General features: G+C 35.6%; 1 protein-coding gene and 1 pseudogene across 3 annotated transcripts; one reads left to right on the top strand and one right to left on the bottom strand.

The window, feature by feature from the left end:
* Nucleotides 1–80,317: 80,317 nt before the first annotated feature.
* Nucleotides 80,318–257,677, bottom strand: LOC149529634 (protein TRANSPARENT TESTA 9-like). Of its 3 annotated transcripts, none has more exons than XM_089811748.1 (19): nt 257,305–257,677; nt 240,869–240,920; nt 240,692–240,765; nt 240,459–240,592; nt 240,208–240,304; nt 239,924–239,981; nt 224,265–224,373; nt 223,975–224,098; nt 223,666–223,855; nt 223,084–223,442; nt 222,697–222,785; nt 222,503–222,573; nt 172,783–172,911; nt 139,494–139,599; nt 139,325–139,399; nt 139,112–139,161; nt 138,689–138,842; nt 138,396–138,562; nt 80,318–81,317 (listed from the first exon to the last, which is right to left on the bottom strand). In XM_089811748.1, exons 1-19 carry the CDS (start codon nt 257,373–257,375, stop codon nt 81,024–81,026), a joined length of 2,403 nt encoding a protein of 800 aa, XP_089667874.1. In that variant the 5' UTR covers nt 257,376–257,677; the 3' UTR covers nt 80,318–81,023. The 3 variants fall into 3 exon arrangements, with proteins under 3 accessions (XP_089667874.1, XP_089667876.1, XP_089667875.1); XM_089811750.1 differs by having other exon boundaries at nt 138,396–138,543; nt 257,305–257,556; XM_089811749.1 differs by having other exon boundaries at nt 224,268–224,373; nt 257,305–257,513.
* On the top strand, nt 210,340–210,467 carry LOC149529635 (U6atac minor spliceosomal RNA; annotated as a pseudogene).
* Nucleotides 257,678–288,358: the final 30,681 nt, after the last annotated feature.

Genomic DNA, 288,358 nt, shown 5'->3' with positions numbered 1-288,358 from the left:
GGAGTACACTAAGGAATACTATAGGTTTGACATCGGATCTAGGAATGTGGATGATGAGGTAGAGAATTTTGCAAGTTACTTGAATGGTTTGACATGGGAGTTCAAGATGAGATAATTTTTGTAAAAAAAGGACAGTGAGGAAGAAGCATAGCAATATGCCTTGAAGGTTGACGATATATCTATAAAGAAGCATGAAGAAAGATATAAAGGTAGAGGTGGTAGATTTTATAGAGTAAAATGTAGATCTTATGGAAAAAGTGTTAGATCTGACAATGTCATACCAAATAAAGACAAATTAGAATGGAAAAGTGATGAGAAAAGAAAGAATGAATAGAAAGGTGGTAGTTCCTACTGAGGAAGAGGTAATTCTTACCATGGTGGTTATGCAAGAGGAGTATTTAGTGGTAATTTCTTTAAATTTGGTGGAGGACATCAACCTTTTGAATGTAAACATTTTGGAAGGAGTCAAGGTAATAATGACTAAAATGTTGTGATTCAAGGGGATCACTAGGGTTCAACAAGTTGACTTGAGGCTAGAGAAAACATGATTGTAAGGAGAATTATATGTGTAGTGCCTCTCCCATTTGACTTTTTTAAGTCATCTGATGGATGCAACTTTTCTTATCTCTCATTAAGAAGGAATCATGATGTTGACCATGAGTGGTCTACATCATTGAGGTGATTAGTTTTTTTATTGTATCAGTTGCTTTGATTATGCTTATGGTTGATTTATGAGATTATGATGTCTTAGATGGTTCACTAAGGTTTGTGTCAGTGGTTACTAGGATCGATGTGGTATCATGAGATTTTTTTGTGATTACCCTGAGATGTGTGCAAAGATTGCATTGTGTACTATTACTTGCTATACTGGGCTAGGTTTGTGTAGTAGTGGCTAGTCATGTTTATGACTCATGTGTTCACTTATGTTTTTTAAGTGCTTTTTTATGTTGTTTAAACAACCATTATTAAATGCTTAAATAATTAGAGATGGATTGTCCATTTTGGATTCATTGGTTATGTGCTACTGATATTTACCTTGTTATATTTTGATCTGAGAGATATTTGTTTTGATTAAGTAAAAATAGGTTTTAAAGGACCTGAAATCTTTAACAAAGTATCAAGAAGAAATAATAGTATAACACGAGGAGTCTAAGATGAAACATAGAAATTTGATCCAAGAGATATTTGTTACTCAAGTTATGTTTTACATTTGAGATGACCTAATGGTCAGATGTTATACTTTGATTTTAGTATCATCGATGTTAGACTACTATTTTGTTTAGTTGATCATATTGCAAGATGATTCCATTTTGAGATGATAGTGTGTTTTATGATGATATCTAATTATCTGGTATTTGGACATATCTCTGATTATGTTATGTGATGGATTTAATGCTAGTGTTGTTTGCTTCATTGCTACAGTGTTGTGCTTATGTGAACGTAAGTGATGTAAATAGATTATTTCAGTATAATTGAATAAATGGTTAAATTAGGTGATTTAATGCATTTATTTCTTTGTCTATGTTATTATATGCAATTGCATTTGATTGTGTTCTTTAGTGTGCAGGATTTACATCCCTAGCAATGGCACATAGAGTTAGCGATTCAACCATTCATATTTTACCAATGTCATCCCTGTATGGTTGACGTATCATTATTTTTATTGTTTAATTAAAAGTTTTGTTGATTATTAAGGGAAAACTCATTTGCATTATGTGATTAGACCAGTAAGCATGTATGTTCATTTAGAGGTCATGAAAGTTGTTACGAAAATTTTTGTGTTTTTATGTTTTTGGACTTTTATTTTTATTGAACTTAATTTCTGGCAATTTTTCCATAGATGAATTCCTATTTCTAGGAATAGCCTATTTTTGTTTGGGTTGATTCGGAGTTTAACTAGGTTGGTTGGTTAATTGTCCTAATCAATTATTCACTCAAAAAGTGAATAAGTATCTAAAAAAGAAATTAATTCCTCACTTCTCAATTTTGAATTAGAAAGTTTGAGAGTAATTCTCAAAATCCTCTTCATGAGGATTTATTGTTTTGTTCGTTGTGGGAGCTATAGGTGTGAGATCGTCATGAGGTTGGTCTCATTGGATCTAACTTGGGGAGACCTTGGATTGCCATGATTTTTGGCTACTTCTATGAGATTTTTATTTTATGGTTCAGATTCCCATGTTGCCATGTTGGCTATGAGGTAGGGCTCTCTTGTTTTATTGTTTCTACTCTATTTCTACTTCTATTTTTGGTAGCCATTGTTAGGAGGTTGAGAGCTAGTGTTCCCCTCCAATTTTGTATGCTAGCTCTACCCAGTTGGGTGGGTATGAGCATTTCCCTATTTTAAGGGATGACGGTTTGGGGTTTTTCACTGTTATGTTGGTCATTTTTGCATACAGACTCCAAACCCATATTTTATTAGATTTTTGAGGTTTTTGTGCCCAAAGACCAAATGGGTTCTAATTTTCAAATTTTTTGAGTTTTGAGGTTTTTGCTTCAGTTTGTATGTTGCCTAGTTTTCTTAGGTTTTCTTAGCATGATGTTGGTTGTGGACTTGGATTATCCATAGGATGTTAGTTAGACCATTGTTGCTCTTTTATGTTACTTTGGGATGCATGTCATATCTGTACTCCTAACTTTGTGTACGATTGAGTGAATTTATACCTAGTGTTATTATTTCTTTTGGACCCTTGTTATGGTTTCATGGACACTAGGATTCGTGTAGAATCCATACTCCTAGATTGAGGTCAGTTGAATGAGTTCATGATGTTTGGTCTTGTTGCATCATTGGGATTTTTGTAGAATCCATACTCCTAGATTAAGGCCAGTTGAGTGATTTCATGATGTATGGTTTTATTGTTCTTTAGCATTCATGTTGAATCTATCCTCCTGAGTTGTTTTCGGTTGAGTGATATTTTTCTTTTGTTCTGATCCAGACCTTTTGTTATGATCTTCATGATGGTGGTGTGCCACACCCGTGCAAGGACCAATCTTTCATGGACTTGCTAGAAGTTATGATCATTGGGGTTGGGTTGGGAATATGCATGCCTGCGAGCACTCATTGTTGGATAAACATGGGTAGGGTAAGGTAGCATATGGAGGGGGCTTCTATCTTGTAGCCTAGTGATCATGGCACCATAAGTTGGCAAAGGGAGCTTTAAGTAAGTGATAACTAAATAAAATGTGTGAGTGGTAATAAAACTTAAGATAATGGAAAAGTTTCATGTGATGGTTCCAAGGGAGTACCTTGAGAGTGTTTCCACACATTATCTAAGCTTGGTCTTGTCAATGCAAAGAAACTCTCCATGATGTCAGCCCCTACTTAGTAGCCCATTAATTATCTAAATAGGACCTATAGTTTATGCATTATCTATGTTCTTGGTTTCAGTCATCAGACTATCTGGCATGAGTGTTAGCCATAGACATTGTGCTTTATGTGTTTTTATGGTTGGATCATTATCTCCATCAGCATAGTGAGTGTGGAGGTGTAGCTACCTATACCATTGCTAGGGACTGGTGTACAGAGATGGTCTATTATCCTAGGACAATCATTGCTTGATGTCTTCACTTGGTACTTTGGGTTCCAAAATATGCTTTCATGTGATTTATATTTTCATTGGAATGCTTGGATATCATCTTTAGATGATGTTATTTATTTGGAACATTCTTTTATTATGATGTTTAGCATAAGATTAGATGATGTGTATTGCTTTGTTAGAGCATCTATTGCTTTGGATGTTTAGCATATGATAGATGATGTGGTTGATTTATTGGATTATCTGATGCTTTACTTCTACCATGTTAGATTTCTTATTTTTATGTTGTAGCACATTTTAGTAGTGGCATCCTCATAAGATATCTCCAACAATCTAGTTGGTAGCTTCAGATGTTATGTGCAAGGGATGGCTATGACCCATGATGGTCTTATGATGCTATTAATAGTTGGGAGGAATCACGTACTTAGTTTGGTTGTTTAGTTATTGTGATGTTATTTCTATACATTGTGATGTTTCTTTTGTATATTGTGATGTTTCTTTTAGTACATCCTCTTTACTATTATGGTTTAGATGGATAGATGTTCCTCTATCTTATTCATGGTATCTTGATGTTTATGCACTTGAGTGTTCGTTCCTCGATCTATGCGGATTTAGTACTTCCTGATGTGGAGATTTGTTTTTAATTTTTGTTTTTTGTTTTGGTCCTTAGAGTAATTTCTTATTTCTTTGTGTGACCATGCATCAACATTGGGAGATACATTAAAGTATTGCACATCCAAAGGAGAATATTTGTGCAATACTAAAAAGTATCACATGCCCTTGTAAACTCTATTGTGCAACACTCTGTTGTATCACATGCCTCTTGGAGAAAGGTTGTACAGTACTAGTAAAGTATCATACCCCTTCTGGAGAAGTATCACCCAAACTTTGATTGTATTGCACACCTTCATTGGAAAGGTCATAGGATACTAGAAAGTATTGTACTATGCTGATTTAAATTATCACCTAAGTTTTGGAAAAAACCCTGTAGGGGCGGAGAACAGGAAATTTTTGGTTTGTCCAGAAGTTTTTTTGAGGTGTTTGGATACCATTTATGACATTCTCAAATACCTTGGGATTGTATTTCAAATTTGATATGTTATCAAGTTTGTATTTGTGTGCATCATTCTGTGGTTTGTCATTAATGTTGGGTAGTGGTGTTTGGAGATTTGTTGTTTGCTCAGATTATTGGTGAAGTCTTCCATTGTGATCTTTGTGATCCTTATATGATGTTGTCATGTGCATTCATACTTGTAAAAAAAAATATCTTGGCTTGAATTGAATCTTTGTTTCAAGGATCTCCAAATGAGGCATTACAATATGTAGTGAAAGAGTTGATGAAGAACCTATCCTAAGGATAAATATTTTCAAAACTAGATGTAAGATGTTAGTAAAATGTTGCAAAGGGATCGTTGATAGTGGAAGTTCAATGAATTTGGCATCAAAGGAGTTGGTTACAAAGTTGCAGTTACAGAGGTTGAAACACCCTAAACCATATCATGTTTCATGGATCAAGGATGAGCATAAATTTTTGGTAGTGAGAAATGCATTGTGAAATTCAAGAGTGGAAACTACTTTGATGAATTTCTTTGTGATTTATTCCTATGGATTATTGTCATATTCTATTGGGTAGACCTTAGAAGTATTATAGACATGATTAGGAATACATTCTAGAAAGTGCTAGTTGGCATCCACCGACCAAATAGAAGGCTCCAGAAGCTATATTAGAAGTTGACGCAAAACTAGAAGAATCTAGAAATGGTAACCAAACTTTCGGGAGGCATAACTTTTAAACAGTAGCTCCGATTGACAAACCATTTACATTTTTGAAAAGCTCTTGAAGTACTTTATAGCCCTATGGAAAGCTTCCTTGTCCTCCATTTTTCAGCCCTATTCGAGGTCATTTAATACCCCTAACCTAACTTTGAAGCATTCTTAAGAGGTCTCCAAAAATTAAAAAATTGTGATAACTTTCAAACCATGGGGCCTTTTGACCCAATTCTTTTTCTAGAATGCTCTAAATTACAATGACAATCTTTTGACCAATTTACACCTTCTAGTTCAAAAAAATGATGGCTCAATTACATAATCCTATTTTTTTGGCATTTACAGGTATCCCAAGGTGTTCAAATACTCTATCCTAGAACACTGATAGTGGAACTAAGAGAGTTGGAACCTTTATTTGACCCAAATGGGTATCCAAAAATAAAAACACATGAAATAGAAACTAAGTCTAAGTACATTTTTTTGGGTGACACAGGATTGCCCTTATAGCTCTGGATGCTCCTGCATCAGACACCCAGGGTAGATTGAAAAGTGACCCTGTCACTTTATGATGGTACAGGAAATCCCAAATGGGAAACATCAACTGTTGATATCCAAGTTGAGTCCTCGATCGGCCGTCCTTTCCACTTGACCAAATACTCTTCATACTGCCTATTTCTGGACTCCTACCCACACGATGATCTAGAATGTCTTCTATCTCCTCCTTCTTAGAAGCAGGAATTGGACATGGCTCTAACATCAACTCCTCTTCTGCACCATCATCATGATACTCTGTCAAGTCTACAATGTTGAAAATAGGAGAAATGTGAGTTCCATTTGGTAACTCCACCTCATATGCATTTCTTGAGTCATGTTATTTCAGAATTTTGCAGGGGCCAAATTTCTTCATCTTCAACTTGTTGTAAGTATCAGCTGGAAATATTTCTTTTCGTAAGTGTACCATGACTAGATCCCCTACTTGGAATTCCTTATGTCTTCTCCTTTGATCAGTCCTAGCTTTATACTCTTGATTCATCTTGGTAATGTGTGCTTGAACCTCCTCATGTAGATGCTTGATATGTTTCGCAAATTCTTTAGCTTCAGCACTTATCCTCTCCCCTTGCTCTATCTTCCTTAATTCTGGTGCAGTCCTTGGGCTACTTCCATATATAATTTGGAATGGTGATCTACCAGTACTCTTGTTTATAGAGTTATTGTAAGCAAACTCTGCCTTTGGTAGAATCAAATCCCACCCTTTGGGCTTATCCCCAACTAAACATCTCAGAAAATTGCCCAGACTTCTGTTTACCACTTCTGTTTGGCCGTCATTCTACGGGTGATGTGTGGAACTGAATTTCAAGTCTATTCTCAACTTCTTCCACAATGTCCTCCAGAAATACCCCACAAATTTAGTATCTCTATCAGAAACTATACTCTTTGGGAGACCATGTAGTCTTACCACCTCTCTGAAAAACAAGTCTGCAATATGGACATCATCATGAGTTTTGTGGCATGGAATGAAATGTGCCATTTTGGAGAGCCTATCAACCACCACAAATATTGAGTCATTACCCCTTTGTTTCCTTGGCAATCCAAGAACAAAATCCATACTTATGTCCTCCCATGGCTTTGATGGAATAGGCAATGGCTGATATAGTCCAGTATTGTAACTAAATCCCTTGGCAACTTGACAAATCTGAAAAGTTTGTACAAACTTCTTCACATCTTGTGAAATTTGAGGCCAAAAATAATGTTCTCTAAGAATGGAAATTGTCTTATCTCAACCAAAATGTCCTGCCATCCCTCCACTGTGTTTCTCCTTAATCATATTTTCCCTCATGGAACTCCTTGGAATGCACAATTGACTATCCTTGAACAACATACCATCCTGAATCAGATAGTCTAACCACTTAGTTCTGTCTACAGCAATAGGCTCTTTACAAGCTTTCCATGCTTCAACAAAATCAGGATCCTTAGGGTACAGATTCTTGAGCTCATCAAACCCAACTACTTCAACCTGCATTATTATAAGCAACAACTGTCTCCTACTTAGTGCATCTACAACCCTATTAGATTTTCCACTTCTATGCTTCAACACAAATGTATAGCTCTACAAGAACTCTACCCACTTCATATGCCTTTGATTCAATTTACCTTAGCTATTTAGGCACTATAATTCCTGATGATCAGTATACAAAACAAATTCCTTTGGCAACAAATAATGCCTCCATTTTTTTAAGGCCTGAACTATTGCATAGAACTCTTTATCATAAACAGAATACTTCCTTTTTGCATCATTCAATTTTTCACTAAAATATGCAATAGGCTTACCTTCTTGGATTAATACAGCCCTAATAGTGCTGCCACTAGCATCACAATCCACCTAGAACACCTTTTTAAAATCTAGAAGTGCTAACACAGGTTGTTCTATCACCTTCTTCTTCAGCAATTTAGAACTTCTCGCAGTTTTCGTAGTCCATTTGAACTCTTTTCTATTCCCACTTATTGTGTTAGTTAGGGGTGCACATATGCCACTGAAATTCTTAATGAACTTTCTATAAAAACTAACCAAACCATGAAGTGATCTTACCTCAATAGTAGACCTTGGAGTAGGCCATTCCAAGATGGCTTTTACCTTCTCTAGATCCATTCTAAGACCTTCAGGTGATATAACAAACCCCAAGTAGACCTATTCCTTCTTAGCAAAGGTACACTTCTTTAGATTAATTAATAGTTTCTCTTCCATTACCCTCTCAAGAACACTATGAATATGCAATAAATGTTCTTCCAAAGTCTTGCTGAAAATTAAAATATCACCCAAATAAACAATAACAAATTTTCCCAAGAACTTCTTAAGTACCTCATTCATGAGCCGCATGAAGGTGCTTGGGGCGTTCTTCAATCCAAAGGGCATGAATAACCACTCATAAAGACCCTCCTTGGTCTTGAAGGCTATTTTTCACTCATCTCCTTCTTGTATCCATATCTGATGATAGCCACCCTTGAGATCTATCTTTGTGAAGTACTGAGCTCCACTCAAGCAATCCATAAGATCATCCATTCTTGGCAAAGGAAATTGATACTTGATGGTTATCCTATTGATAGCTTGAGAGTTTTTACACATTCTTCACTCTCCATCCTTCTTTGGTGCCAGTACTACAGGTACTGCACATGGACTCAGGCTCTCCCGAATCAAGCCCTTCCTCAATAACTCCTAAACTTATCTGTTTAGCTCCTCAGTTTCAGTAGGAGTCATCCTATGAGCAGCCTTGTTAGGAAAACTAGCTCCTAGGATTAAATCAATCTGATGACTGATTTTCCTTACCAGTGGCAATCCTTCTAGAACATTATCAAAGATTATATCTCCAAACTCACCTAGTAAATCTGAAACTTCAAGTGGTATTTCACTACTACCTTCTTTATCTTTCCTAGGAATCAAAGCATAGCACATACGCTGATGTTTCATGCCATCTAAAAACTTCCTTCCATCAACAAGACAAATCCTAGCATTGCTACATACCTTTTCACCTTCTTTTTTCATAGGCTTCAGTTTGTGGTGAACTCCATCCTTTGTTAGAGAGTATGTATTTGCATGACCATCATGTACTGCATGCCTATCAAACTACCACAGTCTACCCAATAATAGATGGAAAACATCCATTGGAATAACATCACAGAGAACTTCATCATGGTAACTCCCGATTTTGAATTTCATAAAACATTGTTCACTTACCAAGACCTTATGATCATCCTTCACCCAAGCAATCTGATAGGGTTGGGGGTGTTTCTCCCTCTTGAGCTTTAGCTTAGAGACCATCTCCTTTGATACCAAGTTATCAGTGCTACCACCATCAATTATCACATCACAACATTTATCCTCACACTTGCACCTGGTATAGAATAAACTCCTCCTTTGTCCTGGTTCAATCTCACCACTTAGTAGGACCCTTTCATTTACTAAAGTCTCTCCTCTTTTTGCATCCTCTGAATGTGATGATTGTGCATCCTCATCCACATGAGCAACCCTAGCTTGACCCTCAGCTCTCCTATCTGTCCTTCCCTATCGTTGAGGGCATTCAAAGGTACAATGACCTTCTTCATTGCAATGGAAATAGGTACCACAGAAGCCTCCTCTTCCTTGTCCACATCCTCTACCTCTTCCTCTCTGATTTCCAAATTCTTGATCACGGGAGCAGTTAAAACCCTCGTTCCTCTGGTTCCTGCTAGTACCCACATCTTCATTTTTCTTTTGGGTTTCATTTCAGCCTCCAAATGACCTACCACTACCCCTTCCTCCTTGACCGCGCCCGCTTTGTCTCCCTTCAAACCTCTTATTTAGCTTCTCTTCAACTCATAGGGCAAACTGGTATGCCTCTTCAACACTGGTCATTCTTACCAAACTTAATTTCTCCTGGATGCTAGGTTGCAACCCACTAATATAACGAGCAACCTTCTCCTTATTTACTTCTGCATACCTTGCTCTAGTCAAGAGTTGGTAAAACTCCTCTGTATATTCCTAGACTGATTTTCCTACTTGCTTTAACCTATACATCTTCTTGAACAAATCAAGCTTATAATCAATAGGAATGAACTGCTTCTTCAATTTGTCCACCATACGATCCCACCTTGTGATCTTATCCTTTCCTCTTCTATTTCTTTCCAATTGAACCTGTTGCCACCAAATTTTGGCATGGCCTTTCAGTTTTTCCTTTGCAAACTTAATCCTATCTGGATCCCTCATATCCTCATACTCAAAGTACTCTTCCAATTCATTGATCCAATCGATCAACTCATCTGGTTTCAAATTTCCTAAAAATACACCCACATCAATTGTAGGTCTTTTCCTAAACTTAGTAATGGCCCTAAAAAGCCTTTCCTCTGCCTAATTCAAAACTTCCCTATCAAATTCCCCTTCTGGTCCAATTTTTTCTTCTTCAGTGTCATCCTCACTTTCGTCACCTGCAGTAACATTTGTTCCTCTATGGAGCTCCTCCTGCAATGCTTGTACCTACCTTTGGAGGGCTCTAACCTCCTCAGGATTAATAGCTCTGACCCTTCTACCATGCTCTCTTTATGGATTCATCTTCTTAACTCAAACTCACAACCACATAGTCCTGGTGCAAACTACCTCACAGTCGGCGCTCTATCTACACACTCAGGAAAATCAGCTCCAATACCACTTGATGGGGACACAACCCAAGCTTAGAATAGACATAATAGGAAAGGGAAATTTTATTAACTTTGTAAATAAGCTAATACATTTAGTACAGATAAAATATACTTCAAAACATGCCCTATGGGCTTACAATAGCATAAATCTGGAGATAATTTCTCCTTTCAGTACCTCCTCTCAAACTCCACTCCGAACTACTTTTTACAATGCTAGAAATGTTCTTAAATAGACCTCGAAGGGTTAAGGATTAGGAATAAATTCTAGAAAGTGCTAGTTGGCATCCACTAATCAAATAGAAGGCTCCAAAAGCCACGTTAGAAGTCAGCGCAAAACTAGAAGAATCTAGAAACGGTAACCGAACTTCCAAGAGGCATAACTTTTGAACTATAGCTCCAATTGACAAACTGTTTACATTTCCAAAAAGCTCTCAAAGCACTCTATAGCCCTATGGATAGATTTTCTCATCCCCCATTTTTCAGCCCTATTTGAGGTCATTTAATGCCCCTAACCTGACTTTGAAGCATTCTTAAGAGGTCTCCAAAAATTGAAAAACTGCAATAACTTTCAAACCGTGGGGCCTTTTGACCCGATTCTTTTTCTGGAATGCTCTAAATTAAAATGACAATCTTTCAACCAATTTACACCTTCTAGTTCACCAAAATGATGGCTCAATTACATACTCCTATTTTTTTGGCATTTACATGTATCCCAAGGTGTTCAAATACTCTATCCTAGAACACTGATAGTGGAACGGTGAGAGTTGGAACCTTTATTTGACCCAAATGGGTATCCAAAAATGAAAAAACATGAAATAGAAACTAAATCTAAGTACATTTTTTTGGGTGACACAGGATTTCCCTTATACCTCTGGATGCTCCTACATCAATGATGTGCATGATGGTAGATTGAACCAATAAAATCTTTGGGTGCATGGAGTGAAGAAAATATTGTTTCCTTTGATTGAAGTTCCAGATGAGGTATCGTGTACCACTATTAGAGTTTTTATGGCTAATGGGAAACAATTTGAGAAAGAGAAATAAGAAATAAGATTTTTTTATTGTGATCCCTAGAGGGAAAAGTTATAATAGTAATTTACAAGTGACAAAAAATAGTAGTAGTTGAGAAACATAAGACAATAGATGTTGAGTAATAGAATATGTTGATAGTGTTGGTTGAGCACCAACAAAAAATGAAAATTTTCTAAATGATTACAAGGAGATCATGACAAAGGATATTCCTTAAGGTTAACTACCAATAAGGAGTATAAGTCATTGTATGGATCTAATTCTTGGAGCTACTTTTCTAAATAAAGCACCATATGGATTGACACCTAATGAGAATGAAGAACTTAACATACAAGTGCAGGAGTTGTTACAAAAAAGTTTGATCAAATAAATCTTGAGTCCAAGTTTTGTACCTATTATATTGGCACCTAAGAAGAATGAAGAATGTGTATTGATTCTAGAGTTATTAACAAGATAATAGTAAAGTATAGGTTTCCTATACCAAGGATGGATGACATTGTGGACTATTTGAGCGGAGAAAAATAATCTACCAAGATTGATTTGAAGAGTGGATATCATCTTATCACAATTAAAGAAGGTGATGAGTGGAAGACTACTTTCAAGGTAGAAGATAGTTTATATGAATAGTTGGTAATGACTTTTGGTTTGACTAATGCACCAAGTACTTTTATGAGATTGATGAATGAGGTCCTAAAACATTTTTAGGTAATTTTTTTATTGTTTATTTGGATGATATTCTAATATTTAGTAAGACTAGTAAGACTAAGGAAGATAATCTTGAGCATATTAGGAAAGTGTTACACAAGCTAAAAGAGGAGAAGTTGTTGATTAATTTGAAGAAGTGTTCATTTATGCAAGAGGAGATTCTATATTTATGATTTATAATTTCATGTGATGGTTTGAGAATGGATCTTGAAAAGGTTAAATAAATTATGGACTGGCCTACACTTGAGAATGTGGATGAGGTAAGATCAATTCATGGTTTGGCTAGTCTCTACAAAAATTTTATAAGGAATTTCAATTTTGTTTGTAATGTTATGACTAAGACTATGAGAGGAGATAAAAAGGGCTTCAAATGGACACATAGAGATGATAAAATTTTCAAGATTTTGAAACAAAAGGTTGATTAGTTACCTGTATTGACTTTACATAATTTCAATAAGGTATTTCAAGTTGAGTGTGATGCAAGTGGTAATGCAATAGGGACTATATTGATTTAAGATGGTAAACATGTTTATTTCTTTAGTGAGAAGTTGAATGATGCTAAAAAGGTTAATTAGTTACCTAAGAAGAATGGAGAAGGTTTATTAGTTACCTAAGACATCAAATGTAGTACATGTTGATTTTTTCTTCAATGAGATTTTTAGATTGCATAGATCACCAAGAAGCACTATCTCTGATAGAGACAACAAGTTTTTTGGCTATTTTTGGAGGATTTTGTGGAAGAAGATGGATACTAAGTTGAAGTTTATTTCTACATTCCATCCATAGATAGATGGGTAGACAGAGGTTATGTATAGAAGCTTGGGTAAAATTTTGAGATGTCTAGTTTGAGCTAAGTCGATTAATTGAGATATGGTATTGGCACAAACTAAGTTTGCATATTATTATTCTATGAATAGGAGTACTAGGAAAAAACCTTATCAGATTGTTAATAGAATGAAGCCTAGAGGTATATCATATTTGAGGGATGTTTCTAGTGAAGAGAAGACAAGTGTTGAAGGAAAAGTGTTTGTTGATTTTATGATATCATTGCATCAAGAAGTAAAGCTAGAGTTGGAACAAAGTAATCAAAAGTATAAGGAGAATGCAAATTAGTCTAGAAGACATCATGTTTTTAACATTGGTGATGATGTGATGTTCCATTTGAAAAGAGGTAGATTTCCTATTAGAACATACACTAAGCTAAAAATGAAGAAGTTTGATCCTTGAGGAAGTTTGATAGTGCTAATTCATATAAAGTTGAATAATTTGATGACATGGATATATCTCATATATTCAATGTTTCTCATTTGTACGAGTATCATGAGTTAGATAATGAATTTTTTGTACCAAGTGATTATCATAAGAACAGATAGAAGAGGTTGAACAGGTATTACATTAGAGAGTTCATAAAAGAACAAGAGGAAAATATTACTATGAATATTTGGTGAACTAAAATAACAAGCCAGTGGAAGATGCTACATGGATTTCTCAATCTGGGTTGGATTCAACTTGATTTATGACATCTTAATGATTTAGGAGAACTATTTCTTTAAACCTCAGTTGTCTGATGCAAAAGCATCCTAGGTTGCCTTGATTTCCTAATCATCTTTCTACATTTGTTAGTTATCATTGAGTTGAAGTTATTTTTGAGTTTTGGTATTGGTCAGGCATGGTGATTTATGAGTGCAATAATGGCCAAGTTCTCTATGATGAATGAGTTCTACTTTGGCCACATTCATGTGGTTGCTAAGCTCTTCCATGTGTTAAGTGAGCTGGCTAGTTTTTTGATGCTCAGTTCCTTCTTTGACTGAGTTTATTAGTGATTGGTTCTTAGTGAGAGCCAACTAGATTATTTAATTTGAGTCATGAATTTAATCTAAGGTTCATGCATTAGGATGCATGCAAACCATTGTAAGGTCACCCTTCTCTTATGTACAAATCTAGAATCTTATGTAAGTCATTATGGAAAGTATAAGTAGAGGTGTCTAGGCAAATGAGGCTTAGAGAATTAGGAATGAAATGTGAATGATCATAGACAAGAAAGTTTAAAATCATAGTTTGCATAGATTATGGATCTTGAACTTACAATTTGTAATCATTTTGTATTGATCATAATCTGGAAGGCCTCATAGCCAGGCATGTTTGTTGATATTTGATCAATCAATAAAGATATTTTTGTTTCTTCTCTCCTTGGTGTTTTTCTCTGATATTTTCTTCTATTGTGTTTACTCAGCAAGGTGTTTGGACTATTAGGTGTGTCTTTGGTCCTAATTTTTCGTCCATCCCTGTGTCAGATAGCTCTTAAAGATCAGGAAAAATTGCCTTCCCTTGTGCATGAAGAACCTTCTATTGGAATGTCATGTCATTTGGATTACATAATGATGGAGAAACTTACCAAAGAGATATGAATACCATATTTCATGATATGAATCATAATAACATAGAAGATTATGTTGATGATACCTTAGAAGAATATAAGAAGTGGAATACAAGTCTAGGAGACTTGGCTATAATCTTAGATTGCATGGAATAATTTTGGCTTAGAATTAACTCTAAGAAATGTGTCTTTCACATTACTTCTAGAAAATTGAATGGGCATATTATTTTGTCTTAAAGGAATTAAGGTTGGCCCTAAAAAATTTCAAGCCATAATGGATATGTCACCTTCCAAAAACGTAAGTTAAATGAGAAGCCTCTAAGGGTTTCTTCAATCTATTCAGAGGTTTATATCTCAGCTTGCTAATAGGGAACAACCTTTTAATAAGAATCTACACAAAGGAGCCACTTGTGTTTGGAATGAGGAATGTGAAAAGAGTCTCAATGAAATAAAATCATACTTGGCTAAACCTCAAATTCAATGCCTCCTATGCTTCGGAAAGCTCTCATTGTGTACATATCAACTACGATTACATATCTAAGGGAATTATTAGCATAGAAAGAGGAGATGGAAAATGAATAATCAATATACTATATCAACCAAATATTAGTAGCCCATAAGGTTAATGTTATCCCCAACTTATAATGTTGATTAATGTATGTGCAAGATTCATATCAATTTTTATATACTAATTGATGTCAAGTGTTAGTTGTTTGGACATTATGCTAATTCATTAGAGTGCTGCATCATTTGATTCACAAAGAGGATTTTGTTGATGAAGAGTATTTGAAGAAAGTATGATGATGTAAGGGTTCATAAATGTGTGGTATTCAATGGGAACTTGAATGAGTTAGAACCTACTAGTATAATGTTGGTTTGAACTCTTTACATGATCTTAAGAAATATGTGTATGCAAGAGAATTTGATTAGTTAATGAAGGAATACAATATTTGTAGAAGTTGTGAAAACCGACTTCATAGATCACCAAGAAGACCTGCATGCAAATAACCTGTGCTAAAGAGAAACCAAAGAAGGAAAAAAAAGTAGCTTGGAAATCTCAATGAAGTGAGAGAAAATATGTATCCCAAGATAATTGATGTAGTTGATGTACAAGTACACTAGGAGTGCCTGAATATAAAGGCCTCTAGAATGCTTCTAGAATGTCTAGGAGTGAGCAAAGAGATAATCTCAACAACTAAGCACAGGTCCACCAGAAGTGGATTGTCCTCTATTAAGCATAGGAATTAGTGCAATGATGAGAGGATAAGCCTACAAAGGTGTCTCACGTAAAATTATGTTGTAGACACCATGTGCTAAAATAGAGTTTCTTACTCATGTGTTGTCAACATGACAACTCATATGAGTATGCAAAATCCTAGGTGTCTAACCTAGTAAATAATAAAATAATGCATTTATCCTAAGTAAACTTAAGTAAAGCGTAAATAATTATTATTTACACTAACAATATTAACTCAGCTACTATAGATGTCATTGAGCACCTAACAAAGGAGTATTGAATTTTAGTCCTAACAAGATAATTTTGGTGTTAACCAATTCAAGTATTGACCAAGAAAGTTGTAATGTTCACCGAGCATGAACACGAAGAACAAGTTTGTAAAAGATTAATATGAGGCTGAAATTTGGTAAAAATTAAGAATTTTTGAGAAGTCTAAAAGATAAGGATGAAGTTAATTATGAGATCAATATCTAGAGTAATTCAAAGAAGATATAATGGAGAAGATTTAACAAATTGAAATGGAGAAAAAGTTCAAGAAGAAAGTCTATTTTCCAAGTGTCTAGATTCATTGAATTCAAATCTATTGGAGATCTACAATTGTAATTACGAGGCAAAATTTAGAAGACTCTGGAACTAAAAAATTTATCTAGTTAAATGGATGAACATGCTACTTTTAGTTGTTGATCACTGTTGATTATTACTTATGTGAATTAAAGTGGAAGAAAAAAGAAGATGAACTGAGAAGAACAATAGTGTGAAGATCATGAAGAGGGAGTGCTAAGTGGAAGTATGAGTGTGTGAATCAGCCAAAAAGAGATCAAAAAGAAGAGATAGAGAAAAGAAGAGATATGAATAGGAAAGGTAGTGTTAAAACCTAAAAGATCATATCATTGTTACTTTCTTACCATTGTAGCATAAAAATATCTTAATTGAGTCGGCCAAACAAATCTTTGAAATCCTATATAGTAACATCCAATAGTAATGTTTGTAAATCCTTTAGAGAAGGCCACTCTTTAGAAATTTCAAGGAGTGATAAGGTCTAGATGATCATTGGTGAATACCCTATAACAAGGTCACACTGAAAATGTGCATACACCCATTAACAAGGTTGGCTACTAACATAGCTCACTTTAAAAGAGTGATAATATTTGGGTTGCTAGTTCCCAAGTGGTTTTTCCTTTTTCAGAGTTTCTACATTAAATACTTGTGTGAAATGTGTGATTGTTTATTATGTTGCAAATTTTAGCTCATGTTAACTATTTATTGTTGCAACTCAAGGTATAAGCTAGATAATTACTCTAATACTCAGTTTATTAAGAAATAGTAAGATAATAGTTTTATGTAAAGTTGTTATAAGTTTGAGTTATGATTTTTGATGTGGTTACCAAGTTATTGATCTAAAAGTTTATAAAGTTGAAGTTGTTACAAAATTGTTTTTAAAGCCTGTAGGATAACTAGTTATCAATGATTCACCCATCTCCCAGTTATCTAACAATTAGTATCAGATATGTGTGTTTGAAGGAAGAAGCATGAACGAACTTAAGCTAAAGATCCAAAGATAAATAAGAGAGAGGTACCAAAGTTGAACAAGGAGAACCTCTCCTCATGGAAAATCAAAATGAAGATTTATCACTGGGATTGGAGAAAATCCACTATTCTATCTAGACAACCAGTACACCCCTCCCATTCAACATGTGATAGTTGATGGGATGAACCAAAAGAAGGAACACAATAATCTCACGATTGAGATTTCTCGAGCATTAAATGATTTTGAGTTTGACGATGCCAAAAATTGTGCTACTACTAAAGAAATGTGAGACAAGCTAGCACTTGTGCATGGAAACGACAAGAATGTCTTGAGAGACAAATAAGAAAGATTAAGACGAAAATATGATGAGATGAATTTCACTAAGTTTTCCAAACAATTTTTTTTTAATCATGAAAGTAAACCATTCATAACATTTGTGTAAGCAATAGCAACAATTCAAATGAAAGTAAACATAACATACATAATAGGTTACATTCTTTAAGGATCCCTTAACATTGAATCACATCTAAATTAACTATTCATCTAACATCACATCCTTAGCAATGTTACATCCAATGTTCTTAAACAATATTACAAGTGTCCTTTTTTGTAATTACATTTTAGATTGCTCAATCATCCACTGTACATGTCACAAGGTATGAAAAGATTAAAAGAATAAACATCCATGTAAATAAACTACATCATTACACTAACTCTGATCCATGATGAAATAATGTAATGAAACCACATGTCATACATGATACATCATCATCATAAATATATAAACATACATCATAAAAGATAGCCATGATCATAAAACACACCTAATCTAAGTGCACGGTTCCTCCCAACCATAAATAGCATCATTAGACCATCATGGATCCTAGCCATCCCTCTGTGCGTAACATTCCAAAGCATCGAAGAGATCATCAGTATTATCATAGTAGGAATGTCACTCCTAAAACATCCTACTAACATACAAAGTAAAGCATAAGATAACATCATTTAACATATGCAAATCATCAATATAAGAAACATACCAGTAAATACATCCATCATAGGGTATCTCATCTAGCATAATGATCTAAGAACATAATGAAGATAAATACCAACCAAGAATGCATCAGCCACGATGGCTTAGACAGATCTCAAATGATAAGAGTGGAAAAAGACTACCACCCAACCGCATGCTACCCAAGTGGTCCACTCCCACCGTGTTGAGGAGATAATCTCAAGTCCCATACACGCTATCCAAAAACACATAGCATAAATCTCTTAAAGTCCAGGAATCCTAAAAGTATACTAACTCAAAGGTTCCATCATAAAAAATTGACATCTAATTCCCAAAGGCACACAATGACATGTAGGAAACCTACTATGCAAGCAAGAAAGTTTCATCGCATTTATCACGTACAAGTTACCCTAGCAGTTAGCTAAACTCCACGGGTCCATACTGATCTCATGCAGCCACTAGTATCCTCTCATACTGATGAGGCATACTACAAAATGCAAGGTCACAACCATGCGTTCTCTCTACTCCCATCCTAGTCTGTACAAGCACTCGAGGCATGGGTGAGATCCAAAACAATTATCTTTTTAGGTTTATTTAATCCCCATTTAGTGTGTAAATGTTATCACTTATTAACCAAACTTACAATGAGTTTCCCTGACAGCCACTTAGGGCCTCGGCTCCCATTGCAAGCCACTTCTCGACACTACAAGTAGATTACCTACCCTAAGCTCATGAAATCATAAAATCACTCCAGTCCTATACAAGCAACTGGAAAGAAATACGAAAAGATAATCCATAAAAAGAATCATCAAATAACCATGATAAAAGCATCAAATTTCCACAATAAGAATTATCAAATCTCCATGATAAGAATCATAAAATCTCCATGAGCATCTAAAAAGAATCCATAGAAAATCATGACCACAACAGTTCTCTATTGGCAACTGAAGGCATCACTGATAATCATAAGTATCCATTGGTTCTCAATAACCAAAATATATATCAAAATAAATCACAATATCCATTGGTTCTCAACAAGCAACCAAGAATATCTCAAAATCATACTGATCGAAGACTCCAAAATGGTTGAGTCAAAACATGTCACAACATGACATCATCAAGAAATAAATCAACATTTCAATCCCATCATAGCGACTAGAAAATAATCCAAGGATAACTGATCGATGACTCAAAAATGGTTAAGTCAAGTGTCTCAGATACATAAAAATCTCAACTATAACAATCAGTAATTACACACATTTCATAGAGCATACAATCACATTACCATGGTTGGGTTTAGAAAGATCGAGACAAAATAAGATCAACATGCCATCACATCTCATAACCCCAGAGCCTCTGGTAACAACCTAAGACTGGTCAACACTAGTCAACCCAAAAAAACCCAAAACAAGAAGCATAGAGAATACACAATGCAGACACATGTTTTAGTTTACTAAAATCACATAGTTGAATTAAGTGTAGAGCTTCAATTTTCGTTTCAAGTATACTTCAAGTGTCTAAGTTTAATCATTTGACCTACAAGTCAACCCATTTGTTCCCCGATAGCATTATTCTTTCATTAATTAAAATAATATTCTAAAAATAACTTAAGGGTAAATACTTTATTCATTAATCTGATCATCATTGACCCTTAATTAACTTGTTCTCTTTATTTAACTATGATCCATATTCTAATTGATTAACTCTTCTTTAATGTTACATCAACTTTTCAACATAATCAGAGGATCATTATTCGTTATAATACAAGAAAGCCAATTATCAATCTTTGAATAAGAAGATTATAACTTATTAAAATGATCAATTAAATCAATCAATTAACATAGGTACACCATCCATGACCTATTAACATTCTAATAGTTCTCAATTTAAAACTTAATTAAGTATTATTAAAATTTGAGCCTTTTAATTTAATCGTTATCATCGTTGACAACCATATAATATCTAAAGTTATTATTCAAGTCATAAGACTTATCAACTTTGATATAGATAATTTACAACTTAACTAAAGGAATCGATATTAGCATATCAATTAAAACTTTATTACATAACTTAATTATTAATTGAATCTAATTAACTCTAATTAATTTAATTAATAATTACATATCCATAGCAACGTTCCAATTATTATCAGTTGACTAATAACTAACTATAATTTTGTAAGTTAAAAGTCAACTATAATCTAGTACACAAATATTCATATTCATAATTCAATAATAATAACTTGTTAATATTTAATAACAAGCTATATTGAGAATCTTATTAATAAATCCACATTTGTCATTCTTTAAAGGATACTAATATTTCCTTAACAAATTCGTATTATCGATATTTATTTTTAAATAAGACTTTATCGCACAACTTAATCATCAATATCCTAGTTATAGTGTCAACTCAATGAAAATCAATTATACTCCAAATCCAAAAATTAAAACTTTAATCATAAAATAATCTCCACTAGATTAACTCTAATCGGATTAATTGATATCTCTTAAACTATTCATTATTTATTAATATTTTGTTAGACCCAACAACATTAATAAATAAACTCATCATAATTATAAATGATCGCTCTAGAGAACCTTACTAAACTTCGTTGGTTAATATTTGACTAACTCTTAGTACAATTAAGGTATATCAAATATCTCTCCTTTTAATACCAATTGACAAATTATAATCATGTCAATTTCAATAAATCGATTTACAATCTTGAGAACCCCAAAATAATTGATAACTTTAAATATTAAAGTTCATTCTAACTATATCACTAATACTCATACTGATAGTCCAATGACAATTTACATTAATTTTCTTATTAAAAATTCTATTATACTAGATTCATCACTATGGATACTAATGTATCATTCCAATTTAATAATAATTAACGAATTTCAATTAATAATCCATATTTAACATTATTTTGATTATAATATTAACCAATGTAACATATTGACCATAACAGTTAATATTTATAATATTAATGTTAAGTCAAGACTCCTTATACATAATAACATATATTAACATTGATAGCTATAAATTTTATTTAAATATTCTAAAATAACAATATAGAATTTTACCATCAAACATTATTAATAAAATGACAATTAAAAGCTATGTTTATTTAAAATCTTGAATATTAAAAGTTTCATTATATATATATATATATATATATATATATATATATATATATACATATATATATATATATATACATATATATATATATATATATATGCATATGCATATGTATATGCATATGCATATACATATATACATATATATATATATATATGTATGTATATATATATATATATATATATATATATGCATATACATATATATATGTATGCATATACATATATATATGTATGCATATACATATATATATGTATATGCACATATATATATATATATATATATGTATATGCACATACATATATATATATATATATATATATATATGTATATATATAATATGTATATATATGCATATACATATATACATATATATACATATGCATATACATATATACATATATATGCATATATATACATATATATGTATATGCATATGTATGTATATGCATATATATATATATATATATATACATATATATATGTATGTATATATATATGTATATATATTTATAACATTAATAATATATATATATACACATATATATAATAACATATAACCATCACTCATATTTTAAATGAATCGCAATCCGCATTATAACTTTTACCAACATTATGCATGTATTATATATAGTAGCTAATAATGATGACGTCGTTGTCTTGCGACCAAGCAGTGTAGTCCGGCCTCCATCGTAGGGCCTGCGACCGCAAGCTCGGTTGGCGACGTTTTAATAAGGGAATCAAGTGGGATAACCCCCCCTCCCAACGTTATTAAATATATATATTTTTTAAATGTTTTCTTTTCGAATTTCACCTGTGCAAATTCGGATATAATTCTTCACTATGTTTTTTTAATATTCGACTTCCATTAAATATATATGTATATATCTGTGTGTGTGTGTGTGTGTGTGTATACGCAGAGTTTGCACTACAGTATGTGTGTGTGTGTGTGTGTGTGTGTGTGTGTGTGTGTGTGTGTGGAGATTTCGAAAATATATAAACATGTATGTTAACACAAAAAGGCTTCCAAACTTTAATAATTTCGTATAAAACATTTGATCTCTAAATTTATTCAATAATTTCTCTAATAGGTTTGACTATAGTTTTAGTAACCATTTTCAAATCTATTTCAATTTGATTCTAATTCGAACCCAAACCTGAATTAAATCTAATTTCTTCCTTAATTGTATCTAGGGTTTTTCTATTATTTTCTTCTCAACCAAACAAAATATCTAGATTCCAATTTCAAATTATAGATTAAATCATAGAGAAGATTCAGACACATATAATAGACACAATGAAGACGGGAAGAGAAAGAGTGCAAAGGGAATATGTGAATATCACAAGTGCACCTGGACACTGATGCTAATTTTTTATGCCTCAAAAGTCCATAGAAAATCTCTTCTTTCTCCATCATTCGTAATTCCTACAAGGTCCAAGCCAACCAAAACTTCCACATTACTAGAAGTGCTAGAAGAAGCATAGGAGCATGTAGGAACGTATGAGCATGTAGGAACGTATGAGCTTCTCAAATGCATGTAAGCTTGAAGCTTCCATTTAAGCTTGTCCAAACACACTAGGAGAGCCTCTATTTAAAGGCCTCTAAGATGCATCTAGAATGTGTCTAGAAATAACTAGAAGATAAGCATGACAACCAAGCATGAGTCTTCTCCAACCTTCTAGATGATTCATAAGGTTGTAGACACCATGTGCTCAAATAAAATGTTAACTCCTAAGTGTAGACAACTAGTGCATACTTAGAGTGCAAACTCCTATGTTGTCTATATGACAACTCTCGAGAATCTGCAAACTCCTATGTGAGCAAACATTAAAATAATGCACAATCATTAATATTTACTTTACTCTTTTCAATTTAATTTATTAATTTATTAAATTTTATGCAATAACTTTAATAATTCCACTTATTCTTATCTTAATATATTTATATTTTAATCACATGAAATTTAGAATCTTTTAATAATTTAATATATTTTCCACTTTTAAATTTTATTTTCAAAACTTAATTGCTAAAACATTTATTAGCTTTAATAATAATATTATTTAGTCATTTATTTAAAAATGAACTCCAAATATATTATTATTAAAATAAATATTGTCACATTCCAAATTTAAACTTATAACTTTTATCTTCAAATTTAATTATTTTATTTAATTAATTAAATAAAATAAATATTAAAATATCATATTAATATTCCATTAAATTAAACCATATATTAATATTCCATTAAATTAAACCATTAATTAAATCTTTTAATTAGGCTTAATTAATAGAAAATACTTCAAAGACTCACAAGGGTAAAATATGAAAATTCATCATAACCAAAATACATACAAAATCAAACCAAGGGTTTATATCACGAATTACGTTATCCAACATATTCGAAGGGTACTCAACTCAGATACTTGTTCTAATTTTCAATTAGGACAAATGGCTTAAAGGGTTGGAATTTGGACTTGAGAATTTATCTCCCCTCTCTTATCATTGAGATAATGTGATAGGGTACGCTTATCCTGGCAATTCAAGAAAGTCGATACCTGGTACCTACAACCTACATAAAAATTATGCATGTACAAGCACAATATATATACTAAGCTAAACAGGCAATAGCAGGAAGTGGTGCATCGTGTAGATCCTGACTAAGAGGTGACTATGACTCCCTTCCTTAACCACATCAAAAATGCCATACAAAAGAACAAACACGCACACCATACACATGCAAGTATGGGGTAAGTATCCATAAGAAAATACATATGATAATAAATCATCTAACTAATCATCATCAATAATTGAAATCACTTGAATAATCATCATGCATACATGAACTATAAAGTACCAAGTAATCTCATCATATAATAAACTGAATCCATAGCACAATATTTGATAGTCTCAAAATAATGCTACTAACCATCAACATGAGACTAGCTCCAAAAGAGCTCGACAATGACAACAAAATGCGGCCTAGGGGCAGGCACTACATCCACCCCCCCTAGAATTAGGCTTACTCCTGGAAGCCTGCAAGAATGGAAAACTAAGATACTCACTATGCGGGTCCATTGAATAATTTCCCCTATAAGGAAATATGATTCCACTGGTGACACTACAACACACTTAGAGCATCTACAACACACTTAGAGCAATATGATTCTAGTTTAATGATAAATCGAAAACCATATCGATCCAACATTCATTCTTTTAACAACTACTAAAATAGATCCCCTAATATATTCTAAACAAGAGCAACTTAATGCTTGCAAAGATAAACAAAAGCATATTGCCTTAAAACATAGATAAAAGATACATGTTTTGCAACTAGAATGAGTTTTAATTTTTTATTTTTCCCTCCTTTAAGTTTAAGTAGAATTTTCAGTTTGAAAGAGATACATATAATAGTTCAAAGTTTTCATTTTGTTCAACTAGTTAACAACTAGTGGCATTCAAATATACCTAGAGCTCCCAATGTTGAAACTCGAGCTCTGATACCAAATGTAATGCCCCGCCAAGGGATCCAAAGAATTTCACTAAGTTTGCCAAACAATTTTTTTTTATCATGAAAGTAAACCATTCATAACATTTGCAGAAGCAATAGCAACAATTCAAATGAAAGTAAACATAACATACATAATAGGTTACATTCTTTAAGGATCCCTTAACATTGAATCACATCTAAATTAACTATTAATCTAACATCACATCCTTAACAATGTTTTTGATAAGGTAAACAGGTTTTAAGGGGTCCTGAAACCCATAAGTTTAACAACAAGAAAGGCTGAAAATAAGCGAAAAAATGCCCAGCCAAAACATAAGCCTTACGGCTGAAAATAAGCCCAAAGGCCCAGCCCGAAACAACTGCCCACTAAAAAGGCCAGAGAACCAACCAGAAAAATAGAGACCAGACAAAAAGCCAAAGCCAGGAGAAACAATATTACATCCAATGTTCTTAAACAATATTACAAGTGTCCTTTTTTGTAATTACATTTTAGATTGCTCAATCATCCACTGTACATGTCACAAGGTATGAAAAGCTTAAAAGAATAAACATCCATGTAAATAAACTACATCATTACACTAACTCTTATCCATGATGAAATAATGTAATAAAACCACATGTCATACATGATACATCGTCATCATAAATATATAAACATCCATCATAAAAGATAGCCATGATCATAAAACACATCTAATCTAAGTGCACGGTTCCTCTCAACCATAAATAGCATCATTAGACCATCATGGATCCTAGCCATCCCTCCGTGCGTAACATTCCAAAGCACCGAAGAGATCATCGGTATTATCATAGTAAAAATGTCACTCCTAAAACATCCTACTAACATACAAAGTAAAGCATAAGATAACATCATTTAACATATGCAAATCATCAATATAAGAAACATACCAGTAAATACATCCATCATAGCGTATCACATCTATCATAATGATCTAAGAACATAATGAAGATAAATACCAACCAAGAATGCATTAGCCACGGTGTCTGAGACGGATCTCAAATGATAAGAGTGAAAAAAGACTACCACCCAACCACGTGGTACCGAAGTGGTCCACTCCCACCGTGCTTAGGAGATAATCTCAAGTCTCATACAGGCTATCCAAAAACACATAGCATAAATCTCTAAAAGTCTAGGAATCCTAAAAGTATACTAACTCAAAGGTTCCATCACAAAAAATTGACATCTAATTCCTAGAGGCACACAATGACATGTAGGAAATCTACTATGCAAGCGAGAAAGTGTCATCTCATTTATCACGTACAAGTTACCCTAGCAGTTAGCTAAACTCCACAAGTCCATACTAATCTCATGCGGCCACTAGTATCCTCTCATACTGACGAGGCATACTACGGAATGCAAGGTTGCAACCATGCGTTCTCTCTACTCTCAAACTAGTCTATACAACCACTCGAGGCATGGTCGAGATCTAAAACAATTACCTTTTTAGGTTCATTTAATCCCCATTTAGTGTGTAAATGTTATCACTTGTTAACCAAACTTCCAATGAGTTACCCTGGCAGCCACTTAGGGCCCTGGCCCCCATTGCAAGCCACTTTTCGACCCTACAAGTAGATTACCTACCCTAAGCTCATGAAATCATAAAATCACCCCAATCCTATACAAGTGACTTGAAAGAAATACCAAAAGATAATCCATAAAAAGAATCATCAAATAACCATGATAAAAGCATCAAATTTTCACAATAAGAATCATCAAATCTCCATGATAAGGATCATCAAATCTTCATGAGCATCTGAAAAGCATCCATAGAAAATCATGACCACAACAGTTCTCTATTGGCAACTGAAGGCGTCATTGATAATCATAAGTATCCATTGGTTCTCAATAACCAAAATATATATCAAAATAAATCACAATATCCATTGGTTCTCAACAAGCAACCAAGAATATCTCAAAATCATATTGATTGAAGACTCCAAAATGGTTGAGTCAAAATATGTCACAACATGACATCATCAAGAAATAAATCAACATTTCAGTCCCATCATGGTGACTAGAAAATAATCCAAAGATAACTGATCGATGACTCAAAAATGGTTAAGTCAAGTGTCTTAGATACATAAGAATCTCAACTATAACAATCAGTAATTACAAACATTTCATAGAGCATACAATTACATTACTATGGTTGGGTTTAGAAAGATCGAGACAAAATAAGATCATAATGCCATCACATCTCATAACCCCCGAGCCTCTGGTAACAACCTAAGACTGGTCAACACTAGTCAACTCAAAAAAACTCAAAACAAGAAGCATAGAGAATACACAATGCAGACACATGTTTTATTTTACTAAAATCACATAGTTGAATTAAGTGTAGAGCTTCAGTTTTCGTTTCAAGTATACTTCAAGTGTCTAAGTTTAATCATTTGACCTACAAGTCAACCCATTTGTTCCCCGATAGCATTATTCTTCCATTAATTAAAATAATATTCTAAGAATAACTTAAGGGTAAATACTTTATTCATTAATCTGATCATCATTGACCCTTAATTAACTTGTTCTCTTTATTTAACTATGATCCATATTCTAATTGATTAACTCTTCTTTAATGTCACATCAACTTTTCAACATAATCAGAGGATCATTATTCATTATAATACAAGAAAGCTAATTATCAATCTTTGAATAAGAAGATTATAACTTATTAAAATGATCAATTAAATCAATCAATTAACATAGGTACACCATCCATAACCTATTAACATTCTAATAGTTCTCAATTTAAAACTTAATTAAGTATTATTAAAATTTGAGCCTTTTAATTTAATCGTTATCATCGTTGACAACCATATAATATCTAAAGTCATTATTCAACTCATAAGACTTATCAACTTCGATATAGATAATTTACAACTTAACTAAAGGAATCGATATTAGCATATCAATTAAAACTTTATTACATAACTTAATTATTAATTAAATCTAATTAACTCTAATTAATGTAATTATTAATTACATATCCATGACAACATTCCAATTATTATCAGTTGACTAATAACTAACTATAATTTTGTAAGTTAAAAGTCAACTATAATCTAGTACACAAATATTTATATTCATAATTCAATAATAATAACTTGTTAATATTTAATAACAAGCTATATTGGGAATCTTATTAATAAATTCACATTCGTCATTCTTTAATGGATACTAATATTCCCTTGAAGAATTCGTATTATCGATATTTTTATAAAAATAAGACTATCGCACAACTTAATCATCAATATCATAGTTATAGTATCAACTCAATGAAAATCAATTATACTCCAAATCCAAAAATTAAAACTTTAATCATAAAATAATCTCGACTAGATTAACTCTAATCGGATTAATTGATATCTTTTAAACTATTTATTATTTATTAATAGTTTGTTAGACTCAACAACATTAATAAATAAACTCATCGTAATTATAAATGATCGCTCTAGAGAACCTTACAAAACTTCATTGGTTAATATTTGACTAACTCTTAGTACAATTAAGGTATATCAAATATCTCTCCTTTTAATACCAATTGAAAAATTATAATCATGTCAATTTCAATGAATCAATTTACAATCCTGACAACCCCAAAATAATTGATAACTTTAAATATTAAAGTTCATTCTAACTATATCACTAATACTCATACTATAGTCCAATGACAATATACATTAATTTTCTTATTGAAAATTCTATTATACTAGATTCATCACTATATTATACTAATGTCTCATTCCAATTTAATAATAATTAATGAATTTCAATTAATAATCCATATTTAACATTATTGTGATTATAATATTAACCAATGTAACATATTGACCATAACAGTTAATATTTACAATATTAATGTTAAGTCAAGACTCCTTATACATAATAACATATATTAACATTGATAGCTATATATTTTATTAAAATATTCTAAAATAACAATATAGAATTTTACCATCAAGCATTATTAATAAAATGACAATTAAAAACTATGTTTATTTAAAATCTTGAATATTAAAAATTTCGTTATTATTATTATTATTATTATTATATATATATATATATAGACACACACACACACACACTCACACACACACACACACACACACACACACACACACACACACACACATAATAACATATAACCATCACTCATATTTTAAATGAATCGCAATCTGCATTATAACTTTTACCAACGTTATGCATGTATTACATACTGTAGCTAATAATGACGATGTCACTGTCTAGCGACTGAGGAAAGCCTGCGACAGTAGTCGCAGTACCTGCAACCGCAGGCTCGGATGTCGGTGTTTTAATAACGGAATCGGGTGGGATAATCCCCCCCTCCCAATGTTATTAAATATATATATTTTTTAAATGTTTTCTTTTCGAATTTCACCTGCGCGAATTCAAATATAATTCTTCACTGCATTTTTTTAATATTCGACTTCCATTAAGTATATATGTGTATATATATATACACATATTGATGGGGGCACAAGCCAAGAACAGAATGGACACAATAGAAAAGGGAAATTATATTAACTAAGAAAATAAGCTAGTACAAATAGTATAGAGAAAATAAACTTCAGAACATGCCCTAAGGGCGTACAATAGCATAAATCTAGAGAATATTTCTCCTTTTAGCACCTCCTCTCAAACTCCACTCCGAACTGCCTTTTACAATGCCATAAATCTCCTTAAATAGACCTCGGAGGGTTAAGGACTAGGAGTACATTCTAGAAAGTGCTAGTAGGCATCCACCGAAAAAATAGAAGGTTCCAAAAGCTACGTTAGAAGTCGGTGCAAATCTAGAAGAATCCAGAAACGGTAGCCGAACTTCCGGGAGGCATAACTTTTGAACCGTAGCTCCGATTGACGAACCGTTTACATTTTCAGAAAGGTCTTGAAGCGCTCTACAGCCCTATGGACCAGCTTTGCTCATCCCTCATTTTTTGACCCTTTTTGAAGTCATTTAATGCCCCAAAACTAACTTTGAAGCATTCTTAGGAGGTCTCCAAAACTCGAAAAACTGCAATAACTTTCAAACCATGGGGTCTTTTGACCTGATTCTTTTTTTGGAATGCTCTAAATCATAATTACATTCATCTGGTCAATTCACACCTTCTAGGTCACCAAAATGATGGCCAAATTGCATGCTCCAATTTTTTCAGGATTTTCAAACACACTGATAGTGGAACTGTGAGAGTTGGAACCTTTATTTGACCCAAATGGGTATCCAAAAATGTAAAGACATGAAACAGAAACTAAGTCTAAGTACATTTTTTTTTTTTGGTGACATAGGATTGCCCTTATACCTCTGGATGCTCCTGCATCAGACACCCAAGGTAGATCAAAAAGTGACCCTGTCACTTTATGGATGGTAGAGGAAATCCCAAATGAGAAACCTCAGCTGCTGAAATCCAAGTTGAGTCCTTGATTGGTCGTCCTTTCCATTTGACCAAATACTCTTCATACTACCTGTTTCTGGTACTCCTACCCACACGATGATCTAGAATGTCTTCTAACTCCTCCTTCTTAGAAGTAGGAATTGGACATGGCTCTAACACTAGCTCCTCATCTGCACCATCATCATGATACTCTGTTAAATCTGCAATGTTGAAAATGGGAGAAATCTGAATACCATCTAGTAGCTCCACTTCATATGCATTTCCTGAGTCATGTTTCTTCAAAATTTTGCAGGGGCCAAATTTCTTCATTTCTAGCTTGTTGTAAGTACCGGCTGGAAATCTTTCTTTTCGTATGTGTACCATGACTAAATCTCCTACTTGGAATTCCTTATGTCTTCTCCTTTGATCAACCCTAGCTTTATACTCTTGATTCATCTTGGTTATGTGTGCCTGAACCTCCTCATGTAGACGCTTGATATGTTCAGCAAAATTCTCAGCTTCAGCACTTGTCCTCTCCCCTTGTTCTATCTTCCTCAGCTCTGGTGCAGTCCTTGGGCTATTCCCATATACAATTTGGAATGGTGATTTTCCAGTACTCCTATTTACAGAGTTATTATAAGAAAACTCTGCCTGTGGTAGAATCAAATCCCATCCCTTGGGCTTATCCCCAACTAAACATCTCAGCAAATTGCCCAAACTTCTATTTACCACTTCTGTTTGACCATCAGTCTGTGGGTGATGCGTGGAACTGAATTTTAGGTCTGTTCTCAACTTCTTCCACAATGTCCTCCAGAAATACCCCACAAATTTAGTATCTCTGTCAGAAACTATACTCCTTGGAAGACCATGTAGTCTTACCACCTCTTTGAAAAACAAGTCTGCAATATGGACAGCATCATGAGTTTTGTGGCATGGAATAAAATGTGCCATTTTGGAGAACCTATCAACCACCACGAATACTGAGTCATTACCCCTTTGTGTCCTTGGCAATCCAAGAACAAAATCCATACTTATGTCCTCCCATGGCCTTGATGGAATAGGCAACGGCTGATAAAGACCCGTATTGTGACTAAACCCCTTGGCAACTTGACAAACCTGGCAACTTTGTACAAACTTCTTCACATCCTTTGAAATTTGAGGCCAAAAATAATGTTCTCTAAGAATGGAAATGGTCTTATCTCGACCAAAATGTCCTGCCATCCCTCCACTATGTTTTTCCTTAATTAGATTTTCCCTCATGGAACTCCTTGGAATGCACAATTGACTACTTTTGAACGACATGCCATCCTGAATCAAATAATCTAACCACTTTATTCTCTCTACAGCAACAGGCTCTTTAAAAGCTTTCCATGCTTCAACAAAATCAGGATCCTCGGGGTACAAATTCTTGAGTTCATCAAACCCAACTACTTCAACCTGCATTGTTGTAAGCAACAACTGTCTCCTACTTAATGCATCTGCAACCCTATTAGATTTTCCACTTCTATGCTTCAACACAAATGTATAACTCTGCAAGAATTCTACTCACTTCATATGCCTCTGATTCAATTTACCTTGGCTATATAGGTACTGTAATGCCTGATGATCAATATACAAAATAAATTCCTTTGGCAATAAATAATGCCTCCATTTCTTTAAGGCCTGAACTATTGCATAGAACTCTTGATCATAAACAGAATACTTCTTCTTTGCATCATTCATTTTTTCACTAAAATATGCAATAGGCTTACCTTCTTGGCTTAATACAGCCCCAATAGCGCTACCACTAGCATCACAATCCACTTGGAATACTTTTCTAAAATCTGGAAGTGCCAACACAGGCTGTTCAGTCATCTTCTTCTTCAGCAATTCAAAACTTCTCGTAGCTGCTGCAGTCCATTTGAACTCTTTTCTATCCCCTCTTATTGTATCAGTTAGAGGTGCACATATGCCACTGAAATTCTTAATAAACTTCTTGTAAAAACTAACCAGACCATGAAATGATCTTACCTCAGTAGCAAACCTTGGAGTAAGCCATTCCAAGATGGCTTTTACCTTCTCTAGATCCATTTTGAGACCTTCAGGTGATATAACAAATCCCAAATAGACTAACTCCCTTTTTGCAAAGACACACTTCTTTAGATTAATTAACAGTTTCTCTTCCCTTAGCCTTTCAAGGAAACTACGAATATGCAGTAAATGTTCTTCCAAAGTCTTGCTGAAAATTAAAATATCATCCAAATAGACAATAACAAATTTTCCCAAGAACTTCTTAAGTACCTCATTCATGAGCCGCATGAAGGTGCTTGGGGCATTCGTCAATCCAAAGGGCATGACTAACCACTCATAAAGACCCTCCTTGGTCTTGAAGGCTGTTTTCCACTCATCTCCTTCTCGAATCCATATCTGATGATAGCCACTCTTCAGATCTATCTTTGTGAAGTACTGAGCTCCACTCAAGCAATCCATAAGATCATCCATCCTTGGTAAAGGAAACCGGTACTTGATGGTTATCCTATTTATAGCTCGAGAATCTGTACACATCCTCCACTCTCCATCCTTCTTTGGTGCAAGTACTACAGGTACTGCACATGGACTCAGGCTCTCTCGAATCAAGCCCTTCCTCAACAGCTCTTGAACCTGTCTATTTAGCTCCTCTGTTTCAGTAGGAGTCATCCTATGAGCAGCCTTGTTAGGAAAACTAGCTCCTGGAATCAAATCTATCTGATAACTGATTTGCCTTACTGGTGGCAATCCATCTGGAACATTATCAGAGATAATATCTCCAAATTCCCCTAGTAAATCTGAAACTTCAAATGGTATTTCACTACTACCTTCTTTATCTTTCCTAGGAATCAAAGCATAGCACATATGTTGATGTTTCATGCCATCTAAAAACTTCCTTCCATCAACAAGACAAATCCTAGCACTGCTACATACCTTTTCACCTTCCTTTTTCATGGGCTTCAATTTGTGGCGAACTCCATCCTTTGTCAGAGAGTATGTGTTTGCATGTCCATCATGTATTGCATGTCTATCAAACTGCCATGGTCTACCCAACAATAGATGCCAAACATGCATCGAAATAACATCACAGAGAACTTCATCATGGTAACTCCCAATTTTGAATTTTACTAAACATTGTTCACTTACCAAGACCTTATGATCATCTTTTACCCAAGAAATTTGATAGGGCTGGGGATGTTTCTCCCTCTTGAGCTTCAATTTAGAGACCATCTCTTCTGATACCAAGTTATCAGTGCTACCACCATCAATGATCACATCACAACATTTATCCTCACACTTGCATCTGGTACGAAACAAACTCCTTCGTTGTCCTGGTTCATTCTCACCACTTAGTAGGACTCTTTCATTTACCAAGGTCTCTCCTCTTTCTGCATCCTCTGAATGTGATGATTGTGCATCCTCATCCACATGAGCAACCCTAGCTTGGCCCTCAGCTCTCCTATCTGTCCTTCCTTGTCGTTGAGGGCATTCAAAGGCACGATGACCTTCTTCATTGCAATGGAAATAGGTACCACGAAAGCCTCCTCTTCCTTGTCCACGTCCTCTACCTCTTCCTCTTTGATTTCGAAAGTCTTGATCATGGGAGCGGTTGAAACCCTCATTCCTCTGGTTTCTGCTAGTACCCTCATCTTCATTTTTCTTTTGAGTTTCATTGCAGCCTCCAGATGATCTACCGCTTCCCCTTCCTCCTTGACCGTGCCCTCTTTGTCTTCCTTCAAACCTTTTACTCAGCTTCTCTTCAACTCGTAGGGCAAACTGGTATGCTTCTTCAATGCTGGTCATTCTTACCAGACTTAATTCCTCCTGGATGCTAGGTCGCAACCCACTGATATAACGAGCAACCTTCTCCTTATTTGCTTCTGCATGCCCCGCTCTAATCAAGAGTCGGTAAAACTCCTCTGTATATTCTTGGACTGATCTTCCTGCTTGCTTTAACCCATGCATCTTCTTAAACAGATCAAGCTCGTAGTCCACAGGAATGAACTGCTTCTTCAATTTGTCCACCATGCGATCCTGTCTTGTGATCTTCTCCTTTACTCTTCTAAGTCTTTCCAGTTGAACCTCTTGCCACCAGATTTTGGCATGGCCTTTTAGTTTGGCCTTTGTAAACTTAACCCTATCTGGGTCCCTTATATCCTCATACTCAAAGTATTCTTCTAGCTCATTGATCCAATCGATCAACTCATCTGGTTTCAGATTTCCTAAAAATATACCCACTTCAATTGTAGGTCTTTTCCCAAACTTACTAATGGCCCTAGAAAGCCTTTCCTCTACAGGATTCAGAACTTCCCCATCAACTTCCATTACTTCCTCTTCATTGTCATCCTCACTATTGTCATCTGCGGCAACATTTGCTCCTCTACGAATCTCCTTTTGAAATGCTTGTACCTGTCTCTGGAGGGCTCTAACCTCCTCAGGATCAATAGCTCTGGCCCTTCCGCCACGCTCTCTTCGTCGAGGCATCTTCTAAGTCGAACCCACAACCACACAGTCCTGGTGCAAACTACCTCACAGTCGGTGCTCTGTCTACACACTCAGGAAAACCCGCTCTGATACCACTTGATGGGGACACAACCCAAGAACAGAATGGAACCAACAGAAAGGGAAAATTATATTAACTGAGAAATAAGCTAATACAAATAGTACAGAGAAAATAAGCTTTAGAACATGCCCTAAGGGCTTACAATAGCATAAATTTGGAGAATATTTCTCCTTTTAGCACCTCCTCTCAAACTCCACTTCGAACTGCCTTTTACAATGCCCGAAATCTCCTTAAATAGACCCCGGAGGGTTAAGGACTAGGAGTACATTCTAGAAAGTGCTAGTAGGCATCCACCGACAAAATAGAAGGTTCCAGAGGCTGTGTTAGAAGTCGGTGCAAATCTAGAAGAATCCAGAAACGGTAGCCGAACTTCCGGGAGGCATAACTTTTGAACCGTAGCTCCGATTGACGAACCATTTACATTTTTGGAAAGCTCTCAAAGCGCTCTATATCTCTATGGACAAGCTTTGCTCATCCCCCATTTTTTGACCCTTTTCGAGGTCATTTAATGCCCCAAACCTGACTTTGAAGCATTCTTAGGAGGTCTCCAAAACTCGAAAAACTGTAATAACTTTCAAACCGTGGGGCCTATTGACCTGATTCTTTTTTTAGAATGCTCTAAATCATGATTACATTCATCTGGCCAATTCAAACTTTCTAGTTTACCGAAATGATTACTATAAGCAGTGACTGTCTCCTACTTAGTGCAGCTACAACCCTGTTAGATTTTCCACTTCTATGCTTCAACACAAATGTATAACTCTGCAAGAATTCTACCCACTTCATATGCCTCTGATTCAATTTACCTTGGCTATATAGGTACTGTCATGCCTGATGATCAGTATACAAAAAAAATTCCTTTGGCGATAAATAATGCCTCCATTTCTTTAAGGCCTGAACTATTGCATAGAATTCTTGATCATAAACAGAATACTTCTTCTTTGCATCATTCAATTTTTTACTATAATATGCAATAGGCTTACCTTCTTGGCTTAATACAGCCCCAATAGCACTGCCACTAGCATCACAATCCACCTGGAACACTTTTCTAATATCTGGAAGTGCCAACACAGGCTGTTCTGTCACCTTCTTCTTCAACAATTCAAAACTTCTCGTAGCTGATGCAGTCCATTTGAACTCTTTTCTATCCCCTCTTATTATATCAGTTAGGGGTGCACATATGCCACTGAAATTCTTAATAAACTTCCGGTAAAAACTAACCAGACCATGAAATGATCTTACCTCAGTAGCAGACCTTGGAGTAGGCCATTCCAAGATGGCTTTTACCTTCTTTGGATCCATTTTGAGACCTTCAGGTGATATAACAAATCCCAAATAGACTAACTCCCTTTTTGCAAAGACACACTTCTTTAGATTAATTAACAGTTTCTCTTGCCTTAGCCTTTCAAGGACACTACGAATATGCAGTAAATGTTCTTCCAAAGTCTTGCTGAAAATTAAAATATCATCCAAATAGACAATAACAAATTTTCCCAAGAACTTCTTAAGTACCTCATTCATGAGCCGCATGAAGGTGCTTGGGGCTTTCGTCAATCCAAAGGGCATGACTAACCACTCATAAAGACTCTCCTTGGTCTTGAAGGCTATTTTCCACTCATCTCCTTCTCAAATTCATATCTAATGATAGCCACTCTTCAGATCTATCTCTGTGAAGTACTGAGCTCCACTCAAGCAGTCCATAAGATCATCCATCCTTGGTAAAGAAAATCGGTACTTGATGGTTATCCTATTTATAGCTCGAGAATCTGTACACATCCTCCACTCTCCATCCTTCTTTGGTGCAAGTACTACAGGTACTACACATGGACTCAGGCTCTCTCGAATCAAGCCCTTCCTCAACAGCTCCTGAACCTGTCTATTTAGGTCCTCTGTTTCAGTAGGAGTCATCCTGTGAGCAGCCTTGTTAGGCAAACTAGCTCCTGGAATCAGATCTATCTGATGACTGATTTTCCTTACTGGTGGAAATCCATCTGGAACATTATCAAAGATAATATCCCCAAATTCCCCTAGTAAATCTGAAACTTCAAATGGTATTTCACTACTACCTACTTTTATCTTTCCTAAGAATCAAAGCATAGCATATATGCTGATGTTTCATGCCATCTAAAAAATTCCTTCCATCAACAAGAGAAATCCTAGCACTGCTACATACCTTTTCACCTTCCTTTTTCATGGGCTTCAATTTGTGGTGAACTCCATCCTTTGTCAGAAAGTATGTGTTTGCATGTCCATCATGTATTGCATGTCTATCAAACTGCCATGGTCTACCCAACAATAGATGGCAAACATCCATCGAAATAACATCACAGAGAACTTCATCATGGTAACTCCCAATTTTGAATTTTACCAAACATTGTTCACTTACCAGGACCTTATGATCATCTTTTACACAAGAAATCCAATAGGGCTGGGGATGTTTCTCCCTCTTGAGCTTCAGCTTAGAGACCATCTCTTCTGATACCAAGTTATCAGTGCTACCACCATCAATGATCACATCACAACATTTATCCTCACACTTGTATCTGGTACGGAACAAACTCCTCCATTGTCTTGGTTCATTCTCACCACTTAGTAGGACTCTTTCATTTACCAAGGTCTCTCCTCTTTCTGCATCCTCTGAATGTGATGATTGTGCATCCTCATCCACATGAGCAACCCTAGCTTGGCCCTCAGCTCTCCTATCTGTTCTTCCTTGTTGATGAGGGCATTCAAAGGCACGATAACCTTCTTCATTGCAATGGAAACAGTTACCACGGAAGCCTCCTCTTCCTTTTCCACGTCCTCTACCTCTTCCTCTTTGATTTCCAAAGTCTTGATCATGGGAGCGGTTGAAACCCTCATTCCTCTGGTTTCTGCTAGTACCCACATCTTCATTTTTTCTTTGGGTTTCATTGTGGCCTCCAGATGATCTACCGCTTCCTAACCCAATGATATAACGAGCAACCTTCTCCTTATTTGCTTTTGCATGCCCCGCTCTAATCAAGAGTCGGTAAAACTCCTCTGTATATTCTTGGACTGATCTTCCTGCTTGCTTTAAGCCATGCATCTTCTTAAACAGATCAAGCTCATAGTCCACAGGAATGAACTGCTTCTTCAATTTGTCCACCATGTGATCCCACCTTGTGATCTTCTCCTTTCCTCTTCTAAGTCTTTCCAGTTGAATCTCTTGCCACCAAATTTTGGCATGGCCTTTCAGTTTGGCCTTTACAAACTTAACCCTATCTAGGTCCCTTATATCCTCATACTCAAAGTATTCTTCCAGTTCATTGATCCAATCGATCAACTCATTTAGTTTCAGATTTCTTGAAAATATACCCACTTCAATTGTAGGTCTTTTCCCAAACTTAGTAATGGCCCTAAAAAGCCTTTCCTCTATGGGATTCAGAACTTCCCTGTCAACTTCCTCTTCTGGTCCCATTACTTCCTCTTCATTGTCATCCTCACTATTGTCACCTGCGGCAACATTTGCTCCTCTACAAAGCTCCTCTTACAATGCTTGTACCTGCCTCTGGAGGGCTCTAACCTCCTTAGGATCAATAGCTCTGGCCCTTCCGCCACACTCTCTTCATGGAGACATCTTCTAACTCGAACCCACAACCACATAGTCCTGGTGCAAACTGCCTCACAGTCGGCGCTCTGTCTACACACTCAAGAAAACCCGCTCTGATACCACTTGATGGGGGCACAAACCAAGAACAGAATGGACACAACAGAAAAGGAAAATTATATTAACTAAGAAAATAAGCTAGTACAAATAGTACAGAGAAAATAAACATGAGAACATGCCCTAAGGGCTTACAATAGCATAAATTTGGAGAATATTTCTCCTTTTAGCACCTCCTCTCAAACTCCACTCCGAACTGCCTTTTACAATGCCAAAAATCTCCTTAAATAGACCTCGGAGGGTTAAGGACTAGGAGTAAATTCTAGAAAGTGCTAGTAGGCATCCACCGACAAAATAGAAGGTTCCAGAAGTTGCATTAGAAGTCGGTGCAAATCTAGAAGAATCCAGAAACGGTAGCCGAACTTCCGGGAGGCATAACTTTTGAACCGTAGCTCCGATTGACGAATCGTTTACATTTTTGAAAAGCTCTCGAAGCGCTCTATAGCCCTATGGACAAGCTTCGATCATCCCCCATTTTTTGACCCTTTTCGAGGTTATTTAATGCCCCAAACCTGAGTTTGAAGCATTCTTAGGAGGTCTCCAAAACTCAAAAAATTGCAATAACTTTCAAACCGTGGGGCCTTTTGACCTGATTCTTTTTTTGAAATGCTCTAAATCACAATTACATTCATCTGAGCAATTCACACCTCCTAGGTCACCAAAATGATGGCCAAATTGCATGCTCCTATTTTTTCAAAATTTTCAAACACACTGATAGTGGAACTGTGAGAGTTGGAACCTTTATTTGACCCAAATTGATATTCAAAAATGTAAAGACATGAAACAGAAACTAAGTCTAAGTACATTTTTTTTGGGTGACACAGGATTGCCCTTATACCTCTGGATGCTCCTGCATCACATATGTATGTAAATATATATATATATATATACATACATATGTATATATATATGTATGTATGTATATATATACATACATATGTATGTATATGTATATATATACATACATATGTATGTATATATATATATATACATATGTATGTATGTATATATATGTATACGTATGTATATATATATATATATATACATATGTATGTATACATATATATACATACATATGTATGTATATATATATATATACATATGTATGTATGTATATATATGTATATATATATACATATGTATGTATATATATGTATGTATACATACATATGTATATATATATACATACATATGTATAAATATATACATACATATGTATAAATATATACATATGTATGTATATATATATATATATATATATATATATATATATATATATATAAGTATATATGTATGTGTGTGTGTGTGTGTGTGTGTGTGGAGATTTTGAAAATATATAAACATGTATGTTAACACAAAAAGGCTTCCAAACTTTAATAATTTCTTATAAAACATTTGATCTCTAAATTTATCCAATAATTTTTCTAATAGGTTTGACTATAGTTTTAGTAACCATTTTCAAATCTATTTCAATTTGATTCTAATTCGAACCCAAACTTGAATTAAATCTAATTTCTTCCTTAATTGGATCTAGGGTTTTTCTATTGTTTTCTTCTCAACCAAACAAAATATCTAGATTCCAATTTCAAATTATAGATTCAATCATAGAGAAGATTCATACACATATAACAGACACGATGAAGACAGGAAGAGAAAGAGTGCAAAGGGAATACGTGAATATCACGAGTGCACCTTGACATTGATGCTAATTTGCCATGCCTCAGAAATCCATAGAAAATCCCTTCTTTCTCCATCATTCACAATTCTTCCAAGGTCCAAGCCAACCAAAACCTCCACGTGACTAGAAGTGCTAGAAGAAGCATAGGAGCATGTAGGAACATATGAGCACGTAGAAGCATATGAGCTTCTCGAATGCATGTAAGCTTGAAGCTTCCATTTAAGCTTGTCCAAACACACTAGGAGAGCCTCTATTTAAAGGCCTCTAAGATGCATCTAGAATGTGTCTAGAAACAACTAGAAGATAAGCATGAAAACCAAGCATGAGTCTTCTCCAACCTTCTAGATGAGTCATAAGGTTGTAGACACCATGTGCTCAAATAAAATGCTAACTCGTAAGTGTAGACAACTAGTGCATACTTAGAGTGCAAACTCCTATGTTGTTTACATGACAACTCTTGAGAATTTGCAAACTCCTATGTGAGAAAACATTAAAATAATGCACAATCATTAATATTTACTTTACTCTTTTCAATTTAATTTATTAATTTATTAAATCTTATGCACTAACTTTAATAATTCCACTTATTCTTATCTTAATATATTTATATTTTAATCACATGAAATCTAGAATCTTTTAATAATTTAATATATTTTCTTCTTTTAAATTTCATTTTCAGAACTTAATTGCTAAAATATTTATTAGCTTTAATAATATTATTATTTAGTCATTTATTTAAAAATGAACTCCAAATATATTATTATTAAAATAAATATTGTCACATTCCAAATTTAAACTTATAACTTTTATTTTCAAATTTAATTATTGTATTTAATTAATTTCCCAATTAATTAAATAAAATAAATATTAAAATATCATATTAATCTTCCATTAAATTAAACCATTAATTAAATCTTTTAATTAGGCTTAATTAATAAAAAATACTCCAAAGACTCACAAGGGTAAAATATGAAAATCCATCATAGCCAAAATACATACAAAATCAAACCAAGGGTTTATATCACGAATTACGTTATCCAACGTATTCGGAGGGTACTCAACTCAGATACTTGTCCTAATTTCCAATTAAGACAAATGGCTTAAAGGGTTGGGATTTGGACTTGAGAATTTATCTCCCCTCTCTTATCATTGAGATAATGTTATAGGGTATGCTCATCCTGGCAATTCAAGGAAGTCGATACCCGGTACCTGCAACCTACATAAAAACCATGCATGTACAAGCACAATATATATACTAAGCTAAACAGGCAATGGCAAGAAGTGGTGCATCGTGTAGATCCCGACTAGCAGGTGACTACGACTCCCTTGCTTAACCACATTAGAAACACCATACAAAAGAACAAACATGCACACCATACACTTGCAAGTATGGGGTAAGTATCCATAAGAAAACACATATGATAATAAATCATCTAACTAATTATCATCAATAACTAAAATCAATTGAATAATCATCATGCATACATGAACTATAAAGTACTTAGTAATCTCATCATATAATAAACTGTATCCATAGCACAATATTTGATAGTCTCAAAACAATGCTGCTAACCATCAACATGAGACTAGCTCCAAAAGAGCTCGACAATGACAGCAAAATGCGGCCTAGGGGCAGGCACTACAAAATCAAGGAAGTTTTTAGTTTTCTCAAAGTTGTTGAAGGTACCATCAGTAATGAAAAATTGTAAGTAAAATTCTCATAAAACTAATTCATATTTATGTTATAAGAGTGTCTATAATTTAGGAATTCAAAGCTATATATGGTAATAATCTCACTCTCGATGGTTTGGTTGGTTGTTTGACTGCATTTGAATTAAGTAATTATGATAATAGTGTGTCTAAATTGAGAATTCTTTCAAGTTATCACTAACCATTAGAAGTTCAAAGAAAGAGAAGAAGAGTAAGGACAAATGTGATTCAGAATTGGAGGAATAATTGGATTGGATTGAAGCACTTCTTGCAAGGAGGCTTGCAATGAAGTTGTTCATTTTTTTGCTAGATGTCCTAATGAGAATAGGAGTGACAAAATTGATAAGAAGGAGAAACAATATACAAAGAAAAAGGACTACAAGGATGAAAGGAAGAAATCATTCTACAAAGAGCACATCGAGTCGGACATAAAAGATGAAAACGAAGGACAAGAAGTTGTGTATGTTGTTGTTAAGGAAGATCCTAGTGAAGAAAGGTATGAGGAAGAAAAATTCCTTATTTCTCACATTAGTAAGAGTGATACATGGATTATGTAAGGTCCCATCCAAGTAAGGACTAGTATGATTGTTACTTTGTCTACAATATAATTTGATTAGTAGTAAATATTAATTTTGTAATTAGAAGAACATTATATGACTTATGCAACAACATGATTAGGGAGAATCCTTATGTGACTTGCTATGATTAGTAATGTTTAAATAAGATTGACTTATCATTTGTAACCATCTGAATATTAGGTGCAAATGTGTATGTGATACTTTGTATAGTAGAATTCTACTTATTTAATTAATGTGCAAAGTTAGGCTCAACTTATGATCAACTATGGATTTTGTTCATACAATTGACAACAATTATAAAAAGAAATGGTCAGACTTCTTTACATATGATACGATAGTTTAGATAGTTTATGAGACTAGTAGCATTAGAACTAATTCACATTATGATGGATTGTCTAATTTATGTTAACATCTTGATTAGCTAATGCGAGTTACCTTATGGATAAATACCTTATATTATTCATCTTATCTCATCATGATAATTAGATAGTTTTAGTAATTGAAATTATGACCAATTGAATTGAATAGATATTGTGTTGTGGTAAATACATTCTACATAAGGTGACTGTGAAAATTGAAATCAAGTTTGGGTTATGTGATTATTGTTTTGAAGTAAATTATGTATCATTTAATTCAAAATAAAGAAGTATAGAAATGAATAGAATATAGATAACACAATGAATGCTAGTGATACTCGTTATGTTATTCTAAGAGATGTTATGATTTGAATCCTATAATTAGTGAGAGTAAGTACTTATGCTTGATGAATTTGATTAATGTATGTGTAAGATGTAAGGTGTTTTGGTACATATGCTATGAATTATTAATGTGGTTATTATTCTTGAAAAAATTGTAATTAGAGAAATTAAAGTAAAAAGAATGATACTTATTTGTAAATGAATTTCATATGCAAATGATTCTGAAGAAATGATGCTGGAATATGATATTGATCTAATGGGTTAATCTATGGTTAATTCAGGGATATGTATTAATGTTTATAGTCTTATATTTATATGTTTGAGTTACTAATGTTAGACTTGAATTTGTGCAGCGGATGATTATGAAGGCCTAATCAGATGATTATGAAGACCTTCGAGAAAACTATTCCAACTCTTGTACAACAGTCAAAGTCGACCTCAATGCAAACTTTTTGTAAAATCGGATATGAACTAAAGTTGGACTGTAGAGGGGTTTAAATGGATCCTAGAGTGCATTCTGGATTAAAATAACCTAACCCACTTATACTACCTAAGGTTGGGGGTTAGTTGAGGGTCAAATCATGGTTAAAAGTTACATTATGACACCTCAAAAGGGCACCATTTCAAATGTGACGAAAATGAATAGTGGGAAACAATGGGTTATGACACATTGATAAGAGAGCCATGTGCCTTCATTAAAGAGGGAGGAAGACTTTCGAGGGGGGACTTTTCACCATTTTTGGAGATGAAAAGGGGAAGATATATGCAGAAGAGGAGGGGAGAATGACAGAAATATGGAGAGGAAGAAGAAGATGGAGGAAGAGGAGGAATGATTCTTGGTTGAATATGGAGATCCATCTAAAGCGAGAGCTCTTGAAAAGATAAGTAACTTATATACATTTAGAGTAGTTCTTACTTATTGAGATGAAATATTGTTAGAAAATTTATTACATAGTGTTTAGAGAGAACTCTTAGGATTGCATCCATGATCTCTTGGTTGAAATGAGTTCTCTTGCCCGGGGGTATGGCTAGGGCACAAGCAGCCTCATGATGCCATTATGGTAGGGTGGAAAAGGGCACTTGTGTGAATGGTTTTGATAATTATTGTTGTAATCTTGCAAATGAATATGAATGAAAATTTAGATCTTAAGTTTTTGATAATATATTTAAACTTGTGTATGAGAGAAGAAGTTGTGATGAAGATTATAGAAATGATGCTATTGTTATTTGAGATATTGTAGATCTGTTCTAAAAGCTATTGTTATTTATGGTATTGTTAGTTAAGAGAAATTATTTTGGATGTCAAATTTGTGAGTTATTTCATTAGAAACAAGTGGCTAATGCTCAAGATCATGTTAGCGAAATGCCTATTGTGGATCTAAATACTGAATCTAAATCTTGATAGTTATTTGATAAATTTAAATGAGTTTTTGGTAGAAAAAAATGGGCATGACATTTTGGTATCAGAGCGATGGTTGCAACATTGGGACATTGTTTGGGACCATTATAGACATAGGAAAATATAAGAAAATTTCTTGATGACTTAGTACCATAAGAAAAAAGTCTATTAAAATACCATTATGATAAAAAAAGCCAGTTTATTAGGTTCATGTTTAATCATGTTTTAATTGCATTTTATAGTTTAAGAGATTTCTAATGGATTCATTGATTTAGATATTGTTTTCAAATATTAAAATATACTCCTATTAATATCATTCACAACATCATAATTGACGGAGAAAATAAATCAAACAAATACTATAGACAAAAATAATCTAAAAAGAAACACAAGGGCAAGATGAAAACTAAAGGCTGGAAGAGAGTATTAACTCTTTGGAAATTGTATGGGAAGTGAAAAATATCCCACTCCCAATTACAGAGTAATAAAATAATAAAAAGCATATTCCAAGAATCTTGACCCATAAAGTCCATAAATATAAAATATATTATTGTGTGATTCAAAAAAAATAGTAAAATAAATAATAGGCTAGACACATAATAAATGGTATGTCACCATCAATTTTTGAAGGCTCTTTATGCTCCACCAAACAAGAAAATCACACTTTACTATAAGTCAAAGAAAGAACGAATACATTTGCAAGACAAATGCATAAGGACAGGGAAGTGGTCCCCACCTCCATAATGAGTCTTAATCCTTCACATGCACTACCAACTCTCTTTATTCATGTCAGAGGCAAGTCATTGTTCTTTGTCCCATATGAAGTCTATTCTTGGGGTCGGATTTAGCAGAGGAGGTTGGGTTGGTTGCGATGAGGGCCTTAATATATAAGCCTTCACATAGCCACTTGGGGACTGCCACGTGGATTTAGATGAGAGAAAGTAGGTAAAAGAGGGAGGGGTGAATACAAATTTGTTTGAAATAATCCCACCTACGAATTTTGATGAAATAATAATTATGTAGTAGGTCCATTGCTTGGCATGCATGATGATGCATATGTCAATAGATATACGAGAGCAAGTGTTGAGCAAGTGTTGCAAGGTGTAAAGACTATTTTTTTGAGATTCCTGTGGTTGCAAAATAATACCCAAATCAAGTGCACCTTGAACGCTTGATCATCATTCTGGGATATTTGATTGAATATTGCTTATGTGATGGTGATAGTAGTGGGCACGTTTTGTAATAATATCAATAAAAAAATTATGTTGTATTCTTAGTGATTTTTTTTTTGGTGTGTATTCTTCAGAGGTGTCGGTTCATTTTTAGGTATCCGTAAGATACAAAAGGCAATCTGTGTTTTGTAGATGCTTAGTAGGGTACTTGCATGTATTGTGATTGGTACATTAGAAATAGTTTGAAGTGTATTGCTCTGCGATATAACACTCTGTGTGTTATTCCTGTGTCAAGCGAGTGATCTTCTTCAGACATTCTGAGTGAAGATTGTATGGTCAGTGTGCATAGTCAATAAATAATTTTATATATATATATATATATATATATATATATATATATATATATATATATATATATATTGGAAGCGTGTTTGAATACTAAATGATTTACAATAATGATATAACAATTAATCTTAACCTCTGTTGGATTGTCGCCTCCTTCCAAAGAGAAAGAAATTTAAATTGCTTTTTACAACTCACAAGGTAGTACCATTTCTAAATGGAAAATACCAGGGAAGTCCCCATATATACCTTAAAGGGACATTTAAGGCATTCATTACGCCTCAACGAATAAGTCATTTGTTTGCTTTTAAGAATGTGGTGGCTAGATTTTCATGAATGAAGTTAGTGGGAGGATATAGGATTTCAAAAAAAATTGACATTTCAAGCTAGATTTGGCTACTGAAAACTAAACCGATTCAATTAGGATATGTTTTGTAGAGCTTGTGGTGAACAACTGGAGCCAATTTCTTGTACATTGTTGTAACGTCACAATTGTATTAAAAATGAAGTGATGGCACCATTGCAGTTAATCAAAAGTATGTAAGTAAATGATATGAAAAAATAAATAAAATAAACCATTTATATTTTACAATTTTGGCGTGTGGTCTTTGAATGACTCCATTTATTTTCATTGTATTTTCTTTAAAAAATGACAAAAAGACATAAAATAAATAGATTAAAATGAAAAGATTATAGACAAAAGATCCATATATCAGCACTATTTATGGAGTAAATCTTTATTCATAACCCTATACACAAGAAAGATGAATGGGGAATGAAGAGGAGGGAAATAGATGACAAACAAAAAAAAACCCTTCTCCATTATCTTTCAATCTTCTCCATTCTTTCTCATTCTCTATCAATCTATGAAAATAAAGCAAAAGTAATGAAAACCAGGTGAGAGAGGAAAATGGTAAGAAGGAAATTAGATAAAATGGGGTTAACTTCTCTTTAACATTTTAGAAAATCTTAATTAGGGTTGTTATAATAAAAGATTTTATTTTATTGATTTATTATTATTGTTTCTAAAAGTGATTTGTAGTTTCTAAAAGTAAATTTAAATTATAATTTTAGTTTCAAAAGAGAATGTTTCTTTTCTTTTTTTTCTCTAAAGTTTCTAATTTTTGTTTTAATAGAATTAAAAGAAATAGAAAAAAATGATGTATAAGAAGAAAGTTTCTATAAATCTAAATATTTAATAAGTCACAATTTTAGCAACATTTGAAATGAGGATTTTGTGTATAAAATAATCTTTATTTCATAGTTAAAAAGTAGAAATTTCTATGATAGAATGTGATTTTTTTTTTTGTTTTATAAGGAAGGAAAGTTTATTTTAATTTATTCACAAAATTGAGGAGTGATTTTTTAATTTTTTTTAATATTATGATATTGTGTTTAAATAATAGAAAATAAAAGTTTCTATTCTCATAGTCTATATATATATATATATATATATATATATATATATATATATATATATATATATATATATATATATATATATATATATATATATATATCATTAAATCATTTTCATATAGAATATTAAAAAAAAACCAAGGTAATTGAAAAGTGAAACGCAACTATAATATTTATATATTGCAAAAGATAAGGTAATGGAATCTATTTAGATATTAAGTTATTAAAATGAAAAGATAGTTTATTAAATGTGTTATTAGGTGTAGACCATAAGAGAGTCAATGATCTTGTGTTAAAATTTGATCAAGAGGGTTTTTGAATTTAAATATGAGACTTTGGGCATTTTATCTATTATTATGTTTTGTTAAATATTTTTAAGTCACTCTTTAAAATATATCTTTGGATTGAACCCTTTTAAATTCAATGTCATTTAATGTTTTAAGAAAGTTTATTAATTGACGATCGCTATAGCTAATTTTATCTTAAGCGGTTTTGAGATCATATCTTAGATTATCCAAACCAATTGGTGTTATAAACTTAATGCATATGCATAACATCTATATTTTAGCTTGACAGTGATAGCATTATAGTAGTGATTTAATTTGACATAATTTTATATAAATAAATCTTTAAAAAAATGAACATCACGAAGAGTTCCTTAGTAAGAAGTAACTATTGCAAGTGACTAGTTAAAGATTATTTATTAAAGTAATTTTTCTTTTTCTTTTTTTTTAATATCCTAGTAAGTTGTAATGTTATAATTGGATGATTAAGATTCAAGATACTTACTATATGAAAATATAAAGGATTATTATCTTAAACTAATAGCTAGTAATGGGAAGGTTAACCTACATCAAAAAGATTAGAGACCTCTAAATATTTTAAGGAGTAATGTAATTCATGTATGAATTTGAAATAATCCACATTTTCTTATGGTTAAACATATTAAGGGAAGATGATTTAATTAGATGCTTTTGAAAAAGGCAAACGAACTTGATATGATTGAACAAAGAGTGTTGACTAAGAATTAGACCAAACTATAGAGACTATAGTAAATCATCACCATAGGATACATAATTAGAATTTTGATGGATATTGTTTAAAATTGCTAAGTACTATTGATGTTCTTTTCTATGTATGAGATTAAAAGGACAAGTAGAGGAATAAAACATAACACAATATTTTAAGGGATATGAACATTTTCAAAATTTGTTTGTGACAAACATTATTAGGACTCCTGAAAACTCTACATATTGTGTACTTAATAAGTAAATTCTCTATGGCTAGCATTTTTTTAAATTTTTTTTTTTTTGTTAAGTGAAAATGTTTATAATACACTTTAGAAATAGTTCAAAACATAAATTGTGAGTTGCAAGTACCTAATGGGTGTTCCTTATTATGTATGTTTTAGGAAAATCACACTTCTATGCTCTTGGTTATAAAACTATATTATTAGTGAGAAGTGCTTGTGGGGTTGTTTAAGGTAAAACTAGACATTGTGAGATTATTGTGGGTTAAAGAGTAAACTCACTACTTGGATAATGAAAAGGGTAAAAGATCATTTAAGAAGTAAAAATGTAAGCATGTAGTAATGATCATGATCTAACATGTTCTTGTATTAACAAAATTTTAATGTTGTGGAAATATCTTACATGGCTATAGATAGTGTCTGATATCCTCATCTAGGGAGGATTAGATGAGCTAATGCTAATATTATATGTGGTTATGTAGATGCAAGCTTAAGGGTTCATGAAGCAATAAAAGATGTAATACTTTTCTTTAATAGGTGTTAGTAATCCATGTGAAGCTATGAATCATGTCATCTTGTATTTCCTCATCCATGTGATTACACCAGTACTGCCATTTGTGTTAAGTGTTTTGTAAAACCAGTAATTGTCATGTGTGCCCATGTGAATTAAAATCAAATGTTCTTGGAAATTATGTTTGTACATAAGTATGTGGAAGTCATACCTCGTATGTGTTTCTTGCTTGTATGTAACCCTACTAGTACCACCTAGAAGGACAATATTGTTACCAATTCCCACAATTTTAAATAAAATACTAGTGCTTAGAATGAAATTTTTCAAACAGATTTGTGTACATTCCCCTATGAGATCCAACATGTGGAAGGAGGATTTCCCATGTTGTGATAGATACCCTTCCTACGTGCATGTTCCAACATGATGCAATGGGTAATGATGTCGTGTTGCTGATGGTAGCGAGCCAAGCTCGAGAACACAATGCCATGTATATAGTTACGTGAAGGCGCTATTATTTTTGTATGTTTCAGTTCCCACTTGATGCAGAGCATATAGGAGATGCTTGCATTCTTGTGGAGGGGTACCCATGGATGCTCGGTCATGTGTACGTGGAAGTGCATATGGGTGGACCCTAGCCATGTATACCTCTGGCTACGGCGATGTTTACATGAGATCGCTATGCGGAGTGTGTCTTACACGTGCCTTCTCCATGAGGAACATTTCCATGTGGCATACGACCAGAGTAGGTGTTCTCCACTTGGAGTATGGTCATGTCGGGTGAGTCGACATGCTTAGTCTGTACCACTCGATGCGAGGTGTTGCCGAGGTGAACACCCCATGCCATGTGGTTAGTGCACCTAGAGTGCCTACATGAAGGGCTACTGTGCTAGCCAGACATTGTTTCCTCCTTCCTCATGAGGTGGCTAGATATAGTCACATTGTGATGTAATGTGCACTTTATGATTTATTTTATTGTGTAGACGAACAAGTTTATTTACTTTGTCTTTGATAGTCTAGCCACCACCTTCATCTTCAATTTTTTTTACTTAGCTTATTGTTGCAATACATTGAAATTTTCTTGATTTATTGTTGTTGAAATATATGATTTAACTTCTTTTATTGAAAAATAAAAATAAAAATTTGTGGCAAGACTAGTTTCCTTGGTGTTTGTGGATGTTGGTCTTGTGTTGTAATGTGATTCCTCATCAAGGACGATGGAGATGAACTTGATGAGTGTATATGAGGAAGCAGACGCAGGGAACCCTTGAGGATGGGGGTATGTGAGGTTGTTATGCAGCTATTATCCACTACCTTCCTATGTGTGTGGTGTGTATTCCTTGGAGGCTAACCACCTTACATAAACAAGGGATATGACACGTGGTTTCATATGGATGACCTCTTATGTGATGGGTCTATTTACCATCGATCCACCAAGTGAGGGTTGGATCACAAATTATTGATTTTGGACTATGGATATGTATGTGGGTTCAGACAGTTATATGGTACAGTGCACTTCAGACCCAGATGAGATTAACATTTTACCTCTTGACCATTCATGAACCTTGTGATGTGTTTATCCTAGTGATGTGGCTTGTGTATGAGTGTATAGGATGTCAATGGGTGTGAAGGCTTCGCTCACCCTTGGGAGGGAAGAGATGCCTTGGGTGAAGGGCTTAGTTGGGCTCAACATTGAAGTTGAGAGATTCTCCTCCTTGGAGAGCCCACCTTCACCCATTGTTTCATGATTCCAATGGTGAATCGTTGTGTTAAGCCTTGGAAGGGAGTTTATGTGTTGTTATGATATGTTGTATGCCTTTTTGGTGCTTAAGTGTAACTCATTTGAGCCTTGTTTCCATAGTTGAGTGTTTCAATTTTGTTTAATATATCATGTTTTATGTATGCTCATACAATTATAAATTGCTAAATATTGCAAAGATCACTTACATGAGTAGGAATTGATAGATTATTAAAAAAAACAAAAAACAAAAACAAAAAACAAAAAAAACAAACAAACAAGCACTGGTGACTTCCAGGAGGAAGTCAAAGACTAGTGGAGGGGAATGTAAGGTCCCATCCAAGTAAGGACTAGTATGATTGTTAATTTGTCTACAATATAATTTGATTAGTAGTAAATATTAATTTTGTAATTAGAAGAACATTATATGACTTATGCAACAACATGATTAGGGAGAATCCTTATGTGACTTGCTATGATTAGTAATGTTTAAATAAGATTGACTTATCATTTGTAACCATCTGAATATTAGGTGCAAATGTGTATGTGATACTTTGTATAGTAAAATTCTACTTATTTAATTAATGTGCAAAGTTAGGCTCAACTTATGATCAACTACGGATTTTGTTCATACAATTGACAACAATTATAAATAGAAATGGTCGGACCTCTTTACATATGATACGATAGTTTAGATAGTTTATGAGACTAGTAGCATTAGAACTAATTCACACTATGTTGGATTGTCTAATTTATGTTAACATCTTGATTAGCTAATGTGAGTTACCTTATGGATAAATACCTTATATTATTCATCTTATCTCATCATGATAATTAGATAGTTTTAGTAATTGAAATTATGACCAATTGAATTGAATAGATATTGTGTTGTGGTAAATACATTCTACATAAGGTGACTGTGAAAATCGAAATCAAATTTGGGTTATGTGATTATTGTTTTGAAGTAAATTATGTATCATTTAATTCAAAATAAAGAAGTACGGAAATGAATAGAATATAGATAACAAAATGAATGCTAGTGATACTCGTTATGTTATTCTAAGAGATGTTATGATTTGAATCCTATAATTAGTGAGAGTAAGTACTTATGCTTGATGAATTTGATTAATGTATGTGTAAGGTGTAAGGTGTTTTGATACATATGCTATGAATTATTAATGTGGTTATTATTCTTGAAAAATTTGTAATTAGAGAAATTAAAGTAAAAAGAATGATACTTATTTGTAAATGAATTTCATATGCAAATGATTCTGAAGAAATGATGCTGGAATATGATATTGATCTAATGGGTTAATCTATGGTTAATTCAGGGATATGTATTAATGTTTATAGTCTTATATTTATATGTTTGAGTTACTGATGTTAGATTTGAATTTGTGCAGCGGATGATTATGAAGGCCTTATCAGATGATTATGAAGACCTTCGAGAAAACTATTCCAACTCTTGTACAACAGTCAAAGTCGACCTCAATGCAAACTTTTTGTAAAATCGGATATGAACTAAAGTTGGACTTTAGAGGGGTTAAAATGGATCCTAGAGTGCATTTTGGGTTAAAATAACCTAACCCACTTATACTACCTAAGGTTGGGGGTTAGTTGAGGGTCAAATCATGGTTAAAAGTTACATCATGACACCTTAAAAGGGCACCACTTCAAATGTGACGAAAATGAATAGTGGGAAACAATGGGTTATGACACATTGATAAGAGAGCCATGTGCCTTCATTAAAGAGGGAGGAAGACTTTCGAGGGGGGACTTTTCACCATTGTTGGAGATGGAAAGGGGAAGATATATGCAGAAGAGGAGGGGAGAATGATAGAAATATGGAGAGGAAGAAGAAGATGGAGGAAGAGAAGGAATGATTCTTGGTTGAAGATGAAGATCCATCTAAAGGGAGAGCTCTTGAAAAGATAAGTAACTTATATACATTTAGAGTAGTTATTACTTATTGAGATGAAATATTGTTAGAAAATTTATTACATAGTGTTTAGAGAGAACTCTTAGGATTGCATCCATGATCTCTTGGTTGAAATGAGTTCTCTTTCTCGGGGGCATGGCTAGGGCACAAGCAGCCTCATGATGCCATTATGGTAGGGTGGAAAAGGGCACTTGTGTGAATGGTTTTGATAATTATTGTTGTAATCTTGCAAATGAATATGAATGAAAATTTATATCTTAAGTTTTTGATAATATATTTAAACTTGTGTATGAGAGAAGAAGTTGTGATGAAGATTATAGAAATGATGCTATTGTTATTTGAGATATTGTAGATCTGTTCTAAAAGCTATTATTATGTATGGTATCTTTAGTTAAGAGAAATTATTGTGGATGTTAAATTTGTGAGTTATTTCATTAGAAACAAGTGGCTAATGCTCAAGATCATGTTAGCAAAATGCCTATTGTGGATCTAAATACTGAATCTAAATCTTGATAGTTATTTGATAAATTTAAATGAGTTTTTGGTAGAAAAAAATGGGCATGACAGATTATTGATAGTGGATACTCTCATCACATCGCTAGAGATATAAATAAGTTTGATAAAATTGAGGAATATGATGGTGGAATTGTTAAACTTGGGAATAAATTATATGTCCTATGAAAGGTACAAGTACATTGATGTTAAATGATAAAATCAAATGTGATGATACATATTGGGTTTAATGACTAAATAAATCTATTGAGTGTTTCTTAGTTGAATAATACATATCACAAGCTATAATTTTAGAGCATAAAAGTAAATATGTATAATGACAATGGAAATCTAACTAGGGCTAGAGAAAAAACAAGAGGCAATCTATTTTACCTTGATCCTACTATTAGTACATGTATATTTGCAAAAGTTGAAGATGTGTGATTGTTGAAGAAGTGACTATGTCATGTCAACTTTGAGAATATGGTCAAAGAATGTAGAAAGAAGAAAGTGAGAGGCTTACCAATCTACATAAACCTAAGAATTTTATGTCCAATCAATGTCAACTTGATAAGGTGACTAAATTTAGTTTTTCAAACAAGGAACATTCAACTAGTGGTATTCTAGAGCTATTTCAAACTAATTTATTGGGACCAATGAGAGTTGAGAGCTATTATGGAGATAGATATTTCATATTGTTTGTTGATGATTATTCTAGAATGATGGTAATAATGTTTTTGCAGTTCAAATCTGATGATTTTCAAAGGTTCAAGTGGTCAAGTGAGAGTTGAAAAAGAAACTAGTAAAAAATTGAAATTCCTAAGATCTAATAGAGGTGGTGATTTATTTCTAATCAATTCACCAACTTTTGTATTTAAAATGGAACTAAGAGACAACTATCTACACCGAGGACACCACAATAGAATGAGATTGCTAAAAGAAGAAACACATCAATTATTGATTGTGTTAGAACATTCATGATTCAAAAGGTGTTACACAAATGTTCTAGAGAGAAACCATAAGAATTGTGATACATACTCTCAACCGAGCTTAGTTGAAGAAAGGAATAATCAAGACACACATGAACTCTAGTATGGTCATACACCAAATGTAAGTTATTTCAAAATATTTGGAAGTAGGATTTTTATCCATAAAGATGAAAACAACAAAAATTTTGATTCTAAAGGTGATGAAGGCATATTCCTAGGTTAGTATACTAGAAGCAAGGTTTACAAGTGTTTGAATAATGCTACTAACACTATGAGAGTGAAAATGTGAGAATTGATGAGTTTGTAGATAATAATGATGAAGACAGAAAAAAGAAACCTAGGGATTATAACAATTTTGTTTATGTACACAAGGATGCACCTGATACTACACCCAAGAAATAAAAGCAAGCTACCAAGTATCAACCTGCATTACCCAAGTCACAAAAAATAACCAGAGCAAAATGTTGAACCCCAACCGAACAATGATAATGCTGAGATCCAAGAGTTGAACCTATACTAGAAAAGTATATATGAAAGAACCATTCACCTAAAAAAATCATTGGAGATAAGAGTGTTGTAAATATGACTAGATGTAATGTAAAGGATAATGCATGTTTGATTTCTGAGTTTGAGCCAAGAACTGTGAAAATTGCACTTGATGACAAAGATTGGATCAAATCTATGAGGGAAGAGATATATCAAATTGAGAAGAAAACTACATGGACACTACAACCAAGACCTACAAACAAGAATGTAATTGGAACAAAGTGGATTTTGAGAAAAAAAACTGAATGAGCGTGGAGAAATTGGAAGGAACAAGGATCGATTAGTTTGTAAAGGCTATGCCCAAGAAGAAGGTATTGATTATGGTGAGACCTTTGCACCTGTAGCAAGATTGCAAGGGGTCAAAACTCTATTGGCATATGAAACTTACAAGAAATTTAAGGTATATCAAATGGATGTTCAGTCTTTATTCTTGAATGGAATACTAGAAGAAGAGGTATACATTGAACAACTAGAAGGGTTTGTAGAGCCAAATTAGAAGCATTTGTTATGCAACTTGAATAAAGCATTTTATAGACTAAATCAAGCACTGATAGAAAGGTATGAAATGATGCATTCAAATTTGATTTAGATTGGATTTGTAAGAACAAGTGAGAATAGTAACCTATACTTGACGAATTAAGCTGAAAACAATGTACTCATTTACTCAAATGTCCACGGATGATCTCATATTTGGTGGGAATGATTTTTTGTGAAAATCATTTGTTGATTAGATGAGTAAGGAGTTTGAGATTTTTATGTTTACTGAGATCAAGTTTTCATTAGTTTGCAAGTTCATCCAATAGAAGAGGTATATATGTGACTCAGTCTAAGTACATTAAGGAGATCTTGAAGACATTTGGTAAGGATGAGTCAAGGTCAGTCGGTATACCTATGGTCACTAGATGCAAATTATCCAAGGAGGATAATACTGCTAAAATGAATGAGACACAATACAAATCAATGATTGGGAAGTTACTATATGTTGTGCATAGTAGACCTTATATTGCACATGTAGTTTGTATAGTTGCAAGGTTTTCCTTTAATCCTAAGGAAACACACAAGATTTTTATCAAAAGGTTATTTGGATACCAGAAATGAATGGAAGAATATGGAGTGTGGTACAAATAGGGAGGTAATTTTGAACTTAGAGTTTACACTGACTTTAATTGGGTTGGAAACGTTGATTAAAAAAAGTACAAGTGGTGGAGCTTTCTTTTTAGGAGAAAGACTTATTACATGGTTAAGCAAGAAACAAAACTGTGAATCACAATCTACAACTGATGCTAAGTATGTTGCTACTACAATTATTTGATCAAAAGTTGTTTGGATCAAGCAATTGTTGGAAGGAATGCAAGAGAAAGTTACTAAGCCTAGCACTATATATTGTGATAACACAAGTGCAATAAACATATCCAAGAATCATGTGGTGCATGCAAAAACCAAGCACGCACGCGTGCGTGCACACACACACACACACACATATCAAGTATCATTATTTGAAGGACCAAGTACAAGAGAAGTAAGTATGCTAGAGTATGTGAAGTCCAAGAAGAAAATCATAGACATATTCACAAAGTTGTTGCATAAGGATACTTTTGAGTATCTAATGGATAAGTTAAGGGTCCTTCCCCTATCCAAGATTCACTAAGAAAGGATGCATGTTTCACCAATTCATGGATGAACGGATATATCTTTCTAGAGTTGATGCAAGAGTTCACTCTTTAGGGAATGTTTCCTGAATTTGTGAAAAAGATTGATGCAAGAGCATCCCAAGGAAATCAAAAATCCTATATGCAAGGGCTTTGATCTTTGATTTGTGAAGTTATGGTTTGACAATTGGGGGTGTGTTCGAGACATATAGGGAAACCTTGTCCTAAGTGCGCATAAAGATTGGAGTTATCATTTTGAAGTTAGAGCCATTTTGGTGGCTATTGGTTGTGTGTTCCCAATCTACTAGAAAACTCTGAAGATTGTTTCCGTAAGCTTTGATTTGAGGGATTCGGCATGTGCACTCTTAGATTTGGATGGTTGCATGGCATATGGACCTATGCTTAAGGGTACATATTTTTTTGTGGTATTTTGAGTTAGTTATGCATTGTAAACTCAGGGCCTATCCTAAGTATTTAATTATTTCCTATTTTTAATGTTTATAGCCAAGTCGGCTTCAAGGTATATTTAATGTGAGTGTCTAATTAATATGTATTATGCTACGCCAACTTGCAGATTGGTTTAGTATAAGTAGAGGGTCTTTTGGAGTCTAGAGTCATTATGATTCAACATGGAGTAGCTGAGAGGAGTGGAGTTTAGCAAAGCTAGTACCTAAGTGTGGGCTTGGAAAACAAGAATGTCGCTTGGAGGCTTAAGAGAACAAGTTTAGATTATTCTTGAAATTTTCTACCAAATTGTGGATCTAGGCTAGCTAGTGGTCGGATCTTGCAAGGTCTTGCAAAACTATTATTGTAATTTCTGGTGTAATTGGCTATAAGCAAGAAGGCCTTATTGTCGGGCATGTTGGATGTAAATCTTATTATTCTATTATGAGAATTGGCATTATTTTGGATTTGAAATTCTATGTTATTGTTCATATTTTGTTGTGCAGTTATTTGTTGGGGGCTAAGAAATCTCCTTTGGGAATTCTTTTGCCTTGCATTGCATCAAGTGTTATTAGAGTGAAGGCTTGATCGGGTTGGTTGATCTTGTTAGAGGAAGTTGATCTTGTGGATTTGTTGCTTTGGATTTATGAAGATCTTGGAAGATGCCACCGAGAAGATTAGAACCTAGGGAGATTGATGTTCTTTATGATGTTGTGGAGACTAGGATTTTTGAGAAGGTTAAAGTAGATTTTAGAACTAAGATGGAGTTGACGAAGAATGAAATCATGAGAGCTATTGTCAGTGTATCAAGGAATGTGGGTACTAATGATGGATATGAGGAAGTTGCTAAAGACTTTGAGATTGTTGGATCTAGTGTTGAAGATAGAGACGATTGCACGGAGAGACCTATAGAAGATAGGGATAGACATTTAGGTAAATCAGGATCTCATTTGAAGCTAAAGCACAAGATGGATGTTTATAATTTCTCAAGTACATAGAATCTTGAAAATTAGATTGATTGGATTCATCAAATTGGAAGACTACTTTGAGTTAGAGGATATTGGAGATCCACTTAGAGTGAGGTTGACACAAACTAAGTTGAAAGGACATACTACTTTATGGTGGAAGGAATTACAAAGAGATAGAAAAGGAGAAGGTGAAATGAAGATCACTAGATGGAGGTTGATGGTTACAAAATTCAAGGCTAAGTTCATTCCTACTGATTATGAACTTCAGTTGTTTAAGAGGTTGCAAAATTTGAAGCAGAAGGATTTTTCTATGAAATATTATACTGACAAGTTTTACAAGATGACTATTCAATCTGAACATATAGATATATTAATGGTTTGAGATTCAGTATTCAAGATGCGATTGGTATGTTAATGCTTATCAGTATGCTCTGAGGTTAGAAGATAAGTTGAAGAGAGAACATCGAGGTAGTTCTCATGGGAAGGAAAAGAAGGAACACTTGGTGAAGGGTAATTTTTTTTTCTGAAGATGAAGCAAAAGTCATTGAATAGAAGAAAAGAATAGATAGAGGTTCCTTTAGGGGTACTTTCTACAGATGTGGTAAAGAAGGCAACAGATCTTTTGAATGTTCACAGAAGGATAATAACAAAAGAAGTATTGTGGTAAATGAAGTTGACCATTCAGTGAATGAACCTGAGAAGGATGGGGAGAACTTGTTAATTTAGAGAGTGTTATTTGGAAAGAAGGTGTTGGAACCTTGTCAAAAAAAGAATTTATTCAAGACTCATTGTAAGTATGGAGGCAAATGTTGTAATTTAATTGTGTATGGTGGTAGTATTGATAACCTAGTTGTTGAGGAGATGGTTCATAAACTTGGTTTGAAGAGAGTGAGGCATTCTTGTCATTATAGGATCAGTTGGTTACAAGATGGACATGCTTTGGAAGTAAGAGAGAAATGTCTTGTTAATTTTTAGATTGGACAATATGTTGATCAGGTGTTATGCAATATTGTGGGCATGAGTAGTTTTCACATATTACTTGGTAGACCTTGGTAGAATGATTGCAAGGTTGTCTATGATCATTTCAAGAATGTCTTTATTGGTGAGAAGGGTGGTAGGAAGAATTCCCTGATTCTTTTGTAGAATGCAGGACTTGGTAGGAGGAACTTGAGTTTCGGTCATTGAATCGAGTTGAAGGATTCTAAAAGGGTTAGAGATCGGTGTGGAAAGAACACTTGTTGCACTGTGAATATAAATATTGTAAAAAAAATGGAAAATTGGAACAAAGAAAAGAGTGTACAAGTTGATGTGGTGGAGGACATGTATGTGAAGAACTAGTTTGGGGCTTATGTGTTGAACTCTAAATGATGTTCTTTAAATTGTTAAGAACATCTTTCTTTACACTTGGGTTGTTTGATGTATGAACATGCTAGGGCAGTCAACAATCCTATATGCAAGGGCTTTGAGCTAGGGTGTATGATATAAACTTGGGGCATGTCTTAAGTATGTAATTATTTTCTATATTTGATGTTTGTAGTCGAGTCTACTTGTGGCTTGAGGGTTTATTTAATGTGAGTGTTTATTAAATGCCTATTATGCTATGTCATCTTGTGACTTGGTATAGTATAAGTAGAGGGTCTTGTGGAGTCTAGAGTCATTATGATTCAACATGGAGTAGCTTAGAAGAGCGAAGTTTACCAGAGCTAGTAGCTAAGTGTGGGTTTGGGAAACAAGAAGGTTGCTTGGAGGCTTGCGAGCACAAGTTTAGATTTTTCTCAAGGATTTCTACCAGATGGTGGATTTGGGCTAACTAGTGGTTGGATCTTGTGAGGTCTTGCAAAATTGTTATTGCAATTTCTAATGTAAATGGTCGTAACCCAGAAGACCTTATAGTCAGGCATGTTGGATGTAAATCTTATGATTCTATTATGAGAATTGACATTATTTTGGATCTAAATTTGTGTTATTGTTCATATACTATTGTGTAGTTATTTGTTCGGGGTTAGGACGTCTCCTTTGGGGATTCTCTTGCCTTGCACTGCATTAAAGAATATAATGAAACTGATGTAATAAGGACATGCAAGGTACAAGGTATAACTACAAGGTTTTATAAGTTTCACATTCGAACTTATAGTTACCTTTGGCATTGATATCTAAGGGGGAGATGAACTAATTATGAGGAGAGAATTTGTAAGAGGGAGAGAGAGAGAGAGAGAGAGAGAGAGAGAGAGAGAGAGAGAGAGAGAGAGAGAGAGAGAGAGAGAGAGAGATCCTAAGGGGGAGAAGCTAATATGAAGAGGTGTTGATATGAATAGAAAGGAAAGTGCATCCGAATGGGGAGAATTTGTCAAAGTGGACACCAAGCTAGAAGTGTTGAACCTATTACAAATAACCTGAATAAAGTCATAGAGCTAAAGAGTTGTGTTTCTATTAATGCATAGATTTGATTATATTATGATTTAATGTTTAGTAATGTAAAATTTTATGTTTATGTGTTTCCATCAATGCCAAAGGGGGATATTGTTAGCCCCAATTGATAATGTTGATTAATCTATGTGTAAGAGTTATATCAGAATTTTATGTTGTCAATGATGTCAATCCTTGTTTGGTTGGACTTATGCTTATTCACTAGAGTGCCATATCATTTGATTGATGAAGAGGATTTGAAGAAAGTAAGATGATGTAATTATTGATAAGTGTCTCTTGTATTCAATGGGCACTTGAATGAGTTAGACACTGACAGTATAATTTCGGTTTGATTTCTTTATATGATCTTAAGAAAGATGTATATGTAAGACAATTTGATTGGTGAATAAAGAAATATAGTATTAATCGAGCTACTACAGTTATCATTGAGCACCTACCAAAGAAGTGTTGAAGTTTAGTGTTAACCGAGTAATTTTAGTATTAACTGAATCAAGTATTGACCAAGTATGTTGTAATGTTCACTGAGCATGAACGTGGAGAACAAGTCTTTAAAAGATTAATCCAAGGATGAAATTTGGTAAAATTTAAGAATGTTTGAGAAGTCTAAAATATAAGGAAGAAGTTGGTTATGAAATCAATGGAAGGAGTAATTGAGAGAAGATGTAATGAACAAGATTTAACAATTTGAAATAGAGCACAAAGTTCAAGAAGGAAGTATATTTTTTGAGTGTTCAAATTCATTAAATTCAAATCTGATGGAGATCTACAATTGTAGTTAAGAGGCAAAATTTAGAAGTTTTTGGAATGGAAAAAGTTATATATTTAAAGGGATGAACAAGATGCTTTTAGTTGCTGATCACTACTAATTGTTACTGATGTGAATTGGAGTGGAAGAAGAAAGAAGAAGGTGAACCAAGAATAACAATAGTGTGAAGATCAAGAAGAGGAAGTGCTAAGTGAAAGTGTGAGTGTGTGAATCAACCAAAAAGATATCAGAAAGAAGAGATAGAGTGAAGCAAAGATATGAACAAGCAAAGGTAGTGCTAAAACCTAACAAATCATTTCACTATTATTTTCTTACCATTGTAGCATAACAATCTCTTAACTAAGTGATCCTAACAAATCTTTGAAATCCAATATGTTAACATTCAATAGTAATGTTTGTAAGTCCTTTAAAGTAGGCGACTCTTTAAAAAATGTCAAGGAGTGATAAGGTCTAGATGATCTTTAGTGCTAACCCTCTAATAAGGTCACACTAAAAATGTGCATGTAACCTTTAACAAGGTTGGCTCCTAACATAGCTCATTTAAGAAGAGTGAAAATATATGGGTTGTCGGTTCTGAGGTGTTTTTTCCCTTTACAAAGTTTCCACGTTAAATACTTGCATCAAGTTAATGTGTGATTTCTTATTGTGTTGCAAAGTTTATTTCATGTTAACTAATTAATATTGCAACTTGCTATAAGTTGTAGGATTTCTTTGATACTCGGTATATTAAGAAACACTGAGGTAACGTTTTTATACGAAGTTGTTGTAAATTTGAGTTCTGATGTTTGATGTTATTACTAAGTTATTGATCTGAAACTTTATGAAGTTGAAGTTGGTACAAATTTATTTTTAAGGCCTATAGAATAACTGGTTATAACTAATTCACACCCCCCCCCCTTCGCCCACTCTCAGTTATATAACCATCAATTATAATAATGTTGAAAAGGCTTTCCTATGTGTAGTCTTTGCATCTCAAAAATCATGACACTACATGCTTGCACACACCCATACATCTTGTAGCAAAGATTGACCTATTAAAATATTTGTTGAGTAAGTCTACCCTTACCAGTTGACTTGTGAAATGGATCATGATTCTTTCATATTTTTTCATTGAGTGTGTCGAACATTAGGTCATTAAAGGACAAGCTATTGAAAATCACTTTGTTGATTTCCCTCTTCAAGACAATGCTCCATTGCAAATGGACTTTCCTAACTCTTCTATCATGTACATAACTCTGTGCACCTACAAAAATGTTCTCTGATGGTTCCCATACATAGAATGGCATTGGCCCTAGAATTCTCTTTGTCATTCCCTATGGCTAAACTATACCTATGTCCTACAAATTATTATTTACATGTACCAATAATATAGTTGAGAATAGGGCTCTTACTAATTGAATTAAACTAGCAATTGACTGAAGGATAACTAAGGTGCATACCTTTGGGATTCTTAGTTGATTATCAATCTATCAAATAATGACTATTAAAAAAATGACAAGTTGGTACCTTACAAGAAGATGATTGACGATTTTAAGAATCATTTTTCCTTTTCCACATTCCAACATATTCCTAGCGATAAGAATAAAGTGGTTGATGCTATAGCTACCTTAACTTCCATCTTTCATCAAGAAGAACATGAGTCTAGATATGAATTCTTGGTGGAAGAACTACATTACCTTGCCTATAGCTCGACTTATAATCATGTCATATACACAATCATTGGCCATAAATCCTCTCACTACGCTAACATTTATTCTTACCTCTATGACCAAATTATCTTTGGTGACCTAACTCGTAATAAGAAAAAGACAACTTATCCACAATGCTTTTTGATATACCCTCATCTTTGGTAACTAGTATAGGAGGGGTCCAAATGGAATACTTCTTAAGTTCTTGGAAAGAGAGGAATTTGAATGTACATTGGTCGAACTCTGTGAGGGCATGTGTGAGTCTCACTAAAATAGTCTTGCATTAGCTCAAAAACTCCTTAGGGCTAGTTACTACGAGCCTATCATACAAACATATGCTACTCGCCATGTTAGATCTTGTAATAAGTATCAAACACATGAGAATTTGATTCATGCTCTTGGTAGAGATCTTATACCTTCTTCTTTACACTAGCCCTTTTAGTAGTGGGTTTTTGACTTGGTAAGTCATATGCATCCTAATTCATCCAGAGGTCATAAGTTCATTATCACTACCACATACTATTTCACTAATTGGGTTGAGGTTGTACCTCTTTCAGTTGCTATAGGGAAACAAGTGTCATTACTTAACCTCAGCTACATCATCTATAGGTATGGTGTGCCTTTGTCCATAATTAATGATAACAAAGGACAATTCAATAAGAAGGATCTTAAACAACTATGCGATAAGTTTGAGATTAAACAACATTGGACCTCTATATATTATCCTAAAGGGAATGGTCAAGAAGAAGCTTCTAACAAAACTATCCTCAAGATATTGTATATGATTGTTAGTAAATAAGGAGGAGATTGACACTTACAAATCAATCCAACTTTGTGGGATTATAGAATTACCACATGCACACCTACAAGAACTACTCATTTTTCCCTTGTCTATGGAGCTAACATTGTGTTGCCTATTGAAGTAGAGATTCGATCAATCTATGTCAATCTTAGAGGACTTATCACATATGAATACTATAGAATCTCTTGTATGCAAGAATTGGAACTATTGGATGAATGTAGAAAAATACCTTTTGATCACATGAGGGTTTATCAAAAAAGGATGTATAAGAGATATAACAAGAATGTCCATAATAGATCATTTGAATTTGGTGACTCTGGCTTAAGGGAGAATCCCAAAAATCAATGTAATAGAACTCAAAGGGAAAATTTGAACTGATGGTTGGGTCCTTATATTGTCATTGTTTCTTTTGGATCAAGTGCATATCAACTTTATAAACCAGAGGGAGATACACTCCTTGGTCCTATCAATATACTCCATCTGAAAAAATTTATGCTCGATACTCTTGACATGTAGTCTCTTATACATATCTTAATGTACTAAAAAAATCTAGAAAAATTGATATATGATCCTAAAAATGTCATCTTAGTAAAAACCTAGCAATAGGCACTTTGATGTATCACAAAAAATATATCAGAAAATACAAAACAAATCATAAAAGTCCTTAAAAAATCTTTATTTCTTTCAACCTTTGATTCTTTGTCACAATCTATCATTTTTCCATAATCTTTGTGTGAAGGTGTGCATGCATGATAGCATTCTCTTGGGATATACAAAAAATTTGTTCATCCTTTTCCTTCAATACATTCTGAACAACTCTTCTTGCATCTTCAAAAAATTTCCTAGTTTCCTTGTTTGCTCTTTTTCCTTCAAGGTTTTCACACATTCTACTGATTGGCTTTCAAGTTCTCTCTTCAAGTTTGTCACCTTATCTTTGAGCTTCTATTTTTTTTCCATCAATATCGCAATTGCTTCTTAAAATTCATAGAACATAGCTCCTTCACACAATTGATCAATGTAGTCCTAGCTTTCCTTAGCTTGTCAGTGAATTCTATTCTCACAACTAGGGGTTTTCTCAACTTTTTCTACAACTCTTGAATAATCTAGCTAGCACTTTCAAGTTGCTTCTCACGCCTGCAATTTTCCATTATTGTGAATATTTCCCTCAAGTTGTTAGGCATATTTACCAAGAAGACTAGTGCTCTGATACTAATTGTTAAGGTTCTTGAGTACTAAGAGTAGGGGGTGAATTGGTATTGATAGGTTACTAAAAACTTCAATAACGGATCTGCTTACTTGAAATATTAACTTCCAAATAGTAAGGCATATAACTTATGGTAATAGATAAAAGATAAAAATAGAAAATCACCACGTCATAATCATGCATAACATAATTATTTTGGTATCGTGGAAAACCTTGTTAGAGGGTGAAAACAATGGTGGAAATGATATCCACAAGCTCACTATTATAGTAAATGAGTAACCCTTTTAGGATCATACAATTACCCTTTCTAAGCGCTCACCTTGCTAGGAGTGATTTGTACCTTGTTAGAAGTACAAATAGATCTATTAGGATCTACTTTCTTAAAGGATTTATACTATACTTGTAAGAGCTTGTCTTGTTAAGGGATTCACAATTAGAACATATTAGGGTTCACCTGATTCAAAGATTTAACTATTGTAAGTCTTAGAGAACAACTAAATCACTGATTTGGATATGATTCTCATTTCCCATTAGATCCAATTAGCTCTCTGCTCTTATGTAACTCTTCTCTACTATGTATCTTGATCATTATATTCGTACTCTACACTATCTTCTTTCAATTATTTAATACTCTTTTTTCGAAGCCTTCCTTAAGAACTATTATGTTAGGCATAACTTCTCTTAATCTTGGTGGTTATTTCAAGTCTTAAGTTTCTCACTCAATCTCCCTAAAAATTTAACATATCTCGATGTCTCAATGTGATTTATTTTGACTGCATCAACCTTCAACAAGATTTCCCTATCAATTACTCAAAATAGTCAAAACATATTACCTTTCTCATGCATTGCTTTAGTGTTACCTTATACCGATCCAACGAACCAGTTGATGTCAATACATCATCTCATAACATTTAATCTCGATTACTACATTATCCAATAAGATTGTGCATTCTATACCTTTTAGTGATCTCAAATCTTCTAAATTTCCTTGAGTGTTCTTCATTTGTTTGACATCTAGAATAATTCAAATCATTTACACCAGTCAACCAATTAGGTTGTCATCATAAATATGCAATGTGATGATCCTTTAGAGTCTATGCCCATAATCATATCTCTTGATTTTTCTTTTGCCTAGACCATTGTGAAGGTGCACTATAAATTGTCATTTTCTATGTTGTAGTCAATGATCATAGACTTACTCATAAATTGTCATTTTCTATGTTGTACTCGTTGATCATGTTCCTGTTCTAACTTTTATCCCTTCACATATCATAGTAGTTTCTATTAATGACAACCATATTTCATTATTATCTTTTGCCAAACTTCCATCATAATGCCAACAAACCGTCATAGGATCAATTCAAATTCGAATATATATTCAACACAATCCTTACAATCATCACTACGGACCAATGAATTCACATTTTGGGTCCTCTCTAAATTTGGCTACTTCCATCACCTCATTGGTTGTTAATAACAATTTGATCCAACGTCTCTCACACTTTCACAAGTTGTCTCACAACAATTTTATGAGATGCAAACTAAGTATAAACAATCTAAGATCATGTCAATAGTATTTTTTTTTAAAGAAAAAGTGGACATGCCACTATATATATTATCATATAATAAAGTGGTTCAAAAACTCAATCAGGAAAGAACCAGAAAGAAAACTCAATATCATTATTTTGTAGAAAATGATATATGCGAAAAATTGAAGTAATATGTTACTTTCGAGTATACCTAAACAACAATTAAAACATGTATAATGTGTAATGTAAAAAAATTTCTACAATAAAAGAGCTCTTACTCCTCCATTGCATGAAAACCACGCACTTCAAAATCTGGCTAAGAATGAGAGGACCAAGAAGATGTCTCTACCACCCAACTATGTACACGATCACCCAAGGAAGCAATCACAACCCATCCATGTGTATCTAACTCACCCCCTACAACCATGTTAACTTGTAGTATAGGAGATTTAGGCAAGCCACCAACATCAGACGAAACATATTTCAAATCAGGGACCTCCACCATGTATGGTACTAACTAATTATTAATCGAGGGAGATGTCTCCTTCCTTGTTTGCACATATGGAAGTTCAAGCAAATCTTCGAGCATCACAAACAACAAATGAGAAAGATTTCCACCAGCAATAAACATGATTACTAATAGAAGTTAGTATAGATGCCATCTTAAGTCACCCTCGAAAATCCCAAAGACAACCCAAACTACACTAATCATTACATATGCTAATAGAAAACTCTTTACTTATGTTGTATATATTGTTTGTCAATTGCGATTAATTTTTGCAGATCATTGTCATGCTAAAAAACACCTATTGGATTATCTATTTCAATGTCCAAACCATCAGACCCCCCGTTAGCCATGTAATCTGCCACCATGTTCCCTTCGCGAAGAGTATGTGATATGCATATTTCTTGGAAGGTATCTAATAATAGCCAATTTTGTTGTAGTATACATGCTATCTCCAATTATGTGATTCCCACTTAATACATGCTTTGATAATAACCATTGAGTCACCTTCCACTTGTATGTAATGAAATCCGCCTTTTCTAGCAAGAACTAATCTTGCAAATAACGCTTGTGCTTCAGCCATATTATTAGTGCCCTATTGCAATGGAGAAGACTTAACTGGTAATACATCACCCTAATTGTCTCTAATGCATACCCCAATTCAAGATACTGATGCAGGAGCATCCAGAGGTATAAGGGCAATCTTGTGTCACCCAAAAAAAAGTACTTAGACTTAGTTTCTGTTTCATGTCTTTACATTTTTGGGTACCCATTTGGCTCAAATAAAGGTTCCAACTCTCATAGTTTAACTATTAGTGCGTTTGAAAATCCCGAAAAAATAGGAGCATGTATTTGGGCCATCATTTCGGTAAACTAGAAAGTGTGAATTGGCCAGATGAATGTAATCATGATTTAGAGCATTCCAAAAAAAGAATCAGGTCAATAGGCCCCACGGTTTGAAAGTTATTGCAGTTTTTCGAGTTTTGGAGACCTCCTAAGAATGCTTCAAAGTCAGGTTTGGGGCATTAAATGACCTCGAAAAGGGTCAAAAAATGGGGGATGAGAAAAGCTTGTCCATAGGGCTATAGAGCGCTTCGAGAGCTTTCCAAAAATGTAAATGGTTCGTCAATCGGAGCTACGGTTCAAAAGTTATGCCTCCCGGAAGTTCGGCTACCGTTTCTGGATTCTTCTAGATTTGCACCGACTTCTAACACAGCCTCTGGAACCTTCTATTTTGTCAGTGGATGCCTACTAGCACTTTCTAGAATGTACTCCTAGTCCTTAACCCTCCGGGGTCTATTTAAGGAGATTTCGGGCATTGTAAAAGGCAGTTCGAAGTGGAGTTTGAGAGGAGGTGCTAAAAGGAGAAATATTCTCCAAATTTATGCTATTGTAAGCCCTTAGGGCATGTTCTGAAGCTTATTTTCTCTGTACTATTTGTATTAGCTTATTTCTCAGTTAATATAATTTTTCCTTTCTGTTGCTTCCATTCTGTTCTTGGGTTGTGTCCCCATCAAGTGGTATCAGAGCGGGTTTTCCTGAGTGTGTAGACAGAGCGCCGACTGTGAGGCAGTTTGCACCAGGACTGTGTGGTTGTGGGTTCGACTTAGAAGATGCCTCCACGAAGAGAGCGTGGCGGAAGGGCCAGAGCTATTGATCCTGAGGAGGTTAGAGCCCTCCAGAGACAGGTACAAGCATTTCAAGAGGAGCTTCGTAGAGGAGCAAATGTTGCCGCAGATGACAATAGTGAGGATGACAATGAAGAGGAAGTAATGGAAGTTGACGGGGAAGTTCTGAATCCTGTAGAGGAAAGGCTTTTTAGGGCCATTACTAAGTTTGGGAAAAGACCTACAATTGAAGTGGGTATATTTTCAGGAAATCTGAAACCAGATGAGTTGATCGATTGGATCAATGAGCTAGAAGAATACTTTGAGTATGAGGATATAAGGGACCCAGATAGGGTTAAGTTTACAAAGGCCAAACTGAAAGGCCATGCCAAAATCTAGTGGCAAGAGGTTCAACTGGAAAGACTTAGAAGAGTAAAGGAGAAGATCACAAGACAGGATCGCATGGTGGACAAATTGAAGAAGCAGTTCATTCCTGTGGACTACGAGCTTGATCTGTTTAAGAAGATGCATGGGTTAAAGCAAGCAGGAAGATCAGTCCAAGAATATACAGAGGAGTTTTACTGACTCTTGATTAGAGCGGGGCATGCAGAAGCAAATAAGGAGAAGGTTGCTCGTTATATCAGTGGGTTGCGACCTAGCATCCAGGAGGAATTAAGTCTGGTAAGAATGACCAGCATTGAAGAAGCATACCAGTTTGCCCTACGAGTTGAAGAGAAGCTGAGTAAAAGGTTTGAAGGAAGACAAAGAGGGCACGGTCAAGGAGGAAGGGGAAGCGGTAGATCATCTGGAGGCTGCAATGAAACTCAAAAGAAAAATGAAGATGAGGGTACTAGCAGAAACCAGAGGAATGAGGGTTTCAACCGCTCCCATGATCAAGACTTTCGAAATCAAAGAGGAAGAGGTAGAGGACGTGGACAAGGAAGAGGAGGCTTCCGTGGTACCTATTTCCATTGCAATGAAGAAGGTCATCGTGCCTTTGAATGCCCTCAACGACAAGGAAGGACAAATAGGAGAGCTGAGGGCCAAGCTAGGGTTTCTCATGTGGATGAGGATGCACAATCATCACATTCAGAGGATGCAGAAAGAGGAGAGACCTTGGTAAATGAAAGAGTCCTACTAAGTGGTGAGAATGAACCAGGACAACGAAGGAGTTTGTTTCGTACCAGATGCAAGTGTGAGGATAAATGTTGTGATGTGATCATTGATGGTGGTAGCACTGATAACTTGGTATCAGAAGAGATGGTCTCTAAATTGAAGCTCAAGAGGGAGAAACATCCCCAGCCCTATCGAATTTCTTGGGTAAAAGATGATCATAAGGTCTTGGTAAGTGAACAATGTTTAGTAAAATTCAAAATTGGGAGTTACCATGATGAAGTTCTCTGTGATGTTATTTCGATGCATGTTTGGCATCTATTGTTGGGTAGACCATGGCAGTTTGATAGACATGCAATACATGATGGACATGCAAACACATACTCTCTGACAAAGGATGGAGTTCGCCACAAATTGAAGCCCATGAAAAAGGAAGGTGAAAAGGTATGTAGCAGTGCTAGGATTTGTCTTGTTGATGGAAGGAAGTTTTTAGATGGCATGAAACATCAGCATATGTGCTATGCTTTGATTCCTAGGAAAGATAAAGAAGGTAGTAGTGAAATACCATTTGAAGTTTCAGATTTACTAGGGGAATTTGGAGATATTATCTCTGATAATGTTCCAGATGGATTGCCACCAGTAAGGCAAATCAGTTATCAGATAGATCTGATTCCAGGAGCTAGTTTTCCTAACAAGGCTGCTCATAGGATGACTCCTACTGAAACAGAGGAGCTAAATAGACAGGTTCAAGAGCTGTTGAGGAAGGGCTTGATTCGAGAGAGCCTGAGTCCATGTGCAGTACCTGTAGTACTTGCACCAAAGAAGGATGGAGAGTGGAGGATGTGTACAGATTCTCGAGCTATAAATAGGATAACCATCAAGTACCGGTTTCCTTTACCAAGGATGGATGATCTTATGGATTGCTTGAGTGGAGCTCAGTACTTCACAAAGATAGATCTGAAGAGTGGCTATCATCAGATACGGATTCGAGAAGGAGATGAGTGGAAAACAGCCTTCAAGACCAAGGAGGGTCTTTCTGAGTGGTTAGTCATGCCCTTTGGATTGACGAACGCCCCAAGCACCTTCATGCGGCTCATGAATGAGGTACTTAAGAAGTTCTTGGGAAAATTTGTTATTGTCTATTTGGATGATATTTTAATTTTCAGCAAGACTTTGGAAGAACATTTACTGCATATTCGTAGTGTCCTTGAAAGGCTAAGGGAAGAGAAACTGTTAATTAATCTAAAGAAGTGTGTCTTTGCAAAAAGGGAGTTAGTCTATTTGGGATTTGTTATATCACCTGAAGGTCTCAAAATGGATCTAGAGAAGGTAAAAGCCATCTTGGAATGGCTTACTCCAAGGTTTGCTACTGAGGTAAGATCATTTCATGGTCTGGTTAGTTTTTACAAGAAGTTTATTAAGAATTTTAGTGGCATATGTGCACCTCTAACTGATACAATAAGAGGGGATAGAAAAGAGTTCAAATGGACTGCAGCAGCTACGAGAAGTTTTGAATTGCTGAAGAAGAAGATGACTGAACAGCCTGTGTTGGCACTTCCAGATTTTAGAAAAGTATTCCAAGTGGATTGTGATGCTAGTGGTAGCGCTATTGGGGCTGTATTAAGCCAAGAAGGTAAGCCTATTGCATATTTTAGTGAAAAAATGAATGATGCAAAGAAGAAGTATTCTGTTTATGATCAAGAGTTCTATGCAATAGTTCAGGCCTTAAAGAAATGGAGGCATTATTTATTGCCAAAGGAATTTATTTTGTATATTGATCATCAGGCATTACAGTACCTATATAGCCAAGGTAAATTGAATCAGAGGCATATGAAGTGAGTAGAATTCTTGCAGAGTTATACATTTGTGTTGAAGCATAGAAGTGGAAAATCTAACAGGGTTGCAGATGCATTAAGTAGGAGACAGTTGTTGCTTACAACAATGCAGGTTGAAGTAGTTGGGTTTGATGAACTCAAGAATTTGTACCCCAAGGATCCTGATTTTGCTGAAGCATGGAAAGCTTGTAAAGAACCTGTTGCTGTAGATAGAACCAAGTGGTTAGACTATTTGATTCAGGATGGCATGTTGTTCAAAGGTAGTCAATTGTGCATTCCAAGGAGTTCCATGAGGGAAAATCTGATTAAGGAGAAACACAGTGGAGGGATGGCAGGACATTTTGGTCAGGATAAGACCATTGCCATTCTTAGAGAACATTATTTTTGGCCTCAAATTACACAGGATGTGAAGAAGTTTGTACAGAGTTGCCAGGTTTGTCAAGTTTCCAAGGGGTTTAGTCAAAATACTGGCCTATATCAGCCATTGCCTATTCCATCAAGGCCATGGGAGGACATAAGTATGGATTTTGTTCTTGGATTGCCAAGGACACAAAGGGGTAATGACTCAGTATTCGTGGTGGTTGATAGGTTCTCCAAAATGGCACATTTCATTCCATGCCACAAAACTCATGATGCTGTCCATATTGCAAACTTGTTTTTCAAAGAGGTGGTAAGACTACGTGGTCTTCCAAGGAGTATAGTTTCTGACTGAGATACTAAATTTGTGGGGTATTTCTGGAGGACATTGTGGAAGAAGTTGAGAACAGACTTGAAATTCAGTTCCACGCATCACCCACAGACTGATGGCCAAACAGAAGTGGTAAATAGAAGTCTGGGCAATTTGCTGAGATGTTTAGTTGGAGATAAGCCCAAGGGATGGGATTTGATTCTACCACAGGCAGAGTTTGCTTATAATAACTTTGTAAATAGGAGTACTGGAAAATCACCATTTCAAATTGTATATGGGAATAGCCCAAGGACTGCACCAGAGCTAAGGAAGATAGAACAAGGGGAGAGGACAAGTGCTGAAGCTAAGGAATTTTGCTGAACATATCAAGCGTCTACATGAGGAGGTTCAGGCACACATAACCAAGATGAATCAAGAGTATAAAGCTAGGGCTGATCAAAGGAGAAGACATAAGGAATTCCAAGTAGGAGATTTAGTCATGGTACACTTACAAAAAGAAAGATTTCCAGCCGGTACTTACAACAAGCTGAAAATGAAGAAATTTGGCCCCTGCAAAGTTTTGAAGAAACATAACTCAGGAAATGCATATGAGGTGGAGCTGCCAGATGGTATTCACATTTCTCCCATTTTCAACATTGCAGATTTAGCGGAGTATCATGATGATGGTACAGATGAGGAGCTAGTTTTGGAGCCATGTCCAATTCCTGCTTCTAAGAAGGAGGAGATAGAAGACATTCTAGATCATCGTGTGGGTAGGAGTACCAGAAACAGGCAATATGAAGAGTATTTGGTCAAATGGAAAGGACGGCCGATCGAGGACTCAACTTGGATTTCAGCAGCTGAGGTTTCCCATTTGGGATTTCCTCTACCATCCATAAAGTGACAGGGTCACTTTTCAATCTACCCTAGGTGTCTGATGCAGGAGCATCCAGAGGTATAAGGGCAATCCTGTGTCTCCCAAAAAAATGTACTTAGACTTAGTTTCTGTTTCATGTCTTTACATTTTTGGATACCCATTTGGCTCAAATAAAGGTTCCAACTCTCATAGTTCAACTATCAGTGCGTTCGAAAATCCCGAAAAAATAGGAGCATGTATTTGGGCCATCATTTTGGTAAACTAGAAAGTGTGAATTGGCCAGATGAATGTAATCATGATTTAGAGCATTCTAGAAAAAGAATCAGGTCAATAGGCCCCACGGTTTGAAAGTTATTGCAGTTTTTCGGGTTTTGGAGACCTCCTAAGAATGCTTCAAAGTCAGGTTCGGGGCATTACATGACCTCGAAAAGGCTCGAAAAATGGGGGACGAGCGAAGCTGGTTCAAAGGGCTATAGAGCGCTTCGAGAGCTTTTCGAAAATGTAAACGGTTCGTCAATCGGAGCTACGGTTCAAAAGTTATGCCTCTCGAAAGTTCGGCTACCGTTTCTGGATTCTTCTAGATTTGCACCGACTTCTAACGCAGCTTCTAGAACCTTCTATTTTGTCGGTGGATGCCTACTAGCACTTTCTAGAATGTACTCCTAGTCCTTAACCCTCCGGGGTCTATTTAAGGAGATTTCTGGCATTGTAAAAGCCAGTTCGGAGTGGAGTTTGAGAGGAGGTGCTAAAAGGAGAAATATTCTCCAGATTTATGCTATTGTAAGCCCTTAGGGCATGTTCTGAAGCTTATTTTCTCTGTACTATTTGTATTAGCTTATTTCTCAGTTAATATAATTTTCCCTTTCTGTTGGTTCCATTCTATTCTTGGGTTGTGTCCCCATCAGATATAGAGGGATTACCACGCGAGCATCCATCAAAATTTAATTTTACAAAACCTTGGCTAGGTGGATGCCAATGAACTGTTGCTCTGTCTTGGACAGCTTAATTTAAAGAGCTATGAGACCAACGGATAGGTATATATATGCCTTTCCATTCACGAATGACTATATTGTCCCAATTAGATAGTATTGGATTACATTGGACCTTCAAATGACTAGCATTAACTACTTCAGAAATAGATCTTTCTAGTTTTTTAAGAACAATGTCAATTTCTGAAGGTTGTGTTGGAATATTCTCTTATTACATTCCCACCAAATTTCCCATACCACAAGTGTTGGAATAGATTTCCATAAGCTAGAGAAGAGGGAAGAGGAATATAGCTCTGGCCATGACTGAAAAAGATCCCATAATTTGTTGGGCAGCGGGTTGGAATACTGCAGTTTTCTAAGGACAAAAAGCCAACATTTTTGTGCAAATGAACAATTCAAAAATAAGAGATCCACGTGTTGAAAGATATGAAGCTTGTTTAACCTGTCACTTGTTAATGCCCTTTTCTTTAAAGTTATCCAAGCAAAGCATCCCGCCTTAGGGAGAGTGACCTGATTCCAACAAAAAGAATATGCTTGGCTAGGAACATTTGAGACCTCCTGTTGTTGTAAAAGTCTATAGGCCTCCTTAGTTGAATACTTAATATTTTTACCCAAGACCCAAAGTAACCTGTCTTCATTATCCGACAAGTATATTGTTTTCCTTGAAAGTTTTTCTAAAAATCTTTATTTATCTTGATCTGTTAAAGGTAGTTCATCTGGATCTTTCCATATCACTTTCCTAGAAAATAAACATACCGCTGAGACAAAATCCACAAGATGACAACCCCACAGTCTTTCTAATTGTGTTACCAAATCCTGTCTTAAATCAGACTTAATGAGCAGAGGGGCTCCATTCCACGAGTCTCTCCAGAACTTAGCCTTCACACCATTGTTCACTTCCCATGAAACATATTTGACCACAACATCTCTTGAAGACATCAAAAAATCCCAAATGGTTCAACCTTTGACTGGATCCAAAATAGATAGCACTCTTGATGGGCAATTGTTGTCAAGATATTTTTGTTGCATAATATGCAACCATTTAGTATGTGTCTTAGATTATATGTGCCACACTAGCTTCCCCCCAAAAGGTTTGTTACGATTTACCAAGTCATGAACCCGTGCACCACCCAATGACTTTACTTGTGCCACTTCTTTCAAAGAAACAAGTGGGAAAGTCATTCATATTCCCCGTCCATAAGAAATCCCTAAGCAACTTATAAATTGTTTGAATCATTGTTCCAGGTGCTTTGACTACCGCTAAATAATAATTTGGAATAGCTAACAATATTGATTTTATAAGAAGAATTATGCCTGTAATAGAAAGCCATCGAGCCTTCCAGGCCACAACTCTAGATTTAATTATTTCAATAATGGGTTGCCAATAACTAATTTTACTAGCCCCTATGAGAAGAGGTATACCAAGATATAATAATGGCAGGGTATCTATTGAAAAGCCCAAAATATTGATAATTCTATTTGAAATGGATTGATTGGTATTGAACAAATAAATTTTTGATTTGCATATATTAACCTTTTGTCCCGAAGCTGAAGTATAGAGATCCAAGGTCTACTTAATCTGCATGGCTTCATTAACATTAGACTCCCCATAAAGTAAAGTGTCATCCACAAAAAAAGAGCATGTTACCGAATTTTCGTACCCCCAATTTTAGCACCTTTCCAAGTGCCAAGTGTATGTTGTTTGTGAATAGCTCTACTAAAGGCTTCTGCCATGAGAATGAAAAGAACTGGAGACAAAGGATCCCCTTGTCGGACCCCTTGTGTGGATGAAAAGAAACCCACTAGGACTCCATTTATTAAAACTGAAAACCAAGCACCCATTATGCAGGCTTTAATCCATTTACACCAACCCTTAGCAAATCCAAATTTCTACAACACTTCAAAGAGAAAATCCCATCTGTCATGTCGTATGCTTTCATCATGTCAAGCTTGACCATGAAGATTGATAATTTATTGTTGTTAATCGAATGGATAATGATCAGCATATAATTATGGTTGGTGATTTCAATGCCATACTCAAGATGACAGAAAAGAATGGAGGTATTTGTCCACCATTAAAAATTATTCAAGATTTTTTGGGATTTGTAGATGACAATAACTTGTTGGATGTTGAGCATAACAATGGTACCTACACATGGACTAATAAAAGAGCAAATTTTGCCCAAATTGCAGTCAGATTGGATAGGTTTCTCATTTTACAGGAATGGAAGTTAACTAACATCACCTTCCAATCAGATATTCTGTCATTACCAAGTTCAGACCACTTCCCTATATAATTACTCATAGGACCCTCTTTGGCAGAGTAAGGTTTCAAGCATCAACTGTCTTTCAAATTTGAACGGATGTGGCTTCGTCATCCACATTTCCCTCACCTTATTAAGTAATGGTGGATAAGTATCCCATGGGGTGAAGGATAAAAAATGCACCGATTTGTTGTTAAATTAAAGTATACCAAGAAAGTGATTAAAAAAATGCAATGAAGTGGTTTTTAAAAACATTTTCAAAGAGAAAGGGAAAGTCAAATAGCAGTTGGCAAAAGTTTTTGACATAATTCTTCCCATTCTATTTGTAAAGCTTGTTGCTTATGTTAAGAGTCATCATTCATAACTTGTTTAATGATTATGTTGAAGCTTCTGCCAACTGTTGTTTGTCTTTCCCTTTCTCTTTGAAAATGTTTTTAAAAACCACTTCATTCCATTTTTAAATCTTTTTCTTCGTATACTTTAATTTAACAACAAACCGGTGCATTTTTTATCCTTTACCCTATGGGGCACTTATCCACCATTGCTTAATAAGGTGAAGGAAATGTGGATGACACAGCCACATCCGTACATAATTCTTCCCATTCTATTTGTAAAGCTTTCTACTTATGATAAGAGTCATCATCCATACCTTGTTTAATGATTATGTCAAAAGCTTCTGCCAACTGCTATTTGACTTTCCCTTTCTCTTTGAAAATGTTTTTAAAGACCACTTCATTCCAGTTTTTAATCTTTTTCTTGGTATACTTTAATTTAACAACAAGCCAGTGCATTTTTTATCCTTCACCCTATGGGGCACTTATCCACCATTGCTTAATAAGGTGAAGGAAATGTGAATGACGAAGCCACATCCGTTCAAATTTGAAAGATGGTTGATGCTTAATAACACATTAAAAAAATATATATTCATTTTTAAAAAACATGAAAAATTAAAACAAATAAATACAATTTACCTTAACAACAATCCAAATCTTGAGAAAGTTCCAAAAGTTGCTTGTAACACATGGATATTTGTATTAAACATCTAGATTTGGTCACCCTCTTCGCATATATTTTTCACCTACTCTATATGGCTTCCAATTGCTTACATTGCCAAGTTGAGACTGTGCATGGTGTACAACTTCAAAAAAATGTGGCTATATCTTGCCTCAACCAAAACACATGCAAACTGACACTTTTTTGCATTGTTTGTGTATGATTACTTGGACCACATTCTCATGACCCACCATCCCTATGGACTCGATGAGGATTTTGGAAATGAAATCTCAAAATTTTAGTTCCGCTCACAATTAATCAAATTAAAAAAACATTGCCCCTTTAGGAGACATCGTAACAACAAAAATCAATTGACGATTTTTGTAATCTTTCTATCCATTGGAAACAATAGGAATACTTGATTCAACCCAAGAATCTAATTGGTTTGAATGAGGCCTCTACAAAATTCTTCTCTTTTCTATAAGGTAGTATGCGCTTTTCATAGCAAGAACTTGTGAAACCAAGACGTACACTATTGACTGTTGACACCATGTCCCATCAATATGGTGATCTCACCAAATTGAAAAGAAGACTATTGTCATAGATGGAATGCATAATTTGTTCTTTAACAATATCTCTTACGTCTATTTTAAATACCTATTCTAATGGACCTCTCTTATGGGTACTTCATCTTCCATTTCCATAGAGGATACAAGCAAGAAGGGATGTCTAAAGGCTACTTCTGTACTAATATATAAGTTCATTGCTTTTACTTTTCAAAAGTAAAGGCACTTTGTTTTCCTTTTGCAATTGATTTGTTAGCATCTTTTTTATTTAATGAATCTTACTATTTTGTATAGGAGAAAACCCTTTCCTATTTAGGATCTCACATTTTCCAATCTCTTTACAATACGCCTCATAAGGTGAAGTTTCACTTGAGAATACGAGTTATTATACTTGTGTATTACAAGAATTACACCTCCAAACATATTTCTAGCCTCTTAGAATTTATGAAATCCTTGTGGTATGTCTTAATATAGGAGATCATTTATTAGTTTTGAATTCTTGGTTTCCTTCCACACTCACTGAACTTTTGACTGCTGAAACTTTTGCAATCTAGAAGGAAAAAAAACTTGAAAAAATCATCAAAAGACCAAAGAATAGGGTTTAAATGCTTATCATATACGCTTAACTCTCCTTTGTGAAGCTATTTGGGACTCCATGAAATATTTCCCTAGAAAAAACCACAAGCCTTTTGAAATGCCAAAATAGAGGCAAAATGGGTTAAGAGCAAAAGAATATACAAAAATATATGTTTTGAGGTTGAATGGCCTTATAATTGGAGGGTGTGTGTGGGGGGTGGGGTGGGGGGCGGGGGGAATAATAAAATTAAAAACACATTTATGCATGTTTTTTTGGTCACTTTAAGTGGCTTACCCACAAATGCACTCAAATGTGCTCTAAATGCACATAAGATGTGCACCATAGGCTATGGACGCACAAGTTGGGCATCAACAAACTATGGTGCACACGCTATGTCAATACACATTCTACAACTAAGAGAATTTGGTGCTACATTTGGACGTAACAAGATTTCATCCACAAGGTATCAGAATTCAATCATTTAAAAACAAAAGAATCTTCGTAACTCCCTACCTCTTAGGTCTAAACCAATACAAACACACCTAACTATGCTTGTGCCATGTATTGATCACTCGCATCTTAAGTTTGAACCAATCTAAACACACCTAATTGTACTTGTATCATGTACCATCTAACAATTATCAATATTGGATATTAGTTTCCTACTATACAAGGCAACAACTTGCAATAGGACATATATGGAACATTGTGTTAATATATGAACGAAAATTTGACTATATGAAGCATAGAAGGTTGATCACTACTAAATGGTCATGAGCTCTTCCCTTTTTCAAAATAAAAACCCAAGTAGGATAGACACTTTGTCCTTAAAGCCATCAACATCCCCCTTCTTGGAATACCCAATTTTTAGGAAGTGGATTAAAAAAAAGTGGTGGCATCCTTTCAGAACACTGGTAAGTACACTCAAAATAAAAATGAGTTAAATATAATGGTTGCAAATAAATAAGCCTGAAAACCATCTACAAAAAATGTTGGATTATTGAGATGACAGTACATTTAACTACTAAGTAAATGAGTTAGTAGTTAAATGAGTAGGCCTCCTTCAATCATAAAACAACTGCATACGAAAATACTGATTATAGAACATTTTGCACGACATAAGAATGTGCGAAGCACATTCAAATTATGCCACGTCTAATTATGATTTCCACTGTTTGATGATATGCAATCTTTGAGATTTCCAACCACCAAATAGCCCGAGCATGTAAATACGGGCTCATGCACTTTCTACCATAATTTTTATGCCCCCAAAAAAATACAAAAGTGATGCTGGAGGTAAAATTTGGTGCTGCATTTGGACTAAGCAAAATTTAATCTACAAAGTGTTAATATTCAAACATTTAAAAACAAAAGAACCAGCATACTCTCTGTCTCTTACGTCTAATAAACCAAAACAAACACTCCTAAGTATGTTTGTGTCATGTACCAGTCACCTGCCTCTAAAGTCTGAACCAGTATAAACACACCTCACCGTGCTTGCATCATCTACCGGTTACAGTTATCAATATTGGATATTAGTTTCCTACTATAAAAGGCAACTACTTGCAATAGAAAACATCTATGGAACGTGTAGTTAAAATATGAATTAAAATTTGACTATATGAAGCATAGAAGGTTATACTACAACATGGTGACGACCAAAGTCAATATTGTTAATGATATTTTATTGTTTCACCAAACACAGGGTAATGAAACCGAATTTGCTCTGTTGTACCATTATTATCTAAGTCGATACATATAATGATGTTTCTTTAGATAAGAATACATATCTGTATGGCACCCACAAGTTCCAATATACTAAGGAAAGATGATTGAAACAGCTAATGCAATTTCGTTGCCTTCTAGTACAAGTGTCATAAGAAGATTTGAACTTCTTAGTAAAAACATGAAAAGAATTTGTGTGGCGAAGGGTAAAACAAAATGCTAAGAATTAGCATACGCCTTCATTATACAGTTGCTATACTTGTCATAATTTACAGCACAATTCAACACAGATTTTCTTAACAAAACTCCTCTCTAGATAATTAGCAGCTAAATAGAACTAAATTCCTTGAGCTGAGATCAATTTGACGTTTTTAGTTTCTTTGTTCAAAGGGGTTATTCATCCTCCAATACCACACCTGTATGATGGCCTACAAAAATGTTTCTCCTTCTATCAGGGAGACGCAAGGGAAGAGGACATGTTGGAGTCATTTAATTTCCAAAGAATACAAATACAGAAACTAGTGTGGGAAAAGTTCCGAAGCAGCAGATCAAGTTCCCACGTGTAGGAGTGTACATGTAGCAGGCAATAGTTTGTGCATTTGATAAATTGACAGAACCAGTCCAGTGTAATTTTCTTGTGTTTTCCCATACAATGTTAAAGAATTGTACTGATATTCTGAAGGTTTTTCTGTCATGTACTGCTAAAATCTTTAAGAGATTCTTTTTCATCCTTCATGATTGCATCAACATGCAGCAATGACTCAAGTGCATACTTGACAAAGGACTTTTGTATTTCCATCTCATCAAGTATCATAAGATTTGCATCTTTACATGCTTGCTCGTCTGAAAAAGCAAGAGTCCACCTCCCATCAGACATCTGATTGGTTTTGTATCTTCCACTTGCTGCTATTTTGGAGCCAAAGGAGGGTAAGTCTGCACGAATCCGCAGATGTAACCACCTTGGATGGATTTCATCTACTTTTGGCTGTAAACAAAAGCAAAATAATATACTCTGAGAGCTAATTTATGGAGTAATGAAATCAACAGCCTGCTGCCAAATGATCTTTCCATTATAACTCTTGACCATGGTCATGCTATATTATAACATGAAAAATCTACTGTAGTCTTGCAAGAGTGTTATCCTTTCACCAACATTTCAGACTTTGGAATTGATAATTCTAAGTTCATATTAAGGAAATGTTTAGATAAAACAGAAATAAAACAAGGTTCTTCTTTAAGTACACAATAAAACACTATTCAACATCAAGCGTATGAAGAGAAATAATTTGAACATTTAGAACCAAGGAACTAATTTTCAATATATCATTATCATCTCCTAAATATAGCCCCGAAGAAGGTCTAGTTCGTTGCAAATGTAATATATTTTTTAAATGAAGAAACCGTGAAAATATCCAAAGGTTGATCAAATTATAAGATTATAAATTAATTACCAAAGCAAAAAGTGAAATGTGTTTTTCCAAACAAATAATATAACGCATTAATTCCATAGTTATTCCATCTATAGTTGGAATGACAGATTTATTTCTGAAGACGTATTGTCCACAAATGCTATGCTTGCTTAAATTTTAGGGATGTAAGTACAACAATTATGACTGATTTTTAACACCTTCAAATCTTGTCACGAGTTTTCATAAGACCGCATCCATTCCTCACCTCCTAAGTTGATTGTAACTTGATCCCTTGATACAAAAACCTTTACTTAGTCGTCAAACTAAATTGAACCGTTATCTTTATCTTGTTTGAGACTCTAATCTTATTAATTTAGATTGCTCCTATAATACCCCTCATAGTTTACTTTTCAGTATTGATGTTAGAATCTTTTGAACCACTTTTCATGTGTTAGTTATTTTCATGAGGATTATATACAACTTCTAATGTTATTTATATTCATAGTTTTACTTACCCCATACTTGCATGTGTATGATGTTCATATTCATTTAACATTTCTGTTCAACATGCCTGATGTGGTTGAGGTAGGGAGTCGTCGTCCCCTACGTGTCAGGATCTACACAATGTACCTCTTCCTATCATTGTTTGTTATATAGATATATATTTGTACATGCTTGTCTTTTATGTAGGTTTGTAGGTATCGGGCACTGACTTCCCCAAATTATTTGGATGAGTGTCCCCTATCACAATATCTCAGAGGTAAGAGGAGAAAAAATATATAGACTCAATCCTATCCTAAGTCATCACTGTCCTGAAATATGGACAGGTATTTGACTTACTAACAAACTATCTAAATTCGTCAAGGAGATGTGACTCCATGAACCTAACCTTGAGCATGATAGTCTTTTGAGTTGTTTCATGTGGTTCAATCGTATATTTAATTCATGAAATAAATTTAATAAAATTAGTTATGACTTGGGAATAATTAAATCTTGTGATTATTGGAATATTAAATGTTAGAACATTTAAGTGCGATGAATTGATTAAAAGTCTAACTGAGGAATTACAAGATTTAATTTATTATTAAATCAAAATACAAATTAAGTTGCATAAATAATATGAAATGATATTTTAAATCAATTGCATATTATATTTGGCTAAAATTATTCATTATAGTTTAATTATAATTCTTCCCTAATATTGTACTAGAAATATTAATCCTAAATTAAGTTATAATTATAATTTTTAAGTGCACAACAATTAAATAAGAATTAATAATTAATTCCAATTTTAAAAGTTAAGTGGTTATTAGTTGAGTTGCATATTATAAACTAATTAAAATTAAATAGTACAACTTAAAAAACACTTTATTGTAAAATTTGAACTTAATCTTTTAAAATAAAGTTGAGTTTTTATTTTAGAAAACCTAGTTTGTCTATATGAGGGGTTTTGGGTTATTATTTTCATTACATCTACAAGGTTGAAGAGTTGTTTTGTTTGCCAAAGTTAAGATTTGTTATAAGCTAGGATTTGGAAGTTTGCGTTTTGACCTTGTGTGTTCTTTCAGTTCATTTGTGATTACACACAGGGTTTGAAAATCTATGTTGATATTTCATTCAAAAAGATTGTCTGCCTTGTGTCTCAATTGGTTGATTTCCACTAGATCATATTATTGGTTGATTCGGCTTTCCATATTTACATGAAAACATTAGAAACCAAAATCTTACCAGAAATGGAATATAGGTGGAGTTATAAACAAAACAAAAGAAATTTAAAATGTAAATGAATTATTAATCAAAGAATTAATACTTTTTAGTAATGAACTTTATTATACAAGGTGAATTTAGCGGGACTTCACATTAGTAAATAGTTGAATGGTTATGAAACATTGAATGATATATTTTATTGCCAAACTAAACCCTTAGAAAACAAGTGGACTTTTATTCAGTAAGAACTTTTTATGTGAAATGTATGTGTGTTCATTTTCCTTGTGGTTGTTGAGTATTCTGGGATTTATGTTGGTAATAAGGGTTGTACATAGAAACTTTGGGAGTGTCTAACTTATGTGATGGTGGTTATGTTAGGTACTTTTTGTTGATGTTTTGATTAAGATTTTTCTTTCCCAACCAATGTTCTAAGCTCATGTATTTTGCATTATTTGAGAGTGCGTTATGTGATAGGTTTGAGGACCAAATTTGGATTGGAGTTTGAGGACCCATATATGTACTTGTGAGAATTATGGTTTGAAGACCTATATGTGAACTTATGAGAACTATGAACTGAGGACCAACGATGTGTTCTGATTACCTTCGTATGAAATCATATTTGATTATGACTTGATTGATTTATGAGATTTGTTATGACTGTGAGCTTAGGATAAGTTATCTAGTTCTCTAGATAAGTGTGACTTGTAATAAGTGTCAAGGCCCACAAGTGATTGTTAGGATCACTTATTGTAAGTAACTTAATAAAATGGTAATGTGATACATTAAATGAAGAGTTTTAAAATAATTTCATAAGATATGTTCTGATAGAGCCCTAAATTTCAAAATTTTAGGAATCCATTTGAGCATATTTTATATAATCTCTATCCCATTCCTCTCATTAATGCATACTCATTAAGACTGAATTAAATGCTTTTTATTTGTCCCTAAATCACATTTTCATAAGATCCTCATACAAGTCATTATTCTTTGGGACATTTAGGAGTATCAAACTCTGTGATTAAAAGTGTGAAGAAGATTCTATGTCTATTGCAAGCAAAGTAATGTGACTCGGACCCAGCTCGAACTCAGCAAGGTTAACTTTTGTGACCCGGCTCGAACTGGGCAGTGACTCGGCAAAGTGAAAAAAATTTCAAAATTTTGAGATTTTTTAAGATTTAAAAAACATTCCATGCACCCATTATTAAATAAAGCTTAAAGACGCAATAACATCATTAAATACAAGGTAATTTGATCATAATGCATATACTTAAACATACATCGATTACATAACCACAATACTACAAAGGTAAATTGCTAAATACTAACTCTAAGTAACTAAACTGTAGCTGAAGGAAATATTATTAAAGTAAAACATAGATATATAAAATGACAAATCCATGAAACCCATCAAAATGTATATGAAATCCAACAGATCAATAGTCATCATCAAATGTTCCAAATTTCGATCATATGTTAAGTTAAACAAAAGTTAAAACAAGAGTATAGCTATGGCTCCAATGTCACAAATGCAAGTTTTTCTCCTCTTCCTTTCAGCTGGTTGCAAAACAACGACACTCTATTTCTCTTCTTCCTCTCTCTCTTTCTTCTTCTCACGATAAGAGTGTTATGAAAGCCCTTTTAGGGTTATAAGAATAACAAAGAACAAAAACAATATTTAAAAAACATTGTTTTTGTGTTATTTTAACTTAACTGGAAACTTGCTGCCACGTTTGGGTCAAGTGGGTCGTGACCCACGAGTCAAGGGAGTCACATCACCTAACCCGCCGAGCCCGAGTCACGAGTAGTTTTGACCCGGCAGGCCATTAGTGACTCGCCAACTTGGGAGACTCGCCCATCTAGCGGCGAGTCACGTTACACTAAATTGCAAGTATTAAAAGACCATTTAGGCAATGATATGCTATTCCACTTCACATAATATGGAGGACAAAAATTACATCAAGCAGCAGCATAGGTTCTGTTGCCTTTGTTAAATGTTTTCCTTGTGTATCAAATGAAAAATGAATTCCAAATACAAAATCCTTATAAAGTCACATGCCACAATTTATCTCTATAACATATGAAGTCCACCTTCCAAGTTTCAGTGTGCTAACTCGTACAAGAATCTACCATGGTCCATTTCTAATTCAGTGTCATCGAGAATTCTTGTGTGCTGATTTTAGCAGAGTTCTACTTGTATATGAAAAGAATTGATGACTATCAAGAATGACTCCAAAATCATGCCCTTTGGAAGCATAGATGATCCACTGCTAGAACACTATGCTCTCCCTGACAAAAGTTCTCTACCAGGTCTCCAGGTATGTCACATCAAAGTGGCACCCCCAGCAACTAAAGAGTATGAATTGACAATATTGAACAAAGATATAGAAACCCGATGCATGTATCCAATAAACCATAAGACACAACAAACATAGAACAAAGTTTGCATATGTTCAAGAAGCGATGCATGTGCTTTGTTGTGTTCATGAATTTTGTCTCCTGGTCTCACGCATTGAAGAAATGAATAGACTAAAACAACTTGTCGCTAGTGACTATCGCCGATTTGTATCCTACGTCAATGTGAATAGGTATTAGGATGAAGTTTCCGCAATATAATTTGTGATACATTTCTTTATTTTCATTGGTACATGATGGTCGTGATTGTCCGGTCACATACAATCTAGAGCCCCAAATTGAAGACATGGGCAACAGCCCTAAAGGAGTCAATTTTACTTGAAAACTCCAACAGTTGGAGCATATGCAACAGTAGCATCACTCACATTCAACACAAAATTTCATTATCGTCAAAAAGCCTTCAAACCAAAGACGCACAAATGGATGTCAAATAGCATCCAACGAATATGGCAAGAAAATGAGATGTTTGCGAGATGTTCAGGAGTGAAGAATGATGAGCAATTAATCTCAATGATTAATTGATATGCCAAACAAACTAGCCAATATTTTGATGTGAAGCTGAATCATGTATGCAACGATTAATAAAATAAATAAGGAAAGTAAGCGGCCTATGAAAATGAATCTATTAAATTGAATATCAATGAAGGTAGTCTTTAAAAGACTAGTTATTAACCATATTAGAAAAGGAGGCTCGCGAAAAACAAAGTTATTTAATTTATTGCTTAACGATGGAATAGTTATCAATAAAGGTTGATTAACTAGCTATAATGATTACAAACAATAACTAAATGGCTGTGATTAAAGATATTGAAGGATGTGACATATAAATGAGAAGGTGCATCTATTTAGAAGGTATAAATAAGTCCAAGAAGTAGGAGAGATATTCGAAAAAAGAAAAAAACATATAATGATTACAAACAATTAACTAAATGGCTGTGATTAAAGATATTGAACGATGTGACATATAAATGAGAAGGTGCATCTATTTAGAAGGTATAAATAAGTCCAAGAAGTAGGAGAGATATTCGAAAAAAGAAAAAGACATATAATGATTACAAACAATTAACTAAATGGCTGTGATTAAAGATATTGAAGGATGTGACATATAAATGAGAAGGTGCATCTATTTAGAAGGTATAAATAAGTCCAAGAAGTAGGAGAGATATTCGAAAAAAGAAAAAGACATATTCAGAGAAGTATTTATAAGAAGAAGAATTTCAAGGAGGAATAAGGAGTTCTAAATATGACAATGTAATATGAATTTAGATATTTATTTTAATGATAAAATAAAAGGCCCTTTATTTATTTGTATTAAAGGGATGGAGATTTAAATTGCAGCTGATTCGTCCTTTATAATCATTTTTTAATTCTGTAAACAATTTTGCTCAGATAAGTAGACAAGATCATTTTTTCAATTGTTTTTGAATCTGTGTCCAGTCTGTCTCCCCGACCTCAGGAGTTAAAGCGCAATCTCGACTAGTTTAGAATTGCGTATATATATTTGATCCATCATATCTTGATTATTAATTATTTATAATTTATGTCCGTAGAACATTATAAAGTTGTACATCATAATCTTCATTGTAGTTGACTCTATTGCCCAAATAAACTAAAGCATTGGTCTTTTTATCATTGAAGTATTGGATTTACATTTAAAGTCAAAAAATCTATAACTTCCTTCTTACAAACCTCAAATCCATTGTTAAAACCTTATACAATTCACTCAGTTCAAACACTCAGTATTTCGTTTCATTTTAATTGAGTTCAAGGACTTTGCCAATCGAAGAACACTCCAAAGCTTAAATTCACTTTAGAAAAGCTCTGAACCAAGTGATCAGGTTCGAGGAAGAAGGTCTGCCCGCCTAGGTGTAGCAGAGCCTGAAGTGCAAAGGAAATTAAGGCGATTCTCGTTTCAGATGATAACTCTCATGAAGCCATGCCTGAATATTCTATGTTCCTAAACCCATTGTTTGATGAAGTGGATGAAGATATATCTAAGTATTACATGTTCTTGAATCCAATATTTGAAGATGATATTCCGTACAATCAAGTCCATCAGCATCATCATGATGATAGCAGTCCTAATTTTGGAGTTGATGAAATGCATGATATGCATCCAAAAGGTGAGACATTTTTCAGTTTATCTTATGAATTGAAAGTACATCAAATGTGTGAGAATGAGATCAAATCAAATATGCATGGCTCTGAAAATTTCCAGAGTATCCCAGCTGATCAGATTCTTGGTGAAAGAGAAGTAATGCTTCTTGAATATAAGCCTTTCTCAAAGTCTTTTTGTGAGGAGAAACAATATCCGGAGTATGGAAATGTAGCAGATTGTGTGCAAGGAGATATTCAAAACCTTGATATAGATGTTGGTAAAACTAATCAAATACATAAAGATATTCTATTCAGCAAGGACCACGGTGATGCAGAGTGCCCACACAAAAAGCTTGGTAGAACCCCAACTATAGCACTTAAGGTAACTTTACCTTTGTCAACCTTCTAGAGTCCTTAAAGACTCCTCCTAACAGGTTTCAGCACAATGCCAACCTTTTACACAACTCTCCAAGTTTTCAAGACTTCTTTCCCTATTAGCAACTCTAGGGATCAGCAATGGCAAAATGGCTAAAACTAATAAATGGACTCCCAACTATTCCTTGCATCAAACTCACACCCAGGACCTTTCAAGGAATATTCAAGGATGAGACTTCAGCAACTGTTTGACTTCCACAACTCCTACTTTGCAAATTTGCTCTCAATAAGCCTAATTCTCCTTGTAGCCCTTTTAGAGGTTTTAGGACAGTAACTTGATTTTTCTTCACTAGACTTGGCAAACAAAATAGGGTTTTGGATACCCTCTTGGAAGTTATGCAAATCCCCAAAGCATCAACTCTCCAACCTATTCCAACACCCTTGAACCTATGCAAGCCTAACAAGCCTAATTGGCCAAATCAAGCCTGGATTGCTTGAAAATGAGCAAGGATGGGTACCTAGGACTGGTTTGTTGTTGCAGGAGGTTTCACCTAACCTTTTCCACCAAGAAATGACAAATTGCCAAGTTTCATAGCTTCACTCCAAGCCCTGCCCACAAAATCAGCATTTTTGTGACTAAAAACATAGTAATATCAATCTAGGGCACGTTCATTTACCCCTTGGATCACCTGAGAAAAATCTATAACTTAGAAGTATTAAATTACATGCCCTAACCTTGCAAATCCCAGAAGGCCATTGAAAACTAACCGTAGAAATGCAAGTTAGGGCCACATCTTGCTTGAATCCCTCAATTTAAGGGTTTGTAAACCTACTTGCAAAGAAAAAGGTCTAACTTGCTTCAAACTGAACCAATCACAATGAAACCAAAAGCAATGTAAACTAGACTCAAAACACTTTCAAACCATGCATTTGGATTTGGTCTCCCAATCCATACAAGTCCATACAACAATAAATTGCTTAGAAAAACCATGTATTAGTTATGAAAAACTTAATGAACATACACCTCCTTACACCTCTGACTTCATAGAGGGTATTACCATCCAAATATATCATTCCCAACCGATAACCAGTTGGTTAGAGTAGTTACATGACCAAATGTAATGTTTTGCAAAAATATTGTCAATATTGACAAAAGTTGTCAGCAACTTTTCTTGAAATGCAATCTTTCCACTATGGCTTCCTAGAACTTAACCACTTGGTCATTTGCAACACTTAGGACCTAAATAAAGTGTAATGACTCACAAAACACTTCTAGAGTCAATTTATTAACCAAAAACATCGAAAACCAAAATCCTTAGGACTAAGGCAACTTAGGCTTATATGGCACCTCAAGTTCCTTGACCTTACAAATAAGGATCAATTTTTTACAATAAGCAAAATTAACATAATTGAATGAGGTGGATCATCACCCCTTGTCTTCCATCATGAATCTCCTTCCATTTGTTGAGATCATCTATGATGTCACCTAGGTGCCCTACACCACATGGTGCACCTAATGACTTCTTGAAGGCTGAACAAAGTCAGACCATGTTAATAAACCAATAAATGTTGTTCATGAGAATGATCTATCTAATTCAACAAGGTTCAAAGTGTTGCATGATCAGAATCGGGTGTTCAATAGAGGAAAGAAGCAATGTTCATTTTTGGGGGGCCTAGGGCCACCCAATTTCACCTTGCATCATGTGAAGCATGGATGCTTGGTCTACTTCTCCAGAGATAGCTCGAATCTCATCATGCCCACAAAGGGCATATGTCCCCAACAAGAGACACTGATGGAGCCCTAAATTTCAAAATTTTAGGCATCCATTTTAGCATATTATTTATAATCTCTGCCCCATTTCCTATCATTTATACATACTCATTAAGATTAAATTTAATGCTTTTCCTTTGTCCTCAAATCACATTTTCATCAAGATCCTCATACAAGTCATTATTCTTTGGGTGATTCAAGAGTATCCAACTCCATGATTAAAAGTGTGGAAGAAGATTATGTGTCTATTGCAGGTATTAAAAGATCAGTCAGCCAATGATATGCTATTCCACTTCACATAATACGGAGGGCAAAAATTATACCAACAAGAAGCATAGGCTCTGCTGCCTTTTTTAAAAGTTTTCCTTGTGTATCAAATTAAAAATGAATTCCAAATACAAAACCTCTATAAGGTCACATGCTACAATTTATCTATGCAATATATGACGTCCACCTTCCAAGTTTCAGTGTGCTAACTCGTACAAGAATCTACCATTGTCCATTTCTCATTCAGTGTAATCAAGAACTCCTGTGTGCTGATTTTAGAAGAGTTCTACTTGTATCTAGAAAGAATTGATGACTGTCAAGAATAACTCCAAAATTGTGCCCTTTGGAAGCATGGATGATCCACTGCTACAACACTATGATCTCCCTGACAAAACTTCTCCACCAAGTTTCTAGGTCTTTCACCTCAAAGCAGCACACCCAGCAATGAAAGATTATGAATTGACAATAATGAACAAAGATATAGAAACATGATGCATGTATCCAATAAACCATAAGACGCAACAAACATAGAAGGGAGTTTGCATTTGTTCAAGAAACGATGCCTGTGCTTTGTCGTGTTCATGAATTCCGTCTCCTGGTCCCATGCATTGAAGACATGAATAGACTGAAACAACTTGCCGCTAGTGACTGTCATCAATTTGTATCCAACGTCAATGTGAACAGGGATCAGGATGAAGTTTCCGCAATAGAAATTTGTGATATGGTTCTTTATTTCCATTGGTACATGATGCTCGTGGTTGTCGTGTCGCATACAATACAGAGCCCCAAATTGACGACACAAGCAACGGCCCTAAAGGAGTCAATTTTACCTCAAAGATCCAACAGTTTGAGCATATGCAACAGGAGCATCACTCACATTGAACAAAAAATTTCATTACCGTCAAAAAGCCTTCAAACCAAAGACACACAAACGGAGGTCAAATAACATCCAACGAATATGGCAAGAAAATGAGATATTGTTGTTTGCGAGATGTTCAGGAGTGAAGAATGATGAGCAATTAATCTCAATGATTAATCGATATGCCAAACAAACTAGCCAATATTTTGATGTGAAGCTGAATCATGTATGCAACGATTAATAAAATAAATAAGGAAACTAAGCGGCCTATGACAATGAATCTATTAAATTGAATACCAATGAAGGTAGTCTTTAAAAGACTAGTTATTAACCATATTAGAAAAGGAGGCTCGCGAAAAACAAAGCTATTTAATTTATTGTTTAACGAGTTATCAATAAAGGTTGATTAACTAGCTAGAATGATTACAAACAATCAACTAAATGGCTGCGATTAAAGATAACGAAGGATGTGACTTATACATGAGAAGGTGCATCTAATTAGAAGGTATAAATAAGTCCACCAAGTAGGAGAGATATTCGAAAAAAGAAAAAGACATATTCGGAGAAGTATTTATAAGAAGAATAATTTCAAGGAGGAATAAGGAGTTTTAAATATGACTTTGTAATATGAATTCAGATAGTTTATTTTAATAATAAAATTAAAGGCCCTTTGTTTATTTTTATTGAAGGCATGGAGATTTAAACTACATTTGATTCATCCTCTATAATCATTTTTTAATTTTGTAAACAATTTTGGTCAAATAACTGGACAAGGTCATCTATGGCATTTTAAACTCGAGCATCGTAGATATTGTGAAATATTTAATTGTTTCCGAATCTGTGTCCAGTCTATCTCCCCGACCTAAGGAGTTAAAACACATTTTGGACTAGTTTAGAATTTCATATATATATATTTGATCCATCACGTCTCGATTATTGATTATTTATAGTTTGTGCATAGAACATTATAAAGTTGTACGTCATAATCTTCATTGTGGTTGACTCTATTGCCCAAATAAGCTAAAGCATTGGTCTTTTTATCATTGAAGTATTGGATTTATATTTAAAGTCAAAAAATCTAGAACTTCCTTCTTACAAACCTCAATCCATTGTTAAAACCTTATACAATTCATTAAAATTCAAACACTCAGCATTCAATTTCATTTTAATTTGCTTTAGAAAAGCTTTAAACTAGGTGATCAGGTTCCAGGAAAAGGTCTACCCGCCTAGGTGTAGCGGAGCCTAAAGTGGAAGGGAATCAAGGCAATTCTTGTTCGTTGGCAAGAGCTGCTTGCGGAATCCTATCAAAGGAGTGGCAGGCTCTTGGATTTCCAATCTGTGGTTTTGGGTAGCCAACATGTTTCTTGCCCATGCCTGGGTAATTGATTGAGATTTTGACTAGGATGGGAGTGGGAGAAGATGCTTGATTGGGGTCTTGCATGATTAGTAGCCTTGTCCATATGAGAGGTTTACTGAACCTTTGTAATGACTAAGGCAGCCATTAAGATTTGCCAACAACATGAACCCCATACTAGGTGTCTATTTTTCAAGGCATGATCACATACAATTTTGCACCTCTTTGTCATTCAATATTGGATGCCCAGCTATAGGAGATCATTGCAGCCACTCTAGAGGGGATTCTAGACAACGACCAAGTGTTGCTATTAGCTACCAAGTTTTCTTAGCTGCATTTTAGTTTTCATAATTTAATAAAATCATTTTCCTCTTGCTTTGTATGTGTATCAATCAATAACAAATCATCTCAGTCTAATGCATTGGAAATAATTTTCTAAACTACTTTTATCCAAGCATTGTTCACTTTGTTCATTATATTCAAAAACTCATAAAAAACATATATTCTCTAAAAAACAAAAAACAATTTGAAAACTTTGCAAAAACAAAACAAAAACACAAACAAACACAGTTGGATAGAGATTGAACCAGCAGGACTCATCACTGTACAATTCATCTAGACAACAAATGATAGTGTTAAGGATTGTAAAATCCCTCAATGGTCTAAAGAAAGTTCCTCAATCTTTGTATACCGAGATCAATGAGCATCCCATCCAACATTGGTTCACCAAGAATCCATATGATCCCAACTAGTGTTATGGGATTCAGACTCGCCTATGACTCGAAAAGTCAAAATTGGGCTCAGGCTTGGGCTCGGACTCAGCCAGGACTCGGAAAATCGAAAAACCCATGAAATTCATAGATTTTTAAGGATTTAATTTATTTTTTCATGCATCATTTAGTCAATCAGCATCAGATACACAATAATTGAGATAAATAGAAGCTACTTAACACACATACACAATTTTGCATAGATCACATAAGTATAAAAGCAAATTTCTAAAAGAAAAAACTAAATAACATAATATAAAGTTACACATAGTATCATTGTCAAATGTCTACAATATATGAAATCCATGGAATCAAAAGTTCAAAACATATATCAAAATATCAGCTAGAGTGTAAAAGACTAAGGCTCATAGTAGCCTATTCCCTCCTATGAATATGCCTAAGATAAGTGATGGAAGACTCTAGAGCCATCCTCTCTCCCTATGTTCAAGGCTAAACCTCATGGTCATCCTCATCCTCATCCACACCCACATAATCTTCATCATCAAACTCGGATCGATCATTCCTAGCCTCAGGGTCCTACACTCGGTCTCCTTGCATTGTAGCCTCCTCGACTGCCATCGCTACTGCCTCTACCTCCCAATCCACCTAATCAACCCACTCCACGTCTTCATCACCGAAGGCAGGATCAACAATCTTTGTGTTCCACTCTACACATGGATCAACAATCTCTCATACAATCAATGACATATCGATGCCCTAGATCTATCTATGAAGAAGGCGAAGGTTGTAGTGAACAAACTATAAAGACAAGATCATTCAATTTTTGCACAAACAATAGAATGCAAGTAAGCTTGTAGAAGCCTCCTCCAATGCTTCCTTTAGCTCCTCTAAATACTTAAGTGCAAGCTACAAAATTGCACAAACAATCAACAATCAAAATGCGAGAGCCAACCGGTTTGCTAATTTCTCTCACAAAACCCCAATACTCTTCTCTAACTCTTTTCTCTCTATCACAAGCATTAACAAAGGATGGAATGACCTTTCTAGGTAAAATAGATGTTATACAAAGCACAAACAAATCACTTAACCCTTTCTTTTATTATTTTTTGCACTTTATGAGTCATACTACCAGAGAGAGTCCAGAGCTTGGGACTCTGTGAGTTAGGAGAGTCCTTGGACTCGGCGAGTCCATGCTGACTTTGTCGAGTCTGAGTCCAGAGGCCAATAGCTTTGAAAATGTGGACTTCGGCTCGGACTCACAGAATCGCGAACTATGATCCCAACATCTACCTCAAAGAGAAAGGGAGATGTATTGTGATTTTAATTTTATATGTTGACAATCTAGTCATCAGCAAGAATTATTTCGAGATGATTGCAGCAACAAGGATTGATCCAAAATATCCAACCCTATTTCATTCATACTATATGCAAACTGCTATGCTGGTGTACAATCTATCTAATGAATTAATGTGCTTCAAGAATCAAAAAATACAAGTTATAGCATTTATGCTCAAAAACTATAAAAAAATATCTCATCTAAACTTCAATGTCTATTTTAAACAATGTTATTCATTAATGATAACAGATTTACAGCTGGATGTATAATGAAATTAAAAAGCTTCACTTATTTGTTTCTTCCTTGCAGGAGAAGTCCCTATTACAGGTAAAGCTGGATGAGGAAAGTAAGATGCAGAGGGAGTTGGAATCTATGGTTGGGAACATCCCAACTAAACTTCAGGATTATGAAGCTTCCCTTAAAAAAATTAATAGGGACAATGAGATGGGTATGCAGGGTGTTACCTTGTCCATCCTGGCTGTTGCAACTTCTATTGGAAATTTTTCTCCGGATGAAGCTAACTCCACTGGTCATGCACCGATGTTGGTTGGTGGTCCGAGTAGAAGAACCGGACAAAGCACTAAGAAAACAGACCTCCAACTTCCTGCGAAGAATATTCAAGACTCTCAAAGAGGTTGTTGTCTTAGGCACTTCTATTACTGGTGCTATTAAAGATCTGGTCTAAGGCTTTAACTAGGTTTTTTTTGGACTTTTGGTCCATGTTGTTTTGTTGATTTATGTTGGTTGTTGGTCCCTATAAAACCAGCTCTTGACTTTGGTCCTTTTTTGTTTGGGGTTTCGGCTCCCCTTTGAACCTACTTTTACCTAATCAAAATGATAGCAGATTTCCAATCAATCCATGATCTTATATGTTGTGCTTCTGGATAAGATTGTGTGAGTTTTTTTATCATCAATCTCATCCAGAAGCATAACATATAATGTTATTCATTGTCGCCTAATTCAAGAGGAGGAAATGATGTTGTGACCCCAAAATAGTGGAAGGTGTTTTCTTTTGTATTTATTTTCTCCATATGAATTCTCTTCTCGGTATTTATCAAAATATTATTTTTTCACGTGTTTATAGAATAATTCATGTTTGTTTCACAAGTTCAAAGTATGGCATATTAACTACCTTGACAAGGGTGAGTGGGGTGTTGGTATTGCAACATGGATGTCTTAATTGTTGTAAGCAACTTTTATTACAATAATATATGGTTCTCATTTTGGTCTATGTACATTAAATATCATATTTCCCCTCTTGTATGTTTTTCTAACACCTATTGATCCATCATGCAGTTGTCTTGTAGCTTGTAAGTAGCAAAAGCAGCTCAAATAACACAAATTTCCATCCAATGGAGGAAATAATTTTGTTCACTCGAGCATATAACCTAGTCCTTAACTAGGTGTTAGTGTAAGAAAGGTGTTTTACTTAGGTAGTTCATCACCTAGGTCCTAATTGCACATGTTAAGTTTATTAAGGCTACCCATAGGATAAATATCACTTTATATCACAAGTCATAAGACTAAGACACATGTCACAACCTAATGCAATCCTATGTTCATCTTGACCTATATCACCAAGTGGTCTCCTTTGTAATCTCAATTCATTCAATCAATCTATCCTTTGCATCCCTTGATGGAATGATTACTTTGTTGTCCTCAATTTTATATTCACAAAATTAGGGCAACCCTAATGAAAATTTCAGAGTTTGAAGTTTGAAAGGCATTCTCTTAATTGTTTTGTTTGTTTTTGGTTTGCTTTCACCTTAGGATTATGGCATTTTTACCCACAATTGGAGTTGTCTATTAAAAGATATTAAAGAATCAAGCGATCAGTAGGCGTGCTTTCTAGGCCTAACTGCATATCTGTAATGTCTAATTAAAGTCTTGCCTAAGTGGATTTTTCATCGACCATTGCATAGCACTATGGGTTTCTTTACATGTAAAATGGAAATAAAAATCCATTTTTTTATATTTGCATAAGGATAGATGAAGTTTTATTGAGTTTATAATGTAACAGTAGGTATTTAAACTCTAATTGCATATTTTCTCTTTAAAAAATTTACTTGTAATTATACACGAGGAGCCCATATATATTCAACTATGAACCATGTGCAATCGACTGGCAAATTTGAAGTTATTTGTATGTCTGAAATCAAGCTTGGATATGTATTTCATCTCCTAAACTTCATGGTGTCATTTTTTTTATAGACATTGCATGTTTTTAAATTAAAGCTTAAATATGCAATAAGCCCAAAGCAATCCATTAGTCATAAAAGCAGTGATTTCATACCCTGTTACATTTTTTAAAATGTATGTTTTTGTGTGCAAATGAATATCCAAAACTCATTACGACATTGAAAGCATGTATTTAAGGTTCCAAAACCCTACTTAAAGCATTTTTACCTAAGGTTTGTTTACCGTACAAGATAAACGGTTTATTAATGCATTCAGCTAATAGACAAGAACATGTAACACAAAAGTATTCCTTTTATTATTCGCATGTATGCAAAAGACACTATAATATTCGATAAGATTGATTTGATGATTCTGAAATCCCTTCTGGATGGTGTACATATACTTTCCGGAAGGGGTGACTCAATTGTCATGCACCCGTTCGGATACTATTCTACCCGTCGGCTACAATATAGATTTTACCAACAACATCATCTCCCCCAAAACAAAATTCGTGTCCGGACAACAATTACAAAATATCCGAGACAGATTAACAAAACCGAATATATTAACTGACTAACTATAACAAGATAGATCATTTTTCTTCACACCACTTTCACATTCGTCTTGTGCCTGCACCCAACTGGTCTCCAAAAACACGTTGCATCTGTAGCCTCTGCTAACACAATATTGTCACCTTAGGCAATCTGACCTTAATAGCCACCTGTGCTGCCTTCTTTGCTTCCACTCCTGGGTACGCTAAGCCAAGTGTCGCTCTACTACCTTCAACTAGATGATCAGCTCCTCCGAGCTCTCTATGCATCCACCAAGACAGCCTCACGTCCAACACCTACTCCGAGTGCCTCAAATAGTACCCTTCTCCAAAGGCTTGCTCTAGTGCTCTCTCCACCTCTAGCACATTGACATTCTATGCCTATAGTAGCTCCAAGTCTTATCAACTGGTCACGCTTCCCACAACAAATAATTGCACTGACTAGGGCTCTAGACCAAATTAGCACTCTCAAACCCACACAAAAGTTCATGGAACACACCATTTTTGTGATTTTCTTCCAATCCCACACTCTTTCTACTAACCGCTTATGTTTTACTACCTGTTTATGTCTTTCCCTTCCCTTCGGTATCATATGTTATCCATTGTGAACATTTTTTATTTGTCGTCTTTTTTTTATATTTATTTAATTTTTTTTGTTTTTTTTAGAACCTATCACCCTTTTTTTGTATCGTACGGTGGTCGTGTTTCAAGTGTAGTGTGAGTCATACAGCCATACGGTGGTCCTTCTTTACTTGCTATTGGATGCTCTTAACTCCAAGCCATAAAGTATAGTGCTTCATCTTCTCTTGCTACCCCTATCTAAGACCGTACAGTGTCCTTTCTATCTATCTTTCCTGCTTGCCTTTCTTACCATACGATGTACCCATGTACCGACCATACAGTGTCCACCTCCAAGGCTGTATAGTATCCACTTCCAAGGTCATGCAGTGCCCACTTCCAAGGTCGTATGGTGATCGTACTCCATATCTGTATGGTTCCCTCCTTGTCCGTACGAGATTCACTCCTCTCCTAATAGTCGTACGGTGTACGATATCCTTCCAGACTGTACAATACTATAACCTCTCCTTCAAACTGACCTTTTCTTCTTCTTGCTCATTCGTACGGGCCGTACGCTATGCTCACGCTTGGTTTATGCTCACTGTACCAAGCCGTACGGCAATGTATCTCTTTTATAGTTGGTTGTACTGTGCTCTTCCCAAGCCGTACAGACTTCCGTATGGCAATTGTGTTACTCTCTTCAGCCGTATGATGCACCTCCAGGTCTCTTCCTGCAAATTTCCAGCTATACGGTGTATTCTTCTCTTCTCCGCGTGGGCCAAAGATCTCTCTGGATTTTGGTACAATCTTTCCTGAACATGCAAATTGTCATACGGTCTTTGTGATTTCCTTAAGGCCGTGCGGTGCATTAACTTGTGTTCTCCTTGAGTTCGTACGGTCCAATTTACTAGCTAGTTATTACCCGTATGGTGATACGTATTCCCCTCTTGAGCCGTACGACGTGTCATGTACAATATCTTCTCCTAACTAGCCGTACGATGGATCACTTGTGATTTCCTGCCGTCTTTTGCCTAGTCGTACAGCGTCCTTCCTAGGTCGTACAACGTTTTTTTTTTTTTTACTGCCTTCCTTTCTTGCTTACTCTCCTAATAGGCTGTACAACCCTATTTTATGGTGAATGTACTCCCTTCTACTCTCCTCCACGCATGCTCATACAGCCAAACTTCCTTTTGACACTTGTCCGTACGGTGTACTTGCTTTGCTCTCCTAAAAGGCTGTACTATTTTAAATGTGAATGTTATAAATACTAGATTCCAGTTATCTCCTACCAGTATGTTCTTTGGTTCGGTATCATCTCCCAAATTCATGGTTTGTACTATGGCTTCTTCATATTTTATTGACTTTTTCTTATTGAATACATGTGCAGGTGTTTCATCCAACTGTGTGTTCCCTTCTTTTATTTTCCTAAATTCTTTTGGAAATCCATCCCCATTGCGTTCTTCCTCTATCGTTAGTATGTTGCAACTTTAGAAGAGTTCATAATCCTCTATCTACCAGTGAAATAGACCATTTACCGAATTCAGATCGTCGTCCTTCAATCCACCTTCTAACCATAGGACTCCTTCATCCGGTTACATTTGCTTCTTACCTTTGTCCTCTCCTCCTGAATCGGACGATCCGGCTTCTTCTCCAACCATTTGTGTGTGTAAATCAATAATAAATCTCCATCCTCTACTCTCCATTGATAGTGTATTCTTCTTCTAGTCATGTTTAACCTTTGCTTGTACAAGCCATCCTCGTCCAAGAATGGTGTCATATCCCCTTTTTTTAGCGGGATGACTACAAAGTCAAGCAGGGACAACTGTGTTCCAATCGTTACTGGTTGTACCATCAGGATCCCTAGGGGCTTAATGCCATGTTGGTCTACAGTTAGCAATTGGAACATAGGTGGCCGCAACGTCAATTGTCCCAACTTCCAGGTATCTTCTAGTAGGACATTTACCCCTGAACCTTCGTCCACAATTGTGTCTGAGAGGATCGTTCCCAATATACCCATTTCTACGACTGTTGGATGCCTTCTTGATGTGAGGGCTAGCAGCATTGGATCTGTTGCTCTTGTTTCACTTTCCTTCTCCTTCCTAGGTTCTTCTAGTAGTTTAGCAGTGAAAGCCATGTTTATGAGTGTCGTTCGTAGTTGGGGCATTGTGAGGATCAGATCAGTTAATTTTATTGGCATTTCAAATTGTAGTATCCGCCTTATGATGTTTTGTTCTGCATAGTTCCTCATTGAGGTACCCACAATGTCCCCCTTCTCTATTTGTGATTTCTCTGTCTGCATTGGATCTATTGCTCTTGTTTCACTTTCCTTCTCCTTCCTAGGTTCTTCTAGTAGTTTAGCAGTGAAAGCCATGTTTATGAGTGTCGTTCGTAGTTGGGGCATTGTCACGATCAGATCAGTTAATTTTATTGGCATTTCAAATTGTAATATCCGCCTTATGATGTTTTGTTCTGCATAGTTCCTCATTGAGGTACCCGCAATGTCCCCCTTCTCTATTTGTGATTTCTCTGTCTGCATCCCCTTCTCAATTCCTGCCCGTGCTTCTTCCAATCTCTTCTTTTCTTTCGTTGGGTCTAGGTACAACTTTGTCCGTTTACGTGTAATTGCCAAGACTTCCTCTTTGTTCGTTCCTGATTCGATGCTGATCAAATTCACTCCTGATTTCAATTTCAGGCACTTGGCATCTTCATGGTCTCTAGGACTACACCATCTGCATAATAGTTGTGGTGTGTTCGTTGTTGTACAGTTTCATGCAAAGTGGCCCCACAAGTTGCATGCCTGACATTGAACTATCAGTCGGTCGTTCGCATCATACTGAATCTAACTGCAGCCCCTATTGGTGTTGTTGTTTTGTCCCCTTTTGTTGTTTCTGTACCCACCCGAGGTGGCACCGTCATTGGTTGTGTTTCTGTTCCCTCCTAATGTGGATGCTTCCTATGTCAGGAGCACTTGTTGATGCCCTCTTGTTTTCATATTGAATGGGCATTCCTTTGTGGAATGTCCCACAATTTGGCAGATATCACAGAATTGATTCTTCGGACAGGATCCCTTAGTGTGACCTTCTGTCTTGCATTCTGTGCACCATAGCTCGTTTTCTTTAGTCTGGCTATTCCCTTTTTGCATATTCTTAAACTCTTTCATCATCCTAATCATATCCTTCTGGAGGGCTCGGACCTTCTTACTGCTCTTTTCATCACTACTGCTATCCTCAGAAGAGGATTCATCCGAGTCGAATGATCTGTTTTTCTTCTTCTTCTTTGTTTTCTGTTCACTTTCTAAGTCCATCGCTCAATTTTATGCTTTAATATACAATGATGGCGATACAATCTTCATTTTCCTTTTTAACTCCGGGTGTAATCCTTCTATGAACCATCTCTTTTTCAGCCCGTCTGCTGGCTTACTTTCCATTTTATTTACTAATTCTTTTAGTTTTCTAGCATATACACGGATTGTTTTATTTTTTCCTTGTTTTGTGGTGTAGATTTCTGCTACTATCTCATTGTCGTCTCATAGCAGTTGAAACTCTATAATAAATTCCTTCTTTATGTTTTCCCATGTGGTTAGCTTTGTCGGATCGGTGTCCGAAAACCAATCAATTGCTACACCTTGCAAGGTGGCTGGAAATAGCCTTGCCAATTCGTCCTAGTTGTTTCCTCCATTTGCTATCCAAATTGTCTCGCAAGATTTGCAATGTCTGATTGGGTCAGCTATGCCATCCCTGTCGAACTTTGGTAATTTTTCCTTTGGACCGGCCATCAGTACCCTTTCTTTCTTTTGTTTGTGTGCTGCTATCGGTATCCGCATTGTTCTGTACTCCCATACCACTCTGAACACCCGCATTACGAACACCTACAATCTCGAGTGGCGTGAAGGCTTCCTCAAGGACTTGGTTGTTTCGACCAAACTGTATCTGCTCGTCAGGTGTATCAAGGACGAAGAGTTCACCCCACGCTCATGTTTCTTCGACACTCTGAGCCGCGCTAGTCTTTTCCATTCCGTCCGGATTCCCCCTCGGCATACACCAGTTTGCCAATTCTTCCTTTGTTTCTTCGATCACCCTTCACCTTTCTTGGGCTTCTTCTATCAACCTTTCCCTTGATCAACTTGGTGACCACTCCATTCGTCAGTGCTCCTGTGGTACCGCAGTCACCTCCTGTGACACCACTGCCATACCCTTCGACGAGTTGTTGGAGTTTGTGCCTCCAACCACTTTGCTATGTGCAGTTTTATATTTCCCGTGCCACACATATGCTATCATCTTCTGGATTCTTATTTATATCTTTATTCAGTGTGTTCGGCATTCATAGCACCCGATCCTTATAGGCAACAGCGCCAAATGTTTACCGTACAGGGTAAACGGTGTATTAGTGCATTCAGACAATAAACAAGAACATGTAACACAGAAGTATTCCTCTTATTATTCGCATGTATGCAGAAGACACTACAATATTTGATATGATTGATTTGATGATTTCGAAGTCCCTTCCGGATGGTGTACATATACTTTCCCGAAGAGGTGACTCAACCGTCACACGCCCGTTCAGATACTATTCTACCCATCGGCTACAATATAGATTTTACTAACAACAAGGTTTTACATTGCATACCCATAGGTGGCAATTTTAAGTGCTACTGCATATTTTAAACATGTGTTTTGAGCCCCAAACAGCCCATCTAAGGCATCATTTGATAAAAAAAACAGCACTTGAAGGAGTAAACGCAAGCATTCAAACTTGCAACTTTGAGCTAGAAGCCCGTTGCTAGGGGAAAAACGGGGATTTAAAGAAGCAAAAAAAAGTTTTAAAACTTACAACTCCATTAAAGAAGCCTGTCCAAGGAGAATATCCAGTTTGCAGCTTGCTCATCATCACCAAAATCAGGTTTCTCATGCTAGGGCACCAGTTTTCTTTCCTATTGCAAATCAACTTGTAATGGCACAAAAAATCAGCATATTGGAAGTTAGAATGAGTCTTATGGTTGCTACATTTGTCATTCATGGTCATTTGTCAGGGATTTGAAGAGGACAGAATTTTCCCTTCATTATGGGGAGGATATGGTCAACATTTATTTCATATATAGCTGCAAATTGTAGGTCTCACTTGGATCGGAAGTCACCAAAATTTGAGAGATTTATTTGTCAGAGGTTAATAATCTTTGAATAAGATTGGTTTTCAAAACAATGCATGAGCTCCCCCTCATGTTGCAAGCTTGTGTTGCAACTAATGTTGCAAGCCTGTGTTGCAACTAATGATCTTCTCCGAACCTCAATAAGAGTTCTTCTCAAGGTTGCAATGCAAGTAATTCTCTTCATGATAAAGCTCTTAACACTCATATGCAATCAAGTGTAATATCCCTCTGAATATTGTTCCCCAGTTTTCTCACCAACAGATATCTTGATGTAAATAAAACCAGCAAATGTTCATAAAGAAAACCAAGAGTTGTTATTGCATTATAATAATCAGCAATACAATTACTCAACACCAACATCCAATCTTAAATACAGTAACACAGTCAGATTGAAAAACATTAAGAAAAATCCTGTATGTGCAGTGTGATGTCCATCATTATCATTATCATTTAGCATGAACCTTTATGATTATCATTTAGCGGTGCCTCTTTGGGTATGATTTGTTATCTTCATAACCATTTTTTATCTCTTAACATATTCTTTTGGAACTGGTAATCAACTTGGTTTAGCCGATTAATTAATACATCAACGCCATCAACATCTTCTATGTGGGATACCAAACTATGAAATGGTCGTCTAATGAGATATGGCTGTAAGTTGCTGATATGAAATATGAGCTATGCATATGTGTGGCATATTGTAGTCGGAATAAAGTAACTATTGTGTTTAGCACTTGTTAAGCTAGTCGGGCTGGGTAGTTGGGAGGTGAGGGAATGCGTCGGTTGGTTTCCAACCAACGGACCCTTCTATAAGTACTTGGATGATTGTCAATGTACGATGTGGGTTTTCTGGTATTAATAGAGAAATCATTTCCTTGCCTATTGGATTGTGGTATTACTGGTGCATTCTATGTTTTATGCATGTGTATATCAATTGTGTTATTTTATATCTGTGAATCTGAGTGATATTACCACTCTACATTTTTTGCGTCGTTGCCTAAGTTCGGATTTGGAGGTATTGTGCTAACAGGATGGACTAATGGGAAGACCATTTATACCTTGCATCCAAATTATTATAGCGACAGAGAAGAGGAAGAAATAACTAGGGAGGATCAGTTGACACGTGACCTGGTGACAGGGTGGGAAGTTGCATTCGAGCAATACGTGCAAAAGGAAGCCCATAAGAGGACGATTCCTAAGAGCACATTATGCGACGTACTCTCTGTGCCACCGGCGGTGCATGATCTTCTAGGACAGATCCCTCAGCTTTTGGCAAGGAACCTCGTACATATTGAAGATGAAAGAGCACAAATTGAGGGAAAGAAGAAGGCAACAAGTTCTTCAACAGAGAGGGCGTGGAATCACAAAGTAGAGGAACTCAATAAGCCAAGATAGGAGATAGGCTTTGAATTATTTCATGCCCTTCATTCCAAATTAATACCAAAGGACAGCACTAGAGGACGAAACTAAGGAGGAAGTTCCCCTAAGAACCTTACGTCTCCAACAACAAGAAGAGAGACACCGGAACTAGAGAACACAAGGGGATTCCCATCAAAGTCAATAAGGGTGGATTGAACATACTATTGAGGAACTAGCCAATTTGGTTATTTCAGACACATCGGAAAGGCAGTCCAGGTACTGGAAATCGGAAACCCCTGAACGGCAAGAAGTCACTCAAGCGGAGATAAGGGGTCAGGAGTCTAGTCCATCGGGAAGTAGTGTTCCATCTGGAGGTAAACCTCCATCAGGAAGTGGAGTTCCATCGGGAGGGGGTGTTCCATCTGGCGGGGGTGTTCCATCTAGCAGAGGTGTTCCGTCTGGAGGGGGAGTTCCATTGGGAAGTGGTGTCTCATCTGGAAGTAGGGGTCCACCGGGTGGTGGTGTTCCCTTGGGAGGAGGGGTTCCGTTGGGAAGGGGACAACAAGCAAAGAAAATAGCAGTTGATAAACAAAAATTGCCCAAATTTATAGGGGACGGATCAGAGGATCCCGCTCGCCATTGCAAAACCTGTATAACTATATGGCAAGTGAACGGAGAGAATAACAGTGATGAATGGTTAAAGGCATTTCCTGCCACATTAAGAGGGATCGCCATAGATTGGTATGCAAACTTGGAGGCTGGTAATAAGAACATTGGAATAACCTGCGTAGAGCATTTGAGGAGGAATTCAAATTTTTAAGAAATGACGATGAAATTGTCATAGAAATCTATAACACCAGACAAGATAAGAAGGAATCTGTGAAGGCTTATACCAAGCGACTGAAGGAGCTCATCAGCAAATTGGACAATAAGCCTACGGATGGGTTAAAGAAAAGATGGTTCATTGAAGGCCTCAACACGTCCTTAAGAAAAAAAATGAAGATAGTTCCACCATCCACTTTTGAAGATGCTTGTACGCGTGCAATGGACATTGAAAGTGAAAATAAAACCTCCAAGAGGAGACGACATGGAAGCTCTAGTGAGAGTTCAGAGGACAGTGAGGAAGAGTCCAAAATGATCCAAGCTTTGAGAAAGGACCTCAAACGGCTAATGAAGGAAGTAGCCGGAACTAAGGATGAGAAGAAGGAAGGTAAAGACCTATGGTGCACAGACTGCGAAAAAGGTCATACCAAAGGAGCATGCCCGACAAAGATGTTTTGTGAGATTTGCCAAATAAGGGATCATGCAATCAAAGACTGCCCTTATAACCTGAAAACTAGGAACGCTTAGATACTGTTTACTAGAGAACAGTCTACACCACCAGCAACTCCCCCAAAGAACAATAATTCAGAAGCTTCACCAGAGGGGTACAGGAATAACCAAAGAGGCAGTGACAATAATAGTAATAACAATAGAAACACAAGCACACCCTAATGGGCAATCCCATATGATTCTTGGGGACGGCCCATGATCCAATGTAGAAGATGCAAGGAATGGGGCCATTTTGCTCGAGAATGTCAGAACGGAGGGGGACAGAATGGAGGAATGCTCTGCAAATGGTGCGGGCCGCGCAACCATGAGGATGCCAATTGCCCAAAGCAAAAAGGTGTGAACATGCTGAATATTGAAGAATCAGAAAGGGAGGTACTTGCAATAACAAGGATGCAAGCCAAGAAAGCTATGTACCCGGAGGTGACAGTGGAAAAAACAAGATTTGAGGAGGCAAAGCAGAACATCCAGAATGAGTTGAGAGGAGAAACAACAGCTAAGCCAGCCAAGACCCCTGGGGGCAAGAGGGTACCTAACATCATAAGGAAAGTATTAGAAACTACCATTCCTGTCTCCATTGGGGAATTACGAGATACTCTACCACAGTTACAAGTCGCATTGACACAAGGAACGTGGCCAATGGAGCAGGATCCCCAAGGGGAACTAGAAACAATAGAACAAGTGGAACCAGAAGTAGTAGAGCGTGTAAAAAAAGAACCTTGAACGGAAAAGAAAGAAAGCACATTATTTACAACAGGGTTAGGGAGAGCGCCAGCAGTGGTAGAAATGGAGATCATGGGGTACAAACTCTCAAACACAATAATTGATGGAGGTTCCGAGGTGAATGTCCTATCGGAAGATACTTGGAAGGCGATTGGGAAACCTACCTTGTGGCCGCCCACATTCCAACTCGTAGGAGTAGATCAACATGGCATCAAACCGATTGGCACCTTGATAGGGAAAAAGGTAATAATAGGAACCCAACAATTTGTTTTAGACTTTGTGGTTATTACCTTAGAGAGGAAAGGATATGATACTTTATCAGGGAGAGAATGGCTAGTAGTAGCAAAGGTCAATCATAATTGGAAACGAAACACCCTCTCTATTGAATTGGAAGGAAGGAAGTACACTATAGATCTCAAAAACCAGTCAATAAGCCAGGAATTGGCATCAAATTCTGAAGGAGAAAACTATGAAGGGATGGAACTAGATGAGGAAGGGGTGCTCAGACTAGGGGAATGCTCAGACGACGACACAAATTCCCTTAATGGATTATTCCACTAGCAAATAGGAGACTACGAAGTTTTCCACGCAGAATGTAATATGTTACAAGTACAAGACTCTCAATCAGAAGGAGGGTACTTGAAGGAGTACACGAAGCATAAAGAGAATGGGGCAGTAAAGTTATCTACTTGGGATAACAAACATATTCGTGACCTAGTGAACGGGTCTAAGTTAAAGACATATGAAAGATGGAATAAAGTGGCGAGTAGATATTTTATAACTGCAGAAGAGGAAAAAGTATGAAAAGCAAAAAGTGGAAGTGACCAACCGAGTCCTTATAAAGAGTCACAAAACATCACCATAATTGACAGAGAAGGAGGACAGGAAGGAGCAGCCCACCTATCCATACGACCTGAAGGAAGGGTGGAAGGAGTGATTAAAGAGATATCTGTATGGCCCTCCGTACGAGGGAGAAAAGTGGTCGTACTAGGGCAAACCACAAAGAACGACGTATGGAACAGTGTGCAAAAGAACAAGGTACGGGAGGAGATATTTTCATCCGACAACTTTTCTTGGCTGCATCCGTACGGCAACCATCCAGTCAGTTGCATCCGTATGGGAACAAAGTTCCTCTCGAAGAGCATCTGTACATGCATCTGTACTACAGGGAGGCCTGGGAAGTAACCCCATATGACAAACATATGCATCCGTACAGCAACATGGGTACATAGGAAGTGATCTCGTACGGCAGCAGGGGTACATAAGAAGTGATCCCGTATGGCAGCCACCCGTACGGCAGTCACCCATATGGAAGTCATTCATACGACAGGTATTCGTATGGCAGGCAACAATAACAGTAGTATGTCAAGTAGCAGTACGAAAGGTAGCAGTACAACATGCAACAATACATGAAGCATCGGTAAGGGTGGCAGGAAAGGCCAATACAAGAAGGCAAAGCATCCGTACGCATACTAAACAGCAACCATTCGTACAGGAGGCATGCAAAGGAAGAACACCCGTACTTATCAATTCCAAGATAAGAGGAAGCTCAGGGTCATACAGTGGCTTTCTAGATACATGCCTGATCCGTACCACATTGTCATACATGGAAGAAGTCTGTTACAAGCAGTCACGTCACAGGGAAGGTTGGTACAGGTGGCACATACAAGTAGTTAAAGAAGAAGAGATAAGTGAGATGGCAAAGGGCAGCAAAAGCATTAGCAAGTTATGGCTGCCAACTCTCATCAATGGGAAGCAGAAAAAGTGGCCATGGAGGAAGCCAACAAGATAGAGGAAGCTGATCCAACACCAGGGATGTCCTCCCATCCCTCTTCTTGCAGTCAATGTTCTTTTTTGTTGCTTTTATGTTCAGCAATCGTCTGAAAGACGACTTCCTTTTTTTTTTGGGGGGGGGGGGATAGATGTAGTCGAAATTAAGTAACTATTGTGTTTAGCACTTGTTAAGCTAGTCGGGCTCAGTAGTTGGGAGGTGAGGGAATGCATCGGTTAGTTTCCAACCAACGGACCTTTCTATAAGTACTTGGATGATGTCAATGTACGGTGTGGGTTTTCTAGTATTAATAAAGAAATTATTTCCTTGCCTATTGGATTGTGGTATTACTAGTATATTCTATGTTTTATGCATGTGTATATCAATTGTGTTATTTTCTATCTGTGAATTTGAGTAATATTACCACTCTACACATATGAATGCATTCATGACTTATTGCTTCTGGATATTACAAGAAAGGCGGTTACATGATGATGCATGGAATCAACTGACCATCATGACACTGGTCCTCCATGAAGTCACTATGGCATGGTGCCATTTAAGAGTGATTGTAATATAGCTCACTATTAAATTTCATCATGACAGTGCTAGCTGCATGGAGCATCGATGCCATGGTGATTGTCTAAGTGCATCAATCACCAAATAATCGGGAACCATGGTAAGGTTTTTGTTGTTTTTAATATATTACAAATTTTGTTGACATAAGACAAGATTTGACACCCCGTGTCTAACCACATATACCTAGTTATGTAGAATGTAGATGATTTGAAATAAGGTATACGATATAATCACATTTGTAGCATAATTCATATATATCAGAAAATGCTACTGAATTTATATCATCTTGTATATATTTATAACTTAATATTAGCAATAGTAGTTGATAAATCATATACCTTCCATTACTTGGTTTAAGAGCAAGCATTTGATAAAGTAAGGAGAACAAGGTGATTGCCCCAACTTTCCAAGTTAGCCAAAAAGAAGACAATACATACACGCACATCCATAAAGTCAAACTTTACAAAAAAACATATGAATCTACATGAAGCCATTTCTAAACCAAGCCTAAGAAGGATCTATACCACAACCCCCTTGCTTGGAAACTTGTATCTGCTTTCTCCAATCCCATCCCCTCTCTCTACAAACATGCCAGCTTGTGAAATTAGGCAGAGGTTGTAAAGGGTGGCTTGATTGACTAAGTGCCTACTTTTCCTAGGCCACAACAGTAATATGAGTGCTAATGATACTAATACGACAAACCCTGATGCTCGCGAACATGGGGACATTACACACAGCGTGAATATTTTATAGTTACCTTTGTTGAAATACAAGTGATCTTGTTACAATATGATTTCTTGTTTATACATTTATGTAATTGTAAATAATGAATTTACTTTAGCATACATCTCCTCAATGATTAGTCTAGAAAGTACTTTCTACATCTCTACTTCCAACGGCCTCCTCACTAGACCCCTGTGACCATGGACTTACACCGCAAGCCATTTCCCCCTCAAGGTGGGTTTCAAACAGTTACAAGAATTCACATTATTGTCATCAAGGCCATAAAATTATCAGCAATAACATTTGACAATCAAGATTAGCTTTATCATTATTCCTTTCATATATATACATAAACAAAATATGCTTAGTTTTAGATTACAGTAAAAACAAGACGTTATGCATTGCTGCTCAAGATGTTTAACTTTCTAACTACAAAGCTTTTCAATGCTAAAAATTGAGCACCCATAACTAAATTAGTTTGTGTGCTTCGAAACTAAGCATACAAACCCGAATTAGTTATTAGCGCTAAAAAACCTGGCACACATAGCTTGCCAATTCTTAATGCTCAAAAACTGAGCATTCTGTTGATTTCTAGGATCACTGCAAATGTACTAACAATTGCCATTGTATTGATTGTGTTCCAAATGCAAATGAAGGCTTATAAATAAGGGAGGAGACATGTCTATGGTTAATCATCACTAGTTAACATATTAATATATTAGTAATATATAAATAACCATATATATAATATTGTTACATCCCAATTTTTGACCCAATTTAAAATGTTCATATAGCCATTGAGGTTCACATGAAGTCAGTTGACAGTTAAAATTTGTTATAATCCTACGAAATAGTAAGATGGTTAGTCGTTATAATTTCATATGAAGATAACATGCTAGTTAACCGTTGTAATGATATTTTAAAGCTATTTCAGATAGTTGACTATTTATCATGAATTTATGGAATTGTAAAGGCGATTAGCCATTATGATCATTTATGATTAATAACTTGTTATGTTAATATGACTTAATTGTGGATAATTTTCTTGTAGGGAGCACGTCAAAGGGGTGGAAGCATTATCAGAAAAGAATTGGGCACAGGGGCATCACCATCACTGGGCAAATGGGTATGAATCTTGAATCACCATGGTTGAGGACCTAGCAACTGCATAACAAGATACACACATTGGACACACAAGAGCTATTGGATAATCTTTAAAACATTTTAACATTTTAACTTAATCAAAGTACATACCAATAATGGTTTATGATTGACATTCTCATCACTTCAATATAATACATAAATATGTATCTACACATAGATATAAAAATAAGGTGACACCATAGTATTGATTTATAGAAGCTTATATGTATTAAAATATGTCTATCAAAATATGTGTACACCTGGAGAAGATATGGAGATAAATAATCTTCTAGGTGATACACGTATCTGGATATGCATACCTTAGTGGGTACAACCTTAAATAAATATTAAATAAGATGCCATCATAATATATATATGTGCAAATATATATATAAATATTTATATAACTTTATAAATTATCCTTTTGAATAAGTAACCTTCGAGTTCTCCATATTTCTTTATTTCCTTATAAGAGGCAAAAATGTACACTTGGCATCTTTTATTGGTGATTCAAGAAGTTGATTCTTCTTCCTTTTTATAACTGCTCAAAGAGTCACGGCTTCTTGGAAGCCTTTATATTTTTTCGAATGCCTTATTTATTTAAAAAAGTGGGGGGAGAACCAAAAAACAGATATTCGTTGCACGTTATACCTCTACTCTCCTACGTTTTTCCTATTTTTGTTCTGTTGCAAACAATTAAGCACAAGTCGTATTCATTGTACCCTGAGCTCTGCGTTCTAGATTGCTCACGTCAAGATGAGTTGGCTGCATAGAGTCTAGCCAAGCTCATGTTTTTCAGACCAGGTTATGTGGTCAGCCTTTCCAATCATAAATTGTTATATGTAATTGCATTTGAATTTACAGCAATAAGAAAGGTGTCCATGAATTTCACACATTAATATAGCATTGCAATATTAATTAGATATTCAATGAATCCATTCTTCCCATATTGAGACAAGATCAAATGTACATGATATGTTTAGACGTCTCTGTCTACTGATGTATTTCAGAATCAAACTATATTTCTTGCGAGTCCATTAAGATTAGTTCTTGGATCATAAAGATTGTGTTATGACATACTCAAATTATATAATATTCTTTACACCAGCTGAGGTACAGCAAAAGAGTTGGATTACTCTAGGATTTGAACACCTAGGACTCACCTAGTTGTATAGCCAAGGAAGAGGGTGAAGAGGTGAGAGAAAGTCCTGCAAGAACAAGTAAAACAGAACCAGAATTGATTCAGCAAATTTATTACTTTAAAAAAATCATTTAATAGCTCATGATGTCCAATTCATTCTCTGTTGTCAAGTTGAGTGGTGTGATTAAATACCAGGATACTCACTGGCTGACAAGGTGTTCCATGTCGATTCCAGGTAGGGAGGGTCTTTCTAGTTAGAGAAAGTGTGGGGATAAGTTTAAAGTCCATGGTTGGGTGGTTAAACCCCTGACAATGTTTCTCATCTCCACAAGATGTCGAGACGTGCATCAGACAATGATAAATTAAGCATTAAAACATTTATCAGTAATAGGTATTTTACTTTTATGATGTTTTCGATTGAGTTATATCATCATTTTCAGTTATTCCTTTAAATGAAAGAAACTCTTATCGTCAATGTAAATGGTAACTAGTTAGATCGATTGATCTTCCAACTAGACATGGAAAATCATTTAATAGCTCATGCATGTCCAATTCATTCTTTGTTGTCAAGTTGAGTGGTGTGATTAAGTATCAGGATACTCAGTGGTTGACAAGGTGTTCCATGTCTATTTTGGGTAGGGAGGGTCTTTCTAGTTAGAGAAAGTGTGGGGATAAGTTTAAGGTCCGCGGTTGGGTGGTTAAGCCCCTGACAATGTTTCTCATCTCCACAAGATGTTGGGACGTGCATCAAACAAAGATAAATTAAGCATTAAAACATTTATCAGTAACAAGTATTTTACTTTTATGATGTTTTGGATTGAGTTATATCATCGTTTTCAGTTATTCCTTTAAATGAAAAACTTTTATCGTCAATGTAAATGGCAACCAGTTAGATCGATTGATCTTCCAACTGGACATGGAATATATCTATATGCAGGAGATAGGTTTATCTGATGGACTGATATTTCAATTTTCTATTTATTTGACTAATAAATATGAATGTATTTTCCTAACCGAATATTATTGCCCTAATTGATATAGTGGTATATGATGTCCTAAACGATCCAATGATAATTGATGCAATGGTATATGATGCCCTAAATGATCCAATGGTAACTGATACAGTGGTAAGTGATTCCTAAATGATCCAATGGTAATTGATGCCCTAATTGATACAGTGGTATGTGATGTCCTAAATTATCCAATTGTAATTGATGCCCTAATTGATACAGTGGTATTTGATGCCCTAGATGATATATTGGTATTTGTCATTACGATAAAAGAGTATTGCTATTTGTTCCTTAAGAGGTATTTTATGGACTAACCTAGGATTTGCAGAAGCATCCCTAAACGGTTTTTCGGTTTTGAATTCTACGGTGTGTAGATTTTAAATTCTTTGTTAAATTCATTGATGGTATCTTCAATTGTTAGTTATGAGATTTCCTTTTAAGTGATTGTAACTATTAATCTCATTTACATGAACATAACTGATATAACTGTCTTCCTATAACACTCACTCTTAGCTAGGGAGAATTTGTAGAACACATTATGCTCTCAAGTATATGAAGAGATGTCATCTCAGTGTGATATTCAATTCACTATGAGGCTAAACTTCTCACCTTTCATAACACACAATCAAAACAATTTCCATAACTTTAATATAAGCCTAAACATCACCTTAAGTGTGGTCTATAATAGTAACTATGTCATGGTGTCTAGCAAGATCTGACCCAAAGAACCATAACGAGTTGGTTATCATGGTGTCTGGGAAAATCCGGCCCAAAGAACCATGATAACACTTGCTCCTAGACATCCAGCACATTTAGGTGCTACAAGTTAATATAGTGTATCTAAGACCTAGGTCAAACTATTGATAAGGTCGTCACCTTACAATAGTGACCTTACACACATGAAAAATCGTCACCTTCCATTACATATCATATGTGAAATGGTAACCACCATAAACCAAGTCAGAGGGTGGTGCAAAGGCTTTCACCCCAATTCTCTCTCACAGAGAAGAATGCATTACAAGGAATTTCACTTAGAACTTCTCCTCATAGAGAAGATATCATTTACAAAGGATTGCACCTCAAAATTCTCCCTCTGAACAATGATCTTGGCAAGTCAATTGCTTTAGTTACTCCCTTAGAGCTCTCCTCGCCTAAGGATGTCTATCGAACTCCCTCTGAATTTGATATCAATCTTTCAATTTTCTGGTGGCAAGTTGTTACTTCGTCATAATGTATACATGGGTAGGGCCATTTTAAATCACACGGTCACACCATGTATTTTAATACTCCCTCTGAACTCTTAAACTGCCTTTGAAGAAGTGTCAGAGTCCCTCTTAATCATCATAAGAATATTTTCTTTAAGATGACTAATGAATTTTAGATCACAGCTGCTTTTGAGCTACTATCATAAGATTGAGTCTACACAATATTTTGGTAGCATGTGTAAAGTACCAGCCTTCTTTTCCTACCAGAACATCCTCAGAAGAAAAAGAAAAGATTAAGGCAAATAACTCTTTTAGTATGTATAGAATTACAAATAAGAGAAAGACTACTTATCTACACATCCTTAATACAAGCTACTTTAATGAAAACCCATATGCATCAAATCAAATGATGATTCAGATTTGAAACTCTGATGATGCCCCTTCCCTCACATCTCCCCCTTAAAGATGATTTAAGTAGGAATGAAACATTGATTATTATTATTCCCCCTCAATGTATAATTTCCACTCATTTCATTTTATGGAGTCGGAAAATTTCTACTAATTTTTTTAATGAGTAAGCTAGTAATTTATTTGTGATCTCAATGCATATGCACCCTATTGACAAAATGTTATTCAACTGAATCGCATATTTCCTATCTCAGCTAACATTGTGATGACCCCTCTCCTTACTAAGTTTTCTCTCAAAAAGTGGGTCCAAGGTGCCTAGCACCTTTTGCATTTAATTTAAATAAAGTTTCCACTCTGTCAAAGGTGGTAGTTAATATGAATATCTTATTTTGGCAGTAAATGTACATTCTTATTGAATCGACATTTCCATTTCATACTTCCTTCCTTATCCTTAAAATTATGCTATCAGTCACTCCCTCTCAATCAATAACACTGAGATCATTGAAGGTTAACTAAATAACATCCTCAGTCTTCTCCCTCTCTTTCAAGGTTGCCTCTAATAACATGTTAGTCTCCCTCTCAATCTCCCTCCTGCAGTAACATTCTCAAATGAAAAGATCAAGGAAAATAGCTCTTGTTGATCTATATTTAACACCTTATTATACTAACCTACATGCTATTCAATTTATAACTGACTTAATTTGTATGGGATATCGTACCCAATCTCTAATTGTTTACTATTGATAATTTGTCCTCATTGTTGAGTTGAATTCCTCTCCCTTTCCATTGTTTAATGGATCAAATATAATGTCCATTGGCATTCAAATGGAAAGTTTAAATGCAAATAACAATGGGCCTTCTAATCTTTTTCTATTATCCTCTATTTTAATTCACCTCCGCCCTTTTGACTTGGTTATATGGAATATCGAATGCCACATGTAACTTCTATTTTATCCTTTTATTGTATAATCTTCACGTGGTTCTTTGCCTAGTTCACCAACGATGGAGTCCAACCACCTTCTTTTTCATTCCTTTCATAATAATACTGCACACTGGCATTGGGGACTATTAGTATTGCTTGGGCTGTCATAGGTTCGATATGCATCATGTGGTTTATAAGGATCTCATGGCAGAGTCATGTAAGTGCCTCAGAGAACTCAGATATGATACATCGTATAGAAACTCGTATTAAAAAAAGGGCGACTAGTTAATTATGTGACATAATATGTATAAAATGGAGCCGTCAAAATTAATATAAGTTTGGCCTCCGAAATGGAATCACAAAGAGCTAGCAAAGCCAAAGGAGGTCCCTTACACAAACTTGCCACAGGAGCATTGAATGCCCATAAGGAAACAAAGGGGTCAATCTGACGTGGAGAGAAATGTAGCAAGGTAGCTGTTATAACTACCGATAAACAAATTGCACATAAGCACTCCAAGCTTTTTTGCTGCATGCTAGTGTTTGAGTTAATATATTAACTACGAATTCATTTTTGCTGATATATTAATTTTGAATACTTCTGCAAATGCACGAGGTTTTTGTCTCCATGTCGTTGATGTTTCCTCTTTGGCAGAGTGATGAGATTCATGTAAGAGAGCATCTCTTCCATTCTTTTTTTCCGGACGCACCTCTTCATTCATTCATTGCACTTAATCTGTTTGTAAAGAACTATCGAAATTTACTGTTGATGACCAATTTTCGTTGTTCCCCCCATTTAATGTATGATGTGAATTTCTTGCAAATATAAGAACTCTCGATGCCAACTTCCAACAATAACCATCATTGGTGTAATGACATTGAACCACAGGTTGAAACCAATAACCTCCAACTCACTTATTCTTGTTGTCAACTTATAAGACAAATCTTTGTGGATCCTTCCTATTGACGATAAATGTCACTGTTGTGATATAGTCTTTTCGTATCGCATATGCGCACCAATATATAAATCAAAACCTGTTTCCTTAAACGATAGATGAATCAATATGTTATATATGCTTTTGTCCTCCATGTATGGTTTTCACAATGATAAATATTCTCATTTTGTCTGAACCAAGAATCTTAAGTTGCAGGCCCAATTGGTTGATGCGGTAATGTTTAGACACCGCAAGGAAGTGACAGAGTTAATGCTTATATATATATGTCGATTTGCAATCTCCACACTTTATGAGATGCCGCACAAAATTTCAGTCAATTCCCAAAATCCATATTAATCATAACTAGACAAAACATAGACTTCATGGATACCAATATTTTCAAATCGAAGCTAAATTGACCAAATTAATATTTGCTCCAGAAATTAATATTCCACACAATGTAAGATACTGGCATCTACTAAAAATATTTCCACCCCCATTTTCCACTACGGAATTTCTTATGCCAAAGAGCCACCAAAAAACAATGGAGAGGGGGTAAATAGAAGCTATCATATTTCATGCAGAAATCTGCCGACACTGACTTTGAAGAACTTCATGCATGTCCTACAATCTTCATTCCACCACCAATTTATTTTTCTCTCAACTTGTAGTGGATTTTTATTTTTGAATGTAATTTTTTAAAGATTCGGTATTCAAAGATTATCGTAGTTCATATGGGTTGATTCCATCGTAGGTATCTCATATCTGCTTATTTGAATATTGATGTCTCTAACTTAGTTTAACATGGGCATGAAGTCGTTTTTTCATTTTCTAGCCAGTTTGTCCATTCAGAGTTGTCGTATTGACCATAGCCTTCAAATATATGTTTGCATGTAACATTTATCCCACCTGGAGTAGAAGCTTTTGTCCATGTCACTATTGCGAAATTTTGAAAAATCTACTACCAATGTTCTTGAATGCATGTTGTCTTTATTCAACTATTCTCTCTGCTACAAACTCATCAATGTCCATCAAGTAGTAGGTAAGGTATTTTCCCTAAAAGGCCTTGTCAATTCGAATGTGAATTTACATCGAGACGGGTGCCTGTAAATTTGGCATGACCTATAGATATCATCATCCTATGGATATAAGTCTTCCTTCACTACACCGCATTCTAAATCCTATATGCTTTAACCATTCATATCGTTTCTGGTGCTCTTTATCACATGTATTTGAACAATTTAATACATTTGAAGTTGGCTCTGATACCATGTTGATTTCTAGGATCGCTGCAAATTTACTAACAATTCTCATTGTATTGATTGTGTTCCAAATGCAAATGAAGGCTTATGAATAAGGGAGGAGACATGTCTATGGTTAATCATCACTAGTTAACATATTAAAATATTAGTTATATATAAATAACCATATATATAATATATTATTATATATGTATAACAATATATAAAATATATATTATTTAACATGGATAAGTATATGTAGGAAATGATGAGTTACCAATAACAATAATGTATATCAGATCAAATCAATCTGACCGAAGCTACAGCTTTAACACCTTCCTAAAATTCTTTTATATGGTGCTCGAAAAACTCAAACTCAAAACCTCTATGCTCAAAAAGGTCAAATACATAACCAATTTTAAGCTTTCAATGCTCAGAAATGAAATAACCAAATGGAATTTTGAATGCTGCAAATTTGAGAATTTCTAACTTAATAACCAATTTCAAGAAATTGTTATAGCAAGGCTTCTGTTGTCCTACATTTGAAGGTGTATAAATTATTCTTGCCTTGATGAACTGCATCCTTGTCATATTGCCATGGTCTACCCAACAACAAATGCCAAGCATCCATAGGCACTACATCACAAAGTATCTTATCTTGACACACACCTATAGAAAATTCAATCCATACCTGTTCATTCACAAGCACGTTCTGACCTTTGTTCAACCAAGTAACTCTATATGGATGATTATGAGGTATCTTGACAAGTTTTAAGTATTGTACTACTTCCTCTGAGATGATGTTATCAATGGATCCTGAATCTATGATCACCCTACACACTTTTCCAAGTATTTTACATTTGATTCTAAACAATGCTCCTCTGCTTGGGTTCCTCCTTGCTTGGTTCTCTAATCAACACCCTCCTAAACATGAGGTTCTCTCCACTCTCTGAATCAAGATTCACCTTAGGAGCCTTTTTACTGCTCACTTCTTTTTGCACATAACCAATCTTTTTATCCCCTTCAAAAGACAAAGCTTTGTCAAGGCATCTATAAGTAGGATGACCTAAATGACCACAGTTGTAACATTTCATGTTGGCAAAATGTGAGCTTCTTCCCAAATCTACCTCTTCCACCACTATTGAAACCTCTTCCATTTGCATCACTACTCTATTTAGTGAATTTGGAATCTCCTTAAATATTTGTTTCATTACTACTACCACCATATCCACCCCTATGAGTGCCTCTTGAATCTCTCCCTCTACCTCTGCCTCTTGAGTTTAGAGGTCCATAAATTGATCTCCTCTTGGATGCTCCATCTTAGTCCTCCCAAGTATCTTGCTACCTTAATACTCTCCTCTTCTTGAAGCTTGGATCTCAAGCATAGTTTTTGGAATTCTTCAGTGTAGGAAGCAACATCCATGTCTTTTTGTTTCAAGCTTTGTCTTTTCTTATGCAATTGAATCTCATAATCTTCAGATAGATAATTCTCTTTGACTTTAGCCACCATAGCTTTCCAATTAGCTATAGGCTTCTTTGCTTCTCTTTCCCTCTCTTCCTTGAGGAATTTCCACCAAGTTAGGGCTGGTTCCCTGAATCTTGATTTAGGAACTTTCATTTTTATAACCTCTTTTATTCCCTCACACTCAAAATAGTTTTCCATTCCCTCTATCCACTACATTACGAACTTTGTATCCATCTTGGTAGTAAACATGGGTATTCCATCAAAGGCTTTGCCACCCAAGGCTTTGATGGCCTTAAGGAAGGGTTCTTCCAATGGAGGATCAAGTTCAAGAATTATATCCTCTTCATCTACTTCCTTGCCCTTGTCTTCACCATCTTCCAATTTCTCTTTCACCTTGTCAGTTGCCTTTGCAACTTCATCAAGTTTAGTCTTTATAGCCTCTAGGGCTTCCACTAGGAGTCTATTCTTCTCCCTATACTTTGTCACTTCTCTAGCTAGCTCTGCATTTGTCACCATGGTGGTTTCTCCCACTGTCTCACTATCAAAGTCTGATATATACAATGTCCTATCCCAAAACTTTCACTTGCTCTGATACCAATTTGATGGGGAAAAATCCTTCACATACTAGTCCCTCTCTCTCTTCTAGGACTTCACAAGGCTCTATTTAACCCTTCTTAGGGTTCACTCTAAGACCCTCTACCAGGAGAATGCCTATCTCAATTCCCCTTCCTTTCTAAGGATTTCCCTACCATCTTACTCCTTGGGAACTAACTCCACAACTTGAGGTTCTAACCCTCATTCCACTCACCAAAGACTTTCTTGCGGCCATGACAAGGTGTAAGGCTTCTTCCTTGGTCAATTTGATCAAGTTAGGTGTGTTCTTGATTAAGGTTTTCATTGTTCTTCAACCAATCTCATCAAACCCTCTCTATGGGGCTCATAGCTTTTGTGCCCAATTAGGTCTCCTAATTGGCTTTTTTCTTCAATACATTCCAAAACTCTTTAGTGAGGCCCCAAACAAACTAGGGTCCCAAATACCCTTTTGGGAGAGCCTTGAGATTTTCTAGGTCTCAAGTCTTCAATTCATCTATACACCTGATTTCCCAAAATACCCTTATTTTCAAGGGTTTGTGGACAATTTGCCTTTGCAAGTGATCAAATGGCATTCAAATGGTCTCAACTTCCGATCAAACCCTGAATTGAGGACCTTCACTCAATGCTCTACACACTCCCACTCTAGATTGGCACAAACAAATCCATTCATACATTCATTTAACCTCTGCAATTTCTTCAAGCACCTAGCTAGGTACAACAAACTCGCCTAGGGCTTTATCTTAAAAATAGCAAACCAACTCAAATTGAACCCAAAAGACATATTTACAATGTATGTAGAGTGCTCTACTTGATTCCAAGTGGCCATGGTGATTCAACCGTTGCAATTCGAGTTAGAGATATTTCTAATCAAACTACCCTATACAGGAAAGTGAACAGGGCACTATGAAGAAATTTAACAAACACCTAACGAAGTTGAACTATTTGAAAATCCAATGGTACTCCAAGAAACTAGAAAGAAAATGCTCTCTAACCATGCAACTAAGATTTCCAACTCAATCCATTTACATGTGGATGATTGGCTTGCAAACGGACTGAGAGCAAAATCACTGTTATATTTGTTTGCTTCAGACAGCATGACTGTGCAAAATGACCTCCAACCCTTCACACAGGTCTGGCATGAGCTTATATAGCCCTGCTGCCCGCAGCAACCATTGGTACGACCCTCCAACTGATTTTAGGTAAGTTGCTCCAATGGTGTCAATGTTGCCATGACAACTTTGCAAAGTTGCAAAGTTGTCATGAACAACTTTTACATATTTTGCATTTCAATGCAATCTAGACTCAAATTCACTTCCAATGAGCCAAATTTGGTTCAAATCAACCACTAAACACATTTTAACATCTTTTCACTCATTTTGGAATCAAAGTAAACGTTTGACCACCTTTGACCCATCTAGACAACTTGTGCAATTACAAACTTGCATTGACAACTCATTGAGAAACCCTATGCCAATGACCTATTGAACTTCTAAACAACCCAAACACCCTTAGGACTATGAACTATCCCTTATTCACTTGTGGTCTGGCTAGGACCACTACAAGCCGAAATTTCACTAGAGTTTGACCAAGCCTCTAGGTGCTCTTGCACCATCTAGCTTGCATTCAAGTCTTTTAAATCACTTGATATGCTTTGGACGCCACTTTCCAATTGCTTGGTCAAAACGGTTTCTAAAATAATGCAATTTTTGGATCTAACTTCCTACACTTGGCAAGCTATGAATTTTGACTCATCTCTTCCAAAGATCGAGTCAAGATTCAAAGTCTATTTAACACTTCATCTTGTAATCTTTTTAAATCCAAGAAATCTCTTTGATTGCATCTTTAGATTTTTCATTAGTGTTTAAAATGACTTCTTCTCTTGCCTCTTGATAAAACGGTATGATTCCTTGTAATTTTCATTAGGATTTTGTTGTATATATTTGTTATGTTGTGATTGCAAGTCTTTCAATTTCCATTTTAAGATTTGCAACATTTTGTATATATGTTGTCTCTTTTTCTTATTCTGTCTTCTTCAAGTTGCATATGAAAGGTCCCATTTACTTGCATATGCAATCGGGGATAAAATCGCGTTCTAGTATGGAAGCAAGTCCCTCTTTTCCCCTCATGAGAATCCAAGTGCAAGTCCCACCAATATGCTTCCCATGAACCTCCATATGGCTGTCCTATGGTTGAAAAAGAATTTCCCACATGCTTGTCGGGTACATAGCATGACTTATGCCTACTAAAGCATGCTATGTTTTCATTCCACTACGTTTTACTTCTCATTTACACAATTTAAAGATTGTTGTTCGCATGTGTAATGCACCCAAAAAAAACCCGTTTTTGGTTTGCCAACTTATTTTTTTGCTATCCCGAGCTTAACCCGTATGCTCATTCACTATTCGCAATAATCTCATACACTTTCCCTATTTATACTTTGCCCAAGTCCATGTTTCTACACATCAAAAGAGAGAAATGGACCCATCTATTCTTGAAAGAATGTATGATGGCTTTTTCTGGAAACTTAATAATGGCAACATGCATAACCCGAAACATGCAAAGCAAGAGTGCTCACATAATGGAACTTAAAATGAGATGAGAGAATGATTGAATGTATAAAATATTTTCAAAACGTAGATGAAAAGAAACAAATGTGTTTTTCAAGAGACAATCACCATTACACTACAGAGCAAGCAAGGATACAAGTTCATGTTCTAGTTCAAGAGCTTCCACCAAACCCGAGTACGTCGACTATTGGGTATCCTATAGCAACATGAAGACAAAAAAAGGACGATGTAATAAAAGTTGTCTTGTTAGGCACTTGGATTATTTTCATCATGTATCATGTATTTGTAATTGATATATTGCATGTAATATAAAAACCAAGAAGTAATTGTATGTGATAGTATCACATGCAAAGTTGTAACATGTAATCAAGTTGCAATCGCATTTGGCATGCAACTTTGAATAAATCAAATTAGTTAGAAGTTTGTTAGCGAATAAGTCAAGGTGGTTGAAGATTTCCTCATTTTCCTCCACCTTTCTCCCTCCTATTTTCCTATATAAAAGAGGGAGCTTATAGTAAATAATCATCTTTTGGCAAGGAAAAAAATTCTGCCAATTTGTATTGTGCACAAGACTCTGTGCTTGGATGTAAATCTAAAATGCTATCAATAAAAGAAGCAACCTGTTTTCAAACTTCAAGTTGATTTGTGTTATATGATAACATTTTCTAGATATTGATTGTGAGTTTTGGAGCTTTGATCAAGAGGGATTTGAATTTAATCGTACAGATTTTGAGCAACCTATTACATTCAAAGCCAAGTTGAACTTTTGAAGACTTTGTGTTCTAGGAGGACAAACTGTCATAGATAATAGTGGCTGTAATCACTTAGAGCTGAAGACTTTGAGCTTCAATTGTAAGTGTTGTTATTGAATTTGAGGGTATCCAGTAAGAGACTTTGTGCCTTACTAGTTATTCTACTTAAATCTTCATTTGAGACAAGTGCAAGAGACTTTGGGTTAGCATTATTGTTTCACTATTAACTTCCAAAATTTACACCCTAAAACTAAGCACCTAAATACTTAGAAATTCTGGAGAACATGGGAACAATCACAAATTTGTGGGTAAACTATGTAAGTGACTGAACCTCTGGATTCTAGATTGGTTCCTATCAGATGTTTCACTTAAAGCTTGAAAATTTAGGAGATAATGGGATAGAAAGATACGAAAAAGAAAAATTAAACCTATGGTGATGCACCTAGAATCTGTTGTATTCAAAGAACATTTACACTTGAAAACAATGAAATAATCTTCAGACTCACACAACTTGCGTAACAAAGGAAAAAAAACTTTCACAATGACAAACACATTACATTTAATGACACAATCTGCAACCTATACTATACATTTTACCACAAAAAAAGTATAAAAATGAGACAAAACTGGAAGGAAAATGAGACTTTCACAAACAATTTTATCAAATCACATGAACACAATTTTGCAAATGACAAGAAGATGATAAGAATTATGCCGAAACAGTCTCCAAGGTAGCTTCTAAATATCATAAACTGAATTACAGAATCATGCAAAAAATGCCCAAATGATAGAAAAAATCACTAAGAGCCCAAATTGCATAAGAGAGAACTCCCAATAATGAGTTCCAAAACTCACTAAGTAGACTTCTCAACCACTTGGGTCAGATGCTAGAAAAAAGCCACAAAAAGAGGGCTTTAGAAACTTCCAAAAATGAAGTCTCATCACTCATTAGACTTCACTAACTCATAACTGCCCCCATGATTCATCATAAACCACCCCAAAACGCTCCAACTAGTCATAAAGATTTTTCAACTGACAAAACAAAGTCAAAAATGACCTGCAAACCCCTATATTCCCTCCATTGTTTAGGTACATGTTGCTTCACAATTAATGGCTATAGCATATGCAAAAGTCTATCCACCTTTATTTTTGCATGAAGAATAGAAAATATTAAATGATTTATAACAGTATCATTAATATTTTCTTTTTACACTAAAAACTTATGCAAAAAATAAAAGGAAAGTTTATCAAAACAATTAACAAACTTACATATGTTATAAGTTTATAACACCTAAGCCCATAAAATAATGAAACTATTGGCTTGCAAAAAAGAAGTTAAAAGAAGCAAATGCCAAAAACTATAAAAAAAAGAAAAGGGCATAATATCTGCTTTCATAACCCTAAACTCTTCATTTGTAAATGCATTTGCTTAGAGAGTAAGGAAGAAATTTGGCTAGGGTTTAAAGGCCGCCATTACTCTTTTTGGAGCTGCTCCATTTGCACTCATTCTTTGACTAGATTAAGCACATTTCATTGCTTTCTTCACAGCTACGACTGGTATCAAGTATCAGCAGCCATTTTAGAAAGGTATGCTGTTATACTTTTGTTTGCAAGAAACGTGATTCGCTTCGAATATGCTCAGGTTTTGGGGTTTTTTTTTTATGTTCTTCATTTACTATTGCATTATCAACCTTGTAACTGCTGTTGTTCTCTTGGAAGCTTTAATTTCGCTGTTAGATCTGGAGCTTTCTTTTAAAACCCGGTGTGACTGGGTTTTGCTAAGATTTTTCTTGTATTATGTGAGCTGCTTTTTCAAAAAAAAAAAAAAAAAAAACTTCACTTGACCTGATTCGGTAAAGGAGCTGAAGCAGGAGGTCCGCTTAGAATAATATTATCCATTGGGAATGCAAGTGGAGTTTCATTATTCAGCTTCCTAATTTTGAACCAAGAAAACATGCCACGTTTTCTGTTCTTTTCTTTCATTCCTTAGAATTTCATCTACACCTTTCCTTGCACTTGGCTTTTGCTGTTGAAGCCGCCATAAAAGAGGTTTCTATTGCTTGTTTACAACTTGCTGTAGACATCTGGATATTTCCCATGAGTCTTCTATAAAATATAGAACATTTTTACTTGCTGTAAACATATTTTCTCATTGGAATCTGTCATGGGCATTTTCTATGATTCTGTTAAAATTTGCAGCCGAAGTCGTCCAGCTTATAGCAGTTATTTGGTTTAATTTTCTAAAGAGAGTTTCTTCTTTTCTCTATCATATCGATCTGCTGTTGCTTTAGTCATCATTCCTGCTCTCTTTGAGACTGTTTGAGACCCCACAGTAGTCTTATAGGTATAAAGGTGCAGTAATAGAGTTATCTTTTGGTTCTTTTCTATCTGTTGTAAACACTTTCTGAACGTGTTCCTACTCTTACTGTATTTTCCATTGAGATGGAGCTGAAACATTCTTTGAAACAACTTCAAAACCTCTGTTTTAATGCTCTTTGCAAATTTGTTATTGCAACTCTACAAAAATCATGAGGAAAAATAACTCTATTGCCAAGAGCATATACTGCTGTACCTTAACTTTATTAAATTCTCTGCTTATGTAGTTACCTGCTCTGCTTGATTACTTAATGTTATTATCATACTGAATCCTCTTGCTTGTATTTAAACATATTCTTCCTTCCTGTTGTTTCTCTGCAACTGCTGGTAACCATTGTGCTGGGTTTTCTGGAAGATGTCATCATTTGCAATATATTTTCCTGTATCTGTTACATAGGCAAGTCAGGAGTTTCTTTGCTACTGTAGCTCTCTGCATTTTCTTGCATTATATTGCTTGGAGAGCTATTTCTTATTCACTTATTCAGCATATGCACAAGCTTTACTTTGATGGAATAAATGCAATCACAACAAATAAAGAGTATTTTATGATGTTCGAGCATGGGCTTGTGACACTCATAAGCCACTTCCTATGATTTGCAGCTATTTCTTGTGAACCAAAAATGCTTGTACTTGATTATAATGAAAGATTTCATATCAAAATAATACATCCCTTTGACATTATATTTTTCTGATTTTTTTTTACCTCACTTGAGCATTGAGAATATACTTTACTGTCTCAAATATATATTCAAAATAGGAATAGACAGTATATGTGTGGGATAACTAGTTACAGGTATTCGGTCATTGCTTAGATCTTTCAAGATCTAACCCCAACTCTTTCTTCATGCAGGGAGATGAAGACCGGAACTCGGCAGATCAGGAGCTGGATCAGGAACAACGTTATGGACCACTTAACCAATCAAAAGCTGAAAAGGCTGGTTACCTCTAACCCTACCTTCATATGTATTGTTTTTTCATATTCTGAATATGTATGAAAAGTAGTAGTTAAACTCACAGCTTGTGTGAGATGTTTACTTTCAGCATTTTTCAATTCATTCCATATTTGTAAATATCAATTGTATATTCAAAAAATGAATAATACAAGGACATTTATATTTTTTGAAAATATCAAGTGAAAAGTGTTTTCCAGCAACTTCAAGTATGAATTTGACTTTCAAAATTAAATTTTAACATGAGTTAAAATTAAATAACATTCACAAAATATAAAAAGTAAACTGCTGCCTTTGGTGTTCTTCTTACGTCAATTCCAAGCTCACTGGTATTATCATAGCAATAAGGTACTTTTTGTTAAGTTGGAAAGTTAAGAGTTGTAGGCAAATTTTTCCTAAAAAAAGAGGAATTGATCAAGAGACCATCATTTTTGTACTTTTAGTTAAGTTCCTGTTGAAGCCACCTACAGTAAGAAGGAAGCCTCCCTTATGGCTGAGAGAGAGAGAAATCTCATGAAATGTTGCCTAAAGTCACAATTTTGTAAGTCATAGTTAGTGACGTACAAAATGTTTAGCCAACTAGCAAGATGGATGTATCATCAAGAAATTGGATTTTTAATACTTCATCATTGTTCAGAAGAGTGATGCCCTTAACTCTAGGAGAAATGGTATTATCTCTAAGGAGGTAGTGGTTAGCATTAGCTGCAATGAAAAACAGAGAGGGGGCTAGGGGACACCCTTGTCTAATGGACCTAGTCAATTCAAAATACACAGATCTAACCCCATTAATCTCCACTGTAGCCATGGCCCCATGAAGCAACACTGAAACCATTTTATAGAAGTCTGATGGAGATCCCAAAGCTTCCAACATCATTAGGATATACCTCCGTCATAAGCCTTCTCATAGTCAATAAGCAAGATACCCCCTTTCTGTCCCAAGTTTTTAGACCACTCCATAGTTTCCCAGTAGGTGATAAGATTCTCCAGGATGTATCTCCCCTTGACAAATCCTATTTGGGTAAGATAGACAATCTTTGATAGCACAAATTCAGTTCTCAACGCTAGAGCCTTTGCAAAAAAATCATGCACCATGCTCAATAGGCTAATGGACCTCCAATTTCTTTGAGAAGCTTGTCCCCCTCTTTGAGAATCAATTTGATAAGTATTGAATTGATCTTTGGGCCCAAAAAACCCTTCACCATCGCATCTGAATATAAAGAAAGCAGGTCACCACTAGTCTAATCAAGGTTTGATTTATAGAATTCAACCAAGTCCATCTGGCCAAGGGGCCTTCCCATTGGCTAATATTTGGATAGCAATTTTAATCTCTTCTTCTGATAGTTCCTTGTTAATAGATACAAATTCTTCCTTTGGTACCTTCTTGGTAATGATAGCCATGATTTTACCCCTCGCTTGTTCCATGCGACTTCCCACATCTTCAAAAGAGTACAACTACTTGTCGAAAGAATAAAAAGAATTCAAGATATCCTCCTGAAAGGTGAGGGTGGAGCCTTGATCACATATACAAGAGATCTTAGCTCTAGCCTCTTTTGCATTCAAAATATGAAACAAATACTTAGATCCCTTATCTCCCAGGTTTAACCAGTTAGCCATGGCTATGACCTTAGCTCCTCTAACTTTCTTATTTTGCAGCTTTCTAAGGAAGTCTTGTAGAACATAACTTTTCCAACCAAATCAAGGTATGTGGGATTTGTCTTGGATCTCCTTCTCAACTCTTTGCAAAGATTCAATCCACTTCCCTTGAGCACTCCTTGCATCCTTGGCTCTTTTACTTCCAACTACTTTGAACATGTTCTGCCAAGATTGGGAAGTTTGGACCCATATGTCAATTCCATTATTGTGTGGCACTATGTGTTTGTTCTACCAATTGAAAATCACATGTTTTGGAAATTAAAAAGCCCATCATATGCAAAATCACATTTAAGAACCCCTCACAAAGAAGTAATGACGTGGTTTTGAGGAAGGAAACACATGTTTGACAGTTGTATGTGTTTTTGGGTTGAAATACTGCACCTATATGCTTTTTATTGCTAACTCAAGTTATTAAACACATTAATAAACTTTAAAAATACAACACATGTTTTTCAGTTCAAATTCGCCACCTTAAGTGATTTAAATGATTAAATAACATATTTTTTGTGTTTAAAAAGCCCATTAATATGCATTAAGAACTTAAATTTATTGGCAATGGTGTTTTAATAAGTGATTAGCATGTTGATATATGCTTTGAGTTAAAAACCCCACATTTATGGATTTTTAATGTCTCGTGTAATTGAACTTAATAAAATGACTATAGTTTTGAATAAAGTAACATGAAAATAGACTCCAAAAGGCTAATTTTTATAAATCATTAAAAACTATGGTCAAATCTAGTAAAAATGAGTTAAAATTTAAAAATAGATGCCAAAATTCACTTTAACTAATAGATATAATTTTATAATCTGATTTTATCAATAAAAAACCCACTTTTGAAAGTTTTTTAATCACTACGTGTTTTCCTCTTGAGAAAGCCCACCTTTTTTTATAACTTGAGCTAGACAACTTTGTTTGAAGCCTAAGTTAGCTTGAAACGAGAAGATTTCTAAAGCCTATTAACATAAGGCAAACAGGACTCAAAACTATTTACAACAAGAAGAAAAACAAGAAAAGGACGCGAAAGTACACCAAAAGTCAAGCGCCTACAATCAGAGAAGAAAAACTCTTTATTGCAAGCATTGGGATTCGGGAATCAAACTTGACAGTTACTTCCAAACAAAAATGCATTAAAAAAGCTAGATAGAGTCCAATTCGAGGATAATGAATTTCTTTAATGACACCTTAAAAATACATTAAAACGAAGACTCTAAACCTACGAATTCATGAGAAAATTGTGTAGGGTTGCCTTATCTTTGTGATCTATCAAAATTGAGGACAACAAACTTCCAATAGAATTCGTAGTACAAATATAAAAAAACCAAGTTGCACATCAAAAAATATCCTACCTGTAGGTCATAAATACCTAATCAGAGGAAAACTCCTGTGGTGCACAATCAGTGTCGACGTGACAAAAAAACCTATGACCAAAATAAAAGATGGTCCCCAGATATACATAACTCAATCAAAACCCGAGATACAAATATTTTTACTAATTTGAACCCTCATATTTTATTAATTAGAGTAATTAATTAAAGGTCCTTTTATTATATAATTTAAATTTTGGGACTAATTAATTAATTAATTTAATTTAATTATTACATTAATTACCAGGCATAGCAAACTTGGTTCTTAGAAAACAACAAAATCGTACTAAGGTGATAGATCTTAGGTGTCAGAAAAAGTGTGGACACAAAGTAAGACTGCAAACACCACAGTATAGAAGTAGCCCATCCTGTTGCCTTGGCAGTACAGCTTGCAGGGAAAATGGATTGCATAGAATGAAAAGAACAAGAAAGAAACCAGAATTGAAGATGAAGACACACTAGTTGAGGATGCACCTATTGAGGACGCAGTACTAGAGAGAGGTAGATAGACTGCTTGAAGAAGTTGGGATGGTACTTCCACCTTCGCTGTCCTGCTTGGAAGTAGAAGGGGAAAACATAACTAAAATATAAAATGAGACAGTGAGACCTTTCGAGACAATCTCATTGGAGGACAAAACAAAAAGATTTCTAAAAGAGCTCCAAGTTATGGAACACACTATCAACGACATTATAAAGCAAGCTAACAGTCGGAACCTTGAGGCCATAGTCAAAGCAGCAGAAACCTTGGCAACATTCATGAAGGGAAAATGCCATACAGATTAGAATCTATTTCAGTAGAGTGGGTGAAACTAGGAGGACATAGTTGAGTGTTGGACAACCCAGTTCACCATATCTCTAGCAAAGGAGTAGTCACCTCTTTTACACACACTTGCAGAAATGGAGGTAGCATTTAGAAGAACTTACTTAGAACTTTGGCAGGGAAAGGAATTGACAAGCCGAATGGAAAGGGAATGGAAAGAGGAAAAAGCTATTTTAGAAGAAAAATGGAAGGTCAAAAAAGACGACCTAGAAGGGAAATTAGCAACAGCCGAAGAGAAGATGGATGCATTGCATGTACTCCAAGGAGTTTGTTTTCACAATCTACTCCTTGAAGTCTAATTTTCTTTTTGTTTTGTTGAGTACTCGTCTGGAATACGACTTCTTTTCTGAGGGGGATAAATGTAGTACATTTTCTTTTTGTTTTGTTGAGTACTCGTCTGGAATACGACTTCTTTTCTAAGGGGGATAAATGTAGTAAATAATAAATTAATGTTGTAATTAGATCTGCTTAAGCTTTGCTTGGTTAGGGTAGTAAGGAAGCGAGGGGATGCATCTATTGGTTTTCCCAACCAACCGACCATTATATAAGATCTTTGGAATATGGATGATGTACTCATGTTTTTGGTAATCAATGAAGTGATAATATTCTCTTGTCATTTTGGTATTCTGGTGTTAGTAATGAATGTCATATTGGTAAAATTGAATCCATGTCATATTGTTCTATGTACTATGCATTGATAACCATTCTACACATAAAATGCGCAAATCGAGGTTTGAATGAGCAAACACATGTTTCAAATATGCAATGGCAAGTGTATAGACTCAATGTCCAAGCTAGAAACTCAATGTCCAAGCTAGAATCGAGGTTTGAATGGCCCATTATATATTTAAAATATGATCTATTTGGAAAGAACATGCACTAATAAACCTAGACGCCCAAACAGAGAGGAAAGTTTATGCTTAAATGTAAACTTGTGGTGAAAATCGGTGTTTACAAACTCATTTACATATTTATATAACCTTTCCAATAAAAATAATGGTTCAAAATGCATGTTACATGTTGCATGTTTGCCTTCCTATGCAAATCATGGTTTAGATGGTGCTTTACATGTTGCATGTTTTCCTTTCCATGCAAATCGTGGTTCCCCAAGACATTTGCATATTTCATTTCGCATGTAAGAGGGAAATTAATGGTTTGCAAAGCAAAATGCATGTTTAAAAATGTAGCATGTTTAAAAATGTAGGTAAAACCACCTAAACAACTTGTTTTGATAAGAAACAAGTAGTTTTACAAGCCAGAAAGTGGTTTAAGAAACCATTTACACATTGCATTTTAAAGAGCATGTAACATGCAACATGTAATTGACAGTCTAAACCATGATTTGCTTCTTTTTGCGAGAAAATACAAACAAAAAGGGGGGTTTGTGGGTGCAAATACATGTAAATGAGACTTGTATAACTTAAAGTTCTAATTTAGCACATGTTCAATTGATTCGCTTAAGTGAATCTCACTTTATAGGGTTCATACATATTTACACTAACATTTTTACATGTTATGAGTAAATATGTTCAAAAAGTAAATTTTTCAGTTAAGTAATTTAAATTAAAACATTAAAGTGCAACTCAACATTAAGTTAGATAAAAAAGTGAGCCATATAACTTAAATCACTTAAGTTATGAACAAAAGGATCAAATTTTGCAACTACATAAATTAACAATATAACATAAAGTGATTTTAAGTCATATATTTCAAAAACTACAACATAACATGAAATTATAAGGTCCCATAGTTAAATTATGTAGTGGAGATTCTAATCCCCCTCACATATGCACTTAAACCTTAATAACTTTTGACTGAAAAATCCAATTAAGTCCCAAGTTAGCTCAAAACGAGGGCGTGACCAAAAGCAAGAGTTTGAAGGAAACAAAAAGATAAAAGCAATCCAAACAAACACTCAAAAATGCAAAAAGGACTTCAAAGGCCTCAAAAACCAAGTATGATCTAACAAACTGAAAAAACAAAAAAGACTTGTCGAGATCCTTTAGTAAAATGACTCATTATATGGATTGGGAGTGATTGATTGATCAATCCTCGCCAATTGAATAGAGAATTACCTTTGAGAAATATGAAACTTAAATTAGAAAAGTTTTGTAGTGTTTCCTCCTTTTTGTGATAACAAAATGAAGGACAACAATGAGCATGAAATGTGTTTAATGAAATTCTTACATGATAGAAGATAGAAAAAAATTGTGGGAGCTGGAAATATTTTAAAATTTGATGTGGACATTAAGCACTATGAACTTCATGATATTCATAGGTTGGCATGAGTGTGGATACTTCTGAGTAACATTGGCAGTCTGTTTATCTTTGGATTATGCTTTGCATATGTCTCGAGGAGTTAACATGTTTGTCAGTGTGGCCTAGAACATTTGATCAGACGAGACAGCTCAAAGCATCAACATAGAAACACTTGAGAAAGATTCAAAGCCATTACATTTCATCTACCTTCCCTTATCTTCCTTTCAGAAATGAGAAGAAATCCTACATACCATATCGGTTTTGTTTCTTCCTAAGGTGAGAAATATTGTTTCATCGGATTGGACCATCTTCAACATTCAACAACAAGCATCTCCAATCATTACAAGAGCCTCTACATTAAGGAGGGGTTGCACGTACTCTCTTCTCTCTTATGGTGGGTACATTTTCCTTGCATGGGATTTCATTTGTACCTTTTATTGAGGGAATTTTGTTTTCATCTTTTCTAGGGAAAAGCTATGTCCCATTGGGTCTTCTCATTTTCCCAAATTGTGAGAGATTTCATTTCATTGCATCTGTACATGGGTACCTAACATGGCCTGTAATGCCTACCCCTAGTTTAGTTTCATCTTTCTTGTAGGCTTCTAGGAGTAAGCCTAAGTCTAGGGGGAGTGGATGTAATGCCTACCCCTAGTTGACTTTTCTGATTGTATTGTTGGATTCTTTTAGGCCTATTTTATGTTTATGATTATCAGTACTTGGTTACTAGATTAGATTAAATGTCTTTCATATTCAGTTGATATACATGTTGATTTACTCAGTTATTTCCTGTGTTTATGATTATTTCAATGATAATACATGTATGTTCATTTAGTAATTTTCAGCTATCTCATGATGATAGTAGATGGATTATTTATATGCAATTCTATGGTTACCCCATACTTGCATGTGTATGGTGTACTTGTCTGTTTTACTTTATGATTGACGTTCCTGATGTGGTTGAGGGAGGGAGTCGTAGTCACCTACTAGTCGGGATCTACACAATGCATCACTCCCCACCATTGCAAGTATAGTTTAGAATATATGAATATGCACATGCGTGGATTTTATGCAGTTTGCAGGTATGGGGTATCGACTTCCCTGAATTGCCACGATGAGTGTACCCTATCGCAGTATCTCAATGGTATAAGTGGGGAGATTATTCTCGAGTCCAAATCCTAACCTAGGCCAATTGTCCTAAAATGTAGGACAAGAATCTGAATTGTTTACCCATACAAATTTGTCAAGTGATATGAATTCATGATTTTGACCCTGCGGTTTGATTATGTTCTTTATCTTTAGTCGAGTTGTCATATTTAGTCTTGTGGGTCTATGATAATTTTCAGTTATAATTAAATCAAATTAAAAGAGTTTTTAACGATTTAATTTAATGAAAATTTTATAAAGAAAATTCAATATTTAATTATATTTAATTAATTGAAAAATTAATTAAATAAAAGAATTAAATTTTAAGATATAGATAAAGTTATAATTTTGGCGTATTTATATTTCTTTAATTTAATAATAATTTATTTAGGAGTTTCATTGAAATAATAAACTCTAAATAATATTATTAACTAAATTAATAAATATATTACTAAAAGAGTCTCGTGATTTAATTAAAGAGAGAAAGGAGTTGATTCAATAAAATTATTTTATTTTAAATGCAAAAAGCTTACACACGAAATTAACATATAATAGAATAATAAAGGAAAAAGGGTTTTTGTGTGATTGCACAATGAAGCCCTAGTTTAGGGAAAAACTCTTTATTAGAGAATTAGAGTTCATTTCTCGATCAAGCAATTTCTGAGAAGGGTTTCAGAAGAAGGGAATAATTGCATGCTCTGCGTGTTTGTCGTATTAGCATCAGATTCAGGTAGAATCTTATCGGTTATTTGCACAGTAGTATTTCGTTTTTCGAATTCCTGTCTTCTTCATGTTTGGATAAATCTGTTTTCGGAATTTTAAATTTGGTTCAAACCCTTGTGTTGAAATTTATTGTTCTTTATTCTTGAATACATCTGTGAACGAATTATTTAAATTGAAACCCTTGTTTGTATCATTATTGGTCTCTATTTTCAAAAACATCTGTAAATGAATCAAAAACTTTGAAACCCGTGTCTTGAAAATTATAAAGATCCGTGTTCTTGGCTGATTACAATTGGGTGGGTTTTGGAAAAGAAATGAAGATTTGAGTTGTAAAAATTGATTTTTTATTTGTAATTGTTCTATCAAATCTTTCACATGAATTTATTAAAAAAAAATATGTTAATAAAAATTACTATAGTAAATAAATTTACTTTGATAATTCTTATCACATTTCATAACAAAAATGGTGAAACTGCATATCATTGGGGTGGCATGGTGTTTTATGTTTTTGTTTATGAAACATAAATAAACTAATAAAAGATATATTAAATTGGGAGATTGGGGGCCATGACTTCCCCTGTCCCCCCTTCCCTCCAAAGTTTAGTCGCTAGCTACAAAGGCAGCCAGGACCGCCGGAAGCAGTCTTAACACTGTGGCAAACAAGGCTGCCTAAGCAGTAGTGCTGCTGCGAATAGTAAGGCCAGCAGGCCTAAAACACTATCTTATTGTTTTGATTTTTTTTAAATTATGTTATTAAATTTTAATTTAATTATATTTTTTGATATAGTTTTTTTTCAATTTAAATTAATTAAATTTTAAGTATTTTAATAGATGTTTTTAAATAGGGTTTTTTGCTAATTAATTTAATTAATATAATTTGTTAATTATATTATTATTATTGTTCAAAATTATTTTATCAATAGATTAGTAATTATTTTATTAATAATTTAAAATAAGTTTTTTTTTTATCGGTAAACAGTCGAAGCCTAGATTAATTATTATTATTTGTTGGAATTAATTATTATTATATGTTAAGCGAAGGTAGATTCGAACCCAAGACCTCCCACATGAGAGGCTTGCAAGTTACCGTTGCATTGTAGCTTTTGCCTAAATAAATTATTTTATTAATAGATAATTTTAATCATTAATAATTTAATGATTTTTTATTGAGTTTCAGTAATATTTAATTGAAGTCTTTAATTAATTTATTATTAAAATATATTTGTACAATACATTGTGAATTGTGATTTGAGAAAAATTGGTAAACTCAGGTGTTGGTTGATAGTTCAATGTCATATTTAATTGACTTTTAATAAGATTTATGAATCTATTACTCTTGTGAACTCGAAAACATTAGCAAATTAACACTAGGGAAATTTTATGATTTGAAAACTTTAGTAATTATCATACTTTAAAAAGACAAAAACCGTAATATGTATGTTTATTGAATCTTGTGTTTTGATAACGAATTGAACTATAAAACAATGTTTAAAAAACTTTTTATGACTTGTTGAGTGTTAAGATTCGTGTAGACCTGAGAACATTAGCGAATCTGTAATACTTGAAGAAAAAAAATGAGAACTTGAAACCATAGTGAAAATTGAACTTTTGTGTTTTCAAAACCTAATGAGTTATGAAAGTTACTTGTGTATGTACTTTATGTGACGTGTGGTTTACTAATGTGGGTTTCGAGTTTGACTTAGAGCTTTGACCAATCAGCACGTTTACCAGAGGCTTGGGGAGTTTGTTCTATGATAATGTTATGTATCCGATCTTTTATACCTAACCATTGTGATGTAGTCACATGTTTTCTTTGATGAGTTTGATCTGTTGGTTGTTATTGCTTTCCAGTTTCTCTTGTGTAGAACTGAAGTGAATGGTGTGACTTTTCTGGTGTAACCTTTGAGTCTTTGATCAGTTGTCTTTGGAGTGCTTCCCAGTTGCTTGTATAGGACTGAGGTGATTATGTGATTTGTTCTTGGTGATGTCATGTTATGTCATGGTTTGGTATATGTGTACTTGATTTTGGATTAGTCTTCTTAGGATGATTGTATTGGTGAAATCTGTGATTTTGATCAGTGATATTGCAATACTTCCAGTTGCTTGTTTAAGAATTGATGTGTGGTTTATGGTCGTATGAGACCTTATGCTTTTGCTGAGCCTAGGGTAGGTTATTTGTATGTCATGTTGGGAAGTGGTTTGCAAATGGAGGTCGGAGCCCTAAAGAGGTTGCTTGGGTAACCCATTATAGGTTGTTTTAATAAGTGATAACATTTCATTAAATAAGTTTTAAATGAATTAATAAAATATCGGTGCCACATAAAGTCACTAGGGGGCTGGAGTCCTGAGAGACTGTCAGGGTAACCTTAGAGTTGACTCGTTAGTATGCCTTGTCTATACGAAAGGATACTGATGCTGCATAGAGACACTAGGGTGTCAGAGTCCAGAGAGGCTGCCAAGGTAACCTTAGAGTTGGCTCATGCAATACACTTGCCCACTTACATAGTAGATTTCCTACGTGTCTTGTTACCTCTAGGATTAGATGATACTTGTCTCTTGGTACCTTTTAAGATAGTTTTTTTTCACGTTTTCCTTGACCTAGATGTTGGTTATGACTTGTGGTTTGATATCCATATGGGACTTGAGTTTATCTCCTCAATGCGGTGGGAGTGAGTCATGTAGGTTCCACGATGTCGGGTGGTAGTGCATTTTCTTATACCATTGAGATCCAACCGTTGGATGCCATTGCTAGATGTGCCTGTGCAAATGTTCCTTTCTATCCGATCTTATATTTCTATTGGATGGTTTTATTATGTTGTACTATATTTGTTTATTAGAGATCTTATCAAATGATGTATTATATTCATGATGTATATTCTTTGAGCTTTTCACACCCTATGACTTTTACAGTGGATGATTACACATTCTAATTATTGCCAAGTGGCATCCTGTAATTGTATATTATTTAAATGGATTTGTACTGGCAGTTATTCTTTGATGTGGATTTGTTAGATATTGTATTTAGTATTAATTAAACTTAAATGTGATTCAACATCATGAGACCCTTAAGAGATGTAATTTGTTTTATGATGGTTGTTATGTATGTGAGTCAATGCTTCCGCTATTTTATCTGTTGTTGTTATTGCTTCCGTTGTATTATCTATTGTTGTTTATTATCTTTCAATAAAAAATGTTTGGCAAACTTAGTAAAACTTTAAGTTAATTTCTTTTGGGTTCCCTGGCGGGGCGTTGCATGGCCTAGTAGCTAGGACTCATCTTGAATTGTTTGTATTTGTCTACATTCTCCTTAAGTCACACTTAAGAGACGTAATAGTATGAAAGAGGCATTTAGCTAGTTCATCACCTATGTCCTAATCAAACATGTCAAGTTTAACTAAGGTACACACCAAGTAGTTATCAATTTATGTTACAAGTCATAAGATTAAGGCACATATCATAGTCTTATACAATCCTTCGTTCACCTTGGTCTATATCACCAAAGGGTCTCCTTTGTAATCTTGACTCAATTAATCAATCTATCATTTGCATCCTTTTATAGAATAAAAAAAAATTTCCATAGCTAATCTCTTGCACTTTCATGAAGTCTCAAAATCTTGGGTGGCTAAAATCTTCAGCAAAATCTTACACGGTATAGAAGATTCTATACCAACTCTTACACTAGGAAAGTAAGGTCCAAAGATTTTGAAAAATTTCCTATCATATTGGTGTTATTATTAGACATGTAGAGTTATAAATTGAACTGTTCAAATGTGGTGGATTTTTATGAGCAAACTTATCTAGTATAAGAATTCTTCTTGCTTAGGAGGTTTGTTAATGACTAAATGTCTTTCCTAGTGATTGTTAAAAATCTTTTGCACTTCAGTACAAATGAATCTATACTCTAATTGAAATGTTTAACAGGTCATATGTATATAATTCTCAAGAAAGTTTGATCTCTAAAAGGTTGTTAAGTTGCCAATTTTTATAACCCTATTCTTTTCATTGAATACTACACTATGACATGCATGCAATCAAACAAATCACAAAAAAGTTAACAAGAATAGAAATAACTTCAAGCACGTGCTTATGTTAATAAGGCCTCAACACAAACAAAATAATGAATGAAATGGAAAATGTATATGCAAGGACTGAACTTACTTTTAGGCCTGCTAATGGAGCATGAGCAATGACAACTCCAGAGCGTGGTTTGGAACGAACTTCTTCTGCAAGAAGCAGCCACCCATGAGAACCCTTAACCACTGCCAACATGTAAACATGCATGTCCTTCCCCTCTTCAAATGCAATTCTGCAAGGAATTGCATCACCTGGATTAACAACACAGAATTGTAATTTTCAAGGGATCCACATTTCATATATTTTCTAAGTATCACTGATATAGAATTTTATAAATCAATGTAAAAGGACAAGGTATTTCTTTGTTAAAAACTAACCTAAATTCACTTCAACACCAACTTTTACAGAATCAAGGCCGGCACATTTGGCTCTACAACTGGCAGGAAATTCTTTTATAAGATCCAATGGAGGAATTTCAGGAAATGTGCCTCTCAGCATTAAATTCACAAGTTGATGAAAAAGTACAAACACCTGAAAATCAAATTTAAGACATCAGTGGAATTTTCACTGAGATGCAAACTATATGGATGCAATATTTAGGTATTATTCTCAAAGAAAATTTAAAAATGGAAGAATATCAAGAAATGGTAATCAAGAAGTATAATCATGTTGTTTAATGCATCTGAGGATTCGAAGAGATAAATGCACTTGCACTAACTGTTTTTTTCTATATTTTCTTGAGACCAATTACAATTTTAAACCAATTACATTTGACTAAATATATTGCGACTAATTACAACCTGCACAGCACCCAACATCCTTTCTCTAACAATAAATGAAGAGCAGCTGCCTGCAAGTATAATTCAGCACAATTATAAGATTTACAACACATCATTAAAATATTCCTCAAAATGATAATAAATTATAGGGTATTTTTATGACAAGGACAACTCAAATCTTGTTAATAAATGAGATTAGCATCAGTAAATTTGTTCTTTATAGTACCAACTTACCATTAGAAAGAACCGCCTGAGAATCAGGTAGAAGAAGGAATCTGATGTTCTTATGAAGTGCTGATATTTCTAGAGCTGTTAAGTAATTTAGATGGAAGACCTTGTTAATTCTTAAGAGAAACAATATCAACAGCTATGAATTTTAATGGGATAACAGAAGCCTTAATACCTCTCTTGCAGTCTTTCCATTCAGCCAATAAAGCTTTCAGAATCAGATCGCAACATGAATCATTGATTTCATTCAAAATGATAACAGATGCATTCTCATAAGCAGCCTGTAAAATAGGAAAAGGTAAAAAATATTAACAAATAGCAAGCTAAGGACAGCTTCCACATTAGGAAAAAAGAAAAACCCAATACTGGTTAAATTGATATCTGCATGGTCTATATTTTAAATAGACCACAGATGAAGCATTTATGATGAGATGATGTTATTGGCCTAGAAATTCCCATTCCTTATAACACAATACCATTCCTGATTTATATTACATAAAGTTGGTATATATGATGGAATAAATCAATAAATTATCATAAGAAAACAAAGTGGATTTGAGATCACTTTCTAGGAATGTGATGTCCATCCAACACTGCCAATAAAAAACCAATACATCTAAGGTTCAATTGAAAAATAACTAAAACAAGAGCTATGTTGCACCTGCAGTCCCTGCCAATGGCTGCAAGGCAAGAGTAAAATGTACTAAGACAGAGAACCATTAAATGGAAACAGACAGTTGTGAGATGCTCCCATCCTCATATCCTAATTGATCCCTACTCAAGCTTGTGCCCCTCCTTTACAAAGTTGGGTAAGCACAATGCTTGTTTTGCCACAACTTATTCAACTTGCTGCCTGTTCAAAGGGCAATTCAAATCTGCAGAAGAATAATTTAGGTTTAATAGGAAATCGAATAGCTAGGGCAAATATAATCTAAGACCGCCTATTTAATGGGTTATTCAAATGTGCAGAAGCATAGCTTAGGTTTAAGAGTAGATCCAATAGCTAGCCTAAATAAAGTCTAAGATCAACAGAAAAGAAATGCCTATTTCAAACACATATCGTCAACTGACCTTACGGTCTAACTTAACCATAACACACAGTCTCAATTTGATTGCACAGCCTAGAAGTTTAGCCATTGGATGTTTTTGTGTGTTAGCAGTTAGTATACAACAGTAAATAATTGCGGAGTGTAGTGCTCAAACCAAAACTATGACTTCAAATGTTGGCAGCAAAGTCTTTTTGGTTCACTAATGGTTAATGAAAAGCTTACCCTAACCAAAATGCACAATGTTTAAACTTCATATATGATTTCAAATTTTGGCCATTCATTTGACATATAGATAATTTATTTAGATCAATATATTTTGAAATCCCAAAAAACATTTCAGACGTCTCATAAATATGTGCCATTAGCTCATACAGGCAGTCCTCTTTAAATTTTGAAAACAATTGTCTGGAAGAGTAGAATACCCATCCCTTTGAATGTGGCATTTGACATGTTGGACAACATTCATATTTATTGAATAACAGATGCAGATTACATAACATGTATGAAGTGCAATGAAAAACATGGATGTGCATGTGCACCTAGGCAAAGACCCTCAAGTACTGCGCATAGACATTGTCGGGATGGGTATGGCACGTACCCAAGCACCCCCACCACAGCCAAAACGCAACCGCAACCATGCTGCACCCATCCCCATACTGCCCAAGTGCTCCAAAATATGGGTTTTGGGAGAAGACACGTGGGGACTTCCCAAGCATCCCTCACCTGGGATGTGACGAGGTGTGACTGGCTGGCATGTTAGAAAAGGTTAAAAAAATTAAGTTATTTTTTAATTTTTGTTTTTTATTGGTTACTAGGGAATCCTAAAAGGAAGTGGGTCACATATAGGGCCCTCTAAGCCTTCATAAGGCCCATATACTTCATTTGGCATTCAGTTTTTTTTCAACAAATGAGATCAAGGTGAGAAGAAGAGTTTGAAAGAACTTGGAAAGAGATGTTGCAAGTGATTGCCAGATCAAGAGGAGCACAAGGAGAAAGAAGATTCTATTTTGTAAGTGATTCTATTACAAGCTAGGGTTGTTGCTACACCAAAAGATTGACCTATCAATTCCCGATACAACCACTAGACTTACAGAGCACAGGAGGCAGTTAAGCCATGTCACGAATCCCCAAAGGGAACCTTGGCGGTTAATCCAACAATCCCCCCCTCAGCGTTACCCGAGGAGATTCGAATCTATGACATATCTTTGCTACCACTTGTTACAAGCTATGGTTGTCGTTACACCAAAAGATCAACCTACCAATGTTCGATACAACCACTAGGCTTATAGAACACAGGAGGTAGTTAGGTTATGTTACAAATCCTGAAGGGGAATGTTCGCGGTTAGTCCAAAAGATTAATCAAAAACAAGGTAGGACTTTTACTAATTTCTTTGTTTTATTTTCAGATTTTTGCTTTTGTAATAATGTAAAAATATTAATGCATTGTTTTAGCTTAAGATTCTTGTTGATAGTTTTTATAAATTTTGTTTTTAAAATTTTGAATACATTAGGCTAACTTTTTTGTTATTAAGTTAAGCTGAAACTTATTTGAATTTCTAAACTAGACTGAAACTAGTTATAATCTATCTTTATATTTTTTATACTACTATTTAGGTTGAAATCCAGCATTTTGTGAAATGTAGTGTTTAAATGGCCTCTAGTCAAAGTGGATATGAAACCGCATAAGGGAAGTCAATGCAAGTTTATCTAAGTATGAGCTTGAGCATGAGGGTCAAGGAAGTGAGCATGGAGCTGATTGAGAAGCCCAATTTGAACCATTTTATGTTGCACCAAAAGCACCTTCTATCCATTGCCCCTTTGAGACCTCGACACAGTTTTCTAAGGGTCCTTATGATCCAAAGTCCGCTCTAAAACAATTTACAATCAAAGTTTAACACAGCTACAAGTGGAACACAGAAATGAAAATGTAATTGTTGTGGCATAGAATGGTATGGCAACTAGAGTTAATTCACAACTTCTCTTTTGTACTGGATATGGCGTGAGTTCATGCAAATTCCTTGCAAATGTTGAATATGTGAAGTATAGAATTGAAAAGAAAACTATGGGGCATTCCTGATGATAGTGTAATTCCAAAGCCTAACTCTTTGGCTGGTAGGCAATAGATTCAAGTTCCAGTTCCAAACCAATCTAAGTTGATTCGGCAAGGTTTCCAAATGCTTACTATTTATAGTATGTCAGTGAGGTTCAATCTTTTGGCCACTTCATTATCAGACATGGAACGTATCGCTAAGAGCTTTCTAGCTAGCTATAACACATGGTTTCCCAAATTCGATTGATTATTTATTTTAATGTCAAAAGATTTAATAGTCTACTATTATGCCACTTTATTATAAAATGGATATAATAATTTGAACTAGATTGGTAAAAGGCAGAAGAAATATGAAGAGACAAGCAAGGGAAATTGAAGAGTCACAAGGATGTGTTACAAAAGGACTTTCAAAAGCTCATTCTCATCATAATTGTATGCATTTTTTATTATTTCATATTGTTGTACCACATTTTGTCACCACAAAATGTAGGTAAGAATACGAAACTTTTTCAACTTCATTCATTTTTCTCTGAGTTAGTTCATTATTTAATTGGATAACGTTGACCGATCAATTATTTAATTGGATAGCATTGATCAATCAATCGGCTACAATTGCTATAATGAATACTTTTACTAAAGGCTTTCGTCAAGTCTTTTTAGTTTTTCTATTTGTTGAGCCTATGCTTGATTTTTGAAGCCTTCAACGTACTTTTTTCTCGTTTTTGAGTGTGTGTTTTTTAGCTTTTGGTCTTTTGGTTCCAAATCATTGCTTTCGGTTCTACCTTCGATTTGGTCTATCATAGGGCTTAATTAGAGTGAGCAATCAAAAGATATGATCATTTTAGTGCTCCAGGTGAAATTGCATGATTTAAAAAATATGTTATATTTTAATGTTGACATTCACTTTTTGAAAAGTATAACATAAATTCACTTTATGTTATGTTTTTAAGTTACTCTATCCTTTAAATTTATCCATTAAAGTAACTATAGAGCACTTAATGTTATATTTTTAAGTTGAGTTGCTTTTTAATTTTTCACTTAGGTGATTATATTAACTATATAGTTTGATTTATTTTTGAGTAACTTTATGTTTTATTTAAAACATACAAGTTAAATATTACTTTTTGAAATGATGTTTGCTCATAGAATGTTAATTTTATTATGCAAATGTTATTTTTGGCCTAATTAAGTGATATTTGCTCAAAAATCAATAAGATGTGCTTATTTGATCATTTAAGGTGTGTCTTTCAACCCATTTCCATATAAATATGCAAATGCCTCTAGAGACCATTATTTTGCACTAAAAAGGCATTTTAAAGACACTTATACATGTAAATGCATGTAACTTAAAACATGCAACGGACATTCTATAGTGAGACTTGCATATTTGAGTCTTTTTAAAATATGCAATGACCTCCAGGGAGTGATTTTGCACTAAATGCTTAAATTGAAAAGTTTTTAAAATATGCAATGATCTCCCAAGAGTGTGATTTGCACTTAGAAAACCAAATCCATGTAGTTTAAAATATGCAAATGCACTCCAAGAGTGTGATTTGCATAAAGAGTCCAATCTATCACATTTGAAACATGCACTGCCCTCCCGAGGTGTGTTTTGCATTTCTTTTCATGCATTGGCAAAGATAGAGCCTGAGTTTGAAGATTCAAGGGCAAAAAACTTCATGTTTTCCCTCTCCAAGAACACGTTTTTCACCAAAAATGCCTAGATCAGCCCATGTAATGGCTTGAAATCTCAGAGATCATCGTAGTTTTTGCATATTTTTGCATTCCCATGCCCTAAGCGTTGGTTTTCATGCAAAAACGTTGTGTTTTGTGATGTCTTGGAGCCATGTTTTAGCAAAAAAGCCCAGATTTTGAGTTTTTGGATCACGTTTTTGACCAAGGATGAATCATTTTGGGGTTTCAATCTATATCATTGCCATTGATGACCACGTTTTTGTATTCCAAGAGAAAAAAACTCCTCATTCCATAACAGCAAAAGATCATGTTCTTTGTCAAAAAAATGTCCAAACATTTGTTTTTTTGCAAAAACGTCTCATGTATTGAGGGAAAGAAAGCACGATTTTGGCATTCTCGTGCCTAAACCAACTATTAAATGTTGATTTAGCACCCATTACTTGCGAGTGTGGAGGAAGTCAAATAGTTGTTTGTGAATCCGGATTTAAAAGAGAATTAATCTTCAAGTCTTTGAATCTTGCTATTTCGGCTCTTTGATCACCGAGTATGTGAACATTTTCAATCTTGCTCACTAATTCATGCTTATCTTGCTATTTTGTTGCATATTTTAGCTTGATGTTGTACATTTGTTCAAAGATATGCCATATAAAGTGCATTTTGCCTTTAAATATGATGAGAACTTTCATTTTCACATATTTGGATACTCCCCAAACTCCAAATTTGAATTTGCATTAGAAAGCAACTTACTTGTTGACATGTTTGAATCTAAGACCAAAGGTAAGTGTTTGTTTTGTGCTTGTTTTCGTTGGTTGTTTGCTTGCTTTCTTGTTTTTCTTCTTGTTGAAGAAGTCGCAAGTTCTTTCCCAAGAACCTAAGTGTATTTCACTTATTCCATTTTTTCACCTTTCCATGCAAGTGCATCATTTCAATCCACATCCATCATTACATGCCAAGGCATATTGCATTCATTCCTTTCATATGCAATTACAATCCAAGATAGATTACATGTAATTCCATCCTCCATTCACATTTGCAAGTAATCTCACTCTCCATCTACATTTACATATAAACTTATTTCCCAAACCCGCTTACTTGTAATCTCATTACTCGAACCTAATTACATGATTACATATAAATCACTTAATATATAGAGCACCCGATTTTGGTAGAAGGTCACACTTTAAACACCAAAGTCAACATTTGCACACATCCATATGCATCCAAACTTGCATTCTTGGCCATACCCACAAAAGCCCATCTTTGCCCACATGCAATCCACCCTTGAGAGTCAGATTTTGGCCCTTTTTGCCCAAACACATATGCTTTCCGATTCATTTCCAGCCACCATATGTGTTCCACAAGTATCTAATCCATACTTCAAACACTCATCCCTTATGGATTCATAATTGTAACTCAAATTCCAAAGTTTTCATAGATCCGATCTCAGTGGACGATGCTTTCATCTTCATGTTGTGACGCACTCGTCAAGATATGTCAGAACTTCTTCAAAGACCAAAGACAGCCCATCGAGAAGATATCTTTTGATTCAAAGGAAGCAATAATTTGATTGGTCTCCACTTTTCCAGTGGCTGTCCGAGAACTTGAGTTCAAGTAGGAATGCGCCAAGCACTTTGCTTGGAAAAAAAAAGTTTCAGATGCTAGAGAGAAAGTTGTTCCAGGTTTATATTCGGACACCATCAAGAAGATTCTCAAAGTGTCCGAGATTTCAAAATGTGTCAATCTACAAAGGAGAATTCAAGACAACTCGAACATGAAAAAGCTTGATCACATCAAGATTTCAAATGAAAACCAGAAAATCATCAAAGAGGATGCAGTGGTGCAAAATACAGGAATCCCCTATCCTGCAAGCATCGCCAAGTACAAGGCCCTTCAAAATAATTTCTAAGATTGTTTCAACTCTCTCTTTCGTCTTCTTTCTTCTTTAGCTTTCGTGTTTGTAAATTAGAGAGGATGTATTGCATGAAATTATGTAATTACATGCAATACGATTTGCATGTCCTTATGAAATGTAATCAAATAATTTCTTTCGTTTAGTTAGAAAAGTCAAACTTGGTTAAGTTGCTCCCACTTTTTCCTCATTTTTCTCAACTTCTTTGCCTATATAAAGGAGTGCCCCCTCATTGTAAAAATCATCTTTTGTTGTATGCAAGAAAGCTCTGCCAAACTTGTGCAAGCATAACTTTGATTGTGTAGTACCAATTTGCAACAAAAGTCAATGAAAATAAGTAATTGGATTCGAAGCTTTGAAGCTTTGACTGGAAGCACTTGTGATACAGAAAATTGGAAGCTTGAACTATAGTTTGTACCTATTGTTTTTCATTCATGTTATTATTTTGTGTTCAATAATAAAGCATAGTGAGTTAAGAAGCAATCGGAGTTGAAGCTTTGACTGGGAGCAGTTGTGGTAATACATAGACTAGAAACTTTGACTGTAGCTTTTGTTACCATCTCAAATTCACGAAAAATAGTTAGAATTTCCCTAATTCTGGAAGTGTTTGGTGCCCCAATTGTAGAGGTTTTTCTTATAAAATGGATTAAAACCAAAAATAAGTTAGAGAATAGAGATCATCTACTTCTAAAAGTCTGCGTCCCAATGGTAGTGATTTTTCTTATAAATTAGACAAACAGGACTCAGAACCAAACCATTACACTTTCAATCAGCCTTTGAGTTGGTGTTGGTTTATTGGTATCATCGTTTCCTGCTACTAGATAGAAGTGTAGTTAAAGATTTCATCTTGGCCATTACTAGCTCTACGGAAAAGTGGATTCTTTCCTAAAAGTTAAGAGGAAAGAATATTGGTAACACCCATTACGAATCTCTCAACTTCTTGCTTACCTTGGGTTGATCCAAGGAACAATGAGAAGGGGGGCCTTACCTTTAAGGTAGGAGAGACTTTGTCTCATATGTTGTGGCTGGTCATCCTATTTTGCGACTGGATTTTCAAAAAAACTGTCGGTTGCAAAATATCCACCCAACACATATTTCTCTTGGCAAAATTGGGGAAGCTTTGAGATTTCTTTGTGAAACTTGAGGACGGAAAACTTTAGACTATCTTGGTGGATTGGATGCAAACCCGGTTTATCATTTGTGGTGAGTTCACGATGGAGTTAACATATGGAGTTATAGGTTTTTCCTAGTTCCTTTTTCCAATCTGGTTGTTACTACTGTATTTAACACTGGATTGTGTGATTGTTATTGTATTGATGAATATTATGAGGCAATAACATCTACGAGGTTGTTTATTTTAGTATTTGCTGGTCTCATTGTTGGATAATTGTAAAACAGTTGCATGCACTTGATTCAAAATTTTGTGATATATTTAAAGAATTTTCAAACAATATCTGGGTGGGATAGTATAGTGGTATAAGAGCTGGTTTCCTACAGACCTATGAAATTTTATCAAAGATACATTTATAGTCCCATCAAATTGTGACAGAAAGGGCAGTATTGAAAAATACGTGAAGACAACTTAATAGTTCATATGAATATATTTAATTATTCAAAGATTATTTAATATTAAAGTTCTAAATAACAAAAGGATGACACTTAAGTCATTCTTGTCGCAGCAGAGAAGTTCTTGTTGGGGTTATTATTTTAAAGATTAAAGGATGAAAATGTTTTGGGTTAATAGTTATTAAAATCCTTGCTGGAATAGTTTAAATTTTTACTGAGACATTAGAGCTACTTTTTGCCATTCGAAAAAAAAATTAGTTGCCACTTTAACATTTGATATGTAATAGTTGTGTATTATCAAGAAAAGCTATTGAATTTGATATTCCTTTGGAAACATAAAGGTTCCAAGTTAAATATTTTTGAGGCGTCAATTCATACATTTCGCAAGTTTGTTGTCCCCAATTTTGAAATCCCAAAATTGTGGCAACCCTACGCAATTTTCTCATAGATTCACAAGTGTATCATTTAGGATCCAACGCATTGATAAGGTGTTGTTAACACCTGAAATTGCACCCTTACCAAATTATGGAAAACTTGATATTTCAAGGAAACATGGAAACACTCCTAGGATGTGAGTAACTTAAAAAATGGAGTGAATTGTTGGGCAATATCAACTCTTGGTTACCACTTTAAAACTACTGATTTCACAAGGGAAAGGCCGAAAGAGTACCCAAATGAAACAACTTAAGTAAAATTGAAACCTTACTAAAACTTTGAAATTAAACAAAGATTCGCCAACCTAAACGACAAAGACCGAATATCTAAGACTGATGATACTTGGCTCAACATGAAGAAATTTTAATACACAACTTGTCAAGATAACCTATGTATAAATACTTCACTAAAAGTTTAGATACTATAATCATCAAAAAGGAAAGCAAAAGTTCACAAATTGGTGGCTACAAGTCAAGATGACACAATTAGTAACCTGCATAAAGCTACCATTTGTAGAAAGGCACTAGATTTGTGAGACAATAATTATAAGGAAAGATTTTATTTCCACAAATAACATTATCAATCACTAAGCATAATAGAACCTACAATAAGAAGGCATGAACGAACTCTAGAATAAAACCAAGATCTGTATTGTACTCAGCTCCATAACTGAGTTGCAAAATATGGTCAAAATAAAGACACAGGATTTTCTCAAAATCACTAAGTGTCAAAATCACACATCACAACTCTTTGCAAAAGTTAATGCCAAACTTGCTAAGTACAATTCCACAACCAACTAGGGTCGTATACAAAAAAATAGCCTAAAAATTGTAATGTTCTGAAGTTTGATCCACCTTCAGGGATTGAGTTGCCTGTGTGTGAATCTAGTGAATGCTAAAAACCAACATAAAATAATGCGTATACTGTTTCCTAGTAGCCGTACGGGATGGCTAGGATAGGCCATACGGTAGGTACAGGAGAGGTACGGACTAGCTGAGGGGTGGAGGGTTGACCGTACAATGGTTGGAGAATGGTTGTGCGGTGCTTGCAGGGAGGTCGCATGGTAATTTAGGGAGGTCATATGATAGGGCCTTTGGAGGCTGTACGGTTAGTGCACAAGGTCGTATGGTGGCTAAGGAGAGGATGAATAGTAATGGATCTGAAGCTAGAAATAGACAAATGCGCTCTTGCCCAAACACAATCAATGTTAGATGTTAAAGTAGCCCGAACACAATATATTCCAGAAATTATATAAATTGTAAACAGTAATGATGCTCAGATTTGTCAGATCCTAACCAAGTAATATAGTGACGGAATAGGGTGAGGGTTGAATCCCATGGAAACCGGAAAGCCAAGCAAGGAAGATCTTTCACTTCCGAAATGGCGAACAATCTAGAACTCCAACAGGAATTCACAGTACAAAAAAAAAATCCAAATCGCATATCAACTACTACCTGTATGTCGTGATTAAATATCCGTCAGATAAACTTTCGAGAGTTTACAAAGATAGCTGACAGCCACACCTACCTACGGAAATAATAAAATAAAAATGGGTCCAAGATATACTAAATCAATCGGCCCATTAACAAGGTTTGATTAATTATTTACTTTATGACGAGAACATTACAATCCTCCCATCCCAAACTTTGCTTGTCCTCAAGAAAATGCAGTGCTAGATGTTGCAAGATGTGTTCACCTTCCCAAGTCATGTCGTCCAACGACAAGTATTTCCAACATACCAAGTATTCCTTTAAAGTACGGTTCCGCAGGGTCTTCTCACGTACATCAATGATCTCGGTCGGTTCTAATATGAGCTTCCCTTCTTCCCACTTCGGAACTTCTTTTGATTCGATGTATGTCTGCATATATCTTTTGTTGATTCTGCACCTTTTGTAGGTTCTCTTTCAAGCATCTCAAGATGTCTTGCCCAACCTAAAGCTAGTCCCTCGCCCTTCATGCACAATTATCACCCAGCACCATGTCGATAAATGAAAGGGATTCATACCTGTATAGTGCTTTGAAGGCTGTCATCCCGATGGACATGTGGTAAGTGGAATTGTAACAATATTCCCCCAAATGTATCCATTTGACCCATGCCTATTGTTGTGCCGAAACGTAATTCCGGAGATAACCTTCTAGCCAATTGTTCACAATCTCCATCTATCTATCTGTTTGACGATAGTAGCTCGTACTTGGCGACAATTTTGTTCCTGTCAACGAAAACAATTATGTCCAGAATATATTGATAAACCACCTATCTCTGTCACTCACAATTTTTCGGGTTAATCCGTGTAGACGAAAAACTTCTCTGAAAAATAAGTCTGTTACCTGTGCGGCCTGAAAGTTTGAGGGGATGGCAAAAAAGTGAGCATACTTCGTCAACCTATCCACCACCACAAAGATACAATCCTTCACATTTACTTCAGGAAATCTCGTAATGAAGTCCATAAAGATGCTTTCCCACTTCCGTTCTAGTATAGGTAAGGACTGCAGTAACGTGGCAGGTGAAGTGTGTTCGTATTTGTTTTGTTGGCAGATAGCATATTCCCATACATATTGCAATACATCTCCTTTAAGTCCCTTACATGAAAACCTATCCCTAAGTTGCCTATAGGTTTTGAGAAATCCTGGATGCCCGGCCAAAGAGTGAGTCATGTATTTCCTTTTGGATTTTCTGTTTCAGTTTGGATTCAGGTACTAAGTATATTCGATCCTTAGAGTAAATGATGTCATCCACCACCTTGTATCGGTCATCCTAAGTGTCACCGTCCATTAGCTTACATGCTGATGTGTTTTTGGAATATTCCACCAATAAGTGTGCTTTCCAGTCAGCTAAGATCTAAGATAGTAAACAAATGGCAGGTTTTCTTGATAGGGCATCTACAACTACATTGTTCTTCCCCTTCACATATTCAATGTCGAAATCAAAAGCCTAAATCTTACTTACCCATTTTTATTGTCTTTAGTTTAGATCTCGTTGCTCCAAAAAATATCTCAAACTATTATGATTAGTACGAACAACATATTTGGCACCTACCAGATACTGCCGAAATTTGGTTAGTGCATGCATGGTGGCCAACATCTCTTTGTCATAAATGGAATATAGATGCTCCACTTTTGTAAGCTTTCGACTCTCATAGGATATAGGATGTTTATTTTGCATTAATACCACGTCAATTCCCTCTCCAGATGCATCACACTCTAGAATGAATGGTTGTGTGAAATCGAGTAAGGTGAGAACCAGACAAGTGCTCATTGCTTCTTTTAGCTTATCGAAGGTGCATTGCACTCTTTCATTCCAATCGAAGGAGCCTTTCTTAGTTAGATCAGTTAACGGTGTGCTGAGCTAAGAGAAACCGCTTATAAACCTCTGGTAGTAACTGCACAAACCTAAGAACCCTCGCAACTCAGAGAACGATTTTGATAGGTGGCAATCTAGGATAGCTTGAATCTTCTCTTGGTGGACTTGCACTCCATATTTACTGACAACGTGCCCTAAGTATAATATTTTTGTCATTCTAAATTCACACTTGGATTGCCTGGCAAACAAGGACTGAGCCTTCATGATCCCTAGGACTTCATTCAAGTGTTTCAGGTGTTCTTCCCAAGTTTTGTTGTAAATAAGGATATCATCAAAGAATAGCAACAAGTACTTATGCATTTGTTTGTTGAAGATGCAATTCATGCAAGACTGAAAAGTAGCTGGTGTGTTTGTTAATCCAAACAGCATGACTAGGAACTCATAATGCCCATTGTGACAATGGAAAACCATCTTCTCCACATCTTCTTCCCGCATGCTGATTTGATGGTACCTGGAACGAAGATCTATTTTAGAAAAATAAATTGCCCTATGCAACTCATCCAATGATTCATCAATCCTAGGAATAGGGTATCTATTTTTTATTGTCTTCTTATTCAACTCACGTTAGTCTTCACACATGCGCATCATCCCATCCTTCGTTTTTACCAAAACCACTAATGATGCAAAAAGACTAGAGTTGGGACGGATACACCCTTTCTCAAGCAGTTCCCGAATCGTTTTCTCAATCTCATCTTTGAATTTCTTGGGTTAATGGTAAGGCGTGGTGATAACTAGTTTGGCATCGACTTCCAACTCGATGGTGTGTTCAAACTTCAAACCATAGTAATGAGAATCGCCTAAAAATCGCGTGAATCGGCGATTCACCGATCAAATTCACCCTAGGCGATTTTTTTTGAATCGGAAATTGCCATAGCCGATTTTTCATGGGTGAATCGCATAAATCGGCTCAATAAATCACCAGGAAATCGGCCGCGGCATGTAAAGTATGAAGTTGGAAATTTTACTTTCTTTTCGACCTATTCTCTTTGTTATAACCCTAAAGGGCCTTCTATTTGTTAAGCATGAGTAGAAGAAAAGAAAAGTGAGATAGAAGAAGAGAAAAGAAAAGCCATAGGTTTCTAACCGGCAAGAAGGAAGAGCACCAAAGAGATCAACAGGCCATTTGGGGAACCCATCAATTGCATTGGGAGCATTAAGGAGCCAATATCAATACTCCTCAACTCATTTGCAAGAGGTAAGTGCTCATTTTTTTTTTGCATGTTAGTGTATTATGCATTTTTTGATAAATTTTTAGTGTATTATGCATTTTTTGTTGAATTTCTATAGTTTTCAAGATTTTTAGTGTAAATCTTGAATGTTCTTTATTTTTACTAAGTTGCAAAGTAGGGTTTGTTGTTTTGTAGTTTTTATTAGCTTCAAACTTTGATATTTAACATAAAAAAAAATTATTGCAGCAGCCTTTGCTCTCATTTTTCGCAAATTCGCAATGGGTAAAAAGATGAATGTTGTAAATATAACGAAGAGTTTCCTGGAAGAAACAAATATCAAACAAAATGTATGTTTTGTAAAAAAAAAACAACTTTCGGGGGTATTTATAGATTGAAATTCCACATTGCTGACATACTTGGACACGATGTTACAGTTTGCACTTACCAAACTCTTGAGGCAAAACGCACTTGCTTAATGGCATTAGAAAAAATTGAAAAAGACAAAGCAAATAGGAAAAAGCAAGTCGAAGGGTTAAGGGGTATTGGCTCCCGTGCTCCAGCATCCGCAGCCGCATCCACATCTGCATCTGCATCCGTAGATTGTGTTGGAGAGGGTTCTTCTAGGCCTCCTTTTTATCCTAGTTCTTCTGCTCATGCTAGTGCTAGTGCTAGTCGGTCACATACTGAGACAGAGTCCCACACCAACCTATTGCAGCCTAGAGTGCGGAAAAACAAAATGGATAGTTACTTTGTGCCCCGCACTACTCCTGGTTCCCAACCCACACTTGAGGGCATGGGTTTGAACAAGGAAATTCATGATGCTGCCAAAAGGAGATGCAAATTTGGTACTTTTGCAACATTCCATTTATTGCAGCTAGGTAATTGATTCTTTTTTCTTTGTTTTCTTTAAAGTTAAAATTAAAAGTAAAAATAAAACTTTAATTATATCTACTTGTTTTATAATTTGAGTCTTTGACATCTAAATTTTTATTTGTGACAGGGCTCCTTATTGGCAGAATATGATAGATGCAGTTGCTATTTGTGGTCCGGGGTTTAAAGCCCCAACTAAGGCTGAGTTAAGCGGATACCTCTTGGATGAAATGGTAGAGGACATGAGGGTTGACCTCGAGGAGAACCGAAAGGAGTGGATTGCAAAGGGTTGCACCATCATGACTGATGGTTGGACAGATAGGAGGAATAGAACACTCCTCAATTTTCTTGTATCTTGTGGAGGTGATTGATCATTCTACTTTCCTACATACATAATAGTAAATTTTGATTTGTTAAATGTTAATTTGTTGATGATCCATTTAATATTATAATTCGTTGTTTTGTTACTTGTAGGATATACCATGTTCATCAAATCCATCGATGCTTCCGCACATGTAAAAAATGCTACATACTTATGTGAGGCTATTGAGGAAGTCATAGCAGAGGTGGGGGAACAAAATGTGATCCAAGTGGTGACAGATAATGCAGCAAGTTATGTTGTTGCAGGTAAACTTTTAACTTTTCAAGTTTTGAAAATAAATTTATTTAAATTTTGAAATTTAAATTTTTAATTGACTTAAAATTGTTGTAGGTAAATTTTTGATGGAGAGGCACCCCACCATATTTTGGTCCCCTTGTGCGGCACACTGCATTGACCTCATGTTGGAGGAAATTGGCAAACTTGAGTTTGTCAAATCATGTGTGAAAAGGGCAAAAAACATATGCAAGTTCATTTATAATCATTCATTTGTCCTTAGCACAATGAGGAAGTACACAAAAGGCAAGGAGTTAGCTCGCCCAGGTATCACGAGGCTTGCCTCGAATTTCATCACCTTGCAGTCCTTGTTGACATCAAGGGATGGATTGAGGAGCATGTTTGTTGGGCAGGAGTGGATTTGCTCTTCTTATGCTACAACCACTGTAGGGTTAGATGTGGCGGATTGCATATTTGATGAGGATGGTTTTTGGAAACCTGCTAGAGAAATCCTTAAAGTAAATTTATTGCAATTTAACATTTAGTATTTTACTTTTACTTTAAGTTATATTATTTTATATTTAGGTTTTGACTCAAATTTTTCGTTTTACTTTATATATAGGTCATTGAGCCCCTTGTAGCTTTGCTACGAACTGCTGATGGGGAGAAGCCCTCTATGGGCTACATTTATGAGGGCATGGATAGGGCCAAGGAGGCCATCAGAGCCCAATATGCAAGAGTACAGGAGAGGTATGGCCCTATTTGGGACATCATCGATAGGAGATGGCAGACTCAACTCCATCGACCTATCCATGCAGCAGCTTACTATCTGAATCCGGCATTTCGTTTCCGTCCTGAGTTCAAGGCGGATGCGGAGGTTTTCACTGGCTTATACACAGTGATTCAGAGGTTGAGTAGCGATGAAAATAGCGTTGTTGCGATTGTTGAGCTAGACCAGTTCAACAATAAAGAGGGGCCACTTTTCTCTGGCAGGATGGCCATAAATGCTCAGACAACACTACAGCCAGGTTAAAATTAAATAATATATTCAATGTTCATGAATCTAGATTCTAAACTTAAAGTTGATTATATAATGCATTAATTTTAGAGTTGTAATTTGTAAATGAGACTAATTGTTTTTGTGTTTCCTTATTTTAGATAGATGGTGGCAAATGTTTGGGGCCACAACCCCAAACCTTCAAAACATTGCCATCCGTATTCCTAGTCAACCGAGCAGCGCTTCTGGATGTGAGTGCAATTGGTCCATGTTCGAGCACATCCACTCGAAGAGGAGAAACAGGTTGACAGTGCAGAGGTTGAATGATCTTGTCTTCGTTCATTACAACCTTCGTCTTAGGATCAGACAAATTTTGGGCGTTGACTCCTCTCTAATCATTCTAGAGGAGATTGATCCAAAATCAGAGTGGATCACAGAGACCGTGGAACCAATCTTCACTAAGGAAGACCGCGCGTGGGTTGACCAGGTGGATGTAGAGGCTGAGGCTGTGGCCATGGCAGAGGAGGCAGCTAGAGCACGTTCAGGCATTGGTAGACGCACATGCGCATGCACAGACGCAGGCCCTAGCAACGTTGTTCGTGAGCCCATTGCCCATGCAAGGGACATGGCTCAGCAGTCCTCTAGGACCTACCTTAGACGCCTTTCTCATAGGCACACTGGATACTCAAAGGCTGAGGTTGAGGCTGCAGCAGAGCTAGAGGATGATGATGAGGATGATAAGGCTTGAGCTGGAGCCTTGTTTTTATATTTTGTTTACACTGTATACATATTGATAGTGATACTGAATCACTCATAAACATACGTTTCAAACTTTCATGGATCTTCATCTTAGATTTATACATACATTTATGATTTGATGTCTTATAGATCTTCATGATTTCATCTTACATACCTGAGTTGGCCTAGTGGTGGAGAACTTGTACTCTTGAAAGAGAGGTCACAAGTTCAAATCCCACTGGGGGGTAGGGTATGTACGCCTCGTTTGTAGCGCCAAGCGCCTCTCGGAAAAGAGTACGAGGTAGTCCCATATCACTGTCACCATATGTAAACCCAAAAACTATGGCATAGTGTCGTGGACTATAAAACCCACTTACTTACTTTTACTTACTATACATTCTATGATTTGAATCATTATGATCATTTGATTTTTATTTACTTCAGCTAGCCTACAATTTACATTTTAGTACATAATGATAACATAGTTACATATGTGATGGATTTTATGTTTCATGTTTATGTATGTTAAGTTTTAACTTCTCTTTGATGATGTTATAGTGAGTTTAAGTTATATTCAATAAAGGGTGCATGAAATAAGTCTTAAATTGTTAAAATCTCTACATTTAAAGGGTTTTTTTTCAAATTTGCCGATTCATCGCCGATTCACCCCAATTCATGATTCAATTTGGCCGTGCCGATTCCGATACGATTCTTATTCTCGTTACTATGGTTTAAACCCACAATGGGGGGGTATGCCAGGAGAAATGTCTATAAAAACTTTATTATGGGTCCTCAAAATATTTAGAAGGTCAACGTCCCAATGAGGGATCTATTGTCCTTTTATAGGTTCTACCGATACAACACAATGTGCAACCCATGCAATGTCATCATGCCGGAAAATTGCCTCCATCCGTTGTGCTGAAACTTCCTTCAGGGCTTTATTGCCCATTCTACGAAGAACAACCTTCTTACCATCAACAACAAAAGTGAAGTCCATCCATTTAAAGCTTTGGGTATATTCGCTAAGTATCTCCATCCACTGTATGCCCAGAATAGCCTCCATATCATCCAAGTCTACTATAAAGACATCTTTTGTCACAGTGTGGTTAGCCATGGTGACATTCAGTTGGGGAACAAGGTGCGTGCAAGGAAAAAGTGTCCCCCCGGCAACCTTGACCTAGAATCCTACGTCCGTCTCAGTAGGTAGACTTCTTCATTTCACCAAAGATGAGGTTATGAAGTTTAGAGTGGCTCCACTATCGAGCATCACCATGACCCTTTGTCCTTGAAGAGTTCCCCATACATGAAATACCATACACCTCGGGCTCTCGGCTAAGGCGATGGTTCCTCCACACTGAACTAATGTTGCAATTCTCTCCATGCGGTTCAGATTAACCATTTTGATGGAATGGTCATCTTCTGTAGGTAGATCCTCCTAGTCATCCTCATCATCAGATACGACTTCAATGTAGTTTATTTTTCCTTTACAGAGGCATCTGTGCACAGGCTCCTATGGTTCCTTACAATTGAATCATAATTTCTTCCTTCGTAGCTCCTATCTGGTAGCTTCGTCCAATGAAGGTTTCTTCGACAGAGGTTTGCTATCTTTGTCCTTTAGAAATACTGGCAGTTTGGAGTGCAAGTTACCTCGAGAGGATGATGTCGATGATGATGCCATGCTCCGTGCCATTTTTATGGCTTCCGAAAGGGTGGTGGGATTGAAACTTTTTACTCAACCCCTCAGTGGTTCCGTCAGTCCATCCATGAAGAGAACTATCTGTCTCCTTCCAGAAATGTTTGTAACCAAAACAAGAGTTTTTGAAATTCTGTGACGTACTGGTCGAGCGGTCCAATTTGCCTCAGTTGTGCTAATTCCTTGAAATTAAGTTCTAGATCTCTACTATCAAATCGATCTATCAATATTTCAAAGAATTCCACATAAGTATTTATTTAGTCATGCCCTAATTTGATGGTGCCATGATGTCACCATTCATGCCCCACTCCCTCCAAGTGTAGTGCTGCAAATTTGATTGTTTCCTCTTCTAGCATTGGATTAAGTTGGAAGTGTCGACCTACGAGATAGAGCCGCATGCACAAAGAAGTCTCTTAGCACTTTGTTCCCAAGCATATGCAACTTGTACAGTAACATTAACTTCGATTACCAATTTTTCATTTGGCAATTGCAACCTTGATGCTTCAATTGCAAATTCTTCTAGAATCCTCAATGGTAATCGTTTGTCCAGTGCCTTGGAAAAAATTTAGAATCCTTGAAGATGTGTGACTACCGTAGTAATCTTCCGTCAAAACTACAACCTAGTCAATAATTTTAGCACAGATCTTTCTTATCCGACAAAAGATTGCAGTTCAATGTTCTTGACTTACTCTATCTTCCCAACCTTGATTCACATAGAGAAGAACGATGTATTCAATGATTATCTCACCCACAATTTAATGGTATCCATTTTTTTTTTAAACAAATAATTGCTAAATAGACCATGCTTCTAACTCCTTACCAATCTCGGGTGCCACTCAGTAAAAGTAGAGTCACTTACCAAAATCTATCTTCAACACGGATTCCCTATTCTCATTTACTTTGATTCAACCGTATACTGAAAGCCATATAGGCGTACAAAAATTAGAAAGAATACCTTATCACTGTTGTGGATAGGATTTATATTTCAGGAAAGCTCAATGTCACTCAATTTGATTCAAAACTATCTGTTCTATATCCACCCTGACAAGAAAAGTTCACCAAGTATCAAAAAGGTATGGTCCTTCACCTCGTTACTCACCAAATCCCCGCACAATAGTCTCAAAACAACATACGAAGTCCACGTCACATGTTTTCTTAACACGCTCAAACTTTGAACTTTTTCTGATGACAATTGAAATGTCTTATTATCGGGTTCAAAACATGGATCCCACTAAGAATGCTAAGTAACCGTCGTGACTCACAGTACTTTACAACTAACACCTGTGCGTAATGATGTCGCACCACACTAAAAGTGGCAGGTTCCAGAATTAATTATAATTCGCTCCAATTCTAAGTTGTCGAGCACCTACCATTAGTATTATTCTTTCTCTATTACATGTCTTTCTGTCTTCGATATGTAGCTTCCTAGCAGTGGACGGAAGCTATGTCTCCACTCAATGACTCTCAGCTGCAACTCCTACATCATGACAAGGTCCTTCTTATATTCTTAGCAGAGAATGCAATCACAGAACCTAACTCCTATTTGATATTACCAATCTCCAGAAAGGATATCAATCGGCCTCAAGAATGTATAAGCGACTACAACAAACTTACGTAAATGCCTTCCTCGTCTGGTGGTTATAGCATGATATTCAGTGTCTATCCAAATATACTTGGAAATCACGTTTTAAGCAAGAAGCTCTTCAAAATGCTATTACAACTGTCATGAAGATGCTAGTGATGCACGCTAAAAGTTAACTTCTAGTAGGTAATACCCGTAATAAATGTAAGACCCGTTGGAGGGTCCCTGTAGGTATCAAGAGTCGATACCAATTCTACCTTCTTGGTATTTTTCTAGCCGCCCGCTACTACTAGACTATTGTCGTTCTTACCATAGCCTGCTCATATCATTCACCTTCACCCTTAGCTTAGTCACCCAATCCTCATCAATTGAAATTCCATCAATGCATGGTTATTTGATTCCTCTTCCCACGATGATGAGTCTACTACTACTTCCACAAATAATATTATGCTCGACTTACTGAATTCTGTGTATTCTTGCGGCTCTATGGTTTCTGCAATCACTTGCTATAAACGAATTCTAACAATGTTCCCGTGAAGGCCTACATTTCCACAATCCGACTAGCTGGCATGAGGTGGCTTTGTTATCCACTGAAGAAGAGTAGTTGTCGATGTCCTTTTAGCAAATAATTGCAACCCAAGCGTGTTGCTTCCTTCTGTAACCCGAGATTGCTAATTGCTACACACAGGTCATTTTCCCTGCACACCTCTTCCTGTCTCACCGAGACACTTCTGTACTGACGGGTGCCAAGGAAGGTGCGAACATTCAGCTACCACTGAGAACGTGGATTAATTTCCCCGCCTGCTAGACGCCACCTTACTTTGCGATGGTAATATGATGTCATGGAAAAGAGATGTCCCTTACTCTCCCATGTAACTTCCCTTAACTGCTACTCACGTTTAGGTTGGAAATGGTTATTGTGGAGACCACCTGTTAATGAAACTTCACTAGGACGTTACTTTCCCCTGTGTGACTGCTGGGAACACAAACAGCTATTGTCTTCCTACGTGACTTCCTCCCTGCCAATATTCACACCCAAAGTTGAAATAACATAACTCATGAAAACACAATGCCTGTAACTTACTTCCAATACTTCCTTGATGAAAACAATGGAATTTCCTTTACTCACAACCAAAACCAAAGAGTATTTTGAATTCATTAAATCTTTGTGTTGCGTGAATCCACAGGATGGTAGGATTCTTGGCTTTGATACCACTGTAATGACCCATACCAGCACTGCAATAAACCCAACCAGCACTGTACTGTCCTAAATTGGATCTTTTCTGTTTTCCCTTTAATGTAAATCTCAGAGTACAAACCCACTTAACAAATAGCCAGCAATATAAATAACAAATGATAACCCAGATAGATATTTGCTCAAACTCATTCTCAAATAATATATCCAAAAATACATCCACATGCAGATGAAAATATGAACAGCAAATAAAACTCGAACTCTCTCCAATTAATTTGCCTTTTTCAAAATAATATTAAAGACTCAAGCATATGAAAACACAATACAAATCGGAAGCACTAAACTAGCAACTTTTCAAGAATCCGGAAGCACATTATTGCATTATACAACAGCAATATAATAACCAAATAACTTCTAAGACGTTATTGTATTTACAACAGCAATACAATAACCAACTAACCACAATTCAATCTTATACACAGATTTTACAGTCAGATTGGAAAACAAGAGAAGAACCTGTAAGCACAAACAAGACGCCTGAAATAATATCTCCACGGACAATGGGTTTGCGTCCACTACCTGCCTGCACAAGGGGCTACGTCCTCACATTGGCTGAAAGCTGAAGCTTTCTAAAATACTCTCACAAGAGAGAACTAAAAATCAGAAATATGAATCAAGCATACCAAAAGGAAGGGATCTCTTCTCCTTTTATTCTCGCAACGGTGACCCTTCGACTTCTTTTCTGAATTTTTTCGTCTTATCTCTCCTCGTCCTCTTGTGATCACTTGGAATATTAATTTGACCTTTAGTAATAAATTTCTAGCTCACATAGTCAAACTTAATATTGTAAATATGTCTCATCTTAATATTTCTAATGTCCCCATAAAAAGGGACATTACAGATAACTCTACCATCATGGAAGTTGAGCATGATGATGACACTTGGTTAGAGCCTATTCAATATGGGATTGTTGAGCTTGGTATGCTGATTGTGCTTAATGGTGTGAATATTTCACAAAGGATGTGCATTGTATGACTCCTGGTATAGAGAGACAATTATGGAATCCTAGCGCTCATCCAGGATTCCTAGAGGAGTCGGTTAGTCATCACATTATGGCCACATTGTATGGGATGCATTTTGTTTTCCATTCAGCCAACCTACAGAAGACTTGCTATTCCAATTATTGCATAGGTGTGGTATGGGTGAATAGTTTCTTACGCTTCCCTTCATGGAGGGAGCCATTGTTAAGTTTATGTCATTGATGGAATTATTTGATCGCTTGTGTCTGCCCTGTTATTATTCGACTTCAAGTGTTGGTTAGTGGAACTTTATGATTTACATTTGTCGTGTGTGTATGAACATTTTGGTGCAAATTAGTTCAGATATATATCAAACATGGCCAAGTGGCTAAGTTATCAAACCATTTACGGTGCAGACTGGAGTTGCCTTTCTGTAATGCTCAGCTGCAACTGCTAGCACATGCGACAGGCAAATTGGATTGGAGTTGGTTTTTTTCTGTCATGCTGTGACAAGTTCTGGAATAGGCCTGTGCCCCATAATTATCCTTTCTTGACTGATGATCTAAGGATATGTTTTCATTCTAACCTGATATAATGGAGTATACCTTTGACAGTTCGTTCTTGAATATGCAGTAAGGTGGTGCATTAAAGATATCATTCCTGTAGAATGTTACCTGACTCTAACATTTGTGGTATGGGAATCACTGTATGGGCAAAGAGAATATGTTTGCAACATTACTAACCTCGTGATGCAAAATAACAGCACTAGCAGTGCTAATTTCAGGATTTTTTTCCCTTTTCAGGAGGGTGTGTATTTTGTGAGAAAGTCTACCAAAATGGATGTAGAGACAGACACATGGACATGATTCCATGTACGTCCTCGAGTATGTGTTTATTCTGCAGGAGACACACATATCATTTTTGCTGCGTGAGCATGGCAAAAAGATAGAGGGGCACAATGATCATGCCTGAAGTAGGAATGATAGTGAATAGACAGTTTTCTTTCTATGCCTGTGGGTGTATAAAATATGTGAACTGTCATTTTTGTTTTAAGGAAATGATGATATCAGATATATTGTGAAGCACAAGTGTTTGTCATTTTATAGACTGTGAAATTGGTTGTATGAGCATCACAACCGAGGGCCTTGTATGCAGATGACATTGGATATTCTGAGGCTCTAATGTTCAGATGTATGTCAGTTTTGAATACCTGAATGTGAGTTTGCAAAAAGTGCACACAAACTTCATGAAATGGGTGCACTGGATTATAGTGTGAGGTAAGTGACTATATTTTGAAAAACTGATAAAGGAATGCGGCCTGGTCGTCAATTTTGGGAAGTCTGTTGCAGTGTGGGAGAGTATCCACTTTATGCTACAGTGATTGGACAATCCTTTTAGAATCACAAGCACCATTACATAGACGTTCTGTATGAGAAACAACATCTGAAAAAATATAAACATTCTACTCCAGAATTGGCACACATGGCAAGAATCAACTGAATCGAAATATCAATTGAAAGGTCTGCATTTTCAGTTACAGAAATAGCAGACTTGCATGATGGGGAAAAACTATAAGATTGAGGATGTATGAGAAGGTTTAAAATGGTGGGTGAACAGTATTGATCAAGTGCTATGAATACAAATTTGTTTTAAGCAGAGTCGGAGTCTTTGAAGCAAGTTTTTGGTGGTCTGTGCAATAATGACAGCAGTATGAAAGATGCCCATAGCTCACATCTGAGCAACTGGATTGAAGTCATGTTTCTATCAAACTATGAAGACATTCATGAGGTAGAAACTTTGTTAATCGAAAAGAGAATCAGAAATATTGCAGTTGTATTATGTGTGTTTTGCCAATCCTTGGTTAAACTAGAGCTTGATATGTTTGTGATTTGCCATCCTTGTACCTGAATGTGTTGGGTAGGAGCCCTCTGGAGGGTGCAGCCTTGGCTTGTTTGGGTTGAAGCCTTAACTGTATTTGGATGACCCAAAGAGTTGCATCTCTGCTTGTACTGGGTTGTTGCCCATTTTGATAGTGATCAATATAAGCATGGTTTTTACCCAAAAGGGTTTCCACGAGATAATATTTTGTGTCCCTGTCGTTCTTGTTCTCTTTCAGCTATGCTTACTGTATTAAATAGTTTAAAATATTGATTCATCCCCTCTCCCTCTCAGTATTTTTGTGTTTTCCAATGGTATTAGAGCAAGGTTTCTCTTTCCAAGGCTTAAAAGCTTGAGAGTAGGTTTGTCTTGTTTCATCATGAGTGCTTTAGAAGGTCTTGAAGCAAAACATGCACCCCTATTTGATGGAACAAACTATGCCTTTTGGGTTGTGCACATGAAGACATACATTATGTCATTAGGATGTGATGTTTATCTTAGTATGGTCAATGGCTACACCGTTCTAGCTCAACCACCCACTGGTCCTGATGATAAAAAGGATTTTGAGAACAATGCTAAGGCTATGAATACCTTATTATGTAGGCTGACTCAATATGAATTTGTCAAAGTTATGCACTGTACCTCAGCCAAAGAAGCATGGGACAAGTTGTTTAATGTTTATCATGGGACATCAAAGTCAGAAACACCAAGGTTCAAACACATAGAGTTGTCTTTGAGAGTCTTCAAATGAAAGAAGATTAAAACATTGCAGCCTATTTTCTTCGGGTTGATGAGGTTGCCAATGTATTGAAAGGCTTGGGAGAAATCACTGAGAAAACTGTGGTGCAAAAGATTACTCGCCCTCTTACCATGAAATTTAATGCTAAGGTATCTGTTGTTGAAGAAATGTTTGATTTGGATACTCTTACTATTTATAAATTGCATGGCATTCTAACTGCCTATGAGATGAGAACTAATGTTGAAGGGACTTCCAAAACTGAGATGCTTCTAACACTAGTAATGACAAGGAGAAAAAACAAAGTGAAAGTTTGGATGAAGGTTCAAATGACGAAATTGCAAACCTAGTGAGGAAGCTGAAAAATGGTCTTACCAAGAACAAAGGGAAGATCTCTTTGAAGTGTTTCAATTGTGGGATACAAAACCACTTCGCATCTAAATGTCCCTTTGAGAGAGACGACAACAACCAAGATGAAAAGAACACAAAGGCTAGGAGAACAAAAAGATTTTCCAAACATCATTAGAAAGCTAATAAATCAAAAAGAGTATCATACTCTAAAGATGACAGCGATAATACATCCAGCAGTGAGGATGATCCTCAAAATGATGAGATTTTGTTCATCGTTGTTGATGACTTGAATCTGGAACAGCATAAATTGTGGGATTCCCAAGTTTGATGCCTCGAATTTCACCATTTGGAGCTTTAGAATGATGACCTACATCAAGGCTCTTGGTCTTGAGGTTTGGGAATATGTTCCACCCTTTAAACTTCAAAATTATAGAAAAAAGTGACAGCACATGCAAAGGCAATGAATGCTATAATAAGTTGTCTTATAGATTCTCTACGTGACAAATTTATCCACCTCAATACAGCTAACAAGATTTGAGAGCAATTACGTACTACATATGGCAAAGATCTTCAAGAGGATATGACACATGTAGCCATGAAGGACGCTCAGCTTGAAGACCAAAACTTTTTTAAAGATGTAGTTATGGATGACAATGAAGTTGACTTAGAGTTTGAACTAGTTGCAGCCTTGGCTGAAATTAAAATGCTCAAAAAGAAAAATTAGAATCTTGTTGATCTGCCGCAAGTGGAGAGTGAGGAAAAGATGAAGATTGCAATGGTTCTTGGTGAAGCTGAAAAAAATGGAATGATTTCAAAGTCCTAAATGAGGAGGCCAAGATAATTCATGAGAATCTTGAGAATCGGAGTCAACTGAAGGAAGACAAAATAATCAAGTTAGAAGTTGAAGTCGTTTGATTTAGAAACATTGGTAAATCTACTATCTTATCTAGCTTGGAGTTTTCAAATAACAGCAACAACTTATCTTTGGATGACATCCTTTCTTCTCAAAGACCTGCTCTTAATAAGAAAAGAATTGGCTGGGAATAAGGTGAAAGTTCTTTGTCAAAAGGAAAGGAACCGCTGGGTTCCAATGATGAACAGCTTATTATCTCTCAACAAAATCAAGCTAACAAGGTGAACAAACCTTTCTTCTATGGTTATTGTTTTTCATGCAATTATTTTGGACATAAGGCTATGGATTGCAAGGCTTGTTCTAGAAAAAAGTTTGGTTCTTTTAGTAGATTCAATCTAATATGCTACTGTTGTAACAAGTTTGGTCACACCTCAAGGTTTTGTAAGAGTTATGGTGCAGGATCACTCACTAAGGCTGATATTAAAAGCATGCAAAGATTGTTAAGGTATGGAAGAAGAACCAAGAGGCTTCCCTCAAGGCTCTAGTTGTTTTAATTGCCCTTGTAGCCAAGAATGAAAAATATATATGGTACATTGATAGTGGCTACTCTAGACACATGACAGGTGATTTAAGTAAAATTAATTCCATAAAACAAATGAAGAGAGGAAAGTAAGTTTTATTGATAGTTGTCCTGCTAGAGTTGCTAGCATAGGTAAACTTTTATTAAATAATGGTCAAACTATTGTTGAAAATGTACTCTATCCAATGAGTGCTAAGTGTTCCATTTATTCTCATGATAGATGGATTCATGTTGAATCACTACTCATGAAACATGGGTCAATGAGTTTGACTCAAAATCACACAGTTAAATCCTGATAGCGATATCACAAATGTACTCTATGTTAAGGGGCTGAACCATAATGTGTTGAGCGTGAGTTAGTTATGTGATCAAGGGTATGATCTTGGTTTTAATTCAAACTCTCGCATTATAAAGAAAGGGAAAGATATCATAACAAATGCAACAAGGGAAGCTAACAATCTTTACATTCTTGAGGACTCTACTGCTGAAACTTGTTGTTTAAGAAGTATGGATGATGCTTGGCTTTGGCACAAGTGTGCGTCTTGGGCACATTAATTTTGATAATTTGATCAAGATCTGCAAGAAGAAAGCGGTTAGAGACATGCCAAAGATAGAGAAACCAGCTGACATTGTTTGCAAGAATTGTCAAGAAGGAAAGCAAGCAAGAGCTTCCTTCAAACCAAAAGAATTTACCAGCAGCAAACCACTTGAACTAGTCCACCCAGATTTTTGTGGACCAACAAGGACAACAAGTCTTCAAGGCGAGAAATATTTTATCTTGCTGATTGATGATTATACTCGCATGACATGGCTTGCCTTTTTAAAAGAAAAATCAAAAGCCGTAGATAAGTTCAAAGTGTTTAAAGTTCTAGTTGAGAATGAAATAGATTTGAAGATCAAATGCTTGCATTCTGATAATGGTGGAGAGTTCACTTCTAATAAGTTTATGAGCTTTTGTGAACTTCATGGTATTAGAAGACGGTTTTCAGCCCCAAGAACACCACAACAAAATGGTGTTGTGCAAAGAAAAAACAGAAGAGTCCAAGAGCTGGCACATTGCTTGATGAATGAAAGGAAGGTGAGTAATACATTTTTAAGAGAACTATCCATACAACTATCTTTATTCAAAATAGGGCGTTGTTGCTATCTAAGTTCAACAAGACTTCATACGAACTTTGGAAAGGCGACCCAGCCATAATCAAGTATTTTAAAAAAATTGGCAGCTCATGTTATATTAGAAGAGATGAAGATAACTTGGGTAAATTTGAATCTAGAGTTAATGAAGGGATCTTTCTTGGCTACTCCTCAAAGAGCAAGGCAATTAAATGTTACAACAAAACATTACATAAAATTGTTGAAAGTGTTAATGTTATAATTCATAATGTTGCTAGCATTTCTGGTGAGACTGTGGACAACACAAGTGAAGAACAAGTTTAGACCAACACTATTGTACCTACATCATCCCCACCCACACAAGCTGGAACAACCAGCAAAGGAGTTGACAATGCCAAGGATAAGACTCAATCACATAGTGGGAGTGAAATTATTCAATTGATGAAGCTGAAACCTCACACGGGCATTCCAAACATGATACTCAAGGTGAAATTGGTGATTCCTCCTCCTTTAAAACTCCTAAGTTTGTTCAAAAGAATCATCTCTTAGATCAAGTTATAGCTGAAAGGAGACAAGGACTAATAGAAAGGATGTTAATTATTTTGAAAGTGATAATTGTTCACTAATGTCTTTGTATGAGCCAAATGTTATGAAGAGGCAGCCAAAGTTGAAAACTGGATTGCAACCATGAAGGAAGAGTTGGAGCAAATTCACAAAAGCAACATTTGGGAGCTTGTGCCTAGACCCAGGAACAAGAATGTAATTGGGACCAAGTGGATTTTAAGTAATAAGGTAAATGAAGAAGGTAAAGTCATTAGGAATAAGGCTCGGTTGTTTTGCTAAGGGTACTCACAAGTTGAAGGTATGGATTTTGATGAGAATTTTGCTCCCGTTCTAGATTAGAGGCAATTAGAATGTTTCTTGCATTCTCTTGCTTCAAAGGTTTTAAGGTATTTCAAATGGATGTCAAATCTGCATTCTTAAACGGTGACTTGAATGAAGAAGTTTATGTTGAACAGCAGGATGGTTTTTTGTTGATTAATAATTTGGACTATGTATGCAAGCTGAAAATGGCACTTTATGGATTAAAACAAGCTCCTAGAGCTTAGTGTGACAGGTTGGCCAGCTACTTACAAAAGTAAGGATTCAAGAAAGGGCGTGTGGACAGCAACTTGTATGTCAAGAAGGAAGGTAACAGCATTCTCATAGTCATTGTTTATGTTGATGATCTAATTTTTGGTAGTGACTGCTCCAAAATGAACAAGGAATTTTCTGATTGCAAGAAAAGTGAATTCAAAATTTCTCTGAGGGGTGAATTGTCTTACTTCCTTGGGCTGCAAATTAGTCAGTCAGTGGAAGGTAGTTTCATTTCACAAGCTAAGTATGTTAGCGGGTTGATTAAGAGGTTTAAGATGAAAAATTGCAATCTGGTCAGCACTCCTATTTTAACCAGATGCAAGCTTAGTAAGGATGATGTATCTTCCTTTGTTGATCAAACTTTTTACAGCTCAATGGTAGGAAGCCTGTTATATGTAACAGCTACTAGACCAGTTATTATGCAAGTTTTTGGTTGTGTTGCGCATTTTCAACCATCCCCCAAGCAAACACATGTTTCAGCTGTTAATAAGGATTTTTAAATACCTTAAAGGCACTATTGAATCTGGTCTTTGGTTTCCTAAAAGTTCCAATTTCTCTAACAGCCTATACAGATGTAGATTGGGGTGGCTCGGTGGATGACAAGAAGAGTACAAGTGGTTGTGCTTTCTTCTTAGGTGGTTGTTTGGTTTCTTGGCTCAACAAGAAACAATCTTGCACATCTTTATCTACAGCTCAAGCTGAATACATTGTTATCGTTGCGTGTTACACTCAAAAAATATGGATGAAGAATGCCTTGATTTATTAGAAGCTTGAATTTGTTGATCCTATTGGCATCTATTGTGATAATACAAGTGCAATTGACATCTCCAAGAATCTAGTCATGCACTCTCACACCAAGCACATTCCTATTAAATATCACTATTTGAAAGAGCAAGTTGCCAACAATATTGTCAAGTCGGAATACGTTTGTTCAAAGGAACAGGTGGCTGACATTTTTACAAAAGCTTTACCACGGGATCACTTTGACTATCTTCGAAGCAGCTCAGTGTTCTACTACCTCACTAGCCTGCACAAATTCAGGGGAAGAGCTTCATCGTTATATCTTTTTCAAAATGTGTTTTTCATTTCAGAATGTATGGTCATTGATGTCAAAGGGTGAATAGACTCTCAGGGGAAGTTGGTTCAGTTTTGACATTGTTTCAGCTATTTGTTTGTCGTTGGTTTTACATGGATTTCCATCAATGACAAAAAGGGGAAGACTATTAAGTTTATGGCATTCATCGAATCATCTGATTGCTTTTGTCTGCCTGTTATTGTTTGACTTCAAGTGTTGGTTAGTGGAGCTTTATGGTTTACATATGTCATGTGTCTGTGCGGATGAGCACGTTGCCGTAAATTAGTTCAGATGTATATCAAACATGGCCAAGCAGCTAAGCTATCAAACCAATTATGGTGCAGACTGGAGTTGTCTTTCTATAATGTTCAACTGCAACTGCTAGCACATGTGACAGGCGAATTGGATTGGAGTTGAATTTTCCTATCAAGCTGTGACAAGTTCTGCAATATGCCTGTGCCCCATAATCATCCTTTCTTAACTGATGATCTAAGGATATGTTTTCATTCTAACCCGATATAATGGAGCATGCCTTTGACAGTTTGTTCTTGAATATGCAGTAAGGTTGTGCGTTAAAGATATCATTCTTGTAGAATGTTACCCGACTCCTGCATCTGTGGTATGGGAATCACTGTATGGGCAAAGAGGATATGTTTGCAACGTTACTAACCTCATGATGCAAAATAACAGCACTAGCACTGCTAACTTCGGGATTTTTCTTTTTCCTTTTCATAAGGATGCATGTTTTGTGAGAAAGTCTACCAAAATAGACATAGCGACAAACACATGGACATGATTCCATCTGCGTCCTGGAGTATGTATTTTTTTCTGCAGGAGACATACATATTACTTTTGTGGGTAAGAGTGGCAAAAAAACAGAGGGGCATGATAATCATGCCTGTAGCATGAATGATAGTGAACAGAAAATTTGTTTTCTATGCATGCAAGTGTATAAAATATGTAAAGTGTCATTTTTGTTTTAAGGAAATGATGATGTCGGATATATTTTGAAGCTCATATGTATGTCATTTTATATACTGTGAAAATGGTTGTATGAACATCACAACCAGGGGCCTTGTATGCACATGACATTGGATATTCTGAGGCTCTAATGTTCAGATGTATGTTGGTTTTGAATACCTGTACATGAGTTTGCAAAAAGTGCATGCAGACTACATGAAATGGGTGTGCTGGATATAGTGAGTGTGGTGTAGTGACTATATTTTGAAAAATTGATAAAGGAACGCAGACTGGTCTAAAAATTTTGGGAAATCCGGTGTAGTGTGGGGGAGTACCCACTTTATGCTACAGTGGTTGGACAATCTTTTTGGAATCACAAGCACCATTACAGAGACATTATGTATGAGAAACATTTGAAAAATAAAAATGTTCAACTCCAAAATCAGCACACATGACAAGAATCAATTGAATCGAAATATCAATTGAAAGGTCTGCATTTTCAGTTACAAAAACTGCAGACTTGCATGATGGCTGGGGAAGAACCATAAGATTGAGGATGTGTGAAGAGGTTTAAAAAGGTGAGTGAACAGTATTGATCAAGTGCTATGAATACAGTTCTTTTTCAAAGAGATCCGAAGTCTTTGAAGCAAGTTTTTGGTGGTCTGTGCAATAATGATAGCACTGTGAAAGATGCCTGTAGCTCACATCTAAGCCACTGGATTGAAGTCATCTTTCTATCAGCCTATGACAACATTCACGAGGTAGAAACTGTGTTTATCCAAAAAAGAACCATTAATATTGCAGTTGTATTATTTGTGTTTATCCAATCCTTGGTGAAACCAGAGCTTGATATGTTTGTGATTTGCCATCCTTATATCCGAATGTGTTGGGTAGGAGCCCTCTGGAGGTTGCAGCCTTCACTTGTTTGGGTTGAATTCTTAACTGTATTTGGGTGAGCCAAAGAGTCGCAGCTCTGCTTGTACTGGGTTGTCGCCCATTTTGATAGTGATGAGTATTACTATGGTTTTTACCCAAAAGGGTTTCCACGAGATAATATTCTCTGCCCCTGTCATTCTTGTTCTCTTTTAGCTTTGTTTAGTGTATTAAATAGTTTGCCCCCTCCTCCTCTCAGTTATTTTGTGTTTTTGTCACCAATGTTGCTCGCTTGCTTCTTCAGTACAATCACTGATTTGGGATACATGTTAGAGGGCCAGTGTTGTGACATTTTGACATCTTGGACATTGCACCTATTATAGCTATAGAGCGACAAGATATTATACACGTCTGGGAAGGTGGATGGCCTATTTGCTTGTAGGACCTAGGAGGAACATTATTGTGGTTAGGAATGTTTCAGGCAACTGGTTGGTATAATGTTGAGCCCCCTCCTTCATTTGCCCCTACTAATGCTTGTGATTACAGCTTGAGTGAGGCTCTCAATTGGATTGAGGATCTTCTTGTATATGATAGAAGCACATGGTGGGTTGATTTGACTAAACCTGTATATGGGTTGGATCCTGGTAGTGCTATGGTGACACATTGTTGTTGTGGGGTATTGATGAGCGGTTTCACAATTCTAGACACATGATTTGTATCAAAGTAGCACAACAGCTTGGTGGAGCAGCTTCCTTGAGGTTCATATGAGATCTAAACATCTTGGTCATAGCATGCAGACATAGATTGCTTGAGCGCAAGCAATCTTTGGGAAGGGGGGGGCAGTAATGTCCACTTTTTCAAGCTATTTTTTCCTGATGCGTTGTTGGTCCTTTTTGCCATGGTTACGCACACTAACCAGGACCTTACAACGCTCACTGTGAGTTTTGACTTAGGCACTCCCAATTCCAAGGCCAATTTGAGCTGATTCAACAGGGTTTCTAGATACTTGCTATTTATAGTAAGTTAGCGCATTCAGCCTTTTAGCCATTTCGATATTGAACTGGAAGCATATCACCAAGAGCTTTCTAACAAGCTATCACACATGGTTTTTTCAGTTCGATTAATTATTTATTTTGATGCCAGAAGATTTAATAGTCTATTATAATGCCACTTTATTATTAAATGGATATATTAATTTCAAGTGGATTGATAAAAGACGGAGAAAGAAATATGTAGAGACAGTAAAGGGAAATTGAAGAGTCACGGGAATGTATTACAAAAGGACTTTCAGAGACTCGTTTTCTTCATGCTTGGATTCAGTTTTGATTTCAGATTTCTCTTGGAGAAATTGAGGAAGCTTCGAGCATTCTTACTAAAACTTGAGGATGGAAACCTTTAGGTTATCCTGGTGGATTGGACACAAATCTGGTTCATCATTTGTGGTCAATTCACGACGAAGTTTGCATATGATGTAGTCGGCAGATTTTGTATTCTGTAGCCGACTGGGTTATGCCGTCAGAGATTTTCTATTTGGTAGTCGACGAGTAGATTAGTTTTGTAGCCGACAGACACTTCTGGAAAGTTCAGCGGAAAGTATTTATACACCCTCTTGGGTCATTGTAAAGCATCTTATCACCAGTTATGTAATCTGTTGGCATATGTGAATAAAGGAGTACTGCTGTTCGTGTTCATTATCTGTGTGCATTACTTAATAAATCTATGCGATAAACATATGCAATTACAGGTCCTATCATAGTTTTTTTCCAATCTGGTTGTTACTAATATATTTAAGATTGGATTTTGTGATTGTTATTGTATTATTGAATATTATAGACCAATAACATTTTTTAGGCTGTTCATTTGAGTATTTTCTAATTTTATTGTTGGATGATTGTAAAACAGTTGCATGCAATTGTTGCTTAAAATTTTTGTGATACATTTGAGGAATTCTGGAGCAATATTCGGTTGGGATAGTACATACATACCTTCAAGTGATGATCAAAACGTTTTCTTTCAAGGTATGGAAGTATACTTTTGAACAGCCAGCTTACATGCCACATTGCCTCTCCATGTGGTGGTCTTGAGGAAAGAAGCCCTATCAATGAATCAAAAACCTGCCAAGATTTGCAAATATAATATCAAATGCAAAAGTTGTAAACCTCATGAGTTTTTGGATTTGAGAAATTATTCATATGTTAAATCTAAATTATGGAAACACCATAAACAGTCATAACTCAATAAATAACAAGTTAAAGCATTGATACCTAGCACATTCACGTGCTAATGGTTACTAGCAACGTAGTTTATATTTATAGTTTCAGTCACATATTAGCAATTTTCTAAATGTATTTCATTGAATTGGAAACTACAGAAAAAGTACTTCAATAAAAAAGTCCATTTGTACCATGCAATAGGTTTTTCTAATGTGTCTCTTTTAGTAACCCAAAAAAATAAAATATATTGATCCAAAAAAGGTACATAAGCGCCCCCTATAGAAACCACAGCTACTATATTTAAAGAGTCTACCTAATACAAAATCCCTGTTAAGTAGAAATGTCAACATTTTTAACATAATGAGGTCAAAAAAGTGCTAGCAAAAGAAAACTAATTGAAACTGAAAACTGTGGTACCCTTCCATAGTTACATATCACATTTCAAAGAAAGAAATGGATAAAAAGAGAAGAAAAAACAGAAAACAAGCATTCAATTGAATATCTATACAACCTATACTCTATCCTTATCAAGAAGGATATTCATTACACAAAAAAATTATTTGTGGTGGGGGCTGCTCATTTGGGGCCAGGCAGTTATATACCACATTGCAAAGAAAGAACTGGATAATGACAGCAGAGAAAATAGCAGATGACAAGCAGTCGATTGAAAAATTATAGAACCTAAAATCCATCCTTATTGAGAAGGGTATTCATTGCACACAAATATTAGTTGTGGTGGGGACTGCTCGTTCGGGGCCAAGCTCAAGACTTTTCTAAGAGCATTTTTTAACAAAGATCACATTATTTAGAGTCTAGACAACCTAGCACATCTGAACTATTCCTAGAAATAAGGTTTCCTTTTAAAGGAATGCAGAATATTCGTGTTAGAACATACAGGCACCTAATCAAATGAGAATTGCATAAAGCTGACAATAAAAAATGTGTGAATTGTACCAACAAAGTAGAATTTGTGACGAACCAAGGGTCATCCAAGTTGGCATTTTGCTATTTTAATTTTTTGTTCCAAGGTGTAACTAGGTATATGCAACCTTCTAACACTATTGTTGACCTACACACTGTTGTCCTGCATTTTGTCACCACAAAATGTTGGTAATAGCACGAAACTTTTTCTAGCTAGTTTCGCATTTCTCTAAGCTTGAAATTTGATATTCAATTGCTTAATGTTGATCGATCAATCTATTTCAATTCAAATATCGAATTGTTTTACTGAAAGCCTTCATCAAGTCTTTTTTATTTTGCTTTATGTTGAGCCTTTGCCTGATTTTTGAAGCTTTCACAGTCCGTTCTTTGTTTTTGAGGCTGTGTTTGCTTGTTTTTAGTCTTTTGGTTTTGCTCATGTCATGCTTTTCAATTTCCCCTTCGATTCGGTCTAACCTAGAGGTCAATCGGAGTTGTCAATCAAGAGTTATGCCCACTTTAGTGCATCAAAAGTGGACATTTTAAGTGCAACAGCACGAATTAAAAATATGATGTTATATTTTCAATTTGACATTCACTTTTTGAAAAATATAACATTTTACTCACTTTTTGTTATGTTTTTAAGTTACTTTTACTTTAAATTTATAACTTAAAGTGACTATAGTGCACTTTATGTTATAATTTTAAGTTGAGTTGCCTTTTAATTTTTAACTTAAAGTAACTACATAACTATATAGTTACATTTAAAAAAATTTGATTTAAATATCAAATACTTATCTAAATGTCACTTTAAAATGATGTTTATGTATTATATTGAATAATATGATAAATAAATATTATTTTTTTCCCATTTGGTGACATTTTTTAATTTTAAGTGAAATACAAGACTAAACGGCTTCAAAAGTGGACTTTTTATGTGCAATTGCATATAAAAATTATGAAAAGTGGAGACTTTTCATGCAAATGCATATAAAATTCACTTTGGAGGACACTTTTCATGCCATTACAACAAAAGTTCATGAAAGTGGACCTTTTTGATGCTGTGACATGAAAAGTAGAGTTTTTGTGCTTAAGCATCTTAAAAGTGAGACTTTAAAAAATGCATATGACTTCAAAAGGTCCGATTTCACTTGAAGGCATATTTTAAAACATGTTATGTACTCTAAAAAGTGTGATTTCAATTGAAGACATTTTTTAAAACATGCATATGACTCCAAAAAGTCCGATTTTGGAAGAGAAAATATTTTAAAATGTGTAATGTCCATTGAAAAGTCCAATTTTGAGAAGAAAATGTGCACTTGCTCCTCAAGAATCTGATTTTGGCCATAACTCAAGATTTTCTTCATGGATTTGCACGAAATCTTTTGCATTCAAGGCATTTTGGCTTGGCGATGAGTTTGCTTGCATCAAAGATGAGTTTAATGTGCCAAAAATCGTTTTTGAAAGCCCAAATCTAGGGCACGTTTTTGTAAAAAACTCCGAAAATCTCCCTTTTTTATCAACATTTTTGCATGGAGATGAATCGATTTGCTCTTTTTGAGTGATTACATTACATATTGATTCACTTTTTGGTGTTTAAACACCAAAACATTTTACTTGGGATTCTTGGTAAAACACGTTTTTTTTCAAAAACATGTTGCAAGCTTTCATCTTTAAAAACGTTGGAATTTGGAGAAGTTTTAGGGCACATTTTGGTATCTTGCAACATTTTCTCTTTGTTTGCTGCCCCCTCATTTGAATTTTTAAGATTGGAAAAAGTCTCACCATTTTTTAAGAATTTTTCAAACATTGGAGCATATTTTTCCTTCATATTTGGCATGTAAGTGGACTTCTTCCTTCTTGTAATTTAATTCATGCTTATCTTTCCTAATTTTATGCATGAAATCATTAGATGGTTGCCATTTGTGCAGATCTTTGCCATAGAAAGTGCATTTTTCCTTTAAATATGAAGTTTTCATTCATTTTCATGTTTTTGGTTCTTCACCAAGTCTAAATTTTGAATTTGAGCTTTGAAGTGCATTCCATCTTGGCATGTTTTGAGTTATTTTCAAAGGTACATTGTTTCTTTTGTTTTTGGTGTTTTGTGTTTGTTTGCCGGTTTTTCTCCACTTGGAGAAATTACAAGTTTTTTTCCCAGAAACTTGTTTTTGCTTCATTTCATGCGAAAGCATCGTCATCTTTCATATTTCATTTCCATGTCACGACACTTCATCTTTCACTCAACAAAATGCAATTACATGTTTTCCATCTCATTCGCCTTCTGCACATGCGTGTAATCCCATTTTCTGCTTCCATTTTCACCCATCTCACTTTTCGCTTCCATTCGCACGACACAATTACACGAAATGTCTTACATGTAATTGCATCCAAAAGTTCCGGTTTTGATCAAAAGTCACATTTTGGAAAGTCAAAAAAGATGTCATTTTCACTTCCCATGTACTTTGACTTCTCCTTTCCCCAAAAAGTGACTATAAAACTCATTTTCTCACCTCCATTTTTCATTCCATCTCTTCATCTGCATTTGCGCTTACATGAATAAATACATATTTCCGCTTCATTTCATGCTTTACATCTTGACCTTCATTCGCATATACACGTAAAGTGTATCCTTTACTCGCACTTGCATCTCATTTCACCCTCCACCTCCCGTTACATGTTGCATTGACATGTATTCGTTTTTCATACAATAAAGCCTTGAAAACGCTAAGTCTCTTTTGAAATCAGCAACTTTCACTTTGCACGCATTCCCATGCATTTCACCTTCACACATTTCCATTCCATTTCATTCCATTTTCCATTTTCATTTCATTCCACATTCCATTCAATTCATTTCACTTTCCGTTCCATTGCATATGCATATGCCTTCTCTTTGAAAGACACTCTTTTTTTGAATCTTCACTGCTGATCCGGAATTCACTTGCGTGGAGATTCCTTCTGATGATGTATTTATGTTTTGGGATTTTTGTGTTAGAGCACAAGCACAACATATGTCCTCGTCATTCAAATCCAAAGGCAAAATGAAATATCAATATGATAAAGAATTAGCTCATGCATCTCCTTCTTTAGTCACATATGTTTTGGATAACGTGTTAGACACCAAGATTGGTCATGTAGACGTGGCTAATTTTCTACAGAGTTGAAGCCCCGGCTGCTCATGAAATGAAATCCATTAGGAGAAGCAATATTCATTTGGTATCTACGTTTCCTATGGCGGCTATAGAACCCGACTTTGTTTATGGATGTGCACGGCAGTTTACTCCTAAGACGAGGACTATCAAAGATACTGACAACAAGGTTATCATTAGCCTTGATCCTGAATTTATTGAGCAAATCTTCAAAGTTCTGCATAAATAAGAATGTGTTGATTTGACTAAAGAATCATCTTTGGCTTGTTGGAATGAACAAAAGAGTAATTATCAGAAGTATGTCAACCTTTACTGGTTAGACAATAAAAGAAGCAATTTTTCCAGATGGCAAAAGACTCTTCATCGGTCAAATTTCAAACAAGAGTACAAGGATCTCATCATCCTTCTCAATAGGATTTGTGGTCTTAAAGATTCTTCTGATTTTGAGTCGTGGATGTATAAGTTTATGTTTCAAATTATGCAAAATAAAGAACACATCTTTTGGAGAGAACTTATCAGTATTGCGCTTTGCCAGCAGATATGCAATGTGGGAACATCAGTGTCTTTCTATATGAATTCTTATTTAGTTTACATTGCTGCTGCCATGGGGACTTTTTTTGGTCTTTCTAACAAAGGAGATTGTCTTCAAGTTCTTATTTGGGATTACTATGACAAAATCACTTTGGCAAATAGTAAATTTCACTACAGAAGAGTCCAAGATGCCTTCTTCTTACATTACAGGTGTTTGTTCGACAAGTAGTTGTCTATCAAAAGAGTATTTAATGCAGCATGGGAGAAGGTGAACCAGTACAGCTGTATTTTTCTTCAGTTTCCCACTTTCACATACTTGAGAGTTGGATATTTCAAGGGAGAGTCGTATACCTTACCTAGGTATGCTACCTAGGTATGCTACAGATCAAATCATTATGATGGAATTAGCAAGACAACTCATGGATGTGCAGAGTGATCAACATGCTTCACATAGGCCCAGATTTGGCATTACCTCAACTAAGCCTTTGACTATAGACAATTATTCAGTTGTTTCTATGCTTAAAGCAAAGAATATGGAAGCAGAATTGCAATTGATTATATTGAAAAAGTTGAAGGCTAAGTTTGATTTTGATTATCGAGAAATGGATTCTCAGATAAAAAGAGCCTATACTCATGTTCATCGCATTGAGGACATTTGGATTAATATGAGAAGAAAACTTGACGTCATGAAGATGGATTACTGCAAGTTAACCTTGCGGCAAATAATCAATCTTAACATGTTGAAAATCACTCTGGATTTTCAAGTTGAAGATGATGGCGACATCCTTGATCCGGAATTTCATCAAGCCAGTTTTGATAAGATGTGTCATTTTCCTATTCAATGGAAACAAAAGGAAGGTACATCTATCATAGACAGGTTTCAATCCATCCTAATAAACACTAACAAATGGTTGAAAAGTAAAGGCCTTAAAAGAGTAAATCCTAAAATGGGCTTGGATTATGGAAGTTTTGGTCCTCCTGGCAGGAAATCACAACTGAAGATTATAGGGAAAGATGGTGCCTCGTCTTCAAATGCCAAGAGTGCCCTCAAATTCAAATTGAAGGGCAGAAAAGGAACTAAATCATCTCAAGTTCCTGAGCCAATTCAAGAATCAATGGCAAAATCAGAAGAAGAATTGGAAACAAAATCTGATAAAGGAGATTCAGATGAAGGGGAAATCGTGATCATGTCTCCTCCAAACCCTGCACAAGCTTGCACGTCTTCTCTACATGAAGAAACCTTTTTGCATGAGGTTATGATGTAGATTCATTTTCTACTATTTTCACTCATTCCATTCCAATCTCGGAGGTTAACACTATGGCTCTTCCTATTTCATCTATTGCTTGTCGTGTCCCTGCACATGAACAATATGAACACTTAGCAAATGTGTTTGAAGATTTTCCGACTCTTACCAGTGGTCAAGTTTCCCAACTTGATACATCTTTGACAGGATTTGAACTTTTCATGACGGAGTCTTCTCAACATATTCCTATGCCTTCAACAGTACAAACTGAATCATGCTCAGTCACTACAGATATACAATCAGGATCAATGCCAGTGGTCTCCATTGTGCCTGCTTCTGCAGATGAAAGTTTCAACTTGCCTGCATGGTTGAGTAGAATAACAACAAAAACAAAAAAAGTGGTTGTTCCTCCTGACAATCTCCCTGTGAAGAAGACTAAATCCAAATCTTTGAAAGATAAGATTGTTTCCAGAATTTTGGTTGATTCTGATAAAACCAAATATGTTGAGGTTGTTCAACCCTTGGTAGATAAACCTGTTGAGGAACTTACTCGTTCTAACTACAAGTTTACTAAGATTGAAGTTGCAAAGCAATCTCGTTTGGGTTATTTGCAAGATGCTCAAGATGCATTGACAAATGTATCAAAAAGCAGTCATAAGCTTTGGAAAAAGAAGAATCAATTCAAACAGGAGATCTCTCATTTGAATGAGGTTATCCAAAAACAATCTTCTCAAAATGTTATTGTTACATCACAAACGTCTAAAGAGAGAAGGTTGATTGAAGTTGCTAAGTCTTGGATATAGGAAATCATTTCTGAAGGAGTTTGAGCTATCACAGAGACACTTGCAGTTCTTAGGCGTGTCAAAGAGATGAACGAAATGGAACAAAACTTAATTTCTTCTTTAACTCAAGAAGCAGATAACCTGAAAGAAATCCTTGATGATTGTGATGAAATGATAAAATTTGATTTGGATGCTATGGTCTCATGTGACATTCTTCCGTCATGTGAAATGTTCTTCAGATTTCAAGGACTCATTGGTTACAAGGAGGAGACATTAAGAAAGCTGATCAGAAAACTGCAAGTGGCCCTTGAAGATTGTCAAGCAGTTAAAACAAGTCTTACTTGTGATTTGGAACAAATGGGATGCCATGTTACTAATGATTTTGGTAATCTTTTGGCAGCAAAGAGACTGAATTCAGAATATACAATCAGGATCAATGCTGATGTAGATTCTGAAAATTTTTGTTCACACACAATGAACAAGTTCGTTTTGTATAAATCTTTGACAAAACACTTGTTAGATACTACAATAGCAAATTCCAAAGTTGTGCAATCAGCGTATGAGAATGTAGTGAGAATTGAATCCATATCAAAGACTATGGAGATTGTTGATCTTCCCACAGTGCGTAACATCATTGTCAGATTCAAGGCACTAAGAAACAATCTCTAAGATTGTTGTTTAGTTTTTATCTCATGTTAATAGTGGTTTATAATGCATTACATGTAATATGTGTTACATGTATGTAAAAGGATGTAATGTGAGTTGCATGTGCAGTTGCATGTAACCAACCCTTTATTTTCTATAGTCAGACTAGGTCAAAGTTGGTTGAGTTGCTCCCACTTTTTCCTCCACCTTTTTCTCAACTTCTTTGCCTATATAAGGGAGTGACCCCTCATTGTAAAATCATCATTATCTTTATGCAAGAGAGCTCTGGAGAAATTGTGCCAGCAGAACTTTGTTTGTGTGAGCACTATTTTGAGAGAGAGTGAATACAAAGGAGCATTTGATACTTAACTTTGATTAAGTGAGATTGTTATTTGTGTGGATTGTAAGCTTAGTCTATAATTCATCTAAGCTGTCTTTCATTCATAGTATCTTGTGTTATTGGTAATTGTATCTTGTGAATTGAATAGAAAAGAGTTAAGAAGCAATTGAAGCTAGAGATTTGACTAGGAGCAATTGTGAAAGTATATAGCTAGAAGCTTTCTTTGTAGCTTATATTTTTGTCTTAATTTGCAAAATAGTTAAGTATTCTTACTTTTAGGAGTCTTTGTGCCTTAATTGTAAAGTTTTTTCCATATTGAGGTACGATCGGACTTAGAGCCAAACCGGTATATTTTCTGCTAGCCTTTGAGTTAGTGAAGATTTATCGGTATCATTGTTTCCAGCTCTTGATAGAAGTGTAGTTAGAGATTCACCCTGCCCATTACTTGCTCCACGAGTAAGTGGATTCTTTCTTGAAAGTTAAGAAGAAAGAATATTGGTAAGACCCTTTTTACAAAATCTCTCGACTTCTTGCTTATCTTGAGTTGATCCAAGGAACGGTGAGAAGGGGGAGCCTTCCCTTTAAGGTAGGAGAGACTGTCTCACACGCTGTGGCTGATCATCCTATTTTGCGAATGGATTTTTATCCAAAACTGTCAGTTGCAAAATATCCATCCAACACACACCTAAGAGATAACCAAGAACTAGAAAAACACTAAAAAGATTCCTACGATCATAAGAACATCATTATAGCCAAATTGAATTTTCTTGTTGTGTCAAATTTCAAGCTAAAACTTTGTTGTAATCCATGTCTCAGACCTTGTCTACTTTGTCTTGTGAACAGTTCTCACATTCACTGCCTCTTCTAAATATTCACAAGATCATGGAATGAAGCTCTTCAAACCATTTATCACAAGCGAGCACAAAAGTTTCAAGTGTCAAGGTGACTATTACTCACGTAAGCATACCCTTGTACAAGGAGGAAATTTAAATCTTCAAAAATATACTACAGTATGAAGAGGTGCATGCATCCAAAAGAATTAAGCTGTCAGGAGGATAGGCAAATGCTTAAGAAGTTCAAAGGCAATATTTTGGAATCTAGATTTCTTTATTGGATGTCCTCTAGATAGAGGAATCTTTCAATTTAAAGAACATATTTTCTTTAAGTGGTTGAAACAAATTTTGAAATTGGTCCTTGTGTAATCATGCACATGCCTACAAAAGATTTTGTTTCAACAATTTTCAGTACTAAGTAGGAAGTATACATGCATTTGAGAAACAAAATTCCTAAATTAATGGTCGTGCATACTCTATGACTCTATGTAATGACACTATAGTTTTCTCAATTTATTATTTTTTGTGATTTTTTGCAAATCGGAATAACAACTAAATTCTAATAGCAGCATACGATACTAATAACACAAAGTTTAAGCTAAACCAGAACATGGCCATAACTCATAAATTTTCCCAATCGCAGTCGATAACCCTACTCAAAAGTGAATGAATGGCCAATACAGTGGGAAGAATGTCCACAATGATGATGACGCAAGGCTCATAAATGAATTTTGATGCTAGCAAAAGCCTTAAACAACTGATATAGTGTCAGCCTTGATACGTATACAACAGCAACTACTATGACTATCATATACCCTTTCAGATATGGCACAACAATATCAAGGCTGGGAACCCTTGAAATCAATTTTATTTTGATGATGTAAGTAGTTTGTTTGCATTTATGAGACACAACAATGAGCACAATCACCATACTTGAGTAGAATTCCCTTGAACACATGAGGGCTTTTGTCTCCAAATGCACAATTAAATTCAAGAGGGTTTTTATCCTCCAAAATTTGTACACCAAAGGTTTTCATCCTGCTATGTTTCAAATTCAAAATTTGCATTCACATAATGACAAAAAGTGGATATCTTACTTTGCTTGCATCTTCTTTATAGGCAGCACTTTTGGGCCTTTCTTATGTTCACGCTTCCAAGTGATGTAAAAAGTGCAGTTAAAAAAAGGTAATACATAGGCTTTATAATGCCTAATTTAGAAAATCGCCAATTATGATATGAAAATTGTGCATTTCAAAGGATGATTGGGCCCAAATTAAAATTCTACTACGATATTATTTGGCCGGGCCTTTCGGTCCGTTGAATCTAGCTCTACGCTACATGCTCTTCCTGCTGGTTCACAAAAGAATTTTTCAAAGGTCTTTGGTGATCAACAACAACATTCTGACGAACACATTGTTGCATTTTACATTGGATGCACTGTTCATGGTGTTGAACATGAGGAAGTATCAATGAGGTTGTCAAAACTCTCCAAGGCATGGCTTCTGACTAGTTTGATCATCTTGCACTCACAAACTAAATTACTCTCATAGCCAAATTTGAAGAAAGGTTCAAGCCTCTTGAAGATGCTCATGTTTTCTTGGCTCAAATCACCCAATTGAAGAAGGAATCTCATGTACCTATGCGCAAATTTGTTGCTCATGTCAACAAGTTGACACAAAAGAGTTCCATTTGCTGCTCAGCTTACAACTGCAAATTTGAAGTGTTTCTCGAAGTCAGTTTTCTGTTAAGAAAGAAGTTCAGGCTACTCTTGCAAGTGCACAGACTTTGGCAAAGGATGACCTCACTCTTGCTGGGCAGATAAGAATAGAAGAAAGTGGGTTTGTAAAAAAAATTATGTCTTTGGATTTGTCATCCATCACAAGGGCAAATCTTGTGGTGCACAGGTTGGCAAATGAGTTGCTTGATCTTTGCTCCTACCAAGGATATTAAAAGGTGGCCTCTCCCAAATGTTGCCCGTAATGTTTCTGATAGGTATCAATAAAAGTTAGTTTCATCACAAAAGAAGATTGTTATTGAGGCACAATCACTGAAGGAAGAAGTGAAGCACCCTATGTCTGAATCTAGTGATCCTACAATTCTCTTTCAAGAAAAGGAAGCAAACTTAGCTGGCGACTCTCATTTCTGGTTTTTGCATTCTCAAAAAGTCGCTGATGAAAATCATTCATATGTTATACAAGTGAATGAAGATGATCATGTCATGAGACAAGAAAAGATGGACACACATGAAGAGCCCATTCAAGCTAAAAATAATGAATCTTCATTTCAAGGTCATATACTTGAGCATGTCATGCATGAAAGAGTTACCCCAATACTTAATAAAGACCTTATCATGAACATCATAAACGAATTTGTTCAAATATTGAAGATGATTCTCCTCTGTTTGAAATTTGTAACTAGCATGATGTAGAAGCAAGCAATGAGGTAACCCATTTGATCAATAGGATGTCATGGTACAAATTCCATTTGGCAAGAAGAGTTCTCTATTTTTCATGTCAAGAGGATGTCTAATACGACATCTTTCTTAGTTGAAGGCCACTGGGAAGGCAGATATTTCACTTGTACCAGTATATGTAGATACTTTTGAAGAAGAGACCAAAGAAGCATGTTTAGTTCAACATGAACAAGTTGGATCCATGGATTTGTCTTTGAGCAGCAAAACATTTTCTTCATCTGAAGAGGAAGATGAATTTGTTCATCCTTTTCAAGCAGTGATGCATCAAAACTCAGTACCTTTACTCATGGTTCATCAATATAATGTTGTAATATCCTTGTTTTAGAAAGTTCCCGTAGCCAAGATTGGTCAGTTCATCATTGAGACCCACATGAGCTGAAAGTGAGTTTTGAGGGTATCTGAGGCAAGCTTGTTATTTATAGAAGTCTATTTTGGGATGATTGCTATATTTGGCAGTACAATGGAGGCACAATTGGTTGGTCGTTATTTACATTACATCCAGCATATTTAAGGAGTCCATATTTATTAAATTATGAGGTCTCTGATAGGTTCATTATCCAGAGTAGATAACTTTATTGCTCCATTCTCCTTTATTTCTGATATTTTAGACTATCCTAGCCATCGGACTTTAAATTTTCCTGGCTTTATTTCATTTTCAAAAATGCACACAGGTGTCTATTGAGAGTTGCCATCCCTTCCTTATACCCTGTGTACCCTTCCAAATATTGTTCTCCCGACTCAGGTTCCTGTACTTCCAGCATATTACATTCCGCATGAAAAACATCATAGTCTCCCATCTGCCAGTGAAATAATCCATTAAGGGAACTTGTGTCGTCTTCTGAGCATTCCCCTAATCTAAGTACTCCTTCCTCATCTGGTTCCATCCCTCCATAATCCTCTCCTTCGGAGTTTGATGCCAGGTCTTGACTTAGTGACTAGTTCTTGAGGTCTATGATATACTTTCTTCCTTCTGACTCAACAGATTGAGTGTTTCACTTCCAGTTATGGGTAGCTTTTGCCGCAACCAACCATCCCCTTCCTAATAGAGAATCCTATCCTTTCTTTTCTAGGGTGATAACCACAAAATCAATAAAAAATTGTTGCGTTCCAACTATGACTTTTTGTCCCATGAGCGTTTCTAAACTCTTGATTCCATGTTGATCCGTTCCCACTAGTTGAAATGTCGGGGGCCATAGTGTAGGTTTCCCTATTTCCTTCCAAATTTCTTCTAATAAGACATTCACATTGGAACCTCCATCCACAATAGTATTCGAGAGTTTGCAACCTAGTATCTTCATTTCTACTAATTCTGGTGTTCTCCACATCCCTATGGTGAACAGGGTATTGTCTTATGTCGCTATTTCTCCCTCCCTCTCTTTCTATGACATTATCCCTTTCGAGTTAGCCCCTTGTGTTAGTGCTACCTGCAGTTGGAGTAATGTTTCTAATAGATCACCTATTTTCACTGGGATAGTAGTTTCCAGTACTTGCTACACAATATTTGTTATACCCCTATTTGAAGTGGGCTTTTCTGGCTTTGTCTTTCCTTCCTCTCTCATGCTATCCTGAATGTGTTTCTTTGTTTCCTGGAATCTTTCTGTCTCCATAGTAACATCTGGATATGTTAATTTTTTGGCTTGCATCCTGGTGACTGCAAGGATCTCGCCTTTCGGATCTTCAATGTCTAGCATATTTACCCCCTTCTATCTTGGGCAATTTGCATCCTCATGATTGCCTGGCCCACACCATTTACAGAGCATTTCTCCATTTTGTTTGTCATCACTTTGACAGTCTCGTGCAAAATGTCCCCATTCATTGCATCTCCTACATTGGATCACTGGCCTCCCCTTGGAATCATACTGGAGTGGACGTCGTGGTGTGTTATTATTGCTATCATTGTTGCTATTATTGTTACTTCTTCTCCTGTTATTTTTGTATCCTCCTGGTAAGGCTTCTATATTTGTGTTCTTCAGCAGAGTGGAGTGAGGTGTGGATTGCCCCCCTTGGGTCAAGAATACTTGGGCACTCCTTGTTTTCAAATTAGAGGGGTAATCTTTAATTTCGTGCCCTAGTACCTGACAAATCTCACAAAATGCTTTCTTCGGGCATGCTCCTTTAGTATGGCCTTCTTTTTCACACTCAGTACACCAGAGTTCTCTCCCTTCTTTCTTTTCTTCTTTACTCCTTGCTACTTCCTTCATCAAACGCCTCAAGTCTTTTCTCAAGGCTTGAATAGTTTTGGATTCTTCTTCTCTCTCCTTTGAGCTTTCACTTGAGCTTCCATGCCTCGTTGCCTTGGAAGTTTTACTCTCGCTTTCTATGTCCATAGAACGAGTACAAGCATCTCCAAAGGTCGATGGTGGGACTATCTTCATTTTTTCTAAGAGACGGTGTTAATCCTTCGGTGAACCATCGTTTCTTTAGCCCATCTACCAGCTTGTTATCTAGTTTCCCTATCAGCTCTTTCATTCTTCTGTTGTAGGCTTTGACAGATTCACTCTTCCCTTGTCTTGTGTTATAAATCTCTGTTACTATTTCATCGTCATCTCTCAAGAGTCTGAATTCTTCCTCGAAGGCTATGTGGATGTTATTCCATGTGTTTTTCTTTGTTGCCTCCAAATCCGTATACCAATGAATGGCAATACCCCTTAATGTTAATCCATTCGCTTGCCATATTGTTATACATGTTTTGCAATGGCAAGCGGGGTCCTCTGAGTTGTTCCCTGTGAACTTTGGTAATTTTTGTTCGTCTATTGCCATTATGTGAACACCTCCCGATGGAACACCTCCGGAGAGAACACTTCCCAATGGGATACCTTCTGATGGAACACTCCCTCCCGACTGGAAGTTTGTTCTCAAGGAGGAAGTACTAAAAGTATCCCCTTCTTGACTTTGTTCCTGTTGGAAATCTCTCCTTGCAGGTGTCTCTAGATTTTTGTATCCCAATTTCCTTGTTGGTGTTCCTGAGATGATCAAATTTTCTATACCTTCAATTGTATGCTCGATCAAACCTTCTTGGATTCTCGTGGATACCCCTTTACCTCCCCTCAAGTTACGACATCTCTCCTCCTGTTGCTAGAGACATAGTGTCCTCAAGGCGACTTCTTCCTCAGTTTCTTCACCTTGTACCCGCCTGGGATATATGTTTGGGATCAAGGGCATGAATCAATTTTATTGTCTCTCTTTTACTCGTGTCAAATTGCTTGCTAACAAGGGAGGAAACTCTCCCAGGAGGTCGTACACTCATACACTGCTGGCGGCACTGGAAGTTAGTTGCATACCATACCTTGAGGGACCGTTCTCTCACGGGCTTCCCTTCGTACATACTGATCGACTGCAACTTCCCATGCCGTCACCCAATCACATGTCAAATGATCCTCCCTGATTATTTCCTCCTCTTCCTATCACTATTGTTACTTGATGATTGGTACAAAGGCCCTTCCCATTACTCCACCTGTCAACCTCTTAGGTTAGGACTTAGGCAATGGCGCCAAAAATGTAGATTGGAATATCACACAATTTCACAAATTCACATAATAGTCCAATTGATACATATAAAGTAAAACCTAGAACATACCGTTTATACCACAATACCAGTAGGCAAGGAAATGATTTCTTTATTAATACCAAACACCAACATGAGTACAATACCAATGTTCCAAATATTTCTAGACAGGTCGGTTCGTTGGAAACCAACCGACTCATTTCCTCACCACCTAACTACCCAGCCCGACTAGCTTTAACAAGTACTAAACATAATAGTTACTTTATTGCGACTACAATTATTAATGAGGCTTAAAATATTAGAGGTACTTTATCTTATTTCATGTTATAAAATGGAATTGTGAATGAGAAGCCTCCTAAGTGAGAAGTGTGATGAAGAAGCTGATTTGGACAATTAAGTTATCAATATGACTCCATTGTGGAGAATTATTCATATCATTCTCTATTGCTTTTTGATAATTTTCTTGTGAGGGTTTGGAAGTGAGTTTGTGAATTCAATTCATTGCTGAGGTATAATGAATTTGAACTGAGGAATCGCAATCAGAATTTGGCATCCTCTTATACTATGATCATTTTTCTGAGAAGGTGAATTTGTGTTGAAGGAATTGGTAATCAATATTCTTGTCATTGCTGCAATTTAGATCAGTATATCCAAGCGTTGTGCTTCTACTTCTTGACACCTAGGTTTCCTATTGATTGGCATGATTCTTGCTGCGATATTTGGCGCTTTAATTCTTTGAATTTTAAATGCCATTATTCTCTGTTTGAGGCATGCATTAACTGGGGTTTTCTAGAAGGTGAATGAAGAGATTAAAGGCCCCATTGGACTGCTTGATTGTCACCTACACTAAGCGATTTTTCCGTTGCATATAGACGCCATTACTAGCTTGCATTCCTATCGGTTGATAGCAAGTTGGGCATCTGAATTAAATGCCACTGATTGGGCGTTGAATGTACTGCTGTAACAGTGCCAATATTGACGATTGTGTGGAAGGCTGAGATTGGAAGAAATTAAGAACTGAGACAGAGCATTGTCAGCTTGTTGTGATTTTGGAATTGCTCAATCAAAATCAGGTTCCATTAATAATTAGTTGTAATTTTCCTGCTGTTGCAGCATTAGTTTTGATAATTTATAAACTGCAACTAATCCTAAAAGTGGGTTTTTTGGTGTGGATTATCTACTGCATATTTCAGAATTTCAATTCATATCAGTACTTCTTTAATACATTATATTTTTAAAATTACAAAAAAACAAAAAAGAACAAAACTCCAAAAAACAATATCATTTCTCAGCATAAGACTGTTGGAGCCAGCAGAGCTCATTACAATGGTATTAGAATGGTTTCCTGCCAGCCTGCAGGAAATTGGGTTCATTGTATTATGACTCAGAGACTTTTTCTGGGTAGACATTGTACCCGTAGAGGTCGCATTTCTCCACTTGGTGATGGAAAACCAAAGATACACTTTGGTGGTATGGGCGACAAGAGTGCTGATGGGTCAGGAGATACAGTTCATAGAGATGTCAGCACAGGTTCTGAGATTGACAGAGAGGCCAGAGAGAATTTCAGAGATTTGGCAGCTAGACAGTGCCATGTTGCATTTGCTTTCTACACTCTGCAGCGTATTTCACTCCCGAGAGGACCAAGTAGGGAGGTAGGGGTACTCAAGACGATTATGTTAGTTCACACAGGTCTGGAGTAGATGACAAATCTAGAGCTGGCAGAAGGATTAGAGCAAAGGACCAGATCTGAATTTAGGACAGGATCAACAAGACTGGTTACACTAGTGCGTATGATAGGCCACAGAGGCCTATGTTTCTAAAACCTGAGGCAAATGCGATCAGTACTGAGATTGAGGTCGCACCTTTTGTGGATGATGTGATTGCACAATTTGTTGTGTAGGATGCTCTTCCACGAGCCATCAAGCAAAACCTTAACTTTGACAGATTTTTGGCATAGAAGCGGGAGCATACTAGAGGTCGGCCTACACCTGAGAGATAGAGGCTTAGGCAGTCAGGTCTGCAAGAGATAGCCAGTAAGATGACTTTAGCACACTTTGATGGTAGTGATAGAGTGACAACTTGATCTTCGGTCTACATGCTCAATACTTAGCTGGTTTTATGTCCTATGTTCGAGCAGGATGCTATTATATTTATTGTGCTTCATCTTGATGAAGTTACTCATAATTGGTTTCTTTACATCTTGATCAGATTACTTCCTATCAAGAGTTTGTGGATAGATTGTTAGAGCATTTCGTTAGGAAGGATCCTGAGGTATATTTTCGAGAGTTATCTCAATTGAGGCGGACAAGTGGCTTGGAAGCCTTCATCAGTAATTCCAAAGACTTTCAATTATGGTATATGATATCTCAGGAGGAGAGTTATGCTCTTTATTGAGGGACTGGTTGGGCCACTCAGAGGATGGGTTAAGTCCTTGGACCCACATCTTCAATAGGCCATAAAGAAGGCTATAGAAGGCTATAAATCTAAAGTCATCCACACCTCAAGGAAAGTTTGTTTTCAAGCCTTCTAGTTCATCTTATAACGGGGCATCCCCTAAGAGGGAAGAAAAACAGATTCTAAGATTACTATGGCAAAAACCTTAGATCAGGAAACTATGAATGATTTAAGGAAGAAGAAGTTGTATTTTTATTGCAATTGACCCTATGATATTACTCATGATTGCCCTATGAAGCCTAAGGGCGAGAATAAAATGGAGTGGTTCTATGATGATGAGGATAATTCTGAATTTACAGGACAGCCAGCTGATTATGATCATGATGCACATAGAGCTATAGGAGATAATGATGATGATGAGGTAGATGATTTTTACCTCAAGGTTGCCTACCTTTCTAGCATGAGAAAGGAAGGAGCTTTCAGGATGCATGGGCTCTTGGTAGGGAAGCAGGTGATTGCTCTCTTTGATACAGTTGCCATGCATAATTTCATTGATTCCCATTTGGTTGCCAAGAGGGGGATTCAAACTGAGGATTTTGAGGGATTACAAGTTCAAGTGAGAGATTGTTACACCCTTAGGCAGAACAAGATGAATTATAAACTTCCAGTGAAGCTAAACACTTATGCATTTAAGGCAGATTTCTCTGCGGTGGATATGAGCATAATAGATATAGTTATCGGCATGGCATGGTTGCATACACTTAAGGACATTTACATTTGTACAAAGAGGATGGAGATGAGATTCATTAAGGGTGGCAAAGCACAGGTCCTTAAGGCTATCAAGAATGATGATCTTAAGTAGATTTCTTTTAGAAGTATGCAGTACTTAGTTCGTCATGAGGATGTGATAAATTGGGCAGCAGAGTGCAAGTTGTTGCCTACCTGGGATAGTACAGATAAGCCTGCCTACCACCCTGATATTCAGTCGTTGAGGACTAAACACTCCAAAGTGTTTAGTGACCTACCACCTGGTAGACCACTTGACAAAGGGATTGAGCACATCATAGAGTTGAAGGAGGGCACTAAGCCCGTTATGGTTACCCCTTAACGGCAACCAAAGCGGCTTAAGGATGAGATTGAGAGGACTTACAAGAGATGCTTTCTATGGGACACATCAAGCCGAGTGAGTCTCTCTTCACTTCATCAGTAGTCTTGGTGAAGAAGGATGGCACACTTAGGAAAGTGTATTGATTACCAGATGCTTAATAAGAGGACTATTAAGAACCAGTATCATATCCCTCAAATCGATGAGCTTATTGATGAGTTGCATGGCACACAATAATTCTCCAAGATTGGCTTGAGATCAATCCACCATCAGATCTGAGTCAAAGACCAAGATGTGGAGAAGACAAAGTTCAAAAGTCATTATGGCCATTTTGAGTTTCTAGTCATTCCTTTTGGCTTGACGAATGCCCCCACCATTTTTTAGTCTACCATGAATAGGGTGTTTCACAATCGGCTACAGAGGCTTGTATTGATATTCTTTGATGACATCCTTGTTTATAGTAAGACTTGGGATGATCATGTAGTACATTTGGATGCAGTGTTGGATCTTTTTAACAGAGCTTCCTTGTATGCCAAGGAGTCCAAGTACACGCTTGGTATGATAAAGCTACTAATTGGGTCATATAATAGTGTAGAGGGTGTTCGCTTGGACCATGATAAGGTTCATGCTATTTTAGAGTGGCCTACAATGGAGAACCTAACACAGTTGAGAGGGTTCAATGGACTTTGTGCATTCTACCGTAGGTTTGTGGCAAGATTCTCTAGAAATGCAGCTCCCCTTATAAACCTGACATGTAAGGGTGCTTTTGAGTGGACTCCTCATTCACAAGAATGCTTTGAGAAGTTCAAGGCGATTATGACATCACGCTCAGTTTTAGCTTTGCCAGATTTTATGAGGCCATTTGAGTTGCACTACAATGCCTCAGTTGAGGGCATTGGGGCAGTTTCATCCCAAGATCGTCATCCCATAGCATTTGAGAGCAAGAAGCTATGAGAACCTGAGAGGTCGGTGTCTATGACAAGGAGATGTTGGCCATCATGCATTCTTTTGCCAAGTTCGGCCAGTATTTGGTTGACAACAAACTTTGTGTCAAGACATATCATAACATACTCAAACATTTCCTAGGTCAGCGACACTTGAATGAGAGACAACAGAAGTGAGTTAGTAAATTGTAATCCTATAATTTTCACATCTCCAGGTCTCCTACATAAAAGGGTACACAAAATGTTGTAGCTAACGTCGTTTCTCGGAGACCGCACTTATGCTTGATTACTGAGATTGCTAAGGACTAGAGACACTTGATCACCGCAGTGTACGTCAAAGATCAGTGGGCAGCTAGCATTGCGGACAGCAATTATACCCTTTCAAATGAGTTGATCATTTACAAGGGGAAGATCTCTCTTGCCCCAGGATCAAGTGTCTGGAAGATTATTCTTCGAGACTTTCATGATTCACCATGGCTGGTCATTCTGGGTTTTTCAAACCCTACAAACAGATTTGGCAGAGGTTCACATGGAAGGGTTATGTTAGAGAGTGTCTTGTTTGTCAAAAGAATAAACAGGAGCATATCTATCCCGCAAGGTTTCTGCAACCACTTCACATTCCTGAGTAGAAGTGGAAGAGTTTATCTATGAACTTCATTGTGGGCTTGTCGAAAGCACAAGGTCGTGACTGTATTTATGTGGTGGTGAATCATCTCACCAATATACTCACACTTTCCCTATCACCACTACATACTCAACAAGTCAGCTAGCAGAATTGTTCTTTCGGGAGGTGTTCAGGTTGCATGGTTTACCACGAACTATAGAGAGTGACCACGATAGTCGATTCATGAGTCACTTTCGGTAGGAGGTATTCAGACTACGTGGGACAAAATTGACTCCGAGCACCAGTTACTACCCTTAGGCCAACAACAAGACTGGGATTGTGAATAAGTGGGTTGAGGCCTATTTGCGGAACTTTGTTTCTTCATAGAAAACGGCTTTGGTGAAGCGGATTCATCTATGTGAGTATTGTTATAACTCCATTCACCATATGATTATACAGATATCACCATTTAGAGCTTTGTACCATACTAACGAGAATCACAACGATTCACGTGATTCAGTGATCCGATTCAAGCCAAACGATTTTTTGTGATTCGGTGAATCGAATCAATGATAAAGGGTTTATGAAATAAGTTACTAAATTTCAAGGGTTTTTTTTAATTTGTCGATTCGATTCCGGTTCATGGTTGATTCGCGATTCGATTCAGCCATGCCGATTCTGATCCGATTCCAATTATCGTTACTTTGCTCTCTACAAATACAGTCCTAATTTTATGGATTTTTGTTGCAACGACAGTAGAGTGCCCAGTGCAGGTGATTTCTTGCAAGATAGTCAGGACACTATGAGGACTTTGAGAGATAATATACAAAGGGAACAGAATCAGCAGAAGCAGTATGTTGATCAAAGGAGGATGCTCGCTCCTTTCAGCTGTGTGATGTCCCTCATTTAAGAATAGTATGATAATATATAATACAAATATTATTTAGTATATATAAATGATATAAAATAATATAATTATTAGTACAATAATATATAAACTTCTATTATTAGTTAATGGTTATCTCTTTGTAATCTATTGTAAATATTAGAATGTTTCTACTATTTAGTTAGTTGTAGTTATCTGTTAGCTTTCTTTTAGCTAGAATAGAATATTTCTATTCTTTACGATCATTTTCTAAGGAAATATCGCTTTATACTTTTGTATATATAGACCTCTCGGTCTCTGTTAATAACAGGCAAGTATTTTACCAATTACTTCGTAGTATGGTATCAGAGCCAGGTTCCTTAAAAAAAAATCGAAAATCATAATTTCTTTTCTGAAATTATCTTACCCTATTTTCGACTTTGAACCAGGGTTTGTCTAAGAATATTGACAATCAATATTCACGAATTTTTTTCTGGCTATTTTTTGGGGATTTTTGTCCATTTGTTTCTGCACATCTAGGGTTGGGAGCAATGCCGAGGGTTTCTTAAACCCCTCAATAATAGATTTGCGCCCAGAAACTAACAATCAGGTTCACAGCCCAAAGTGAACACTACAGAGCACACTGAGTAGACGGAGTCTTCCTTTTATGCCTTCATGGCTAAAAGACATGTAGATCGTGTGAAGCCGTCTGCCTGGTATATTGATTCAAGTGCCTTTCATCATTTCACCCACCACAGAGACTAGTTCACTAACTACCAGCCTTACTCAGACTCTATTATTTTTGGTGGCGAAGAAGAGTAAACATTCAAATTCAGTTTGCTGGGAGGAATCTCATTTTCCTCGATGTGTACTATGTTCTAGGGATGGAACTAAATCTACTCTCAACAGCCAGTTATTGCGACATTCTCCACAGTTGGATGTCACCTTTAGTTCACATCAATGTACCATCACTAATAGGGTGACTCAGTCTATTGTTGCAGTGGGTCTTGAGGATCATGGTCTTTTCCTACTTACTGATTCTAGTGATTCTAGGGACTTAGCTATGGCTGCTCACTGGTCATTTGTTAGCACACTTTGGCATCAATGGTATGGGCACTTAAAAGTGTATTATCTCTCTCATCTTGCTCGAGAATAGCTTGTCCTCGGTTTGCCAGAGATTCAAACTCAGCAGCTTGGAGTTTGAGATGCATACGAGGTTGGGAAGCAACAGTGCACACCTTTCACCAGTGGCAATTCATGGCAATCTTCTCAAGTACTTCAGCTTGTTCATGCCGATATCTACGGCCCTATAGGCACTCCTTTTGTTCTTCGGTCCTAGTATTTTTTGTTGTTTGTTAATGATTTCAATAGAAAAATGTGGGTGTATTTTCTTAAAAAGAAATCACATCCATTTCCTGTATTTCAAAAGTTTAAACCTTTAGTTGGAAAGAGTCTGGGAAATCTATTATTACTCTTAGATCAGACAATGGGGGGGAATTTTGTTCTAATGAATTCTCTAGCTTCATGGATACTCATGGCATCAAATGCCAATTAACCACACCCCACACATCAAAATAGTACAGTGTAGTTGAACGTCAGAACAGAAAAATCACCAAGATGGCTCGATCCATGCTCGAACACAGACATGTTTCGAACAAGTTCTAGGCAGAAGCAGTTAACACTGCAGTTTATCTTCTGAACCAATTACCCACAGTGGCAGTCAAATGTGAGAGTACGGAAGAGGCATGGTCAAGTCGCTAGCCCAAAATCGGTCACTTGAAGGTTTTTGGCTCCCTTTCTTTTGTTTGGATTCCAAATGTGTCACGCACCAAGTTGGATGCCAAGAGTCAGAAACTCGTGCTTGCTGGATACAGTAGTCTTCACAAAGCCTATTGCTTGATCGACACTAAGACATCTCGTCTCCTGTACAATCATGATGTAGTCTTTGATGAGCAATGAGACTCATTCATGCTTGTTTCTCTTGTTCCTCATCCAGCAGACCAATCTATGAAGGCTCATGATTTGGGAGTTAGGATTCCATTAGGTCCACCTGATAGGAGGGCTCTAGTAGCTCCTATAACTCCAATTATACAAGTCATCCCTATAAAGACACCTTCGGCTTCTCCTCTAGGATCACCTCGATGTGTAGATGCTTCACCTAAGTTAAATCCAAATTCTTCTAGTGAGGAACCTGATCACCGAGCATCTCCTGATACTAATTTTGGTCATTCTCCTCTTTAGCCTAAGTGGTCAGCTAAGACACTTTCTGATCTTCGTGATGATGAGCTCATTGATGAAAGAACTACTCGGAAAAAGAGCAAACCTACAAAGTCTATTAACTTTGCTCTCATGGCCAACATTCACAATGTGTTTGAACCTCAAACATATTCAAAGGCTAAAGGAATTCCAAAGTGGGAACGGGCCATGACATCTGAACACCAAAGCCTGCTGAAGAATAACACTTGGGTCCTTTTTGATTTTCCACCAAGGAGGAAACCCAATGGCTGCAAATGGGTTTAAAAAATCAAATACAAATCTAAAGGTACTTTGGATAAGTACAAAGCTTATTTAATTGTGAAGGGCTTTTCTCAGGGTCAGGGCATTGATTATGAGGAGACCTTTGCTCCTACTACAAAGATGAGCACCATCAAATTAGTCCTAGCCTAAGTCATAGGATATGCCAAATTTCATCCATGAAGTTCGAATTTTAATGAATTTTTACCCTTTCCAAACTTCATCCAAATTTTATGATATTTAATATAATATTATTATTTAAAATAATATTATTTTGTTTTAAAATAATATTGAGTCTAGTTTAATTATTTAGCTATGTCAAACTTTTTGACAATTTTGTGGATATATTACTTATATTAAAAATAAATTAATTTATATATGTTAAATGTAATGTCAAATTTTTTCCAATTTTTTACCCTTGCCAAATTTTATCCAAATTTTATGATCGATGCACTCGAATTCGAAGTCAAACCTTGTGGCTTAGGTCCTAGCCATAGCAACACAGTTTTGCTAGCAGGTCCACTAGATGGACGTCAAGAGTGCTTTCCTAAATGGTGATCTCCACGAAGAGGTTTACATGACAAAACCTCTGGTTTTCAAAGTTGTCGGTAAAGAACATTAGGTTGTCAGATTAGTGAAACCTCTCTATGGCTTGAAGTAAGCCCCTGGGGCATAGTACATGAAAATTGATAAGCACCTCAGTGATCAAGGCTTCCAAAGGAATTCTTTAAACTCAAATCTGTACATCAAGACTACTAATAGTGACAGCATCCTTCTGGTTTTTTATGGGGATGATTTGATCATCACTAGCAGTTCAGCATCTTTGATTCAAGGAATCAAACAGAATTTATGCCAATCTTTTGATATGACTGACCTTGGGCTCATGCATTATTGCCTAGGTATTGTGGTTTGGCAATAGTCTTCTAGTATATTCATCTCTCAGTTCAAATATGTCAGGGCTCTGTTAGATAAATTTTGTATGCAAGATTGCAAGCCTACATCTACACCCATGGAGAAAGGTCTCAAGTTATCAGCCAAGCCTGATTCTCCTCCCATTGATGATACTACATATAGGCAACTAGTACGCAGCCTCATCTATCTCTCTACTACTAGGCCTGATATCAACTTTGCAGGCAACTACATCTCACGCTTTATGATAGCTCCCAAGGCTGATCATTGGATGGCAACAAAGCGCGTGTTTCGTTATGTGAAGGGCACTTCAGATTATGGACTTCTTTACTCTCAAAGTTCTAATCCTAGACTCAGTGGGTTCACGAATTCATATTGGGTAGGCTCTGTTGACAACAAAAAGTCAACTTCTGGATATGTGTTCAATTTGAGATTAGGTGTCATCAAATGGACCAATAAGGAGCAGGCAGTTTCTCTCTCCTCTACAGACGCTGAATATAGAGGGACAGTCAAGGCAGGTTGTGAAGTTGTTTGGTTTCATCAGACGCTAGGGGATATGCAGATGTCACTAGCAGGACCGACCAATTTGTTTTTTGATAAGGAAGGCGTTATCAAATTAGTATGAAAACCTGTCTTCCGTGAATGAACCAAGCATGAGGATGTTCACTGTCACCACATATGACATCTGGTTGAAGACAAGACAATAGACCTGCAGTATGTTCCTATCACAGATCAGACTACAGACATTCTCACCAAGCCTCATGGTCTTGATAAGTTTGTCAAATTCAGAGGACAACTTGGTGTTGTGGATAGATTAGCCATTAAGGGAGAGTATTATGATAATAGATAAGCTTCTATTATTAATTAATGGTTATTTGTTTGTAATCTATTGTAAATATTAGAATGTTTCTAATATTTAGTTAGTTGTAGTTATTTGTTAGCTTTCTTTAACTTTCTTTAGCTTTCTTTTAGCTAGAATAGAATATTTCTATTCTTTACGATTGTTTCCTAAGGAAACATCGCTTTATTCTTTTGTATATATAGACCTCTTGGTCTTTGTTAATAACGAGCAAGTATTTTACAAATTACTTAGTAATAATTATTACAATAATATATTATTATAATGATATTATAATAAAAATAATTAAGAACAATACGTCAAAGTACAATATAATCTATATAATGATAGATTCGCAACAATTTATAAAGATATATATTTAACATAATTAAATATTATATAGTTGATCTTATAATATAAAAATATTATAGTATATTTAAATTTTATAAATATAATTGTATTATCTTAATAATATAATAATATATAGTATTTAGATTAATAATATAATAAATTAAAGAAATGGAATGGCATGCCCCTCCACATGGAAGAATATAAATAGAGAGATCGTATCATTAAAAAAACGCATTAAGAAATATCATTATTTAAGAAATTCAAATATATTTTTAATTCTTCTACAAAATGTCAAAGATTTGATTTGGAATCATCACAAATGGTATCAGAGCATGATTCTGCCATCGTTTGAATGATAATGTAAACCAACCAAAGATAAATCATAAATAATCATATTAATATATAACTCGCATAACTGAAAATATATTAAAAAGAAAAGAAACTATGATCATGGAAACAAATAAATGAATCGTCTCAACATTTATTAAATACTTGACTTGGCAATATCATATATTCTGCTGCAAGAGGAAGATAATAGCTATTCTATTATTTCTATAAATCTGGTTTGTTGGGCATCGTTTAGGCCCCATTTGGTTGTAGGAATTTGGGTGGAATAAAAAATCGGCAATTCATGCATTCACCAATATCATGTTTGTTTGCAATCCACCAAATTGGAATTAGAATTGGACTCTCCTCATTTGGCCTCAAATTGGGCAGAGCGGAATTCTTAGAAAAACATGGAATAAGAATAGGCTATGCTTATTCCATGTTTTAATTAACTCGATTCAATTTCTTGTCGGGTTCGTGATTTTTCTTCTTTTCCACTCAAAGCACATTTTCCGCAAAGCAAATTGGGGTTTAGGGCATTTCATCGCATTTTCCCATGTTAGCGAGCAGAAATGTCTTGCCAAGCAGAGTCGTAGGAGGTGGAGGTATTTGTGTCTTGCAAGCATAGAGCTCTACAACTACCGCTCCCTACTCTCCAGGTACAATGTTATCCTATGCTTCTAAATAAGCTAGGGTTTGTTTTGAACTTTTTTGGGACCCAATTTTTAACTTCTGTTTGCTGTCAAGTTTTGTTTTGTGTCGATTTAGCTCCAGATTTTTAAATGGGTACACAAAGGTTTATAAAATTTGTTTTGGTGTTGTTAATTTGCTTCCTTTTGCTACGCCATTTCTATTCCCCTAAGAATTTTGTGAAAATGTCCCTTGTCAATCAAAGAAATGGTAGCAGGGGACAGGGAAATAGGTTCTCAAAATGAATATTTTCCCTTGAGCAGGGGGATGGCAGGGACGACCAATTATGTGTATATTCATATGTCTGTGTGCATGCATGTGGCCACACTATATCAAGTAGCATTTATATATATATGTGATGCAGTTTTTTAAGAAACATTTGAGTTTCAGCACTGCCTCAATAAGTTGTGAAAGGTGAGGTTTTGTGGGTATTATATGTATTAGTATGGAATCAAGCTCTTTTACCCAGCTGACATATAGGGAAAACAGAGAAATAGATTAGTCTTTGTTATTTTTTGGAATCAGAAGCAAGGTTTTAGTTTTAGTACGGTTCTTTTTTACCCTTGGTTGTGGTTTGGTTGGAGCAACTTCTTTGTTAGGCACTGACACCATGTTTGTAGTTGAGAGTTCCAAGTTTCCAATGTTCTCAGAAGCCAGTAGATCACTTTTGAAAATTGTGGATAGGAAATTGTGAAGTTGATTAATAATATATATGGATCTAAATTTTCTAGAGTCAAGACAGTAAGTCTCTCAGGTGAAATTCTATTGGTGGGCTCCAATATAGCTGTTACGATTCTATCCTGAAAGTCTATTGTTGCAACTCAATACTTACAATCTTACAAATGAAGTATTAAATCAAACTTATAAAATGTGAATTCAAACTTATAAAATGTGAATTGAAAATAGGAATATTCTGACATGTTAGTTTATTTTATCTATGGACTAAGTTTTGATTTATTTTTATGTAATCCATCTTTCCGTGAGATAGTAGGGGTCAGCAGGCAATAGGGAACGACCTTGTTTATGACATATGTATAGGATACAGTGTAGATGTTTTCAATGTCCATATCCCTTAAATTTTAAAAAATCCCTTCAAAAACTAATTGGAATATTTGAGTCTTCCTGAAAGTTTACATTTCATTTCATGTGGTACACTTTTAAGCCAAAAATGCGAAAAAATTGTCCATAGAAGCAAGTTAGTGGCCTTTTGTGGTAGTGTTTGCTATGTTATGCATCTTTTAGAAAGAAACGTATTGAGCATTGCCTCGACCATTTCCTAATATTGTGTTCTTAATTAGATCTAACTCCATGAAAAGCTTCACAAGTACACATCTTCTTTTTTAGTACAATCTCCACAACTATTATTCCCAAATTCATCTGAGATACTTGATAATGCCTGAATAACAAGGGTATTCCCCAACATTTGAAACAAGTAAATGTTAAAAAGTGATATGATACCAATTTGGGACAGCATTCTTGTACGACAGTACTTCTAAACCAAAAGAAAATTCAGGAATTTGAGCCCCAATTGCTAAATCAGAGGAAATTTCTGATCCAAGTCCAAGGAAGTGATTTCCAATATTGCATGAATTCCATCTTCAAAGTCAAAACAATTTTAGGTGAATAGATCTCTTATGAAGTATTTTAGGTATTCTGAGCTCTCCAACTTTTTATATGAATATTTAATTATAAGAACGTAATGGTTGTACAACACTCATTATACATTATATTCATACGTTCATATGATGCTGTACAATATTATGGGGTTCAAAAAAATCACCTTATATGCGATATAGTCTTCTATCAAATTTAACCCCACGTGCATGTAATACTATAATAGGTATGTGTATCTCTGCACATGATACCATCTGCATGCAGTTGTATGTTCACACGCCTGGTCAATCGTTTTACTTTGGTTTGTCTTGTACAGCCATTTTTGTTGAATTCCATAAAATGGAGTAATTGTCTAGGTCTTGCAAGAAGACATGTGACAAAATAATCTATTATAATGACCCCATTTGTGAACCATTCCCAATAAAGCAGTAAAATACTTCAGTAGTTAAGGGAGTGGCAGGCCTTGAGCACCTATGGCTGGTTAGAAGATAATTAGGAATAAATGTACATAGCTAGTTGATAGTTAGTACAATAAAGTATCTATGAAATTGTGAAGTCTTATGAATGAAGAAGATTTTCCATAAATAATATTATAAGTTCAAATTTAAGAGGAATGATTTCTAGATCGTCAAATAAATGACCAGCTTTTCAAAGAGAGATAGTAAGCAACATTTTTGTCACACCAAGTAAAGTGAACAATGGATTAAGATCATTAGACTTACATGAGATGAATAACATACAAGCATCTAAATCAAATATTATCCTACTAGCGAAATTCAACCATCACTTTGGAGCATCAATATAGGACTCATAAGGTCATCAAGTCTATGGAAGCTCTAGAGTTATACCATAGCAAAACGTATTGCTGATACATCCAAGGATCAGCCAAGACCAGAGAGAAATAATAATTTGACATTAATCAATGATGTAAACATAAAACTATGAAAGTGTAACGAGGTTGCAAGAATTATGATGGATTGACTAAGGCTAGTATAGGGGGAGAGAGTAACATCAAGGTAAGAAATGCTAACAATGTTAAACATTGACAAGAGGAGTTAACTAATTGAATGACTATTCATAACAACATTATTCATAATGGATTATGCATCTTGGCAAAGCATTGATTTGCATATTGACTTAACAAGTGGATAATTAATGATTAATGATAGTTACCGAAGGAAGGAACAAGGGTGTTGTACAATGTGTGTTATAGCGTCTATAAAGCACATTGTAATGTCTAGGTAGTTTCAGACAATATAAATCCATATATATCCTTGATAGATCTAACAGATTGATATGATGCCTGGTCACTTCCAAGTTTCATATTATGCTCAGAATATATATTCCAAGTTGTGATCTACCATGATTATATGAACCAGAGCTATCCAAATCAGCGAGTAATATTGAGAAGACATGCACTGCCCTGATCTACTTATCTTGTATTTTCAAAGTCCAAAGTCCAAATTCCAAGCTTATTTCTCTTCCACTCTCAATTCTTGTTCTGCTGTTGTGAATTCAAATGGAAATGGAGTTACTTCTATCTATCAAAGACAAATCCTCCTTTTTATCTAAAACCTCCCCAGACCAGCAATTGGGTATTAGATGGCCTTGCTCACGGAAAACTTCCAGCAGAGCTCTTTCAATGCAACATTCATTATCCAAAAGACTATTCAGGACATATTCAGTAAATCCCAAACAATCTATATAGAGCTCAACCAAGCTGGCTTATCTTAGCATTCCAGATGAAATGGCATGAAAATGGCAGGATAAACAAGTTGATGGGAATGAAAAATCTGCAGATTCAGCTAAGCTAAAACAGGAAGCTTGATTGGCATGTATTGATGCTCATTACTATCTATTTTGCTGAGAGTCTGTAGTGTTCAATGGATCTATTTCTCCAGAATGTCTATGATGTTTAGCTGTGTATTGAGAGAATTATTTAACAATTTGTAGTCGGCAATTAGTTTGTAGTCGGCACTTGGTAATTTAAGTATTTTGTACTTGTGTTAGTGGGTAGTTAGGAAGCAGGGAGTGTGTCGGCTGGTTTCTAACCAACCGACCCCTTTATAAGCAGATTGATACTAGGACTTTGTACATTCATATTTTGGTAATATTAATAAAATAAGACTGTTCCTCGCCTCCATTAGGATAGCGTTGTGGTATGGTATAATAGTTGTATGAAATTCTGTAACTTCTGGTAGTAATTGCTCTCTACACAATTCAATGAATTAATGCAATTGATTTTTCTTGAGGGATGTTTAACTTTCCAGCTAAAGTGAGGATGTAGTTAATATGATACTGAATAATTAATTATTTTTCCATGTGAAGAATTTGAGCCAAGAACATGTTTCATTTATTATCATTAGAAATGTTCATCACTCTCCAACAAGAGTTCAACTTCTGCTATGCTCAATTCGTTTCATGTTAGCAAACTGATTTTTGTTTCAGATTTCACTCTCCTCATCTTTGTTAATGGTTTGTATCTATGTCATTGATGGATATTGCTAACGATCCAAAGATTCATGATCTCATTGCTAGGAGGACTAGAATCATGCTTGCTCTTGTAGCTGCTCTTGTCGACCTTGCAATATCCATTGCAGTATCTGCACAAGAAGCTAGAAGAGAGAGGCGTAAGCGCAGAAGAGATGAAATCTCATTTTATAAGAGTATTATTCATTCAAATGAGACTGATTTCCATGACCAGCTTCATATGACTAGAACAACCTTCTTTCGTCTATCCACTATTCTTAGGCAGAAAGGAATCATTGGAGATTCTTGCAACATCACTTTAGAAGAACAACTAATAATGTTCCTCCACACACTTGGGCACAATTTGAGGAATCGTAAGATTGCTCATAATTTTGGTCACTCGGGAGAGACAATTAGTAGATACTTCCACAAGGTCTTGAGGGCTATCTTAGAGCTCCATGCTGACTATATGTTGCCCGCTGAGTCAAACACTCCTCAAATTCTTGAGAAGGATCGCTTTAATCCCTACTTCAAGGTACATCTCCTATTGCCATAAATTTGTTATGTTGATTATTATTCATAATAATATGTTTTTTAATGCAAATTCACGATTTGTAGGATTGTATTGGAGCAATAGATTGGACCATATACCGATTACTATTGATGTTGACAACCAAGCTAAATATCGTGATAGAAAAGGCAACCTATCACAAATGTTATGTGTGTGTGTTCCTTTGATTATAAGTTTCAATACATTCTTGCTGGTTCGGAAGGGTCTACAGCAAATAGTCATGTTCTTGCTTCTGTTTTGTCCAAATCAGATCCACTAGTAGTTTCCCCCGGTATGTGCAATCAACTTGTTAATGTTTAGTTCCTTTGATTTTATGAGAGATGTGTCAAGGTTATATAAATATGCTTTTTGTACATTTGTGTAGGTAAATTTTATTTGGTTGATGCAGGATATCCAAATGTGCCTGGATTTCTCGCCCCTTATCAGTGTACACGCTACCATCTAAAGGAGTTTTGCAGAGCAAATCCAATTAACTCTTCATGAGAGCTATTTAATCACTGACACTCCTCACTTCGGAATACAATAGAGCATACATTTGGCATTTTGAAGCAACGTTTTCCTATCTTGAGGCATGCAACATTGTATCAAATAATGACACAGACTAAGATTGTCTTAGCATGTTGCATCTTGCACAACTTCATTACAATAGAGGAGGCATTCCTTGTGAAGTTGAAAGTGAAGAGGATGAGCACAATGGGATAAATGTACCCATACTTGAGACATATGGGATGACTTAGCAAGATAGAGATGATTGGGGAAACTGTCGAGATGAAATAGCTCGGAGGATGTGGAAAGACTATAGAGCGCGGGCTTAGTTGTAGCTGGAACATTACATTTTGTTGTAGAATATATATTGGCAGATATTTTTGATATATGTATTGACACGTGTGGTATTCCAACTAAATGAATTATATGTGACATTTTCATCATCATTATAATGTGGCTGTAAGTATATTGACTAGTGTGAGTTTGTATGACATTTGTTTCTTTGATTTGTAATTCAATGCTTATGCTGTTGTCTTGTGACTGGTGTCTTCAATGATATTAAGTTTTCATATTTGATGCAATCTATGTTGAATTTTTGGATACAAAATGTGGCTGTATATATATTGATTGGTGTGAGTTTGTATGATATTTATTTATTTGGCCATCTTCAATGCATACTATAGTCTCAAAGCATTTTATGTAGTATTTTAAATCTGATTTCTGATTATACTTTTAGTGCTCTGACTCATTAGTCAGTGCTGCAATCTGCAACGCTAGCAGCTTTTATTCTCTTTTTCCTCATTTTCTTAATTCAGTCTGCATTTAAGAAGTTAATTGTTTATCATTACTATCGTCTCCAGCTGCTGCCAACTTGGTAAACACATTCATACAATGTTCCAGATTAGTGGAGATTGTTGAGCTGAGGTACATCATTTCTGTTCAAAATCCACCTAACTGCACTTCTCCTATGTTTTGGGAACAGCCTGGTGTACTTGTGTGTTGCGATCATTTGAGTCTGATTGAATTTTGACCCTGATTTAGAGATAAGAGAGCAGAAATTAGATTATCCATGACCCAACTTCCCATTCTCCAATACCCAAATGTTATTTTTTTATTGAAATGGGGAAACCCACTAGGCTATTGCCCCCATTACTTTAAGCAGACTTAGCTTAAGCAGGGCAAAATATAGGTATCCTTACTTTGCACATTTTGTCCTTTAAATGCATGGTCCTTTCTTGTGTTATACAATGTTTTTTTAAGCATACCATGTTTTGGTACTCTGTGAAAGGAGGAGATTACCGTGTTGGAAAGCATGCTGAAAGCACATAATTCCTTGCCAATCATTATGTAAATGGGTGCAGAGCATGGGGTAGTTGTGTGAAGAGAAGAGTACTGTGTATAGTTGATTGCCTGTTCCACCCACGTCTAGTAATCCTCAGTGTCCTTGTGAGAAGCTATCCTTCTTTCATATACTAGTGTGTTTTTTGGCAATGTTGCCTATCGCCTCAAAGAAATGGCCTGCAGAGTTATAGGTTTATGATTAGGTTAGTGTTCAAGCTGCCAAGGGACCTGATTAATTGCATGCCTTCTTAGGGCTACAAATGAAGTACACCCTAGTCTATCCACAATCTAGGGCTAATGAGGTGACAGTATTGTGTTAGCAGAGGCTACAGATGCAATGTGTTTTTGGAGACCAATTTGGTGCAGGCACAGGAGGAATGTGAATGTGATGTGATGGAAACATATCTATCTTGTTATAGTTAGTCAGTTAATGTATTCCGTTTTGTTAATCTATCTCGATAATTTTGTAATTGTCATTCGGAGACGACTTTTCTTTTTGGGGGGGATGATGTTGTCAATAAATTCTATATTGTATCCAACAGGTAGAATAGTATCTGAAAGGGTGCGTAACGGTTGAGTCACCCCTTCGGGAAAGTATATGTACACTATTTGGAAGGGACTTTGAATCATCATTGTAATGGGCATAATCATATTGTAAGCATTGAAATGCATATTGTGTATATGAATAAAGTATTTATTCTGTGTTATATCTTATTGTACTACATGCGATAAGTATCCTTTTACCCTGTATGGTAAACACTTTTGATATCATAACTTTGTAGATTTGTAGTTGGGTGCATAGAAATCTTGATGTCTATATTTAGATAGTTCTTCAGGTAAGTTATCATGTGTGTAAGATTCTTCTATACCCTTGTGCAATAGAGTTCTGTTGCCATTTAGGAGTCGCACGCATTAATGAACTAGGACATGGAGTCTTATTCTTGGGATTTGGAGGATCCGATGCTATAGAGAGAACACAAGACACAATCTCTGAATCATTTCGTGTTAAAAGATCCTTACATAATCCACCTGCAAAATCATTTCCTCTTCTTACTTCTCAAATAGAATTACCAGGCAAGCGTACTTACATACCCATGAATAAAAATCCCAATGTTTCAGTTATATTTCAATATTGATTGAAAATCAAACCCCACAGGCACCGTGTTTGGATTTGCAATTTTAACTTCATGCTCCACTTTGAGCTTTATTAGTTTCATTTAGCACACATTATTTTCATATTTGATGTACTCTATTTAATTTTTGGATACATAATGTGGCTGTAAGTAATTGACTAGTGTGAGTTTGTATGCTATTTGTTTATTTGATTTGTATTTGAATGCATATGATGTTGTCTTGTGACTGGTGTCTTCAATGATATTTAGTTTTCATATTTAATGCAATCTATGTTGAATTTTTTGGATACATAATGTGGCTGTATGTATATTGATTGGGGCGGGTTTGTATTATGTTTATTTATTTGACCATCTTCAATGCATACTGTGGTCTCAAAACTCCTTACTAGGTCTTTTAAATCAGATGCATATATCTAATCTCTGATTATACTTTCACAGGTCTGATTATAGTTACTTATACTTTCATTTTTCCATACACATTATTAAGGTCTAATATTATATGGTCGAGTATTTTTTACCCTTTTTTGTTATGTTCCTTAGCATGGCTCAAGAAACACAAGTCAGCAATTCACCTTCTACGAATAGGGTGCTATGGACTAGGGATATGGAGCACAAATTCCTTCAGTTGCTTCAAGAGCAAGTACAGCTTGGTCGAAAAGGTGAAGGTGGTTTCAAAAAGGAAGCTTGGACTACCATTGAAAGGTGGTTCAATGATGAGCTGAAGCAAAATCTAACCAAGGATAATTTGAAGAATAAATTGAAAACATGGAAAGCGGTATTTAGAGTAATGAAAGATTTAAGAAATATAAGTGGCTTTGCTTGGAATAAAGGTACACAGTGCGTGGATGCTGAAAACAGTGTTTGGAATGAGTTGCTGAAGGTAAAATGGTATTTAATATTCATTTTGCTTAAGTATAACTTTATATTTGTAAATTTAGTATTGAAAAACAACTAACCATTTCAATTGTTTCCCAATTTGTAGAGGAAAGAATTAAAAAATGCAAAAGTGTATAAAAGGCAGCCATTACAATACTATAATGAGTTAGCCTTCATTGTGGGAAATGACATGGCAGAAGGTACTACAGCTGCCATGGCTCAGGAGACAGAGGAAGGGAACATTATGGATGAGACCATCGATCTTGATGATGTTGGGGATTTCAGTATACCAATTGATGTTGATAGTCATTTGGATGAAGAATTTGCTCAATCCAACCAATCAAGTGCAAGTGGTAGTCAAAGAATATCACCATCTTCATCAAGGAAGGGAAAGAGAAAGAAGGCGAGCATGGCTGGTTCAATGGATACCACTTTGTGAAGCCATGAATAGGATCCACGAGGGCATGTTAAGCCTATTGTTGTCAAAGTGGATGAAGAGGATTCTGAATCTGTTGGAGAGAAAATATATGATGCCCTCAAAGGCATTCCTGAGATTGGTGAAGATTCAATGATAAAGGCCTGTGATGATTTTTTTGGTTGAAACCAAAAGAGCGAAAGGCTTCTTGAGAATGACTGAGGGGGAGAGAGTCAAATACATACAGCTTAAGTATGGAGGACTCTAGAGTCTTTGTTAAAACTATTTCGAATTATAGTGACCTTCATATTTGACTGCTTCATAGCATGCCTTATGCATGCCTTATGATTTTTATCAGCTGCAAACATATTTTCATTTTTTGACCTTTATATTTGACTGCTCATAGCATGCCTTATGATTTTAATCAGCTGCAAACATATTTTCATTTCTTAGTGTGATTTCATACTTTTATCCTTGACTCAATTTCTAGTTGATATTGAAGATGTTTATATGAATGATAATGTTTATGCACATGCTTGTTTCTGCGATCAGCCTGAGTTAGACCACATGTAATTGTCTTCTGCGGTTTGTGTATGATTACAAACAGCCATTCCTTTTCTTTTGTCGTATAAAGCTTTTAAGCAACATCACTATATTGTAACGTGTTTTACTCAAACATGTGAGTTGTCTATAATCAAAAGATTATGTGATGTTATTCTTATATGGCGTGACCTGTAATTGTCATTTGTTTGGATATGATTTTGACCCATGCATCTTGTTGCTCCATGGTAGATTAGAGCAGGTTCTTGTCATCCCTCAACTTCTATAATATTTTGTTTAAGCTCTAGTTTCTGTCTATGAGACTAGTTCCCACCTTCATGTGGCACATTTTACACTGTATGTTTCTCATCTAAATAATATGCTCTGCCTGAGCATTCATCATTTAGTTCCTAAAATGACATGACATCTAACTGTTCTATCAAAATGAGATGCCATCTAATTTCTCCAAAATGAATTAGTGGTCATCTCGCAGTTACTTCTTGTGTCTAAAATAGTTTTTAGATTGAATTTTTAACATTTTATTCAGTATTTATTACAGCAGTAATATCTGCATCAACATTACTAATGTCTGCATCAATATTTCACTTTAACTCTTGTGCTGTTTGGCTCCTATGGATAATGTCTTAATTTGGACAATGTCATTTTTTTTTGGGTGTGCACAATGTTTTTATCTTCTTTCTAGTCATGTTCAAGTAAAAATGATATCTTTTTCTTATATTGGAAATATCTGATGCAGACATTTAGTTAGAGGTTATTTTCCACTCCGTTGTAGTCAATTCTAAACTTCAGCATAGATGTCATGACAACAGATGGCTTGATTTCTTTCCATTCGGCTATTATTGATGTCTAAACTCAGATAGCTTTTATTGCTTTTTAAAAGTGCAAGAGTTTAGATTTGCTATTCAAAACATGAAAACATTGTTCTAACTTCTATGAAAGAAAGAAAATCTAAATATGAGCCTCTTGTGCTCTAAAGAATCTTATCTTTCATTATATAAACCTCATTTCTAGCTGGGTTGTCAGTTGGTAAAACAGATGATCATTTTCAAAAACCTATTGTTTGATTCTTCACTCCCATAAATAATGCAGCAGTAGAAGATGCTAAACTTACAATTTTAAGGATTTCACATCGCTCGATATAACGATCCAATCGAATTTCAATTTTGCACCACTGAAATAGATGCAGTGATTGATTTTGTTGTGAACGACTCCTTGGCTAGATAAATCAATATTTAAATAGGCTTTTCATAATGATTATAAAGATTCCGTATAGTGATTTAAAAGGCTTTTATTATAGTATGTGTATTTTCATATAACTAATGTATTTTTTATGTTGCAGGGTTGATAGCTTTAATCAATGTGCCAACATGTCGATGTGGTGCTGGCCCTTGTTTGTTAGAAATCTCCAACACACCAAAAAATCCTGGGCGTAAATTTTGGTGTTGCCGAATTAAAACAAGGCTGTTATTAATTTTGTTAGAAATTAGCCTAATGAATAATTAATTATTACACTAGGAACTAATGAAGATTTGCTATTGTAGGGACACGATGGATGTGGATTTTTTGATTGGGCTAGTGATGCACAAACAACAAGTACAGTGCTTGATGATGGAGTAGAGTGCAAGTGTTACAAAAGTCGGAAGGCTGAAATTTACTTTTTACGATGTCTTGTTTGCCTTTTAATTGCATTTATTTGTTGGGAACATATGCAACAAAATGCATAGCTATAATTTGCATAAGGATTTTTTTATCAATGACAAAATGACTAATATCAGACTTGATATCTACTATAAACTTTTGTTAAAATTATCTTTACAAATAAATCTTATCTTTAGCCTTCTAAATAAGACTATATTCAAATATAGTATATTTTAATTTTTTTTTATATTTAAAACTAAAATGTTTGTGTTTGTCGAAAAGGAGAGACGGTTGGCATCTCCTTTGATAAGGACGGGAATAGTCTTCAGACTTTCCTTCACACACAGTTAAGGCTATCAATCATTGACAGATCTTACCAAAAATAAAATGATTTTAGTTTTGATATTTTATTCAAATTTATAGTTATATTTAACATAATTTTTTTATATTCTTTATGCATACAATAGTATTTTTAATCAAATTCTTCAAATGTAATTAAAAAAATTTTAAATGTTGTCAAATATTTATAATTAAAAATTTTAACTTTTGACTTCTTTAACAATAAACGTATATATTTAAAAATCACACTTATAATGGAAACAATTTTAGGCAATATTGAATACAATTTTAAAATAACTAGATTTAAAGCCAATGAATTTAAGATCCAAAAACGTGGGTATGACAAAGCAAATTCATTAAACTTGGGTTGCTTTCATTGGGAAAATAATGTGTGGGTTAAGCAAGCAAATACATTTGTGGATAAGTGAGGTCCACACTAAATATTAAAACTTTGAAACACGTTTAACTTGGTATTAAGTGAAATATATTTAAAAGATGTGATATACCTTTCTTACTGATAAAGTCAATTTATAATGAAGAGGGTAGTAAATTAATTTGACTTTTAAAAATTAACAAAAATATATATATATATATATATATAAATTCATATTAAAAAAAAAAAATTTAAAAACTTATTCTGATTCCTACTTTTATTGATGCAACCAAACATAGAATAGTCATCTACCGATTCCTCTTCCAGGGCAACCAAACAACTCCAAATGATATTCCAGAATTTATTTTCAGAATGCGCGAATTACAGAAGAGAGCTTATTCCAGCATAGTTGAATTCTGCATTGAGCAATTCTTGCAACCAAACCAGACCTCAGGAAATTCATGAAGTTTGGCTTCGAAGGAATTTACAGAGCACATATTTCAAATTGGGCTCAACAACAATAAAACTACATCAGAAAGTTTAAGGTGGTGATAAAAGAATTTAGAAGTACAAACTGTTGCATGAGGAGCAGTACACAGAAGTCAGACCAAATTTATTACTGGGAAGTCCATTAATATCATACAAAAAGATGAAGACAGTAGCTATTCCTCAGGCTAAAAATCTGATTCTCTACTCAAAAGGCATCATCGGGGTCGTAGAGCAAAAACTATTGAAAGAAGTTTGTCTGATTATATGTAAAATCCAATAGTATTGAGGACAGGAAATCATGTGTTACTCCCATTGATAATCAAATTTATACTGCGAGTAATGTTAAAAAATATATAGAGAGATTCCAACATTTGGCATCACTCCTTATTACGGAGACTTGCATGTACTGCCATCACATACTCTGCATCATACATTGACTCAGGGAGAGGATTACACAGTTATTCCAGTATATAAGGAGATGACGTCGTTAAGAACAGAGAAAATAACACAACCACTGAAGGAATGTTTACAAAAATATCCCAAGAAGATTAATGAACAATAAAAGAGGTCATTTTAAGAGTTAATCGTGTATTCATAATTACTGTCACTATCGTCAGTATAGAAACTTGAATAGTGTTGCAAACCTTGAACAATATTTAAGATAATAGTGGTATAGAAGTGATGAATCAATCATTCTGACTGGCTTGGAATCTACATACTTCAGTGTTAAGTTCACCTTGAGATGAAAATTTCCCAAAGAAACCTAATCTATATGATCCTACACAAAGCCAATATCTAGAGGCCTTCCTAATACCATAGGCCTTCAATAGATGTACTTTAGACAATGACTGGACTGATCACTGCGGATAAGTTGGGGATTGTAAGGCTAGAGGTCAGCATGAGTGACGAGAGAAACTTTTGTTTTGAACTTCTGGGCATTTTTTCTTCCATTTTAGCCCCATCTCTGCAAATACTTCATTACACTATTCCGCTGCAGAATCTTCTTCAATGTCTCTCACTGCATCCTTCGTTATGATTACCAAGCACTAAGGAATTTGTGATGTGGCTATGAATGAGGGAATTATCAACGTCTTGATTAGCAACAAGTTCAAATAACCTTAAAAAGTCATCATCATTTTATATTTTCCTTAAACTTACGAACGATATTTGATAATAATATACCATCAACATTTAAGAAGATACGACTTTGAATTGAGGTAATGCTTCTACGATAATTATTTAATCAACTCATTTTATAAGGCACCATAGTAAGACAAGGGTCTCTACAAAACATGAAGTATAAGACTCTAACCCTGTAAAATCATTCGTAGATAGAACTTAATGATAACATCTCTATATAAGAGATACTAGCTCAAATTACAAAAGACAATGATCTCACGAGGATTTCTCATAGCAACTTCCTTAATAATAAGAGGATATAAAACATAGAAACATGGGGACGCGTCCCCTACCTTTTTACCCCATGCACTAGGGACTTGGGGACTCCATTCCCCCGTCCCCAATAGTGCCACCAGATTCCACCACCTCCATCAAGGGTGGGGGCATCCCAATGTTAACTATTTGCTGATTTGACTATTCATGTTCAATGTTTGATGTTCCAATTCAATGCAATGTTGAAGTATTTACTCTTTTACATCATTATATCTTATATTGCGATACATCTTTTCGTAACTAGCATTTAAGTACCATATGTCTAGTACATACAAACCCACCCCCCAGTCCCCCATCGCCATCCCCATGCCATCCCCAAATTAAAGCCCCGTTTTCCCCCCATCTAGATAGCAATATCACAATTTGACTTGTTGTGGAAATTATCTCCTACTTATCAATTGATGAGCTTAAGGGGCTTTCTAATGAATGGTACATAAGGCACAACACTTGGTGAAGGTTTTGCAAATGGGGTTGCAAGCTTTGGGTTTAACCATAGAAGAAACTTCGTAGTTAAGCGCGCTCAGGATGGAGTAGTACTGGGATGGGTGACCTCCCGGGAAGTCCCAGTGCTTCACCCCTGGGAGCATCACCTAGATCCAATGAGTGTTAAGTATTTAGTTTATTCTCATGAGAGATGATCCATGTTGAATCACTGCACATGAAATATGGGTCAATGAATTTGACTCAAAATCACACAGTTAAATCCCGATAGCAATATCACAATTTGACTTGTTGTGGACATTATCTCCTACTTATCAATTGATGAGCTTTAGGGGCTTTCTAATGAATGGTTCATAAGGCACAACACATGGTGAAGATTTTGCAAATGGGGTTGCAAGTTTTGGGTTTAACCATGGAGGAAACTCCGTAGTTAAGCGCGCTCAAGCTGGAGTAGTACTGGGATGGGTGACCTACCGGAAAGTCTCGGTGCTTCACCCCTATGAGCATCACATAGATCCAATGAGTGCTAAGTGTTCTATTTATTCTCATGAGAGATGGATTCATGTTGAATCACTACTCATGAAATATGGATCAATGAGTTTGACTCAAAATCACACAATTAAATCCTGATAGCAATATCACAATTTGACTTGCTGTGGAAATTATCTCTTACTTATCAATTGATGAGCTTAAGGGGCTTTCTAATGAGTGGTGCATAAGGCACAACACTTGGTGAAGGTTTCGCAAAAGGGGTTGCAAGCGTTGGGTTTAACCATGGAGGAAACTCCGTAGTTAAGCGTGCTCAGGCAGGAGTAGTACTGGGATGGGTGACCTCTCGGGAAGTCTTAGTGCTTCACCGCTACGAGCATCACCTAGATCCAATGAGTGTTAAGTGTTTCGTTTATTCTCATGAGAGATGGATTCATGTTGAATCACTACTCATGAAATATGGGTCAATGAGTTTGACTCAAAATCACATAGTTAAATCCTGATAGCAATATCACAATTTGACTTGCTGTGGAAATTCTCTCCTACTTATCAATTGATGAGCTTAACAGGCTTTCTAATGAATGGTTCATAAGGAACAACAATTGGTGAAGGTTTTGCAAATGGGGTTGCAAGCTTTGGGTTTAACCATGGGGGAAACTCAGTAGTTAAGCGCGCTCAGGCTATAGTAGTACTAGGATGCATGACCTCCCGGGAAGTCCTGGTGCTTCACCCCTATGAGCATCACCTAGATCCAATGAGTGCTAAGTGTTCCGTTTATTCTCATGAGAGATGGATTCATGTTGAATCACTAATCATGAAATGTGGGTCAATGAATTTGACTTAAAATCACACAGTTAAATCCTGATAGCAATATCACAATTTGACTTGCTGTGGAAATTATCTCCTACTTATCAATTGATGAGCTTAAGGGGCTTTCTAATGAATGGTTCATAAGGCACAACACTTGGTGAAGGTTTTGCAAATGGGGTTGCAAGCTTTGGGTTTAACCATGGCGGAAACTCTGTAGTTAAGCGCACTCAGGCTGGAGTAGTACTAGGATGGGTGACCTCCCCGGAAGTCCGGGTGCTACACCCCTATGAGCATCACCTATATCCAATGAGTGCTAAGTGTTTCATTTATTCTCATGAGAGATGGATTCATGTTGAATCACTACTCATGAAATATGGGTCAATGAGTTTGAATCAAAATCACACAATTAAATCATGATAGCAATATCACAATTTAAATTGCTGTAGAAATTATCCCCTACTTATCAATTGATGAGCTTAAGGGGCTTTCTAATGAATGGTTCATAAGGGACAACACTTGGTGAAGGTTTTGCAAATGGGGTTGCAAGCTTTGGGTTTAACCATGGAGGAAACTCTGTAGTTAAGCGCACTCAGGCTGGAGTAGTACTGGGATGGGTGACCTCCCGAGAAGTCCTGGTGCTTCACCCCTATGAGCATCACCTAGATCCAGTGAGTGCTAAGTGTTCTATTTATTCTCATAAGAGATGGATTCATGTTGAATCATTACTCATGAAATATGGGTCAATGAGATTGACTCAAAATCACACAGTTAAATTTTGATAGCAATATCAAAATTTGACTTGCTGTGGAAATTATCTCCTACTTATCAATTGATGAGCTTAAGGGGCTTTCTAATGAATGGTTCATAAGGCACAGCACTTGGTGAAGGTTTTGCAAATGGGGTTGCAAGCTTTGGGTTTAACCATGGAGAAAACTCCCTAGTTAAGCACGCTCAAGCTAGAGTAGTACTGGGATGGGTGACCTCCAGGGAAGTCCCGGTGCTTCACCCTTGTGAGCATCACCTAGATCCAATAAGTGTTTAAGTGTTTCATTTATTCTCATGAGAGATGGATTCATGTTGAATCACTACTCATGAAATATGGGTCAATGAGTTTGACTCAAAATCACACAGTTAAATCCTGATAGCAATATCACAATTTGACTTGCTGTGGAAATTATCTCCTACTTATCAATTGATAAACTTAATGGGCTTTTTAATGAATGGTTCACAAGGCACAACACTTGGTGAAGGTTTCGCAAATGGGGTCACAAGCTTTGGGTTTAACCATGGAGGAAACTCTATAGTTAAGCGAGCTCAGGCTGGAGTATAACTGGGATGGGTGACCCCCCGGGAAGTCCCGATGCTTCACCCTTGTGAGCATCACCTAGATCCAATGTGTGCTAAGTGTTTCATTTATTCTGATGACAGATGGATTCATATCGAATCACTACTCATTAAATATGGGTCGATGAGTTTGACTCAAAATCACATAGTTAAATATTGATAGCAATATCACAATTTAACTTGTTGTGGAAATTATCTCCTACTTATCAATTGATGCGCTTAAGGGGCTTTCTAATGAATGGTTCATAAGGCACAACACTTGGTAAAGGTTTTGGAAATGGGGTTGTAAGCTTTGGGTTTAACCATAGAGGAAACTCTGTAGCTAAGAACGCTCAGGCTAGAGTAGTACTGGGATGGGTAACCTCCCAGGAAGTCTCGAAGTTTCACCCCTGTGAGCATCACCTAGATCCAATGAGTGCTAAGTGTTTCATTTATTCTCATGAGAGATGGATTCATGTTGAATCACTACTCATGAAATATGGGTCAATGAGTTTGACTCAAAATCACACAGTTAAATCTTGATAGCAATATCACAATTTGACTTGCTGTGGAAATTATCTCCTACTTATCAATTGATGAGCTTAAGGGGCTTTCTAATGAACGGTTCATAAGGCACAACACTTGGTGAAGGTTTTGCAAATGGGGTTACAAGCTTTGGGTTTAACCATGGAGGAAACTCCGTAGTAAAGCACGCTCAGGCTGGAGTAGTACTGGGATGGGTGACCTCCCGGGAAGTCTCGGTGCTTCACCCATGTGGCATCATCTAGATCCAATGAGTGCCAAGTGTTCCGTTTATTCTCATGAGAGATGGATTCATGTTGAATCACTAGTCATGAAATATGGGTCAATGAGTTTGACTCAAAATCACACAATTAAATCCTGATAGCAATATCACAATGTGACTTGCTATGGAAATTATCTCCTACTTATCTATTATATAGTTGATCTTAAACTATAAAAATATTATAGTATATATAAATTTTATAAATATAATAGTATTATATTAATAATATAATAATATAAACATATAGTATTTAGATTAATAATATAATTAAATTAAGGAAATGGAATGACACACCCTTCCACATGGAAGAATATAAATAGAGATATCATATCATTAAAAAAAGGCATTCAAAAATATCATTATATCATAAATTCAAAATTATTTTTAATTCTTCTGTAAAATGTCAAAGATCTAATTTGGGACTATCATAAGGTGAGCAATATAGTTTATTTGATGTTGCAATCATATAGAGCATCTTCCATCAGCCACAGTGGAGATGAGAAGCTCAAGCCCTGGTATTATGGGCCCTTATACATAGTGAGGCATGTTGGGGATGTGGCATATGAGTTGGATCTGCCAGAGGACAACATGGTGCATAATGTGTTCCACATTTCGTACCTCAAGAAGGTGTTGGGAAGACATGTTCCATTTCCTATCTTACCCCCATTGGATGATGAGGGGAGGCTTGAGTTGATCCCTAAGGCAATTCTTGATACCAAGGAGAGACACTTGCAAAGGACTATAAAGGAATTTTGGGTTTAAGTGGCAAGGAACTCTAGATGAGGATGTCACTTGAGAGCCTGCGGATACTTCAACACCCCAGACTACGATTGCTTGGAGACAAGCAATCTTGGGAAGGGAGGATTATAATATCCTCATTTTAGCAGGTTCCCATAGCTAGAATTGGTTAGTTCATCATTGTGAGCATCGTGAGCTACCTATGAGTTTTACGGATCTCTAATGCAGGCCTGCTATTTATAGTAAGTCTATTTTGGGATGATTGCTATATTTGGCAACACATTGGAGGTACAGTTGGTTGGTCATCATCTACATTAGATTGAGCATATTTATGGAGTTCATATTTATTAAGTTGTTAATGAGGCTTAAAATATTAAAGATACTTCATCTTATTTCATGTTATAAAATGGAATTGTGAAACAGAAGCCTCTTAAGTGATAAGTGTGATGAAGAAGCTGACTTGCTCAATTAAGTTATAATTATATCTCCATTGTGGAGAATTATTCATCTCATTATCTATTGTTTTTTGATAATTTTCTTGCGAGGATTTAGAACTGAGTTTTTGAATTCAGTCCATTCTTGAGGTATAATGGATTTGAACCAAGGAATTGCAATCAGAATTTGGCGACTTCTTATACCATGATCACTGTCGCTAAGAAGGCGAATTTGTGCTGAAGGAATTGGTGATCAATATTCTTGTCATTGGTACAATTTATATCTGCATATTTAGGCGTTGTGCTTTTGCTTCTTGTTGCCTAGGTTTCCTGCTGATTGATGTGGTTCTTGCTTCAATATTTGGCACCTGTCTCTGCATTTTAAACGTCATTATTCTCTGTTTGAGGCATGCATTAATGGAATTTTCATGAAGGTGGTTTGAACAGATTAAAGGCCCTATCAGGAAGCCTGATTATCACCTAGACTAGGCAATCTTTCCTTTGCGAATCCAAATACCATTGGTGAATTGAATTCCTAGCTGTTGCGGAGACTTGATAGCAGATCAGGCGTCTGAATCAAACGCCACTGATCAGGTGTTGAATGTACTGCTGTAACAGTGTCAATATTGGCAAATGTGTGGAAGGCTGCAATTGGAAGAAATTAAGAATGAGACAGGGCATTGTCAACTTGCTGCGATTTTGGAACTGTTGTAATAACCCTGTCTGGTTATAGCTTAATCAAACAATAATTCCTTTCACAATTCAATGGTTTGACATTTTGTCAAACACATGGCAACCAACTTAAAGCATTGACATGAATGACAAACCCCGCTTGTAGTTTGGATTTATGAATTTTAGAATATTGAATTCATAATGGGTGCAATAACTTTGTAAGCAATAAATTCAGTGAGTACCAATATTGAGACTAGCTGTTTTTAACAAACTCAGTTGCACCAATTCCTTAAACTAATATCAGCCTTATTTCAATAGAAATCTGATTACAGTCATGGCAAAGACAATTGGAAATTACAAATACTAAAATCTGATGGAGTGAAGAACCTGATATTAAAATTGCTAGCAGCAAGGCCGAATTCCACTTTGAGAAATATAATGTGCAAGCACCAAGTGGTAGGGCTGTAGCTGTTCGAATGCCATACAAATGCAGCTCCAATATCATAGCAATGTCATCCAAACTGGAGTCGCAGTCAAGTTGAAATTGACCCAGACTTGCAGGTCGAATGCAATATGAGTGTCTGCCCAAAGCCTGATTTTTGAAATCTGCAACTCAAAATCAATACAGGCTGTACTGACATCCCCGAATTCTGAAAGGAAAGTCGCCCAAGATACAGGAACTTGGCAGTGCCAATGAGCTAAGTTTTTGGTGCATCTAATTCTGGAAAGTTACGTTTCCAATAACCAAGAAATCCCACACTAAACAGAAATATTAGACGCCAAAAGCAAGGGCATCACTCCACCCAAATATAGATTAAACAGGAGCTTAGCTTGTGGACTTAAATTCAGAAATACTGAATTCTCAATTTGCAACAACTCACAATCTGTATTTCCAGCATAAGCAAATGTCTTCCTAGACATAGTTGACACAGAAATGGAAGACAGTATTAAATCACAGGAATCTAATTCACAATACCTCAGCTGTGAATTACTGCACACTTCTCAGAATCAGAAACCCTTGTACTTCAGCAAGGGCACAATAATCTAACTCAAGAACTCTTCGCAGGCAACAGAAGAAAATAATCAATAGGATGCTTTCCTCATCAAATGGCCTCATATTTATAATCTCCAAATGGCACAAGTTTCCCAAATGAACTTCACTTAAGAAACTTCCTCAACACAACATTAAAATATAATAAAGTACCATATAATAAAATTATTAATTACTCTTGGCTCCCAAAAATGACCTTTTCCACCATAACATAATATTCTGACACACAAGCCCATTGTTTCTTGTGCCCACAATTTAGAACTTTTCATCTCGGTTCCAACGAGCTATGATACTGAGGTGATCAACATACAACAACAACAAAATTAACAACCTTAACATATTTAGATGAATAATAATAATTCACCTGTCTTGCAAAAACAACAGAAGAAGCATCAGAATTGAAATCTGACAACACCTAAGTGATCCTGATGAAGAAAAATGATGAATGAACCTGATGGGGTTACTTACTATAAATAGATGGTCCTTCCAAGATTCTTGTAGCCCAAACTAGAAGCCTAAAATAAAAACTAAGAGCATCACTCAACTCATCTAACTCAACTAAGCTCATCAGAACCAACAAATTGACTTACTAAATAGTAAGTCCCTCAAACAAAGCCAAAGCACAACCCCACAACTAAGACCCTCAAATCCCATTGTCAACTCACGATAGTCGCGACGGTGAAATGACCAAGCCAACTGCAAGAACCTGCTAAGAATGGGGCATTACAATACTCCCTCCCCAAGATTGTCTATCCCCAAGAAATCTCGTAAATGAACATCACAGTCCACCTAGATCCCAAGGGTAGAACTATGTACTATCCTTGCTATGTACAAGCAACTCCTATAGCACCAACACCTAAATAACTGATATCTATGACATAATCCTCTGGAAATTGATTGTAGGCATTGATGACAGTAACAACTCATCGGAACTCAATCCAACTGAAATACCAACTCTGTCAACATCTGAGTCCCTATCAAACTGACACACACCCAACTGCAGTGCAGAGATGATAAACCATAAGTGCCTAGATCATTATCACCAACTCCAACCTTTGATAAATTGTCCTGGGTGTGTAGATACTACGAGTGGTCTAACTTGCAGCTGTCGATTCCATTTACAAAAGATGGTGCTAACTCATCCCATAATGGATGGTATGAAATTGGAGCAAAACCACACTGACATGAAACCAAATCCTGTACCTATGGGTCAAAAGAGAAGTGATGAGCACTTCTTATAGTGTAATGCCAATAAAAACTCCCAATCTCTGTCAAGGACTCATTAATATCACAAACTGGGAATTAGGAGATTGCTTCAATCTCTGACTCCAAACTACTGGCTAGGCAGGATCCTGGCCAACCCTCTCAGCAAACCCAACCACAAAATCCTTATTGGGAAGCATTGTAGCCAAGGTCTCTACAATCTTTCCCACCAATCACTGTATAGCATGAGATTCCCGAATTTGAGTACCCTTAGATACTCTTTATGAATACTCCCGCAAATCTGATCTCCCAAGAAAATACTCCATGAATAACTCAGTCCAATAGAAATTATATGTGCTCGCATCAACTTGCTCCCCCGCAATCTTGCTCCCCCGCAATCCACATCTGATCCCTTTGAAAACGTGGCACAACAAGAATCACACTGCAGTCCTCAACTAATGCTCTCACCGCTTCCGTACCTACTACACCCATGTCTTGGGCGGATGTGACTACCACATCATCACACCCCTCATCCCCAACCGTGGAAGCAAACTCACCACCAACCATAATATGCAACCAAACAGGGTCTTGGGCTGGTGTCGATTGCACCCACTCAAACTCTACGATAACCTCATCCAATTGTGATTGTGATTCCTGAAAAGCTAACTGAGTATTCTGAAGAGAGTCATCATTGTAAAAAAAATAGGATTCAAAATAATTGTCCAAGATTCCTAAGCCATCTTTGGAAGGGACATTACACTCTTACAACAAACATGACCAATTTTGGTTATTTCTCTATAGCAGGATAGTTTGATTGGAAGGTGTATCAAATGGATGGGAGGTTTGATACATCTTACATCCACATACCCAAATCTTCGTTTTATTGTTAGTTATCCCTTTCAGCCTTTGGCACAGATGGTTGTTGATTGGTAGGCAGCAAAAAATGTGTAAGGATATGTTAGTGGAGCTCTTCACTTTGGCATTCTCTATCAAAGGACAGTAACTTTTAGATTGATATGTTTCATAAACTGTGTTTGGTTCAGATCCATTGATAGTAGATCAAGATCAATCACTGGGTATATTTTCTCCTTGGTTCAAGCATCAAATCCTAATAGGATATGCTTCAACAAACTATGGTCCTATTGAGTTATATGTGATATCTGACTTCTTCACATTCCACCAACTCCACTTTTCAATGATAACTAGACTATCTTGAAGTTGGCGAAGAATCTAGTTTATCATTTTCACACCAAACATATTGAGGTTCATCATCCCTACATTCAACATGTAGCAATATTGGCAACATTTCTCTCTCCAACTTCACATCTCAGGGCCAGGCAGGTAAAATGACTTAACCTCTTGGGTCTACTTCCTTTGTCACATTTTGGGACAAATATAGGGTTGGGAGAAAGAAGGGAGGGAGATATTGGATTTAAAAACATGCTTTAAATACTTACAATAACTTTATTTCTAATTAACTTACACTGTATAACAACCATTAGAACTTCCTTGAACAATAACAAATAAGTGTGCAAGTAATCTTATGTGTTTCTAATGGATGATCTTCTCATTATTTGAATCATCATTCTTCTAACAAAAGGGGCATACCAACACCTGTTAAGTTTGAACATATAATTACAATTGAAATTATTACATTTGCTACTATATATATATATATAGATGATAAAAGATACTTGTTTGCTAGAGAGATCTTTGAGTCCACCTAAAATGTATGTAGACAAATAAGATATTCAAAAGAACACCAACTAAAACATAAAGAGAAAAACATGACACTTCCAAAGAACACTTACCTCTGATAATTTCTGACATTGCATCTTGGGAGGAAGAATTCCTAATGCCTCGAGTAGTGATTTTTTCATCTCTGGGTAAAAAGAATGCAACGATAAAATTTGCAACAAGGATTAATATTTCATTTAAAACATTCAAATCTGTCATCATTTTGACAAAAACGTCTTTGCTATAATTGGCAAAATATAAATAATACCTTTATTTTCCAATAGAAGAACTAGCAAGCTCAAAGAAGCCAGCACCAGTTTATAGTTCTCATAAGAAACAAATGATGGTAGTATTGAACTGCTTGTCAAATGACACCAAATATTAGAAGAACATGCTCAAGGGTAAGGAAAATGAAGTGCAACTAATCAAATTGATAATCAAACTATGTATAAACAAATTACTCTAAATTTGATCCATACAGACTTTATAAATATAAGGTATGAATATATACACAGCATTTAGAAACACGTGTAAGTCACAATCATTACAAATCAACACAACTACCTACAATATTTTCTTCCACTTGCTTTCAAAAATATGCACAAATTTGTCATTTAACATCTTAGAAAAGCTGCAAGGAACATGATAAGCTTACCCTACATTTGATTTTGTATCCTTTTCACTTTTCTCAAAAAGCTCAACATTTAGAGATGGACCTTCAGAAGGCTTAACAACAATATGCTGTTTTTTATGCTCCACTGTGTGGGTATCAGTGTTAATCATAGAAATCCCAGATGCCTGCTCCTTTGTTTGGTTATTGGCGTTACTGTTAACCATTGAAATTCCAGAAGACTGCTGCTTTGTTTGGTCACACCCACAGTTGAAGCTTGTAGTAGCCACCATTGGTGGACAGAGAAAAGAAGCACCAATAGTATTTGCTACTTCTTTGCTACTGACTACTTGGAGGAGACGGGAGAGAATGTATAAAGATGTGAGAGCTCTTATCTGTGTGCTCTGAATAAACAACAAATAACCTATGTAAAGAACAAGAAATTTTGAAATCAGGAAAATTGAAACTACAAGACAAATTTTGGATTAAAAAATGGTAGAATTTGAGAACCCGGCTACCCAATTGTTATAATGGTCGGATGATCCCAAATTAAAATTTTGAATGCAGTGGCCAAGAAGCCCATAAATTCAATCACTCTAAGAAAGCGTAGTTCATTATAGAACTTACATTGGAGTGAGATAAATGAAGAGATGGTAGTAACATTGGAAAAACCCATGCATGCAACAAGGTTTGTGTTACCAGTTCGCTTAAATCAGAAACACTGGCACTAAGTATGTCACTTAAATAATAAAGGTCATCATCAATTTCTTCAATTGTTGAAACCAGCATTTTTTTAATATCAGAAGCATCATCAACCCTGCATTAGCAAGTTAACCAGTTGTAAATTAAAGAAGACTTAAAAAGTACACAAGATTATTTTCTTTTCTCCATTTGACTAAACAGACCATACTGGAAGAAAATGGTTCAGATGCTCACTGTGCCGCTCTAACAACAAGAGCATCTAATTTGAATGTATTTTGCTTTAGGTGCTTCACCAAATCTAAGAAATATTCTGACATTGGAGTCGATGTGATAAATTTATTGACACTGCCATCATTCACTGCAATCATAGAAACAGAATCAGAAAACCCCATCAACCTATTCTTTGAAAATGTTCATGTATCTTGGAGGCACGGACAAATGAACAAATAAAGAATGAAAGCAATAAGAGAACTTACAAACAAACAAAAAATACAATTCACATAAAAAATTGAAAACTTCATTACCACGATATATACTAAGTGTCAAAGCACGTACAGCTATGCAGATCATGCTATCTTGGTGATTGAAAAATTTAATAGCCTCACTGTACAATGGAAAGGAGATTATAGCATCCTGTTAAACAACAAACAAAAATGCCATGACTCAGAAGACGATATATATTACTCCTACTCTACAAGGTTATACTATACAAAAAGTGTGAATTGCAAAATACTCATTATGGAAATTAAGCAGATGATAAGAGAAATTGAAGCTTATATTTTTTGAATAAATGATGGGGAGGCCTCCAGCTAATCTAGATATTGTCTTACTATGTAAATATAAAAATTTCTGACTTATGCTTAGATGATGTAACAATCTCAAATCATAATAAAGTAGCCAAAGGGGTACCGGTAGGATCCCGGCTTGGTTGAAGAGCCACTAATTGGTCCTAACCTACACCATATAGCTTATTCCATGGACAAAAAAATGTCCACTTCAGAGTCTCGACAAAGTAGGGATCTCTAGTAAAAAAAAACAATTGTTGGGTCACAATTTGCAATAAGTCAAAGTTAGGGAGATGGCTTAAAAAAATTATTTTTTCATTTCATTCCTGATTATAACCCTGAAACCACGTAGGGAACACAATTGCCTATTTATATCTATACAAGCTAATAATATCAGTTAGCTTGATATATATGAACTTAATTGCAATCTCTTTATGCTATTGAACAAATCTTAAACATAGGAATTGAGACATGATAGGTTTGGCCAAGCCAACCCTATACTAAGCCCAAGAGTGGAGCTTTGGCGCCCCTGGCCTCAGTGGCAGGACTTTGACATCCATACGAGGTGGCCTATCTAATGGGATGCTTGCATTCCTTCGCACCTATACTCTAACCCTTATAGTTGATTAGCTTAGCATAGTAGGTATGGTAGGGAGATCATAGTGGATTTCTTGACTTACCCATTCTATGCCCAAGAGCAGGATCTGACACTCTTGGCCTTGTGGCAGGACTTTGATATCCACCCACCAAGGTGGTCTGCTCCAATGGAAGCCTTATACCCTCTTACCCACGTCTCATATAATTAATTAGCACATCATGATAGATAGATCATAGTGGGGTCCTCAACTCATCCAATCTAAGCCCTAGAGTAGGACTTTGACTCTGTTGACCTTGGTGGTAGGACTTTGACATCCACCAAGGAGGTCTACTCAGATGGCAGTCTTATACCCTTTTACCCACACCTCCTCCTTCCCCCTATGATGAGATTCATCACTGGCTTACACCTAAAATATAATAAAGATATTTACACTTATTAATAAAGCTACGTTGAGTCTTCTTCTTAGTTCATTCTTATAATTCAGATCTACAAGATTATTCAGATATATTATAGATTAATCAGATACATATACAGATTAAATCATCATATATGTATAGATAAATATTGCTGTTTTCATTCTTATTAGTATATATATAATATAGGCAAAGTATAACATAGTATAAATTTGATTTCCTTGTATGTATATGTATATGTATATGTATATGTTTTCAAAAGGGTTGGCTTTCGTTGAGAAGAAAGGAACCAGTGTTTGTAACGAAAGGTTGTTTACCTGGAAAGAAGGATGTGTAGGTTGATACAAAATATAGAGGTTGATGTGTCAAATAGTTTTGTTATTTGTAAGTTTATGTATTGGACTGAATAAAAATCTGATTCCTAAGAGAGAATCGAAACATCGTGCACTACTGATTAATGTATCTTCGAGGATTCAGCTATCAATAAAAATTTATTAAATTTCTGATCTGTCATATTCTTGTCTTTTCTATTCTTTTCTTTGCTATGCCTATTTTGTCACTCTATTGTCAGGAGGGTTGCCTCATATTGGTATTGAGTAACATCATATTGATAGAAAAGAATTGAATTCATGTTCATTCTGTTGATTCACTGTAATACTTGTTGCATACATTTAATTATATTTTAAATATATGAAAACTGTCATTTCTGAATTGTTTCCTGACATTGTTTTGATAGCCAACCTGAAGAAATATGTTGATGTTTGAAGTCATAATATGCGTGGTTGTGAGTTTGAACCATCGAATTGATATCAGAGAATCGTTGTGGGATTACTACCATCAAGTGGTATCAGAGCCCAAAAGATCTAGGTGGGGAAATTGGGTATGATTATTGATCTAACAGATGTGTGAGAATTACAATCTGATGTTAATTCTTGGTAAGATTTGTGTGCTGGGTACCAGAGGGTTGTAAGTGTACCAAAGGATTGGGCAAGCAAAGAAAAAGGACGCTCTAGTTGAGGCACCACAAAAACAAAAGAGAAGATAGAAGAATGCAACAACAAAATGCAAAAGAAAGCCTTGGGAAGAAGGACAAGAGGGAAGCCTTTAAGGCAAGATAAGACACAGAGTTTGAAAGAGAATTATAGAGTTGAGAAAATATTTTTATAAGTGTAAGATTATGGTGATGAAGTGAGGAAAGAAACCAAGAATATGTATGTTGTTGACCAATAAGAAAGAAGGTGAAATGGCCTACAGAATTGCTTGTGAAGAAAACAAGAATGCAAAGGATGGCTGCCTTAAGAGTATAAGAGTATGAGGGAAATGCTGAGGGGTTTGAACCATAGATGGAAAACTCAGACTCGGCAAAAACTCGCCAAGCCCAAAAAAATAAAATTGGGAAAAATTCGGCCAGTTTTTAGAAAAACTTGGGAAAAACTTGGGAACTCAAAAACAGCTTATATTTAAATAAAAAATGCATTTTTTGCAAAATTCAATGAGTTAATTAATGAGAACACAAAAGAAACAAGAAGAGTATATAAAAAATTGCCAAACTTTCAATAAGAAGATGCATTTAATGAGTTGGATAAAAAATCAAATTCTTATGTGGAATGTTGACTGCTAGAAGCAAAAGAGTAAATAGCTTGTAATCCACTTGAACCCGCCTTTAGTAGCTTGCAATTGGCTAGCAAGGGCTTGGAAGCCTCTTTTCCTCCTCTACTCAAAAGACCAAATCGCTGCAAATGGAAAACTGGCATAAAAAAGACCGTTTTTTTCATTTTAAGCCTGACATTGATGCACGGGGGAGTTTTTTAAAAAAACTCTTGGACTACTCAGCAATTGTTTACAGAAACTCGGCAACTGAAATTGGTGATTTTTTCGGTGAATTACTCGCAGCCATGAAAAACATGGCAATTAATCACCATTCAGTGATTAATCGGCGAGTTTGTCATCTGTGGTTTGAACAACAGCAAGTTGTCAAGAGGGGAATATACACCAGAAGTGGTCAAAGAAGCTCTTGTTGTGAAGAACAAGATGAGAGACAAGAAACAATAGGGAGAGATCCAGTGCAGAAAGAAGCAATCAAGAGAAGTAAAGAAGAGAGAGAAGTGCTCATGAAAGAGGCACTCATGGGGACATGTTGTTCTTTTGTTTTATTTACTAATGGTGTGTTTATGTATGCATTTGCAGTTATGGGAAGGCTTAAAATGAAGGTCAACAATTAGATCTTGAAGGTGGAGAGATAAGGGGCAAGTAAGGCACCTCTATAAAGTGTTGAGGATGAAAACAGGAGGAGATAAGTTGCAGCAGTCTACCAAGAGGACATGAGGTAACCACATGCACAAGAGGTACTTTGTAAAGTATCTAAAAATTAAGTGGATTGTGTTCCTATATTTCATATTGTAATGAAGAATTTGAAGATGCCCTAAAGTTTTATGATGCCTTAGAAGATGTTGCAGATGAAGTAAAAGAGATCCACAAAATGGAAAGATTGACAAAAACTGAAGACAACAATGAAGGAGAAACCAGACAACAGCCTATTGCAAAGGTAAATAGAAGTGAGAATGTTCATCTTGGTCATATATGTGGATGTAAGAATACAAATATGCAAGTCAAAAGAGAAAGAAAATAGGAGAGTTTCCAAAGCTTATTTGGGAGTTATACAATGCCTACTTGGCCAAAGAAATTGATTGTTGAAGGGCAACTGTTAAAATGGAAAGGAGGTGTTTTTGATAGTGATGACACTAACAAACAAGTGCAAAGGATGAAAGACGTGATGAGAACCAATTGGAAATTAGATTACAGGGTGAGTTGGCAACGAAGGAGGCATAGAGAAAATGTTTTTAGGCAGAAATAAGACCATGCATTATAGAGAATAAGTGCAGAAATTAAGGGACAGCAGACTAAGAGTAAGTAACACAAGGTATGAGTGGTCAAACGTGTGATGGTAAGGAATGAAAGTAGTGTTACAAGACATGGTGGTGGAAAAGCACTACAAGGTTGTGGAAGATGTGCAGAAATATTGAATATGTGGGTGAAGCGAAGAAGGGATTTGCAGTGCGAACATGTCTCATGAAGGGCGTGAAAGAAACAAATGAAGATGAAAAAGTTAAGGGTATTAGAGGCTTAAAAATGGAAAGTGAAGCATGAAGTTGTAGCAATTTCAGAGGTTGCAGAAACTACAAGGGCTTGAGGAGGTTTTGTGTTTGGCAAAGATCTTAGAGGAAAGAATGGAAATTATAGTACAGACTTGGTTCAAAAGATGGCAGCAAAGGCAGAAGTTGTTAAAAGTGTTGACGAAAAAGAGGTAATAGTTCAGATTTTAAACAATTATTATGTTTTTTAATCTTTGAATAAAGTTGTCTGTGATGTCCCATTCTTGAATAGAAATTCAATAATAAATAATGAATAAATAATAATAAACTATAAAATAATTTAATTAACAATATAATTGATATAATATAATTTAATGTTATATGAATATAATAATACAATACAATCTATCATTAAATATGATAGACTAATACTATTTGATCACAAATTTAATATGAGATGTCACAACTAAATAATAATATTAAATGATCAATTAGACAAATAAATAAAAATTTGAATAGAAACAATATAGTCACAAAAGTTTAACGTTATTACTTGGCCTAAGGAAAAGATAGAAAAGTATTCAACACATAATCAGACATATCTATGAACAATAAAATGTGGATATTAACAGAGACATGATGATGCGGAGCGCACAGCGGTAAGATTAATTGAGCCCAATGAAACTATAAAACATTCTATTAAAAACTGATCCAACTTCAACAAAATTTGATATCAAGAACCGATCAAAATAGATTCTTCAATGTCGATTCAAAACAGCAAATACTGTAATAGATAAATAGTTCCCAGACAATCCCATCACCATTTTCATTATTCTCTTTTCATCACATCCTTCTATCTCTTTATCGAGACTTCCCCCTTTCCCTATTCTCGGTTTCCTCATTACATAGATAAATAACTTTTCCACACTCAATAAACATTTTCTAAAACTAAACTTCAACTTCCCCTATTCCAACATACTCGAAACCGAATCAGTTAATTACTAACCACATGATAATATATACCCTTTATTTATTATATCTAAATTATTTAGACTACTATGATTTTAACTGACGAAACCCCCAAAGACATGAAATGGCTTTTTAAGCCACATTACAATGCATAATAACAACATATAGTCTAAAAATATTATTAATTGCATCAGATGCTCCTGCATCATATTCCCAGGGACAGAAAAATTCAAGTCCCGTTGAATTGTTGTGATCTTCTTCCGAGTTCTCCAATTGTATGTAGGTAATGTTATCACCATAAGAAAGACTGAATTGATGTCGCTCCCCACAACATGCTGATTCCAAACTTTATAAGGAATACCCTTCATGGTATCTTTGTTGAATCCTGGGACGAATACATTTGCCAACCGCATATCACCTGCATAAAAATACCAATCTACGTGATACAAAATCTGATCTTCTTCCTGTTTATATATCTTTAGAGCATCACATTGATCAACAAATACTTCATCCCTGTCATTAATAGTCTTCTCCTCAGCCAGTAATCTTTGGACTATGTCCATTCCGTCTTGATCATTTTTGTCAACATCTCCATCATCTAGGCAAATCATTTCTTCAACCATGCCTATCACCAACTCTCTCTCATCCACAAGAACCTTTTCCTCACAAGGTTCAACAACAACCTCTTGTTGTTCACTCTCACTCTCACTCTCTACACCAGCATTCATCTGTTGTCCATGCCCTTCCAATGGAATGTGTACCACTTCTTGATCCTTGTCTTCATCAACAACTTCATCTTCATGTGCTGCTTGCTCCAAAAGCAATGCTATCCTCTCCCACTTTGCAATACTCTTATCTAACTCTTCTCTAAGATTCTTGTCACTTTCTTCTTCTTGTTCTTCCAAAACTCTTCTTAGGCTTCTCAACTCCTCGTCTCATCCATTCGATTTCTTTCTTTCTTGCTTCTTCTTCCTTCTTCTTTCTTTTTCTTTCTTCTCTCTCCTTCTTACCACCATACAAGTACTCCTTCAATGCCTTAATCAATTCTCTTTCACTCCTTGTCAAACCATCTTCTCAAACCAATCTAGGGTTCTTCAGATATCCAGCCACCACCTTGGAACACTCTCAAAGGATAGTTCAACTCCAAGCATCAACAAGGGACCTTCAACCTGCCAAATCCTAGATCTTCTTCCCAAACCTTTTGCTGTACTCTGATACCAATCTGATGCAGAGCGCACAGCGGTAAGATTAATTGAGCCCAATGAAACTATAAAACATTCTATTAAAAACTGATCCAACTTCAACAAAATTTGATATCAAGAATCGATCAAAATAGATTCTTCAATGTTGATTCAAAACAGCAAATACTGTAATAGGTAAATAGTTCCCAGACAATCCCATCACTATTTTCATTATTCTCTTATCATTACATCCTTCTATCACTTTATCAAGACTTCCTTCCCCCTTTCCCTATTCTCGGTTTCCCATTAGAGAGATAAATAACTTTTCCACACTCGATAAACATTTTCTAAAACTAACCTTCAACTTCCCCTATTCCAACATACTCGAAACCGAATAAGTTAATTACTAACCACATGATAATATAAACCCTTTATTTATTATATCTAGATTATTTAGACTACTATGATTTTAACTTACGAAACCCCCAAAGACATGAAATGGCTTTTTAAGCCACATTACAATGCATAATAACAACATATAGTCTAAAAATATTATTAATTGCATTGGATGCTCCTGCATCACATGAGAAGATATATATCCTTACAAGAATATGACTGATGATGCTGTCATTAATATTGGAAGGTGTCGCTTATAGTTTCAGGTCACTTAATAATAAGATAATGATCAATGGATTATTAGAAATCAATCATCATTTACAAGAAATGGCTTCAGTATGCAAAGAATTCGAAGTGAGGTGCGATTATTGAGTTGGAATGATACATAAGGGATGTCCAATCCATTATCAGAAGAGGGCATGGAAGAACACTATAGGAAAGACAACGGAATGGATAAAGACAGAAGAAATAGAATCTGTATATTGGAAAGGATTTATATAGGAGCAAAAAAACACAGCAAATGGCCAGATGAATAATAGACTTACAAACAATCACAAGGAATCAATATATGAACAGCCAGACAGAAGACATATATATATATATATATATATATATATATATATATATATATAAATGCTATGTTACAGACCATTTCAAATGATAGTGGTACCAAGGCCGTCTCTCGAGAGACTTTGCCATCGTGGAGATTTTAGAAAAGAATTGACAGGGAGAAATCACCGTTAAACATAATCCAAGTCCAAATTAATAATGAGTATATGTCAATCAGTGATTTTCATGAGACAACGACTCTCATACATATGCGACTTGAATGGAATTACAGGAAACAATCGGGAATGATAATGAGGGGTCCATTCCTACAAGAAATGTGATCATATGATCTCATATTCACATAATAGGATCCTTCTCATTCCACTCAACAAAAATGACTATTTCTTATTATCTATTTAGCCTTATCAGATTAGGAGTGAGCAATCACCTTTGGAAAATAAATTAGGATGCATATACTTAAGGAAAGTAACCAAGAAGAGCACTACCCTCTATGCTTCCAAAGACAAATTTGATACATCAAATTACCATATTGCTATAGCTATTCACTAACAGATCATGAATAATGAATACATTGAAGATTAGATTTCCTCTACTAAATCGCATTCGGCAGTTGTAAGACTAAAGGCAATGGGAAAATGCATTCGATTTCAAAATGACAAGAATCCCTCATAGCTATTCATAGTGTGAATTATATCATTGGGGTTTTGAAGAGTATGATTCATGTTTTGCAGTGGCACCATAATAGGTAACTCCAGAATTGTGAAATATGGTTGGATAAGCAAAGGAAGGTTAGATTGTTTGTACTTCCATACTTGTGCATAATTGGTAGACAAAGAATATTTATCAACTAGATTGAGTTTTGAATGAACAAGCATGAATAATATTGCTACCATCTCTGTCAAGGAAAGAGGGAAGTTTGGACATTATTGTATTGGGGATATTGTATTGTCAAAGGAAAGAGTTTAAAAGTAGAGGATAACAATGAGATGGAAATAAATGATGATGATGAGATATTTGAATGTGATATGGAATTTCGGAGGCTTGTGAATGAGAAAGAAATAAGGAGGAGAATTCTAAAAAAGAAAAAGAAGATAAGCATAGACATATTGGGAAGAACATAAGGAACAAATACAAGTATGAAGTAAGCTCAAGAAATGAAGTGGATAAGAGTAACAAAAGGCAAAAATGTAAAACAAACATAAGAAATGATGAAGAGTTAAAATATGAAATACAAAAAGATGGTGTAGAAGAAAAGCTAAAAGAAGACATAGGGGCAGCAGTAGGAGGCTAAGAAATTCATGACAAAGAAACCACACGAAGGGAGTTGAAAGAAGAAAGCAAAGAAGATGATGGAGCAGCAAAAATTAAAAAGAATGAGTTCGAATGGGGGTATGATGGAGCTGTAGCGATGACATTAAAAGGTAAAATGGCAGACAATTACAGTGAAGATATGTGGGCACAATTCGCAATAATAGAACAAGAATTCAGTCTCCTTTTTTATCACGATGTCTAAAGTTGAGGGATTAGCCTGCTATTTTGTCCATCGTAGGCTAATTACTATGGATAGAGGGTTCTCTGAGGCAGAGGCTTGGTTAATGGAGACTCTTGCCTTCTCTAGAATTCAGTATGTTCCATCTTGGTCTTTGTTTGGCTCAAATTGGACTTCGTTTGGGCTCCATTAGCTAAACTTACCATTTCTAGTAAGTCTGAGATTGATCGAGAAGGACCCTTTCTATTTTTAGTAAGACAATCATATGGATAGATGATGCAGAGATTGAATCCCTAGTTCAGACGATTTGTCAAGTTAATATTTATGAGATATTAATATTTAATATTTAATGACCTTTATTGATATTTAATTATTTGAGTTCTATTATAAAGTTATAAATTAACTTTATAATAAAATGAGGGCCATGTTGAGGATAATGAGTAACTAATACTCATTAAGTAAAAGTGTGCTTTATTAATGATATATCAAAGTCAAGTCATTATAATAAAAGATATCAAAATCAATAAAGAACCTTGCTACTGAATATTTATGAAGAATTTTTATAAAAGAGCCTTGGGGAGAAAAAAAAAAAGGCATTCTATTATGCATTTGATATTATTGATTTGTGTGAAGAAAATATTAGAGACAAGGGTTTCAGATTTCAAGCTTGAAGAACTGTGAATTCTTCTAAGTTATTCATCATAGTGAATCAGTGAAACACCCAACGAATTATGTCAAGTGTTGGCTTCATCCAAAAGCCAAGAATGAATTTATTATTGCAGAGTTAAGGGTTCGAATGCTTCATTATTTTCCAGAATAGTTAGCTAAGGTTGAAGAATTTCTTTATTGCAGATCACAGCCATTGTATGGATTGTGTTTGGTATTTTCTGAGAGCTGCTATCCATTTTTGGGCTCCATTATACCTGCGTTATCATTCCAGGTACTGCTTTAGATGATCATTTATATCAGACTGTGGCATTGATTGGAAACTTATTGAAAGCCAAGAGTCTTGGCTTAATTCATATCAGTATTGTTCTTCAGTTTGCAAGCAATAAGGAGTATTTAATTGCATGACATAAGTTTAACATAATATCTCAACTGTTCATAATCAGTTAATTAGATTGCATGCCAAGTGTTTGTGAAAATGTCTATTGGTTGTAGATGCACATTTTACATGTAAAAATCATATGCATGCATTCTAAAGGTCAAAAAAGATTGCATTTGTATTTCAGTTCTTTGCTTGGACTTCATAATAATCATTTGCTAGCACTTAAACTTCATTTGAAACCATTCTAAGCAAACAAAGGCAATCTGATCATGAAGATTTTTTATAGGTTAATCTCATTTTGTTGATCTCCTAACATCGGGACATATTGAGCCAAGACAATAATCCCTATCTTCATTATCTCCCTATATGGGATGAGCCATTACAAGATAAAGTTGATTATTCTCTTAATATGAATCTTCTCCATGACGATACCATTCAATACCTTGAGGACACTTTACCTTCTATTCATTTCATTCGTTTCCCTTCTACCAATGATGACTTAGTGAGTAATGTTCCTTGTAATATGGCATGCCCTCTTTATGAGGATATCCTAGCGCAAGAAGAAGACATCATAAATACTTTTCTCAATATCACCTTACCTTCATTTGGCACTCCTAGTAGAGATGAAGCCTTAAAGGAAGTCCAAAATCCTTATTCTAAGGACATCTCTAAAGAAAAGGACCCTATCATTACCAATTTCCTTAATGCTCTCCCTTCTAGTGATGAACCCATGAAGACTTTAGAGCCTAATCAAGTTAATGTTGTCAATATTCACGCCCAACCTATGACGGTCAACAAGCCTATGATAACTGTCAAAGGATATCCTCAATCAACCTCCTAATAGACCTATCATTATTGTTAAAAGTTGTGCTCAATCTACTCTTCAACCTTTCACGACACCTATGGTTACAGTTAAAGGATATAATCAACCAAGTTCTTTCCAAACCCCAAATAAGCCTATTATATCTGTGAAAGGAAAAACTAGAAGTCCTTTGGAGTTTATTAAGGATTATCATGTGGTGGCTCAGTCCTACTATACAAGAAATAATCCTCAACCTTCTAATCCAGTTGTTCCTACTTCTCTTCCCCCTTCTCAACCTGTGCTTCCTCCTCCACCCCATCTTCCCCAAGACCTAGGAAAGGAGTATAATTTGGTAGAGCAACTACGTAATCTAGCCCTGCCAAGATTTATCTCTAGTTACTTCTTTAGACTTCTCCTACATATCATGAAGCCTTGCAAAAAGCTTTAAGTACTCTTCCAACTCCACCTCCTAATCAAGATTATAAAAATTCCTTTTTGCAATGCATGAATGCTACTCCTGTCCCACCTCAAATTGTGTTTATTCAAGATGATTTGCCTCCTAAAGAACTTCAAGATAGATATGATGCTCTTATGGTAGTTGTCATCAACAGTAATCTCATCCATAGGACCTTGATTGATAATGGGTTTGTTCTTAATGTTTGTAAAATGGATATGCTCAAAGAAATCAAAGTTGATCTTTCAACTATTCAACATAATAATATTTCTATATCTGGCTTTGATAATGTTTCTAAGAAAACAATAGGCATCATGATGTTACCTATTAAAGTAGGTCCTGTAATTCTAGATACTCTTATTCATCTGATGTCTAGACCTTTAAATTATAACCTTCTTTTGGGTAGACCTTGATTACCTAGTATGCATGTTGTTCCTTCAACACTTCATCAAAAATTCAAGTTCATCTTTGATAATGTGATGTACACTCTTCATGCAAATGATAGACTAAATAGTCATTTGAATGTTGAATCAAGCAATACTCCTATGTCTATCAAAGAAAAACAAGAGATTGATTCTAAAACTGATTCTCAACCTAAGGATGATCCTCCTTACTCTAGTGTCCTTTTGGATGACAATTAGGGAACATTAGATTTTACACCAACTTTTATTGGAGAGTACAAAGTTTCAGACCTTCAGTTTATGCAGTCTCAATCTCACAGAGAATTCAAAACAAATCCTCTTTCTAATGAGCTTAGCAATAATTTTCTCGTTGCTTCCACTCCTAAAGAATCTTAAGAAACTGTAATGTACCCATTTTCAGAAGGTTACTGTAGTTGCCTAGGTCAGTTCATCATCACAACCCTCGTGAGCTGACAGTGGGTTTTGAGGGTCTCTGAAGCAAACTTGCTATTTTTTGTGAGTCTATTTTGGGCAGTTACTATATTTGGGGGTGCAGTGGTGGCATTAGTTGTTGGTCGCCATTTGCATATGGTTGGTGCATTTAGTTGATGGATTTTATATTTACTAGTTTATTCATGAGGCTTCATTATTATAAACTACTTTATGTTATAATTTGGTGTTGTGAAGTTGAAGCCTCTTAAGTGAAAAGCGTCTTCATGAAGCCATGTGCTAGATAAGTTATTTCTTTGAAAGAATTTAATGGAAGCTTCTAACTATTGGTGTGTTGGTGAAGCAAAGTGGCATTATAAAAGATGGCGTCATGAAGCAAAGAGATCATCTAATTGTCTATTGTTTTTTTAATTATTCTCTCTAAGGATTTGGGGATTGAGTTTGTGCATCAATCCACTACTGAGGTAAAGTGGTAATGATTTGATTTGCAATCTGAATTAAAAAGTCTTCTCAAACTGTGTCTACTGTAGATGAGGAGAGAAATGTTGCTGAGATTAAGAGGGTTTGGTGATTTTACAATCTTGAGAATTGTTTGTCTTCCAAAGTCTGTGATTACTGTGGTTAGGAGGACATCATCTGCTACTGGAGTAAAAGTTATTTGGATTTCCAATTGAGGAATATCATTCTGAATTACACTGTCACAGCTGGCGCACTTAGAATTACCTGCTTCAGCAGTAGAATTATCTGCACTTAAGACGCCATTATCCTCTGTATTTCTGGGGGTCTTCAACCTGATGTTCGGCACTCCATTGTCTCTGTAATTTGGGGCATTCTATGGGACTGTTACTCACGCGTTGGCAGCCATTGCTTGCTGAATTGGGTGTCTTTCCCCAAGGCCCATGGCTGCAGATTCCAACTCCAATACACAGGCATCCATTACCCTATCGACTTGCAGTTGTAATGCCATCTATGGCATCAATATTCTCTGAGGAATTGCATCATCATTGATGTTTGTTCTTGTCATTTGCTGGGACGCAAAAGTCAGGGTTTGATATTCTTTTTTTTTTAAATGGTACTGCTGGGCGCCAAATGGTACTGGTGGGCGCCTTTCACAGCCACAAACACAGTTGGCACACGAGATTTATCAAGCAGATGCCTCGGAATTTAGAGCAGATCAGGTGAAGTTTAATTACTCTCCTTGTTGCCAACTGAATCCTGAGATTACCAGGTTCTGAAACAATCATTGTAATTCTCTGTGTCTAAGCAATAATTTGTGAGATTTTGCAAATTTCAAGAAATTTGGTTTGGCATTAATTTCAGTATTTTAACCATCTTGTTGTTAGCTGTGATACTGAGGTTGTAATGCAAGTACAGTATATATGTAATGACTTAAGTTCGTGAAATAAATTGGAAGATTCCAATTGCTGAAAATTGTATAGTTAACTGTGAGCAGTTACCACATATTCCATTATTGTGATCAAAATTAAGAAAAAACATATTTTCACCAGTGTGAGCCGAATCGGGCTCATTAAAGTGGTATCAGAGTTGTTTCCTGCCATCCTGTGGGGTAGGGAAATAAGATTTATTGTGCATATATCAGAATTATGGCCACTGATCAAAAACAATGGGATGGTATTGTGAAACAGTTGAATATGTTAGTGAATGAGTTGAATCAAAACCACAAACAAATGACAAAATTGATTTTAAATCCAAAGTTTGAGCACAATGTGATATCGTTTTTTCAAAGGAAGAAATGTGATGGTACAGTCGACACCATTAGGGAGCAAGAAAATGTTCTTAGTCAAAACTCTAAGTCTGAAATTTATATCAGCAGTGGCCCACATGAGATTACAGTTGCCCCTGGTGACATAGCAAAGTCCAAAAATGTTGTGGATAGAGTAATAGATGATAGTGTACATGTTATTGACGATACTGAGGAAGATAACATGGATATTGATAGTCATATTAGTTCTGATATGCACGACCATATGACATCTCTAGCACGCGTGGGCCATACTGCCATGTTCTTCAACCTCAATCACACTATACAATGTATGGACATTCAGATTAGTCTGACATACTTTCACATAGTACGCCATACGGGTCTTCTTACCAGTCGTGCAAAAACAACATGGATCTGCATGTGGACTTTTTATCACACCATGCTTCATATAGTATCATTCCTCTATATAGACAATCACAAAGCTATGAGCAGTCAAGCTTTTATCGGGCCATATGCCATGCCACTACATGAATGCCACCTTTCCTATGGTAGTTTTGATTCCTTGAGCTCTAGTTCTTTGTTTGACAAGAAGAGATTTGGTAGGAAGAGATTTGGCAATTACATTTTTGGGCTTTATCAATAGTGTTTTTGTCATCTTAAAACTCAACAAAATAACGTGCACCACAGAAAACTGTGGTTCTGAAGGTGTTAAATTGGTCTTGGCAGCGTAGGCGCTGCCCCTTGACTTTGTCCTATATCACGACACGGAGTGCACCCTTGACCCCACTTTGAGCATTGCCCCCAAACCCCCATTTGATTTTTGAAGTACACGATTTTGCACAATACAAGTCACTGTCTACACTCTTGTCATTAGTCTTCCTGAATAATATTTGATGTATACTTGTCGTCTCGAAGATGACTTTTTCTTTTGGAGGGGATGATGTAGTCAGCGTACAATGTGTATTATTATGTTTGATAATATTGGTTATCCGGCAACGTATTAGCTCTCATCAATGTACTCATCATTTATGGTTGTTACCCTTGGGTAGTTGTGATTGTCAATTGGTTGACAGTTGTGTCTCTCATGGAAACCGTTCGGTCCTTAATATATGTTACATACCACCAAGGAAGGGAGTGTGGGTAGGCAGATGGTAATCCTTGGCTGACAATCTCCAGTCTTCTTTCCTGTAATGAATTCATGACCTAATAATGATATGTTTTATCATATATCTAGTACACACTGCCATTTATATTTTTCCATGTATATAATGTACAAGGTAGCAATAAATAATAGCCAGGTTCAAACTATCATGATTTGTGGGCCATTGAGAATGATAATAAGCTTTCCTAGAGGGATATCTCTAGGAAATTGATAGTTGCATTACGAGTTCATTTTTGCTTATACTAACCTGAGGATTTTATCAATCATATATACTCAAAGTAGTGGTTTGTCGATATGAGCTTGTCTGAAGCTATAGAATATGGAAAAATGCTTCACGCATCATTATATATGATACTCATGCTTCGTAAAAAAGTACCATGGGATTAAGCACAAAAGGAAACGTGGACAATATATATAGTTTCAGTCTTTATGAATGACAAACTATTGTACATGCTGTAATCCATTTTCTTCAAAATTGTTTTTTTAGTGACACCAAATGGCATCAATCAAAGATGCATAAACTACCTGCTGGTAAAGAAGCAAAGTCTAGGGTTTCTAGCTATAGCATTTTCATTCATTTGTGTAATATATGACCATATTTCACAAAGAAAAAATGAAATTTACCAAACATATGAATGTTCAGAGCTTACATGCTGAGTCTTGACAAGAAGAGAAATTGTGCTTTTGTCCAGCCTTCCACTTATTGTTCTATCAATCAAAGAGAAAACACAGTAAAGACAATGCTACAAGAATTATCATATGCTTAGGAAGACAAGACAAAGTGTGAGAATTTGCTAGCACACTTTTGTATGAATGGCACCTGTGACACATATATACCTTTTAAAAAATGAAGTAACTGAGAACATGTTCTACCAATCTTTGCCTACTGTGAAAGAAGTTAAAACAAAAATAGATCATCAGTAAGAGTCCAAACCTTAAAAAAGAAATGTAGTAAAATATTAGCTCCTCATTTTGGAAATCGAATGGATAAGTTATGAGATTATTGATGTACTCATTGCTGAACAAATAATCTGCATAAGCAAACAGCAGCAGCCCTCTTAAACTTCTATGGCATGTCATTTGAGATTCACTCAGAATGCACGATTGTAATAGAAACAAACAGAATGAAAAGATTAAGAGCATGCATAGACACTAATATCTAAATCACAAAGATTGGTAACTTACAGATTGCATGTTCACTCTGCAAGCTCTGGATCATAATGTTCAATGTCTGCAGTAACTGTAATGCAACATCTGAATTATTGTTTACCTTTAAAATGTTGAGGAATTGTGCCATTACCTGCTTCTCCATAAAAAGCCTACAAAATGAAATCCGCAATTTATTTTACAGTTATTAATATATAGCAGATGTCAAGATTTAAAAGTGGTAAATTGTAACTTCAGGGACAACATCTTACTCAAAAATTGAAGGATCATGCTGATCCCCATAAATCACCAACTCAGCTATTAATCTGAGTGTCTCCACAAAGCCCTAAGACAAGAAATAAACCAGGTGATTAAGTAGGAAAACAAAACAAAATATAGAAAATCAAAGACTGATCATGAGTGGCAAAATGATAGTGAGGTTTTCATACCTCATCGTTATCATTTACAGTTTGATACTCTTCCAGCTGATCAATCACATATCTGCATCATAGTCAAAGGTCTAAGTTCAAGAAAATATAAAGCTGGATAAGATTATTATTTGAAAGACGTACAGTTATCATTTACAAATCACTAATCAGTGTCAGATAAAGAATATTGAAGATGAACAGACAACCATTTAATGCATTGTACACCTGCAGAGGCAGCTTTTATTTATTAAAACACATTTACTAAACAGACCACCTAGAAAAAGAGGTTGGATGTTACATCCATGTTTGATCCAAATTCAATATTTATTTCCTACAGATATTACAAAAAAGAAAATAGGCTCTATTTTATATGTCTCATACAAATTCCATCTTTGTGAGCGATACTATTCTATTTTTGTATCATATTATTTTCATTAGTTTCTTCATAGTTTTTCCACATTTTATCATACCGCCTTAACGTTTCAGCATGGACTTTCCATATTTACCATACATTCAAGTTTCATCATCAAAATTGTACATTGCAATATGAATCTAAATTGTTCACTGCCACATGACACTCTTAAGTAAGTTGTAAGCGTCTGCCATTATTGCCCTTATTCTTACCTGGCCTATTGCATCTAGAGAGTCCATCTTTTGGGCACTTAAATGGTCATATATTTTGACTGCCAAATCCGATTAAGCCCTAAGATATACCAAATCAAAGGGAAAACCGAAAGCAAGGGAATGAACAAAACCAAAAGACCAAAAGAAAACAAACACACACGAAAAAGGACGTTGAAGGCTTCAAAAATCAAGCATAGGCTTAATAAGATGAAAAACGAAAGGACTTGACAAAAGCCTTCAGTAAAAGGATTCGTTATACAAATTGGGGTCAATTGGCTGAAGAATGTTGGCCAATTAAATAATGAATTAATCTCAGAGAAATGCAAAACTAAGTTGAAAAAGTTTTGTAATGTTACCTACATTTTGTCTCCACAAAATGTAGGACAACAAAGGCATTGAAATTTCTAAAGCATGGAGATTTCTACACGTTGACAAAAAGTCCACTCCAACACGTAGAATTTACCCAAGGCATAGAATAATCCTCAATTTAATGTCAAATCCACTCAAGGTAAAAATAGGATATCTCTTGAAGTTGTGAAAGTTCTTGATTTCAAACTAGAAAAGTTGTTAGAAATCCACAAGCACAATCAAAGTCCTCCCAGCTTAGGATGACTTGAAAATTTGGCTAAGTGTTAATGAAATTCCTCAAACCAAGATTAAGTATGTCGTCTCATGATGAAAATTAGCTAAGTTGTAAGAAACCTCTTGGTTCTAACTCCTGCAAGACTATTAATTTGCTATGCAAATTAAATATAGACCTGATTTTTAAAATAAATAAACATTTCCTTGAATTTTAAAAGAGTGTTGCCAGGCAAGATAATAACTGCGCATTGAAGTAATTCTGAAACAATTTTCCATTGCATTGAACTATGATAAATTCTTATAGAATTATATGTATATACAATGCATGGAGAAATATTTATTAAATTCTGAAAACTAAAATGCAATTGAGAAAGAAAACTTGGAAACAATCGCAGCACAAATATTGAGCCCAAGACTTTTCAAAATTTCTAACAATGCCTGAATTTTTCCAGCAACCAACTCCAATCTGAAATTGAATGTCAAGATGAGATTGTTCTGCCCTAGACCCAATCATCTAGAGCATCCAATGATCCATGCGGGTTTGCAGCTGACTGCAGTTGCCTCAAACTCTCGTCACAACAATCACCAAAGCTGCTATTTAATCAGTGATAACAGCCTAGGGTATAATGTTGCTATCACCCTCAGAAAAAACCTTCAAACTGACTCAAACCCTGTATTGATTCTTCACCTATAAGCTCAAATTGAACTTCTGAATGAATCCCCCATTGTAGAAAATCTCAGTGTTTATTTCAACGCCTCAAATGCATGTAAAACTCTGAAGAATTCATAATTCTCCAAGTCTGAAATATTGAAACCCCTGTTTTTTCTCTTCATCCAAACCAACAAAAGCAAATGCACATTATAATGAATCCACTTTCTCTTGACTTGGCTTTTTTATAATTCTTCAAGAGATATCTTCACAAATACTATTTAAATAACTTATAAAATACTAAGCTTTTGATACCATTTGCTTTTGTTGTAATTTAATTATAGTATTCAATTATATCCCTCCTTTTGGTGCCCAATATAAAGTATATTTTATTGAACGTTTATATCTCCCTTTTAAATTAAGTGCACTTAAGCAATTAAGTTATATTATATGATTGTGATGCACTTTATTAAATGGCTTTTAAGTCATTAAGTGGCCCCATTCACTTAAAGTGATATATTACTTAATAAATGAAATCCTAAATTATACTGCTCAATGATCCTCTTGACTGTGTCTTTCGACAGTGAAGAGAATATCATTCGTGAGGGATTTGGTCCTCACAAACTATTGAAGAACTCTCTAATATTTTAGAAATTTCTTAATTCTGCAAAATACTTGAAACTGAGCTCCTAGAAATCTTTTATAATTCTCTGATAAGAGATCTTTCACTCATCTTACCGATTTGGGATAAATAAACATTACTCCCCATTTATAGTGTACATCTACAATGTGTTATTAAGGGAACCTTTATTTCTTAAATATCTCCCACTTAACTATTGCCTGCATTAATTAAGTTAAATATTTATACTTAACTTTATAATCTAACTTTATTAATGCATAAATAAATAATAGCAGTGATAGTCAAATCTACTTCCAATATTAACCATTAACCGTCAACATGATATTCTCACATAAGATCTTGGCCATGCCAAAATGACTTACTCTAAATAGTATGTTTTTACTACATCTAGACACCTCGGATTGATCTATAACAAAAATTATTGTGGTCAAATGACCCCAAAATCTCTTAAATGTTTTGTTTAGCCTATGGGACCATGGAGAAGTTGACTAACGAAAAACTCATACAATATGGGCTAGAAAGGGGACATTACAAATGATTCACTACTCTTCGGTGCCAATGATTCCAACTTCTTTGGTATTTGTTGTTGTCCGCAGATTTTCTTAATTTGGTAGAAATATTCAACATTTTGCAAGTTGTTTGAGGTTTCATTTCAGTTTGTGACAAATGGATTTGCAAATAAGATAAGATAAATTTATTAATGTTCAACAAGAGACCCTCAAAAGGGTCTAAGGGACCGAAAGTGTACAATTGAGGAGACAACAAACAATAGGAGCATCAAACGGTATTCGGAAAAGAGCAAACTAAGAACACAAAAGAAAGCAAAAGAGAATGAAGACCATAGGGGCAAGGACTAGGGGTCGTTCCTCGGTTGAAACATGTCCAGCACCGAAGGGTACGGCCCAGGGTGGCCAAGAGCCCTAATATGCCTCTGAATACTGCTGGAGGAGTGATTTTGCTGAGTGAACCTGCTGCAGGGCCTCATAAACCTGGAGTGGCAGGTGGTAGGAGTGTTGGGAAGCCGCTTCTTACCTTGAGCGGGAAGAAGGGGCAAGAACAAGGTCATGATAGGCTGATCTGAGGCCTGGTGTTGTGGGAAAAGAAGCTGCAAAGTGTGGTTGCGGAGCTGCGATGACTCTTGGAGGTAAAGCGCAACGCACCTCGGATCCATATAACTAAAAAAAGTGGAAAGGGCCCGACACTCTTTGAACAACCAGTGGAATCTCCCTGTAATATCATAGTAGATGGGGTACCGGAAAACAATGTGGGTCTCCATTTCGGCTCACCCAAAGTACATAACCAACAAATTCGGTCCTCTCTATCAATGTGGTGATCAGTCTGAATCAGAATCCTGTGAGAACCAACACAGAAGGAACCTATTTGTTTATGTATATGTTTACTAATACACTAAGTTGTTTATGATTTTTACTGAATATTGGTTGTCATATTGCTATCAAGATTCAACTATGTAATTTTTTGAATCAAACTCATTGGCCATGTTTCATGAATAGTGTGGTTCAAAAGAACCCATCTCTCATGAAAATGAATGGAACACTTAGCACTTATTGCATCTAAGTGATGTGCATAGTGGTGAAGCACCGATGAGTAGTGTTTCACCTCACCTCTATGACCATCACCTAGATGCAATGAGAGTTAAGTGCTCCATTCGCTAGCATGAGAGATGGGTTCTTGTGAACCACTACTCATGAAACATGGGCCTATGAGTTTCAAAAAACTACACAATTGAATCTTGATAGCAATATCACAATTTGACTTCTTGTGGAAAATATCTCCTACTTGTGAATATCGGTTGCTATGAATGTTTGAATAATTCGCTATATTGGCTGCTCCAATCTGAGTATACAGCTCTTAATTTTCAAATCTAAGCACTACTGTTATTGCTGCCATAACTAATCATACATTAGGTTTGGATATGAAGTAACATTTAGTAGGTGATTATAATATATGGAGAAGAGTTTCAGATATTACATGTTCAACTGCATGATAGTAGCAACATTCACAAGTAAGTTTTGGATGGTGTTCTTCATTGCAGTAGTTGCATATTAGTGTTATAAGTTATTGCATATCAATTTTGCATGGTGCCCTTCACCGAAGAAATCACATTTTGGTGTCGATCAGCATTTAATACAGTTGTGTGTTAAAGTTTCAACATTGAAATATCATTCAAAGGTTTAGTTTATAGATCATACAATTGCATATCACCAGTTAACCCAGGAATGCACCCCAAGCCGTTTTTGACAAATCCCTGTTTCCAAATCATCTTACAGACAGGGTAACAGATTGCCGACATCCCAAAGCCGTCCCCAATTTTGGGCCAGAAAACCAGGATGTATATTTTGTGTTCATTGCTGTCAAACATATAATGCAGCAAGAATGCTTGAAGTTGAAGAACAAACAAAAACTTTTGGCAGGGTTGAAGGAGGTGGAAAGGTTGAATACAAGGCATATTTGTCATTTGGTAGCTGAGCAACAATTTATTCACAAAGGTAATAAGTATGTCTTTATTGTCACAGAAGATCTTGGACCTGCCCAAATGACTTACTCTGAATACTAATAGTAAGTATGTCTTTACTACATCAGACACCTCGGATTGATCTATAACTTAAATTGTTGTGGTCAAATGACCCCAAAGTCTCTTAAATGTTTTGTTTAGCCTGTGGGACCACAGAGAAATCGACTAACAAAAAGCACATACAATATGCGCTAGAAAGGGGGGATTACAAGTGATTCACTACTCTTTGGTGCCAATGACTCCAACTTCTTTGGTATTTGGTGTTGTTCGCAGATATTATTAATTTGGTAGAAATTTTCAAAGTTTTGCAAGTTGTTTGAGTTTTCAGTTCAGTTGACAAATGGATCTGCAGATAGGATAAGATAAGAAAAATTTATTAATGTCCAACAAGAGACCCCCAAAATGGTCCAAGGGACTGAAGGTGTACAATTGAGTAGACAACAAACAACATCAACCGGTATTCGGGAAAGAGAAAACCAAGAACACAAAAGAAAGCAAAAGAGAAAGAAGACCACAGAGGCAAGGACTAGGGGTCCTTCCTCGGTGGAAATATGTCCAGCACGAAAAGGTATGGCCCAGGGTGGCCAAGAGCCCTAGTATGTGTCTGAATACCGCTGGAGGAGTGATGTTGCCGAGTGAACCCACTGCAGGGCCTCACAAACCTGGAGTGGCAGGTGGTAGGAGTGTTGGGCAGTCGCTTCTTACCTTGAGTGGGAAGGGGCAAGAAAAAGGTCGTGATAAGCTGATCTGAGGCCTGGTGTTGTGGGAAAAGGAGCTGCGAAGTATGGTTGCGGAGCTGCAATGCCTCTCAGAGGTAAAGCGCAAGGCACTTCTGATCCGTGTAACTGGAAAAAGTGGGGGGCCTGACAGTCTTTGAACAACCAGAGGAATCTCCCTCTAATCTCATAGTAGATGGGGTACCCGAAAACGATGTGGCTCTCCATTTCGGCCTTAGCCAAAGTACATAACCAACAAATCCAGTCCTCTCTACCAATGTGGTGATCAGTCTGAATCGGAAGCCTATGAGAATCAACACGGAAGGAACTTATTTGTTTATGAATCTGTTTACTGATACACTAAGTTACTTATTATTTTTACTGAATAATGGTTGTGATATTGCTTTCAAGATTCAACTGTGTAATTTTTTGAAACAAACTCACTGGCCATGTTTCATGAATAGTGTGGTTCACAAGAACCCATCTCTCATGAAAATGAATGGAACACTTAGCACTCATTGCATCTAGGTGATGTTCGTAGTGGTGAAGCACCAATGAGTAGTGCTTCACCTCACCTCTATGACCATCACCTAGACGCAATGAGTGCTAAGTGTTCCATTCATTATCATAAGAGATGAGTTCTTGTGAACCACTACTCATGAAACATGGGCCTATTAGTTTCAAAAAACTACACAGTTGAATCCTAATAGCAATATTACAATTTGACTTGCTGTCAAAAATATCTCCTACACGTGAATATTGGTTGCTATGAATGTTGAATAATTCGCTATATTGGCTGCTCCAATCTGCGTATACAGCTCTTAATTTTCAAATCTAAGCACTACTATTATTGCTGCCATAACTAATCATACACTAGGTTTTGATTTGAAGTAACATTTAGTAGATGATTATAATATATGGAGAAGAGTTTCAGATATTACATATTCAACTGTGTGATGGTATCAACATTCATAAGTAATTTTTGGATGGTGTTCTTCATTACAGTAGTTGCATATTAGTGTTGCAAGTTATTGCATGTCAGTTTTGCATGGTGCCCTACACCACAGAAATAACATTTTGGTGTCAATCAGTATTTAATATGGTTGTGTGTTAAAGTTTCAACATTGAAATATCATTCAAAGGTTTAGTTTATAGATCATACAATTGCATATCACCAGTTAACCCGAGGACGCACCCCAAGCCGTTTTTGAAGAATCCATGTTTCCAAATCAAATTAGAGACAAGTTAACAGATTGCCAACATCACAAAGCCGTCCCCAATTTTGGGCCAGAAAACCAGGATGTTCATTTTGTGTTCGTTGTTGTCAAACATATAATGCAACAGGAATGCTTGAAGTTGAAGAACAAACAAAAACTTTTAGCAGGGTTGAAGGAGGTGGACAAGTTGAATCCAAGGTATATTTGTCATTTGGTAGCTGAGCAACAATTTATTCACAAAGTTAATAAGTATGTCTTTACTGTCACAGAAGATCTTGGCCCTGCCCAAATGACTTAGTCTAAATAGTATGTATTTACTACATCCAGACACCTCGGATTGATCCCTAACTTAAATTGTTGTGGTCAAATGACCCCAAAGTCTCTTAAATGTTTTGTTTAGCCTATGGGACCATAGACAAATCGACTAACGAAAAACTCATACAATATGCGCTAGAAAGGGGAGATTACAAGTGATTCACTACTCTTTGGTGCCAATGATTCCAAGTTCTTTGGTATTTGGTGTTGCTCGCATATTTTATTAATTTGGTAGAAATATTCAACGTTTTACAAGTTGTTTGAGTTTTCAGTTCAGTTTGTGACAAATGGATCTGCAGATAAGATAAGATAAGATAAATTTACTAATGTCCAACAAGAGACCCCCAAAAGGGTCTAAGGAACTGAAAGTGTACAACTGAGGAGACCACATACAACATCAAACAGTATTTGGGAAAGAGCAAACCAAGAACACAAAAGAAAGCAAAAGAGAATGAAGACCACAAAGGCAAGGACTGGGGGTCCTTCCTCGGTGGAAATATCTCCAGCACAGAAGGGCATGGCCCAAGGTGGCCAAGAGCCCTAGTATGTCTCTAAATACCACTGAAGGAGTGATGTTGCCAAGTGAACCCGTTGCAGGGCCTCACAAACCCGGAGTGGCAGGTGGTAGGAGTGTTGAGCAGTCGCTTCTTACCTTGAGCGGGAAGAAGGGGCGAGAAAAAGGTCGTTGTAAGCTGATCTAAGGCCTGGTGTTGTGGGAAAAGGAGCTGCAAAGTGTGGTTATGGAGCTGCAATGCCTCTCAGAGGTAAAGCGCAAGGCACCTCTAATCCGTGTAACTGAAAAAAGTGGAGAGCCCGACACTCTTTGAACAACCAGAGGAATCTCCCTCTAATCTCATAGTAGATGGGGTACTAGAATACAATGTGGTTCTCCATTTCGGCCTCAGCCAAAGTACATAACCAACAAATCGGGTCCTCTCTATCAATGTGGTGATCAGTCTAAATTGGAAGCCTATGAGAACCAACACGGAAAGAACTTATTTGTTTATGAATATGTTTACTGATACACTAAGTTATTTATGTTTTTTACTGAATATTGGTTGTGATATTGCTATCAAGATTCAACTGTGTAATTTTTTGAATCAAACTCATTGGCAATGTTTCATGAACAGTGTGGTTCACAAGAACCCATCTCTCATGAAAATGAATGGAACACTTCGCACTCATTGCATGTAGGTGATGTTCGTAGTAGTGAAGCACCGATGATTAGTGCTTCACCTCACCTCTATGACCATCACCTAGATGCAATGAGTGCTAAGTGTTCCATTCATTGTCATAAGAGATGGGTTCTTGTGAACCACTACTCATGAAACATGGGCATATGAGTTTCAAAAAACTACACAGTTGAATTCTAATATATCACAATTTGACTACTTGTCGAAAATATCTCCTACTTGTGAATATTGGTTGCTATGAATGTTGAATAATTCGCTATATTAGCTGCTCCAATCTGAGTATACAGCTCTTAATTTTCAAATCTAAGCACTACTATTATTGCTGCCATAACTAATCATACAGTAGGTTTTGATTTGAAGTAACATTTAGTAGGTGATTATAATATATGAAGAAGAGTTTCAGATATTACATATTCAACTGCATGATAGTATCAACACTCACAAGTAAGTTTTGCATGGTTCTCTTCGTTGCAGTAGTTGCATATTAGTGTTGTAAGTTATTGCATATCAGTTTTGCATGGTGCCCTTCATCACAGAAATCACATTTTAGCGTCAATCAGCATTTAATATAGTTGTGTGTTAAAGTATCAACACTGAAATATCATTCAAAGGTTTAGTTTATAGATCATACAATTGCATATCAGCAGTTAACCCAGGGACACACCCCAAGCCATTTTTGACGAATACCTATTTCCAAATCATCTTAGAGACGGGGTAATAGATTGCTGACATCCCAAAGCCGTCCCCAAATTTGGGCCAAAAAACCAGGATGTTCATTTTGTGTTCATTGTTGTCAAAGATATAATGCAGCAGGAATGCTTGAAGTTGAAGAACAAACAAAAACTTTTAGCAGGGTTGAAGGAGGTGGACACATTGAATCCAAGGCATATTTGTCATTTGGTAGCTGAGCAACAATTTATTAACAAAGGTAATAAGTATGTCTTTACTGTCACAGAAGATCTTGGCCCTGCCCAAATGACTTACTCTAAATAGTAAGTATGTTTTTACTACATCCAGACACCTCAGATTGATCTATAACATAAATTGTTTTGGTCAAATGACCCCAAAGTCTCTTAAATGTTTGTTTAGCCCATGGGGGCCATGGAGAAATTGACTAACGAAAAACTCATACAATATGCACTAGAAAGGGGTTATTACAATTGATTCACTACTCTTTGGTGCCAATGATTCCAACTTCTTTGGTATTTGGTGTTGTTTGCAGATTTTATTAATTTGGTCGAAATATTCAACGTTTTGCAAGCTGTTTGAGTTTTCAGTTAAGTTTGTGACAAATGGATTTTCAAATTAGATAGGATAAGATTAATTTATTAATGTCCAAGAAGAGACCCCCAAAAGGGTCTAAGGGACTAAAAGCGTACAACTGAGGAGACAACAAACAACAAGAGAATCAAATGGTATTCAGGAAAGAGCAAACCACGAACACAAAAGAAAGCAAAAGAGAAAGAAGACCATAGAGGCAAGGAATAGGGGTCCTTCCTCTGTGGAAATATGTCCAGCATCGAACGGTACGGCCCAGGGTGGCCAAGAGCCCTAATATGTCTCTAAATGCCGCTGGAGGAGTGATGTTGCCGAGTGAATCCGCTGCAGGACCTCACAGACCTGGAGTGGCAGGTGGTAGGAGTGTTGGGCAGCTGTTTCTTACCTTGAGCAGGAAGAAGGGGCAAGAAAAAGGTCGTGATAAGCTGATCTGAAGCCTGGTGTTGTGGGAAAAGGTGCTGCAAAGTGTGGTTGCGGAGCTGTGATGCCTCTCGGAGGTAAAGCGCAAGGCACCTCTGATCTATGTAACTAAAAAAAGTGGAGAGGTCTTGACACACTTTAAACAACAAGTGGAATCTCCCTCTATTCTCATAGTAGATGGGGTACTGGAAAACGATGTGGGTCTCCATTTCGGCTCAGCCAAAGTACATAACCAACAAATCCAGTCCTCTCTATCAATGTGGTGATCAGTCAGAATCGAAAGCCTGTAAGAACCAACACAGAAGGAACTTATTTGCTTATGAATCTGTTTACTAATACAGTAAGTTATTTATGATTTTTACTGAATATTGGTTGTGATATTGCTATCAAGATTCAACTGTGTAATTTTTTGAATCAAACTCATTGGCCATGTTTCATGAATAGTGCGGTTCACAAGAACCCATCTCTCATGAAAATGAATGGAACACTCGGCACTTATTGCATCTAGGTGATGTTCGTAGTGGTGAAGCACCGAGGAGTAGTGTTTCACCTCACCTCTATGACCATCACCTAGATGCAATGAGTGTTAAGTGCTCCATTCGCTATCATGAGAGATAAGTTCTTGTGAACCACTAATTGTGAAACATGGGCCTATGAGTTTCAAAAAACTACACAGTGATAGCAATATCACAATTTGACTTGTTGTGGAAAATATATCCTACTTGTGAATATCGGTTGCTATGAATGTTGAATAATTCGCTATATTGGCTGCTCCAATCTGAGTATACAGCTCTTAATTTTCAAATCTAAGCACTACTGTTATTGCTGCCATAGCTAATCATACACTAGGTTTGGATTTGAAGTAACATTGAGTAGGTGATTATAATATATGGAGAAGAGTTTCAGATATTACATATTCAACTGCATGATAGTAGCAACATTCACAAGTAAGTTTTGGATGGTGTTCTTCATTGCAGTAGTTGCATATTGGTGTTATAAGTTATTGCATATCAGTTTTGCATGGTGCCCTTCACCGAAGAAATCACATTTTGGTGTCGATCAGCATTTAATACAGTTGTGTGTTAAAGTTTCAACATTGAAATATCATTCAAAGGTTTAGATTATAGATCATACAATTGCATATCACCAGTTAACCCAGGAATGCACCCCAAGCCATTTTTGACGAATCCCTGTTTCCAAATCATCTTAGAGACAGAGTAACAGATTGCTGACATCCCAAAGCCGTCCCCAATTTCGGGCCAGAAAACCAGGATGTTAATTTTGTGTTCATTGCTGTCAAACATATAATGCAGCAGGAATGCTTGAAGTTGAAGAACAAACAAAAACTTTTGGCAGGGTTGAAGGAGGTGGACAGGTTGAATCCAAGTCATATTTGTCATTTGGTAGTTGAGCAACAATTTATTCACAAAAGTAAGTTATTCTATATTTTTATTTTTATATCTTTCTAAAAACATATCGAAGTTTAAGGTACCGAATGTCTTTTTTTTTTCAATTTTCAGTTTTTAGTTTCATCAAATCTCACAAAACCAACATGAGAAGCAATGAGAATGACAATGATGACAATGAAGTGGAAGAAACTCAAACAAATGCAAAAAATTTAGACTCATCAGAGTGTGCGAGTATTGGAGGTGGGGTTCGAAAACCATCAAATACATTGGAGTGCCCTTCAGAAGTCTTGAAAAAATATGCAAAGCACACGCTTAACAAAAAAAACTCTTCTCCAACTTGTCAACCAAAAGTGAAAAATCAAGGCAGTAGGATGTGGGTGTATCACATTTTCAAGATAACTTTTAGAGTGAGTTACACAAGGTTACAGTCTCATTTCTTGGGTGATAAATGCAATGGAATTTTAGTTTGTCCAGATATAGAGAGAATGTGAAGTTAGAGGCTCAGAGATTGTCTCCAAGTGTAACAACCAATACATTCTTTTGCGAGCGAGGACAATTATCTATGCCTATGACACCTATGGTTGCTATAGCTACTAGTAATATTGCCAAAAGAGGAAAGAGGAAGATTGGTGGTGGTGAGAGGCCAAGGAAAGTTGCATGTATGTTTGATTTGCAAGGATGAGATGTAACATAGTCTTCCATTGCCAAACTCTTTTACACCCATGCCATCCCATTTCATGTGGCTTATTCCTCTTATTTTCAAATAAATGACCAAAGATGTAACCATTATTGGTCCTTCTTTTGTAACCCTCTAAGATATTAAACTACACACGACCCTCATAGATAAAGAATATTCTAAGGTTAATTTGCTAATGGAAGATATGAAGCAGACAAGGATTCGGACAGGTTGTTCTATTGTGATAGATGGGTGGACCAATATTACACATCAATCACTCATCAATATCATTAATGGCTCTGAGTCATGGATTGTTAAACGAAATGTAAGAATGCAGATTTAGCATTTTAGGAAAGACCATAAAGGAGGTTGGGGCCACAAATGTTGTACAAATGGCCACTGATTTTGTACATTTGTGCAAATTGATCAGTATGATGGTGGATGGCACTTACAAGCACATCTTTTGAACCCCGTGTTGTATTCATGCATTGAACAATCCATTCAAAGACATAGGCAAGCTATGGCAGAACTACAGATATTCAAATGTTCATTTGCGACCACCACACATCACTTACTCTCTTCGGGATGCTTCCAAAGGAGTTCCTCAAACCTATTAAGACAAGATATGTCAATTACTTCATTTTGCTAAAGAGGATGCTTGAGGTGCATGGGCCTCTATAATTGGTGATGGTGAGTTCTGGTGAGTTCAGAGTGAAGTACGTGGCCTAATTCAAGCTCTATTTGAAGTACGAATCGTCAAACAAAGAATCCTTGATGACAATAGGTGGTCCACTATAAAATAAGATATTACTGATGTTATTACTAAATCGCTGATTTATTGAATACTAAATATTAGATTGCTGACTTTATCATTATATTTCTGATTTTAATACTTAATTTTATTTTTCAATCACTTCAATATTTCAACTTTTGAAGTTTCTAACTTGCCAACAAACTTGTCAATTGATTATTTTGAACTTTTGTTTACATATTGCAGGTATTTATGCTCAGCTATGTTGATACAAATTTGCCTAGTCTTTGAGAGATATATGACACATTTGATGGAATGCTTGAAAAGACAAAGAAAACAATTGGATAAAGATCCTACTTCGCGATTATAGCAACATATTAAGCACATTATGATGCAGAGGTGGAAAACAATCAGCACCCTACTCCATATGGCAGCCTTTGCTCTAAGCCCCCAATGGTATGCATCAAAGGATGGAAGGTTGCCTCCATGTGATGAAGGCCTTTCAAGCAATGAATCCTAATGAGGAATCTTAAGTACTTCGCATACAATGGCATGCCTTCACAAAGTCTTGTGGTCCAACCATCTAGTAAAGCAGAGGCAAAGACAGATCAAAATACACTCTCTCAAACTAACCCTATTGGTGGTGGGCATGGCACGAGAAGGATACCCCACAATTGAAGATGCTTGCCATTTGCCTCCTTTTTTAGGTTGTTAATTCCTCTACTGCAGAGAAGAATTGATCGACATATGGATTTATCCACTCAATCAAGAGGAATAGACTTACCTCTAGACCAGCTAGTGCTCTTTGACTTCAAGATCATTGGACTCCAGAGTATCGGCAAACTCTGAGTTTATGATGTGATAGTTATCAGAAAGACATCACTGAGGTTGATGAGGAGGGGGCACCAAAGTGATTGGTGAAGCAGACCCAAACAGAGGGAGGACATCAATTTTAGGGGCAGCAGTGCACTTTTTTTTTTTTATTGTATTTGAAAGCAAAACTTGTAGCCTTTGGGCATTTTGTTGTAACTTGAAAGCTATTTTTTGATACTGCATGCATATTGACAATGAATTGCAATTTGAATTAAGGCTTGAATTTTGCTAATTTGTTCGACTCTCTCATGTGAACACTCATCACAAATGTTCTATATTAATGTTCTATAATGTACATATGCATTCTTTAACAATGTTATCATTATTAAAAACCTTAATTTTTATATAGCCATCCCTTTGCTTTCACCTACCATCTCCAAAAATGGTCTGCAAAAATTGGGGACTTCATAATGTGTTCCATCGTCTCCTACCATCCCCAACCCGGAAACTCAAGGTAGCATAGCATATTTTCAATTGTTTGAAAAACATCATCCACAATTTTTTGGAGTTTTAGCAATGATATTATATTCTAAAGTTTGCATCATTTCAATTTTTGTCACTTCAAATATGACAGTGATTGTTTATTCTAAGCTTTGATACTTCTACATCATTAATCTTTTTTTTATGCTCATTTATATTAACATGGATGGTTCACTACTGCAACCATGATATTATTTAAGAAGATCTTCGGCAGTTCATCATCGGATCCATTTAATTTGTATGTCATTATCTGTCATTTTGGCATTGTTCGAGAATTTTAAATAATATATTTTTTTTTGGCATTAACACATTCTCATGTTATCTATCATTAATACATTATCTACTAATTTGGTATTGTTCAATTCTATCAACTTGATATTGTTTGTATGTTGTTGGCTACCACCAATAAGTTGTTTTATTGTGTTAATTGTCCTCACTCTAGTCTCTATTGCTTTCACCTTACGCATATGAGATATTGGTGACTACAAAGAGCTACGATCCATTTTTCTTTGCTCACAGATATCTATAGGATTTTACTAACTTACGCAAGGTTTAACAACTGCTTCAACCAATCAATCACTTCTACAATCATCTCAGAGAAGCATTAAATTAGGAGAGTAGGAACAAAAATTTCAAAGGACACCCCAAGATGCTAAGGACAAAAGGCCGTCCCAAGACACTAGCACCCTAAATGGGTCACTACCACAACCTGTAGACGCTAGCACAACTAAGGGGTCACCTACCATCTGATCCAATTATGAAGACCTTTATACACGTCTAGAAATCTTTTCAGTTAATTTTCCAGCAGCTTCAAGACTTCTGCAGCTGCCACACCCAACACTGAATCAGTAACACATCTCTATCCCTACTTCTTTCCTTTCTCGATTCATTTAATATCAACTCTCATGCTTATTTTTCTTTAGTTTAATCTGAAATTGTTACTTTTCTGTAAAGGAGAGATCAGAATAGTAATTAGATTAGCACACCATAGTTAGAATAACACGTTCTAAACACTAGAGTAATACTTGTTTAATCTACACACGTTCTAAACACTAGAGTAATACTTGTTTAATCTACACAATAAAAGCAAAGATTATTTATGTTAATACTTCATATGCATCATCATTATAAATATTACTAAAATTTAGACCATAATCTCCTGACTATGGCAGATAGAGACTAGAGGGGGAATGTCAATATTTTTAGACCAGCCGTCTTTGGAGAAGACTCTAGTTTTTAATTCGTTGCTTGTCTTACTGGTAAATAAAAAAAATCTTCCCTAGTTCGTTTAGCTTTTGTAAACCCCAATCACCACATTAGGAAAACCCAACAGAATTTCTATCGTAACAAACAAAACTCTATTGAAAGTTTCCCATCTTTCAAGGTATCCTAGAAGGAATATAGAGATGCAAAGACATCATTTGGCGACATCTACAAAAGCATCGCCAAGACGAGGACGCTCAAACTGAACCAGACGGATGATTGAACATGGTTGGTGTAGCAACTAAAAAATCATTCTTAATTAATGCTCTTCAACATACTCTGGAAATAGTGGCATTGCCTAGAAAGAGCCTCCCTTATTTAAACACCTATAGCAGTTCTTGTCTTTAACATTTCGGATGAACAGTACTTTACACTTCAAATCCGAAAGAAAAGATTCGGCAAAACATGTTGGGATCTCCCCTAATCTGGTTACATGAAGAAATAACGCAATTCAAAAATATTTTGGTCAATGGCCCGTATAGGAGATTTGGACCAGTTACCTTGAAATGGAAAACAAACCCATGCATTCGAAGGAACTTTGGTTGCTGGCCCTACTGTACATTCTGTATTTAAGCAAAGGGGCCAGAGCCCTGAACAAGAATTACTCCAATTGTGGTAGATAAGCCAGTTCAAATTTCTCAAATAATTACTCAAATTAAGTCTGAGATGCTAAACTAGAGTGGTGCATGCGAATTTCAGGCTAAAGTTTATATGGGTGTGAGCTACTAGTATTCATGGCATTTGCTTCTGAGGTCCAATTGAGCTGTACCAACTTCAAAATAGAGAAAGAAATGCCATGGACAAGCCGCGACTTATTGATGAATAAGTAATTACTTACTTAAATCCCGCCAAGGAGTAAAGATCGAAGGAATGCCAAAACGAAGGCCACATTGCAAACAGCTGTTGCATCTGTTTATTGCTTCTTCACCCTTGATGTCAAGCAGGGAATTGCTGTAATTCTGCATCTCCTCAGCCTTCCCCTGAACAAATCATTTCGGAACTTGACTTTTCCTCCTAACCTTCAACCATCTCCAGCTTACTGTTTTAATCAATAAACAAGTCAATTAATTATTTGCTGACGTAGAATTCTCAACTAATTGAACAGAAGTTTTGCATATCTATAAATTCAACACAATAATGGCTGCTCGCAAAGCGAACTGTAGTGCCGGAACTAGATAGACATTGATAGATTTTAAGTCCAATATAATTATGACAGTTATGTAATAAGTTTTGCTATTAATGTGGCTTTTATTTATTTATTTATTTATTTTATATTTGTTTTGGGAAGAACTTCTTACAAATATGTATTTTTTTTTGTTTGTTTTGGGAAGAAATTCTTTAATATATATTTATATACTAGTTTTATATTTCTTCTAAGAATTTCTTTAACTAATATTTAGTATACTAGTATTTTAATGAGGTGTAATGGTTATGTTAGTAGCAAAATATGCTATGGATAGTATATCAAGGGTCTAAAAATAAAAAAGTTAGAGTAGAATCATTTTTTTGTATGGTTTGATAACATTATGCAAAGTGTACAAAATATGTATGTGATGCATTTATGCTGTAAGAGTCATCTTGCAGTACCTAAAAAAATATTGTCTAGTTTTTCAATAAGGGTTGCTTTTGGGCAAAGTTATGATTTTTGGAGAGTTTACTATTTGTAATAAATTATTCATTGAGTATAAATTGTTTTAATTGCTTCTTCAAAGGCTCATTTTGAATATAAAAGCATGTCAGTAAAGTTTTTTAGCGAGATCAAATCCAACTTTGAAGATGTTGATTTTTTTTAATTTGGCAAGGTGGTACAAAAACTTTGAACTCATTTTTGAAGGTCATAAAGGATCTAAAAGATGGTCAATCTTTGTTTGGGTTGCATTTTTCTATCACAAAGCTTAGAGCACTTTAAGAGGTGTCTAAAAAGTGGATATAATAGCCAATTTGATCCATGATTCACAAGATATGGCCTCAATATTTTGCATTTGTTTACAAGGAAAAGTGAAATCCCTTCAAAACCTCCAATTGGTGTCAAAATCCATTTTGGGCATTTTATTGACATGTTCCAATCTAGGGAAAATAATATAAAGTTGGTATGTCACAAATAAGTGGGGTTTTAAATTTCATGAACCTTCTAGGGAAGTTAAAACTTTCAATTATAAAGAAGCGAAAAAGGGTTGCCAAGGAGTTCTAATAATGCATATAATGGCTCTAGCTTGCATATTGTTGTAATAAAAAATTGCCCATGTGATTATAGCATGTTATTTTATGAATATTGTGATGTCATTTCATTAAAGATAATAAAAAGCAAGGGTTTATGTTCTTGCATTTGTGTAGTTCTTACAATTTACTATGTATTGTTAGAGTAGCTTGATCAAGTGGTATTAGAGTAGAAGTTTTTGAGTGGGTGAAGAGATCATCGAATATGAGTCAGTTTGCATTAAGAATGTGGTTGTGTGTTTGTGAGATAAGTACAAATATTCTCTCCATAAAGGAATCATGTTGGAATAGTTGCGAGTGTGACAAAAGAGGGTTTCAGAGTACTCCAAAGTTAAGTGCAGGCACCACAAGCAAGATGCCTAGAGGAACTGGTATTAGGGCAAGAGATAAAAATGAGGATAAATCTAAAGAGGAAGGACAATTTGAAGAAAAGTGAGGAATGGCTAGAGATCCTAATGAAGTTAAGTTTTGACGGTCATTTTCAAGATTGGAAAGAGACCCAAAATTGAGGTTTCCAAATTTTCTAGAAACCTTAACCCAAAAGACATGATCGGTTGGATCAATGATATGAAAGAGTACTTTGAGTATGAAGAAGTAGAAGATCTTGAGAGGGCCAAATTCACAAATGCCAAGTTGAAAAGTCATCCTACGATTAGGTGGAAAAAGTTTTAGCTGGAGAGAAAAAGAAGAGGGAATGAGAAGATAACATGATGGGCTCAATTAGTGGAAAAATTAAAGAGATTTTTCATTATTTTTTACAACAAGCTTGATTTATTGAATAAAACACAAGGGTTGAAACAAGAAAGAATATTTTTCTAGATATACATAGAAGACTTCCATCAAGTCATTATCAGAATAGGTCATTTAGAAACCAACAATTAGGAGAAGGTTGATCATTACATAGATGGGTTAAGGTTGAGTTTTCAAGAAAATTTTATAATGATAAGAATGTCTATAGCTAGAGATGTGTATCAATTTATTTTTAAGTTAGAAGATAAACTAAAAAATAAGTTTGAGAGTAGACAAACTATAAGAGGTCATGGTGAAAATCCTAGTGGATACTCTTATGCAAACAAAAATGAAGATCAGAAGAAGAATGCTAAATCTAGTAGTAGTTTGAATCAAAGAAGAAATAATTTATATCTTTTATATGATCAAAATAATGTAAATAAGAGATGAAAAGTGTGAGGACAAGGACAGGGAAGAGGAGGTTTTTTTGGGATGTGTTTCTAGTGCAAAGAAGGGTGTAGAGCTAATGAGTGTCCTCAACATCAAGGGAGGAAAAATAGAAGACCAAATGAAAATGCATGATTTTTACATATAGATGATAATATTGAATCATCAAATTCTAATGATGTTGAAAGAGGAGAGGTATGTGTTTCTAGTAGAGCTTGATAAATGATGAGTAGGTGTTGTGCACCAAAATTGCACTCATTCTCTAAACTATGAAATTTCAAAATTCTAGGATAACATGGGAATCATTTTGTTAAATGTGAGATGCATAAATATGAAATGAACCTCTGATTTCTAGGTCGGTTCATGTTAGATGATCACCTATTAAGCTCAAAAACAAACTATAAATTTTGAAGGAAAGGGTGAGAAATTATAGGAAATAAATTAAGTTAGATAAATCAAAGCAAACTGACCTACTAGGTGATACACCAAACTAACATGGATATATTGGAGCCTTGTACACAAAGCAATTTCAGTATAGTTGCAATTGATTAACTAACACAAACTCAATGCATAAACTTATATCTATGAATATTTTACAAGAAGGAGAACTATTTGTATACAAGCTGATAAGAAAAAGAAGCATTTCATAATCAACCCTATTCAATTGACTTAAGCTCACAAATTGTGACCTTTGCAAGACATAGTGCTATCTACTCATAAACACAAATCTTAGACATAAACTTGTAGGATTCAAAAAGTATGACTCACAACAAGTAACACATCAAATCAAATAAAAACATACGGTAGAGTGAACAAAAGTTAGGTCTTTGAAATTCTATCTCTTTATTCAAAACTACAAGGAACTTATGTCAATACATCCATGAATGAAATACAAATGCATGAAGAAAATAAAAATCTAACTCTACAAGAAAAATCTCCAAGACCTCTGCATACATGAAGGAGAACTCCCTCAAAATGGGTTGGAAAACTCATTAATTACAAACTACCATCAACCTCTTAGGGTCAAATGTAAGAAAATAGGCCACCCCACTCTCTAATATTAAGTTAGGACCATGAAAAAGTCCATCTAATTCATTAGCCTACCTATGACTCACTAAAACCACCTCTATAAATGCTCATACTCACCATAAATTAACCCCAAAATCTAAGGAAAAGTCAAATTTGACACTTTCCTATATTATCTCCCTATGTCTGCAAACTAATAAAACCTCTAGGAAGAAGTCTTCACATTCTTCAATAAACCTTTATCCACTTGAAAATGTATCATCATTACATTCCACTAAAAGTCTTTAAAAATCATTAAATTATTTGTAATATCTATCAATTGATAATTATTAAATTACAAAGAATACTTCAAATAGGAAACAATAACAATAAGTTATTATTTTGATTTAATAATATAGTAATATATTAAGAGAACATATTACTATATTATTAAATAAGAATAAGGAGTCGAGTATATAAAAATGCCATGAAATTGTCAAAGGCAATGGATTTGAAAACTTTCAAAAATAATTAAAGGGCATACACAGCCTACAAGCCCTAAAATTGCAGCATTTTATACCTTCAGTTTTTAAAGCTTTGCAAGCTTTACTTCAAGGGTTATGAAACCCTTGTTTTCCACCATGTATGCACTGGGAATGACGAATTTTCTTGAAGAACCAAAGCTCAAATGTGCATTCCTTTACCATTTCAATGTTTTCTCTATAGATCATGAACTCTAGTAAGAATTTATTGGTTCTCTCTGCCATTTTCAATAGAAATTTTGCACTTTTATTCAAAACTATTAGGCTCTGCTACTTTTAGTGCCACCATGAAGGTATTTAGCAGCTTGCATTTCCAAGGAATTTGTGTAATATGAACAACCTTTGCTTGAGGGATTTTATTTTTCTTGTTCTAGTGTAAACCACGAGTTCCACCATTTTCTTCATTTGCGACATAAATCAATGAATATTGTTCATAAAAACACTAATATTTGTGTATAAATGAATCCATTGGTTTTCTAATTTAGTTGTAATTCTTACCAACATGATATAATTGTATTTTTCTTGATATCACTATCTTGGTCATTGTTGATCATTAACTTGAGGATGCATTATGGTCTATGTGTCATTCACTTCTGTTATTATTGGAATAACTACTCGTTGTTGGGCTACTGAATCTTGATGCCTTTCTTCATTGTTGCTCTCTTAATTGATTCATTTGGTGATCTTTGAAAACTTGTGGATCTCATAGGTGTAATCACCTAAAAATGTTTGCTTAGACTATTATCCCCCTTCGCAACATTTTGGCTAAATTATTTAATCATTTGAGATCAAATCATCAAAATTTAATTTATTCAAAAATAACCTATGGTTTAATTATATATCATAAGTCCATATTTGATTAAAAGAACATGTCCCCTTTTAATTAAATAAAATAACCCATTCCCGTAATATTCCTAAGTTGCACACATAAATCATTCCACCTATTTTTAAATTAAAAGAAAAAGACTTTGTCTGATATGGAAAATTCAACTTATTTTGACTAAAGGAGATGAATGTGCACATGGATGATGTCAAAATTCAACCCCCACCCTTGATCACTCATCTCTCGATCTTGATCTCAACCATTTGTACATCTTTAAAAGGGAGAGCTCTCTCCTCACCTAAGGATCCTGATTTTGAGCTATTGTTATGCTGCAGGTTTACTTGCATGTTTTCTTGGAGCATTTGTAGAAACTTATATCTTCTCTCTCTTTGATTCTTGCATCCTCATAATAGTTTAGTTTCATTTACATTAGCTTAGTTTTCCTTATGCAACAGAATAACTCACATAGCTTAATTAGAATGGTTTTGTAACACTCTCATGTTGCTAGTATAGTTGCATTTTGCATTCCATTTAGCATAGTTACATTTGTCTTGCATTTCAATGTAAGCTCTTTGACACTAGCACTCTTTCTTTTGTCATAGAATCTATCATCTCATGGTTTATTCTCAAGGGGTTTCATTCTTTAGGCTCACCTAAGAGCCCTTTTCATGCTCACTTGTATGCCTTTACACTCCATGACTAGGGAGCTCTAGGTTGCCATCCAAGCTTTCCAATCTATGGGATACCTTGGATAGAATGGTTTAGAGGAAAGCACAATGCTAGTATACATTTTGTTGTTTTTATAGGATCACTACAAATGTACTAATAATGCCATTGTATTGATTGTTTTCCAAATGCAAATTGAAGGCTTATTAAATATGAGAGGAAGAGACATGTCTTTATGGTAAAACATATTATTTATATTAGTAATATAAATAGCTATATATGAATGTATGTATTATATAACACACACACACACACACACACACACACGCACACACATATATATATATAATTTAACATGGATAAGTATATATAGGAATAACCATCATTAGTTAACATATTATTTATATTAGTAATATAAATAGCTATATATAATATATTATTATGTAATATGTACAACAATATATATAATATTGTGTGTGTCTGTGTGTGTGTGTGTGTGTGTGTGTATTATATAATCTAATAATATATATTATTTAACATGGATAAGTATATATAGGAAATGATGATTTACCAATAACAATAATGTATATCATATCAAATCAATCTGACTAAAGCTACAACTTTAACAGTCCCACTTAGTTAGGGAGGATTTGTAGAACATATTATGCCCTCAAGTATATGAAAATATATCACCTCAGTATGATATGAACAATTCACTATAAGGCTAAATTTCTCAACACTCCCTCTTTAGCAAAAACTAATTAAAGACATTATAATACAAGATTTGAACACCACTTTAAGTGTGGTCTATGACAGATGTTTAAACTTATGGTGTCTAACAAGATCTAACCCAAAGAACCATAACAGATTGATTTTCATGGTGTCCGACAAAATCTGGCCCAAAGAACCATGATGAGTTGATTATCAAGGTGTCTGACAAAATCCAACCCAAAGAACCATGATAAGTTGGTTATCAATATGTTTGGCAAAATCCATCCTGAAGAACTATGATAATAGGTCTACCATTTATAAGATCGTCGTCTTACAATGGTTACCTTCTATTTATATATGTCAATGAAAGATAGTCACCTTTCATTACATATCATATGTGAAATAGTAACCTCTGTGAACCAAGTATTTCACATAAATTCTATCTCATAGAGAATAATACATTATAATAAATTTTACTTAGAACTTCTCCTCATAGAGAAGATATCATTTACAAAGGATTGCACCTCAAAATTCTCTCTCTGAACATCGATCCTGGGAAGTCAGATCCTCTAATTACTTCCTCAAAAGCTCTCTTCACCTAAGGATGCCCATCGAACTCACTTTGAATCTGATATTAATATTTTGATTTTCTACTTATAAGTCAATACTTCCTCATGATGCACTCAAGAGTAGGAACGTAAAAACCATGCAGTCACACACATGTATTTGTAGACTTCCTTTAAGTATCAATCTTCTAAGCTCTTGTGTTGCCTTTGAAGAAGTTTCATACTCCCTCTTAATGTAGAAGGATACTCATAATCTCAACCATCAAAGATGTTTACTTCAAGAACCTCATTTTATCTAGCCTTATCATTACATGACTAATGAATTCTAGATCACAACTTTTTTGAAACTACTGTCATAAGATTATGTTTTGCATATTATGTCTAGTGTACCATTCTTCTTTTCTTGCAAGATCATCACTACTCATAAAAGAAAATAACTCTTATAACACATATAGAATTACAAATAAGAGAGAGGCTACAATGAGTAGATAAGTGTAATACTCAAGGATAAGAATACTCATCTACACATCAACATCCTTGAAACTAATTTCTCCAATGAGGGTCCATATGCATCAATTTAGAAAGAAAAAAATGCCTCTAATGGGAATGACACATTCGGTAATCATTCATTCCCCCACAATTTGAAATACCCACATACTTCATTTTTATAGAGTTTTCAATCAATATCTAGTCTAATGAGAGACTATCATCCATGAATGATATCAACCTATGTCTCTAACTTCTTTCTAAGTATTAATCTTCTTTCTAGTTTGGTCTTTTAATCCAATGAAGGTCCAATTATTTATTAAGCTTAGTAATATAGGCAAATGAGTATTGACATAGCTTCTAAATCAACACCCACTCAAGAAAATCAAGATAGATCATTTATTTTGAACAGTTCACTATATTCTAGCCATAATGTAACCAGTAGTAATTTCTAGGACAAACTTCATCTAGAAAATATTGCAAGGGATTTGGGATTAAATCACACAGTGATATGCATGACACCAAAAGTTTGCATGAAGTCAAAACTCTATCTGATTTTGATATGATCAAAGTCTTAAAGAATCATTGCCACATATCCTCTATCCTCTCTTTTAGATGCATGTGTCAGACTCCCTTTGGACAACAATCTAATACCAATAATCTTTTTCCTACAAGAACATTCTCGGAGGAAAAGATCAAGGCAAATAGCTCTTATAGTACATGAAAAATATAAATAAGAATGTTAACATTAATTAGGATGTTAGTAATTTATCTCATGCTTATTACTAACAACAACATAAATGATTATAACATAAATCTTTATACTCTTTATTTCATATTTTCAATAATAACCCTCTAAACATATAAGATATAATTAAAATATTAATTAAAATATAACTATACCAACACTTTACCATTTTAAATTCCATGATGGATCTCTTCATACTAAACTTGGTACGCTTAATCATCATTGAGTTAGCGGTGGGTCCCTCATTGCATGCATGTATAATCCATCGAAGAGGAGTCTTCTTTGTATGCTTAAATTCCACAACAATGTTATTTTATTGGCTTTAGGTGATATTATCAAGACTTTACACTTCCACGGGATGTCTAGCCATTTTCACTTTCCATGTCTTAAGAAAATTATATATCTTCCCTTATTTATATTACTACTCAATCCCAAAATCTAACATTGATGCACATGTTTTGCCTATTACCATTGTTCCTGTTTGGATGTAAATTTCTTATTAAGTAAATGTATCTTGAATTATGTGATAAACCCCTTTTATATTTGGATGTGATTAGTAGCATGCATAATGTATGCACTGCATATGTACTTTATCAATAATTTTCTTTGTATTAGGTCGTTATCCAGATGTCATGTGAATTTCTGGGGAGTAGTCTTAGTGAATTTGCCTCCCCTTGTTTTTCCCTTTGAAATTCTAGGCTTTTGTTAAAGATATTGAAATCATACTCTATCAAATACATGCCCACAAATAACAAAAATCAAAACATTTGACATTCTCTTAAATATATATCTCATGTCTATAGCCGCTATATCTCGTGTATGTAGCCACTAAAAATAATGTTCTGTTGATGTCTTAATGCATTTGCAGGGTTGAGAGAATTTGTAGATCTTCAAAGGAATTACTATTTTTTTCACTAATTTTTGTGATGCCTAGGATTTTAATCTTCCAATGATAATAATGCAGGCTACTCTTATTTGTTTACTCATCGATTTAATGGTCATCATTCCTTATCATGTGCTCTCCCTTTTTGACTTCATTGGTGATTAGGATTACTGTGTGCCCTTTCTTATCTCCTCTCACTATGGTATTGTTTGCATTTGGTGGTATTGCCCTCGTCTAGCATGGTGATATAAGATATTCCTTGTTGTAGCATGTAAAGATAATGACGACTCTTTGGAAGTCTATACTAATATAATCCATTCTATGATGAACTGAATTGACCCTTATAAATCTTGTCATATTGGATGATGCCCAATGGATTAATAGTTATTTTGGATAATGGTATATTTCAAAATATCCAATACATGTTCACAGTCCAAGATCTAATGTAGGGTGTGCAATATGCATATAGTAGACCTATAGGTGGGGCATTGGAAATCATGGAGCCTATGCCTAAACCTTACAAGCACATGCTTGGGGGCCCTTTTGTAAAGGTTAAATTGCATACAGTGACTATTGTAGAAGGGGTGTTGACATTTGTCATTAGTTTTCTTGTTCTTCTAATTATTATCAAAGGACCTAAAAATTCACTCTTAAAATCATTGTTGATCTCATTAACAACTATTGTGTTAGTTCTTTCAGGTTCATCATATACTAGACCATCTATGAACCCGACTAATGTAAGTATTAGCCTATTTATTAATTTTGATTGTCCAATGATATTGCCATTGCACCTTTATTATATCTATAATTATTCTTCTTCACCATATTTTTGAAATGATGTGTTTTTAAGTTCATCGTTTGTGATACTTCCTAATCTTCTTGACTGTCACAAGTTATGCTATTGTGAAATTTTTATGAGTTCTTCTATTGTGAAATTTTCACTGCATGAACCCAACATTTATATGCTAGAGTCTTATTGCATTCATGATGATGTATTTAATTTTGTATGTTACTATGGTTTCTTTAATATTTGATGTCATTCTCGTTTGGATTGCTTGCATACAGTAGACCCTCAATAATTTGATGAATTGTTGGCTAGCTGAGAATAAAATAATGTATCCAATTAGATGGTGATAAACCTTTATATTCCTGAGTATTGGTTTTAGGATATTAGTTCAATGTCTCAATTAGTCATTGACTTGGTTGCATCCACTTCACATGTAGCGTTGTAGACATTTTGGAGTTGGCAATCATAAATTGTTCTACATGGTTTTTTGATTCCAAAGAGATTGTTGGCCTATAAATCTAGGATCATTACAAATGTACTAATAATGCCATTGTATTGATTTTTTTCCAAATGCAACTTGAAGGCTCATTAAATATGAGAGGAAGAGACATGTCTTTATGGTTAATCATCATTAGTTAACATATATGTATGTATGTATGTATGTATGTATGTATGTATGTATGTATGTATGTATGTATGTATTATATAATACTATATTATTTAAATGGATAAGTATATATAGAAAATGATGATTTACCAATAACAATAATGTATATCAGATCAAATCAATCCAACTGAAGCTATGATATTAGCACATCTTTGGCACCCACCGTGGGGTAGGAGGTCTTTGATTTTCCCTTTTACTTGCTTATGTTCTTGCATTTTTACTTGATATTACGTGCATTTTATTTTCTTTAGACAAAATTATCATGCGATACTTTATCAGTATCATACGATAGTTTCTTCTACTTCGATGTGATACTTTACCAATTAAAGTATCACACTCTTGCTCATAAACTATCACACTATAGTTTTGAACTCTATCACATTGGTATGGTACAAAGTATCACATAGAGCTAAAATGTCACCTTTGTATACTATGAACTATCATACGATACTTTGTCAGGAAAAAGTATTGCCCTATCTGGAATAGTTCACTGTTTGAGCTATTTGGTCAAATTTTGAGTCTTGAACATTTTTTTTTTTTGATTTTCTCAAAGTTATTTGTTGTCTAATAGAGGTCTTCTGTAGCTTTATTGTATTTGGACTAACCCTTTAACAGACTAATGCATTTGTTTTGTAGGGTTTCCTAAAAAATTGCTTGCAATTTGTTATAAAAGAACTCATGTCAAAGGCCTTGCACTAAAAGGACTACTAACTCTTATTTGCAGGGTTGCTCAAAGCAAAAACAAAAAATGAAAAAACATCCAAGTATGCTTGTTGATTAATTTCATTTTATGTACAACAATTATACTAGTTGTTTATTTTAATAGGCACATAAAACTTGTGAGTAGGGTCTTTTGGTGGTAGGAAAGTATGCTCTTCACCCTTGAGGTGAATCAAAAAATCTTGACCCACCCTTAGGTCTCGAAAGTCAATGGTATACTCTCTTTTTTAGCAATTTTAATCAATCTTCTTGGTGTGTTTGGGGGAAGCACTTAGAATAGGAGAGTATGCTCTTCACCCTTGAGACGAATTAGAAATCTTGACCTCTAAGTGTGGATCCATTTTGTTGCTATCTCCTAGAGAGATATTACCTTTAGAGGGCCTGTTATTAGTGGAAAGATACCATTAGGAACAACTTAAAGTGGGAACAAGCAAAACCCAGCTAACCCAACCCACTATAATCACAAACCCCTTGACAAAGGCCAAAGCCTTGGGGGGCATAGCGCTTGTCTTTGCTTAGTAGAAGTATTTGTGGGATTAAGACTATGAGGAATATACTAAGTAAGAATGTTTAAGGTACTCTTGTGGCCACAAGGTCCATTACCTACCACAAGGTAGGCTATCCTATTCATAGGTGCAAGAGGAGTGTTGAGAATGGGGCCCTTTCTAAACAACATAGGAATATATGCTACCTTATTTATCCACTCAACGTCTTGATGCAAGAATCAATCCTAGTGAACTACCTGGATCACCCAAAGATTTTACACTCACCATCTTTGTCCCTTTGGTTGTGCTAATGACACCTCCATGAAAAAGCCAATATCTATTGTGGGAAACTACTTTGTGGGGGGGGGGGGGGCATCAAGAGTGGGACAAGTTGTTGAGTAATGAGTTGTGACACTAGTAGTTTTGATTGGAATGTGTTTTTGAATGTGATAAGACTTGCGTAAACATTCTCAAACATCAAACATGTTGGTAGTATTCATAGGATTTTTCTTTTGCTATCCCAAGTATTTGTGTTGGAAAGGTTTCTTTGTCTCTTGCTGAACTATTGGAGACATGTTAATTTACTCTACTATTTTTTAACCATTGTGTTTATTGCTATAAACTAAAGTTATATTTTGAAACACTCAAAAAGTTGAACTAAAACATAAGCATTCTCGACATTGAGTTGCATTTTACATAGCTCACTAGCCCTTTATCGTACAACCTCCTAAGAAATATCATGCAATACTTCGCACCTAAGAAAGTATCACCTATCAGTACAAAACTCTATCACACGTTGGTTATAATTTCTTTTGTACCCTTTGCCAAAAAGCATGCTATGTCCTAGAAGTATCGCCCAACTACTAAGAGAAATATCGTATGATATTATTTTGTTGAACAAGTATTGCACGCTTTACTATGAAATATCACCTAGTTCTTGATGCTGTCAAAGCTGAGTTTAAATTGCATCTTAGTGGAATTCAAGGTGTTTTTGCCTTGTCTTACCATATCCTGGTCTAAAATCCTCATGTCTAGAATGGTCTAAAGTTGAAAAGATGGTTTAATCTCTTTGAGGAAAACTTAACATCACTCTCATTCACTTTTCAAAGATACGGTTACCTCATTTTCTTGGCTACTTTCTATTTAGCTTCTTGCTCTATTCTTGGCTAGAATCATTAGTGCTATAAATTGTTGAGCACTCTTGACAAGCCTCTTACTCTGCATTATCTTTTGACAAGTGACCATTGTGACTATACGAGTTTTCCCCCAAAAGACTCTATTCTTCTTGCTATACTAAAGACTAACCCTTACATACCAGTTGCAACTAGGCTCCAAGTCGATCAAGGAAGTTGACCCTCATTCACTTTTGAATAATTGACAACTCTAACTAGATGTCTTTTTAGGAAAACCTGTGAGGAAGAGCCCATCCCTAATAGGTAAGGAGAGGCTAACACTTGGCACAAATCACTTTATAACTTTGATAACTTCTTCGATACCCCCTTTGACACTCCTAGGGTTGTAGATAGTGTTTCACTCACCATGCATCTTGAAGAGAGGAATTGCCACCTAGAGGTACTTTTTTCACAAAAAGAGGAACACGTGTGTTTAGATAGAGAAAGAAAAGATGAGGATAGATGTGTAGCCTCTAGAGAGATTTTTTATCATCACACTGAGACTAGCACTCAAGCACATGACTTTGAGAATAGACATGCTCATGGTAGCTACAACAATCCTATTGAGAACAATCCAATTGGTGGCAACAATGGGAACAACACTCCACCTAGGTCTCTAAGAATACACACACAGGCATGTCCCTCGCCACCTAGACCCTCACAATCACACCATGAGAGTGAGGTAGACAACAAAGTTACTAGCAAAGACCTTATGAGGTTCCAACAAGATGAAATCCTTCAAAAACTCATGCTAAAGGCCTCAGAACAAAACAACGACCAATATTTCCAATACATGACCTCTATGGGATGGAAACTCCCCCATGACTATGATGTTCAAAGGATCACACAAAAGAGAGAACCAACCAAGGCTAAGATCTTGAGAAAAGAGATACAAGAGTTAGGAAGCCAACTTGTACAATTACAAATGGCAAAAGAGCAACCTAAAATGTCTTTTGTTGAATCTATATGCACTCAACCATTTGATAGGTGTCTCCACATGGTACCATTTCCTAGGGATATTGAGGCTCCTAGATATGATAAATGTGATGGAAATGGTAATCCACATGACCATGTACATCACTTTGATGCTCTTAGCAAGGACTTTGTGTATGAAGATACATATCTCATGAGGTTGTTTCCTAGAAGCTTGAGGGGACAAGCTATGGAGGGGTTCACTAAATTGTCACCCCCTTTCAAAATGTTTGACAAACTTCTACAACACTTTATTCAACAATACTCTTACAACATAAAACATGCCATCACTATGTTGGATATGTGCAATATCAAACAAAAACAAGGTGAACCCTTTGCTACATACCTACAACGTTGGAGATCATTGCACTCAAGGTATCCTTAACAAATACCTAAAATTGAGAAAATTGACATCTTTGTCAATATGCTTGTGCTTGGGCTATAATATGATCATAGAAAACAAATTTTCACCTCATTCAACAACATGGTTGAGAGTACTTACCAAATTGAGGATGTTGTCATCAAGAAGGGTGATACTATTCTTAATAGAGACAAACAATGGCAATGGAAATGGGCAAGACAAAGGAAAGCCTTGGAACAAAAATAAATATGCAGTCAATGATGGAGTTGTAAATGCTCCTAAGGCTAAGGAATCAACCTTCAACTTATCCAATGACATATATATATATATATATATGTGTGTGTGTGTGTGTGTGTGTGTGTGTGTGTGTGTGTGTGTGTGTGTGTGTGTGTGTGTGTGTGTGTGTGTGTGTGTGCTACAAAACAACAAGAGACATCAAAACCACAATCTTTAGACAAACCTAGGAGGTCATATAAACCAAGAAACACCTATGCACTGATGGTCAAATCATATGAGGTGGTCTTAAAAACTCTACTTGCTAACAAGCTCATTACACTACCTGATAATTCACGTCCCTATGACCCACCCATCAAACTTTATTGGTGGAACGATGATCAATATTGTTACTATTATAGAAACTAGGGTCATAGTACATAGAATTGCTTCAAACTTAAGGATACCATCCAAGATCTAATTAATTAAGGAAAAGTTGTTATAGAGGGTTTAGTCAAAAATTTTGATCATAAAGCTTTCAAGAAACCCTTACTTGAATATGAGAAAGGAGAATCCTCCAAAGAATAAAGGGAATGACACTAAGGTTAGCTATTCCTATACCAACACAGACAATGTGATTAACATGATTGATCCCCTAAGTGAACCCATTTACATGATGGGCCCCAAGTTTGATGAGGAACCTAACTATGATACAGAAGATGAGAAGCCTAAAGTAGTCTTGAGAACACATAACCCTCAGAAAAACTATAGAGACACATGTAGGCATAGGGTGACTCTTAAGGTGGCAAAATCTTCCTCTTCACATGGTGAGACCTTAAACAGTATCACTAGGGGGCAATCTAAAGTTGTTCTCAGAGTAGTAAAGTATCCCAAGAATGCCTTGATGCAAGTAATGGGTGTCAATCACTAAACTATTCTCACAATCCTTCCTTGAAAACCTTCCAAGTCCAACCAATACTTATTCTCTTCCTCAAGACCTACCCAAGACTAGAGTGGTGGTGAATGGTTATCTCACATCTCCACTTCACCCTCCAATACCATCACAGTCTTCTAGGTATCATCAAACCTTCATAAATGCAACCAAATCTTCCCCACACCTCACTCCCTTGCACCGTCTAGGATCTTAGACCTTATTACACCCCTTTACACTCTTTTCCATCATTTCACCAAGTTTTAGAACCATCCCATAGGTTTTGGGCTTCCTTCTAAGCCTAAACAATAAGTTGCTCTAGGGTGCTTAATATGGGCTCTCTCCTAGTAGCTTTGTCCAACCATTTTAATTACCAAACTCCAAAACTTTACAAAGGACTTGCAAAAATAGTTTCAAAATCAGTCATGGGTTATGAAAATATAACAAAATCCAATAAATGAGTTATGGTTCTGCTCTAATTACCCCATAACTCTCGAGTCCTAGTTTAGGATCAATTAGGACTAAAATCACAATTTGCATTAACAGTCCACCAAACCTAAAATCCACACAAAAAATGGTGTTGTAAAAAATTAGAACATCTCTCCACACTATTATATTCCAAACCTCAAGAATCTACAACCTCCAATGTGCCTTCTGCAATGTGATTCCTAACTGTCTGCATGCTAAGCACGTGAAGATGCTTAGCCTAATGGATGTCAGGATACTTCAGGCAGGTGGGTATATTGAAAAAAATAGTAAAATCTTCATCTCCATCCTATACCCCTTCTACACACAAAAATTTGGGGCTTTCCACCATGGGGATTAGGAAGGAGACTTTGTTTAAGTTAAAACCCTAGGCACAAATTAGGGTAACCAACATATACAAAATAAATCAAACTTACTTCAAGTTTATCCTATAGGATTCAAACTAATTAGAAAATTCACAAGTAAAAGCACAAATTTTCACAATAGAAACATGTACATACAATATTACTGCAAGGAAATCCCAAAAATGTACTTGTTGTCTGCACACTTTTTTCCACCAAAACTACTATCTCATTGATTCAAAATAGTAGATATCAACTCCAACCCTTTCCTAGGTTGAAGAACATTAATTTATAGACCATGCCTCTTGAACTTACATATTCACTCCTCCTTATTTAATCAAAATATAGCCCTAACCATTGACCATCCAAAATTGCAAGAAAAATTGCTCAGTGAAAATATTTGTTGCATGACAACTTTTTGTCCTTTTTTGCAACTTTTCAAGATTTCTAATCAAATGCCTTCAAATACCTACCAAAATTTTTTAAATCATGAAAGACTTCTACGAAACATAAAATTAAAGATTTTTGGTCAAATCCTAGTGTTGACCAACACCGACTGAGCTATAGCTTGCCCATAGGCCTTATTACAACATGAATGAAACTTGTCTAAATGGATTCTAAAGATTCTTGAGATTTACATATTTCCTTGTGTCAACTTGGAAACTTATTAACGACTTAATCTATCCAAAATTGAGGTTTGACCACCTTGTTTAGGACCTTGGGCCCCTGCACCATACTCCCACAATTGAAAACTCAAGTCCCTTGAGTTGCTAGGTGTTGAAGAGTGGTGCCATGCTTCACAATATCTTCCTCTATCATCTAGATAATTTCCACCTTTGGTAAGCCATATCACTTCACTAGGTACTCCTTGTAGGTTTTGTTTCTTGTTTTCTTGATTGTATTAGTGTCTAGTATGCACTCTAACTGCAATGGTTTGTTGGGTGGTAGGACCTTCACCCATTCTACTTCAGAATCTACCCTATTGTTGATATTGGGACTCATGTTGTTGTTATCCCCTTTGAATAATGTGAGGTCTGCTACATTGAAAATAGGTGATATACCTATCCTCAGTGGTAGTTCCATCTCATATGCATTATTTCCATATTTATGTAAAACCTTGCAAGGACCAATCCTTTTCATTTGTATTTTACTGTTTGGTCCCTTAGGCAATCTGTCTTTGTCTAGGAATGCCATGACTAGGTCACCAATTTTGAAATGAATGTCTTTCTTCCTCTAATCTACTTTATCTTTATATTTGTTTACTGTCTTTTCCAAATGATCCTTCACTTGATCATGGATTGTCTTCATAACTTCTGCAAGTGTTTCCCTTGTGGCACTTCCTTATTTCATATCTTGTAGATCCCTTAGTTCCATGGGTCCCCTTGGGTGAAACCCATATATTGCCTCAAAAGGTGTCCTTCCTATGGATCTATTAACAAAGCCATTATATGCATATTATGCCTGACTAATTACTTGATCCCAAACTAGACCATGTTGTTTTGTTAGACACCTAAGTAGATTTCCTAAAGACCTATTCACTACCTCAATTTGGCCATTCGTTTGAGGGTGGAAAGCTAAAGAATAGGCCAAATATGTGCCAAGTTTATTCCATAAGGTTCTCCAAAAGTGTCCAATGAACTTTGTGTCCCTATCAGTCACTATTGTCATAGGGAGTCCATGAATTCTCACTATTTCTTTGAAGAAGAGGTTTGCAATTTGAGATGCATCATAGTTTCTCCTGTTGTGGATAAAGTGAGCCATGTTTATGAACCTATCAACTACTACAAATACCATATCTACTCCTCTAGTAGTTTTAGGTAGCCCAAGCACAAATTCCATGCTTATGATGTCCCCAAGTTTTGTACGTAATGGCAAAGGTTAGTATAACCCTGCATTAGATGATGATCCTTTGGCCCTTTGACAAATTACACAACTCTCTACATATCTCCTTACCTCATTCTACAATCCAGGCCACTAATAGAATCTTGCTACTTGTTCTAATGTCTTATCTACTCCAAAATGACCTCTAAGAGCACCATTATGCTTTTCTTTGATAATGTTTCCCCTCATTGATGACTTAGGGATGCATAGTCTATTGCCTTTGAATAATAGGTCATCCTGAAATACATAATTAGAAAATTCAACATGGAAAGTGTTAGCATATTCTGAACAAGCTTTATAATCCTCTTTGAAATCAAAATCTTCCTTATACATATCCTTGATTTGCTCTAATCTCACACTTTGTAGCTCGACTTCTTGAATTGCAAGTATCCTTCTTCTTAAAGTGTCAACCACCTCACTAGTAGTCCTTTTTTTGTGTTTTATAGAGAAATTAAATGCTTGAATCTATTCCACCCACTTAACATGTCTATGATTGAGTTTTTCTTGTCTATTCAAGAAGCTAAGGGCATGATTATCAGTATAAACTATAAACTCTTTTGGCATGACGTAGTGCTTCTATTTCTTTAAGGGTTGGACCATGGAGTACAGTTCAAGGTCATAAGTGTAATACTTCTATTTTTCTTCATTCAACTTCTCTAATAAAAATACAATGAGATGATTCTCTTGACTAAGGACTACTCCTATAGCATTCATACTTGCATCACACTCCATAGTCAACACCTTGTCAAAACTAGGTAGCATTAGGGTGGGTAATTCTGCCACTTTCTTTTTCAAGAGTTGAAAAATCCTTTTTGTTATTTCAGTCCATCTAAATTTACATTTGATTCCCCCCTTAATGGTATCGAGTATGGGAGCTACTATCCCACTAAATCCTCTAATAAAATTCCTATAAAAGGTAGCTAAGCCATGAAAACTCCTAACATCTCCCACTACCTTAGGACAAGGCCAATTCAAAATAGCTTCTGCCTTACTAGGATCTATCTTTAGACACCCTTTTGAAATCACAAAACCAAGGTAAACCAATTCAAACTTTAAAAAATCACATTTTTCCAAATTGATGTGTAACTTCTCCTCATGCAATTTCTTCATCACCATTCTAAGATGGTTCAAAGTGTTCTTCTTTGTTCCTGCTAAAGATCAGAATGCCATCTAAATAGACTATCACAAATTTTCCAATGAAGTATACTAATGCCTCATTCATTAATCTCATAAATGTACTAGGTGTGTTTCTCAAGCCAAGTAGTATCACTAGCCACTCATATAGTCCTTCATTAGTCTTGAAAGTTGTTTTCCATTCATCTCCTTATTTGATCCTAATTTGGTGATATCTTGATTTAAAGTCAAGTTTAGAATATACACATGATTCTCCTAGATAATCCATTAAGTCTTCAATTATAGGCATGGGAAACCTATACCTAATTATAATATTATTGATTGCTCTTGAATCGACATAAAGTCTCCATTTACCATTCTTCTTGGGTGCTAAAACTGAAGGACATACACATAGTCTCAAACTCTTCCTTACCAATCCTTTATTCAATAATTCCAAGACTTGTCTACTTACCTCTTCATTTTCTATGGTGTGATCTTGTAGGCAGGTTTATTAGGCAATGTTACACCATGCACTAAATCAATTTGATGGCTTATACTCCTAATATGTGGTAGTTCTTTTGGTTTCTCCTCTGCAACTAGTGAAGGGTATTGTCTCAACAATTATTCAACCTCTATAGGTAGTGGTTCACTCTTCTTAACTTCCTCTTTTGGTTTAGCTATCAGAGCATATCCCTGAAAAAATCCTTTCCCTTGGTTATCTATAGGAATTCTTTACCTCTAATCAGTCTAACTATGTTATCATCTTCGTCTTTCACCATATGATAAGGTAAAGGATCCATCCTAAACTATCTATCATCCTTCTCTATCAAATAGGTATTCTTTTCACTATTATGTTGGGCTTTCACATCATACTACCATGGCCTTCCTAGGGTCAAATGACATGCATCCATAGGAGTGATTTTGCATAGAACCCTATCCTTGTGCTGACCTAACTCAAACTCTACCCATGCTTTCTCTTCTACTGTAAAGCTTTGGCTCTTATTTAACCATGAAATCTTGTGGGGAGCTAAATGAGGTAGTCATTTAATCTTACACTTCTTAACCATTTCTAGAGATACAAAATTCTTTGTGGATCCAGAGTCAACTATAATTTTGTATAGTTTTTCATATGCCTTACCTTGAGTTCTGAATAAGGATTTTCTTTGTGGTGTCTCTAACTTCAAAGGAATCTTCAACATAGTCCTCATTGGCATCATGTTCTCCCTATCAAATACTAGTGCTGCACTCCCAACTAATGTGGCACTACTACTATAGCAAGCTTCATCATTCATGATCAATTGGTTCTGTCTATCTCTATTATGGTTAGGAGGATTTTTGGTTTTGAGTGGACGCTAAGCCATTGTATGTCTTAGCTTCCCACAAGAATAACATTCTAGGACTCCATGTCCCCTTCCTTATCCACCTTCATATCCCTTGCCTCTGTTAAATGGCCTCCTCTAACCTCTAATCCTTGATTACCCCTATAACAATTTTCAACCCTGCTACCACTTTCATTTTTTTGTTCATTGTGTTGATGACCTTCAAAGTTTCTCTTTCCCCTTTGCTGATTAGTTCTTCATCCTCTACCCCTGTTCAAATTCTCCTATCTCCTTTTTATCTTTGCTTCAATCTTCACAGCTAACTGGAAGATTTTTGCCACTGTATTGGGGAATAAGATGGTAACTTCTTCTTGTATATTATATGTTAGACTAGTTAAATATCTGGCCACCTTTACACTCTTTGGCTCTATCATCCTTGATCTTGTGCAAAGCCTATGAAACTCCTTAGTATATAGATTAGGGTAAAGAATATATACAAAATAAATCAAACTTACTTCAAGTTTATCCTATACAATTCAAACTAATCAGCACATTCACGAGGAAGTAAAAGAACAAATTTTCACAATAGAAACATGTATATATAATATTACTACATGAAAATCCCAAAAATGTACTTGTTGTTTGCACACTTTTTCCTACCAAAATTGCTATCTCATTGATTCAAAATAATACATATCAACTCCAACCCTTTCTTAGGTTGAAGAACATTTATTTATAGACCATGCCTCTTGACCTTACATATGCACTCCTTCTTGTTTGATCAAAACATAGCCCTGACTGTTGACCTTCCAAAATTGCATGAAAAATTGCTCAACAACAATACTGGCTGCATGACAACTTTTTGTCAATTTTTGTAACTTCTCAAGATTTCTAATCAAATACCTTCAAATGCCTACCAAAACTTGTTAAATCATGAAAGACTTCTAAAAAACATAAAATTAAATATTTTTTGTCAAATCCTAGTGTTGACCAATGTTGATTGACCTATAGTTTTCCCATAGGACTTATTACAACATGAATAAAACTTGTCTAAATGGATTCTAGAGATGCTTGAGATTTACATATTGCCTTGTGTCAACTTGGACACTTATTAACTACCTAATCTATCCAAAATTGAGGTTTGACCACCTTGTTTAGGATCTTGGGCCCCTGCACCATGCCTCAGCTTCCAAACAAGTGGCTACCCCCGCTATATTCAGTTATGACCTTGTCAGTCAATTGCAATGAACCCCTGTATAGATCTCTATTTTTGAGTTTCTAGAGTTGTCTCCTTTCCACAAGGAGATCCTAGAAAAATCTTTGTGTACGACTAATGTCCCCATAGATATTGATGTTGAATGGTTCCAAGCTATGGTTAATCATAACTTTTCACCTCATTACCTCACATTCTCTAAAGAAGTTAAAAAATCTCTTATTTATCCTCATAATCTTGATCTTCATATTGGAGTCCAAATCTATTGTACCCAAGTTCAAAGAGTCTTGATAGACAATGGTGTAGGGTTAAGCATTGTTCCTTTAGCTTGATACAACAATTGGGAATGCCAAAATTTGCAATTGTCCCTAGAAAGAATATCACTATTAAGGCATGTGACAAGGTTGAAAGCTCTTCCATAGGTTTAATCATCCTTCCTATCCATGTGGGTCCTATTGAGAAGGATGCGGTTTTTCAAGTGCTAGATATCTCACTTGCATATAATCTTTTGTTGGGTCAACCTTGGATCCATAAAATGCAAGTTGTACCATCCACACATCACCAATGTATCAAATTTCTATTTTTGGTGCATAAATATTAATCCCAGGGGATAATTCTATGTCCATAAATATGCTTACAAATGCATAATCACTAGTACCTCATAATCGACCTTCTGGTGACATTAAGCCATCTCTTGTAGAATGTGAAAAGAAATTGAAAATTATGAGCATAGGGATGGGGGAATACACTTTGAACTCTATTAGAACCCTACTAGTTTCTCCATGATCCTATGGGAAACCTTATGAGAAAATGAAGCCTTTGTTCAATCCTCAACTCCTTTAGAAGCTGAAACAAAAAGACCAAGTTGTTAGAGATTGGATTTATAGAGAAGAGGAGGATAATAATGAGCCTACGAGATATGGAAAAGGCTACAAAATTTTGATAAATATGGGCTATCAAAGTCAAGGACCTTTAAATAACAACAAAAATTCTCTTGTTGAGCTCCTAAGTCACACTAAAGGACAACAAAGTAAAGATACTACTAGTTTAAGGTATGGTATGGACAATGACTTGCCACATTTTGATAGGGAAGTTCCTAGTGATAGTGAGTCCAAAGATGACACTCACAATGCTACTAATACTTTGAAACATGAAGAGGACCTCACTCCTTCTACCTCCCTTCTTTGGGGAGAAGATATGTTATTCTTTGATCATATTGTTGAAGAATCTACATCTAGATAACTCAACTTTGACAAATCAAATATTGAAGATCCTAATATCGAGAGAACCCAAAGAAACGTAGCTCGACGAATAGCTCATGATCAAAATATGTACTCTCAAGAATATAAGTGGGAGTCCCTTTCTAATGCTTCTTGTGAACTAGGTGTGGATGTCATACATGCCTATGCTATCTAACCAAACACAATCGATGAGTCTTGTGTAGGGTCAAATGAATTGGATTCACAACTTGCCTTAGCGAACCACAATGATTTCTTTAGGTCTCCTCTTGATTTCGACTCCTTTGGGGCTTTTCCTATAAGTTTGACCTCTTTCATCACTAGAGATCCCTTAGGCATTCAGATCTCATAGATTTATCTACTCAAAATCAAAGACCTAAGCTACCATCATTCCAAAATGATTATGAGTTGCAGGTTACCTCAACACCATTGAACCTATGGTTTTTTCCATGAGTGAACCAACAATCAACATGACTAAAATAGACATCCAATACCTCAGTCAAAAATGAAAAATAAGTGTTCATATGGAGAAAACCACCTTGTGGTAGTATCTGAACCTAAAAAAAGTAAAAACAAAGACATATCCAAGGGTGAAAACCTCTTCAAGGTGCCCAAGGATGAGGTATTGGGTAGTATTATGAGCTACTACCAAGATATATCATTAATTTTAATAGAACTAATCCAACTAATCAATCTTGGTACCATAAAATCTTGTAAAATCATACATGTGGCTCAATCCTTATCAGTGGAAGAACAAGAGATGTTCACTCATTTTTTCCAAGAAAAGAAGATCAATTTTGCATGGAGTTATGCTAACATGCCTAGAATTGACATAGATCTCATCATGCACCATCTTTCTATAGCTCTTGGTGTCAAGCTTGTTAAACAAAAATTGAGAAAGATGCATCCACATGTGGCCCTACTTGTGAAATATGAGTTAGAAAAACTCCTAAGTGTCAAATTCATTAGAGCTATTGATTATGTCATATGAATCTCAAATATTGTCCCTGTTTCCAAGCATGAAAAATCCATTTGTGTATGCACTAGTTTTAGGGATTTAAATAAAGAATTCCCAAAGGATGAATTTCCAATACCAAACATAGATATGATAGTGGACATGATTGCAGGTTATGAAATGTATTCCCTCATGGAAGGATTTTTAGGTTATAATTAGATAAAAACTGCTCCTTAGGATCAAGAAAAAATAACTTTTACATGTGCATGGGGAACCTTTTGTTGGAATGTCATGCCTTTTGGTCTAAAAAATGTAGGAGCTACCTATTAAAGGGCTATGACCATGATCTTTCATGATATGATGTAGAAAAAAATGGAATATTATGTTGATGACTATTGGCCATTTTTTCCCCCATTTAGCCCATCACTGATATCCAATCAAAGAGACCTTCAATGTGATTTTTTCTTTTTAGTGGGTCATCACACTAAAGTTGGTGGCTAATATTTCATGTGAGCTCAGTCTCTTATTTGACCAAGCTGACTTAGTTTCTTCTTTTACCAAGCTGTAGTTTGTTCTTTTGACCAAGTTAGCTCAATTTTCTCTTGGTCAGGCTAATTGATACGAGATTTGATAGCTCTCATGTTTTTGTGAGCTATCTATCCATCTTCCCAAAAGTAAGAGATGTTTCCATGCATCACCATTCTAGCATTACCTTACACTGTAGTGCCTCCGCAAGGCTCTAAAGTCCAAAATTCTACCACATGGTAGATGTCCCACTTCATGTGTTATCTTTGTCATGTCTATGTTTTTTTTGTGGGTGGTTGGCTTGATGTGTCATCTGACGTAATGCTGCCACATGTCACTATTCTAATGCTACTTCATACCATGGAGTCTTTGCAAACTTTTGAGGTTTGGAATTGCGCCACATGGTGGAGGGTCCCATCTGTGACTTAAGTATGTCCAATATGCACATGCAAAGATTGACGGTGATGATTCAATAAAAGATTAAATGATTGTTGCTTGATCTGTTAAACAATGAAAACACAATATGCTACCATCTATCACCATTCTGATGTTTTTTCATGTAGCAAAGTCTTCATGAGGCTCTAAAGCCCAAAATGGCACAACAATCATTGGATCCAACACATCTTGGGGTTCTCTTGCTGGATCTTAGCTATCTGTTAGAAATGAAGGAGATCTACATCAACGACTATGACTTAATCTCTCATTGGGGAGATTCCTATGACATTTGGACTATCTATTTCAAAGAGGAGACCTTCATCAACAGTCAGTGTTCAAATTTGAGAAAATTAGATTTATTCCCCACGGTCAACCCTAAATGTTGCGGGAGGATAGCATGTCTTGCTATCCCTCCTCACATTTTTGGCCATTTCATGCCATTAGGGCCAGTTTTTCAATGCCCAACTACTTCTTGGGCCTTGATTAGCACAACACCATTGCACTCCATATGCCTCTTTAATGCATATAATGATCAAATTTTAGTGATTTGATCTCTTGCAACTGGCTACACTTATTTCAATCTCATCTTGTTAGTTCCAACATCGGATTGCACTCCATGATAAGATTTCTTTCTGATTCTCAGTTATTGCTCTCATCTACAACTCAACTCCACTTGGTTGGGGTTTGAACTCAATGTCAAATCAGAGTTATGCCTAAACTCTTTAAAAGGAAGTTGTAAATATGTTTTCAGATTTCTTCTCTATTCTTCTTTATTTGTAATCTTTACAGTAGCGTTATACTCTGCAAATTTTGTCTTTCATTAATGAAACTTCTTATTTTCTTACCTATTCTTGCCATTTTGTTGTCTAATGCATGCATTTTCCTTGTAGTGAATGCTTTCTTTCTATTTTCTTGATTCATATGTTGTGTTAAATCTATTAGCAGTTATTGCATAGTGAAATCTCTTTCCTTTCAACACTTTAATCAGTTCCAAAGCTATATGTGGTTCCTTGGAGATAAAATAGAGTCAATACTAGTGTATTCTATATTTTCATTAATGTGTAGTGTAGTCATAGGCAGAGTTATAACCATATTTCTATCTTGGTGCATCACCCCCCTTTCCCTTTATGCATATTTAATTTTAGTTCTCCTTCTCCCTTTTCCTCCCCAATAGTAGTTTAGGTGCACCCTGATAGTAAGGAAGTCAACCTTCTTTGGAGATTCAGCCTTAGAGTGCAAGTCCCACACTTGGAGGCTTTTTCCAGTTACATAAGGTCGCTTGAGGGTCATACCTCAAGAAAGGGTGTAGACTTTTGTGTCAACAATGACACCTTAGAAAAATCTAAACGAAGGAGCACTCACTCGATTGACCTAAGTATGATACTAGACCGTATGAAACAATTTCAACTTAGGCTTAATTTAAAGAAATGTACTTTTGGTGTCACATTTGGCAAACTATTGGGGTTTATCATCTTAGCTAAGAGAATAGAAGTTGATCCAAAAAATGTACAAGAAATTATGGAGGTGCCACCTCCCAAAATTATTAGCCAAATAAGGAGTCTGCAAGGATGCCTTCAGTCTATTAGGAGGTTCATTTCTTAGTTAGCTAATCAATCACAACCATTTAATAAAAATATACACAACGGATCAACATTTATATTGAATGAAGAATGTGAGAAATTCTAGGCACAAATCAAAGAGTATCTATCAAAGCTACCCATTCTCATGCCTCAAATTAAAGGGAAACTATTGATTCTATATATTTTAGCTACAAAAAATTCCCTAGGAGCTCTGTTAGCACAACATGATGAAAAAAAGAAGAAGGATCCATATACTATATCAACTATACCTTAGTGGCTTATGAACTCAACTATAACAATATTGAAAATGCTTGTCTCGACATAGTGTTTGTATCTCAAAATATTGGACAGTAAATGCTTGCTCATACCATACAACTAGCTACCAAAATTGATCCTCTCAAGTATCTCCTAAGTAAGGTTGCACTTATGGGTAGATTGGAAAAATGGATGATGATTCTTTCTAAATTTGACATTCAATATGTTGAGCATAAGGCCATTAAAGGACAAGTTATTTTTAATCAACTGGTTGAATTTCCCATCACAGATAATGCTCTTATGCAAATTTAATTTCCAGATGCTTCCATCATGTACATTACAAATAGAACTTAGAAGATGTTCTTCAATGGGTCACATACTCAAAATGGTGTTGGTGTTGGGATTCTTTTTATTACACCTCATGGTTACACTATCCCAAAGTCTTATAAACTGTTATTTTTATGCACAAAAAATATAGCTAAATACGAAGCTTTGCTTAATTGGATCAAGCTAGCTCTAGAATGTAGGATAACATAATTGCATATATATGGAGATTCTCAACTTGTCACCAACCAAGTGAATGATGAGTACCAAACTAAAGATGACATGTTAGTAGCTTACAAGAAATTGATTGATGCTTTAAGGAATTACTTCACATTTCTCACATTCCAACAAATTCCTAGGACTGAAAATAAAGCTCCTGATGCTATGACTACTTTGGCATCTATCCTACAATTACAAGAATATGAATCTCACTTTGAGTTCCTGGTGGAAGAATTATGCCATCCTACTTATGATTACTCTGATGACTGAGTAATTTACATTGTTGTCAATTATGATTCCTCTTGCTATTCCACAATTTTCTCCTACTTATGTGACCAAATAATTCCTAAAAACCTTACACAATGAAAAATGCCAACTTATCTATAATGCCTCTCACTACACCCTCGTCTCTAGTGACTTGTATAGGAAGGGCTTAGATAGAACACTCCTTAGGTGTTTGTAGATAGATGAGTCCAAAATTACATTAGCTAAAGTCCACGATGACATTTGTGGGTCACACTCTAATGGCCTTGCACTTGCTCAGAAATTGCTAAGGATAGGTTTCTATTGACCAACTATGCAGGATGATGCTGTTAGATATGCTAAATCATGCAAAAAGTGTTAGTTACATTGCATTTTGATTCATGCGTCTAGGCCTAAACTTATTCCTTCTATCACACATTGGCCTTTTCAACAATGGGCCTTTGATCTGGTTGGTAAGATCCATCCTAGTTCTTCTAGCAGACATAAGTTCATAATCACAACTATTGAGAATTTTACAAAATGGGTCAAAGTTTCTCCGTTGTTTATTGCAATAGGAAAACATGTTTCCCTATTCATTCCAAATCACATCATCTGCCACTATGGTATCCCTTCTTTCATAATTACTGATAACTAAGGGTAGTTTAAAAATAAGGACCTAAGACAACTCTACAAAAATTTCAAAATCAAGCAACACTGGTCCTCAATATACTACCCCCAAGGAAATGGTCAAGCTAAAGCCTCAATCAAAACATTGCTAAAAATATTGCATAGAACAAGTTAGGTAGAGATTGGTACTTATAGATCAATTTGACATTATGGGCCTATAGAACAACCATACAAACTCCCACTAGGGATACACCTTTTTCACTAGTCTATGGTTTTTAATCTGTCCTTCCTCTAAAAGTTGATATTCCCTCTCTACGAGTCTCTTTACATGGATTAATTACTGATGAGGACCATAAGGCTATGAGAATTCATGAGCTTGAAGTTCTAGATGAGTGCCGAAATGCCACTTTTGACCACGTGCAATCTTATCAAAAGAGAATGTCTACTAGATATAATAAGTGTTGGAAATATTCAAGATATGACAAGTTACTGAGAGGGGAGGGGTGAATCAGTAACTTCTAAAATTTCAAACAATAAAACTGTATACTGATATATTCATCATTCATCCAAGTAACCTATTGTAAGCATGAAACAAAATCATTTGCAACACTTGAACACACAGATTTGGTGACCCAGAAACCTTCCAAATAGAAAGTAAAACTGGGGTGGGGATGAAACCCACAAACTTCGTTACTGCAGTATGAAGTTGGCCGGTTAAGGCTTACAATGACCACTTCTGGTGATCTGCCCTGTTAGGAGCACAAAGGATCGCTAGATCCACCTTGTTAGAGGATTTTCAAACATACAATAAAGTATGCACTCTGTTAGGAGATTTACAAAAGAATGTTAAGTCTACCCTGTTAAAGGATTTGCAAAAATTGATTCACCTGTTAGAATGAAACAGTGGATCTGATTACAACTGATTGCTGATAAGATCCGCTATGCTCTGATTCACCTTGATGTGATAGATAAAAATTTTCTGCTTCAAAACTAGCCCTGCTGAATATCTTCACAATTCAGCCCACATACTTTCGCACGCATGTATTTCTTTCGCACTTTCACACATTCACACTTTCACATTTCCACTCATTACCATTGCCATTCCTTATTTGAATGATACAATACATTGCATATATATACTATCCATATAAATAATACATGCAAGGTCGGCTAAACAATACATGCAAGGTCGGCTAAAACAACAAGTGCAAATCTCTATACAAAGTTGGCCCAAGGTAAAAACTCAGGTTCACTGAACTGACTCGGTGTCCTTCTGATACTCGGCGTCCACTGCATTACTCGGCATCGTCATGCACTCGATAGAAGTGAAGGCACGATTCATACTAAACACTTCGAATAGTTCTGAACTTGGTAACCACTGGAGACTCGGTAGAAGAGATGTCACTTGGTGAATACTTTTATCTGAACTGTTGCTCGGTGATCAAAGGAAATACTTGATAGAACCTTGTGACTCGGTGATAGTTAGTTTCCTTGATATCCGTCTGAGCTTGGTAAAAATTAATTTCCTTGATAACCTCAGGAGCTCGGTTATCATGAAGTTCTCAGTTACATCTTAGTACATCTTTACTCGGTCAAAACTGATTCCTTTCTTTATCTTGAACACTCGGTAAACACTGATTGCTTTGTTCACCCTGATCACTCGGTAAACACTGATTGCTTTGTTCACCTTGATCACTCGGTAAAAACTAACTTCTTTGTTCACCTTGATTACTCGGTAAACACTGACTTCTTTGTTCACCTTGATTACTCGGTAAACATTGACTTCTTTGTTCACCTTGATTACTCGGTAAACACTGAGAACTAGGTAAAGCTTGGTTTCCGGTGTGAGCTCGGTAAGCATTCAGAATCCAATAAGTGTTGTAACTAATGACAAAAATGTATCATAATACCAACAATCTCCCCCTTTGGCATTAGTGACAAAAACACTTATGAGACAAAATTTATTTGACATGCTGATGACTGATTCTGAATATACATAGCTTCGTTATATACAACTTCCCCATAGAATAGCTTTGTTATATACAACTCCCCCATAGAATGTACATACATTATTTACATGAGCTGTATATCTCTTCCTTTGTAAAAATTTTGAAAACACTTATTCACCCATAGTATACATATCCAACAATAATCTCCCCCTTTTTGACAATAATGCCAAAGAATAAAGAATATATATACTTATATGGAAACACCAAAATGAGAGATGAACTCTGAATGTACCTGGAGAATAAGCTGGAGAGTCTTATCCCAATTCTCTTGCAAAATTTTGCAGGTAGAGAGAGCTATTTGAATTTCAGCTGAAAGTTCAATCATATGATCTGCAATGGAGAAGTTATTATCATGGATTAATGTCTTTGAATGTGCAATATGCTTCTGCATTGAATCCATGATGGGAAGGATCCTGTTTTGGATATCTATCAATGTAGATCGGATCCTTGCCTCTTCCCTCAACAGCTTTGCCTGCTTCTCTGACAAAAATTTGATTCTGAGGTGATGAGATGAGCTTGAACTGGGGTCAAGCTTCAAGTTCTGTGCGCTTACCTTCAGATCTTCATCAATTTTATTTAATTTTTCTCTTATTCCTTTAGTGTATTCGGTAACATCACAAAGTTTAGCAAAAAGAGATGTTACATTATTAAAAGAATTTTCCATATCTGCCAAAACTGAGGTTAATGCAACCTGATTTATTGCAATGTTCTGGGCAATGTGCCCTAATACCTTATTATCAAATTTCTTTTCTGCACGCTCAATTAGCTTTTCTTGTCCGGAGGCATCTTCATTGAATTTATTAACTGCCTCTTCTAGTTGAATCAAAATGTGTTGAGAAGTATCAACATCAACACCTATAGCCTCAGTAATTATGTTCTGGGCTTCCTCAATTATCCTATATTCCTTATCCCTTTCTGATCTTAACTACATCTGAGTAGCCTTTTTCTCAATAAGTTGACTAGCATACCTCATTTCTTCAATGGTAGCATTATCAAAG

The sequence above is a fragment of the Cupressus sempervirens genome, chromosome 11 (assembly GCF_028749045.1).
Source record: "Cupressus sempervirens isolate cs-2001-9-10 chromosome 11, ASM2874904v1, whole genome shotgun sequence".
NCBI classification, from domain to species: domain Eukaryota; kingdom Viridiplantae; phylum Streptophyta; class Pinopsida; order Cupressales; family Cupressaceae; genus Cupressus; species Cupressus sempervirens.
This window is presented reverse-complemented; position numbering and strand designations above follow the sequence as displayed.

Bases quoted from the DNA above. Each gene is read 5' to 3' on its own strand.
- LOC149529634 (XM_089811748.1), bottom strand. From the start codon at position 257,375: ATGCAACAGCTGTTTGCAATGTGGCCTTCGTTTTGGCATTCCTTCGAT. The intron at 172,912-222,502 runs GTAAGTGTTCTT...AAATCTTGGCAG, and splicing joins AATGTCAGAAATTATCAGAG to GTTTTTGATTCATTGATAGG. The intron at 139,162-139,324 runs GTAAGTTGGTAC...TTATACTTGCAG, and splicing joins TCAGGCGGTTCTTTCTAATG to GCAGCTGCTCTTCATTTATT.